Here is a 271,220-nt window from a genome sequence, read left to right as displayed (position 1 = left end):
TTTTTCCCCAACCATTTAAAAAGAAAAAAACACATTCTTAGCCTATGGGCCATACAAAAACAAGTGGTAGGCCTGATTTGGGGTAAACCATAGAGTTTGAAGGATTGACCATAGAGTTTTACATAGGGAAGATAAAGAAGCCATCCCCTTCTTTGGCCTGGGAAATTATGGGGGGAAAGGGGGAGAAGAAGAGGAGAGTGAAGCTATCAGATGCGTGTTTCTCAATTTTTCTCTGTTCAAACTCTGGTTCAGTGAATGAAGAGGTATTGTTATGTAAATGAACTCCGCAGGGGGCTATTGCCTCCTATCTCCAATTGAGACTCCATAAAGCAATCCTTCAAAGCCTCCCCACACCAATAGGTCCCACCTGAATCTGCCTGGTAGTACACAGTGGTCACAAAGAGGTCACAAAGAGGAAAAATCAGGACTCCTAGGCCAGCCTCATTTCTCATCCGGAGTAATTAGATAAGTATCATGCAGAACAATAAAGCAGAGATGGTGGATAAGATGTGTTAAGAGGACTGTCATTTGAAATAGGATGTCAGGGAATTTTTCACTTGGAAAATTTTGAGTAAAGCTAAAAATAGGTGTCCAACCTTCCAGGAAAGAAACAAGTGCTTCAGCTCTGAGGTGCCTGGTTCAAGGTACAGCAGGATGGCTACTGTATAAGGTCAGAGGGATCAAGTAGGAAAGTAGAATGAGATTAGCTGAAGGAGATAATGGGGGCTTCGATTGTTGTAAGGGGCCTTAGCTTAAAGGAAGGACTTTGAATTTATTCTCTAAGAGATGGTAAGCCATTGAAAGTTTTATGCAGAGAAGTAATGCAATCTAACTTTTGTTTTTACCAGATCACTGCAGCTGCTATATTGAGAATAGACTTTAAGTGTCAAGGACAAATTCCAGAAGACCATATAGCAGTTTGTTTCAACAATCCAAGAGAGAGATGATGGTGACGTGGATTGGGGCAGTAGTGGCAGTGGTAAGTAGTTGAGTTCTAGATATATGTTGAAAGCAGGAGCAATGGGAGGATTTGTTGACAGAATACATAGATGGTATGGGAGAAAGACACAAGTCAAAGATGCATACAAAGTTTCAACCAAACGGCAGCTGAGATTTGGAACTATTATTGTAAGCATCCACTCTTGTGTGCCTTCCTTTAGTGATCGCTGAGACAAGTAGGATGTTTTCTTCTTGCTGACCTAACTGAATACCTCTTTTTTCGTGAAGCCCCTACTTCTGCTGCCTGCTTTCTCTGCACAGGCAACCTTCTTCAGGTCACCATCTTTCTTCTTAACTTCTTCTAATCTGGTTCATTGTCAACATGCAAAAGGCTGCTGTTTCACAGAGGACACTAAGTAGCCTAGTTTGTGAAATTTTACAAATGGGATTTTACAGTTCTAAAAAGGCAGGCTCTCTTTCAAGGGTGGCTCCAGACCCTTATTCGAAATAAAGTTATCTGGGCTCACTTTGGTCAGCCTTGCTACCAATTAGGGAAACTCTGGTTTGTTGCTGTTGTCAGGTTTCTAATTTATTTCTGAATTTGAAGCTGGGTTCCAGATTGCGAAGGGTGTGACAAAATGAACATGAGAAATCTGGGGTGCTTCTGTATGCATTTATGTACATTTAATATGTAATGTATCTCCACCCCCTCATCCTCTTATCCCCATTCCTAGCTCTTATTCCTCAAATATTGTACAAGTTAGGTGTGGCAAAATTTAACATCTACCTGAAGATTCACAGTAGTTAGTGTGCATAAGAATCATTTGGAATGACTCAATGAGATGCAGATGCTCAGATCTCTCTCCTAGAGATTAAAATTCAGTAGATTTGTGGTAGACTCCAAACTGTCCAGACGAATCTGCTGCAAGTGGAAAATAGCACACAATCTGGGAAACATAGATGTAGGCCAGGCAGTTGAAGGTGGTGAGGACCCATACTGGCCTAGGGTGACAGAACTAGAAGGAAACACTAAAGAAGTCCAGAGAAGGCTCAGACAAAAATGAGCCTAAAGTATCACCTTTGCATCCAACAGTTCTACCTAATATTGAATATATCTATACTTGATAGTTGGACTGTGTTATATGAGGAATTTGGAGTCTGCTTGACCTCTGTCTGAAGGTCTAAGGAGCCTACCAATTAATTATCATCTACTATCTAATCTTGGCCAAATTATCTCGTCCTTGTGAACCTCAGTTTCCTCATCTCTAAATTGAGAAAAAAATGCCCAACTTTTGTGTTGTATGAATTAAATGAGATAATATAAATAAAGCATTTAGAATTCTACCCAACACATAATGAACACCCAATTAAGGCTGATTATTATTATTGGAGGGTATAAGTAATACCTGAACAAGGTATTTAAGTATAAGTAAATACCTTGGTACACACACATCCACATATTCATACAATATTATGTAATTCTATTCTTAGCATCAAACAAAGCCCTGAAATCTCAGTGTCTTTTTGACAGATTAAAGAACTTTTTTTTCAAAGCCCATATTCTCTAGTTTGTATTAATTTATAAAAATTGAAAATTTCTTACAGGTCCATCTGTGATTACAACCTCCTAAAATAAGGAACAAGGTCTACATGGATCTTTATACAGTACATTATATATATATATATATATATATATATATATATATATATTACATATAGCACATTAGTATGTGCCATTTACAAAAGGGAATCTCTTGAATGTCTTTGATAATCTTCATCTTCTTAAATATTTACAAAATCTGCTTAGTTTGAGTTATTTTAATAGGCTAACAAGTTACTTGAGCAACTGACAGCAAATAAGGTCTGACTCCAAATTTCTAATTCATATCCTAGTGGGGACAATAAAAAGGTGAATAAAGCCAAACAAAAAACATAATTAACAGTTTGGTCATAGCCTTTGTGTTGACACTAACTGCAGCCTTGAAGACTGAGAAATTTTTGACTGGTGATAAAATGAAAAGGAGTAATGGCCCACTTGAGAGTATTCTTGGTTTTATACTGAAAAGTCCAAGAGTCACAACCCAGTTGATGTTATTTCCAGTGTCTAGAGCCCCTCACAGAATTGGAGGAATAATGGTGTTGAAAGGTTGTAGAGAGTGGGATTTAGAAAGTTGAGGAGTGCAGGGTGCAGAACCCTGAAAAGGCTCCAATTAGTGCCTGTGATGGATGAGTCTGGATGTAAGTATCCTGCAATGGGCTGCTGCCAGTATCATCCCCGCATAGATCGAAGGAAGCCACCAAAAATACAAATCCCTAAGACCATGAGAAGTAACCCACCTACCACCATACACTTGAAGGTAAGTGGTAGTTACTTTATAGAGTAACATTTGATGTATGTGAGCCTGATCTTCCCATTTCCCTTCCTCCCAAACTAAAGTGACTGGTATGCTTCCCTCCTTCAGCACATACAATTTCAGTTCCCAAAATAAGCAAAGCCTGTTTATCAGGCCCTTTCCCCATCATTTTCATTCTCATCCCTTAACACCACAAAGCTGGCTCCTGAACCCTCACCTAGGGTCTCCAAGGAAGCTGCTCTTTGCTATTTAATCAATAGCCACGTCTGTGATGCCATGTTTACGACTGAAGTTTTTTGTTTGTTTGATTTTTTTATTCAAGTATAATTAACATACAATGTTACATTAGTTCAGGTGTACAATGTGATTCAACAACTCTATACATTACTCGGTGCACATTACAAGAAGTGTATTCTTAATCCTCTTTATCTACTTCATCCATCCCACCACCCACCTCCCCTCTGGCAACCATCAGTTTGTTGTCTATATTTAAGTATTTGGGTTTTTGTTCATCTCTTTTTTTCTTTGTTCAGTTGTTTTGTTTCTTAAATTCCGCATATGAGTGAAATCATATAATATTGTCTTTCTCCGATTTATTTCATTAGCATTATATAGTCCAGATCCATCCATGTTGTTGCAAATGGCACTATCTCATCCTTTTTTATGGCAGAGTAATATTCCATTATATGTAATTTCATATATGTGTGTATATGTACATATGCACATATCTTTTTGAATTTGTGTTTTTTTTTTCCTTTGGGTAAATACCCAGTAGTAGAATTTACTGGATCATATGGTAATTTTATTTTTAATTTTTTGAGGAACCCTCATGCTGCTTTCCACAGTGGCTGCACCAATCTGAATTCCCACCAACAGTGCATAAGACTTCCTTCTTCTCCACATCCTCACCAACACTTGTTGTTCCTTGTGTTTTTTATTTTAGCCATCTGACAGGTGTGAGGCAATATCTTATTGTGGTTTCTATTTCCATTGCCCTGGTGATTAGTGATGTTGAGCATCTTTTCATTTGTCTGTTAGCCATCTGTATGTCTTCTCCGGAAAAAAAATCTATTCATATTCTCTGTCCATTTTTAATTGAATTATTTGTAAGGTTTTTTGGTGTTGAGTTGTTTAAGTTCTTTATCTATTTTGGATACTAACCTCTTATCAAATACATCATTTGCAAATATGTCCTCCCATTCAGTAGGTTGTCTTCTGTTTTGTTGATGGTTTCCTTCACTATGCAAAAGCTGTTTATGTTGGTGTATTCCCAATGGTTTATTTTTGCTTTTGTTTCCCTTGCCAAAGGAGACATAGCTAGAAAAGAGTTTTTACAGCTGATGTCAAAGACATTACTGCCTATGTTTTCTTGTAGGAATTTTATGGTTTCAGGTCTCACATTTAAGTCTTCAATCCATTTTTGAGTTAATTTTTGTGTATGGTATAAGAAAGTGGTCCAGGGGTGCTTGTGTGGCTCAGTCAGTTAAGCATCTGACTCGGAATTTCAGTTCAGGTCATGATCTTGTGGTTTGCGGGATCAAGCCCCGCAGCGGGCTCTGCACTAACAGCGTGAAGCCTTTTTGAGATTCTCTCTTTCTCTTGCTCTCTGCCTCTCTCCTGCTCACACACACACACACACACACACACACACACACACTCTCTCTCTCTCTCTCAAAATAAATAAATAAACCTTTTTTTAAAAAGTGGTCCAGTTTCATTCTTCTGCATGTAGCTGCCCAATTTTCCCAACACCATTTGTGGCAGAAACTGTCTTCTCCCTTGAATATTCTTGCCTCTTTTGTCATAGATTATTTAACCATAAAATTGTGGGTTTATTTCTGGACTGTTCTGTTCTATTGATCTGTGTCTATTTTTGTGCCACTACCATACTGGCCTTGTTTGTTTGTTTGTTTGATGCTTGTTTTTATGTACATATGTATGTATGTATGTATATATTTATTTTCTTTCCAAGTTTTTATTTAAATTCCAGTTAGTTAACACAGTGTAATATTAGTTTCAGGGGTAGAATTTAGTGATTCAACACTTACGTACATCTGGTGTTCATCATGACAAAGGTACTCCTTAATCCCATCACCTATTTAACCAGTCCCTCCCCCCCCCCTACACACACACACACATCCCCTCTGGTATCCATCAGTTTTGTTCTCTATAGTTAAGAGTAGTACCATACTGTTTTGATTACTACAGCTTTGCAGTATATTTTGAAATCTGGGACTGTGACACTACCAGTTTCGTTCTTCTTTTTCAAGATTACTTTAGCTATTTGGGGTCTTTGTGGTTCCACACAAATTTTAGGATTGTTTGTTCTAGTTCTGTGAAAAATCATATGGTATTTCTATTTTCATTTTTTTTTTTGAGGAACCTCCAAGCTGTTTTCCTCAGTGGTTGCACCAATTCATATTCCCACCAACAGAGTCCCAACCTCCTTAGCCTGTATCCAGGCACTATAATAATTCTTCTTTTATTTAAGAATAAAATAAAATTGCAAATTTTGAATTTTATCCATTTATTTCATTGGTGCTTATCCTTCTGGGGTCTCTCCTTTTTCATACCAAACTTACTATGTTAGTTAGCTTGAGGGACACACACGCACACACACACACATTTTCTTGGGCTATCTAAAAGAGCTATTAACTTTCAGCAGACTTATTCTCTGTGCACCTGCAAAGCTCCATTTTCAGGGAGGCATCTTTTCAAAACCAGAGAAGAGTTCCCTGCTCACACATCATACCATTGCTTTTATTCTGTAACCAGAAATAGTACCAGCTACTTGTGGATTCCCAAAACTGAGGAACCCCCACATACCTCAGTTAAAGATTTAATACCTGCTCTCTTCCCCATCCCAACTTCCTATTGAGTCTAGAAAAGAGTTCTTGCATTTCCATCTTGCACACTCACACTTAGAGAGTGTACCTTTGGCTGAGCACCTGGTGTAAGATGCCAAATGAAGAGATGTCAACAATCAAATTCTCTTATTCTTGCCATTTGCACTCTTTTTTTTTAATGTTTATTTACTTTTGACAGAGAAAGAGACAGAGCATGAGCAGGGGAGGGGCAGAGAGAGAGGAGACACAGAATCCGAAGCAGGCTCCAGGCTCTGAGCTGTCAGTACAGAGCCCAACATGGGGCTCGAACTCACAAACCTCGAGATCATGACCTGAGCCGAAGTCGGATGCTTAACCAACTGGGAGCCACCCAGGCACCCCTGCCATTTGTACTCTTTTCAAGGGAAATTTCAAAAGGATCATACTTGCTTTAATAATGAATACAAATGATGTCTTGATCTACTTTACCTTGTTCCCAATAGTTTTCGTGGGAAGACGTGTCCCCCTGATTTTACTATTAGCACCTGCTGATATACTTTCTCATGCACACCAATGTCTGGAGGGCAATATACACAAGTCTCCTTACTTCACCACATGGAAATCTTGTTTGGAAGTCTGGACAAGTTAGTTGAGCTTTCATCCTACATCTACAAAATGGAAACAGTGATTCTTCCCTCCCAGGGTATTGTGGAGATTACCAAGTGGATATAAAATCACTTTGTAAAGTAACCACATTATAATACAAAAATTCAGGTAATAAAATTTTAATTGGGTTGGCAGCCCAAAGTCTCCTAGTTGGATATCCTTTTTTCCTTAGTTAGGTCTCATTGATTACAAGCAGCACAAATCATATAAAACTAGCTTAAGAAAAATGGGGAAATGTTTTATAAGAATGCCATAGTGTAAAAACAAACAAACAAAAATGAGCACAGAAAAATAACAGCCTTGGAAGAGACTAAAACCAAGAACTGAAGATGCCTGGTATTCATTCTCTCTTGTCTCTTGTTTAATTTACCTTATTCTTCTTCAATACTGTCCTTAGACCCGAGCAAGAGGGACATCTTCCCTAGACTCAGAACATTATTTTTTTTAATTTTTTAAAATTTATTAATTTATTTGAGAGAGAGAGAGAGACGAGGAGAGGGGCAGAGAGAGGGAGAAAGAGAATCCCAAGCAGGCTTCATGCTGCCAGCACAGAGCCTGATGTGGGACTTGAACCCATGAAGCCACGAGATCGTGACCAAGAGTCAGATGCTTAACCATCTGAGCCACCCAGGTGCTCCTAGACTCAGAACTTTAGAAGGCCCCACTCCTGTCCTTCCCCGACTGCAATCTTCCCCATGAGAGAAGGAGTCTGAGGTTAAAAAGAAATGCTCCCACACATGCATTGCCTCCACTATGTATATGTGAGGGCAGGAAGTATATAGGGACTCACTGTACCTTCTGCTCAGCAATGCTATGGACTTAACACTGCTCCAAAAAATAAAGTTTATTTTCAGTGATAGTGACAACGACAACAACAACAGAAGCTGTGCCTTTCCAGAGCCCACATAGACCTTTCTAGAACATGGTTGGGGCACTTAAGGCCCCAGAATTCCCTACCCCCACCCTCAGTGGGCCTGAGTTTATTTCCAGGCCCTGCAGCAGCCTCATTCCTGCGTCTGTCTTCCGAGGGACAAACTGTTCTGCAAATATGCCCCCTCTAATCCCAAACATGCTCAAGGCAGATGGTGAGAAAACGAGTTCCTGGAGTGTCCATGTACATGCAATATACAGCTCTTTGTGGTACTTGATGGAAAAGGGACAGGATACAGACCATCTCTCCCCACAAAGTCAGTTTTCATTATGGAATTCTGAGGAGTTCTAGTATTTTAAAACTTCAAATCTTATCCCCTAGATTGTTGTAAATTATACTTGTCAAGATAGGAAGATAGAAAATATTTTATTTAATAGTTTGTTTTCTTATTTTGTGCTTTTCCAATATTTAAACACACAAGATGAGGGCCACCGTTGCACTTTTGCTCCTGGTCCCCATTAATGTTAGGGAAAAGCCAGTTCCTTCCTAAAGCCCTGCTTGGGATTCTCTCTCCCTCGCTCTCTGCCTCTCTGCCACTTGTGAACATGCTCTCTCTCTAAATATAAATAAATAAACATTTTTTAAGTGAACCTTTCTATAGAAATAAGACCATGAGGGGATGTCTACCCCTAGATCTCCTAGGGGTAGAACAAGCAATTCCAAGAGAAATTTAGCTAGGTGGATTCCTCACTGAGAATCCAACTTCACAGGTAAAATAAATGCAAGTTTTAATCCTTCTATTTCAATAGAACAAATTGGCAGAATATGTGGAAAATCAATATATTCCAGTCAGAAGACAAATTATACCATGCCTTGATAGTCTTTGTCTCAGCTATTAATAGGAATAATTAATATGAACTAATGGTGGAGAGGAAATTTCCGTTAAAGAGAAATTAAAGTTTTATTCAAATGATATTCAGTCCCTATCCTCTTATATTTTAAAAAGAAAATCAGTGTGCTAGTACAAGTCTAATACTTTTTGCCTTGTTAGACTATCAAGCTAAGGGTTTTTAAAAGCATTCCATTGATTTATTCTTCCCAATCTCCTTTGTTAAAAAAAAAAAAAAGTAACAAACCTAATAAGGTATACAATGTTTCATTAGAAAACACTTGCCAAGCCTTCTAGCTATAGCAGAATGAATACAGTTCATATTTGGGAACTCCAACAGTCTTATTTGAAAAAATACAAAGGAGTGGAAACTAGTATTTGCTTTGGATACATGAAAAGCATCTGGAATAACAATTTTTAACCAAGATTATCTCCATGTGACAGTATCAAATATGGAAAGAATAAGAAAATATACTCTCAACCTTTTCTGAAAGAAAAGGAAAGCCTCATCAAAAGAAGAAAAAAGACAAGCATATATTGTTAGTTTCTATGTATATTTCTTCACCTTAAATAATCTAATGTTACTGTTTGCACCTAAACTAAAAGGCCTATAGTTTTACCCAAGTCTGAAACTTAATTTTCTCAACATTTCATGCAGACAAAACTTCTGCTGATTTCATTTGGCTCCCATAGACAATATGCAACCATCCAGAAATCATCAGCAATTCCAAACAAAGGCATTATTTGCTCAGGAGCAACAGAGGGTCCATAAGCTATATAGGAAGAGCTTATGGGCAATAATCCAACTACAATGGGGAATAGAAGTGGGGTCTTCAAACATTTTTGCTTGAGTATACAATTCAAGAACATTTACATACTGTGAAGCCCCTCCAACATTGTTAAATCTAAATATAAAAATTATCTCCATCATAAAATCTAAGTAGCAAAAGATGCAATTCTAACCTATTGTATATTTTGACATTTTAAAAATAAAATGGGTATAATGCTCTTTTAAATATCTCAAAAAGAGTATAAATGATTTGAGGCCACCATCACTCATTCAAAAATAAACGTGAACAAGGTCTTTAGCAGTTCCTTTTTCTCTTTAAGTTCTTATTTTTTGTCACTTCCCTCGTGGAATTGTATAATGTAATATATTTCGTGTTTTCCATCTCATATCAATCACCTCTATAATATTTCTTTGTAATAAGACTATATACGTTGACATTAAATGTTTCTTTCCCCTATAATCACCATGGTCTAACTATTTCATTACAAGTTTTCTGATTACCATTAGTGCTAGTCAACAGTTATTGTAAGCATCATAAAGTATTGTACATTTGCAGTATGCTAGAGTTGTAGGTAAAGGGGGTAGTGAAAAGAAAAGTAGCAAAGGAGAAGTACAATGACTCCATGGAGATGAGTTTTCAGAAAGAATAAACATGAAAGTTTAAGATCTATACACTGACCCTCTTAAAGTTATAAAAATCCAGGTACCCACAGGGACATCTTCCTGTATGCTAGGGATTGCACCCTTGGGTTTAAAGATCTTTGAACCAGGAGAATTGACCTGAGGCTATGTTTACACAGTAAGCACATTCTTTTTACATAGACTGTGTGTGCCAATTAAAAAACTGTTAAAGTTTTGTAATAATGCTTTTATTGAATGTTGAAAAAATTCAGCCATGAGGTACCTAGGTGGCTCAGTCGGTTAAGCATCTGACTCCAGCTCAGGTCATGATCTCACAGTCTGTGAGTTCAGGCCCCACATCGGGCTCCGTGCTGACAGCTCAGAGCCTGGAGCCTGCTTTGGATTCTGTGTCTCCTTCTCTCTCTGCCCCTCCCCCCGCCTTCTCTCTCTCTCTCAAAAATAAATAAACATTAAAAAACAATTTTTAAATAAAAAAAAATCAACCTGAAAATGCATTATTATTTTTCTTTGGACTTGCTTAAGAGGCATGGTAGAGACTAATAAGGAACTAAAACCAACTTTTTGCCACTCCTGCTGATGATAGCCACCTTTTATCACTATTACAGTTTGGCCTGCAGAAGCAATTGGTTCCTTCAACCTTTTCTTCAGTGTCATGCTTAGTCATGCTTAGTCAACCTACATTTGCTGGTCCAGGTGGACAGATCTCTTAGGAAAGTTGTATTCCACTTCTGCAGGTCATTGACTCAATCCAGTCTGAATCTATATCTGTCTTGCAAATTTTGCTGGTGGATGTAAAGAAGTAGTTAATACATTCCAACATCCTGATTTCTTTTTTTACCTTTTCTTGTAGAGCTATGGTCTCCATTAGCATTTAGTCCACTTTTCAAATTATTGTGGATGACAGCTTTCCAAATATTCTTCCACAGCATAGTATGGTAGTCAGCTTTCCAGCATGTCTTTGTAACACTTAGCCAATGCCCACTTTGAGGTAACAAATTTTGCATTATTAGTTCTTTATTTCTTTATTTTTATTTTTATTTTATTTTAATGTTTTTATTTTTTTGAGAGAGCGGAGACAGACAGATGGACTGTGAGTAGGGTAGGGGCAGAGGGAGGCGCAGAATCCTAAGCAGGCTCCAGGCTCTGAGCTGTCAGCACAGAGCCCTATGTGAGGCTAGAACTCACGAACCATGAAATCATGACCTGAGCCGAAGTCAGATGCTTAACCAACTGAGCCACCCAGGCACCCCAAAATTTTTCATTTTTTAGGATGCAGGTTCAAGGGCTATAATGAAACCCAGAATAGTAGTGGTTTAAACAAAATAACTTACAGTCATGTAGCAATCCAAGTTTTAGCCAAATTGGGCTGATGTGGCAACTCCATAGTATTAGGAACCCAGGGCTCAAGTTCTCCTGGTGTTCTGTCCTCTCATTGCTCTCATCAAAGAGGTCTCCACATCATTTCCACATCTCAGATAGCAGGAGGAGAAAGGAGATGCATGGGAAGGTATGTATACGACCCAGAAGTTGCACATGTTACTTACGCTCACATTCATTGGTTTGATCCTATGGCCACACCCAGTGGCAGGAGAGGCTGAGAAATGCAATCATTGGTCATGTGCTCCAGCTAAATACTCAACCACATGGAAAAGGAGAGGGGATTGGATATGGAGGGCCACTAGCAGAATCTGCTACAATGTCTACTGGAAAAGCTGAGCACACTAAGTACACAACGACATAGGGGTCATTTGGGCCACTCCTCTGAGTTAACTGCCATAGCAGTAGCTGCCACCTGACATGGTCACATGAGATTATCTAATCAATGGTTATTTTCTGGCTTGACTGGCTGAGAATTATTCTCAAATAATAGTGCAAACTGTGTGGGATTTATATCAGATCAAAAGAACTGCTGAGAGCTAATGGATCAATATTTTCTCGGAACCATGACTCGCTTAAAAGGACACTGAAGAAAATTTTTCCCCACATAAGGCCTTTTTTTTTCCATCTGAATGTTATATCCAGAAAAAATTTTTTTCTTTCCCTTCTTCCTTCCTTTTCTCTGTCCCTCCACCTTGTCCTTCTTGGGTTCATATTTAATAAGTAGATATAAACTACCTTATTTATGCCAGGAGCTTCACATATATACTATATAAGCCATGTAACATTTGTATGAGGTAGATATTATCCTTAATTTATAAATGAGGGAATTGCGACTTGGGGAAGTTTACTCACTGGCTCAAGATCACGTCACTAAGTTATACAACCACACTATGAGAGTGGTTTGATAGAAATTTCCAGGAAGCCATATATCTCTGTCCCAGTCTAGAAGAGGTGATATGCATATGTAACTTTATGTAACAATAGCAAACATTGCAGTCCAATAGAGAAAGAAACTAATAAGTGTAACTAATTTGCAGAGCAATTTTAGACCAGATGGCAGATACTGCTTACTGTCACTCAATACAGTTTTATTCCTTCTTCTTTAATAACAGACCCTCCAATTTAGCTGTACACAAAGCTGGCCAACCTCCACTGAACCTGAATACAACCAGTGTAAGCAAAATATTTCTGTATACCATATAGAAAGTACCCTTCAAGGAAAGAGGCATAGTTTCCATCTTCCTTTACTACTTCTGTAGGATGGAATGTAAATATGATGTTGGAGCCTGTTATGAGTTAAATTGTACCTCCCTGCAAAAATAAGATATACTGATAGCCAAATTATGGAAAGAGCCCGAATGTCCAACAACTGATTAATGGATAAAGAAGATGTGGTATGTATGTATGTATGTATGTATGTATATATATAATATAATATATGTATGTGTGTATATATATATATATATACACACACATGTGATGTATGCATGTGACATATATATATATACATGATGAATGGATAAAGAAGACGTGGTATGTATGTATGTGTGTGTGTATATATCTGTGTGTGTGCATACACACACACACACACACACACACACACACACACACACACACACATATAATCGAATACTACTCGGCAATGAGAAAGAATGAAATCTTGCCATGTGCAACAACATGGATAGACTGGAGGGTATTACGTTAAGTGAAATAAGTCATTCAGAGAAAGACAGTTTTCCAATGTTTTCATTTACATGTGGAATTTGAGAAACTTAACAGAAGACCATGGGGGAAGGGGAGGAGAAAAAAATAATTTCAAACAGAGAGGGAGGCAAACCATAAGAGACTCCTAAGTACAGAGAATTGAGGGTTGATGGGGAGTGGGGGGAGGGAAAAATGGGTGATGGGCATTGAAGAGGGCACTTGTTGGGATGAGCACTGGGTGCTGTATGTAAGTGATGAATCATGGGAATCTACTCCAAAAACCGAGATCACACTGTATACACTATATATTAGCTAAGATGACAATAAATTATCTTTTAAAAAATAATAATTAGATATGTTGAAGTTCTAACCTCAAGTACCTGTGAATGAAACCTTGTTTGGAAATAGACTTTTTGCATTTTTAATCAAGTGAAGATAAGGTCATGAAGTTAGGCCTTAATCCAGTGTGACTGCTGTCCTCATAGGAAGAGTAAAGTTTGAACATAGACATACAGGGAGAAGCCATGTGAAGATACATCAACAGGCACAGAAAGAAGACTATGTAGAGCCATGCAGGGGGAAGACACCCATGTGATGACAGGGGCAGAGACCAGAGTGATGCATCTACAAGCCAAGGAACACCAGAGAATGCCAGCAAATGGTAGAAGCTAGAAGCAGCAAAGGAGGATTCTCTCCCCTATGTCTTTTAGAGATAATATGACCATACTTGTTAATTTCAGACTTTTAGCTTCCAGAACTGTGGAACAATAACTTTCCACTGTTGTAAGCCACCCAGTTTGTTATACTTTGTTACAGCAGCCCTAGGAAGCTAATATAGAGCCTAGGCAGTCATCTTGGATCATGAGATGGCTTGCTATGAATGTCAGAACAGCAAGAGAGAAGGAGCCTGAGGCCTTGATGACTTCATGGAAGAGAGTTCTGGATTACCTGTCTGTGGAGTTTACAAGATAAAGAAACAAATTTTAATCTTGAAGAAACAGCTGTTTTGAGGTTTTTTATTACTTACAGATGAACCTAATTGTGATACAAGCCATATACCTCTCCTTCTAAGAGGTACTACAAATGGCTATGGTGTCTATTACTAGCCTTCATTGAATGTTCTGGTTCTGTATCCATTTTCTCAGTAGAAATGTTTGGGAGTGTGACAAAGCTGAGTATAGGTTCTGGCTTTACCAAGGAAGACGGTGAAATTAAGGTGGCTCTTGAGGATTGCTAAGAAGCAAATGTCTACAGGGTTGAAAAATGCACTATTTGGATTAAATATGATAGTAGCATAGCACAGTGGGTAAAATAAAGATGGTGGCCTCAAGTACTCTTGGAATCCAAGTCCAACTCTATGCCTTACTAGCTAGCAATGTGTTTTGAGTAAGTCATTTCACATTTCTACTCCTCAGGTTCCTCATCTGTAATACAGATAAAGGAGACATGTTAAGAGAGAGAACATGAGTGGGAAGATAAGAATGACCTTATAGGACTGTTGAGATTAAATGAGAAAACACACAAAGTGCTTAACACAATTCCAGACGCATAGTCAGCTCCTCCTCACCACAAGGTTTTTGCACATGTAGTTCTATTTCCGTGAATGGTTTCCTCCTCTCATTAGACTCTAGTCAAAATATACTTTTTCATGATTAATTCACATTCATGCATTACACTCAGCTTAGAGTTCATTTCTTCAGAAATGCCATCTTGGTCTCCTTTGCAAGGATTTTATGGTTTTTAATCAAAACTCTTAGTAAAATTTGATCTAGGGTCATTATTTGTGTTCTTAGTTGATTGATTTCTGTCTTCCCTTCTAGACTGATACTACTCAAAATATGGTCTACTGGCCAGTGCTGGTTTGCAAACTATTTACGACTCATCCTCTAAGAGATAAATACAGAAACTAAGATTAAGTGTTTAAAAACTTTTATACTAATTTGATATAGCAATTAGGGCTTATATTTTTCATGTTTGGTTTTTTTCTCATTTCCCTAGTAATTCATTTTTATTAAACTCACAAAAGTGTCTGCACCATTGATTTTGTAACTGTTTAACTTATCTTAAAAGAAAATAACTAACAAAATGGTAGTTATAAAGCCTTCCCTCTCAATGATTACTTTAAATGAAACAGACTATGCCTACAATCAAAAGATATAAAGGGGCTAAGTGGATTAAAAATAAAGCCCAACTATATGCTGTCTACAAGAAAGTCATTTTAGATTTAAGGACACATAGAAGCCAAAAGTGAAAGGATAGGAAGTTGGTACAAACAATAACTAAAAGGGAATATGAGTGGCAATATTACATCAGAGCAAGTAGACTTTAAGTGAAAAATAGTCACAAGAGACAAAGAAGGACATTATATAATCATAAAAGGAAGATACAAGAATTAGAAATATATATGTGCCCAATGTCAGAGCACCTAAGTATATATACTAAACATTGACAAAGCTGAAGGGAGAAATAAGCAGAAATACAACAATAGTAGGAGACTTCAATTCCCCATTTTCAATAATGAACAAGAACATCTTTACATAAGATAAAGAAAGAAATAGAAGGCTTGAATAACACTACAGAGCAAGTGGGCCTAACACATGTACACAACATTGCATCCAATAACAATAGATACACATTCCTCTCAAGAACACACAAATCTTTTTCCAGGTTAGATCACATGTGAGGTCAAAAAACAAGTCTTAACAAATTTAAGAAGATTGAAATCATACCATATATCTTTCCTGACAGCAATGAAATGAAACTAGAAATCAAAAGAAAAAGGAAAATTGGAAAATTCACAAATGTGAAAATTAAACAACATACCCTTGAACAACCACTGGTTCAAAGAAGAAATCAAAAAGGAAATTAGAAAAATACTTGAGACAAACAAAAACAAAAACACAACACACCAAATTTATGGGATACCACAAAAGCATTACTAAAACACAAGTTCATAGTGATACATGCCTACATTAAAAAAGAAGAAAGATCTCAAATAAACAATGTCCTTTATACCTCAAGGAGCTAAAAAAGAAGAAGAAGCTAAATCCAAAGGTGGCAGAAGGAAGGAAACAACAAAGAGCAGAAATAAACAAAATAGAAAATAGAAAAACAATAAGAAAAAAAATCAACAAAACTAAGTGTTGTTTTTTGAAAAGATAAACAAAACTGATAAACATTTGGCTAGAGTAAAAAAAAAAGAGAGAAGCTTGAATAAGTAAAATCAGAAATGATAGAAGAGACATTACAACTGATACCACAGAAATGACAAGAATTATAAGACACTGCTATGAACAATTATATGCCAACAAATTGGATCAGCTAGAAGAATGGATAAAGTCATAGAAACATACAACCTACTATGACTAAATCATAAAGAAATAGAAAGTATGAACAGACCTATAACCAGTGAAGAGATTGAATCAGTAATCAAAAACCTCCCAACAAAGAAAGCCCAGAACCAGATAGCTTCACTGATTAATTCTACCAAACATTTAAGAAATTAATGCCAATCCCTTTCCAAAAAAAATTGAGGGAACCCTTCTAAACTCATTTCAAGAGGCTATCAATCAATACCTTTATACCAAAGCCAGACAAAACACCACAAGAAAATTACGTGCCAAAATTCTTGGTGAATACAGATGCAAAAACCCTCGATAAAATACTAGTAAATCTAATCCAGCAGCAAATTAAAATGATTATACAGCATGACCAAGTGGGATTTATCCCTGCAAAACAAGCATGTTCAATATACAAAAGTCAACTAATGAATTAATTAATGAATTAAAAAGTCATTAATTGAATAAAGAATAAAAAAGCATATGATCATCTCAAAAAATGCAGAAAAAGCATTTGAAAAAATCCAACAATGCTTTATAATGAAAACTCCCAACAAAGTAGGTGTAGAAGGAATGTACCTCAACATAATAAAGGCCGAATATGACAAGCTCACAGCTAACATCATACTCAGTAGTGAAAAACTGAAAGCTTTTCCCTTAAGATCATGAACAAGGCAAGGAACGCCCCCAGTCTCACCACTTCTACTTAACATCGAACTGAAAATCCTAGCCAGGGAAGTTAAGCAAGAACTAGAAATCAAAGGCACCCAATTTGGAAAGGAAGAAGTAAAATGGTTCCTGTCTGCAGGCAACATGATGTTATAAATAGAAAACCCTGAAGACCCTATTAAAAAGAGAAAAAAAAAAACCTGTTAGAACTAATAAATAAATTTGGTAAAGTTGCAGGATACAAAATCAACATACAAAAATCCTGTGTTTCTATACACGGCCAGTGAACTATCTGAAAAGGAAATTAGGAAAATAGTTCCATTTATAACAGAACCAAAAAGAATGAAATACTTAGGAGTAAATTAACTAAAGTGGTGAAAGATTTTTATACTGAAAACTACAAAACATTGTTGAAAGGAATTAAACAAGACACAACACATAGGAAGACATCCTGTATTCATTGACTGCAGGGATTAATATTGTTAAATGTCAGTACTACCCAAAGCGGTCTACAGATTCAAATGCAATCTCTGACGTGGAATCTAAAAGGGGGCATGTGATGAATGATTTAGCTAAGGTTGAAGAGCGTGAATGAGAGGTGGCAATGACCCAGAGGGCAACAGTTTCCTCTAACAAGACCCAGGGCTGAGTGTCCCAGGTAGATTAGCCTGGAAGGAAGATTGTTGGAAGAATCCAAGCCACTTTCCTCTAAAAAACTCTGATGTTGCTGCAGGCGTGTGAAGGAGACCATGATTTCCATTTCAAGGCTGCTCTAGGCCCACTAAACAGACACCATGAGCAAAACCCACCCTTCTGAGTTGAAAAAATTTAAGAACAAGAAGTTATCGTTGAAATTGAACAGTAGCAGACATATCCAAGGAATACCGAGGGGATTTGATTTCTTTATGGGTCTTGTGATAGATGAATGTGTAGTGATCACAACTTGAAGCAACAGAACAGCACTGGAAAGGTGGTAATACAAGGAAGCAGTATTATCACATGAGAAACATTGGAACGAGTAGAAATAACGGCTGTGTTCAGCAGAGAAATCAATCATTTCCACATGTCTACCTTACAAAGGGCCTGTTTCACAGGGACATAAAAATTCAGGTTGTGAACATTTGTCATATTAATTTTTTTTTTGAAATTGAAACACTTAAAACTCTGCTAAGATCAGGTCCAAAATCCTCTGCCTGACCTATAAAGTTCTCCCATCACTTCGTCCCAACTTAGGTTTCTCGTCACTTCACCCCAGCACCCCTTTCTCAATATGTGTTGTTCTGGAGCCACAGTAGGCCATTCGCTAATTCCTTCAGCATGCCTGGCACTTTCACAACTTTGTGCCTTTGCTCAAGCTATTCTCTGCCTGCAATGCCTCTCTTTTCCTCTCCATCCAGTGAATTCTTATCCCCATTTGTGAAGCCTTCATGGCTCACTTACTCAGTTTGTCTCTCATTCCACTTCTCCACCATTACATTATATTCCAATTATTTGTTTGCATGCCTGCCTTTGTGCTGAGACAGGGAGCTCCTTGAAAGCTAGCTTTAATATTCTGGTGCTTAAGCAGAATTGGCAAAAATGCAAATAGCCCATGATGCTGCATTTAAAGCAATTACAGCAGTATTTTTTCCTGCATTCTCTCTTGCTACATAATTTTATTACTTCATAATAAATCTTGAAGAAGTAGACTCATTCTTCCCAAGTTTTTCCCACATAGAAGTTTCCAAGGTACACATTTTCCTTTTGTGAGTCTGACTCCCTAAACAAAATGACAACTGTGATAAGTGATACTAATTTTCAAATGCACATGCTTATTCAACAATTTCCTGAACAAGATACTATGTTGGACATGGGGAAAGATAACAAAAAGTTAGTTTCATCTATCTTGAGAATTCACCAGATATGGTTAAGAGCAAGGAAAAAAAAAGAGGGTCTCAGCTCTGATAACAGACTCATCCATGGGAGTGGGGCAGACATTTGGAACAGATTCTGAGAGCCCAGTGAGAAGACAATGCTGGGTATCTGAAACATTGCAACAAACAGTAGGTGGTAGCCCGGGAAAGTAGTCCATCAGGTGGCCTTTTCAAGGAAATAGGAACACTCCTAACCAAGAAATGCCTAATGGGTCCAGACCAGTCCTCCAGGAGCTTAAAGAAAAGCTAAGAGAGGCCGTTAAGTCAAGTCAGCAGTAGACAGACAAGTGATGCAGTCACAAGCTAAGTCTCCAGGACCAAACAAGAAGGTAATGCGTCAGATATTCAGGGACAAATTACATGCAGTGACTCAGGGCCCAGGTTTTAAGGTGGGTGGCCCATTATTAGAACAGAGGTGGTGTGCCTGAGTGGCTCAGTCAGTTAAGCATCTGACTGCCGCTCAGGTCATGATCTCACAGTTCATGAGTTTGAGCCCTGTATCGGGCTCTGTGCTGCCAGCTCAAAGCCTGGAGCCTGCTTCGGATTCTGTGTCTCATTCTCTTGTGACTCTGTCTCTCAAAAATAAATAATAATGTAAAAAAAAAAAAATTTTTTTTTTAAAGAAGAGAGGCACAATGTCAGAAACCAATTTGGAGAAAAATCATGATGTTACCTTGTAGAATTCTTTAGATTACTGTTACCTCTCCTGAGTATTGGTCCTGAAGGTTAGCGTGAGGTTGCATATGTTTTGGGGTTCAATTGCAACCAGCAGTAGGGAGGAAAGTATAGCAAAATCCAGCAAACAGGGCTGGGAATTGGTCCCCGATTTCATGACTCACACTGCAAGAACAGAGGGGACAGGAAAGATGGTACCCAAGAGGAAACATGAGTTACTATATTACCAGAGGAAGATTTCATAGATACTGAGTTGGCAAAAACAAGAGCTGTTCCCTACTGTGAATTTCAACATAGTGATGCTGTCTAATGAATAAATAGTAGGAAAACTATGGTATGTATTCTGAAAGATTTTAAGCTATAGTTCCATCTAAAACCATTAACTTCTGCAGGATTCCTGTGACTTTAATGTAGTGGAAGGATTAAGGCCTTTACAGTTTGTTGAAATCTCTAAGAGAACTTTGGACTGATGATTGAACCTCACAGGTGAATGAAGTATGGGACTTTGCTCTCTCTTAATTTCCCTCTCTCTGGCTATTGAAACCTAGAGTCATATAGCTATAAGCATATACTTACAGCTTATACTATACAGTGAGTGCTTCAAGAACTTGTGACTATTTTTTCTGGTACTATCAGTTTAATCCAGCCAATTAGTGACACAAAGAATGAAGAGATAAGGAGATAACAAATGCTATTTGAGATCAAACCCAGAGTCATTGCCTATCTAGCTGAGGAGTAGAGAATGGGTTGAATCTATGACAGTAACCACCAAAGTGCCTGGAGCAATTATAGGTTTTCCTCATTAGCCAATGATATATTTTTTTCCCCAAAATCATGCCTTCTTTTCTAATTATGAGTTGAGACCCATAAGTGGGTTGTAAAATTATTTCAGTGGTTAGGACTAGGGTCTTAAATTATATAGAAAAAAATAAAATAGAACTGAAGAGTAGAGAAGATAAGCAAAGAGAAGAAAAAGCTTTTAGTTGTATGTGCACGTGTGTGTATGTGTGTGTGCTGAGTTCCAATATAAAATACATTTCTTTCTGTGGCTTCCAGCTTAAAAAGTAGATACAGACTTACACATAGATATAGCTATAAACATGGATAAAGAAACATATAAAACAAATAGCTGGCAAAATCTCTCCAAAATACTATCACCAACCGCATGGGAGGCACTCTCCACCATAATATTCATAGGCATCTACAAAAATACAATCATAACAAAATGACTATCTTTGGCAAAACCAAGCATAACTAAAAGTTAAAACAGAGGGAACAGGTTATTTAAAGTTTGGAAGACAACTTAAAACTTGAGCTTAACTTCTCCAAACTTAATTTTCTCATGTTAAAAAAAACAACCAGGAGTGATTTAAAGAACTTCTAGGCCCTCAGAATACTTTTCTATTGTATTCCATTCTATTCCATTCTTGTGTTCTGCCAACCCCCAATCTGAGTATTGTCATTCAACTTTACCCAATTCTAGTACTAAATGTTTTTCACACAGAGAATTTACGATGTCTTCTTTATTTAACAAAGTTTCTTTTTTCTACTACAGAATGAATTCCCATTTAACAAAGAAAATGTAGAAGAAGGAAAATCACTCTTAGGCCTAACATTTAAAGCAAACAGTGAAGATTTTTCTAAGCACTGTAAATTATCCAATACTTTCAGAGAGATGTACATTAAACTGCAAGAACAAGTTAGAGATCACATTATATAGGGACTTGGTTTATATATTTGAGTTATAGAGACTTATACAAAGGTACTTCCTGATAAAATGAAGAGCAAGCCGGTATAAAATTGCAGTGTCAGCCTTTGTGCTGGCAGAAATACCCACTGATATTTTGAAGTGGGGGTGACCACTGGAATTCCTTTTAAACAGAGTATCAGCTGCATAATTCTCTGATCTCACACCCACTCATGCTGATCTTCCTTTTTCTCTGCCCAGGCAGAGAGTGGAAAGAGATCAGAACAGAATTCTTACAGGGAGGCAGTCTGACCCTCCACTCCCGCCCTGCTCTGACTCCAGTTCAAAGATAGAAATGAAATCCAAGCAGGGTGTGGTTACACTGTGGGATGTGAGTTTGGCCAAAGCCCGAGCATTGTTATCTCATCTGTTTTACCCAATCCCTGAGCTCTCAAAGTCCTATCACTGATTCACTCTTTCTCAACCCTCTGAACCTTGAACAGAAAAAGCTGGTGTTTTAGAAGTGGATCAGAGTGACAGGTATCATCTAAATCCAGAGTCCTTACTGTGGTCCATAAGATGCTTCATCAGGAGGCTTCTGTCTGCCTGTGACCGCCTTTTCGGCAACCCTGCCCCTGCTTGCACTGCCCTACTTTCTGGTCTCAAACACATCCAGTATGTTCCTGCTGCACACGCGGTTCCTTCTGCCTGCAAAAGTTGTCCTTTGGTTTCTGCATGGCGTAATTCAGATCACTGCTGTACCTCTGGAACTCAAACTTTCTCAGTCCCATCACTCTGTATTCCATATACCTTGCTCAATTTTTCCTCATAGCACTTGTGTTTAGCTTGATTTCTTCTGCTACAGACATGCTTAGAATCTTGCCTCTGCCCTTGCTCTGATCCTTAACAAACTACATACTCATACTCCTTATACTCCATTTCCATTATTCATAAAAATGAATTATTGCAAAGTTCAAATGGAATTACATGTAAAAGCTCTGAATTCAATGCTTATTACATTAAAATGCAAAGTTTCATAATGACAAGGATTTGTAGGTTTAGAGCTATACTTCAGCATCCACAACAGTACCAAGAATTGGTTTAATAAATACATTTAGAAGGAAGGAAAGGAGAAAGGGAGGGAAGGAGAGGAGAGATGAAGAGGGAAGGAAGCAGAGAGGACAATTATGGATCAATGTTAATTTCTGATCGTTGTTATTTACTTTTTTCCACTAATGTGCCTCTGAAATACTTCTATGAAAGAATTTGTGTATGATAAATGAATACGCACCTACCTTTTCCTAATTCATAAGAGGTCCCCACCTCCCTTCTTACCTTCTGACTCCTTAACGTTGTTCAATCCTTATTTTTTAAGATCCCTAAAAACCAGCAAAAAAAGTAAAACATGAGAAGTAACATACTGAAGCTAGGATAGCAGTGGTATATGTGACCGGTAATAGCTGAGACCCAGAGTCTAGCAAGACCTACCAGAGTAAGATGGCCCATATAACTAACGGCTTATAACTATGAAGTGCTCCAGAGAAGAAATTGAATTCTTTGCATGTCCACTGCTAGACACTCTGGGAGACCTAACAAACAAAGCCCAGGCTCAAAGGTATCTGCCAGCAGAAATCCTGGAAGAAGTCCTGACAAGCATAAAGTCAATGTCAGGGAAATCTGACAGTGGTCTTCTGGTCAACTGTGAGCTTCATGAAACTCTCAGTGAGTCAGGGAACTGTCTCTGATTATTCTCTTCCATATCCACAATGCCTAGCTAACTCCTGACTTGTGCATGATCCATGATTATGCGATGAGTGAGTAAATTATCAATAAATTAAGGTCTTTTTTTTAGTTAAAGCAAAAAGCCTCAACACAAATTCTCTTAAACAAACAAACGAGCAAAATAACAAACCTGAAGAGTGCTGGTTTAGACTTGACTGCAGGAGCAGCTGAATGCAGGACACAAATACTATCATCAGCACATGTGGTCTGTCTTTCCACTTTCAGACCACCAGCACTGCCCAAGGCTAATGCTTTCTTAGTCTCATCCAGGAGGAGAAAGAAGTCTTTCACACACGTGAATTAAGGAGGTGGAGAGCATAAAGCATTGCCTCTGCTTAGAACACACACCATTTTTGAGCCAATCACTGGAGTTAAGGAAATGCAAAGTGCTGGTTTTCTGAAGCCTCTTTAAGAATAGCACAGGGTCAGCTTAACAATGACCACCTGTGCTGACAGAGACAGAGGGGGATTCACCAAAGGGAAATCTGGTTAAGGTTATTTCTTAGAAGGAGTGTGAGTAAGTGTTGGGATCCATAAACAACAAATGTCCACACTGAGGCAGCAGGCCCAGGCAAGGGAGTCTTGCAGCAGGGATCCAAACATGAGGTCTAGACAAGGTTCCAGTCCCTGGGAGCACTGATGGGAGTAAAGCAATGTGGGAGGACTTCAAGTATACATTGGGGTAACAACAGAAGTGGGACTCAGTCGTGAGCCAGCCCAATTAGGAACTGCTACTACAACTAAGGGGAAGAGCGAGACTGTGAGGGAAATTAAAATGAGACCAGTCTCAGCTGCTTTAATATTAAGCTCTCAAAAGCTTCCTTTGAATGAGAACATGGCTGGCTTTAGTGAAGCCAAGGAGATGATAGCATTCACATGGGGGCCTATTTATTATCCTCTTACTCTACCAGGGCTTAAATATTCCTCTAGTACTGACACTTTACCTTTAGGCATGTTTCAGACTCCTATTAAACTACATGTTGGACATTATCTACAAAGATGTGCCACACGTACCCCAACTTCAACTTCCTACTTTATCTCCCACCTCTCCTTGTCCCAATCAATACAATATTTTCCTCCAAATCTGGCTCTTTGCCTATATTGCCAGTCTCAATGAATACCACCCTCATCTAAACCAGAAATCCATCCACGATCTTTCTCTTTTCCTACCTGTCTTCTTAGCTATCTATTATCTATCTATCCATCTTTCTCTACATCTCTATTTCTCCTCCTACCTAATCAATCATTAAATCCTATCTCTTATATTTCCTACTTATTGCTTGACTCTGTCCCCTTTCTCCTAGCCCAAAAACTGTTGCCCTGATTCAGGCCCATCTTTTGCAGAAAGTATTTCAATTGCTCCCTAGCTGGATTGCTTACCCTGAGATACACATTTCTGAAAACCATAACCCACATAGTTCCTCTGTGTTCCCATAGCATTTTGTGCCTGCTTCCTTCTTAATATTTACAATACCGTATTTTGATTATGGGTTTATGTGTCTGTCACTCTGACTAGATGCTGAATTTCTCAAGCATGAGAGTTCATCTTTGAATCCTCAGTACCTAACATAGGATCTATAGAAGTAGACCAAATCACTGAGTACTTACATACTTGAAGAGAAGACTGAATCAATAGATATTTCTAACTCTCTACTAATCACATGACTACCATAAAAGATCGACAGTGCCTTGTCTTGGGGCCACTGTGTAAGATAATTTTCTTTGGCACGTACAGTGCAGTAGACAAAATTCTATTTTATTGGAATCTTTTGCTTTGATGACATGATTTACTTTCACCAGCAATTTACAGATGCAATGGCCTATGCTTCTGTAATATGCATATTATATCTTTGAATATGAAAGAAAACATTCCAACCTTGGGCTGTCTCCCTCAATTATAATTATAGATAGCCTACTTTGCACCTACTTTTGGATAAGATACAAAATATCTTTGGGCATCAGTTTGAAAACTCCACTATAATAGTGTAACATCAGATAAATAATCAATCAAAAACTCCAAGTAGACATAGAGACATAAAAAATCTTACTATGAGCAGACAGTAAGTTTTCTTCCGAATTTTTTGACTAATAGATTGAATTATATGTAATCATTTTGGCTCACCTACTTAAATGATGCTTTGATTATGTAAGATAATGAAATTTGTAAGTATGTTTCTAGGTTACCACGTGTGTTTATCTTTGTTTTGATTACGATATGTGACCTGCTTTATTCAGACAAGAGACATTACATAATATGTTTACAGGTATTTATTTTATAGGTATTTGCTTTATATAAAATTGCTTAGATGAATCTATGATACGCTCTGAGTCTAACAAGACTTTTTTTAAGTGCCTTCTTACTCTTCTCTGCAAGAAAGTTCAACAGAAATTTTAAAAATTTTATCATTTAAAAAAAATTTAACGTTTATTTATTTGTGAGAAAGAGAGACAGAGCGCGAGCGGGGGCAGGACACAGAGAGAGGGAGACACCGAATCCAGAGCAGGCTCCAGGCTCCAAGCTGTCAGCACAGAGCCCAACGCAGGGCTCGAACTCGCGAGCCATGAGATCATGACCTGAGCCGAAGTCAGACACTTAGGTAGCTGAGCCAACCAGGTGCCCCAAAACTTTTATCATTTTGAAAAAGTAGAAGTACTTACTGATATTTATACATTCTTAGATACCATAACTAAGTTCCCTTCTTTAAAAAAAAAGTAAGTGTCGTGTCATATTGGAGAATGTTTATCTTGTAAATCCAATGAATAACTTAGAAGTAATATTAATGAATTTGCTCCAGACACAGCTTCCATGCTATGTGATGAAAAGGCTATAGGTGTTAATGCTTACAGAAACAACTGATCTAAAGTCTAAACCGAAGAGTCAAAGGCAAAAAAACAAAACGAAACAAATAACACAAGCTAGAGATAATGTTATTTTCAGAGGTAACTAAATATGCAAAATGCATTGTCAAGTCATTCCAAAAGATTTAAAGCCTGGGTCTTTGAAAATAAAAAACAACCTTGTGTTTGCTTTATAAATACCCAGTAACTTATTTAATGATTTATGATTTAAAGTAAGTAAAAAGCTTACTTTAAAAATGCACAACCTCTAACATACTTAATAAGCACCTGAGATGATAATTCTAAGCTATCAGTACATATTCAATAGTGAGAAAACTTGCTATTCTTCATCCTTTCCTCAACATGCGTCTTTTTTTTTTTAATTTTTTTTTTAACGTTTATTTATTTTTGGGACAGAGAGAGACAGAGCATGAACGGGGGAGGGGCAGAGAGAGGGGGAGACACAGAATCGGAAACAGGCTCCGAGCCATCAGCCCAGAGCCTGACGCGGGGCTCGAACTCACGGACCGCAAGATCGTGACCTGGCTGAAGTCGGACGCTTAACCGACTGAGCCACCCAGGCACCCCAACATGTGTCTTTTTAATTTGTAAAACAAGCTCATTCATCCATGCCAAGGACTGCCTGTTTCTATTAATGATCTATATTGTGCTACTATGTGTTAGGAAGTTAAATGAACACAAGAATTGTTGAGACAAGATCACTTTCAAATGGCCTGCTGTAATAAGTTCTGGAAACACCAGTCATTTAATATTTACACATGAGTTATTAGATACCTAGCACTAGGCTGAAGATATATTAGAGTTTTATCAGTAGAGATAGAAACACTGGCCTGTTAGATTTGTAATTGTACAGGGACTTCTACCAATGCATATTCTGTTACTCAGTGCTTCTGTGAGTATGTGTGCCTGTGTGTGTGTGTGTGTGTGTGTGTGTGTGTGTGTGTGTGTGTAATGAGAGAGAGAGAGAGAGAGAGAGAGAGAGAGAGAGAGAGAGAGACCAGCTTTCTTTTCCTCTTGTGAGTCAGTGGTATTGGGTCAGTAAAATTAACATTCCTATCTCCTATTCCTATGTGGAAATAAGTTCCCATGCTAGTAGGTGTGTGTGTTGATAATGGTGAAGCCTTTGCCCAAAATATACAAATTGTATTCGTTTTCCTAATAAATATTCAAAAAATATTAACTAATTGTGAGTCTTTTCCTTATTTTTTACAATAATGTGTTTTTATGTGCATCTGACCTTCAATGTTTTATGTGGCAGAGAAAGATGGATGAAAATACCACAATTTGAGTTTAAAATGAAGGGTCCTAAACTAGTAGATCACAAGACGAATCGACCCAGCTGGTGTATGTTATTCGACAAACATAACATTTCTAAAAATTATTTAACTTCCAGCGTTCAGTGATTGGGAGATTTTGTAAAAATTCTACATCGCAGTTTCTCTTGACAATCAAAAGATCTGGAAATATTGGATTCTCATTTCTATGAGGGCTGAGAAGTACCATTACTTCCTTTAGACTGGATACGAATCTTCAGTTTAAGAATTTTCTCCATGCACGTCTGCTTCATCATCCACATTACCTGCCTGGCTCCTGCAAACATGTAAGGTTGCAATTCCTGATTTTCATAGAGAGCATAATCTAATTATCTGGTAAATGGGTTAATTAAACATTTATTTTCTCTGTTTCCTTCCCACCCGATAGTAACGAATACTGACCCTTTATCTAAAGTATTCTGGTTATTAGCTTCAAAATGATCCTTTGTAAGCACCTTATGATCCTTTAATCAAAACTAAACAAAGCTGGGGCGCCTGGGTGGCGCAGTCGGTTAAGCGTCCGACTTCAGCCAGGTCACGATCTCGCGGTCCGTGAGTTCGAGCCCCGCGTCGGGCTCTGTGCTGATGGCTCGGAGCCTGGAGCCTGTTTCCGATTCTGTGTCTCCCTCTCTCTGACCCTCCCCCGTTCATGCTCTGTCTCTCTCTCTGTCCCAAAAATAAATAAAAAACGTTGAAAAAAAATTAAAAAAAAAAAAAACTAAACAAAGCAAAATCATTTTCATTGGTTATTCTAAAACAAGAAAGTCAAGTCTTTCTATTCAATGAATTGTCAGTTTTTGAAACAATATGTTTTTGGAAGTTCATATTTCTATGTAATTATTTACCTCTTTACTAGAAAATCAGTCTCAATGGTAGTTGACAAGTAGCATTATCTTCATACACAAAGCATGGCGTATGTCCATGGAGGTGGCCCAAGATCAAGGCACCCACCCATCAGCTTGTGGGAGTATCTATGTATATGTGGATACACTGACTCTTATTTTTTTTTAATTTTTTTTCAACGTTTATTTATTTTTGGGGGGGGACAGAGAGAGACAGAGCATGAACGGGGGAGGGGCAGAGAGAGAGGGAGACACAGAATCGGAAACAGGCTCCAGGCTCTGAGCCATCAGCCCAGAGCCTGAGCGGGGCTCGAACTCACGGACCGCGAGATCGTGACCTGGCTGAAGTCAGACGCTTAACCGACTGCGCCACCCAGGCGCCCCTCTTATTTTTTTTTTTAAGTGATATTTTTTGAAACAGATTTTTCCTTAAAACATGTAGGAGAGGTTCTTGGGATTAAATGATGATGGGAAATTATTTTTAAAAATTATTTTTTCCCACTGACATTCAGAACTGTTATGATGATGTCCACTACAAACTTTTTCTACTTGTTCAAACATTAGACACAGGGAAAAACCAAGCGTATGAATATTCCAACACACTGTCCACATTTCTAGTAATTTTAAACTCAGAAACTTCATGAAACGTGTGCTGAAAGACAAATACATTATTCAAGTTTTACCTTGAGGCATTTTTCCGAAGGGGCTGAGTTAGGAACAAAGTTTTACATGCAAACATTGAAGCATCTTAGCTGATGTTGGTGGATGGAGCTTTCTATATTTAAAAGTGAGGCATTTATTTTTTGTCTCCTTAAATGGATGCAAGAGATTAACCTCTAGTTTTTTTTTAATATCTTCAAGATCTATTTAATGAGCACAGAAAGAGAGCTACATGTTTATGTGCTGATATAAATATTTAAATGAACTAATTTTACCAAATGAAACATTTTAGAAGTTATATAACATAAAAATTACAACAGCATTAAGTTAAACGTTACTAACTTTCTTTGAGAAATTATTATTTTTTTCTTCATAGAGGTAAATTTGCCTGGGAAAAAAACCACAAAAACAACAGCTCTCTGTACCAATTAAGGCTTTGGGAAAGAATTTGAGAAATTTAGCATTTATGTCTACTACCTCCTCCAAAAATGGTACTGTTACCCATTCTCAGTAGCCTTCAGTTATTGACCTAGGACTAGAGGTGAATGTGTAATGATCCACCATCTTTCCCTAATGCCCCATTCTACCTGTACTTGATGCCCTGGATTGTGAGTGGGATGTAGAGTGTGGCCAAGAACAAGAAGAATTTATCCAGTCTCAGTAGGGAACTGAATCTGTGACAGAACTCCAACCAGCTGAATCAAGAGGACAAGGACAGATAACGCTGTTTATGCAGACGGTGCCTTATTTCAATTTTCTCCTCAAACTGGATCATCTCAGTTCTCCTACCATCTCTCCCACCATTTCTCAATGCTCTTTAATAGTTTTTTTTTCCTCCTGATAAAATAGAATGAGATCTTCTTTTAATTCTTGAGTCTTTAATACTTTATTTTAATGCTTCTTTTAATAGTCTTTTTTTCTACACGTTATTTACTTTTAAGTTTAAGTTTTTATTTTAATTCCAGTTAGTTAACATACAGTGTTTGACTAGTTTTGGGAGTACAATATAGTGATTCAATTATTCCATACATCACCACAAGTGCTAATCCCCATCACCTATTTGACCCATCCCCCCACCCACCTTCCTCTGGGTAACCATCACTTTTTTCTCTATAGTTAGGAGTCTGTTCCTTGATTAGTCTCTCTCTTCCCCCCACCCTTAACCATTTGTTTTGTTTCTTAAATTCCACATATGAATGACATTATATGGTATTTCTTTCTCTGACTTATTTTTCTTGGCATTATTCTCTCTAAGTCTATCAATGTCATTGCAAATGGCAAGATTTTATTCTTTTTATGGCTGAGTAATATTCCAGTGTGTGTGTGTGTGTGTGTGTGTGTGTGTATACTATTTACTTACTATTTACTTATATACTTACTATATACTTATATACTATTTATTTACTCATTCTTCAATCAGTGGACACTTGGGCTGCTTCCCTAATTTGACTATTATAAATAATGCTGCTATAAACACAGGAGTACATGCATCCCTTTGAATTAGTGTTTTTGTATTCTTTGAGAAATACCCAGTAGTGTGATTGCTGGATCCTAAAGTTGTTCTATTTTTAACTTTTTGAGGAAACTCCCTACTGTTTTCCACAGTGCCTATACCAGTTTGCATCTTCCCCCACCCACAGCACATAAGTATTCCTTTTTCTCCATATCCTCACCAACACCCTATTGTTTCTTGTGCTCTTTTTTAAAAAATGTTTATTTATCTATTTTGAGTGAGGGAGAGAGAGAGAGAGCACATGAGTGGAGAAGGGGCAGAGAGAGATGGAGAGAGAGAATCCCAAACAGGTTCCAAGCTGTGAGCACAGAGACCAACGCAGGGCTCGATCCCACAGAGCATGAGATTACGACCTGAACTGAAATCAAGAGTCAGACTCATAACCGACTGAGCCACCCAGGTGCCCTTTTTATGTTGTTGATTTTAGGTATTCTGACAGGTGTGATGTGGTACCTTATTGTAGTTTTGATTTTCATTTTCCTGATGATGAGTGATGTTGAACATCTTTTCATGTGTCTGTTGATCATCTATATGCCTTCTTTGGAGAAATGTCTGTTCATACCTTCTGCCCATTTTTTACTGTATTATTTGTCTTTCAGTATTTTTGGATACTAATCCTTTATCAGATATGTCATTTGCAGATATCTTCTCCCATTCTGTAGGCTGCCTTTTAGTTTTATTGATTGTTTCCTTCACTGTACAGAAACTTTTTATTTTGCTCCAGTCCCAATAGTTTCTTTTTGCTTTTGTTTCCCTTGCTTCAAGAGACATATCTAGAAAGAAGTTGCTATGCCAGATGTCAAAGAAGTTACTGATTGTGTTCTCTTCCAGGATTTTTATGGCTTCAGGCCTCACATTTAGGTCTTTAACCCATTTTATATTTATTTGTGTGTATGGTGCAAGAAAGTGGTCCAGTTTCATTCTATTCTTTTAAGTAGGCTCGATGCTTAATATGGATCTCATGAGCCTGAGATCAAGAGTAAGATGCTCTACCAACTGAGCCACCCAGCCTCCCCCAATTTCATTCTTTTGCATGTAGTTGTCCAGTTTTCCCAGCACCATTTGTTGAGGAGACTCTCTTTTTTCCATTGGATATTCGATATTCTTTCCTGCTTTTCAAAGATTAACCATTTAATTGTGGGTTTATTTCTGGGTTTCCTATTCTATTCCAGTGATCTATGTGCCTATTCTTGTACCTGTACCATACTGCTTTGATTACTACAGCTTTGTAATATAACTTGAAGTTCTGAATTTGTGATGCCTTCAGCTTTCCTTTTCTTTTTCAAAATTGCCATGGCTATTCAGGGCCTTTTATGGCCCTACTCAAATTTTACAATTGCTTGTTCTAGTTCTGTGAAAAATGCTGTTGGTATTTTGATAAGGATTGCATTAAGTGTGTAGATTGCTTAGTGTAGTATAGACATTTTAACAGTATTTGTTCTTCCAACCCATGAGCTGGTCTTTCCATTTCTTTGTGTTGTATTCAATTTCTTTCATTAGTGTTTTACAGTTTTGGGGGTTTCTAAATTTTTTTAAATATTTATTTATTTTTGAAGGAGGTGGGCAGAGAGAGAGAGGGAGACACAGAGTCCAAATAGGCTCCAGGCTCTGAGCTGTCAGCACAGAGCCCAGAGCGGGGCTCAAACTCACAAAGCATGAGATCATGACCTCAGCCAAAGTTGGATGCTTAACCAACTAAGCCACCCAGGTGCCCCAATGTTTTACAGAGTTAAGAGCACAGGTCTTACATACCTTTGGTTAGGTTTAGTCCTAGGTTATCTTATTATTTTTGGTGTAACTGTAAATGGGATAGTTTTCTTAACTTCTCTTTCTGCTGCTTCATTATTGGTGTGTAGAAATACAACAGATTTTGCATCCTGGGACTTTCCTGAATTTGTTTATCAGTTCTAGCAGGTTTTTGGGTGGAGTCTTTTGGGTTTTCTCTATATAGTATCATGTCATCTTCAAGTAGCGAAAGTTTTACTTCTTCCTTGCCAATTTGGATTCCTTTTATTTCTTTTTGTTGTCTGATTGCTGTGGTCTAGGACCTTCAATACCATGTTGAATTCTCACTAAGTGGTGAGAATCTTGTTCCAGACCTTAGAGGAAAAGCTCTCAGTTTTTCACAATTAAGGATAATGTTAGCTGTGGGTTTTTCTTATATGACCTTTATTATGTTGAAGTACATTCCCTCTAAACCCACTTTGGTGAGGGTTTTTTTTTTTTATCATGAATGGATGTTGTGCTTCATCAAATGCTTTTTCTGCATCTATTAAAATGATCATATCTTTTCTCTCGTTGATGTGATGTATCATGTTGATTGATTTACAAATCTTGAAACATTTTTGCAACCCAGCAACAAATGCCACTTGATCATGGTGTATGATTTTTTAATGTATTGTTGAATTTATTTTGTTGAAAATTTTTGCATCTATGTTCATCAGGAATATTGGTCTATAATTTTCCTTTTTAGCATTATCTTTCTCTGGTTTTGGTGTCAGGGTGATACGGGCCTCATAGAATGAATTTGGAAGTTTTCCTTTCTTTTCTATATTCTTGGAATAGTTTGAGAAGAATGAATGTTAATTTTTCTTTAAATATTTGTTAGAAGTAACCTGTAAAGCCATCTGGTCCTGTACTTTTGTTTATTGGAAGGTTTTTTTGTTTGTTTGTTTGTTTGTTTGTTGTTAACATTCCATTTTTTGTGCTGGTCATCAGTCTGTTTAAATTTTTTTTAGGGGCGCCTGGGTGGCGCAGTCGGTTAAGCGTCCGACTTCAGCCAGGTCACGATCTCGCGGTCCGTGAGTTCGAGCCCCGCATCAGGCTCTGGGCTGGTGGCTCAGAGCCTGGAGCCTGTTTCCGATTCTGTGTCTCCCTCTCTCTCTGCCCCTCCCCCGTTCATGCTCTGTCTCTTTCTGTCCCCCAAAAAATAAATAAACGTTGAAAAAAAAATAAAAAAAAATTTTTTTTAATGTGTATTATTTTTGAGAGAGCGTGAGTGGGGAGGGGCAGAGAGAGAGGGAGACACAGAATCTGAAGCAGCCTCTAGGCTCCAAGCTGTTAGCACAGAGCCTGATGCAAGGCTCAAAGCCATGAACTACAAGATCATGACCTGAGCAGAAGTTGGATGCTTAATCAGCTGAGCCACCCAGATGCCTCTGGTCATCAGTCTGTTTAAATTTTTTGTTTCTTCCTGTTTCAGTTTTGGAGTTTGTATGCTCCTAGGAATTTATCCATTTCTTCTAGGTTGCCCAATTTGTTAATATAGTTTTTCATAGTATTCTCTTATAATTGTTTGTATCTCTGTGGTGTTGGTTGTTATTTCTCCTCTCTCATTTTTTATTTTATTTATTTGATCCGTTCTCTTTTTTTCTTCATTAGTTTTGTTAGAGGTTTATCAATTTTATTGATTTTTTTCAAAAAACCAGTTCCTGGTTTCATTGATCTGTTTTATCTGTTCTAATGGTTTTTTTTAGTTTCTATATCATTTATTTATTTCTGTTCTAATCTTTATTATTTCTTTCCTTCTGCTGATTTTAGTTTTGTTTCTTGTTCTTTCTGTAGCTCCTTTAGGTGTAAGTTAGGGTTTTTTCTGAGATTTTTTTTTTTTTTTAGGTAGACCTGTATGGCTATAAACTTCCTTCTGGAAACTACTTTTGCTATATCCCAAAGGTTTGGGACCATTATGTTTTCATTTTCATTTGTTTTCATGTACTTTTTTTTATCTCTTCTTTTATTTCCTGTTTGACCCAACATTGTTTAGTAACATGTTATTTAACTTTCATGTATTTGTGGTCTTTCCAGATTTTTTACTGTGGTTGACTTCTAGTTTCATAGCTTTGTGTCAGAAAAGGTACATGGCATGACTTCAATCCTCTTGAATTTGTTGAGGCTTCCTTGTGGGCTAATATGTGATCTATTCTAGAGAATGTTCCATGTGCACTTGAAAAGAATGTGCATTCTGCTATTTTAGGAAGGAATGTTCTGAATATATCTGTTAAATCCATATGTTCCATTGTGTCATTCAAAGCCACTGTCTCCTTGTTTATTTTCTGTTTAGATTATCAGTCCATTGGTGTAAGTGGGGTAAGATCCCCTGCTATTATTGTATTATTATTGATTAGTTCCTTTATGTTTGTGATTAACTGTTTTATGTATTTGGGTGCAATTATGTTCAGTGATAAATATTTACAAATGTTGTATCTTCTTGTTAGGTTGTCCCCTTTATGATTATATAGTATCTTTCTTTGTCTCTTGTTACAGTCTACTTTTTCTGCTATAAGTGTTGTACTTTCTTTTGATATCCATTTGCATGATAGATGTTTCTCCATCTCTTCGCTTTTAATCTGTAGGTCTAAAATGAGTCTCTTTTAGGCAGCATTTAGATGGGTCATGGTTTTTTTTTTTTTAATTTAGTCCATTTACATTCAAAGTAATCATTGATTGGGGCACCTGGGTCGCTCCTCAGTCTGTTAAACATCCGACTTCAGCTCAGGTCATGATCTCATGGCTCATGAGTTCAAACCCCGCATCAGGTTCTGTGCTGACAGGTCAGAGCTTGGAGCCTATTTCAGATTCTATGTGTCCCTCTCTCTCTGCACCTCCCCCACTCGCACTCTGTCTCTCTCTCTCTCTCAAAATAAATAAACATTTAAAAAACAGAGTAATCATTGATATACATATATTTACTGTCATTTTATTATTACTTTTTGGGTTATTTCTGAAGGTTTTCTCTAATCCTGTCTTGTCTTTCTCTTTTTCATGGTTTGCTGATTTTCTTTAATGATATATCTGGATTTCTTTCTTTTGATTCTTTGCATATTTATTAATAGTTTTTGATATATGGTTACCATTATGTTTGTACATAATTGTCTTCTGCATATAGTGGTCTATATTAAGTTGAACCCATTCTTTATTCCTCTCCTCTCCACATTTTAGGTGTATGTTATATTTTACATCCTTTCATTTTGTGAGTTTCTTGACTGATTTTTTTTTATAGAAATATTCATTTTTACTACTTTTGTATTCCCTACCTTTATACTGTGACTTTTGATCTCTCCACTCAGAGTCCCCTGTGACTCCTTTAGTTCTTGTTTGTCTGGGAAACTTTTTATCTCCTATTTTAAATGATAGTCTTGCTGGATAGAGTATTCTTGGCTGCAGATTTTTCCCATTCAGCATGTTGAACATATTATGTCCCTCCATTCTGGCTTAGAAAGTTTCTGCTGAGAAATCCCCTGATAGCCTTATGGGCTTCCCTTGTAAGTTACTGTCTTCTTTTCTCTTACTGATTTAAAAATATTTTCTTTATCACTGTATTTGGCCAATTTGATTATAATATGTCTTGGTATGAATCTACTTTTGTTGATTTTGATGGCCATTCTCTGTGCTTCCCGGATCCAGATTTCTGTTTTCTTCCTCGGGTTAGGGAAATTTTCAGCTATTATCTCTTCAAATAAACTTTCTGCCCCATTTTCATTCTCTTATTCCAGGACCCCTATAATACTAATATTATTATATTTGATTGGGTCACTGAATTCCCTAAGTCCATTCTCGTTTTGCACAATTCTTTTTTCTCTCTTTTGTTCAGTTTTATTACTTTCCACTGCAGTTCATTCCATCAAGCTTGTTTCTCATTTTGTTTACTATTAAGCCCTTTATCTCTCTTGTTATTCCTTACCTCTGTGTTAAGGGTCCCACTCATGTCTTCCCCTCTTTTCTCAAGTCTGGTGAGTATTCTTATGATCATTGCTTTAAATTCTCTGTCAGGTGTGTTACTTATATCTATCTTGCTTAGCTCTCTAGCTGTGGCCTTATCCTGTTCTTTCATTTGGGATAAATTTCTCTGTCTTCTCATTTTCTCTGACTCTGTGCCTATTTCTGTGTGTTAGGAAAGTCAGCTGCATCTCCTATGCTTGAGAGTAATGACCTTATAAAGAAGAGGTGTTCTAGTGCCTTGCCACGTACTGTCCCCTGTACTCCAGGCCCTGGAACTTCTGGGAATAGCTCCAATGTGTGCCGTGTGGGCTTTGCTGTTTTTGCCCTGGCTGCTGTATCCTTCGGGCCAGTCATCTGTAGAGGCTCTTTGCCGATTGTGGGCAGTGTTTTTTCCCTGGCCTGAATGTGGTGCCTTTAACTAGGTGTGCTCTGGTCTGTTTGTGAAATAAGACCTGTTGCCACCACTGCCAGGACTGAGGCTCCACAAAACTCCAGCATTAGGAGACATAGTGTGAGCAAGGGTTTGGCCTGATCTTCTGGGGAGAGATTCACCACTCTGGGACTGGGTATAACTGGGAGGGGTGGTTCTGGAACCCAGGGGGTGGGGCTTGGTGTAAGCAAATTAGGTAGTGACTGTCACTACTGTGCCGGTTCCCACCGGTGGCTCTGTGCTTATGCTGAGGGACAGGAGAGAGAAATGGCACCTTCCAATTCCTTTGTTCCTGGAAGGGTTTCTCCGTGAATACTGTCACTCTGGGACACACTCCAAGGTGAGTGAATAACCTCCCCGCTGTGTGCCCCAGGTGCTCTTTGGATCGCTGTTTCCATGCAGCATGTCTGCAGGTTGTTTGCCCTTCTTCTCTCCAAGAGCAGTGCAATGCTCTCAGGGCTCTATCCCAGCCAAACCTAATGACATTTAACACTCCAGGCTTTAAGCCCCACTGGTTGCAAGAACTCACACAATTTGTCCCTCTCCAAGCCAATTGCTATGGGATTTGTTTTCCCAGGGCACTCCCCTATGTGCTAATCTGTCTCCTGCCCTTCTCTGGGACCTTGGCTCCCTTCCCACTACAGCAGCCATGACCTGTTCTCTCCCAAGCCATGTTTCTGCACTTCTTCCTTCTTTAATGTGGCCTCTTCTCTACCTTTAGTTGTGGAGTTCTGTCAGTCTTCAAGTGAATTTCTGGGATATTTAGGATGATTTGGTAGTTACTAGTTGTATTCCTGATACTAGGCAAACCTAGGATCCCCCTAGTCTGCCACCATCTTCCAACCTCTCTACTTTCAGAGTCATAAGACTTACTCTTGGTTTTCAATCACATCAGGAGCTATTCTTTTCTACAAATACATATGTCAATGTAGCCTCTTTGCCATTGGTTAACATGGCTCACCCACTCCCACTCTAACCTAGGGACACCTACAATTTAGAAAGACAGATTATAATAGTGCCTGTTCTAGGCTCTTTATATGTAAATTTTGTTCTCCCTACGTACCATATTACCACTCTCAGGACAGATTGTTACATTACCCTTTCATGGATCACAGTACACAAAAGATGCTTAAACATGTTTGCTGACTTAATAAAGGAACATAGGGAATATCATGGCTTAGACTGGTTCCCAAATTTTAGTATGTGTAAGAAATCACCTGGATGGTTTGCTAAAACACAGATTACTGTACTTTGTCCTCAGAGTTTCTGATTCAGTAAGTCTGGGTTTGGGCCCGGATTTCTGCAATTTTAACAAGTTTCCAGATGCTGCTGCTGATGCACGTCTAGAGGTTACACATTGTCTGTAGCTATTGTAAGACTTTAAACTGCTCTATCCATGTATGCAGTAAAGTAACCATTTTCCTACCACTAACCTAGCTTAGGCACTCACATATACAAGATAGAAAAACTGCCTAAAGTTTAACATTAAGGGAGCAAAACTACAAAATAGGTTAATTTCTCTCAACTATACAAAAAAACATGTCTTTGATTGTTATTTAATAGTAATGATGAGTGCTAACCAGTAGGGGAAGAAAATAGCAGAGTTCAAAGAGGAGAAACTGGAGGGTGTTTCTGGGAGCAGCAAGGGTGGAGTTGCCAGTAGCAAAAAATAGGGCAGTTCTGCTCAGAAGCTATGCTGTCCTGCAGCCTGAAAGGGTGAGCCTGAGTTTTCTCCTCTCTCAAAAACAGGACGTAATGCTCTGCCATCTCCCAATCCTCTCCTCCGAATCAAGAAGAGCCCATAGTCTAACCTTTTTGCATTCTACAGGGAAGGAATATATCATGTTCTGCTATATCACCTAAGCTTAAATATAACTTAAATATGGAGATTTTCAATGTCATGCACTAAGTCCAAAATGTCATGGCAGGGTAACAGCATCAACAAGAAATGGTCCAGTTAAAAGTCTAAAGCACATTTTAAAAATCAATGTTAGAGATTAATTTGCTTTCATTGCAAAGAAGGCAAGTGCACATTGAACGAGAACTTAATGTAGCAAGCAGCAAAAAGGGATCAGTGGAACCGAGCAATCAAAATGCCCGTATTTAGACAAGAACAGTTTCTTCTTTTATTTAGAAAAAGGTCTCTGATTCTCAGTAAAGCTCAGTGTTTCTTAAATTTGCATTGCTTCCTCACGTTGAAGTTGGAGTTGTTCTTCTATATAACACAAAATTATTCCTTTACATTTGGATAAAACACTTGGGCCAACAGCATCAATATGTTATCCTTATGAACAAATAGGGCTTTAAAAAAAGCTGAGGGAAGAAGCCTCTGCTTATCTACCTTCAAAACTAGGGTTTTTCAGGCTTCTCTGATCAAATCACATTCAAAAACACTGCCTTTTAGCAACTTGACCTGCCTTCTGGTGTCACTAAACTTGTTATTTTTTTTTTTTTTCTCTCTCCATTTCCTATAACCTGGGAATTGGGTGTAAAACCTTGATTAGATTTAAACATTTTTGTCATGCTGACACTATAATCCTGTGACCACATCCAGAACCACATACCTCAGCTTGTCTGTTGTGACACTAGGTTTCATAGCTCTGTTAAGTGATCAGGTGCTTCCACTGTAAAAGTAAGGGTTTTGGGGTTTTTTCCACCCTTTGCAATTAACAAGTAATTTGTGGTGTGATACCTGGACACATTACACAAATATATTCTTCCTTTTCAGCTTCTCATCTACTGATTTTGGCTGTGTTGATTATCTTTGCCTGAATCAGTTTTCCATTTAGGGTTCCAAACAGTGATTTTTCTTTTCTTTTTTCTTTTTTAATCTTTTTTTAAACGTTTATTTTTATTTTTGAGAGACAGAGAGAGATAGAGCATGAGTGGGGGAGGGTCAGAGAGAGAGGGAGACACAGACTCTGAAGCAGGCTCCAGGCTCTGAACTGTCAGCACAGAGCCTGACATGGGGCTTGAACTCACAGACCGCAAGATCATGACCTGAGCCGAAGTTGGGCACCCAGTCAACTGAGCCACCCAGGCAGTGATTTTTCTAATTCTACCATTTCTTCAATAGTAATGAGCTGGCATTCTGTTGTTTAAAAAGTGGGGGGAGTTACCAAAAAATTGCAAGAACTAATACATGAGTTCAGCAAAATCATAGGATATAAAATCAATGTACACACATTTGTTGTATTTCTATACACCAATGACGAAGAAGCAGAAAAAGAAATTGAGGAATCGATCCCATCTGCAACTGCACCAAAAGCAATTAGATACCTAGGAATAAACCTAACCAAAGAAGTAAAAGATTTGTACACTGAAAATTATAGAACACTTATGAAAGAATTTGAAGAGAACACAAAGAAATGTAAAGACATTCCATGATCACAGATTGGAAGAACAAACATTATTAAAATGTCTATACTACCAAAAGCAATCTACACATTTAATGCAATCCCATTCAAAACACTACAAGCATTTTTCACAGAACTAGAACAAATAATTCTAAAATTTGTATAGAGCCACAAAAGACCCCAAATAGCCAAAGAAACTCTGAAAAAAGAAAAACAAAACTGGAGTCACCACAATCGCAGATTTCAAGCTATAGTATAAAGCTGTAGTCATCAAGACAGTATGGTACTGGCACAAAAACAGACACATAGATCAATGGAACACAATAGAAAACTCAGAAATGGACCCACAATAATAGTCAACTAATCTTCGACAAAGCGGGAAAGAATACACAATGGAAAAAAAGACAGTCTCTTCAGCAAATTGTGTTGGGGAAACTGGACAGCAACATGCAGAGGAATAAAACTAAACCAGTTTCTTACACCATACACAAAAATAAACTCAAAATGGATGAAAGACCTAAATGTGTGACAGGAAACCATCTCCCTAGAGGAGAACACAGGTAGCAACCGCTTTGACCTCAGCCATAGCAACTTCTTACTAGACATGTTGCCTGAGGGAAACAAAAGCAAAAATGAACTATTGGGACCTCATCAAGATAAAAATATTCTGCACAGTGAAGGAAACAATCAACAAAATTAAAAGGCAGCCTATGGAATGGGAGAAGATATTTTAAAATGACATATCTGATAAAGGGTTGTTATCCAAATTCTATAAAGTACTTAGAAAACTCAACACCTGAAAACCAGGTAATCTAGTTAAGAAATGGGCAGAAGACATGAATAGACACTTTTCCAAAATTGAGATGGCCCACAGACACATGAAAAGATGCTCAACATCACTCATCATCAGGAAATACAAATCAAAAACACAATGAGATACCACCTCATACATATCAGAATGGCTAAAATTAGCAACACAGGAAACAACAGATGTTGGAAAGGATATGGAGAAAGGGGAACCCTCGTACACTGTTGGTGGGAATGCAAACTGGTGCAGCCACCCTGGAAAACAGTATGGAGTTTCCTCAAAAAGTCAAAGATAGAGCTACGCTATGACCCAGCAATTGCACTTTTAAGTATTTACCCAAAGGATATAAAAATACTTTTATTTGGTTTGAAGAGGCACATAAACCTCACTGCTTATGGCAGCATTATCTACAATAGCCAAATTAGGGGAAGTTCCCAAATGTCTATCAACTAATGAATTGATAAAGAAGATGTGAGATAGATAGATATAGATATAGATATAGATATAATGGAATATTACTCAGCCATAAAAAATGAAATGCTGCCATTTGCAGCAATGTGGATGGAGCTGGAATATACTATGCTAACTGAAATAAGTCGATCAGAGAAAGAGAAATACCATATGATTTCACTCATATGTGGAATTTAATAAACAAAGAAACAAAACCTACGGGAAGGGAGAAAAAGAGAAAGGGGAACAACTGATAAGACTCTTAAAGATAGAGAATAAACTGAAGGTTGATGGAGGAAGGTGAGTGGGGGGATGGGCTAAATGGGTGATGGGCATTAAGGAGGGCACTTGTGATGAGCACTGGGTGTTGTATCTAAGTGATGAATCACTAAATTCTACTCCTGAAACAAATACTGAACTTTATGTTAACTACCTAGAATTTAAATAAAAATTTGAACTGAAAAAAAAAGTGAGGGGAGTTTTTACACATTAACTGGTTTCAACACTGCTTTCAAAAATGACATGATAAATAATTTCTTAACCTATTTCCAGAGTAAATTTTTGATATAATGTCATAACCACTAGTGACACATGAGCCTCTCTCTCTCTCTCTTTCTCTCTCTCATAGCACATTATTAATATCTGCTGCTATATAGTCTTAAAGTGATATTTCTACTTGCTCATCATCTGTTACATTATTTTTTCCACCCAACTGTTTCCTCACAGTCACATTTGCTCAAATATCCATTTGCTCAGTGTCATAGTCCTGCTTTCTACCTTTCACACACTATTTCTGGACCACCTGTCTCAGAGACCTGAAACTATCTTCAATAGTGATCTGAGACTCTTGAGAAAATAATTTATTCATCTCTACATAGCCAGAACTTAGAACTCTATCAGGGGGGTGGGAGATACTCTACAAATGTTGCTTAAATTGAGTTGAATTCAGTTCATGGAAATGAGGCCTGACCAATTGAAAATGTGGTAGCAAATTCCTCCAGCCTCAACTTCCACAAACAGAGAATTTGTGATAACCTTTGTGTCCCTATATGAAATTAAGTCATTATGCTATGATAGCTGAGTTTCCAGACTTAGCAAGTGAAAATATAGGATGCCCTGTTAAAGTAGAATTTCAGAAAAATAAAATTTTTTGCTATAAGTATTTCCTGTGAAATACTAAAAGATTATTTGTTTTTATCTGAAATTCAAATGTAATGGGGTGTCCTGTGTTTTACTGGCAACCCTACAGAATAGGCACTTTATCTTTGCTTACACTTAATGTCTACTAATTTATGTCATTTATTTATGTTCACTATTTCTTCAAGTATCTATCATAGGCAGTTTCAGTGAGTACTTTTTTATAGTGATAATCACCAGGCTTTCCTCTTTGACTTAGGTACCATCTAAGCAAAGTTAAATGTGTCTATAAAATAGAGATAATAAATTTGGATGTCTTTTTTTGTATTTATGAGTATCTGTATGTAAATTTAGTAATTCTTTTTATCTCAGCATGTCTAGTAAAGATTGTTGGCTGTGAAGTGTATTGTTCTCAAAACATGCCTTGTACTTAAAATGATTTTTCATTTCCTAATGCAAGAAAGTGGTGATTCTGCCCTAAGATACACTGGAGGATGCAATCAGGTATAGGACTTCAAAATTTCAGTGGTACCAAGGCTTTGCTAGAACAAGGGAACAAAGTCCTATTACTTGTACACAAACAATTTAGCCACTGGCTACTCCATTAAACTAGCTTATATACATGAGATTTGATTTTCAGGCTTTGGTGAAAGAGATATATTTATCATTGCACCTGCAGAATCCATTTAATTAGACTTTTTCACATGTTCTCTAAAGAATAAATGAAAGTTAATATGCTTTCTATAATATACTGCTTCACTCTGTCATGACGTACATACTTGAAATGATGAAATACTGAATGCCATTCAGACCATTTCGACCACAGCAAACTCAGTCATTCAAAACTCAGTACCTTAAGGGGCTCCTGGGTGGCTCAGTCCATTAAGCATCTCACTCTTGATTTTTGCTCAAGTCATTTCTCATTGTTCATGGGATCGAGTCCCACATTGGTCTCTGTGCTGATAACACGGAGCCTGCCTGGGATTCTCTCTCTCTCTCTCTGCCCCTCCCCCACTTGTGCTCTCTCTCTCAAAATAAACAAACTTAGAAAAAAAACTCAATATCTTGATTACAAGCTGGACTTTCCACATACACAAAGATTTTGTTTTTAGTATATAGTGGACATCTTAAGTTTTGTCTGCCAAATCTTTCACATTTCTTTGAGTAACAGCACCCTGACTCTCATTGGGAATCCATCCTCCCTGCATTGTCAGTCCTGTACCCACCCCCACTCCTATTCTAGGAGAGGACAAATGTCCTAGAATTGAACGATCAGTGCACAGCATGGGAGTAAGGGGATACGGTATCGGACATTTTACATTTGAGGTTCATGGAAGACAAATAGATGGGAATACTAAGAAAAGAGATGACTACATAGGTCTGGAACTCAGGACTAAAGAATAATTGGAGTAACAGATGTGACTCCATGACACTGTGAATGGCTTGAGGACAGAGAGAAACCCATCTTACTGGCATGTGTATCCCCAGCACCTAAGTACAAATGGTGACTGACATATTCATTCATGCATGCATTCACTCAAAAAAAAAAAAAAAAGTACCATCTGAAACACTAGGAGTGGGGGAAATGGAGAAGAGCAAAGCTGAGGGAACTCATGTAAAAGAAACTATTTGCTCTCTGAACAAGGAAGACTGGTGGTTTGCCAGAAGGAAGAGGGCAAGAAGCAAAGGAAGATGAAATACAAGAAAAGGGTTGAGTTACATAAAGAGTTGTGAATGTTGGAATAGTTAGAAAAGAGAATGGAGGAAGCAGCTGGATCACAGTATACAGGCAGAAGGTCAAGGAGCACTGTAGGGGAAGCTGAAACTGGATGCCATGTTGTGGTGGCAACGATCCCAGTCATTGCTTCTGTCCAGCACTGATCTTCCTTTCACCCAAGAATTAGGCCTCCATGTTCTGCCTTCTTTTAGCAGTGCTCCTACTGTTCCTATAGCATTTGTCAATATTTGATCATAGCTGTCTAGTCCATCTATCCTTACACACTGTGAATTCCCCATCTTTGTATTTCTAGCCCCTTATGTAAGACCCGCCACATAGAAGTCATGCAATCAGTGTGTGTTCAATTGAACTGAATACTTAAATCGAATGATTAATTCTCTTACAGATTGTAATCTGAAAAACAAGCTAATTAAATCATTGTTTTAATGGTAGTATAAAAATGTGTTTTGGGGGCAAACATTGAGGTTCGACATGAAAAGTTTATGCAACCAATGTCACTCAAAAGTGATAAACATGAGGGGCGCCTGGGTGGCTCAGTCGGTTGAGCGTCCAACTTCGCTCAGGTCATGATCTCACAGTCCGTGAGTTCGAGCCCCGCATCAGGCTCTGTGCTGACAGCTTAGAGCCTGGAGCCTGCTTCAGATTCTGTGTCTCCCTCTCTCTCTGGCCCTCCCCCCATTCATGCTCTGTCTCTCTCTGTCTCAAAAATAAATAAATGTTAAAAAAAAATTTTTTTTTAAATGATAAACATGAAAGACCAAGCACCTAGCATGAATTGCTTAGATCGTGTTTATGAAAATATAAAATTAAAGGCAAAGCTTTTTGGACCAAAGTTGCCATGTTGTCGCTTTTTGTTGTCCATAGCTGCACTTCCTGATGAGATAATCATCAGATTCTGTCAGAGTGTCTGTTTCTTGTGTAATGCCAAGGTTAACTTGGCAAATGAGTTTCAAAAATAAAAATGGGCTCACTGTAGAATTGTAGAGCTGTAATCATTCAAAATGTTTATCACTTCTCAACACCTAGCTAAAAATATTTAAAGCTGTATATGGTTTGCCAGCTCCTCTGTTGAAATTCTCAACTCTTCTGTTGACTCAGGAGAGAGCAAACTAAGACTAAACAATCTTAGGTGTCTATATGTTCATAAATATAATAGGTGATATGGTGCAATGGAAAGGATTGACCCAATACACTAACATTTAAAAAGAAGGTTTTAGGGGCGCCTGGGTGGCTCAGTCAGTTAAGCGTCCGACTTTGGCTCAGGTCATGATCTCGCGGTCTGTGAGTTCGAGCCCTGCGTCGGGCTCTGTGCTGACAGCTCAGAGCCTGGAGCCTGTTTCGGATTCTGTGTCTCCCTCTCTCTGACCCTCCCCTGTTCATGCTCTGTCTCTCTCTGTCTCAAAAATAAAATAAAACGTTAAAAATTTTTTTTGAAAAAAAAAGGTTTTATTTCTTAAAAATGTTATTTATTTATTTTAATGGGGGGTGGGGGGTGAGGGAAGGGCCAGGAGGGGGGAGGGAGAGAGAATCCCAAGCAGGTTCCCTGCTGTCAGCACAGAGCCTGAGGTGGAGTTCAATACCAGGAACCATGAGATCATGAGCTGAGTGGAAATCAAGAGTCAGACACTTAGCCAACGGAGCCACCTAAATGCTCCATAAAAAAGATTTTATAAGTGGAGTATTTAAGGAGGTTATTTGGCAGAATAAAAGGAAAAGAATATTCTAGGGAGGAAATAATGCCTTATGAAGGGCACCAAACTACCCCAAGTAGAGAGAAAGGGTTCACCAGATTTAAAGTCATCGATTAGGCCATATTTGACAGTGGGTGGGATTCCAAGTGTGAAATATCAGAGGTAGGGACTCTGTCTGATTTGCTTTCTTCCAGGCTATCAGAATAGTAAGACTGGGGCTGGTCCAGAATGTCAGAAGCCTAATTAGCTAGCTTACCTTCAATCTCACATTTATTTTTGTTCCATGTGACCAGAATTAGATCTAAAATGTGAGTTTGGGGGCGCCTGGGTGGCGCAGTCGGTTAAGCGTCCGACTTCAGCCAGGTCACAATCTCGCGGTCCGCGAGTTCGAGCCCCGCGTCGGGCTCTGGGCTGATGGCTCAGAGCCTGGAGCCTGTTTCCGATTCTGTGTCTCCCTCTCTCTCTGCCCCTCCCCTGTTCATGCTCTGTCTCTCTCTGTCCGAAAAATAAATAAACGTTGAAAAAAAAATTTTTTTAAAAAAATAAAATAAAATAAAATGTGAGTTTGAATGTTAAAGGTACTTTGGCCTAAGCTAATTTAAATCCAGTTAGATTAGAAAAATCGTTGTTCCCCTAATGCAGTTCGGTATAACATATTCCTCTGCATTGAGGTTAGTAGCCAAGGTGCTAACTTTGCTTTACTTTGTCATTGTTTCATTTATATATTCCTGCCACAGGAACTTCTTAGAGGGGTATTGAAGTAGGATTTGGGCATTTGTGCCTGGCCAAAACACCCTAAAAATATAACAAAATCTCAACAAATAATGATTTTTAAAAATTGAAATGCATTTTCCTAGGCTTTGGTTTAGGCTGTGTAATGTTACTGAAAGTAATCTCCCCATAGGTTTGTTTCCTTCATTATATTATTAGTTTCTTATGGACAAAAACTGTTTGAGTCTACTTTATATTCCTAGAGCATAACACAGAGCCAGGCACATGGTTAAGCATTTAAATGCTTGTTGAGAGGGACTGGTTGTCCAGTGCCAGTTGTATAATTAGAATTTCTTTTTTTCTTACGGAGTTAGGAACAAAACTGCAGTGACCTGCTGCTATTTTGAGATGCTGACTATCATGGAAATTTTCCCAACCTGCTTTGTGGGGATAGCCCAGCCACAAGAGCTCTACTCAATGTAAAAACTGTACCAAGTATGCTTTGTAAAACCTTGGGGCAGTTAGCGTGAGGCTATGCAAGGAATACCAAATTGGTAGTGTGCTAATCTGGGCTCTATTACTTAATCTACTAACTATGAGAAAGCCACTTCATCTCTCAGGGGCCTTAATTTCCTCTTCTGTTCATTAAGGGGATTGTATTAAATTATCTCTAAATTCTCTACCAGCATTAACGTCCACCTAAAATTCAGCTTTGTGTTCCTAACACAATGCTGGACTTATATTATGAGTTTAATATTTATTAGTTGAATTAAGTTGAAGTCTTAGGGTCTCTAACACTTCACAATGTTTTAGTGTAAACCCCACATTGCTTTCAATGTTAACTTTAAAATTAAAATCAAAATTGTTTCTCGAAAAGGTTATTTTCCTCTCATTTTTCCTTTATCCAGCTTATATATGAACACTCACACCATGAGAAAATCACAGTAAGTCAACTTGTACTTTTTTAAATCTAAGTTGACAAATTTTGCCTTTATGAGCACAACATTCTCTAAGAGAATGAGATTTCAAGGGGGAAATATTTTAAATTACTTGTGCAGTCAGTGCAGTTACTCAAGAAGTTCTGAGGACACACAGTAACATACTAACAATCTGTAAGTGAAAAAGCGGTAGTTTTATTTCTGTAACAAAATGTATTCCTTCAAAGAACTTATTGAAAACCTCTAGCTTACTTATAGTTACCAAATGACTTTCAAACTAATATAAATATCTTTACTTTTTAAAAAATTTGTTTGTGGGGCGCCTAGGTGGCTCAGTCGGTTGGGCGTCTGACTTTGGCTCAGGTCATGATCTCAGGGTTTGTGAGTTCAAGCCCTGCGTCAGGCTCTGTGCTGTTAGTTCAGAGCCTGGAGCCTGCTTCTGATTCTGTGTCTCCTTCTCTCTCTGCCCCTCCCCCACTCACAGTCTGTCTCTATCAAAAAATGAATAAATATTAAAAAAAATTAGAAGAAAAATTTGTTTGCAATTTCTTTTAAATGTTTATTTATTTTTGAGGGGGTGGGCAGAAAGAGAGGGAGACCAGAGAATCCAAAACACCTGGGGCTCGAACTCGTGAACCGCAAGATCACGACCTGAGCTGAACTGACTTAACTGACTGAGCCACCCAGGTGCCTCCACAAATTTGTAATTCACACTTTTAACTAATTCAAGGTTTTTTTTTTCATAACAATCAATAAAATTAGTGTGGTTATACATATTTATATGATTACCCTCCAAATTATACACAACTCTATACTAACATGGAATTACTTTTAATGGTCATTGTTAACATATCGGGGTTGAACACTGATCTCTCAACAGTAGTAATGGTACCTGCTGGAAGTAGAGTATCATTACAAGGAAGAAGGATTGATATTTAATATATTTTTTGACTGCTTACCATATGACAGGCACTTTGCATCATTTCATTTGACCTTGTCAGTTATTTTAAGATTATTATTATTTCCATTTTTAAAATGAGAAAACTAATGTTTAAAGAAGTTGTTACTTGCTCCAGAGAAAACAACTGGATTCCATCCCAAGTTGTCAAATGTCAAAGCCAATGCATGTACCTAAATGCTATGTTTACTTTGTTATAGTAACTGCCTTACATAATTCTTTCAAGAATTCATGAATTTGTCTAACTAGAATTTCATCAAAAATTTTTCTCTGGGGGCACTTAGGTGGCTCAGTCAATTAAGCATCCAACTTCAGCTCAAGCCATGATCTCATGGTTTGTGAGTTCAAGCCCTGGGTTGAGTTCTGTGCTGACAGCTCAGAGCCTGGAGCCTGCTTCAGATTCTGTGTCTTCCTCTATCTCTGCCCCTCTCCCTCTATCTCTCTCTGTCTCTTTCAAAAGTAAACAAACATTAAAATATTTAAAAAATAAAAACAAAAATCTTTCTCTGAAACTCAACTAACTAGATAGTCACATAAAGGTCAATATCTGCCCAAGATCCTTGAGTTAACAAAAAAGTTTTAATTTCTTGTATGAATTTACCACTTCCTCTGATATGTGATAATCAAACTACAGTTATAAAGAGTCACCCTATCATTGGCAGGGGACATTATTAATGCTTAACATCACTGAGAATATCAACCACGAAAACAACTGTGGTTTAGTATCTCCCCATGGGAGATATTGATATCAAGACTTCAACAGTTAAGTGTGTATTAAGTTTGTCCAAAACTTTAGACCAAAAAAATTCTCAGAAGTTTCCTTACTAAATAATCATTTCAAAATACTTGTCAGTGGAGCTATCTAGAAATACCTCAAAAATATACATTTATAATATACCTTTATATGCCTAAAAGATTAACCATTCCAAATTAGCTAAACAATACTTGTGCCCCTATAATCAGTCATATAGTTTGATGGTCAATCAATATTTACTGATCTCATGCTTGGAGCTCAAACTTCTGTTTTGTAATTACATTTCAAGGAATTTTTCCTTAATAAGGATTAGTCAAAGATGTTTAGCTGTGCATTTTTTAGTAGGAAATTGTAAATGCCTGAAAAGTCATCAAAAGAAGATTGATTAAATAAAATAAAGTACATTTGTATACAGTAGACCTATATTCATTGATATGGGAAGATGTCCATGATGTATAGCTAAATGAAAAAGATGATTATTAAATTCTATGTAAAGTGATCTTGCTTTTGTTTATTTGTTTTGTTTTTTTTTTAAATAAACCTGTTCCATGGGTTCAAGCCCCGCATTGGGCTCTGTGGTGACAGCTGGGAGCCTGGAGCCTGCTTCGGATTCTGTGTCTCCTTCTCTCTTTGCCCCTCCCCCACTTGTGCTCTGTCTCTCTCTATCAAAAATAAGTAAATGTAAAAAAAAAAAAAATTTTTAAAAAAAATGTGGCACCTGGGTGGCTCAGTTGGTTAGGTGTCTGACTTTGGCTCAGGTCATGATCTCACAGTTCGTGGGTTCCAGCCCCGAGTCAGGCTCTGTGCTGACAGCTGGGAGCCTGGAGCCTGGAGCCTGCTTCGAATTCTGTTTCTCCTTCTCTCTCTGCCCCTCCCCCACTTGTGCTCTGTCTCTCTGTGTCTATCAAAAATAAATGTAAAAAAAAATAAAAATAAATTAAAAATAAACCTGTTCAAGGGTGCCTCGGTGGCTCAGTTGGTTAAGCGTTGGACTCTTGGTTTCAGCTCAGGTCATGATCTCACAGTTTGTGAGTTCGAGACCCATATCAGGCTCTGCACTGATAGTGCAGAGCCTGCCCGGGATTCTCTCTCTCTCTCTCTCCCTCTCTCTCTGTCCTTCCTTTGCTCTCTCTGTCTCTCAAAATAAGTAAACGTTCTAAAAAAACAAAACAAAACAAATAAACCTGTTCAAAACCAGAATGAGACACCACCTCACACCTATTAGAATGGCTATATCAGAAAATCAAGTAATAACACGTGTTAGTGACGATGTGGAGAAAAGGGAACACTTGTGCACTGTCGGTGGGACTATAAATTGGTGCAGCCCCTATGGAAAATAGTGTGGAAGTTCCTCACAAATCTAAAAATAGATTTTAGTGGAAGCAATTCCACTTCCAAGTATATATCCAAAGAAAATAAAAACAGTAACTCAGAAAGACATATGCACCACCATATTTGCTATAGAATTATTCACAATAATGAAGATATGGAAATAACCTAAGTATCCATCGATGGAAGAATGGATAAAGAAGATATATGCATACCATAATATTATATATATAATAGAATATTTTATATAAATATACCAGAATCTTATTCAGCCACAATAAAGAAGAAAATCTTTTTTTTTAATGTTTTATTTATTTTTGAGACAGAGAGAGACAGAGCATGAGCAGGGGAGGGGCAGAGGGAGAGGGAGACACAGAGTCTGAAGCAGGCTCCAGGCTCTGAGCTGTCAGCACAGAGCCCGACACGGGGCTCAAACTCACAAACTGCGAGATCATGACCTGAGCTGAAGTCGGACCCTCAACCGACTGAGCCACCCAGGTGCCCCAAGTAGAAAATCTTGACATTTGTAATAACATGGATGGATCCTGAGGGCTTTATGCTAGTGAAATAAGTCAGAAAGGAAAAGACAAATACCATATAATTTTGCTTATATGTAGAATCAGAAAAAAAAAAAAAAACCCAGCTCACAGATATAGAGAGCAGTTGGTGGTTGCCAGACAGAGGCAGGGGGTTGAGGCTGGGAAATATGCATGAAAGGTATCAAAAGGTACAAATTTCCAGTTATAAAATAAATAAGTTATAGAGTTATAATGTGAAACATGGTGACTTTAGTTAATAGTACCATATTGCATATTTAAATGTTGCTGAGGGTAAATTTAAAAGTTCTCATCATTAATAAGTATATATTTTGTAAGTATATATGGTGATGGATGTTAACTAGACTTATTGTGGTGATGATTTCATAACATACATAAATATCAAATCGTTATGTTGTATACTTAAAACTAACATAACGTTATATGTCAACTATACCTCAGTTAAAAATTTTTAAATAAATAAATAAACATGTGTATGTATTCATGAATGTATTTAAAAGAAAAAAATCTGGAAGATATTCTATGCACCAAAATGTTAGCAGATCTCTGAGTAATGGAATTACAGGTGGCATTATTTTCTTCTTTATATATTTTATTGTTTCCTGATAATTTTGCAATGAGAATAAATTACTTTTATAATCAGACAACAAAAGCTATTTAAAACATCTCTGATAAGCATTAGGAGGAAGTTAAATCTATGGTCCCTGAGAAATGTTTACAGTGTCCATGTATGAAGCACACTTAAAAAGAGTCTATTATATTTGTCACAGCCCCTGTTGGAAACTCCAGGATTACTCAGTTAATCAATCATAAGCATTTGTCAAAAACACACAATGTTCGGGACTTGATGCTTCATAGAGTAAGAGAAAAAAGAAATTCAATGTACCTTAAAGGATCTTAGACTAGCTGGAGGATGAAAACATATCTACAGGATCCATTTTTACTAATAACTAGTAAAGAGTGTAAAAACTCGCTAACTTATGTTCACGGGCAGAAGAAAGTTTATCTCTTAGCCACCTATTGAACCTGGTTCATGCTTGTGCTTAAGATGAGGTTGAGGCAGACCTCTATTATTTTTTGTATTATTTTAAATTTCTAATTTCAAAGCCATTAGTGTATTAGGATCTGTTGTACTCTATTGTACCAAAAGCTAAATTTATGAATTTATGAATTTTTTTCCTACAACAATGAAAAAAAACTAACAGTTGGGTGTTATTTAATATCGTTAACTTTGTATTATCTGATATCATCTGAAAATGTGATATTCCTCATACCTAATTTTCTTAATGTCTAGAGCTTACACATTAAGGGTCACACTTTTTAATATTTTACCCAAATATTCACAACGTATGTTCTTGCCTTCTTAAGTCGCTAAATAAAATGTGATACTTTCTCCAGAATTTATTAGAATGAATACTCACTATTATATACAAATTTGTCCCAAACTACTGAAAAGTATGACTTTTTGCCCATTTGTTGACTGGGTCTAAGCTGTTGTGGTTTCTCAGGTCTCGTGTCTGCTTTTTGCTGCTATAGTTTTTAAACTATATAGTCTTTGTTCTTCAGGTGTCACCTGTCACTTGCTGCTAAGAATCTGACGTTAGCAATGTTCCTCTCTTCCTCTTTCTTCTTTTCTCTCTAATTTACTGCAGGCTAAGAATAAGACCACTCCTCCAAATGAATGGAGAAGGTAGGAGCTCTCATATGTAAAGTATATGGGCTCATAGACTTTGAGAAATTTACATTGGCTATTCTGAGGCCTTTCTTGTCTTCCTGATTCTCAATACTGCCATTGATTGCTGAGGTTTTCATAACCTCTAGGTTTCTGAGATGTTTTGTATTTCAAAAAAACTTTGATGGGACCTTTTAAATTGACTTTAATCATTAAATTGATCTTAGAATCTTAGAATTGAAGGCAGACCTCCTTCAGAAAAGAAGGGTAAAAAAGATATATAGAATAAGTATTGAGAAATGATGCAAAAACAAAAAAAAAAGAGAAAGATACAAAAGGAAAAGAGAGGAAAGTTGGGACAAAAAGAAGGGAAGGAAGACAGAAAGGCAAGGAGAGATGAGGGTATGATAGACAAAAAGAGACAGAAGGACAGGGCACATAGGTGGCTCAATCAGTTAAGCATCCATCAGACTCTTGATTTTGGCTCAGGTCATGATCTCATTGTCCATGAGCTAGAGCCCCATGTTGAGCTCTGCACTGACCACATGGAGCCTGCTTAGGATTCTCTCTTTCCCTCTCCCTCTCTCTCTCACCCTCCCCCACTTGCTCTCTCTCTGTCTCAAAATAAATAAACATTAAATTAAAAAAAATAGAAGGAGAGATGAAAAGATTTGGGGGGGGAAGAAATGATGCAGAGAGAGGGACTAGAGGAGGAAAGAAAATTAAAGTAGCAGTGGGAAGAGGAGAAACAGATGTGGAGAGAGACAGAAAGAGAAAAACAGATATAGGAAGAATGAGGTAGAAAAAAAGAGGCATAGAGACAGAGTGATAGAGAGATAAAAAGAGAGAAAAGGAGGGAGGGAGAGATATACCACTGGGACTCACTGGGGGCCATCTTAGAGGCTGGCTCCCCCACCACTTAGGTAACCAGTTTGATATTAACTGAAGTTCAAATTTAAACTTCTGAAAAACAAATGACAAGAGTGTAAGATGGCTTTTGAGAACTTAACTCTTTTCTTCTGAAGTTTTAAAAAGGAGAGTAACTAACTGAAAGAAGTCAGAGAAAGAGATCATATGATTTCACACATGTGGAATATGAGAAATTCATATTTCTCATCCCACATAGGGGAAGGGAAGGAAAAGTCAGATAAAAACAGAGAGGGAGGCAAACCATAAGAGACTCTTAAATACAGAGAACAAACTGAGGGTTGCTTGAGGGGAGGTGGGTGTGGGGATGGGCAAAATGGGTGATGGGCAGTAAGGAGGGCACTTGTTGGGATGAGCCCTGGGTGTCGTATGTAAGAGATGAATCACTGGGTTCCTTCCTGAAGCCAAGTCTACACTGTATATTAACTAATTTGAATTTAAATTTTAAAAAATTAAATTAAATTTTAAAAAATTAAAAGGAGAGCAACTAAGCAATATTGAAGATTGTTAGTAATATTTACTATCTTAACAGGAAAATTGTCATGGGAATATAAATGTGACTTTATGAACATGGCATAATTTTCTCTGGCTGCAATATTGGCAGGTAGAACTTAGGTTCTAAGGTTCTCTCTCTCTCTCTCAATGAGGTATAATTTACCTACAGTAAACTTCACTCATTTTCATGTATAGCTCTATCATTTTTGACAAAGGTACTATTATGTAACGATAACCATAATCAAAATAGAGAACAGTTCCATCACTTCAAAATATTAGTACTCCTTTTCCATTTTCTTCCTTTTCTTCCCTTACTCAGGCAAGAATTTGTCTCCAGAATTAAGTCAATAATGTACCAGAAATCTTATAATAAAGAAAATTACACTATGTCAGAGTTCATCTCTAGAAATGAGGTATGTAGGGTTGAAGTATGATAGAAGTGATGGAGATAAAGGAAGCCCAAGTCACAGTAAGCACACAAGAATGGCTGTAAAAGTACAAGACCAGGACTATAGGGACAGACTCTCAAGCCTTCATTTCATGTCAACTAATCTGATGCTACACCAATATTTCCTGTACCTGAAGAAGCAGAACATTAACAACAGTTTTTATGGATACGTGCAGAGGAATGGACTTACCTACTCAAAGGTTTGTTTTTAACCTGTACTAAAAGAAGAGTGAAAATTAGTTACCTTCCCAGGTAGAAATATCTTAGCTGATTGCCTACTTGGGTGTAAATTAATTAAGAATAGAGACATTCTTGTGACGAGCACTGGGTGATATGGAATTCTTGAATCTCTATATTGTATATCTGAAGCTAATATAACACTGTGCTGACTAACTGGAATTAAAATAAAAACTTAAAAAATAACAATAAGAGTAAAGACTTTTTTTCATATTTCAATGCGTTTGTGTCTTGCATATCTATATATATCTGGCTGATATAACTTTTATCCCTCTCGGCATATCTTTCACATCCTCTTTCAATCATAAGTGTGAATGGAGCATATATTCTGTATTCTTAGCTACTCAGATAACTATGTAATAGGTACTAAAAAGGCATAAAAAGAATGATAGACTTTTATCTACAAAAATAAGATATAAAAAAGATAGAACCCACAAGGATGAATCTGAAATAGGATTAAAGGGAAATAAATTAAGATAATTTGAGAAATAGGGGCACCTGGGTGGCTCAGTTGGTTAAGCGTCTGACTTTGGCTTGGGTCATGATCTCATGGTTTGCGAGTTCTAGTCCCACGCTGGGCTCTGTGCTGACAGCTCAGAGTCTGGAGCCTGCTTCAGATTCTGTGTCTCCCTCTCTCTCTGCTCTTGATCTGCTTATGCTCACTCTCTCTCTCTCTGTCTCAAACATAAACATTAATTTTTTTTTAAAAAAAGGTAATTTGAGAAATAAATATCAAAGGAGTTACATATAATTTACATATAATATGTGAATTGGTGTGTGTGTGTATCAACGGTGAGAAGGATTATGAATCAGAGGTAAAGATAGGTACAATAGGTGTAATAATATTGGAGATTTAAATAAAATTCATATAGTTTGGGAAAACTAGAAGTATCTAAAGCCCAACAGATACAAGAAAAAAACACTATTGGTGACTGAAAGGAAAATGGAGGGGTTAAAAAGTGGGAAAAAGTTTAGGATAATGTGGAGAGTACATGGAAAAATAGAAAGATGATCGAGTCGGAGAAATTGTTCAGACTAAGAAATCCAATGTTTATCACGTAGCTGTCAAGTCAAACACAGCTTACAGAAACTTTACAAATTGTAGTCACTCTCTTGGACTCTCTACATTATCCTGACTTAGCTTCGTTCGCATTCTTAACAAAACAAACAAACAAGCGGGGAAACAATACACCAGTGACCTTACTGTCCTATGGCTCATTTTTCAAGAACCTTTAGTTGTGCCTAGTGATCATCAAACTCTTCTCAAAGCTTCTGCTCATTTTAAGCTTTTTAAAATTGAGGTATAATTGATGTATAACATGATATTAGATACAGGTGTGCAACATAATAATGATTTCATATTTGTATATACTGTGAAATAATCACATTAAGTCAGGTTGCCGTCTGTCACCCTATAAGGTTACAAATTCTTTTCTTGTGATGAGAACTTCGTAACCAATTTTATTTTATTTTATTTTATAACTTTTACTTATTTTTGAGAGACAGAGCACGAGCGAGGGAGGGCAGAGAGAGAGGGAGACACAGAATCCGAAGCAGGCTCCAGGCTCTGAGCTGTCAGCACAGAGCCCGATGCGGGGCTTGAACTCACGGACCAGACCGCGAGATCGTGACCTGAGCCGAAGTCGGACGCTTAACTGACTGAGCCACCCAGGCACCCCAGTCTTTCCTAAAGTTTTACTCAGAAACAATGTATAACTTATTGATGTATAGTTATTTAGGGAAATGTGAAAATACATTTAGTGAACTGATCACCAGGAAAAGCCAATCTATTCAATTAATGCAAGAAAACTTATCTATTTGTTGGCAGTGTGATAAATGAGGATTTTTAGCAAAATTAGACCCTGTCATTCATCATCCTTTCAGAAACTAGCCTACATTCTTTCCGTTTTTGACACCCACATGCAATCAATCATTAAGCTTGATTGATTTCTGGCCCTTCCTCTCCATCTGTACTATCACCGCCCTGCTGAGGCTGTCTCCATCTGTCACTCTGGTACTGTTAGGGTCTTGCCTCCTCTGATCTAACCAGCAGTTTGGGGTGGTAAATGGTGTTGGGGTCAATGTGATGAGTGTCCTCTCCCTCCTTACCCACGTCCCACTGTTGCTCTAGAATTTACAGATTCATTTCTTCACGGCACCCTTTTCTATTCCCCAGAATCTAACTTCTCTTTTTTTCCAGACTGATCTTTCTGACCCAAATATCTGATGATACTACTCCCCTGTTAATAGTTCTTCAATGGCTCTCATCATCTGAAGCAAAAGTAGCAATTGCCAATGCCCTCAGGGGCCATGCAGGTGGCATAAGTGACATTTGAATAAAGTGGATTAGTTGGGTACTATTGCAGAGTGGTGACAGCAGAGTCTGTCAAATTTGGGAAAATGTTACCAGAATTCCCAGTTTTCAGGAGAGGCTAGAAGACCAGATTTACATGTGAAATTTCTCAATTTGTAAATGTAACAACTAGTTCAATACTTTCTAAACATATCATGAGCCAAACAAACCACTTCTGTAGCCTGTGGATAATCAGTTTGCCAACTCTAATCTGATAGGATAAAATCCAAACTCCTTAGTGTGGCGTAAAGGGCTCTTCATGTTCTATTTCCTGCCTACCTTTTCAACCCTATCTCTTGACCATTCTAGCCAAAAAAGCATGTAGCTTCAGTAATTGCAAGTTACCTTCACTTCCAGGAGAAATGCAGTTTTACTTGCCTTTATGTTTCCTCCTCTCTTCCTCTGATGGAGTGTCTTAATTCACACTGCATCACTCCCAAATGCTTCATCCAATCCCTCTTTGATTAATCATCTTGCTTAAGTATCATCTCCTCCTAGAAGCTATCGTGTCTTTACCCCTCCCCTCCCTGGCCATCTAGGATAGATGTCTTTACAATGGGGTCACAAAGCACTGAGTAAATCCCAGTCATTACTTAAAATAAAGACTCTAAGATAAGAAACAAGCATATGTGGGGAGCTAAGTTCCATTTCATGTTTGTAAGGATTGGATATATTTCATGTCAGTAGGCAAGTGTATCAACAGGTATGGAACTTAGATGCAATATCTGGCCTTGAGGTGGGGATCTGAGAAAAACCTTGTGAAATCCTGTGAAATAGGTATAAGCAGAGAAAAAGGACTATGTGAGAGGAGTCTTAAAAGTAATAGTTTGAGGGGCGCCTAGCTGACTCAGTAGTGCATGCAACTTTTGATCTCAGAGTTGTTAAGTTCATGTTTTGCATTGGTGTAGAGATTATTTAACAATAAAAATCTTGAAAAAAAAAGAAAAGTAGTAGTTTGAGAATTAGGAGGAAAACCAGAAGCAAGTGATGTCATGGAAGATGAAGGGAAATTTTCAAGGAGGAGGAATCATATTCATCATGGGCAAATACTGCACAATGTCCAGTGGATTTAGCAATAACATCAGTAGACATTTTGATAAGACCAGGTTTTTTTTTTAATGTTTATTTATTTTTAAGAGAGAGAGAGAGACAGAGTGCTACCAGGGGAGGGGCAGAGAGAGAAGGAGACACAGAATCTGAAGCAGGCTCCAGGCTCTGAGCTACCAGCACAGAGCCCTATGTGGGGCTTGAACCAATGAAGCATGAGATCACGACCTGAGCCAAAGTCAGAGCTCAACTGACTGAGCTACCCAAGCACCCCAACAAGACCAGTTTTTAAGAACTGGTGGGTGTGAAGCCAAACTAGAGTGAATTAAGGAATGAATAAAAACAAGGAAGTAGAAACCATGAATAAAGATTATCTGTCAGGATTATTTTTTGTGGATTGAAGAAGAGACACAAATTGTATGTGGGGTAAGGAGGAATTTTTTTTGGAAGAGTTATTTATTGGTTATTTTTAGTATTTATCAATAGGGGACTAATTTGCATTTTGAGAAGGGTAATTCAATATTATATGAGTTCCTTCATACTGCAAGTTATTTAGCATTTCTGCCACCTCTCTCCCCACTAAATCACAGTAGTGCTCACCAGTTATTTTGATAAACAAAAATATCCCCATCCCCATCCATATTTCCAAATGCCTTTGAGACAATGGTATCGGTCCTATTAGAGAAGCACAGCATGGCCTTCCACCAATAGGTTTTTTTACTCTCTCAACATTTTATTATGAAAAATTTCAAACAGAAAACCTGAAAGAATAGTTATTATAAACACTTGAATACCCACTAGCTAGATTTAGATATTATTGACATCTTGCCATATTTGCTTTATTGATTTATATGTGTGTGTTTATATTTATTTTTTATTTTGCTGAACCATTTGAAAGGATGCTGTCAACATCATGACACTTTATACATGCATCTCTTTAAGGACTGGTTCTATAATCACAACATTATGACCACATCTTAGAACATGAATAACAAAAAATTCCTTGACATCAATCTAAAACCCAATCTACATTCAAATTTTTTCAATAATCAGTTATGAAAAATGTTTTCCAAACCAGAACCTAATGAAAATTTACATGTTTAATTTGGCTGTTAGGTTTTTCAGTTTCTTTCATTCCAAAATATCCTCAGTTTTATATTTTTTCAATATTAATTTTTTAAGAGATCAGGCCAATTGTCCAGTAGACTATCCTACATTTGAGTTTTTATCATTAAATGCTTATAATATTATCTAATATGTCATTTTAACCCCCTTATTTGTTATAGAATGACATTTGATCTAAAATACCTAGCTTGACTTATGCTATTCATTTTTGGCAAAAATATACCACAGATAATGCAAGGGAACATAATGTAAGCTCTTCTACTATTCATGGTATTATGTTTGATCATGGAATCGAATTATTGCCCACTATAAGTTGTTGATTGTAGGTAATATATGTTTACATTGTTATAATGTTTGCACTATATGGGACTTGGTACATGGCAGGTGCTCATAAATATTTGCTGAATGAACAACTGAATAAATGAATGATATAAACTGAGTTTGAGGGATAGCTAGCAAAATGGAAGGAGTAGGGTTCTGACACACAAATTCTAGAATAAATGGTTACAGATATAACTGAATAAAGAAATTATTGGGGCGCCTGGGTGGCTCAGTCGGTTGGGCGTCCGACTTCAGCCAGGTCACGATCTCGCGGTCCGTGAGTTCGAGCCCCGCATCGGGCTCTGGGCTGATGGCTCAGAGCCTGGAGCCTGCTTCCGATTCTGTGTCTCCCTCTCTCTCTGCCCCTCCCCTGTTCATGCTCTGTCTCTCTCTGTCCCAAAAATAAATAAACGTTAAAAAAAATTTTTAAAAGAAATTATTGAGCATTTACTCTTTATTGTTTTAAATCTTATGTTTTATAATGAGCATATAATTTTTTGCTCATTCTTATTTCTACGCTCATGTTCAGAAATGTACCCTGATGTCATTTGCTATGAAAAGTGAAGTAATTATGAGATAGTTCCTATGGGGAAATGTTTTCACTTGGTGTAACAAAATATCTTGAATAAAATGTTATTAACAAGTTTGACATTCTATCTGATGATCTTTGTCACTGAATAACAATAATATTGTTATCAGGTAGGGTTCTTTGTTGCTAGCACAGAAATTGACTCTAGCTTTAAGCATAATTAACTAACTAATTAATTAATTAATTGGAAGGATATGAGAAGTTCCCAAAATTGGAAAAAGAAAAAAAAAAAGGCCGAAAAGCCAAGAGTACAGAAAATGAGGTAGGTGATGACAAGAATACTAGATAGTCTCTTTAGGGTTCCAACATCTGGACAAATTAATTTTGTCTGCTAAATGAAAAGGAGAGCTAATCTGATTGGTTTAAGTGGAACTATGTCATTTTTCTGTTTGTTATTTGTTATCTGGCATCTGAACACATTTTATTTTATTTTATTTTATTTTATTTTATTTTATTTTATTTTATTTTATTTTATTATGATTTTTAAGTAATTTCCACACCCAATGTGGGGCTTGAACTCACAACCCTGAGATCAAGAGTCACACACCCTACTGACTGAGCCAGCTAGCTACTCCTGAACACTTTTTAATTGAGGACAATTCCCATTCTGTGAGTCTTATTGGGAGAAAAGACCATGCCACCCATTACAGAAGCTACATGATGCTAGACATTCTCTTTTCCTATTCTTCAGCAGTTGAATCTTGGCCGCCAGAGCTAGGCTTGACCAATTTGGCATTCAAGCCAAGGGCTTTGAATATGGAGAAAATTTTGTAAAGCTGAAAGAAAAGTTCATGATGTTTCTCGGCAGTGGTGTAGAAGGGTCAGCAAACTTTATCTGTAAAAGACTAGATGGTAAATAGTTTAGATATCACATGTACATATAATATCTTTCCCATATTCATCTTCATTTGCTTAAAACTCTCTAAAGATGTAAAAGTCATTCTTAGCTTGCTGGTGAGAAAGCTACAATTATTTATCTGAAGGCTTGATTGGGGCTGGAAGATCTGCTTCCAAGAAGGCTCATTCACTGAGCTGGTGGCCTCAGTTCCTCACCATGTGCACCTCTTCATAATGTTGCGTAAGTGTCTTCACACATGGCAACTTGAGTCCCACAGGGTGAGTGATTCTGAAGAGTAAGAAAGCAACCAAGACTGAAGGCACAGTGTCTTCTATCACCTAATCTTGGAAGTGACAGATCATCACTTCTGCTGTATGTTATTGGTCACACAAAACAACACAGGGACAATGTGTAAGCAGTACACAGACTGTGAACACATGAGGTGAAGATCATAGGGGGCCCTCTTGGAGACTAGTGACCACAATTACTGTGCTACATATTACTATGTTACAATAATTACTATCTGGTGGTGGTGGCACCAATAATATTATTCTATTAGAGTTTTCACATAGTATGATCTTAAGCTCTATTTGTTATTGCCTGCCTTACATTTGTTAGTGTCTGTTATTGCCTGCTTGTTTTGGGAGTTCATTCTCCAGTCTTCCCACTAATTCTGGAACCACTCAACATCCCTTCCATAAATATCTTTTCTGCCTATGGAAGTATGGTGGGCAGAATTCTAAGATGGCACCCAGGATTCTAGTCTCTAGTATACACACCACATGTAATCCATTCATCTTGAATGTCAGGAGACACTGAATATAATGGATTTCACTCTTGTGATTAGGTTTTATTACATTTAAAAAGCGAAGGATGTAAATAATATCCCAAACAGTTGATTTTTGGTTAATCAAAAGCAGATTATCTTGCTGGTGGAAATATAAAATGGTGCAGATGCTATGGAGAACAGTATGATTGTTCCTCAAAAAATTAAAAATAGAATTACCATAAGATCCAGTAATTCCTCTTCCTAATATAAACTTAAAGAATTCAAAGCAAGGGCATGAAAAGATATTTGTATACTCATATTTATAGTAGTATTATTCACTGCAGTAAAAAGGTGGAAACATCCCACATATCCAATGACAGATGAATAAACAAAATGTAATGTATGGATATATACACACACCCATCCACACACACACACATAGGAATATTATTCAACCTTAAAAAGGAAAAAAAATCAGACACATGTTACAATATGAATAAACCTTCAGGGTATTATGCTAAGCGACATAAGGCAGTCACAAAAGGACAAACTGTATGGTTCCTTTCATATAAGGTACTTAAAGTAGTCAAACTCATAGAGAGATTGAGTATAATGATGGTTTTCAAGGACTGAGGGGTGGAAAGATGGAATTATTCTTTAATGGGTACAGAGTTTCAGTTTTTCAAGATGAAAAAAATTTCTGTGGATGGATGGTTGTGATGGTTGCACAGCAATGTGAATGTACTTAATGCCACTTTACACTTAAAATAATGAAATCTAGGTTATATATATTTTAACACAATTTAATTTTTTAATTTAAAATTTTTAAATGTAAAAAAAACCTTTAAGATTATTCTGAGTGAGCTGGAATTAATAAAGCTCTTTATTTTATTTTATTTTATTTTAATTTAATTTTTAGAGGAGCAGGGAGAGGGGTGGAGAAAGAGAGAGCGAGAGAGAGCGAGAGAGAGAGAGAGAGAGAGAGACTCTTAAGCAGGCTCCACACTCAGCATGAATGGAGCCCTACATGGGGCTCGATCCCATGACCCTGGGATAATGACCTGAGCTGAAATCAAGAGTTGGAAGCTCAACCAGCTGAGCCACGCAGACACCCCAATAGGAAAAGCTCTTAAAAGAGGGACTGAGACTGTCCTGGAGAGAGATTCACCTACTGGTCTGACATCATGCTGTGAGCTGCCTATGGAGAAGGCCATATGGCAAGGACCTGAGAGCAGCTTCTAGGAGCTGACAGCCAGTCTCCGGCTGATTGCCAGAAAGAAAATGGGTACCTCAGACCTACAACCACAAGGAATTGAATGCTGTCAACAACCAGAGACCTTGGAAGAGGAACCTAAGCCTTAGTGAAGATGCAGCCAGCCACATCTTGATTTCAGCCTTGCAAAACCCTGAGCAGAAGACCCAGCCAAAATGTGTCAGACTCCTAAGCAACAGAAATTATGATTTAAAAATTTGTGTTGTTTTAAGCCATTAAATTTTTTGTAATGTCATGCATAGCAATAGAAAACTAATGCAAATAGGCAGTGTCAGTCTGTTTTTTGTAGTCAGGAATCCTGACTGGTTCATGTGTTCACTCTTGGCCAGGGGACCATGATGGATAATTCCAAGACTCTGTGCCATGAAATAAATAATACTCCTTTCCTTCCAAAAAGCTATGCATTACTATTAACAGAAGAAGGAAGGCGGGCCAGACAGGTGAAGCTGAAAAAATAAAAAGGAAAGATGTTCACCACACACTATATATATTTCATTTAGAATTTTTTAGTGTTAATTTTTAACCACAAGTTTCCACTGTCTTAATAGTGGTGTTCCAAGTCTTCATTGATTTGTTACCTTTAAGTTATGATGGTGGGGTAGAAATAGACTTTCTCTGTAAGTTCTAAGGAACTGTGAGGTCATTTAGACTAGTCAGACTACTGGACAGATGTGTAATTGGGGACAACTCAGTAAGACATGCCTAATGCTCAAAGACACAATCCAAATGGACAAATGAGTAGAGGAAGAAAGTATCAGGACACACAGTTCTCACCATTCCATTATTTTCCCTCTACAACTCCAGCTGCCATTCAAACTAGCCTTCCAAATAGAAAGAAAAGGCAGTGGCCATTCCAGTCTAAATATATGAGGGTTTGGGTGGCTTGTCTTTGCACTAATGACTTTTCAGTCTTTTGAGAGTTTTCTCTTAAAATGAGACCGGCCATATTTTAAGCCTTAAATAGCCAAGATCTTAATTCTCAGTTTATACCAAGGGTTGGTTAAATCTGCTAATAGCAAGAATGAGTCACAGGATAAATGCTTGAGGAGGAGAGAAATGTTTCACAGATAAATTAAGCCTTCTTCACATTTTATGTAGGGCTATCTGAGCTACTTTGAATAATTCTGTGTGATTCTTTTTCAAATCCTTCAATCATCCCTATCGATTTTTAAAAAATTTTTTACGTTTATTGATTTTTGAGAGAGAAATAGAGAAAGAGACAAAGCACGAGCAGAGGAGGGCAGAGAGAGAGGGAGACACAGAATCTGAAGCAGGCTCCAGGCTCTGAGCTGTCACCACACAGCCCAATGTGGGCTCGACCCCCTGAACCGTGAGATCATGACCTGAGCAGAAGTGGGAGGCTTAACCCACTAAGCCACTTAGGCACCCCTCGTCCCCATTGTTTATATGGTAAGTATGTCTCCTTGTTTATATAGAAGGCCTTTTGTGATAAGGTTACACTCTCCTTCTCTAGCCTTGCATGTTATGATTTTCTTTATGTTTTGTGTTCTGATACTATTAACCTGTCCCTCTTTCTGCCTTATGCATATAAAATTCCCAGTCCCTACACCACTCTGCACAGCCCCACCTCCTTCTCACACACACACGTCATGTTTGTGCCTAGCCAATTTCTATCCTTCTTGAGGATGAATTACCTTCTCAAAGATTTCCCTGATAGACCATGGCTATCTGTCCCTCCCCTCAGTCCCCACTAAAGTACACTCCTCTACGCTTCTCCAGTATTGCTGCTTTATCTGTATCCCCTCCCTTACCCCATAGAGTAATATATACACACAGTGCTTATAACAGGAATAGGCACTTAGTAAATTCTGTAAAAGTGTTAGCTTTTATCATCATATTGAAATTACCTGTTTCAATACCAGTTTCCTCCACTAATGTGTAAACTCCTTAACCTAACAGATAATATCTTATTCATTTCCTTTAAATTAGCTCTTAAATTATAGTAAGGGATCAAGGAATGTTCCTTAAAATGTAATATGGTAAGGAACTATTATTTATTGAGCCCTGTGTCAAGCAGGATTTCTTTTTTTAATTTTTAAAGTTTATTTATTTATTTTGAGAGAGAGGGAGAGAGAGAGAATCCCAAGCAGGCTCTGCACTGTCAGCACAGAGCCCAACATGGGGCTCAAACCCATGAACCATGAGATCATCACTCTGAGCCACCCAGACAGGGTTCCCTTGGAACCTGTAAATATGATGGGATATTGCTTCTGTGATTAGGCTTTGTTACATGGTCAGTCGACCTTAAAATAAGATTATCCTGTCTCAGCAATTAAAACGAATTTTTTGTAATGTTTATTTATTTTTGAGAGAGAGAGAGAGAGAGAGAGAGAGAGAGAGAGAGAGAGAGAGAGACGGAGCATGAGCAGGGGAGGGGCACAGAGAGAGGGAGATACAGAATCCAAAGCAAGCTCCAGGCTCTGAACTATCAGCAAGAGCCTGACACAGGGCTTGAACCCATGAACCAAAAGATCATGACCTGAGCAGAAGTCAGATGCTTAGCCAACTGAGCCGCCCAGGAGCCCATCATCTCAGCAACTTTTAAAAGCAGGCACCTCTCTCAGGTTGGTGGCAGAAGGGGAAGCCAGAGAGAGAGGAAGCAAAGCATGAGAAGGGGTTGACACACTGTGGCTGACTTTGAAGATGGAGAGGACCATGCCCAGTCTGCTGCCAGCAAAGAAATGGGACCTTAGTCCTATAACTGCAATTTGTAAGAGCTCACAGGAGCCACCAGATAAGTGCCCAGCTCAGTAGACACCTTTCTTTTGGCCTTGTGATACCCTGAGCATAGAACTCAGCTGAGCCCACCTGGACTTTCGATCTACAGAACTGTGAGATAATAAATGGGTATTGTTATAGGGTGTTACATTTGTCATAATTTCTTATGGCACCAATAGAAAACAAAGTACATGTGAACTATACGCAGGACTCTTTACACAAGTATCAGGAGTGAATCTCACTTAAAGATTTTTCATCTTTTCTTAGACCTGGGTGGCAGAGTCAGTTGAGCATCTGACTTTGGCTCAAGTCATGATCTCATGGTTTGTGAGTTTGAACCCCACTTCGGGCTCTGTGCTGACAGCTCAGAGCCTGAAGCCTGCTTTGGATTCTGTCTCCCTGTCTCTCTGCCCCTCCCCTGCTCATGCTCTGTCTCTCAAAAATAAATAAACATTAAAAAAAATTCCTCATCTTTTCTAATTTTCTATAAAGAAGTTAATTTCAACCTTAACAGCTGGAAACTCTATATTGGTCATTCTTGGTGGTCTTTCCCCTCCACCAGGGTTGTGTGTCAAGTTTGTGAGATGAGACTACACAGGTCATCAGTCCTGTTTGCACACCAGTTAATACTGGAACATCTGTCCTAACCTGCATGATTATGATCTCTTCAGGTGTCTTCCTGACATTCATGTCCCAGCTTGGGGTAGATTTCCTGTGATACTTGAGGACCTCTCTCTTGAATGGGTCCCTCCCAAGGCCCTATACTTAATTGAGTATTTGAGTATTTGAATATTTGAAATTTTATATCTTTTTCTTTTCTTTTTAAATTTTATTTATTTATTTTGAGAGAGACAGAGAGAGACAGAGAGAGACAGAGAGAGACAGAGAGAGACAGAGAGAAAGGGGGCAGGGGCAGAGAGAGAGAGAGAGAGAGAGAGAGAGAGAGAGAGAGAATCCCAAGCAGACTCCACACCATCAGCGCAGAGCCCGATATGGACTTGAACTCATGAACTGTGAGATCATGACCTGAGCTGAATCAAGAGTCAGATCCTTAACCGACTGAGCTACCCAGGTGCCCCTTACAGCTTTTTTCTTAAAAAGGAATAAGCAGAATGCATAAATGTGAAGCACCACAAAACCTGGAAACCCCTACAGCTCAAAACTTTCTGACTAATTAACGTAATCCCTTCTTCCCCACCCCACATTCCCCTGCCAGTAACTTCAGACATTGTCTTTTAGTTTCTCCTTCATCTTCATTTTTTTCTTCACTACACTTAACAATATGTGAATCTATTTATTCATTTAAAATGTGTTCATTTTCTGTCCTTATCCACTAGAATGATAAACTTATAGGAGGCAGGCACTTGATTTGTTTTATTTATTCCTGTGTCCCCAGAACTTCAAATAATGATTGACTGATCAACTTCAGGTCTACCAAACTGCTCCATTCTGGCTAAGTCTATTTGGGCTGCTATAGCAATACACCATAAACATAAACTGGGAAGTTTAAAAAACAACAAGTATTTGTTTCTCACAGTTCTGGAGGCTGAGAAGTCTTAAGAGTGAGGTACCAGTAGTTTCGGTGTCTGGTGAGAGCTCCCCTCCTGATTCATAGATGGTAATCTTTTCACTGTGCCCTCACATGGTAGAAAGGGACAGGTAGCTCTCTGGGGCCACTTTAATATGAGCACATATGACCTAACCACCTCCTAAAGGCCCTACCTTCTAATACCATCACTTGGGGGTTAGGATTTCAACATATGAATTTTTTTTTTAATTTTTTTTTTCAACGTTTATTTATTTTTGGGACAGAGAGAGACAGAGCATGAACGGGGGAGGGGCAGAGAGAGAGGGAGACACAGAATCGGAAACAGGCTCCAGGCTCTGAGCCATCAGCCCAGAGCCTGACGCGGGGCTCGAACTCACGGACTGCGAGATCGTGACCTGGCTGAAGTCTGACGCTTAACCGACTGCGCCACCCAGGCGCCCAGCAACATATGAATTTTGAGGGCACACAAATATTCAGACCATAGCGCCTGCCAAGTCTGAGGCACAGCTATGTTTGGCTAGTGAGAGTCCCAGGCACAGGTTCCAGCCTCTCAAGTGCAGCATTCAGCCGTTCACTCTCAGATCCTGTCACAACTCAGGGACACTTCCAGGGATCAGGTAGTAAATGCCCACTGCTCTAGAGACCCACCAACTTCTTTCTCATCCTTTTAGCCTAGGCACCACTTTTTATTCTCAGTGAGGTCCTTCTTTTCCATGGCAGTACCCAGGGATAGATGGGGAAGACCCATCTGCCTGGTTTCCTCTTCTCCACTCCAAATAAAAATAATAATTCATGATACTATGAATTAACATTGTTATCCTCACTTAGAGGATAAAATTTAGAAAAATGTTTATATTGATCTATGACACCATGTAAATGTAGCTTTAGTAAATTTCATAGCCACCTGGTACACTAATTCCAACCAGATTACTAGCCTCAAACTCTTATTAAATAGTAATTTGGGGGTGGCCGTTTCAAGCTAGGAAGGAAAGTGTTTCGAAAGCAACTTCTGTTTTCTTCCCTGTCACAAACATCCCCTGAGACAAGGAAGCAGAGTGCTATCAGCTTAAGTGAGGGAAGGAAAAGAGGCAAATACAAGAAAAGAAACAAATCTCAATTTTTTCTTTCTTACATATATTATTCACTTAATCTGAAAACAACCACATGAAGCTGATATATTATTCCCACCTGCCACAAATGAGCATAGTCATTACCAGTGATGCTGTATCTGTTATCGCTGTGCGTGTTCATTCTCACTAGTATTTCACTCTGCACATTTTTGCATTCTGGTCTCTGAAGGAATTTAGAAACTTTCCCTGGATTTGAATTGAAGGACATTTGCATAGATCCCTCAACTAAATGCTAGTGTTCCAAGATAGAGCTTGTGCACCTAAACTCTCCTTCTAGATGTTGGAGCATTAGCCTTTAGTTGCTCTTGTAATTTCATTGTTACAGAGGATGACCTTTAGTTGTGCATTTCCTGTCATGTTTTCTCCCGGAGCTCATAGATGCTTTCATATAAATTGGCCTTCCAACAGCCTGTCTTGACACCCTGAGGTGAGTGTGTCACCAAGGCACTTCCTGTAATCCTTACTAAATTAATTATAATTATTATTATACATGGTAATTAAAGTCAGCCAGTGTTCCCCAAAGTGTGAGACATGTAGACTGGTAGTATTTGATGTAATTTAAATGGATGGAAATTAAAATACCAGTGAAGTGCACAGCAAAGAAGCCATTCTCTTTTCAATATACTTTAATCTTTATGATTATATTAAGTAGAAAAATAACAAGCTGATGCTAATATGTCCAACCCTTGCCAATCTTCCCTTTTTAACAAATTGAGAGGAGGTGGCCTTGGGCTCAGATCTCTGATAGGTAACCTAACTAGAATAACATGTTGTTTTCATTGCATTTGCTTTTAAGAACTTCTTTTATTTATGTCCATTAGAAATGTTTTCCACTTCAAAAACGACGTTTCCTTTTAAAATAAATCTATTTTTAAAAATAAATAAATCTATTTAAGTTTTTTTAAAAGGTTAAAAGAAGCATTTTAATAGGTGCCCGGATCAGGCAAAAATCATGACAAATTGGGGAATACGAAATTAAGCAATTCATATGAATGGCCATGTGACGTGACACTGAACATGATACAGGTTTCAAGTCACGTACATTCGAGGCAAGTCACCATCTCTTTAGCACTATTTCTGTACCTTGAATTGTTGCCAGGCACTCATCTGATTCCCCACAAACAGGGACAAGAGGAGTTTTATGGGAATATCAGCCACAAGTAACTGTGTAAGTGTTAGTTTCTTGGGATGAAGCCAGATGTGACAGAACATTTACCCTGAAGAGTTAAAAGCAAGATGACTTTCAGAGCAGTGGAAGGAACCATTGGGCTGGGGAGTGAGGCTGACTTTGTAACCCAGACTCAAGGGAAGGGGTTAGATGCTATGGTCTAGAAATCAGGTTTGGCCTACAAGTAGAGTCTGAAGCAACTTAGGGTGATTTAGTGTTGGTCCCAGTCAGTAATCCAGGTGGGTCTGAATATCTTATGATGCTGGCAGATTGTAAACTTTTCTTCAAGTTCCTAAAAACAACATTTGAAACAAATTATTATACACTGGAAGAGAGGCTAGGCCAGGTATAGAGTATAGGAGATAAGACCAAACTGCCTTGTCGACCATTCTATTCTCAACTGTATAAACGTAAATTAGAATTTTAGGTTTGAATTACGGATGAGAATTTAAATGTATGACTAAAAGTACTTATCAATATCTTATGTACACTTTGTACCAAAGTACATTTCCAATTGTATAATAAAGGTTAACAGGGAAAAAGATTCACTGAACAGAAAGTTGGTTTATGGAATATTTTAGTATGCTACATAGTATTAGAGATATATACCTTCACTATTACAAAGATTGTAAAGGCTGGCAAAACAGTGAGCTATCAATTAAGCAAAGAAACAACCTACATCCCAAGAGTTCTTAATTATTTTCTTTAATAGTTACAGACTAACTTCCTTTTACACATAAACGAGCTTTTTACCATCTGGAAATTAACCAATCTTTTACTGAACAAAGGGCTAATTCTGAAATTTGTATTTTTGGCTTGGATTGACTTTAAAATTTTCCTTTTCTTGTTCTGTGTTCACATATTACAAATAATCAAATATATTTTCAAATTTAGATTCATTCATCAGTAAATAAACAAATCTCCACATCATAGAGGTTGGTACTAAGCTAAGGCCATACAGACACAAGCGTTGGTGCCTATGTTATTACATTCTCTAGTTGTTTTTCTAATAAACTTGACTGTAACTGTAGTATCATATTATTACCAGACTCTTTAGGTGATAGTACATCAGGGAGAGCACAGAGAAATATCTAGCTTCATGCGTGTATTTAAAGTAAATTAGTGATTTAATTAAAAATTCTTCAAATCAATCAATCATAAATAAATGGTTAGTAGGGGATATCTGCGGTGTAATTAAGCTTTTAAAAAGATACATATTCTTGGGGGCACCTGGCTGGCTCAGTCAGTAGGACATGTGACTGTTGGTTTGGGGATTGTGAGTTTGAGCTGGGGTTGGGTGTAGAGATTACTTAAAACTAAAATCTTAAAAAAAGGTACATATTCTCTTTTGACAGCCTCCTGCATGTAATAAGGACCCCAAACATGATTAATGATTTGCTGAGCAAAGAAAACCAGTTAGCAAATTAATATAGTTCAATTTTTATTTTTACATTTCTGCTGCTTAAAGTTTGAAGTTAATTCAGCTACTAAGGTATTATGAAGTGATTGCTTTGTGTTGTTTTTTAAGCAAGAAGTTTTGTCTGTTCTGGAATTAGCCATAGGTCTTCAGTATTATTAATTCAATAATAGCATCAAAAAAAAAATCCTCCCTACAAATGCAAAGCAGGTAGCAGTTTAAAAGTACTTCCAATGAGATTAACATGGAACTTGCTGACTGAAAGCTAAACTCAATGAAATTTGCATACATTAATAGACCAAGTAAGTTTTTGTTGTTTTGTTTTTGACAGGTAGCCTTTGGTAACTGATACTTAGTTATTTATGTTTTATTAATAAACTACTGTCTTATTTTACATTTTTAAGTGCTTGAATCAGAAATAGCACACTTCCCACCAAACTCTTGTCCAAATGAAAACTTGAGATACCAATCTGTATTCCAGGACACTTTTAAGTGCTACCAAATAAGACGATAACATTCTTGGGAAACAGTAAGGATAAGCTGCCAGTTTGTCTAGGTAGACAGGGAAGCTGACAAAGCAATCCTCAGATTCCTTTCTTTTATTATAAGAGCCGTATTCTAGAGTTCTTAAAGTGAATACAAATTTTGTATTTTAGCGCTACAGTTCTTCAGCACCTGAAGCCATCATTATTCAAAGATCCGCTAATAGCAATGGTGTGTTTTTTGCATGTTACACTCACTTTCTATTTCTACAATATTTTCAGAGGAACTATTTTGCCCTAATTTGAGTTTTTATTACTGTCCTAGTAATTGCAGTTCAGAAAATTCAGTCTTACCGGGCAGGTGGCTTCCTAATTGCATTTTACTCAAGTATTTTATTTCTCAACATGAAAAGCTGCAATGTAGTCTACTAGAGGATAAGCAAAGCTTAATTGCTCACTGCTGTACCCCCAGTATCTAGAAAATGCCTGACCCCAGTACAGGTGCATATTTGCTGAAGGAATCCTAATCCTGCTGCTGAGTAAAATTAATTAGTTCTTTGGGGACTCAGTCTAGATGTTCCTTAAAGTTCCATTCAATGGTAAAGAGTTAAGACTTTTGTTGCTTTGGTTCTAAATGTTCTAAAAATCTTTAATGAATGAAAACAATGGTGTTTAGAAAAATATCAGTTGGTGGAGATTGCAAATGGATGGCTTCAAAGACTTTAGCTATTGTTACAAATCGTATGTTCGGTGTCAGACAAGACAACGATAAAAGTCCCTTTTTTATGATTATAATGAATTATAAAATCTTTTTTTTTTTTTAATACGTGACCTCAAACAGTGGTTTAAATACGTCCTTATGGTCAATGTATTGCCAGTGCCTAGAACAATGACTGGCTCATAGTAAATATTCAATAAATACCAACTGAATTAATTGCGTAATATTAACATTCCTTTGAACTCTAAAAGCAGCTGGGTCTTTACCCATCCTTAGAAAGCAATGGAGCAGGAACCAGAAATCCCTTAAAAGGTCAGGGCCAGTAACCAGGCTGATCTAAGCTCCCGTTGGTAGTACAAGGGAGGCTTAAAGCACTGAAGGAAGGGTAAGAGGACCCGAAATACGCGTGAGAGAAAAAACAAAACAAAACAAAACAACAAAAGAGAAGCATAAGGGAAAAGAAGTTTCACAGTGGAGGTTGGCAGGAAGCCACCGCAATTACCACAGGTCAACCCTTGTTACCCGGCGGTCACCAAGGGCTGAGATCTGGGGTAACTACCACCAAAGCCCTCGGCTACACAGACCCCGCTTTTAAGAGCTTCTTATCAAAACTGACATGACCAAGTTCATCCGAGTTCCTCAAAAAGAGAAATTACAAGCGCCTAATTCACGTCCTATCCTCCATTCCATTCAAATAACGCAGCCAATAGGAAAATCCTCCGCCCAGAGCTAACGACTCCGAGGAGCTCAGACAGCCCTGGAGGCAGGTCGGCCGTAAAGACCGACTGTTGGCCTCCGGAACCCAGGAGCCCTCAGCCAGGCGGGACAACCTTCCTTCCCTGTCTCCGCCCTTCCAGGTTGGTCCCAGCCCCCGCCGCCCAGGCGGGCTGGACCACACCCGCTTCCCTCCGGTGGCCTGGCCGCCCCCGCCGCAGTTCGCGCGAGCGCTCTTCCTGGGGCGGGCACAGGCCTAGGGCGCATGCGCGCTGGTCGAAGGGCACCTCCCTGTCCGGATCTCGCGAAGTTACGTTAGATTGGCCGCCGGTGACGGGTGGCCGGGCTGGGGGCGGGAGGGCTTCTGAGGTAGGAAGGGAGGTCCGCTCGGCCGGGCGCGCCGCCCCAGTGCTCTGTGGGATACTGGAAGTCTCGAGCGTCTCCTCCCGGTTCCCAGCCCTCCTCTGGCCCGCACTCATAGAAACAGTCACACACCCCCTGCCTTCCCTCTCTTCCCTCTCCGCCTCCCCCTTCCCTCCCCCTCGCGATAAGAAGACCCGGCGGCAGGAGAGGGGATGAAGATGGCGGACGCGAAGCAGAAGCGGAACGAGCAGCTGAAGCGCTGGATCGGCTCCGAGACGGACCTCGAGCCTCCCGTGGTGAAGCGCCAGAAGACCAAGGTGAAGTTCGACGATGGCGCCGTCTTCCTGGCTGCTTGCTCCAGCGGCGACACGGACGAGGTCCTCAAGCTGCTGCACCGCGGCGCCGACATCAATTACGCCAATGTGGACGGACTCACTGCCCTGCACCAGGTCTGTGCACCCCGCCGCTGGCTGTCCTGACCCTGCGGGCTCTCGTCGGCCTCCCGCCGGGGCCTTCTCTCCGCTCTCGGCCTCCGGAGGCTGGGGGCGGCGGGAGACTCCCTGCTGCGGGGTGAGGGGGCGGCTTCCCGCGAGGGAGGGAGGGTGGGAGGGATAGAACTAGTGGAGGGAGGGCTTCTGGCGTGAGGCCCCCTTCAGTCTAGTTGATGTTGGAGTTGGAAATTGGGTGATTTCCGGGGCAGAGGAAAAAGGGACTGTGGTCGGCTTGGGGCCCCAGGTCCATTTGTGGACGTGTGTCTGGGAGTTGGGGTCGAGACGGGGAGGGGTGTGCTGGGCTTGTACCTGGGCCCGATGTCAATGATATACTTGCACGACGGGGGATGCTAAAGAAAACAACCGACGAGGGCATTAGGGACACTTGAGCAGATGGACGTCTTTGGCTTGTAGGTGGGCATTGGATTTGCTGTAGTTTTTAGGGCTTGATTACAAATGATGATGATAATAATAGTAATCAAGAGCCCTAAGCGGAGTGCCTGAGCGGACGATTTCCTGTTTTCTCCTTTATTATTGTTGGTCATTGGGGAGGGGGGAGACGGGGTGTAATTAGCTGATCTGCACCGGGTGAAAGGGAGGGGAGGGAGGTGCGTACGGTAAGGAAGGGTTCAAAAGGGCTTGCCCACTGCCGGACCCGAACGTACTAAATAAAGTGTATTCTCCGAGAAGAGTTTGCCGCAGTGTCAGAGATCCTTGAGCCCCACGTCTTGGGGTGTGCACTGGGGTTTAGAAAGAGAGAAATAAACACGGGGCACTCTTTTCAGAGCCGACTACCAAGCTCTGATTTTCCTTTTGGGGGTGGAAAAATAAAAGAAAGCTGGTCAGAAACTTGTCTCAAAATGGATGCTTTGTGCATGTTAAAGTTTTATAGTAGTCTGATTGGGATCTCTCAATGTTAGCCAAATAAGGAGAAACTATTGGCAATCCAGAGATAATGTTGCTTTGCCTTTAACAGGCCAAAAGCAACACAACCACGTAGAGTTCTGCATAAAAAAAAAACAGTTTTTAAGTGATGGTAATAGGTGACAGGACACAGACTCTTTCCATTTTCTTATTGGGCAATTGGAATTAACCTAGAAAACGACTTTACAGCAATAACTTCCCTTACGGTGAAAAGATTTGTAGACTATCTCAAAGTTGCCTTGGTTATGTATGGAAGATCATTGCTGTGTTTTATTTAATACTGTAACAAAAACTTGTTTGGGAGGTTGAAACTTAAGGCTTTGTATTTTATGCATATTGCCCCACTGCCTTTTTAAAAGAGGTGTGTGATGGCATTTTTCCTTTTGCTGCTTCCTGTTTGGTGAATGATGACCGTTTTAAGTTTTATTTAATTGAATTCTCATATCAAACTTGGCTTATAGCCTTTGTTTACAAAGTTGACTGGATGAATTGAAATGACTGACAAGTTGCAGGACAAATCTGGAATTCAGAGTGTGGAACTCAGTAAAAATACAGTGTGGTCTTGAGTTCTTTTTCTGTGTCATTAGAATCTCTAATGTATAGCATGGTTTTTTATTTGGCTGAGGTTTATTTTAAAGCATAGCAAATTCTAGATTCTAAAAACATGGTGTTGGGAATGAAAGAAACTTTTGCCATTAAAAATGATAAAAATGTAGTTATGTAAGATGAAGAATCTTTAAGTATCTTTCAAGTGTAATTTGCATGTGTTAGTACGGAATTGATTCTGAAAGACATTTATTGTATGCTTGAGGTCAGGGTACAATTGGATAATGGTTTACATCAATATGTTTTATTAAAATTGTCAAATAGAAATTTAAAGTTATTATATTTGTGGAGGAACCCAATTGTATTTGCTTGGAGGAAGAGGAAATTTTCTAATAAGTTAATGTAATATTAATATTGGCTTAGGTAAGAAGAGAAAATACCCATTACAGACTTCTTAAGGGTTTTTTTTTCCCCTCTCAATTTGGACATGTTGCAAGAATTATCAGACTTATCAATGTTTTCCTGATTAACTGAATTCGGTTGTTTGGCAACATGTAGGTGTAGTCTTTATTGGGTATTTTGTTTTAGCTGAGAAGCTTGTTAAGCAGAAATTTCGAAGTTTATGCATAATCATTTGCATAGTATCTTTTTGTAATTTTATCTGCACATTGCTTATGTCAGTGAAGCCAAAGTCTTTAAAATATCAAGCATTACAATTTTTATCGTGTTTTCTCTACTCTCATTTCTCTTTTATCAACTCTTGTACTTTTTTCCCATTGTGACTGTGAGAACAAGGAGTTCGCTTTGGGCAAATTCAGAACAACAGTGCAAAGGTGATAAATACAACTTTTAAAAAAAAAAGAATCACAAGGAAATTTTAAGCTTTTAAGAAATACCTTGAATGGTGCTTTTTTTAAATACTTAAATTAAAAAACCTAAAATTGACCCATTGATATAATAGCCCTACAATAGTATTTTTTTTAATTTAACCTCTCAAAAGATGATATAATACCTAAAATGTTTTTGCTAGATTATCTATCGGTTAGTCTTTTGGAATATTTATGTTTTTGGTTTTAGTCAAGTGTCTTAAATTTCACTGTCAGGATAGTTTTAGAAACTTCGCAATCCTTAAATATACTTAATCTAATATTTAGCATCTTACATTTAAAAATTTGTTGGTTGAATGTCCTTTCTCATTGAAAGTTACAAAAGATACTGAATTTTCAGTTATTCTTTTTGTACAGAAGTATGTCATCCATATTGGAAAAAAGTAGTGTTTCGTGTCAAATTTCCTGTCTTGGTCTCTGGAATAGCCTCCCTCCCCCTGACTCCCAGAGCTAGAAAACAATACTAAATAGTACTGAAGTTAAAATAAACTTCTGATTTTCTAGAACTGAAGTCTAGAGTAGATTTTTATTTTTATTGGCGGGCATTAATCAGCTCTGATTTTATAGGTACCTAGTACAGTTTTCTACCTGTATATTTCAGTATACATTATAGATTTTAGGAGAGTAAAGAGTTTTCTATAAAATGCCTTATTGCTGAGTCCCTCTGATACTTGCATAAAATGCAGGACTGAGATTTCTTCCAACAGTTTTGAGTTTAACCTTTGATTTTTACCTTAAAATTATATCTACTTCCTCTGTGCCAGTAACTTCCAAGTCAGTTTCCAGTTTTCACGTTTCTGCAGAGCTCCAGTCCCTCATTTCCATTTTTCTAGTAATGAAGTATTGACTTAAAATGAAATATTACTCAATATATTGTGATTCTCTGCTTAAAAATATATATTTAAGTAGTAATGTAGTAAATAGAGTTTCACCCCCTTTGTCATGGGATAGCAACTACTGTATTTGCGTTTACCCTTGTGATTTCTTCAAAGAATTCTTATTCACACATGGATTTTCATAGCTGAAATACAGTTTTATAATCTACTTTTATCACTTAACATTAGTTTATATATATATATATGTGTATATATACATATATATTTTTATATATATATGTATTTTTTTTCCGTATCTTAAGACATTACCTGTATCCAGGTACCTGTTGTTAGACAGTTTTACATCAATGTCAGGAATTTCTTTGAATTCAGCCTGAAATAAAAGTTAAATCTTTCTTTACCAAGCCTACTCTTCTTATTAATGCCTCTGATTCTTTCAGTGATATCATTAATCTCTGGATCAGGCTTAAAATTCAGTTATTGTTTACTTATCTCTTTGTCTACATATATCCAATCAGTTCTTTTCCTTGCTACTCTACTCTCATTAACAACCTAGTTCATACCTTTATTTTATCCCTAGAGTATAATAATAGGTTAATTGCTTTATCTGCCTTCCCTGGCTCTCTCGTCCAATCCAGCATATTCATATTCATCAGGATAATTTTTTAACAGTATCATTTTGATTGTGTCATTTCTCTCCTTAAGCTCAAAGTGTTTCATCATTTAGCTTATAATTGATATATCGCTATTGTGTTCTACTTTCTTTTAATGCCTACTTATTTATTTTGGGGGGGGGGGGGGTTGGGGAGAGAGAGAGGGAAACACAGAATCCAAAGCAGGCTCCAGGCTCTGAGCTGTCAGTACAGAGCCGGACACGGGGCTCGAACCTATGAACTGTGAGATGATGACTTGAGCTGAAGTCAGACAGACACTTAACCAACTGAGCCACCCAGACGTCCCATTTTTTTTTACTCTTTACCTTTTTATTTCCATGCTAATGGAAATACTTTTTCTGCCACTAGAATATGTTCCCTTCCTTCTTTGCCATTCACAATCCTAGTTATTCTTCCGGGTTCAATGGAGTTGCCAGCCAGTAGGGATCTTTCTGTCCTTTGAATTTGTATAATACTATGGCACTCTTTTCTCTGGGGTGCTCATTATTCCTTATATTTTGCCTTTCTGCTGCTATTGAAACGCTTCTTTCTGAATAGTGTTTGTTTTTAAATTTGTCTTTCCTGATAGACTATAACGCCCCAGTTTCCCATATTTTTGTATTTCCAGAGCCTGGCACATTGTAGATACTCACTAAAGATTTTTTTCATTTGTATCTTATACAAGATACAAAACTTGTATTATAAGTAGGAAGTTTTGTACTTATCCGTATATTGTAAGATAAATTTTTAAAACACTTCACATCCACTACTTACTGTTCTTACGCATAGTAGAACTTACATGTTTATAAGACAAATGAAAATCTTTGTTGTGGATATTCTGTGCAGATTTTTTTAGTATCTTGAGCTTTAAAGAATTTCTTAATATTAACCTCCTTCCTAATAAAAAATCTTAAATCAGTTTAAATCTTGGTTAAGTGATAGAAAAATATTGAGTTGAGTCATTAATTGATTTGTCACCTTCTTTATAGGAGTCTGAACTAGGTCCTCCAGAAGAATACAGACTAGAATTAGATCCATATTCTGTACTATTATAATTTTAAAATGAAGTTCTCCTTTTACTTTTCAAAAGACAGACTTGCAGATAAGTTTAGTATTCAATCCTTTTGCTCTTAAAATACAAATTTTATCAACTTCTAAGGAAGTCATTTGAAGCTTCTTTGTAAAAATATGTGGTTCCCCTCTTGACAGTAAAAGGAGTACTTTTGTGCAGTCTTTTCTTAAGTGCTCAATCTTCTCAGCCAAGGCATTTTCACTGAATCGTAATCTGAAATGTAACTCTCTTTAAAAGTATTCTAATAGGGCTACTTAAAGTGTTTTCCAACCAAAAGGAAGAGAGATTGGAAGCAGCTGATACTGAGTCTCTTGTTAGAGAATAGTGTAATGGCTATATATGAGAAATCTGTTTAAAACTGCAGATAGAGTTTATTGTTTGTTTTTTGAGGTAGGGATGTTAAGATCTTAGAAGAATCTATTGAATCACTTATAAATATCTATTTTAAGGAATGTGTAGTATAAATTACTCTCTCTACATAATTTTCTTATTAGAAAGACTGTAACACTTTATGCTGATGGCTCTTAAAAGTTTTTATTGAAACCATCCTAAATCCATTAAAAGAAAAAAAAAAAACCCACCTAAATAAACAAAACGTCTAACCCCAAACTGGCCCCTCATTTCCTGCAAATAAATGGACAACCCTAGCCATATATGGAGTGTGCGGGTAGGACACCAGTGCCCACATTGCTACTGTTACAATGTCTTCTCTGCCGTTGCTGCCTTTGTGCTTCCTGGCAACAGTTTTGTGGTCTGACTTTGAAGTGTCATAACCAAGACCCATCTTTCATGTGCTTCAGCTAGTGTGATTGCAAGCTGTGACTGAGCATTTTCTAGTACAGCCAGGTAGAAGCACGAGATGCAATAGAAGAAATTTGTTACCACATTTTACAAATGCTGTTTACATAGTAAAAGTACTTGCACTTAAAATTTTAAGTCTAAGGGCACCCGGCTGGCTCAGTCAGTGGACCATGCAACTCTTGATCTTAGAGTTGTAGGTTCAAGCCCCGTGCTGGGTATAGAGATTATTTAAAAATAAAATCTCTTAAAAAAAAAAAAAGTCTAGTTAGATGATTTTTTTAGAGATGAGTAGAAAGATAACTTTTTTTTTTTTTAATGTTTATTCATTTTTGAGAGACCGAGACAGAGCATGAATGGGGGAGGGGCAGAGAGAGAGGGAGACACAGAATCTGAAGCAGGCTGTCGGCTCTGAGCTGTCAGCACAGAGCCTGATGGTGGGGCTGGAACTCATGAACCTCGAGATCATGGCCTGAGCTGAAGTCAGACGCTTAACCTACTGAGCCACCCAGGTGTCCCGAAAGATGACTTTTATGGGAGATAGTGGATATAGAAAAATATGTTACTGCTATAGCATTACTATATTACTTCTTGAGAGTTCCCGAAGTTGGTAGTTTCATTCCTTTCTGCCTGAAAAATACTGTTTTCACCCCTACTTTTTCTTTCAGTTTATGGGGTTCCACAATCATTTTGAAAAGATGGAGTATTGGCATTTTGGTAGACCTCTTTGAAAGGTTGAAGACCTCCAACAGTCTTTTGAGTTTATTCTGTGTTGGAATTGGATATACATTAGCCATGGCTTATCACAGTGTTTTATTAAGAAGTAGATTTGGCTGGTGAACATTTGGTGAGGACTTGTTATATGTGGAACCCTGTGGTACATGCTTTTACAACCAATATTTTATTTAATTCTCACAGCATCCCTTTTCACTTGCTCAAGATTACCAAGATAATAAACGACAGAGCTTGGTTCTAACACACAGGTCTATCTGATTCCAAAGCTCAAACTTACAACTATGCTAGGTATCTTATTTTTGTGTGTTTTTAATTTTCTTGATTTTTATTTATTTATTTTGTGAGAGAGAAATTCAGGGAGAGAACATGTGCATGCATCCGTGCACATGAGCAAGGGAGGGGCAGGGAGAGCGAGCGCGAAAGAGAATCCCAAGCAGACCCTGCACTATCGACACAGAGCCCAACATGGGGCTCAGTCTCACCAACTGTAAGATCATGACCTGAGCTGAAATCCAGAGTCTGACGCTTGACCAACTGAGCCACCCAGGTGCCTCATGTTTTAAATCTGAAGAAGAAAGTATTCTTAAATCTAGTCATTATGTTTGATGATTAGTAGTTACAGCTTTCTCTGTTAATCAGCAGAGAATTAAACACACACACACATATATATAATGTGTTTATATAATATATAAAATATAAAAACAACACAACACATATATATAATTTTTTCTTCATGTACGTTTGCTGTAGCTGGGCAACACTTTTATGAGCTTTCTGTGGTAACTGAAATAGTAGTACTATATCTAAATTAATCTCAGGAGCAAGGGTTCCTGAGTGGCACAGTCAGTTAAGCGTTGGACTCTTGATTTCTGCTCAGGTTATGATCTCGAGGTTCATGAAATTGAACCCCATGTGGGGCTCTGTGTTGACAGCACAGAGCCTGCTTGGGATTCTCTCTCTGCCTCTCTCTCTCTCTCTCTCTCTCTCTCTCTGTCTCTCTCTCTGTCTCACACACACACACGTGTGCGCTCTCTCTCTCTCTCTCTCTCTCTCAAAATAACTATTTTTTAAAAGACCTCAGAATCTGTCCTAAATTTTAGGAACTTCAAAGATTGTTTTTGACTGGCCTTTATGTACAGAATATTTTTTTTAATTAAAAAAATTTTTTTAATTTATTTTTGAGAGAGACAGAGACAGAATCTGAAGCAGGCTGTAAGCTCTGAACTGTCAGAACAGAGCCTGATGTGGGGTTCAAACCCACAAGCTGTGAGATCATGAAGTCAGATGCCTAACTGACTGACACACCCAGGTGCCCCATATGTACAGAATATTTGATCAAGTGCTTTGGGAGGTTGCAAAGGAACTTGCAACAAAAACTCCTTTTTTTGTTTTGGACATAGAGTTTAGTCTTTAAATATCTTCATTTTCCTTTATCCTAATAATAATTTATATTAATGCTTTAGGTATTTTTATGTATGCATTTACAGTATACACTTTATATATACACACACATATTTAACTTCTAATGAAAAGAGATAAATTATAGGTAAACTCATATCCATATTAATTTAAAAAAAAAAGAAAGAAAACAACCTTGAGCTTGTCACTACCATTTAATCTGTACTTTACTGCCTGATACAGTGATTATTGGTATTCATAATTAGGGCTTGAGATATTACATGAAATGCTAATGAAATTACCTGAATTAACTTATGAATTAGTAAAACAAACGTTTTAATGTTAATCATGTTTGATTAAAAAAATTTTTTTTAACGTTTATTCATTTTTGAGAGACAGAGAGAGAGAGACACAGCATGAGCCAGGGAGGGGTAGAGAGAGAGGGAGCCACAGAATCCAAAGCAGGCTCCAGGCTCTGAGCTGTCAGCACAGAGCCTGATGCAGGGCTTGAACTTACGAACCGTGAGATCATGACCTGAGCCTAAGTCGGGTGCTCAACCGACTGAGCCACCCAGGTGCCCCCCCCTTTTTTTTTTAATTTTTTAAATGTTTATTTATTTTGACAGAGACAGAGCAGGAGTGGGGGAGGGGCAGAGAGAGAGGGAGACCCACAGTTCCAAGCAGGCTCCAGGCTGTCAGCACAGAGCCCGATGTGGGGCTCAAACCCGCGGGCTGTGAGATCATGACCTGAGCCAAAGTCGGACACTCAACCGACTGAGCCACCCAGGTACCCCAATCATGTTTGATTTTAATTGGAAGTCTTTTGTTAGTAAGAATATCCAAGTTATAAAAGTACTCAATTTTTAAATTCATTTTGCAAAACTTAGACAAATTATATATCAGGTCTTAACTTAGAAATGGCAATAGAATTTTTTTTCCTTGTTAATAAGTGAGAGCACCATTTGACATGTGATTTACTTGTCCATCCAATCACTGATTCCCAGAATTTTACATTTTATAGACTAATAAAATGTTTTCTTAAATTTTAGTGACTAAAAGAGGATAGCCTGATTTTTTTGTTAGGACGTTAAAAACAACTTGATCATCTTATACTATCATCATTTTCATAAAGAAAAAGCATATTTTAACAACAAAAAAGTACATAGTATTCAAATAAAAGACACTGGGGACTCATGTCAGTCCATAAAATTATTGCTGTGCTGACCACAGATGTTCTTGATAGTCTTTCATGCAAGTAGAGAGGGTAATTCAGATTTCATGACTCTATTCCGTATGTCCTCCTTCTGGCAGGATATGATATGATAGCATGCAGATGATGGCAGGCCACATCATCAGGGTATAAGTGCCTGGCCCCTGATTACCCAACGTGGAACAGAAAAGAATTTACCTAAAGAGATTCAGGAGATCAGTGAAAGTGATCCACCAATTCATATTTTAGGAACTACCAGCTTCATGTTTATATTTCCATAAGCTGTTGCACACGTAATCTTCCTCTGGAATATATTTTCCAGTTTTTTTATGTTAAAGCACAGCTCAAAGCACAGTGTGGATTTGCTTGACCACTGGGCTACACAGTGAGTCTCTACTGTTTAAACTCTAAGTTTGGCACCTCTACACTATCATCTTTTAGTATCTCTCTCCAGACAAAATAGGTGGATTCTTTCAAATAGAGACTTTGATTCATTTTTCTTTAAATCCCCTTTGGTATCTGAGTTTTCTTTTAGCAGGTGCATAGTGTTTATTGGTTAAAAAAAAAATTGAACACACTCTAGACCAATTTTGTGAAGAGTAGAGTTCATAGAAACAGAACGATGATAGTTTGGATAAATACAACAGAGCTAACAAACATTAAAAATGTTGTCATAAAGGTGCTTATGCCAATAACTTACTTTTATAATGTTTCACATGCAAAGGGACAAAATTTAACAGGATCTTACACTTATTTTTGAAATGGAATGTATTCCTGATTACCAACACAAGGAGAATTTTGCTCAGTTTATGCAACATACTTTAAAAATGAATTCCTTCAAACAAGTTGTAGGTTGTTGGTTTAGAAAAGGAATCGCTAGCATACTGGCATTAGAAGCTAATTTATATTTTCAGATGATTTTTAATCGCAGCTTTTGTTTTCTGAATAACACTTTCACTGTGAATCTCCCCGTATGCCAGTATTTTCTGACCTTATTAGTATTTTGGTTGTTTATCTTTTCATTGTTAAGCTAACCATAAAAAGACAAACTTGAGCTCTGTGTTACTGCCCTAAGTGTGCTTGCTCCCAACTCAAATGCTCTTTCATGGGTGGAGACATTCCACATTGTCATGTGTTGTATAGGCATTTCTGAAATGACATTCAGTAGAAACCATGGAAAGAAATGAAGGCATTCCTCAGCTGTCACCTTTTTAGTAATCTGTTTAAATGCCTTATGTGCATTAAGTGTGAGGTATTCTGCAGGGAGAGCTTCACTTAAAAAGCATTACTTTAGCTTATTAAGTCATATTTGAGCTGAAATTACATTTTTTTCTTTAACATGTTCGCTAACAAAAAAACAAGGTTGTAGAAAGTTTGTGTCATTTTCTTGAATATTTGCATAGTGCAAAGGAGAAATTTTGTGAGAATGTGAATTGACACCTTCTTAGAAGTTAACCATGTGGAAAAGTGTATTTTCCTGGATTAACTGTCAAAACACATACATGCACATACACGCATACCAATTACCTTTATGGGAAACATACTAAAGTACGTACATTTCATTCAGTCTTATTTTAGATGGTCATAAATGTATTCAAATATTTATATTTTGCTTGGAACATTTCTGGAACTCTTCCTCAGCTCCAGAATGTTCTTTTTTTTTTTTTTTTTAATGTTTATTTATATTTTGGGGGGTGGGGGCAGAGAGATGGAGACAGACTCCCAAGCAGACTCGAGGCTCCGAGCTGTGAGCTGTCAGCGCAGAGCCCAAGGTGACCTGAGCTGAAGTTGGACTGAACTGCCCAGGCACCCCGAGAATGTTCTTTTGAATATCTTTAGTATTGAGGATTTTTTTTTTTCTTTCAGGAGAGTTTTTAAATTTTGAAACTGATAGTCATTTGGAGATCTGTCTGGTGAACATGGGTAATCGTAGTTGATAAGTACTATTAGTGATTAGATGATATGTCCTAAAATGCTTATTTTTAATTGGAATATATTTTTATTGGATTTTATTTAACTCTTATTATATGGGACTTGGGTATGTTTCAGAGTTTCTTTCTGATTAGCCTAGCGTACTCTTTGTGTTCTAGATTTTGCAAGAAATAAGTGAGTATTTTAGCTTGTGATTTGAACATAGTCTTTTTTGTTTGTATTTCCGCAAAAGATTTTGATGCTGCTACTGCCAGATTACAACACTGTATTTCATTAAGAGCTATTGTTTTTCTCAAAGGTATGTTAATTTGTACAGCTTTCCTTAAAAGATTAGGACAGATGACATGTTCAGTAATTTCCGTATTTTTTCCGAGTACATGGAACAATCTGCATAAAAACTTTGTCTCATATTCAAGTTTTTTTCATTACAAAATGTCTGTTGCTATTTAACTCTTTCAGCCATCATAAAATGCCTCTGTTTCTGAGTATCTCAGCATTTTTACTTATCCTGTGATATATATGAAAAGCCTTAAGTAATTATTAAGCCCTCAGTGTCTTCTATCTACTCGTGCTTTTTATTTTCCCCATCTCCTTTTTACTTTTGAACACAGCTTACTTTCACGTGTGTTTACTGTTCTATATGTATTTTATCCCAAATAAACATTTTAGAATAATTATTTAAGTAATTGAAGCATCATGGAAAAACAAATACTGGGGCACCTGGCTGGCTCAGTTGGTAGAGCATGTCACACTTGATCTTATGGTTGTGAGTTCAAGCCCCATGTTGGATGTGGAGCCTATTTTAAGAAAACAAAAAAACACACAAAGAAATACTATCCAGATTTTCAGGCCTGGAGGTAACCCCATTTAAAACTTTAGTAAACTCTCCTTTATCTGTCTATATCCAATATATAATTTTCTTTTCTTTTCTTTTCTTTGTTTTTTTTAAGGAATTTGTTTAATGTTTTATTATTGAGAGACTGAGACAAAGTAGGCTCCAGGCTCTGAGCTGTCAGCACAGAGCCTGATGCGGGACTTGAACTCACGAACTGTGAGATCCTGAGCTGAGCTGAAGTTGGATGCTCAATGGACGGAGCCACCCAGGCATCCCCCAGTATATAATTTTCTATAAATGGGGTTACATTTAATTTTCTGGTTTACAACTTGCTTTTTAAATTATATGTTTTTAAAAATTTTTCTATGTTAATGAATACTGGTACACATTTTCCTTTTTAATGGCTACATAGTACTCCAGTGTGTGTGTGTGTGTGTGTGTGTGTGTGTGTGTGTGTGTGTATGTGTGTGTGTGTGTGTGTGTACACGTGTGCATGTGTACATCCCCAAATTTATTTTCCCAGTTGTCTAATGATGAATATTTTGTATATTTCCAATTTTTCATGATACGGTGGATATCATACTGTGTACATCTTTGCTCAGGACAGTGTATTGTTAGGATTGTTTTTTAGAAATTTCACCTGAAATTTTATGTTTTGCTCAAAACAACATACTGTTTAATGCTTCATTGTGCAAAGACATTTTCAGTAAAGTTTCTAGTATATCTAGCATAGAAGACTAACCTTGAAAGTGCTCCTGACATACATCTGTTAAACATTCATAATGTGATAATGTCATCTTTCTTTTCTAAGTCACCCATAGGAAAATCTGTTTTATCTGTGTGTTAATAAAATTTGTGTATATGTTATTTAAAATGTTAAACAGTATTTGTATTTTACAAATACATGATGTTGATACTCATTTAAATTAGTGATTAACTCATTCATACAATAAATATATAAAGCATTATTGTCCATATGCCTGGCATTGTACAAATCTCTAAAAACAATGTTCCTTGCCTGAATGTAGTATATAATCTAGTGGGTGGCAGCATGAACAAATGATTACAATTTTAGTAAGTGTTAGAATAGAAATACAGGGTGGGATGAAAGTTTTCATTAGGAGAACTTAACCTAGAATATCGGGAAAGACGTCCCTGAGAAAGTTATGTATAGGTTATAGGTAACATGTCTTGAGCCTTTTATGATTCTACTCCCTTCTTGTTTGTCTTCTGAATATCCCTGTTCAGTGTCCCTTTTTTATCTGTTCCTTTCTTAAAGAAGAATGTTCCAAGGTTCTCATGTTTCTCTCTTTTTTCATTTCCATATCATTCATTCCTATTTCAGTTTTTCTCTTTATATGATCTGTTTTTCCTTTTGAATGTAATCCACATTTTTTGACGATATATCAGTCTTCCATTTACTAAACTGAAATCTGAAGGCCATCTTATCTTTTCTCCTTTACTTTCCACATACAATTAATATCTCCCATTACATGCACACCTGAAAGAAAAATGTTCCCAAATCCATACTAGCTTTTATACATTCACTTAACAGAATCAAAGGCCTGTTCTGTACCATATGCTATTAAATGCTGGGGGCGGGGGGAGGGTTCATTTGTCTTTTTAATTTTTTTTTAATATTTATTCGTTTTTGAGAGAGGAGAGACAGAGCATGAGTGGCAGTGGGGAGGGGGAGAGAGGGCAGGGAGAGAGGGAGACACACAATCTGAAGCAGGCTCGAGGCTCTCACCTGTCAGCACAGAGCCTGACGCAGGGCTTGAACCCATGGACTGTGAGATTGTGACTTGAGTGGAAGTCAGACACCTAACTGACTGAGCCACCCAGGTGCCCTGGGGGGATTTCATTTTTAAGCAAAACAGATATCAGCACTACCCTCATGGAGTTTACAGAAGGGAATTACTTAGCCATCAGGGAAATGCACATCAAAAGGGTATTTCACACCTACTAGAATGGCTAGAATAAAAATACCAGATGATATCAAGTATTGACTAAAGTTTGGAGAAATTAGAACCCTCTATACCTTTGATGGTAATATGAAATGGTGCAGCCAGTGTCAGAACAGTCTGGCAGTTCCTCAAAAGACTAAACATAGAGTTAACCATATAACCCAGGAATTATATTCCTAGGTATATGTCCAAGAGAATTGAAAACAGATGTCCACATAAAAATGTGTATATTAATGCATATAGCAGCGTTATTCATAAAAGCCAAAAGTGGGAACAACACAAATGTCCATCAGTTGAAAGGATAAATAAAATGTCCTATATTATGTTACTGGAATTAGTGGAATATTATGTGGCAATATAAATAGTACTAATACTTGATATAATATAGGTGAATCTCAATGACATTATACTAAGTAAAGGTAGCCAGTCACAAAGGACCACATATTACATGATTCCATTTATATGAAATGTTTAGAGTAGGCAAATATATAGAGACAGAAGATAGATTCATGGTTGCCAAAGGCTAGAGTTGAGGGGAAAAGGGGAGTGACTGCTAAGGTGTATAGCATTTTTTAGGATGATAAAAATGTTCTAAAGTTGATTCTGGTGATGGTTCCACAACTCTGAATATCCTAAAATTCTTTTGATTTTACAGTTGGTTTCTCTTTTGGACAACTAGGTGAGTGAATGTGCTTTGCACAGTATACATTCATTCAGGAAATAACTGTGTGCTTACTGTATAGGTCAGGTGCAGAGTGTATTTGAATGATATTGGGGAAGACTAGCAATGAATAACAAATCATAATGAAGTGTGAAACGTATGTTTAAAGGATATACTAGATCTTGAGCTAACACAGAGGAGGGGTGGTTTAACTATAAATAATAAATCAGAATCTTGTTGGGAGGTTTTCTTTTTTGTTTGTTTGTTTTGGACTTAGCCGTTTTTCTTATATCTCCCTAGTTCTCTGGAAGTGTGAATACCACACAGACAACAATTTATGAGGCTTTAGAAAAACCAGAGGATAAGGATTCATGGTTAGATATTTAGGGTTTTGGTGAACTATCTAAAAATACATGCAAAATTTCGTGTTTATTTTTCTGTGCCTTTCAAGTTCAGAAGAATTTGTTAAGAACTTCTAAGTAAAGCCAAATTTACTTTGATGATATTGTAGGGGAGGGCAGCATATGTGTTTTTAGAGGTCTCAGGGAGGGGTGGAATACAAAACTGTTAGAGAGGAATAAACTAGTAGTAGTAACACAGTTTTTTATTACCTGAGATAACGCATTGTGAAAACAAGGTCGTAGGTTAAAATGAAAGATGAGAGTACTTTTTTTTCAGAGCATATTGGATTTTGCTCAGAGTGGTACAATGAAAGATTCAACAATCTCTAACTTTGCTCAGTTTCTAAATTTACTAAGTGTTTCCAGGGAAAATAAAGATGAAATATGTTATAAAGAAGAAACTTATAACCTGATATATTTATTCTTTTATTTTTCATTCAAGTGTAATTAACATACAGTGCTATACTGGTTTCAGGTGTATAATACAATGATTCAGCAATTCTGTATATCTCTCAGTGCTCATCAAGATTTAATTCCCTTTATCTGTTTCACCCATCTCTCTACCCACCTCCCCTCTGGCAAACACCAATTTATTCTTTGTAAGAGTCTGATTTTTTCCCCCTTTGTTTATTTGTTTCTTAAATTCCACATGTGAGTGAATTCATGTGGTATTTGTCTATTTCTGATTGACTTATTTCACTTAGCAATATACCCTTTAGGTCCATCTATGTTGTTGCAAATGTCAAGGTGTCATTCTTTTTTATGGCTCAGTAATATCCTTCTGTGTGTGTGTGTGTGTGTGTGTGTGTGTGTGTGTGTACACACCACATCTTAATCCATTCATCTATCAGTGGGCACTTGGGTTGCTTCCATATCTTGATTACTGCAAATAATGCTACAGTAGCAATTGCACAAAAAGGTTGTGTGGGTTATTTTGACCTTGAGGAAGCATCTTTAGACTTGTTTCAGCTTACACTAAACAGGAAATGGTTATTATATATTAAACTTTAACATAAAATTAACATGGTATCTTTTTCCCCTTTCAACCCACCCTTGACATTTAAAGCCAATCCGAGATAGGGGGTGGGAGGAGGAGGTACGTGTGTTTGTGTATAAAATGGACTGATGGTAAATAAATTGTTCTCTTTCAAAGAATATTTAAAGTATGAAAAAGTTTCCAGACAGTATATATGGTATGATTCCATTTAGGGGGGAAAGTTTGCATAGAAAAATATCTAAGGTGAGGTGCCTACGTGGCTCAGTCAATTAAACATCCAAGTCTTGATTTCAGCTCAGGCCATGATCTCATGGTGAGTGGGACTGAGCCCCACACCAAGCTCTGCACTGACAGTGTGGAGCCTGCTTGGGATTCTCTCTCCCCCTCTCTCTCTCTGCCCCTCCCCAGCGTGTGTGTGTGTGTGTGTGTGTGCGCGCGCGCGCGTGTGCGTGCATGTGTGCATGCACGTGCCTTCAAAATAAATAAACTTGAAGAAAAGAAAATCTGGGGAGATTATCCCAACTGTTAACAGTTGTTATCTCTGGGAGGGAAATATAATAGATTTCAAATTTTGTCATTTTTTAATCTTTTTTTTAATGTGTATTAATGTTTTTTTTTTTTTTTTTGAGAGAGAGAGACGGAGCAAGAGAAGGGCAGAGAGAGAGGGAGACATAGAATCTGAAGCAGGCTCCAGGCTCTGAGCTGTCAGTCAGCACAGAGCCTGATGCAGGTCTCGAACCCATCAACCGCGAGGTCATGACCTGAGCCAAAGTCGGACACTCCCCTGACTGAGCCACTCAGGTGCCCCATATTTTTGAATCTTTTAAAGCAAGCAGAAAAAATGATGGAGATGTATCTGAATTGGAGAAAAATGTTTAAAAAACTACTTCTAGTTATGTATTAAGGATCAAATATAGAGATATTGACGTAACTTAAGAATTGTAGTTTGCTAGTCTTTGGCCACTAAGGAAGCTGGTGTGGATGGTTAACTGTTTATTTCTGCATTTATGCCTGCCTTTTCTCTTAACCTTTTTATTTATAAAGGAAAGACTCATTGGCAATGTGATGGACACCTTGGGAGAGTTTTTAAAATAAGTAAGAAAATTAATCAGGGGGTTAGTTAAATGTATTTTGAAGCTTTTGGCAAGTGGACTACAGAAAATTCAGAGAAGAGATAAGCATAACTCCCAGAAAGGCAGATAGTTTTTGAGGAATAAAGGGATTTAAAAAAATAAAAATTAGATTTTAGAATTTTAAACAATTCCAGTGAGAGAAATGTAGAGAAAAGATCTAGAAAAGCAATCTATACAGTGAACTGTTTTGCCCTGTTTTATATGAATATTAAGAGCATTTAATGGTAAATATGTTTTAAGAATGAATATTGGCCTCAGATCTCTAAGCATAGAATCAAGAATGTTAAGCCCCAAATTACCTGAGTTTTGTGAAAATATTTTTGAAGACCGTGAAAAGAGGTCTTTAAAAATTGTTTTGTTATTGAAGTATAGTTGACATACAATGTTATATTAATTTCAGATGCACAACATAGTGATTTGACAGTTGTGTGTATTACACAATGCTCACCACATGAGTGCAGTTACCATCTGTCATCATACATTGTTATAATAATACTATTGACTACATTCCCTGCGCTGTACAAAAAGAGGACCATTAAGAGTTGTAACCTGGAGCAAGAATAGGAATAACTAACTGATGGCATGACATTTAAGTCGCATGTCCATTTGTTTAGAATGGTCTTCTTATCTGGCAAAATTCTGATATCCATCATTAAACAGATAGTTTTAGAAGAGATTGTGTTGATCCCTAGATGTCAGATTGAGTTTTCTGAAAACTAAGTTATGTTGATTTTTTATGCTTACTTCCTTTTTTGACAAGGTTGGTAAATTTAAATAAGGGAAATGTTGCAAACCACGTATAGCTTGATTTTTTAGTAAACCACTTGGAGAGGCTCTTGTTAAGTCTTTGTGGTTAATGTGACAAAAAACTGGCATGAATATTAGGATTAGATGGATTAACCGCTAGATGAACCATATATGCAAGTCAGCCTAGTGATTAATCAATGACTCAGTGCCAACCCAGCGGGAAGACTAAAGTAGTGAGTGGTCCTTATATTCTTAACTAATCTTGACCCTAGCGTATTCAACATTTTTAGTAGATAAAACTACAGGAGTTGAGACAGAACTTTCAAAAAAAAAAAAAAACAACCATAAAATAGTTTGTTTTAAACAATAAGATGAGGGGCGCCTGGGTGACTCAGTCACTTGAGCATCCAACTTCGGCTCAGGTCATGATCTCACAGCTCGTGAGTTCGAGCCCTGCATCGGGCTCTGTGCTGACAGCTCGGAGCTTGGAGCCTGCTTTGGCTTCTGTGTCTCCCTCTCTCTCTGCCCCCAATCCACTCGCATTCTGTCTCTGTCTCTCTCAAAAATAAATAAACATTAAAAGAAATTTAAAAAAAATAATACGATGAAAAGATACTGGTTATTGTAAAATATTTGTAATAATATATTGATGAGTATTTGTTGGTAGAGATCATCTTTGACAAACGTGAAAAAGAAGGCTACCGAAGAGTAGCCTAGTGGCTACAGCAACTCTAGCGTCTGACACCAGTGTAATAATTTTAAAACACACTAATTCAGTATGAAGCCAAATTAGTGTTTACCTAGATTAAAAAAAAAATAAATCTGTTCTCTATGCTATGGGATCACATCTACAGAACTGTGTGTAGTTTTGAGATTTGTCGACTGTTTCAGCCGATCTTACCAATTACAGACTTCTTTTGATTACCCACCAGGAGAAAGCTTTGTGTAGCAAAGTTCTACAGAGAAAAACAAACCTATGTTCCAATCCTTTTAATAGAATTGTTAACAAATTTATACATAATTACACATACATACTTGAGGTTCTTCATATGCCATAAGACACTCACCCCTGGAACCATGAACAACGCTATTTTCTTTCGAGCCCGGTGAAAAAAAGGAAGGAGCTAATTTTCAAAGGCATATACCTACTTATGGTATTAGACCAACCACTAGTAGGAAAATGGTAGAAGGACCTCTTGCACATATTAGTTAAGATTCTTTAAGAAAAGCTCATTGGAACTAGTCTAAATGAAGTTTAGTAATTCACTGTGAGATTATGGATACATATCATGGAATCTGGGCTTCTGGAATGAATTACAACGAGCAACTATATGCAACCCAGGAAGTACTCTAAACTTTTCATCATTGTTTCTAACAGACCAGTTTAATCTCTTTTATAGCAAACTAGATTTCTTATTTTCCTGTTTCAAAAGGCAAAATAACAACACCAATGATTTCAGAGTTTATATTCTGGTTTAGACATCTAGAGAGAGATCTTTATCTAGATCTTGATATTTTAATCTCCTTCTGGGTTCTAGTTCCAGATTCCCAGGAAAGGAACCAATTGATCCACCTTAGGTTATTCATATGTCATCTTAGGTCATCAACAGTGGCTGGTGAGGCTAGGCCCCTCTGAACAAATATACCTACCTACTCTTAATTGTGATTCTGATTGCAGTGCATTTTGAGGAGATGAAGACATAAAACAAGAATTAATAAGCAATTTCAGAAAGATGCAAATATTTGTATAAATACACAATCTGTAAAAACCAAAAGGATAAAAAAATGTTAAATCTTAAGTCAGCAGTTCTCAAACTTTTTGGTTTCAGGGCCCCCTTTATACTCTTAAAACTTAAAGGCACACTAAACCAGTGATTATAAGTGAAACTGGGGAAATGTGAATAACATAGATCCATTATATCAATGTCAGTATCCTGGTTTATTATGCTGTAGGTTTGCAGAATTTTCCTATTGAGAGAAACTGGGCACAGGAATATCTCTATTACTTCTTACAACTGCATGTGAATCTATAATCTACAACTGTCTCAAAAAATTATGTTTTAAATTTTTGTCTTATTTTAATGTGAAATAATATTGAGGAACCTAAAGAGTGACTAAACTAACGTCTGCGTAGGAGGAGGATTCATTTAATGGTTATGGAAAATAGGTTAGGATACAGCAGCTGGGAAACCATTTCAGTTGTTGAGTTCAGAGATGAAAATATTCCTTATGGTCACCCTTTGATTTTATTTGATATTGTTAAGTTTCCTGTTTACTGAAAAAGAATTGTTTGGGGAATCAGCATTTTAAATTTTAATCTTTAGAATTCTGTGTTTAAGTTACAGGGTGATTTGTATTAGAAGTTCTAAGAGTTAGGAATTGATTGGTACTTTTTTTCTGCTTCCCCTTTTCAAGTCAGTAATATCAACTTTCTTAGCCACTAGCTACATTCTCTGTTTTTAATAGAGTTCATATACTTAACATTATATTGACAAATATAATTTCAATAATTTGAACTGTTAGTTTTTATCTTTGTACTATGACTATTTTTGATTTGTGTTCTAGTACTGTATTCTAATTTGTTCAGAAGTGAAATTCTTTGTATAATAAACTAGATTGAAAGAATTTAGTTTTTGTGGAGCTCTTAGAAGATCAGAAAAAAAAATTTAAGAACAGACTAATTCATGGAGATTATGTTTTGAAATATACTTTTAAGGTCCATTTTAATTAAATTTCATAGTTATTCTATTCCATTCTGTTCCATTTAGGTCTGTCAGACTAACTCACATAAGCCCTTTTCTTACCCAGAAAACTCTTCTTTACTCCTAACCAATTAATACTTGTCAGTTTATAAAATGATTTTTCCTCTTTTTATTGTGAAAACAATATGACATTAAAGAGAGGCTATAGTTAGGGTATGGAACTTTTAGTTTATAACAGGTTCTTATAAGAAGTGTGGGAATTAATATCTCTGCATCTCCGGAAGACACTATTTCATTGGAATAGTAAATAAACATATAATAGTGTTTAATTATATAACATGTTAAGCAGCTCATTTTCTCATGACAGCCATATGAGGTATTTTCATTCTTACTCTTCCATTTATACCAGCGAAGAAAACAAGGTGTAACAGTTTTAACTGCAAAGTCACAACAATGTTTATAAATTTTAGAGCTGGGATTTGAACCTCGACAGTGTGAGTCGACACGTTATGTTATAGTGCTTCTGTACTACTTGAATCCCTGGATTCCATCCATATGATATCCCCAGGAATCCCTAGGACTAAATATAGGACAATAGTCCAGAACAGATCCAGTAGGTCAGTTATCTCCTGAAGCTGTATCATGGTGTTGTTCCAAGAAACTTTCTAGATACAGCCAGAGAAATCAAGGTTTAGCTTTTTCCAGCTAACATGTTCTGTTGTCCCAGGGCTCACTGTTTATGATGGTACTATTGAACAAGAAATTTAGGATCCCGTTTGGTATGGTTAATTTCTATATTATCAGCCCTTGGGTCTAAATACCTTTACCTGAAAAATATTAACTGAACATATAATGGCTAAAGTACAACACAGAACTAGCAGGTGACGGGTCTTATGTTAGTATCTTAGGTTTCCATTAAGTTCTTTAAAATGCCCTTTTGTTGGGAAATACTAGTAAAAGCTTATAAAATGCTTGTTTCGTTTTCAATTTACATATATGGGATCATATACCTGCTTTTCTGCTAGCTTCTGCTCTTGTATTAAGTCATTTTTTCCATTACTAAAAGCTTGTTTGTTTTTATTGGCTAATCTGATTCCAAGTTTAGAACTTCTGCGTTTTACAGGACTGTGGATGATAGATAAAAAACAAAGACTACAAGAAAAGCACTTCCTAGTTTCAGCAGAAAATTCAAAGGCATCTCTTTTTTTGTTTGTTGTTTTTTCTATTAACTGCTCTCTTCTATTTTGGAATAAAAGTAAAACTAGAGCCTAGTTTAGGTATGGTAGTTATCAGTATGCTCTTTGAAGATCTGAAATAATTAAATACAATGCTTTGGATCATCCCGCTATTTGAAATAGAATTGAATTTTCAGCAGAGAGTCTACTCTTTAATTACAATGTGAGATACTATAAAATGTAACATTGATTAAAGAAAGCTTTATATAGGAGAAATGAATTATGAGTCTGTATCCTAACTAAACCTTTCCAGTCCCAGAGACCCATCTATGTGAAGAACTCTTTCAGAAATTTACTGTGGCAAGCAATCTGATTGCTCCTTAGGCTAATAATGAAGATCACTCCATTTAAAATACTGTGAATCCGTACTGACTTACACACCATAAGTATAGCAGTCGTCACAATTTTTTAAAAAATAGATGTATTTTTAGGTATTTAAGCCCGCCATTAAGTGAAAGTAGACATTAGTAGAATGAACTTTAATCATTAAAAAAAATTTTTTTTTAATGTTTATTTATTTTGAGAAAGAGCAGATGGGCAGGGACAGAGAGAGAGAGAGAGAGAGAGAGAGAGAGAGAGAGAGAGAAACAGAGAATTCAAAGCAGGCTCTGCACTGTCAGCACAGAGCCCACATGGGCTTGAACTCACAAACCATAAAATCATGACCTGAGCCAAAATCAAGAATTAGATGCTTAACTGACTGAGCCACCCAGACATCCCAACTTTCATCTTCTTTTGAAGGTACTTGCTCTGGTTACCAGTTTCTTGTTTTCATCCCCTCTAAAGGAAATTCTCTATACTTTACGTTTTTTTGTTTTCTTTTTCTGTAGCTTTTTTTTTTTTTTTTTTTTTTAACTTGATGATCTTTTTCTTAATATAAGCCAAATTTTCTTTGGGCACTCATTTTTTTTTTCCCCTCAAATTTTTTTTTAATTAAAAAAAATTTTTTTAACATTTATTTATTATTGAAAGAGAGAGAGCGTGAGCAGGGGAGGGGCAAAGGGAGAGGGAAACTCAGAATCTGAGGCAGGCTCCAGGCTCTGAGCTGTCAGCACAGAGCCCGACGCGGGGCTCGAACTCACAAACTGTGAGATCATGACCTGAGCCGAAGTTGGAGGCTTAACCAACTGAGCCACCCAGGCGCGCCTTTCCCCTCAATTTTGAAGGTAATTCTAGAGTTGAGTTTTATGTTCTTAGTTGTCTGTGAAAGCCAGAGTATGTTTATTGTAAATTAAAAATATGGGCAGATGAGTTCTAGTAGAACTAGGGAAAGGATGTGGATTGTCTTAATAATCTAGGGTAATTAGGAAGTTTATCAAAAGACTTTTATTTTTGAGGGAGGGACAGGGAGAGAGAGAGAGAGAGAGAGAGAGAGAGAGAGAGAGAGAGAGAGAGAATCGCAAGCAGCCTCTCCAGCACAAAGCCCGATGGGGGGCTCAGTCCCATAAACTGCAAGTTCACGACCTGAGCTGAAGTAAATGTTGGTGCTTAACTGACTGAGCCACCAGGGACCTCTATCAAAAGACATTTTAGTTTTCTTTTTGATCTTTTTCACAAGGGCTGTCGTCTAGATGTCATCTACATTCCTCTGACCTACCTCTCTTTTATACTAATATACCTAAGGGACCACTGTATGAGAGTAATTAGAGAATTATAGTTTATATTTATATAATAATGAAATATATTTTAGAATTTAATTATGCACAGATGAAAAGAAACAGGTAATTTATTAAGTATAATCAGTTTTATATGAAATTAGTGAAAAAGCAAGCTGATTTTTTTTCTACTGATACTTGCTAAATGTCCAAAGTTTTTAGCTTTTTTTTCCCTTTAGAACGGTTATATATATGCCTCTTTAAAGAAAACTTTAGGAGGCACCTGGGTAGCTCTGTCGGTTGAGTCTCTGACTCTTAATTTTGGCTCAGGTCATGATCCCAGGGTCATGAGATCGAATGCTGCATCCAGCTCCCTGCTGAACATGGAGTCTGCTTAAGATTCTCCCTCTTTGTCTCTCTGTCTCTGTCTCTCTCTCTCCTCCCTCCCTCCCCCCCTCTCTCTCCTTGTCCTACCCCCCTCTCGCCCCCGCCCTTCTCCCTGTTTGTGTGCTCTCAAATTAAAAAAAAAGAAAACTTGGAAAATACTAGAGTGAGAGGAGAGAGGAGAAGGAGAAAGAAGAACTCTACCTTACATAGTTGTGTGTCTGTATCCTATGTGTTTTTTCTATACTTGTGATTGTGCTATAGATATTTTTTTTTAATTTTTTTTTTTCAACGTTTATTTATTTTTGGGACAGAGAGACAGAGCATGAACGGGGGAGGGGCAGACAGAGAGGAAGACACAGAATCGGAAACAGGCTCCAGGCTCTGAGCCATCAGCCCAGAGCCCGACGCGGGGCTCGAACTCACGGACCGCAAGATCGTGACCTGGCTGAAGTCGGACACTTAACCGACTGCGCCACCCAGGCGCCCCGTACTATAGATATTTTTTATCCCACTTACCATGTAGTTAAGTTTTCTTTATTTGTATCACTAAATAATATTTATTTGAATGTTTATAATTTTATTAACCATTCTAGTTCTATTTCCAGGTTTTCATTATTCATAACTCACATTCTTTTGTTTATTCATTCAACCACCAAATATTTATTGTGTGCTTGTTCTGGCATTCATGTTTTGATATGCATTTTATTTTCTTTTTTTGATATGCATTTTAATGTATAAGAATTTTTTTCTGTGTAAGTAGGATGGTGTCTTTTGCATAGTTTCTTAGAACTGAATCTTTTGGATAAAAATGAAGGAATATTTTAAACCACTTAATATAAACATTTCCAGATTGCTCCCAGAGGGTTGCCCCAACCCTGTTGTCCACTTGAAATGGGAGTCTGTTTTACTGGAGCCTCACTTGACCTGTACATATACATATACATATACATATACATATACATATACATATACATATACATATACATATACATATATGTATGTATATATGTATATACGTATATACATATATACATACATATATGTATATACATGTATATACATATATGTATATACGTACATATATACATATATGTATATACGTATATACATATATATACATATGTATATATATGTATATATACGTATATACATATATGTATACATATACATATGTACATACATATATATGTATATGTGTGTATATATATATATAATCAACCCTTTTCAGTTGATTGCAGGTGATACAGATAATTTTTGGCATTTATAGTACAGGTGGAGTATACATTTTTAAAATATGTGTAAATGAAATGTTTCATAATTTATTTTGGTGGTTTCCACATGCACAAGAGTTAAGAATGACGCAAAAACCTACACAAACATACCAGATAACAAATGAGTCAGGTTTAGCACTACAAGAAGAGGGATGGTAACTAGAAAATAACACTGGTTCTTTCTTAGGTTTAAATCTTTCCTGGCCATTTATTAGCTTTCTATTCTTATATAACTCCTCTAAGCTTGTTTCCTCTTTTATAAAATATGAATGATATAAGCCTGGAAAATGATTGCTGGGAAGGTACAGAAGAAGATTTAGAATACACAGGTACTATATGCCTCTCCTTCCGAGGGAAAAAAAAAGAAAAAGAAAAATGATTCTAGAATCAAATATTTGAAAAACTTTATGTAGCTCTGATTCTGTTATTGTTACCATTGTGTTTTATTAAACTTTAGTGGTAGATACTATCTTTAAATTAGTAGGCTTTTCAATTTTATTTTGTTAGAATGTTTACACAGAATTTTGCATAACAGCCTGTAAAAAAATTGTTTGAAGGTTTTTTTAAGTATACTAACTAAGCAGAAAAATAATAGCCATGGTAAATCATGAATAGAATTAGTAAAGAAAGATTATTTTAGGAACATGGCAGCTGGAAGAAAGATTAGTCAAACCATCTGTGAATTGAATTACAGTACTAAGTGTTAAAGGGGATTTTCAAACATGAATTTTGCTGTTTTAGATTTTGGAAAAATGTTTTCGTGTTTGTATTCGAACTTATGTGTGATCTTGGTATTCACTTCAGGCAGAGTGAAGATGTTTCAGTGTGTCTTGGAAGAATTAAATAGTTCTCTCAACCTCGCTTTCTGCTTTACTTCTATACCACATACACTTTTGTTTGGCCCCTCTAAGTATCTGGAGCTGTTGCCTTTTCAAAAAGTTGAATATGGAGCAAGTGAAATCTACAGATGTCTTCAAGTTTATTAAACAGCCAGTTGCTTAATAAAATGTTACACAGTGGTGTAGCTGTTTAAGAGATAGTAAAGTGTAGAGGAAAGAACTTCTGTCACCGGAATGAGCTACTTCATCTGAGTCCTTTCCCCTTCAGAGTCTGTTATGTAAGGGTAATCATATTCTGCAGCGGGGTTCTCACTATGAAGTGTGATGGTATATGTGAAAGTACCTAGCATAGCTTTTCTCACCAAAAGGGAAAGAGAGGTAATTATTTGAGTACTTAGTTTCAGACCTTATCAGGGAACAAATGGGAGGTATCTGCCCTTGAATTTATAATCTGGGGATACAGAATGAATGTATCTGAATGACTTTAGTCACTTAGAACATTTTTTTTCTGTTTAATTACCACACATAAATGGTGTTTTATTCTACTCCAGGAGAATTGAGAAGAAATAGGAAGAGGTTTTACGTTAAATTACTTTCCTGTTTGTAGATGATAAATACAAGCAGATTTTCAGGGGAAAAAAATCTGATGTTGCGCAGGAGAAGCAGAGTTATTGAGCAAGGGGGAAATGAGTTAGCTAGACAGTAGTAGTTTGTAGTATGGTTTTACATTTACTCTTTTGAAGAGCTGTGAATTTTTGATATTTACCTTCATTTTCTCAATTGTAATAAGCAAAATAGATAAAAGATCACAAATATGCATGAAATTTGGACTTAAATTATCAAGATCCAGATTGTGGTATTTAGAATAATACAAAATTTAGGTTCTGTTTGATTGGAGTTTTAGGTAATGTCTGTTTAAAATGACTCATAATTTAAACGGCATGGAAGCAAGACTTTAAAAAAGAGTAAGTTACTTTGAAAATTCTACATCCATTTTTTTGTGTGTTTGCAAACCATCTTTTATCAGGTAAATAAATGCTAGCTGAATTGAATTTTATAATAATAATAATAATACTGTTTTTCAATTTGAGAACCAAAGATTTTAAAAATCTAATCTTTGCTAAAAAACAAAACAAAAAAAAAGAATTGGACCAGTTGATAGTGAGGATTAGAGGAAATACTGAAGGTATAAAAATGATGTATGTGGCTCAGTTGGTTAAGGGTCCAACTCTTGATTTCGGCTCAGGTCATGATTGTAGGATTGTGGGATCAAGCCCTGCAGCAGGCTCAATGTGTGGAACCTGCCTGGGATTCTCTCCCTCTCTCTCTCTACCCCTTACTTGCATGTGCTGTCTGTCTCTCTCAAAATAAATACATTTTTAAAAATGCAATACTAATAAAAAGGCTTAAGAGGAAATGTCAAAAATTCACCTTCAACATTGGTACTGATATTATCAGTAAGTAACATTTGAAGCTCAGAGGAAATGATGTTCCTTGTTAGAGAACACTTAACAGACTTGAAATTGAAATCTGCTTTGAATATCTCTCTTAATTTTCAGGAATTATCAGGTGTAGAAAGTAGTAGATCCAGGTTGAACAAACTTGGTAGGGAATAAGATCTCAAGATCTTTCAGGATCTGCTGACTTCGGTAATCCCTTCTCCTTGTTCATCTGTATTCTAGCTATACTTCCTTCATACCTTAAATAGACGCACTAAGCTCTTTCATGCTTCCAGTCCATTTATGTTTTCCCTTTGCCTGTATGAATCTCTCCACTCCTTGGCTAACTCCTATTCATTAAGGTTTGTGACTTCCTGTTGGAAACCTTCACTGACTTTTGTATTCTCCTCAAGCCTGCCTTTTCCCGTTAGCACCTTATTCTTTCATACTTCTCTTTGGGTATAATTATGAATTTGCCTGCCATTGAAGCCCAAGCATTTATCACATATCAGAGTGCCTTGTTCATAGTGAATTATCAGTAAATAATTGTTGAATGATTGAATTTAAAAATTGAGTAGCTTCTCTTTAGATCTTAATGTAATTTTTATTTTGCTTACTCTTTTTTTTTTTTTTTTTTGGCAGATTCAAGTAGTAAATAACTTATTACTGCCTGGTAATAGTTACCTTTAAGGAAGCTGTGCAGTTGTCCTATACGTTTTTTTTAGTAATGACTCCCAAGAAGTGAGGAGCAAGTTAAAGTAGGCTTACTTTTTTGCCTCTTCAAGAAAAGTGAAAACATATGGTTACAAAAAACCTGTACGCAGATTTTTATAGTAGCTTTATTTGTAATCACCAAGAACTGAAAACAAATGAAATGCCCTTCAGATGTCATATCAAGAACCCAAATGTCCTTCAACTGTCCTTCAATAACTAATAGGAATCCTCCTGAAGAGGACCAGTTGCTCTAGAGAAAACTGGCTCTTGAGCACGATTACTACTGAGTTTTTCTTTCAGGGATGACCCCTCTTTTTCTAGCTCATGTGATTAGGTATCTCAAGTAGTCACTCCTGCCAAGAAGTTTATCCTAACTTCTTCTTGATATAGAACACTCTTGTGTATTGTCCTTGAACTCTTGCACATTTCTGTTGCAGTTCTGTAGTTGTTTATTTACTTCACTGTCTCTTCCACTAAAATAGAAGTCTCTTAATTTTGTCTTTGTAGCCCTACCACTTAGCACAGTACCTGGGATACAGATGGTCAGACATGCAGGAAATGTTTAATGGTCTGAAGAATTATTTGCACAGTGACCCATTTCAAAACTTCATCTTAGGGCTTTGAATAGAAGTGAACATTTGGAAATCTCTCTCCCTAATTTATTTGGTGTATAGATACACAGGTGAATAGTTAAATTAAGAATTTTAATAGGGGCACCTAGGTGGCTCAGTCAGTTAAGTGTCTGACTTTGGCTCAGCTCATGATCTTGCAGTTCATGGGTTCAAGCCCCTCATTGGGCTCAGCGCTGTTAGCATAGAGTCTGATTCAGATTCTGTTTCCCTCTCTCTTTGCCCCTCCACCACTAACGTGCTTTCTCTCTCTCTCTGAAAATAGAAATAAACATTTAAAAAAAATAATTTTAATAGGTGGACAGTTTTTCTATGTACTATGGTACAGGACATCTCATTAATTGCCAACTTGATTTGGTACGTCTCCAGTGACTATTCAGGAGCCTTCTCCTTCCCTTAAAACTCAGTGTGTATGCTTTCTGGAGTCATATACTTAAGTTAAAGAAAATAACCATTTCAGATTGTATGAAAACAAATTTTGGAAAATATTCTAAAATCCCAGATAGAAACCTAAATTTATATCTGGAAGGATATGTTCATGGGTATTACGGTTAAAACTGTTAAAGCTGTAGCTGTAAGAAGCTTTGTTCATTATGTAAGTTCACTGCCATTAATTTAAGAGGTACATTTATGGAAACGTGTATGTTGTGCATATTTGACCTAAACATTTTACTTAAATACTTGTGTTCCTGTTATGTGGTAGGCACTAGGACACATTGGTGAACAAAGCAGACGAAAATCCCTTCACTTGTGGAGTTTACATGAAACTTGCATTCTGTTTCTGTATGTTTCTCTATGTATGTGTCTAGATGTGACACTGTTGTAGGATAAACAGCATAATAAATGGTTTTAAGGTTACTTCATAGTTTAGCAGAGGACTGGGATAAAATTGGAGGAGGGTACCAGCCCTTGAATTTCTGTAGCCTCATTTCACAGATCTGCCTTTCGGATTTTTTTTTTTTCATAGCTTGTCCAGAACAAGAAGGAGAAACTTTATTAAGCCATTCAGTTAAACTGATACTTAGTGTTACAGCATGTGCAAAGCACTCTGCTTTATTAAATACATTTGTATTGGAAAAAAGAGGGCTAAACACAATTTTTATCCCCAGGAAGTATGTATTCTAATAGAGGCAAGACAAGTACACCTGAGATGCCAGTTATGTTCAGTAAGGGGGATGTTACACCAGTCAGTGGCTAAATGAATAAAAACATCATCAAATGTTGATGAGGATGTGGAGCAGTTAGAACTCTCATTGGTGGAGATGTACATTGGTACAATTACTTTTGGAAATCTGTTTATCAGTTTCTGACAATAGTAAACATACAACTACCCAGAAAGTCCATTCGTAATATCTACTCAAGAAGAATAAAAACATGTTTTATTATTTTTTTAACATTTATTTATTTTTTGAGAGAGCGAGTGTGTGCACATGTGTGCACGCTTGCTTGAGTGGGGGAGGGACAGAGAGAGAGGGAGACAAAGAATCTGAAGCAGGCTCCGGGCTCTGAACTGTCAGCGCAGAGCCTGACGTGGGGCTCAAGTTCAACAACTGTGAGATCATGACCTGAGCTGAAGTCAGATGCTCAACAAACTAAGCCACCCAGGCACTCTAAAAACATTTTTTTTAAAAAGACTTGTACAGAGACGCCTCGGTGGCTCAATCAGTTCATCGTCCCACTCTTGATTTTGGCTCAGGTCATGATCTCACATTCGGGGGTTTGAGAAATGCTTCAGGCTCTGTGCTGACAGCGTGGAACCTACTTGGGATTCTCTCTCTGCCCCTCCTGCACATTCTTAGGCGCACTCATGCTCTTTCTCAAATAAATAAACTTTATGTACAAGTCTTTTTCTTTTTTAATATTCATAGCAGCTTTCTTCTTCTTCTTCTTCTTCTTCTTCTTCTTCTTCTTCTTCTTCTTCTTCTTTTTCTTCTTCTTCTTCTTTTTTTTTTGAAAAAGAGAGAGACAGAGAATATAAGTGGGGGAGAGGCAGAGGGAGAGATAGAATTTTAAGCAGGCTTCATGCCCAGTGTGGAGCCCTATATAGGACTCAATCTAACAACAGTGAGATCATGACCTGAGCTGAAATCAAGAGTTGGTCGCTTAACGGACTGAGCCACCCAGGCAACCCAGCAGTTTTATTCTTCCTAATAATTGAAAACTGGAAACAGTCCAGGTAGTCATGAGTAAAGGAATGGGTCAACTATGATATAGCCAAACAAGGAAATACTTACTTGGCAGTAAAAAGGATGAACTACTAATACCCACAGCTACATGAATGAATCTCATAAACATTTTGTTTAAAAAAACCTTTCGCAAAATAAGGATCTACTCTAGGACTCCACTTACATGGAATTTTACAATGACCACATCTTATTTATGGTGAGAGGAGAAAAGCCAGAATAAATGATTGCCTCTGAGGGTTCGGAGAGCAATTTAATTAGAAAGGGACATGAAAGGGGTGCCTGGGTGGTTCAGTTGGTTAAGCGTCTGACTTGACTCAGGTTATTATCTCATGGCGTGAGTTTGAGCCCTGCGACAGGCTCTGTGCTGACAGCCTGGAGCCTGCTTCAGATCTTGTGTTTCCGTCTCTCTCTGCCCCTCCCCTGCTCGTGCTCTGTCTCTGTCTCTCTCTGTCTCAAAAGTAAATAAACATGAAAAAAAAGTGGGGGGGATATGAACAAAGTTTCTATAGTGATATAGATTCTAAATCTTGATAGGGGTTTGGGTTACATAGGTTTATACATTGGTTAAAATACAACAAATGCACAATTTAAGATCCCTGCATTTCATAGCATGTAAATTTTGCATCAGAAGAGAACTAAACAAATATTAAACTCTACTTAATGATAAACATGCTGAACTATTTAAGGAAGTAATTTACCAATTATCTATACTGATTTCTACAGGTTTGCTTTTTTGGTACATTTCAATTTTTTTTTTTTTTTAATGTTTATTCGTTTTTGAGAGAGAGCTTGAGTCGGGGAGGAGCAGAGAGAGAGAGACATAGAATCCAAAGCAGGCTCCAGGCTCCTAGCTGTCAGCACAGAGCCCAACGTGGGGCTCAAACTCACAGACTGAGAGATCATGACCTGAGCCAAAGTCGGATGCTCAACCAACTGAGCTACCCAGACACCCCTTTTGGTACAGTTCAAAGTAACTGGATTAATAGGTGGATAAGGGAATTACTAGGTAGGTAGTTATGTGCCAAAGCAGGTAGTAGCATGTTAATAGTAGACTTTAGATGGTGAGTACATAGGTATTCAGTGTAATATTCTTTCAACTTTGCTGTATGTTTGAACATTTTCATAATAAAAATGTGGAGGAAAAGAGGGAGAATGTTGTATGTGGAAGATAGTTTCAAGATATATTTATATGTTTTATGTAACTTTTAGGAAACAGAAGAATAGAAAGGATGAGGAGTCGTCTAGGCAGAGGTGTAAGGAAAGCATTCTAGGAAGAAGATGCAACATTAGAAGAAATACCAGGATAAGAATTGGACTAGTAAGTAGTTCACTTTGGCTGAAGTGTAGGATAAAATATTGAAAATACATGAACATAGAAAAGTAAGAAGTCATTAGGAATTTCATTCGGGAATGATAGGACAAACCATTCCTTCCCCTAAACCAAAGGAAAGAAAGAAGAAGGATATGAAGATGTAAGAACTTTTAATGTGAAAAAAGTGCTATCCTTAGAAAATTGCCTTTGACCATTTCAGTTTTCTTGATAGCGTTAAGTGGTGTCGGGGAGCAGTAGGATTTAATATCAGTAGGATTTAATAATAGTGGGATCTTAAGGGGACTGGAGGAGATTTAGAGTGGCAAATACAACATGACAGGAATTCAAGGAAAAGACCAGTCTGTTAGTAGAACATTACAGTGAGGTTAGGGTCAAGTTACAGGGACCAAACAACATGGTTTCATGTTTTTCTAGCATTGCTCAACAGTATCTGCACAAGAGCACAGAAAGCAAGTGGATGGTATTGTTCAGCCCTGGAGATTGGCAGGAGTTAAAAGGGATTCTGGGCTGGTGAGTGGATAGTTAAAATAGAAAATAGGCAAGTAAAGCCTGTGAACGGTGGACTGAAAATAATTAAAATGGGTCACGAGGCAGGAATTCACATTGAGGACCCCAAAAAAGAGAATCGGTCAAAAGAGGGAGGAAGATGGTGGGTGGGGTACTGTGCTCTTCTCTGGGAATTCCATTGTTCTGAGATCTTAGAGGTGAGTGACATTTGGAAGTGATGGCATCATCCTCCACCTCATCCTATCAGCCAGAAATTTGAGGCATTCTTAAAACTCTTAATCTCTTTCTCAACAAGAGTATTTTAATTCTTGAGTTTCCATTGTGAAGATAATCTAAAACGTACGAACAGGAGTAGCTGGGTAGATGGGTAGACAGACAGATGAATGACTGTTTTTCAACTGAATACTGCTTCTTAGTTTTAGTTGCATACACTTGCATTTATGTTGCGTTTGGTGCCAAATGCAACCTTTAACAATCATAGACAAGTGAGGAAAGACCTAGATGGATTTAATGAAAATGTCATGTTTGCAGTGGGGGAGGGTCAGTTCCTAACCATCTAACATCACAGCCCTCTTTATAGACTAAAGAAAAAAACAGTGAGGAAATTTATAACTTTGTTTTGATTTATGTATTTACTACAGCATGTATAAAGGCCTAGGTTTGTGCTCGCTTCGGCAGCACATATACTATAAAGGCCTAGGTTTATGTTCACAGCTATTTATAAGTAACATAATAAAAATAATTTCAGTCGATTTTAGGGAAGTTTGTGAGAATTTTTTTTCTTTCCTTTTAGAGGGATCCCCTTATGTTAATCATTTTTGACAAATACTGTTGTACTTAGTAAATGTAGTCTCCTTAGCCTGGTCTATGGGGCCGGTTACAGGCTTCCCCTCTCATTTCTAGTTAATTCTCCCCAATCACCTACCATCCTTTCTTGTACTGTACGATCCTTAACAAATACCAAGTGCTGCTTCCCTTTTTAGGGAAATTGTTTCAGCTTTCGCTATTTCTTAACCTTAAAGACATAGATTAAGTTTCTCCTAGATGCCAACTCCTCCCTACTCTATTCTTGTCTTCTGAGATCCTAGAAACTTCCATCTTAAATAAAGATCATCTTATTTCCTGTTTGGATCCCCAAATAACCATATATTTCATAATCTGTATCCAGTGAACTTCATGTGCCAAGCATATTGTACCTAATGAATGATAGATATTCAGTAGTTTGAGAAAAGATCTGAACAGTGTAGCAGTGCTGGTGAGAGGCATGAAAGTCCCCAAACTGGTTTTGGTCTTCTGAAAGATGTTTTCAGGAAAAGGAAGTTTATTATTATGACCAAATAAGAGTTTTTGGGTTTAACTCCATGCCTTATTTATATAATCTGTTCTCTTATTAACATGAAATAGCTGTATCAGAAAATACTTCCATTTGTATCCGACATTAGCATTCTACTGAGTTTTACATATTGCTAAGCTCTATAAAATGAACTACTTTTCCATTCATTTATTATTTATTTATTTATTTATTTATTTATTTATTTATTTATTTATTTATTTAGAGAGAAAGAGCACAAGTGGGGGAGGGACAGAGAGAAAGGGGGAGAGAGAGAATCCCCAAGCAGGCTCCACATTGTCAGCCCAGAGCCCAGTTGGGTGGGGCTCAATCTCACAAAACTGAGATCATGACTGGAGCCAAAATCTATAGTCTGAGCCATCCAGGCACCCCTCTACTTTTCCTTTTTGTTGTTGTTGTTGGATTCTTGAAAATTAAATCATAAAGTACATCATCAGTACATTTTATTATTTGAAAGACCATGAATGTCCAAGGTTAAATATAAATAACATAAAAGTGAACTGTTATCTCAGGGTCTTTCTCATTTTCTTAGGGTCACCACTATTTTTTCCAGGGGCTCTGAAAGGATCAACACTAGTTGTGTTACCTGGTTATTCTTCTTAATCGCATCCATGCAGAGAAAAGATTGCCAGTAGCATTTATTAGTTTTTTTTTTTTTTTTTCAGTAGTTGTCAGTTTTGATGTCATGTGGTTATAGGTCAGCCTTCTACGTTTTATAGGTTGTCATTTGTAGAATACATTTGTTTTATATTGGAAACTTCATAATGTAAAAAAAAAAAAAAAACCCTGGAAAATAAGCATTACTTCTAGAACTGTAACAGACATTGCAGAATCCACACACTTAAGCCACAGCTATTTTTACTTAGAAGTTCTCACATAGTTTCTATGTGCTCTTATTTTAGGCTTAATTTTTTTTAATGTTTGACAAATTAAGAGCTACAAATTAAAATGAAGATAAGCTATCAGATAGTTTTAAGAGGCAATAGATCAAAGCAAGATAGAAGGTAGAAAATCTCTTAAAAGGAAACATGATTTCCAAAAAGCATTTTGGGTAGCATTATAGCTGCATTAACTATTGGCTATAAGGACATTGTTGTGTAACATCAGATTTTAATAGTTGGTGTCATAGTAGGTTGATGGAGAAAAATAAAATTATAATTTTTGTGCTTGTTAAAGTGATAAAGGAATGTGTAACACTTTAGAGAAAGATTTCCATCAAAAGTATTTTTTAAGGAAATTTCAATAATTCATTATATACTCTTTATTATATATTTTCACTTGAATTTGATCATAGTGTTTTGTAGGAACAGTGTTAGGATTCTCTGTGAGAATATATTTAAGTGAAACTAGAAAACAAAACAAAACTCTCTCATGTTAGCTTAGTACCTAAGTTTCATGTATTTTAGAGTTATTAGATTTGACTGTTGCCTAGGCATTTCCATCCATGGGAATCCCAAAGCCTTATATGGTCAAGACTTAGCTTTTAGACTTTCAGTGAAATGCAAGGCACCACTCCAAAAAAAGAAAAAAAAAAACAACACAACTAGCTTTCACTTTGTCTTTAGTACTGTCTTCTTGGCTGCTTTTATTACCACAGTAGCTAAATTACTAAGAACTTTATGTACATTGGGAGTCTGTCTTACTAGTGGAAGGAATTCCTTTTGTGGCAGTAGTTTTATGCTAGAATGCTAATGTTATTTTAACAAAGTATTACATGCTGTTATATAATTTTCATTTTTTTTTTTTTTAAGGAAACTTAAAAGCAGTTCTAGTTTATTTTATCTCACTACAGGGGAGAGGAGAAGATGTGCATGTAGTGCAGTTGGAAAGTGTAGGTTTGATTACTGGCAGGTATTAGGGAAGTGAAAGTGAAATTATTTGCTTAGAGACTTTTCTTCCTTGGAACTTCTGCTGATTAGGGGACACAGTTGAAAAAGGTGTGAACCTTCAAGAACAGCAGTGTTGGCAAAAAGGATTGTTAAAACAATAACTTATTTCTACACTGGTATGATCTCCTTTAGCTCTAATCCTCATTTTTGCTTTGAAGAATGTGATTTTTCTGAGAGGTCATATCATGAATATCATTCATACATTTAACTCCAAGATAGTTTAATAGTTTATAGATATTAAAATTCTTAGTATCAATAGTTACACATTTTTCATGTACGAAAAGGTATTATTCCCCCTAACATTAGAAATTTCAAAATGTTTTGCAGCCTCTCCATCTTCCCATAGTAAGTCAGATATGACATGGAAAAATTAATTTCTCTGATACATTCAACTATAGGTAACAAAGCATCAGCAACCTATTTCTGAATCCTACCAGTGAAGCTAAATCCTACTTGTAGGTTCCTCCATTTAACATTTGATTACTGATATATTCTAGACACGGTGTTATGAATACCTAATGGGATCCTTGGCTTTGAGAGCTCATAGTGTAGTGGAGGCAGGAGAGAAAAATGAATGTAAAGATAGTATATATGGGAAGATAATTGTAACACAATGTTTTAAGTGTGTTAGGACAGATATGTGTACAGTGTTACAGAAAATGGAAGGAGAGAGTGATTTAACTCTGGTTACATTGAAATAGGCTAGGGAAAGCCTAAAAATAAAAGCTAAAGATGGTTAAAAGAAGACTGAATTGAGGAGCAATCTGTAGGGTCCAGCAATGCCTCAGCTACTACTCAAGGGTACCCTTTATTTTCCAGAGAAGTTAAACATCCCAAACTACCTTAAGTCTTATGATCAGAAAGAAATGAAATTTCATTCTAGGGTTACTTTTTCTTGGCAACTGGACTCAATCCCCTCCTCCCATCAACCAGCTTTTTTGTGATGAGGCCTGAGAATATGCTTCCATAGAATTTTTAACACTGGGTTTTATCTAAAGACCCTTTATTGTCATGTTTACCTCAACAAAATCTTGTAGCCTTTGTCTTTCTGGCAAAATTACCTATGTGTCAAAAAGTCTTTTAGATAACTGGAGAATCATCCCCAAAGATGAAAATCTGATGTGTAATGTATTGAGTCAGCCATGTTAATCATTGAATGTGTAGTATAGATAAATAATAAAAAGATCTTTCAGAAGTTTCTGGTTCCATGTAGTTATTGGTACATAAAATCTGCATATATAGTTTTCCCATAAAAGTGAAAAATAGTATAAAGTTATGAAATATCAATTCATATTGATTGTATCTGAAAGAGATTTGGAAGTTACAGTGCAGTGGTAATGCTCATTTATTATATTACAAAGGGATTGTGTCTGTTTGGGATAGTGGTCCCAGACTGAGTGCCTCAGCTTGGATGTAAAAATAGATTGTGGTGATAAAAATGGAGTTTAGTGGGAAAAGGGACTTTTTGACATGTTCTGCAGTAAAGAAATCTGTTTAATCCAGTATTCTCTGAATTTTTAGAAGTTTTTAAGAACAGTTTGTCAGAAACCATTTATTAACTTTTCAGTTCAGTAGTTTCATGGAAACAGTAAATTTTTGTGATAAGTTGCTTTAAGAAGGGCTCCATAATGACAGTTGTTTCAGGAGGCATATTGAAAATTTAGGTATTCTTATTTCTGCCATATTATTTTCTCTTGACTAGATGGAGATCTACATTTAAAGGAATGTAAAAACTTTATTATATGTAAATGGAAAAGTACTAGCATCTTCTAAAATTTTGGGGATAAATTATTTAAATAGATTATGCAATAGAAAATCATACATACCCCTTTCCCTCAATGTAAAGGAATGTATAAAAGATTTTTTTTCTTTTGTTTATATGCCCTCCTTCAAAAGTAAATATTAAAGGAATAATAGGGTTTTTTAATTTACGATCGCTCTGCTTAGTTAGAAGGTTATTCTTTTATACCTTTTTACTCATCAAACATGTACTCACTGGCACATTACCAGGAGATTGTTATTTACTTATTCTAAAGGTGTAATTTCAGATTGTTCTGACATATTCAAGAAATGAAGGGTGGCCCAGTGTGATTAGAGCTTTGAGTTTGTGGAAATAGATAGGTCTAGATAACTGGATAGGCCTAGGTAATTTATAATTCCTAGCTTAAAGGACCAATGATGGCATTTACAAGGAGTTGAAATATATGAGAAAAGACAAATTAGAGATTAAGTAGAGAAGGGAGCATGATGTTTGGATACACACAAACTGAAGTAATGAAAATTGATATAAATGCCTTCTACTTTGATCCAAAATCTAGTAATGCAGCTGCTGTTCATTGCTATATAACAGATTACATCCAAACTTAAAATAATGGATGTGGCTTATCTAGGTGCCTCAAGATCGCACATGAGATTGCCCTCAGGCAGTTTGGCTGGGACCACAGTCTTACCTGAAGGTTTAACTGAGCTGGGGAGGGGGGAGGGCGGGGGGGGGGGGTAAGTAGTAGGGATCCATTTCAGAACTTACTCATGTTATTGACCAGCTTTGTTTGCTTGCCACATGGGCTTCTCCACAGGACTGCCTCTTGACAAGGCATTTGAGTTCTTCCAGGTTGTGAGTGATCCAAGAGAGGGAAAGAGAGTATATATGACATCCCATCACTTCTGCCCTGTTGTGTTTGTTGGAAACAAGTTCAGCCTACACTCGAGAGGAATTTACACAAGGGTGTGACTGCCATGAGGCAGAGATCATTGCCATCTTAGAGGCAACCTAGAACACTAGCAAGCTAAAATAAAATGTTTATGGCATTTTACATCTCAATTTATATTAGTAAATACTTAACCATTGCTTCCTATTTACTATGCTTACTACTTTGCTTACTAGTAACTGTTTATTTCTCTTACTGTTGAACAAAGTAATTGAAAATTGATTATATCTTTGCTCATTTGCTTTTGTTTTTCACACTCTGCTCTCCATTTGAATGTTTGGTGCCCCTCTTATTTTGTGACTTAGAAATAGTAACTCCTACTTCCTTAACTCCTCCATCAGTGGTCCCAGAAATACAGAATAGCTTGGTAGTCTAAAATGGAAAATAATAGTTCATTAAAATAACCAACTAGGGAGCCCCTAGGTGGTTCAGTCAGTTAAGCGGCTGACTTCAGCTCAGGTCATGATCTTGCAATTCATGGGTTCCAGCCCTGCATTGATTGGGCTCTGTGCTGACAGCTCAGAATCTGGAGCCTGCTTTAGATTCTGTGTGTGTGTGTGTGTGTGTGTGTGTGTGTGTGTGTGTGTGTCTGTCTGTCTGTCTGTCTGTCTCTCTCTCTCTCTCTCTCTGCCCCTCCCCCACTCATTCTGTCTCTCAAAAAATGAATAAACATTAAAACAAATTTTTTAAATAACCAAATAGGATTTTTTTTCTTTCCTTGGACCCAGAATTATATATTCTTAACTCCATCTTTGATACTTTTTGCCAAATCATATCTGAATATAGCAGAACTACTAGGTTCTTAGCCTGTCAGACATGTCTTTGCTTTTTCCTTTTTGAAAAGGATGCAGGGATATGGTTTCAAGCCTTGGTCTGTTTCTTCCCTGCAATTTCTCCCCCATCTGTGTGACACAGGGGCATAACCAAAAAAGTAGTCTTACACAAATCTTCCCAAATCTTTCCTCCTTTCCTCAATTTGAGTTTATAACTGTCTATCTATCTATTATATCTATCTATCGTTTTTAAAATTTAACATTTTTGAGGTTTCATAAAAGGTATACTGCAGTAATCCAAGTATACTAAAATACAGAGAGGTTATGTTGTGTTGTGATTTTATCTATGTATATGTTTATCTTTTTTTTTTTAATGTTAATTTATTTTTGAGAGAGAGAGAGAGAGAGCGTAAGCCGGGGAGGGGCAGAAGAGAGGGAGACACAGAATCCGAAGCAGACTCCAGACTCTGAGCTGTCAGCACCGAGCCCAATGCAGGGCTTGAACTCACAAACCATGAGATCATGACCTGAGCCGAAGTCGGATGCTCAACCAACCAAGCCACCCAGGCACCCCTGTATATGTTTACTTCTAATTAGACTGAGTTGCAGGCAGGATTTGGCTCTTTAATTTTGAACGAGGCACTGTGTTATATGCTAATAATAAGTGCCCGACGGATGTTGATTATCCATAACTAGCCATCATTTAGGGAACATTATTTTAGGACCTCTCCATGCAGACCATTTAACATACTTTTATTAAAAAGAATACATATTACATATACTGTTTTAATTAAAAAGTGTTAAATTTAGTTTTGCTTTAATTTACCAAAGAAAACAACTGAAGACTGAAGTAATGGTTAAATTTTAGGTTAAATTTTCTTTATCAGCCACGTACTTTGCTTGGATACTCAAATTAAATGTTCCTTTAAGACTAAGAAAATAGTCTATGAATACAGTGACATAGGATTTTTTTTTAAAGACCACATCACAATTTTAGAAAGATTGGACTATTCTCTAAGAAAGATTAGGATGTCATTACTAATCCATTTTTGTCTTCTCTCCCCTCATCTTGTTTTGTTAGCTATATTAATACTTCTACTTTGTTGGAATTTATAATATTTAGATTATTTTTTATTGATCCTTTGATCATCTTGTCTTGATTTCTGAATATATTTTGTCTAGTTTCAGTTACCATGGATATCAGAGGTTCTCAATCTAGTCTGTTTTTACAAATTGGATGGGGAATTTCTTTAAAGTGGAAATTCCTGGGCACCACTCTCAGATTCTGATTTCTTCTCTCTTTCTTCCAAATTCAGTTGAAGTACTCAAATTTTATAGCATTTATCATACCTCTTTTTGCTATTTGTTTAGTTACCTGTCTTGCCTGCTGGGCTCTGTCTAAGCTCTGTGGTACAGAAATCTGGTCTGTGTCCTTTACCAGGGCATTTCTAGCATCTAGCATAGTGTCTGGCTGAGGTGGACACTCAATATATTAATACTTTTGAGTTAATGAAGAATCTGCTCTTTATCAGCCACATACTTTGCTTGGATACTCAAGGAATTCGTCAAGAAACAGCTAACAACTGCGTAAAATGTTTTGTTTTGGAAAGCCATACGGATTTTATGTCCTCACTGTAGAGATGTTTTTGGAAAATAACTCAATGACTTTGACTTCTGTTAATTAACATTTTGCCATATATTCTTCCAGACTTTTAATTAGGCATATCAATGGCAAGAATGGTATCCTATTCTACATATTTTTGGAACCTAGTTGTTTTTTTTTAATTTAATAGAAATAGTAAGTAGATGTTATTTCTTCTCATGAAACTAAATTATTTTTTTGTTAATATATACATTGATTAAACCCCTCTGGATCAGTTGTGTGATCACTTCTGATAAAAGAATGTAACAAGGAAAACAGCAACCTGTGGCTACTTTCTATTTCTAGAGCTCAGACAATAATGAAACCTGGCAAAAGATTTATTTTCTCCAAAAAATTTTCTTCAACTCATCTCTACTCCCATTCTGAGTTTTCTTTTTCTTGATTTATGCTATATTTCTTTGAAAATTGCTTGTTATTTTTCTGCCTTATCTGCTTATCTTATTTTCCTAATTAGATTATAAGCATCCTGAGAACAGTACAAGATCATTACGTTGCTCATTAACAAAAATTTATTGAGTAGCCCTGTTAGGTATTGTGAAGTGTATAAGGTATTTTCTATTCTTAAGGGATTGTCATCTAATTCGGAGAAAAGACTTGAACACATGAAACAATAAAAACAGCAAGCCTCACACAGTACTTAGTATAGTTTTATGTACACATACACACCCTACGCCATAAATGTCTACGTGTTAAGAAGTTAGCACTTTGTTTTGATTTCATATTTCCTATATGCCAGGCACTGTGCTTAAAGGAGACAAAGAGAATATACTCTTTAGTGCTGTTCCTTGCATTCACCAGAATAATCAATAAAAATTATTAGTGAGAGAATGATCCTGAAGCTCAATTCTTTTTAGATCCCTAAGGATTCTAAACTTTAGAAGAAATGCTCTTCCCTTACTGAGTCCCCAAATAAAAATGTGAGCCTCTAAAGATCTAGGTTTCACTTACTACTTTATAGATCTTTATCAGTAAAGGAAATATACAGAGCTGTGTAATAAAGTAGATAAAGGATATATATCAGTCTTTGAATATTTATATTTCCCAATTTTTAGTGTTGTCTTTCAAATATGTAGTACTTGTTGAAGTATGAATGTTGAAGCAATACTTAGATTACTTTTCTCCTGAAAACTTTTTTTTTAGTCTCAAAGAAGTTTTTTTCAGATTTTTTGAATAGTCTGTTTGCCATGTCTAATTTATTCAATCCACAAATATATATTGGATCTTCTCTTAGGTATGTGCTTCCTTTATTCTCTCTAGAATACTGTATGTACATAAACCTCAACTTTACTTAATCCAAATGAAGAATTTCCCATGGTCCAGCATTGTGTACAATCTGTGTTTTAAATTTATTATCCCAATCATTTTATCATTTGAGTATATGACATTATGACATAGGATAAGTTTTTATTTTTACATCTAGATTTCCTACCTGCTTGTATGATAAGAGTAGAAAGGGCAAAAATATTTGAAACTTAAATGCAGTGCTAAACTTACTTGTTTTCAAAACTAAATACAATTGACCTCCTAGGATTATACATGCTCGTTTATTTGCCAGTCTTAATGCAAGACCAAGGTATTTATTTTTTTATTATTCAGTAATGGAGTACTGCATAGAGTTCTTCATTGTTTTTTTCTTTTTTTTTTTTTTTTTAATGTTTGTTTATTTTTGAGAGAGAGACCGAGAGCTAGTGGAGGAGGGGCAGAGAGAGGGAGGCACAGAATCTGAAGCTGGCTCCAGGCTCTGAGCTGTTAGCACGAGCCCAACGTGGGTCTTGAATTCATGAACCATGAACCGTGAGATCATGACCTGAGCTGAAGTCAGACGCTTAATTGATTGAGCCACTCAGGCGCCCTCCTTGTTTTTCTTGTTTAAACCACGTCTGTAATTCATCCTTTGATAGTCCAAATTCAGTTTTCTTTTAAAATAAACAAAAACTTGATTGGATTATCTCCAGTTCAGTTCTTAAGCATTCTCACCTGACATCTGTGTCACTGAATGCTTAGGGCATGGACTATTTTCTAGTATATCTACAAATTTCTGTTCCCAGCAGTTGCACAGAATCAAGTCTTCCTTAGTAAGAGTCATAAAGAAATGTGTCAAGGAAATGAAAGTTGATTTAGAGAACTTCCATATTCAAATTCATTTGTTAACTGTATTACTAATGACTAGGCACAAATTGGAAATGTTTCAACTAATTGACTATAATTACATTTTCACTTAAGTTCTCTAATGACATTTATACAACTAAATCTTTTCTCTTTTCTCTGAGTTGTATATAATTTGTATGAATGAACTTATATAAAATTTATAGGGGCGCCTGGGTGGCTCAATTGGTTAAGTGGCCGACTTTGGCTCAGGTCATGATCTCATGGTTTGTGAATTCGAGCCTGCTTCAGATTCTGTGTGTGTCTCATTCTCTCCCCCTCCCCCGCTCATATTCTCCCTCTCCCTCTCCCTCCCTCTCTCTCTCTCTCTCTCTCTCAAAAATAAACATTAGAAGAAATTAATAAAAAAAAAATTCACATATGAAAGTTTGAAAGAAGCCTGAAATCCCAAGATATCCTTTGTATATCTTTTATAATTTAATCGTCATCTTAGAAATAATTGTGGCTGGGACTTTTACCAAACTGGTACTAAAAGGAATATTTGACAAGTCTCCACTATTTAACCTTGTTTTATAATTTACAGAGGGATGAAAAAGTAAATTATAGATAAGAATATAAAAAAAAATTTTAATGGGGGTGATTTAGCATGTGGATTATGTATCTGCAAACATAAAAGCACTACTCTAAGTGCTTTCTATATTAATTCATATACCTATCATAGTAAACTTTTGAGGTGGGTACTATTACTATCCTCGTTTTCCAGAGTAAACTGTGGCACACAGGACGTTAAGTAATTTATCCAGCAACACCTGGCTAATAAGTGGCAGAACTGGGTTAATCCTGCACAACCTGGCTGTAGAGTACATACTTTAAAGAAAACCACTTTCGTGAAAAGGAATATTATAGTATTAGAATTTGTTTCAAATACTTCTAATTTCATAATTGTGATTTTACTCAGTTGAATTACATAGTTGCTAAACATATTTTTTATTTCTCTAGGAATGAAATTTAATGATTTTTCAAGCTATACATGCCCCACCCAAAATCTGTCTTTAAGCTATCGATTTTGTCTACCTTCAGCCAACATTGTGTAGTTCCTTTATTCATCTCTTTGTTGTTAGGCTTTTCAACTTTTTTCTTAAAACGTGGGAAACAAAGGTTGTTCTTGAGCTAACTTGCTGAGATAAAACAGATGTTTTATGTACTTGAACTAGTTTGTTGAATTAGTTTACAGCTCAAGTTGACAAAGCTGCCTGAACCTGGACTAAATGATTAAAGTGTCTTCACACAGCCATTTATTATTGGCAATTACTCTGAATATGTATTCACCAAAAACTTAAGATAAGCTATGTTCGATAATATTTTGGAGGTATATTTGAGTCATTCTGTTTCTTTCCATATATATGGCTTATTAATAAACTGACTACATTTTAGTCAGATATTTAAAGTCAGCAAGTCATGTGTCTTAATGTGCTACATATGTTAGCTTTTGATTCTCTTAGCGACAGTATTTTTATGGGTGTACTTCACCGGTTTCTTGTGTATGCTTTATAAATGTTCAGGAGAACACTTTGAACAACTTGTACCACAAACTTGAGATTCATATGTAATGTATATTTTGTGACAGTGTTTTTAGCATTTAATTAATATTAAAACATTTCAAAAACTTAGTAAATTATAAACAAAGGAAAAAGCAGATTTAACATTAACTGCTTTAGTATGTTTATTGGTGTTTCTTACATTATACTGACTTAAGTATTTTAAATCAGAGTCAGCAACGTTTCATTTTCAGGAATCACCTATACCCATACGTTAATTTTTTCAAAGAGCTGGTGGAGGGGGGTTGCCTTCTTAAAATAGAGAAGCTTTAAAAATTAACCATTTGTCTTGAAAATCTTTTCTCTTCAATATCAAAGGTTTACTCATAAGATGGAAAATAAACTTTATTCTAGATCCTGCATACCTTCATCCTCACGATATGTGATTTGGCATCTTCATACACCACCTGTCACTTGTTCATATGTTAAGCTCTGGGATAGAGCCTCCTCCAGGAGATAATCCCAGACTATCACTATTCCTTCTTAGTTCTCCTTTTCTGAGCTCCCATAATAAGTAGTGCATAGCCCTGTAACTATATCACGTTCCTCTTAATATAATCATTTAGTTGTGTATTCATCTGCTGGTACTAGTGGTAATCTTCTTGAGAACTTTCTCTTTAACTTACTGAATAAAATACTTTTGTGTTCCAAGTAAAATATACGGATAATTTAATATTAACATTTCTCTTACTGTTTTCATAATCACTTCTCTGCATCCTCTCCCTGAGTGATTTCAAGCCCCATTGTATTATTATCTTAATGCAGATAATTCCCAAATTGATGTTTTCATCTCACATTTTATTTTCAAAGCTCTAGGTCTGCATATCCAGTTGACCACTGGCCACTAGATATGCATGGTTAGATAGGTATACAGACACCTATAAATTCAACATATCCAAAGCTATGAAATCATTTTCTTTCCTCAACCTGCTTCTTGAACCTGTAGTATTTATTTTCGTGAATGGCTTCTCCCTGTCCCTCACCCAAAAAAACCTTGCATATTTTCTCTTAAGTTTCTCGTAGATCAGTCTGTATAACTGGTAAGACTCAGTTCAGGCCCTTCTTTTTTCATATTGCTTCCAATAATCTTTTTTTTTTTTTAAATTTTTTTTTTTTAACGTTTTATTTTTTATTTTTGAGACAGAGAGAGACAGAGCATGAACAAGGGAGGGTCAGAGAGAGGGAGACACAGAATCTGAGACAGGCTCCAGGCTCTGAGCTGTCAGCACAGAGCCCGATGCGGGGCTTGAACTCACTGACCGTGAGATCATGACCTGAGCCGAAGTTAGCCACTTAACCTACTGAGCCACCCAGGCGCCCCTCCAATAATCTTTCTAAAATACTGTTCTGATCATGTCACTTCTCTGCTTAAAAACTCTTAATAACTCTTTTCAAACATTATCTACTTAAAATTATAAAATGTTTTCTCCTGCTTTTCTCTGTACTGCTGAATTGAGCCATTATTACTGATGGGATGTGTTGTACTCTTCCCTTTATGTGTGAGAGTAGAAAGTGGAATGAAAACCATCTCTAGCATCAGATCCTGTCACCTCTGCATTATGTTCAGATCTTACCTGGAAAAGACCTTTTAGCACATAGATTTATCCTGTTTTATAACTTAATACTCTGTGTATACCTCTGGATGATTTACTTAGTTTATTCTATGCATTTTGAAAATCACAGTGCATTTGCACAGGGAAGTTTCTTCTAGTTGAGTTGCTAGTTGAACAACTTATATATAATCTTCAAAACGTTGCCCAAACATATACCTTTTTTTTTTTTTTTTTTAAGTAAACTGTATCTACAATGTGGGACTCAAATTCCTGACCCTAGATCTAGAGGCACATGCTGTACCTACTGAGCCAGCTAGGTGCCCCTCAGACATATACTTCTTTTTTTTTTTTTTTCTTTAATTTTTAATTTTTTTTTTGATAGAGAAAGACAGAGCACAAGTGGGGGAGGGGCAGAGAGAGAAGGAGACACAGAATCTGAAGCAGGCTCCAGGCTCCGAGCCATCAGCACAGAGTCCGACACGGGGCTCAAACTCACAAACCGCGAGATCAGGACCTGAGCTGAAGTCGGATGCTCAACCCAACTGAGCCACCCAGGTGCCCCAGACATGTACTTCTTAATGAGACCTATATGGACCATCTTAGTCCTGAGAAGTTATCTTTATGTCCCAATGATATTGTAGTACTTCTCTATCTACTGCTGTTATGCCCTAATATGATCATTGATATTTATGGGCAAGCCTGCTATATTGCAGTGTGATCCTTCCGGCTTCCCTATATTTCTAGGCCTTTGGCATATATGCTTTTTAGTATACATGATAAGAAGAGTAGCTAAAGGAATTGGGGATATTTAGCCCAAAAGAGAGTATGTGAGAATTCTGGGGTGAGGGTGTTCATCATATTTAATGGTTATCAGTTAAAAGAGAGATTCCATTTGATTGTGGAGTTTCAGGGACCAGGGGATAGAAAATAAAGGAAGACCTATTTTAGCATGTACAATTTAGAGAAAGATAAGTAAAGTGTCTTATATTGGAGGTAATACATAGAGTAGGCTTTCAAAAAATAGTAGCCTGTTAATTTTTTTTTAACCTGAGATATAATTTGCAGTAAAATACACAGCTTTTAAGTGTGCAATTCAGTGAAATTTTGCATACGAATATGCCTAAGTAAAAATCAGAAAGATAGGGAACATTTCCAGTCCTCCAGAAAGCACCCCCATGCTCCTCTTATTTCTCCACAAATTTGATCATTATTCTGAACTTCAACACCAGAGATTAGTTTTGCCTAGAAACCTACAGTATGTATCCTTTCTGTCTACCTTTTTTCACTCATCTATGTCTGTGAAGATCATCTGTGTTGTTGAAGGTAGCAGTGGTTCTTTTAGTTTGATGTTCTTTTCTCATTGATGTATAGGATCCTATGAATAGAATCTCCTAACACACATACACTCCACTCCGTTTATTTATTTATCAATTCTTTTGTATTTTTATGCTAGAGTAGATATTGTCAAATGGTTTTTTGAAGTCGTATGAATTTTACACTTTAACCAACGGTTTGGTTGTTTCTCCATATTATAATACAGTAGATTTAGCATTTTTCTCTTAAGAATCAAGTCTTGGGGCACAGGCTGACTGGCTTAGTCAGTGGAGCATGTGACTCCTGATCTCTGGGTCAAGTTGGAGCCCCATGTGGGGTGTAGGGGTTACTTAAAAATAAAATCTTTTAAAAATTTTTTATTTTAGAGAGAGAGAGCATGCACACGAACAGGGGAGAGAGACAGAGGAGGAGAGAAAGAGAGGGAGAATCTTAAGCAGGCTCCCTGCTCAGCGTGGAGCCCAGTGCAGGGCTCAATCCCACAACCCTGGGATCATGACCTGAGCTGAAATCGAGTTAGATGCTCGACCTACTGAGCCACTCAGGCACCCCAAAAATAAAATCTTAAAACAAAAAAAATAAGTCTTAAATTTTCTTATGTAAATACTGCCTATTCAGTGTAAACATTTTGGAAATAAGGAAAAATTTAAAGAAGAAAATAAAAATTGGTCTTAGTCTCACAGCCAGTGATGACTGTTAACCTTCAGTGTATATTCTAGTCTTTTTTGTACATATTTCTTAGTAAAATTGTAATCATATTAGGTAAACTGTTTTTGTGTCCTGTTTTAAAAATTTAACAGATTGTGGGGTGCCTGGGTGGTTCAGTCAGTTAAGCGTCCCACTCTTGGTTTCGGCTCAGGTCATGATCCTACGGCTTCATGGGTTCAAACCTCACATTGGCTCTGTGCCAACAGCAAGGAGACTGCTTGGAATTCTCTCTCTCTCTCTCTCTCTCTCTCTCTCTCTCTCTCTCTCTGCCCCTTCCCAACTCACATGCTTTCACGTTCTCTCTCTGTCTCTCTTTTAAAATAAATAATCAGATTTGTATTAGATGTGTTTATCAAATAAGAGTTTTATATTTTTCAATCGATGATAAAAGAATACTGTTTTGGAGTCTGGAAAAATTAAAGCAGGAGGAATGAAAAGGGTGATAGAATTAAATCAGTATCTTTTCTTGGGGCGCCTAGATGGCTCAGTTGGTTAAACTTCCAACTCTTGATTTTGGCTCAGGTCATGATCTCACTGTTTGTGGGATTAAGACCTGCCTTGGGCTCACACTGATAGTACAAAGCCTGCTTGGGATTCTCTCTCTCCTCTGTCTCTGCTCCTCCCTTCCCACCCTTTCTCTCCCTCAAAACAAGTAAACATTAAAAACAAAAAGGGTCATTAGCTATCTCAAATAATGTTTTATAGACTTTCTAATATAATAAATAGAATATGGATGTTTCTTGTTTTGTTACTAGATAGCTGTGGTTCTCAAATCTCTCCAACCCTTTCTTTAAACCCCTGCTTCTTGAAAAACAGATTTTTCCCCAAGCAGTATATACTTGAAGTCCATATGAATGTTACTTATGTATATTCATTTAATATCTGCTATGTGTAAGGTACTATTCTGGGCACTATGAAATCTTGCCATCAGAATCCTTTTAACTTGTTCCAAGGGGAAGAATCAGATACATATAATCTTGGGTGCCTGGGTGGCTCAGTTGGTTAAGCCTCCAACTCTTGATTTTGGCTCAGGTTATGATCTTCACAGCTCATAGTTCGTGGGATTGAGCCCTGCATTGGGCTTTGTGCTGACAGCATTCTGCCTGTTTGGGATTCTCTCTCTCCGTCCCTCCCCGGCTTGCACACGTTCTCTCTCTCTCAAAATAAGTAAATAAACATTTTTTTTTTTAATTTTTTTTTTCCAACGTTTATTTATTTTTGGGACAGAGAGAGACAGAGTATGAACGGGGGAGGGGCAGAGAGAGAGGGAGACACAGAATCGGAAACAGGCTCCAGGCTCTGAGCCATCAGCCCAGAGCCTGACGCGGGGCTCGAACTCACGGACCGCGAGATCGTGACCTGGCTGAAGTCGGACGCTTAACCGACTGCGCCACCCAGGCGCCCCAGTAAATAAACATTTTTTAAAAAAAATAAACATGTTAGGGAATTTTAGAGATATATAACCTACCAGCTTCTTCTGTCCACTTGATAAATAAAGATACTAGAGCCTGAAAAGATTAAAATACTTGTCTAACACTATAAAATTTGTGGCATTGCCAAAGCTAGAGCCTAGAACCAAAAGCTATGATTCCCTGTCAGTGCTTTTCCTACTTTGTACTTTGTCCATATTGCTTTTCTTGACACCAACTCTGTCATTTTTTCCCCTAAGAAAGTGCTATTTAGGAGTGTTTTTTGGGGGCACGTGGGTGGGTCAGTCAGTTAGGCATCTAACTTTGGCTCAGGTCACAATCTCATGGTTTGTGAGTTTGAGCCCCGCATGGGACTCTGTGCTGTCAGTGCAGAGCCCACTTCATATCCTCTGTCCCCCTCTCTCTGTCCCCTCCCTGCTTGTTCTCTCTCTCTCTCTCTCTCTCTCAAAATAAATAAACTTTAAAAAATAAAAGTGTTTTCTTTCGCTTCTATGGTGGGCAAAGAAAAACTGGTTTCATTCATACAGCACGCTGTGTAAGTGCCTAGAACTTATGATATCCTGTTGCTGAGATTACAGATAGGCAAGAAATATGTTGATAAACTATGAATATCTGTGGAAAGCAGTGTTAAGTGTGGAAAAAGATTATATTTTTTAGAATCTAAACAACTGTTAAGAGTGCCAGCTCTGTCATCTCGCACCTGTCTGGCTTATTCAAGCTACTTAATCTCTGAATCTTAGCTTTCTCATCATTCATCTGTTAAGCCCCTACCGCATGCCAAGAACCATATTAAGGTGCTGCAGATAAAGCAAAATTCTTGTTTCTCACGAGGGTTTTTGTGAGGATAATGTATATACATCAGTAAAATAAAGTACTTGTTGTACTTACTGGCACAAAGTAAACATTGATAAAAGTTCCTTCTTACTGTAAGTTCTCAAACTTTGTCTCAAGACCACTTTATACTCTTAAATTTTTTGGAGGGGTGCCTGGGTGGCTCAGTCGGTTAAGCATCCAACTTCAGCTCAGGTCATGATATCGCGATTCATGAGTCTGAGCCCCGTGTAGGGCTCTGTGCTGACAGCTCAGCGTGTGGAGCCTGCTTCGGATTCTGTGTCTCCCTCTCTCTCTCTGCCCCTCCCCCACTGGTGTCCTGTCTTTCTCTGCCAAAAATAAATAAATGTTTAAAACAAATTTTAGTTATTGAAAGACCCCAAAGAACTTTTGTTTCCGTAGTGTGAATATATTACTATTTGGTGATACTAGAGGTTAACACTGAGGATTTTAAGTATTTTATTAATTCGTTTTAAAATAGCAGTACTGTACCTGTGTTATATAAATAACATTTTAAAGTTAAAATAACTGGTTCATTTGCTCCTAAAGGGTTCAATTTATCATGGACAACAAATACTGTTGTTTTTCTTGACAGATTTTGTTCATTTTTAAGAAAAAGTATGACAGAAATCCAAGTTAGACTAAGTATAGTTTCTCGTTTAAGTAAAAATTGTATTCCATGGAAAAAGTGGCTAGTTCAACTTGCATCTTAGTTGCGCAAGTACTTTTCCTCAGGGCAGTCATTATACTTGAAAGAAGTGTTTTTTGAATGCTTCATATTTTGTTCCAAAGAGTACTAAAAAGATGTGTATTCAGGGGTCAAGATTTAATAAGATTTATATTTTATACTACTTTAAGGACATTCATAAGTAAAAAATAGCTTTTTAAAAGTTTATTCATTTTGGGGGTGGGACAGAAAGAGAGAATCCCAAGAATCTGCGAATTTGCTGTCAGCACAGATCTTGATGTGGGGCTTGATCTCACAGACTATGAGGTCATGACCTGGGCTGAAACCAAGAGTTGGAGACTTAACCGCTGAGCTACTCAAGCTCCCCAAAAAATAGCTTAAAGAAAAAACAATGAGTGCATAGTGGCGAATACAGTGACTTGTTAGTATAGTTTTTTTGGCCACTGTCTTGATTTGTGCTAAAGCACAAGCAAGTTTTGCCACTGTTGCTTTATGCACTGTCAAGTGCACGTGTCAACACAATGAAAAGGCGAAATACCATCTTAGTATTATTTTAAGAGTAGTTTTGGCATTGTCAATCTCCTGAAAGGATCCCTCCTCCCCCTCGACAGATCGCATTTTGAGAGCCAGTGCTATAAAGCCAGTGCTTTATTATTGGTACTTATATAATGTTTTGATTGTTATCATTTTAATATGTACTTATTTTTATCGTGAGATTGGCACTGTCTAGTCACATTAGTACCATTGACCTGTTTGATGGCAATACAATCAAAATAGCAGCAAACTGACAGAGAATATTTATGTTATAAAAGTTGCAAAGTAGGGATTTTGTTCTATGGATGTATTATTAGGAGCATTGCTTCATATTTTTTCTGATTGTGCTTTCTGTTTTGTTTTTAGGCTTGCATTGATGACAATGTTGATATGGTGAAGTTTCTGGTTGAAAATGGAGCAAATATTAATCAACCTGATAATGAAGGCTGGATACCACTACATGCAGCTGCTTCTTGTGGATATCTTGATATTGCAGAGTAAGCCAGTTCTGTGTTTACTTTTATCCAAATATCCAAACACTATTTTAGAGACCTGAGATTTTATAGAAATTGGTGTTACTGATATATGAGTGAGCTCTTATATTACCTTAATTCATGAAAACTATTCTTCCCAGGAAGAAGAATAAGCAGTTCTTGGGAATTCATATATTGAGTCTCTCATTGGGAGTTTATCTTCCTGTCTTCCCACCCTCTTTGGCTTTTGGTACTTTGTATTGATATGAGTAATGGTACACTTCTCCATTCCCATCTCCTTTTATTTTGAGTACATGTAGAGCATTGTCAAATGATTCAAAGTTAAATTTAGCAATCTAGCCTATCCCTGTGTAATCTGAGTTGTTAGGAGAAATTAACAATAATTCTCAGTTAAGTTACTTTGGTATAAGGAGAATATGATACAGAGTTCTCCAATTAGTCAAAACATTTATACTTCATTGCTATTAAGATTGTTTTCTAAAAATACGTTTTTTAGAAAATTCAGTGAGAAATGGTCATCATTCTTACCTACCTTTAATGGGCAGGTACTTTCCAAGAAAATCTGATTCTTCAAACAGTTAACAAGGAAGTATAGTTATCCTGACAAAATAATTTTTTCACTGAACTATTTCATTTTTGTGTTACTGTGTGTCCAATACCATAAACAGGTTTTATTGTCTATCTGCTCACATCAAAACTTATCAACTGATAATATCAAATATGGGAGTTCTATTTTGTGAATCTCTCTTAGTAAGCCTTAAATATTGTTATACCTTTATTTCATTTTTCTCCCCATGTGTATTGGAGATAGGATACATCATTTTAAAGGGGAGGCATTGGTTGGTAAATGAGAAGTACTCTGGCCTAGGAATCAGAAAATCTGTTACTTGAGTTCTATTACTGCGTTACTACACTAATTACACTTTATTTTCACCTTTTCCTTTCTGGGCCTTAATTTCTTTATGTGCGAAATGAGGAAGCCTTTTGTCATTGCAAAAACAGTAATGTTCGTTCATAATTATAATCATGGTTCTCAAGTTCCTTAATTCCTGTCTGTTTTTTTCATGCTCAACAGAGGACTTGGATCTCTTCTTCATAGAAAAAATAGCTAATGTGCATTTATCTTAAGCTGTCTGTAAATATTTGTACTCAAGTTCTGGAGTCAAATGATGTGAATTTTGAATGTTTCCTTAGCCATTCTCGGGGTGTGACCTTGGGCAAGTTGCTTAACTTTTATATGCTTCTGTTTTTTTCCTCTTTCAAAAAGGAATAATATTGCTTAGGATTGTTGTCAGGGTTAACTGAGTAATCCATCAAACAAAGAATTGATACATTGGAAATACTCAATGTGTATTAACTTTTGACCGTTACACTGTCTCTGGGGAAATGAAAACCCAACTTTTTTCTCTTAGGATGTTTAATCTTTGTGTTTCTTTTTTTGTAATTCATGCTTCTGAGTTTGAAAAGACAATAATAATCACCCTGAATAATTTCTTCCACTTGATTGATAAACCATTGTGTTGGTTGGGATGATTTTAGCTGCAATTAAACAGTATCAAATTTAAAATGACCTAAAGAGTAAGAGTCCTTGGGGCGCCTGGATGGCTCAGGTGGTGAAGCATCCACTTCGGCTCAGGTTGTCATGATCTTGCTGTTTGTGGGTTTGAGCCCTGCGTGGGGTTCTGTGCTGACAGCTCAGAGTCTAGAGCCTGCTTCAGATTCTGTGTTTCTCTTTCTCTGCCCCTCCGTTCATGCTCTCCTTTTCACTCAAAAATAAACATTAAAAAAAAAAAAGTAAGCATCCTTGTGCTACAGTATATGATACAGTTTAGAGGAAGAGCATTCAAGTTCATTAAACTGCTTGGTGAGACCTCCAAGGGCATCTCTCAGGTTTTTTTTCTTCTGTCTTCCCCAAATATGAACTTTATTCTTAGCCTTGTCCCCCTCCTGGTGACAGGATGATTGCCGCAACTCCTCAGTTGTATTATTACGTATGCACATCAGAGGGCAAAATAAAAAGTGGGTAGAGTGTGAAAAGTATCTTCTCCATATTTTGTGTATGTCAAAGAGGGGAACTTATCCAAGAGAGTCCTCTGACTGCATCAGATTTCCGCTTTAGGGATTTGTGTTGGTCTGGTCTTGTCACTTGCCCATGTCTACCCTGGGAAAAGCAAGTACTTGGCATATTCAGTGTTTTGCATGTCAGTAAATAAGTATGAGGGGGAGTAAGCAGTCTGCTGCAGGTGTTAATATTTTCAGTAGAAAAACCACAGCTTTTCATTTTTTAGAAGGTAGGCTATGGAACAAGTGCTTCATAGGACTTAATACAAACAGAAATGACCTGGTTTAGCCAAGATTGAGTAGAGTTGTGGTGATCTACCTTTCTTTAGGCAGTTTGAATTTATGGCTGTGGTATAACTAGAGTATCTGAATGCATACTGTCTTTGAACAAAATTAGAAGAATTATGACTTTTTCTTTGTTGCTCTTTCTGCCTTCTTTTATTAAATAATAAGAATGTTTATAAAAGACAATTTAACTCTGATAAATATTGACTGGGTTATTCGTTAAGGTGATGATAGTCCATAGCCCTTCCAAATACATGATTATTTTTATCAGCATTATCTTTTTTACCAGTTAATCTCACTAATATGAGAAGTTAATGAAAACGTATTTTTCTTTGGTCTAGAAAAAAATAGCATGGTGGCTTAAGAGCTAGGGTAAAGATACCCCCAAGTCAGAGTATTTATAGAGTAAAAGAAGGCCCTATTAATAATGATGTAGAGATAACAGTTATAAGCCAGGAAAGACCTAGGAAATTTGGGTCACTCTGCCAAATGAAATATTTGAAGTTAAATTTGTTGTAAATCCTGATTTTGTTTTTTGCAAGCTATGTGCCCTTGGCCAAGCTACTTAGCCTCAACGATTAATACTATTTATAAAATAGGATCTGGCTTCTTCCTACCTCTTATTTCTCATAATGCTTTCGATATTTTTCACTGTCTTAATACTGGACTACTTTTAATTTCCCAACATTCACTGCTGGTTCACGTTAATGAGTCTTTGCTTATAGTGGTTCATTTGCTTTATTTCTTTACTTTACCAGCTCCTGCCAAACTCTCAAGATGCAGTTGTATGTCATTTCTTCCAGAAACTTTTCTGATAATTCCTGGCATCTCTGCAATGTATCAGATGTTTACATGCTTCTTTAGGAACTGCTTTATGCACAGAATAGTTCTAATTCATCCCTATTGAAATGAGAGATGAAACAAACAATGAAGCACACATAGTTTACTCTGATGCCTTAAGTATGATTTGGATACAGTGAGTTCTAAATTTTTGACCCCTGGGGGCTCCTGGCTGGCTCAGTCGGTGGAGCATGCGACTTGATCTCCGAGTTATGAGTTCAAGCCACATGTTGAGTGTGGAGATTACCTTAAAAATAAAGTGTATAGGGGCGCCTGGATGGCGCAGTCGGTTAAGCGTCCGACTTCAGCCAGGTCACGATCTCGCGGTCCGTGAGTTCGAGCCCCGCGTCAGGCTCTGGGCTGATGGCTCAGAGCCTGGAGCCTGTTTCCGATTCTGTGTCTCCCTCTCTCTCTGCCCCTCCCCCGTTCATACTCTGTCTCTCTCTGTCCCAAAAATAAATAAACGTTGAAAAAAAAAATTTTTTAAAAAATAAAGTGTATAAATAAATAAATAGATAATAAATAAATCATTTCGACCTCTGTTGGAATTAGTACACAAAGAATATGAGATTACAGTTTAGTTTCTAGACATTTAACAATTTAACATCTGGTTTGTAGCCTAGCAGGAGCCAAGTGAATAGATGAATGATAGCTCTTTGTATTCTGGCTCAATTGTCTTACCTTTTCACCAAAATAATTATTCTCAACCTCTCCCTGCTTTGAATAAGGTAGAATTCTTAGGGAAAACCAAAAATAGAGATTGTTTAATAATGCCCCTTCTCCAGAGTGGATTAGAGGAACAATAAAGGTGGTGAGTTTCGGGACTTTTATGTTAATGCTCAGCATATGTATTGTTTTACTGAATACTGATGAGTCGGTTTTGAAATGTATGCATTAACATCATTCTTTTCCTTTGGTATGCTGAATTGTATCTGTACCTAATTCAGCTGTTGAAGCCCTACCTAACACCCCCAGAACCTTGGAATGTGACTGTATAGATGCAGCCTTTAAACAGATAATTAAGTTAAAATGAGGCACTTGGGGGGAGGGGGGAGGGGGCAATTCAGTCTTACCAATTTCCTTAAAAGAAGGGGAAATTTGGATGCAAAAAACAGAGACATCTGGTGCATGCACACAGAAAAGACCACATGAGGACACTGAAATATACTTAATGTGGTTAATACATTGATGTTACCATCTTTATTGATTAGTAAATTATGTATCTTTGGTCATCAAGAATATCTTCCTCTTGGCTTCTAAGACCTTGGGATATGACCAAAGAAAATGATCTTTCAACCTTTCTTGCTCTCTAGTGTTACAAGGTGCTCCAGACTCATTTTTTCCCTCTGCCCTGGGTCTGGAATTGCCATTTCCCCAAAGAGCCCTGTTCTTGTAATGGGTGCTAGAAGTACTCATTGCTACTGAGTTGGTCATTGCTTCAGATTCAGATTTGGTACCAAGGTGTTTTCCTTTAACCTCTTCTATCTTGTATCAGTATTTCCTTTCTCCCTATACTTCTGTTGCCAGGAACTGTAAGATTAAAATAACACGCAATTACTAATTTGCTTCATTATGATGTATTACACATACATTAGACTACTTATAACAACAATACCACTAACAACAACAATAGGATTACCAGAAGCAGTTTGAAGTTTTGTGTTTTGTTTGTTTTTTGGCAGAGGTTAGGAGGTCATTTCTTTTTGTACTTAAGGTATCTCGCTTCAAATATACCATCAAATTACTATGCATTGAAGTCACTTGAAATAGTTCTTTTCTTTGTGCTTATGCTACCAAGTAGATATACCTATTAGGTTGATTGTTTAACTTTATTGTTTGGAGTTTGCTTTTTAAACTTCAGTTTGTTTTATAATTTACATAAGATACCATGTTCTAATGGCAGTTCCTGCTCTACCATCCTATTTCCTTCTACACTATTTTTCAAATTTTATATTTTATCCCAGTTTGTTGTTTAATGTAAGCATCATTTAAAATATTCCCTCTTGTAGCTAAATGATAGAATACCATACACATATTTCTTCACTTGCTTTTTTCACTTAATAGTCTGGTCTGGAGATGACTATATAGTGGGGTATAGAGGTATTTCTCATTGTTCTATTTAGGTGTAGTACTCCATTGTGACGTAATCATTGTAGTTTATTCAGCCTGTCCCTGTGATTAACCAATGAATGCTGTTTACTTGAATGACTCTAGTTTTAGCCTTGGAATTGCCCTTTTATTTTTGCAAATCATAGGTATTTGTATATTTATGTGAAAAAAAATTTTAATAATAAAACTTTATTTTTTCTATCCTATAATTTATTTATTTTTTATAATTTACATCCAAGTTTGTTAGCACATGATGCAACAATGATTTCAGCAGTAGATTCCTTAATGCCTCTTACCCATTTAGCCCATCCCCCCCACACACACAACCCCTCCAGCAACCCTGTATTTAAGAGTCTCTTATGTTTTGTCCCCCTCCCTGTTTTTATATTATTTTTGCTTCCCTTATGTTCATGTTTTGTATCTTAAAGTCCTCATATGAGTGAGGTCATATATTTGTTTCCCTCTAATTTTGCTTAGCATAATACCCTCTAGTTCCATCCATGTAGTTGCGGATGGCAAGATTTCATTCTTTTGGATTGCAGAGTTGTACTCCATAAACAATAATATGTTTTATTAATATTTGGTTATTGATGTGATTATTTTTCTGATATCTTTTGGTATTTTAGTTTCATTACCACTTTTCCTTTATTAAGCTCCCACCACAGATGTTTAAGAAGCACTTTTATCTTGGGTGGCTGGGTGTCTCAGTCGGTTAAGCATCTGACTTCGTCTTAGGTCATGATCTCACTGCTTGTGAGTTTGAGCCCCCCCTGCTCGCTGCCAGACACTATGCTGACAGCTCAGACAGAGCCTGAAGCCTGCTTCAGATTCTGTTTCTCCCTCTCTCTCTCTTTGCCCCTCTTCCACTCATGCTCTATCTCTTTCTCTCAAAAATAAATAAACGTTTAAGTAAGTAAATAGAATAAAAAGAAGTGCTTTTATCTGGGGGCTCCTGGGTGGCTCAGTCAGTTGGGTGTCAGACTTCGTTTCAGGTCATTATCTCGCAGTTTGTGAGTTCCAGCCCCGCATCAGGCTCTGTGCTGACCGCTCAGAGCCTAGAGTCTGCTTCAGATTCTCCATCTCTCAGGCTCTGTGCTGACCGCTCAGAGCCTAGAGTCTGCTTCAGATTCTCCATCTCTCTCTCTCTCTCTCTCTCTCTCTCTCTCTCTCTCTCTCTCTCTCTCTGTCTCTCTCTGTCCCTCCCTGCTTGTGCGCTTGCTCTCTCTCTGGCTTGCTCTCTCTCTCAAAAGTAAATAAACATTAAAAAAAAAAAAAAAGGAAGTGCTTTTATCTTGAGTAGCTTTGGTGTTTGCCATAAAATTTTTCAGTAGTAGAGAAAAATTATAGTACATAGTGTTATAGTACATAGAATGAAATGTTGATTAATTAGTATATTTCACATATTTTTCTTTGTGTTTGGAGTCGTTTCACAGCTACCACTATAGAAGATTTTATATCATTATAAAATGCAAGTAGGATTACATTCAGTAACATTCTCATGGTCTTATTTGCAGCATGGAAAAAGTTTCATGAAATTTGTCATTTGATCATTAAAGAATCAGCTATTTAAAGATATGCTAACTTTTAAATATTTGTGGTGGCTTATTTATGGTTTGGCTTTTCTTCTTCATTATAACCTTTATTCCATAAACATCCTCAAGATTTCTCTTGGCTTACTCTTCAAAATATATCCAGTATCTTACTATTTTTGTCACCTCTTTAATTTCTTCATAATCTTGCACACTGTCATTTTTCACTGGACTTAGAGTTCCAGTTATTCTAACCATAACCATCCTCTTCCCACCATCTGTTTTCCACACAGCAGCCAGGATGATCCATTTAAAATATTACAAATGGGGCAGGGGGCGCCTGGCTCAGTCAGTGGAGTGTGTGACTTTTGATCCTCAGGGTCATGAGTTCAAGCCCCGCGTTGGGTATAGGGATTAAAAAATTAAAAGTAAATCTTAAAAATAAAATAAGTAAATAATATTTTATAAGTGGGGTAATACCGCATTTTTATTCATATCCATCCAGTGGGTTCATAATACATTCAGAGTTTAAGCCAGAGTTCTGATAGCCTACAAGGCTATATAGTTTGACCTCATATTACTCCTGTGATTTTATATTCTTCACTCCTCTCAGGCTGTCTCTTTTAGCCACTCTGATCCCCTTGTTGAGCCTTTCAACAAACTAGACATCTTGCTTCACAGTCTGCACCTGTTGAATCCTACGTCTGGAATTCAATAATGTTGCTATCTTGGGTAAAAGAATCAAATTCTTAACCAATTTAAGAAATACATAAACTTCACCACCATGCCCGTGAAAAATGTTATTATATTACTGACCTAACGTTTAGGAATCAAAAACTCCATTATAATCTTAACTCTGCCAATTGATTGCTATTAACTTTAGGCAAATTACCAGCTTCTCTGAACCTCTGTTTCCATATCTATAAAATGAAAGTATTAATGCATATCTCTACTTTATAAGATTATTGAGAAGATTAAATAGCATATATAAGACAGTTGGCACAATATACAGCATATTTAGTATTCAGTAAATGTTAGCTAAGTTAATTGTTACTATTCATAATGCTGTTTTTTATCATTACTTTTTTTATGTTTATTTATTTTTGAGACAGAGAGAACACAAACATGGGAGGGGCGTAAAGAGAGGGAGACAAAGAATATGAAGTAGGCTGCAGGCTCTGGGCTGTCAGCGCAGAGTCCGACACAGGGCTCGAACTCATGAACTGTGAGATCATGACCTGAGTGGAATACGGACACTCAACTAACTGAACCAGCCAGGTACCCCAATCATTCCTTTATTTTTTAAAAGACACTTTGAAGTCTTAGGAAATGCATTATGAGTATGCTTTATGCAAGAAAAGTATCATGGACTTAAGTCATTGGAGACATTCTCCAGTATCTTCTATGTTGAAATAAATGTCTTATTTACATTTATTTTCATATATTCATTTATGTTTTATTTCCAATTAAAAAAATTTTTTTTAACATTTATCCATGGAGGAGATGGAGAGAGATGGAGGCAAAGCATGAGCAGGAGAGGAGTAGAGAGAGAGGAAGACACAGAATCTGAAGCAGGCTCCAGGCTCTGAGCTGTCAGCACAGAGCCCGACGCTGGACTCAAACCCATGAACATGTTCTGAGCCAAAGCTGGCTGCTTAACCAACTGAGCCACTCAGGCACCCCTGTTAATCCTTATTTAGAGCTTATGGTTAACCAAGCAAATACTGGTTCTGATTCCATTGGATAAGAGGATTTTGGAGCCATAGTTTTTCAGGAAGAAGAGCATGAGAGGTATATGGAAGGTAGCAGATTGGATTGGGAAAATGAACTGAATCTGCAGCATAGAGGAATTAGTGTACGTTGCTGAGTTTGACCTTTAGTGGCAATGCATTTTTAGGGACATGATGATCCTCACTCTGTATTTTAGGAAGACTGTTCTTCACAGATTAGTATTGTTGGACAAGAGAGCTAGGTCAATGGCAATGAAATTGGAAGTGGTGCATATTTGAAAGAAATTTGGAAAATAGAATTGATAAGGCTTGGTGTGATTCACTGGATCTAGGTAGTAAGGTAGGAGGAAGAATCAAGGTGGTGATAAGGCTTGATAATAATACCTAATGTTCATTGAGTGCTTAACTTGTACTAGTCATTGCTCTAAGTCCTTTAAGTATATGTCATTTCAATCGTCCTAACAATCACATGAAAATATTAGCACCACCCCACAGGTCTATATGCACAATTCCAAACCCCAAAAACTTGGAAAAATGACAGACTAATTGTAACTTTAGATACAGGCTCATTTGGCAATAAACCATGACCTGAACTGATATGAGGCTATTTATAGTCTGTTTATACAATGTACTGTACATTTCTTTTTTGCAAAAACAGTAATGTGTTTTTTGCAAAAACAGTAATGTGACTCAGTGGGGGTGTTACATAATCTACAACGGTACCTTTTTAAAATATGAAAAGTTTTGAAATTTGGGTTTGGGTGAATGATGATGGCCCTGTATTATGATTCTTATTTTATAGATGAGGAAACTTGAGTCAAAAAGTAATCATAGTAAGTAAGTGGCAGAGCTAGGATTTGAACCTAGTCTAACTTTTCACGTCTGCACTTTAAGCTGTTACACTTTTCTACCTCCCTGTCTAACCTTTGTAACTGGGACAATGATGCCTTTAAACTTATTAAGAGATCTAAAGAGCAAGATTGGGGGAAGCAGAGGAGAGACTGTAGTGGAATGTGGTTTTAAATAGGCCCTATTTGAGATGCTAATGGAAATGATGCAGTAGGAAGCCAGGACTATATTGGGAGTGTTTATAATGCATATACTGGATTTCATGAAGTTTAATTAAGATGCCATTGTTGTAACACAGTGTAATTACTTTATATACCAATTTTAAAAGTTTACAAAAGTGAAATTATGGTACTTTCTGTGTCTGTGTATGTTTAATCACCTGGGTTTTTCACACAGTATCGTTTTTTAAATTTAGCGTTTTATTGATGCAACGTTTTTAAAGAATGTTCTCTTGGGGTGCCTGGGTGGCTCAGTCAGTTGGGTGTCCGACTTTGGCTCGGATCATGATCTCACGGTTCGCAGATTGACCCCAGTGTTGGGCTTTGTGCTGGCAGTTCAGAGCCTGGAGCCTGCTTTGGATTTTGTCTCACTCTCTCTCTGCCCCTCCCTGGCTCGCGCTCTGTCTCACTCTATCAAAAATAAATAAATGTTAAAAAAAAAAAAAAAAAAAAAGAATGTTCTCTTACTGGGATGCCTGGGTGGCTCAGTCGGTTAAGTGTCCAATTTCGGCTCAGGTCATGATCTTGCGGTTCGTGGGTTTCTGCCCCGTGTCAGGCTCTGTGCTGGCAGCTCAGAGCCTGGAACCTGCTTCGGATTCTGTGTCTCCCTCTCTCTCTCTGCCCCTCCCCCACTCTCGCTCACGTTCTCTCTCACATTCTCTCTCACATTCTCTCTCACATTCTCTCTCTCTCTCTCTCTCAAAAATAAATAAACTTTAAAAAAAATTTAAGGAATGTTCTCTTATTGCCTTTGGGATTATATTCTAAATCATTTGTATGCATTCTGCAAGTTTTGATTTTGATGCTTTCTTTATCTTTCCAGAAGATAGATATCAACAAGTTTCAGACAACATCCAGGAAAACATTTTAAGCAATAGTTAAGTTCAATAAATAAGGTAACAAGGATGCACATGAATTGACTGAAGTGAAAACCATATGAATAACTGTGACTGAAGGCACATGAGGACAGATCATCACAATCATGTTGTGTCTGCCACCTAGCCGAAAGCCATTATAAGGCATCATGGATTGTAACATTGATTGATTGTAGATTTCAGTGATATTAAAACGTGAGGGAAATGTGCATGTTAGAATTGTTGCACAATGAGTAGGAATTTTGCCTCTGGGAATGGAAAGTTGCATTAATAAAGTAAGACAGGAGTATATATAATTTTAATAAATATGCCTTTTCAGGACTTAGTGTATTATCAAAGCAGTATAGAGTCATTGCTCTGGGGAGTAATTGAGAGAAATAGGAAATGCTAAAGAGCGAACTTTGAGGACTTCCTGTATTTAAAGGTGGCTTTGCAAAGAGAATAGAGGAATTTAAATACTTTCCCACATTTTGAGGGTTTTTTTTTTTTTTAACTAATGACAATCCAGGTTCCTAGACAACTGGAAGAGAGACCCCACTTTCACAGATTCATTTTTCTCACAAGTATTAGCCTGGTCTTTGCTATTGGCATAAGTAATTGTATCTATAGCAGAATTATGGAACCATGATGTCAGAAGTTAAGCAAAGTATTTGGCAAGGTATCAGAACTAACCAATTGGACTGATAACATAACTTATATACAAAAATAATACTTTCTGCCTTTAGGGTTTTGATAAATTATAAAAAACTAAGGTTAAAATTGGTAATGTTCTAAGCATCGTAATTCAACAATTAAAAATGAGAGAGAATTTCTGCTTCTGAGAAGATAGACTAGACCCAGTTTTCCCTTGTTTTTCCTTCTAAGAACTACTACAACCTGAATATTACATATAAAACATAAGCTCATGAGAGGTCGAGAGAAAGCAGAATGGCTAGGCATCACGGGACCCAAAGAATGACATAGGAGAGAATTTTCTGGCTTTTCATGTTGTGTCATATATCCCACACTTTGAGCTGGAGAAGCTGATAACCCAGAAGCACCAATGGGCATCCCAAAAAAAGAAGTCCCAACAAAAAGCTTAATTTCTTTAGCCAAATACTAGGAGAGGGGCACACTAGCAAAACAGAAACATAATAATAATAATAATAATAATAATAATAATAATAATAATAATAATAGAGGGGCACATTAGCAAGACAGAAAATTTGTAATAACAACAACAACCACCACCACTCTATTTAACCAGACAAAGTCCAAAGGAAAAAAACTGTTCTCTCACACACTCTCACCAGCAAAGGATAGGTAGGGAGTGTAGACCTCCACCCTTACCAGACTATATTGAGGTGCACCAACACCCCTCCTGCAGTAATGTCAGATTAGGCCACATGCATAGCCAGCCAAGACTTTAATCCCCGCCAAATGGTTAACTAGCACCGCCCCCCACCCCTGCAACACACACTGTAGTAGATACCAACCAGTTCCCTCTTGGTGTGTGTCAGAAGAGACCTAGTGGAGAATGAATACTTTCACCATCACCCACCAGTAAAGATGCCTACCTCCTCCCCTTATTTATTGTCACTGGAGGCCACATGGGGAGTAGTAGTGAAGCATTCATACTCTTCTCATCAAGGGAGATGTCAGTGAAGGCTTGATGGTGAACTAGAAGTAAGGCTAGGCTAGAAGCCACCACCTCATCTCTGGTGTCAGTGGAGGCTGAGTGGGGAACCTAGACTTCTGCTCCCACTTTATGGTAATGAGATAGTACCTCCCAGCTTCCTTTGCTACAGCAGAGCCAAACAAAGCCAGATAACATAGAAGATTTAAGCATGATCTAGAGTGTCTCTCTTAACATAATACCCAAAGTGTCCAGATTTTGATTAAAAATCAGTTGTCATACAAAGGAAATTCTCGAATGAAAAAGGACAGCCAGTAGAGACCAACATGGAGATGACAAAGCTACTACTCTTAAAATTATCTGACAAAGGGGTGCCTGGGTGGCTCAGTAGGTGAAGTGTCAACTCTTGATCTCAGCTCAGGCCTTGATCTCAGGGTCATGAATTCAAGCCTTGCATTGGGTGTGGAGCCTACTTAAAAAAAATAAAAAAAGCTATGTGACAAAGATCGTAGAGCAGCTATCATAAAAATACTTCAACAAGCCAATTATGAGCATGCTTGAAACAAAAAAAATTAAGGGTCTCAGCAAAAAGAAAATCTGCAAAAAAAATAAATAAATAAGAATCCAATGGGAATTTTTGAACTGAAAAATCTAACAACCAAAATAAAAACAGATAAGCTCAAGAGTAGAATGGAGGTGATAGAAGAAAGAATTAGTAAACTGAATAATAGATAAGTGGGGATTACCATATCTAAACAACAGAGAGGAAATGGAGTAAAATAAAATGAATAAAGCCTTAGGGACTTGTGGGGCTATAACAAAGAGCTAACATTTGTGCCATTGGAGTCCCAGAAGAGGACTAACAAGGCATGACTGGAAAATTATTGCATGAAACGGTAAGTGATAGCTAAAAACTTAAAGTTGGCAAAATATATAAACCTACAGGTTCAAGAAGCCAGCAAATTCCAGACAAGATAGGGGTGCCTGGGTGGCTCAGTCGGTTAAGCACCCAGCTCTTGATTTTGGCCCGGGTCATGATCTCACAGTTCATGAGTTCAAGCCCCACATCAGGCTCTGTGCTGGTGGTGTGGAGCCTCCTTGGGATTCTCTCTCTTTTTCCCTCTCTGCCCCTCCCCAACTCATGCTGTCTCTGTCTCAAAAATAAAATGCGGTGCCTGTGTGGTGCAGTCGGTGAAGTGTCCAACTTCAGCTCAGGTCATGATCTCATGGCTCGATGGGTTCAAGCCTCACATTGGGCTCTGTGCTGACAGTTCGGAGCCTGGAGCCTGCTTCGGAATCTGTGTCTGTCTCCCTCTTTGCTCCCCCCACCCCCATGCTCACTCTCTCTCAAAAATAAACTTAAAAAACTTTTTAAAATAAAAAGAAAATAAATAAACATTAAAAAAAAATTCCAGGGCTGCCTGGGTGGCTCAGTCAGTTGGGCATCTGACTTCAGCTCAGGTGGTGATTTCGCAGTTCATGAGTTCGAGCCCCGCATCAGGCTCTGTGCTGACAGCTCAGAGCCTGGAGCCTGCTTTGGAATCTTTGTCTCCCTCTCTCTCTGCCCCTCCCCAACTCATGCTCTGTCTCTCCCTCTCTTTCAAAAATAAATAAACATTAAAAACAAAATTACAGACAGGATAAAACAAAGCACTCCACACAAGGACATCTTCTATACAAACCTCTGAAAACTAAAGAAAAAAGTCTTGATAGCATTGAGAAAGAAACGATACTATAAGGAGGGAAACTTGAATGACAACAAATTTCTTATCAGAAACCATGGATGTGGAATAACATTTGTCAAGTCCTGAATGAAGAGCTGCTGTTTTTAAGAAAACCTTTCATACCCAAATATATAAATCAATTAATCGCAAACATACAGAAACTCATTGATAATAATACCATAATAGTAAGGGACTTCAACACCCACTTACTGCAATGGACAGATCATCAAAACAGAAAATCAACAAAGAAACAATGGCTTTGAATGACACACTGGACTGGATGGACTTAACAGATATATTCAGAACATTTCATCCTAAAGCAGAATACACACTCTTCTCAAGTGCACATGGAAATTCCCTGGAATATATCACATACTGGGTCACAAATGAGCCCTCGACAGTTAAAAAAGATCAAGATCATACCATGCATATTTTCAGACCACAATGTTGTGAGACTCAAAATCAATTAGAAAAAATTAGGAAAGACAATGAATACTTGCAGATTAAAGAACATCCTACTGAAAAATGAATGGACTAACAAAGAGGAAATTAAGTACATGGAAGCCAATGAGAATGGTAGCACGACAGCCTAAAAGCTCTGGGATGCAGCAAAGGCAGTCATAAGAGGGAAGTATATAGCAATACAGACCTTCCTTAAGAAGGAAGAAAAGTCTCAGATGCACAACCTAACCTTACACCTTAACAAGCTGGAAAAAGAACAGCAAATAAAACCCCAAACCAGTAGAAGATGGGAAATAATAAAGATTAGAGCAGAAATCATTGCTTGACACCACACACACACACACACACACACACACACACACACCACACACACCACACACACACACACACACACACACACACACACACACTAGAACAGATCAGTGAAACCCGTGGCTGGTTCTTTGAATGAATCAACAAAATTGATAAACCTGTTATATGTAGGGGATGAATCACTGGATTCTACTCCCAAAATCATTATTGCACATCTATGCTAAGTAACTTGGATGTAAATTAAAAAATAAAATAAATGGAAATTGTATTAAATGTGAAATGCTTAGTCTTCCAAGGATTAGTGTAGAGCTATATCTAAACCAAACTCTGTAAATATGATTGACAGTTTAAAATTTAAAATTCTTAATTTTGTAAAATGCTTAGTACTTTCATAGTATATGAATGTGTGATAGATATTTCCATTTTCAGGATGCTGGCAGGAAATTTAATTTTTGAGAAATGATTGTAAAATAAGGAAAAGAAGTATTTAGATAAGGGGATCTGCAGAATCATACATATAGAAGAAATATTAAGTCAAAAATGTGAGCTACTGGTTGATGAAGCTTCTCTTTCACATGGAGTCATGCTGGCCAAATTGTACCAAAAAGGCAAACTCCAGCCAAAGTCCAGCTCTGAATTGGCCTATTTCATGTTTGTATTTTAACATTTGTCTTTTATCCCTTAATGTTGGTTTCCACTTGTGCAATATACACTGAAGTCATCTCTTCAACATCCCACCTCCTGACATTGTGCATCAGTCATGTAGTTTAAGGAATTAACCTGGGCAACTGAGGCAGGACCTGGTAAATCTACTCAGTGAAGAAAATCTGATCCTTCTTGCCTATAATTAGTCTAGGAACCAATGCTTAACTAGTCAGCATATGGCATTCCTTTAGAAATAGGCTGGTTTAGGAATAGGCACATAACTGTGCATCTAGGCCAATGAGACATGCCAATAAGATTCCTTGGAGGCTTCTGGGAAATGTTTTCTCATTCTTAAGTGAGAGTCGTTAGAAAAATAAAAAAGGCATTTTTTATTTTTAGACAAAGAAGCACGTAGCTCTAGTTGTTACTATCATCCTATAACCATGAGGAAATCACCTTGGGATAGAACTAATACTATCCTGGGTACTTGATGACATTGTTGAAATGAGTTTAAACCAAACCCGAAGTTCAGTCTACCTGTGAACTTCCAGTCGTGTGAACCAATAAGGTTCCTAACTATTTAAGCCAAAAAAGAAGAAAAAAAGAAAAAAAAAAAAACTTCTTAGAAGTCCCAAGTCAGAACTGTTCTTTGGATTCTTACCACTATTTTCAACTATTTTTCTTTGTGGTATAGAACTACAAGAATGAAATAGCAGAAGTGCATTCCCACTGAAAACACTTAAGGCTGTTTATACTTATTTTAGGATTTTTGTTGCTCAGAGACTTCCAAAAGAAATAGCATTTATTTCTGAAGTTAATAGTGTGATGTTCTACTTACTAATCTTTGAAAAGTTCAGGTAGTTCATAATTTCTGTGTCATTAGATAGCTTGAGTGACTCCTTTTGAAAAGACTTTTCAGGAAACAACTACTCCAGTGATATCCTTCCAACTTTCTGATTTAAAAAAAAATGTTTTTATTGTGGTAAAAACACATAAATAACGATAAATGGTAGATTTACCATTTTAACCATTTTGAATGGTTACAGTTCAGTAGTGTCAAATATATTCACATTGTTGTGCAACAGCTCTTTAGAATTTTTTTATCTTGTAATACTGAAGTTCTGCACACTAAACACTTATTTCCCCTTGTCTTGACTGCCAGCCCTTGTAACCAACTTTCTATTTTGTTTCTGTGATTTTGACACTTTTAAAAGGACACTATTTGTCCTTTTGTGACTCTCTTATATTGCTTAGCACAGTGATCTTGTGGTTTATCTGTGTGATAGAATTTCCTTCCTTTTTAAGCCTGAACTAACTCTCTCCTTTTTAAAGATTTATGTATTGAATACATGAAAAGTTGATGTATAAGTTATAATGACCTTTTCATACTCGTTTTCCTACAGTGAATAAAGCCAATATACATTAAATTTGGACAGTACATATTCAGCTCTTGCTGATGGAGTTACTTCCTCCTTGTCTCTGACCACTGTGTTCTCATTAGCTTCTAAAATTAAAGACAATTAAAATCTCAAAATTTTCAAATGAACTATTTCCCTTTCTCTCAATCTCTTCTATGGGTGGTTTTTGGCAAAACTCATAAACCAAAACAATTAATAGACACTGTCAACATTTATCTTCCAAATTCAGTTAACATTGAATAATTTTAACCTGAATAGAATCCTGCAAATTTATCTAATGTACCATATTCAAGTTGGAACCAATAACTTGATTAACAACTTTACACCTTTTGTCAGATTTTTAAATTAGGACGTGTATGAATAATTTTGTCAAACTCCATTTGGATCATGTCTTGATTTTGAGGTCTATTAATTTATCTGTCCAAGATTATCTGTTAACTTGGGGTATCAGTTGTGTGTCCAGCTCCTGATTTAGGCTCAGGTCATGATCCCAGGGTGATGGGATTAAACCCCAAATCAAAGCTCTGTGCTAAGTATGGAGCCTGCTTTAGATTCTCTCCCTTTCCCTCCCTCCCTCCCTCTCTCTCTCTTTCTCATTTTGTCTCTCATTTTCTCTCTCCCTACCTTCCCACCCTCCCTCCCTCGCTCCTCCCACCCCCCTCCGTTCCTCCTCTCTTCTCCCCCACTTATATTCTCTCAAAAAAAAAAAAAATTATTGACTCAGTTGCTAGATTATGAATCTCAATAAACCTGGCAGTTTAACATTTTTCACTTCAACCATTTATAAAGAATTTCATCATTTATAGACATCTCCTATGTTGCACTCCTTTGTATTGCTTGAGGAAATCATTAACCATTGTTAAGGCAATAAAACCTTGCTCTTTTTAAAAAAAATTTTTTTTTTCGTTCTAAAGCGTTCAAAAAAACTTAGTTGAGAAACAGCCCAGTTTTCTGATTTTCGGTTTGGGACTTCTGTGTGAAATCTTTGCTCTTTTTTTAGCAAGAAATGTTAAAGTAAATATATATTTTCCTAATTAGCAGTCACATGAACTGCTTATAGTACTCCAGCTTTTTTTTTTTTTTTCTCCTGAAGGAAATATAGCCATCTGTTTTCAGTATCTCCAGGGCCCCTCAAATTCAATTTCTGGTATTCCAGATAGCCTGTACTATTTTCACTTTATCTTAAACATTGCTTTCTAAATGTGATGATTTTTCATGATGGAATAAAAGATAGAGTTTTAATTTTATTTTTAGTAATTCATTTAAACTTCACACAGCCCTGTAGTATGTCTTGTCTTCAAATGTTTTAAGTTAGTGAGTGTCACACTCAGCTGTCAGGAGGCAGAGTTGGGAGCCTATCTGCAAGTCTTCAGAATTTAAATATTTATGTTTGTTTGTTTTTTTCCACATAACCAATCTTTGAATGGCTTTTTGAGATTATTCATGGTAGGTAAGAATTAACGCTATGGGATCTTATTTATTTTTTGTGTATCTTTTTTAAAATTTATATCTGCAAATGACAGTGCTAGAGTACAGGAGATTTTTGTGAATTGTATGAATACATATACATACACCTAATCTTTTGGCTCAGGGATTGCTCCAGGCTCTCAGTTTCCTGCCAGTAGTTATGGAACTTTACTCTTGTTAGTGTCTCTTAACATCCTTCCTGTTTATATAAATTTGGGGTTGTCTGTATTTGGCTTTGACCTGATACTTCCTTGGGACTCTGCTTCCCCTGTAGCTCCCTCTGCTGCAAGCACTGCAGCTACTCTGCGGTGCTCCTTTATTCTCATTCTTTATGTCCTGTGAGTGATTTCTCCAGAACTAAGCAAAACAGAGTGGTTTTATATAAATCTGCCTGATTGTTTGGTTGATATTTTGCCTGGCAGATTAATTACATATTTTCGTGGCGCATATAGCATAGTTTATTACACCACTTATATCTTTTTTTCTCTTTTGCTCCAGATTCATTTACTTTTTTGTAGTATATATTATTTAGTTTTTAGTACATTTTTTTAAAACTCTGAAACGTAAAAAGTTGCTTCAATTCAAGTATGACTTTTTTGTAGAAGTCCCATGAAGATCATAAAAATTGAAACATTACCTTGTAGAGGGAGAAATGTTTACAATGTATTATTAAGTGTAAAATCATCAGGCTACAAAATGGTATGGTAGCTACTTTTGTGCTCTGATACACATATACAAAATAAACTTTCTGCAGAAAACTTGGATAACAAAAAATCCTTACCCCCCCCCCCCAAAAAAACCTGCTAATAAAAATCCCTCCTAATTACCATTTAGAGATAATCATTGTTAATTTTATAGTATATATTATTTCATTTTTCTCTATGTGTGTGTCTGTAAAAATTACATCTCTACATAGATCGATGTAATAAGATGGTAAAAGCCCTCTTAAAGCAAAAGTTTGACAGACCTGACTTTACATAACCTTTAAACTTAGTAAAATACAAAATACTGTAAGAAAAATTTTCTTAAATGCAGGGACAATATGGAAGAAATATTTGTAACATATCTATTAATCGGATGTAGGAAGTAACTTAGTTTTTTGTATATCATTAATTAGCATCACCATCTATCACATCATACTAGTCAAGACCTTCAATTTATCCTAGATACCTTCCTCACACTCCCTTCTCATTTCCAACTGATCTCTCAGTATCTCCTGGGCATCTCTGGATTTACCCATTTCTTCCATTAAATTCAAGCTTCCAACATAATTCTTTTGTACTAACTGTGGTAGCTCCTTAACTGATCTGCCTACTTTGATACTAAATTCTAATTCATTTTTCGTATTGCACAAAGTGATCTTTTTGAAACACATTCCTTATCATAGACCATCTTAGAAAAATAGACACTCGTGTGTGTGTGTGTGTGTGTGTGTGTGTGTGTGTGTGTGTGTTTGAGAAGTACATAGAGATTGATATATTCTTTCAGAAAAATGAACCAGGCCGTTGTAGACCATACATACTTATTGTCACAGGGTTATTTGGTGCCTTTTATTCTCTTAACCTGGAACACACTTTCCTTCCATACACCTACATATTCTTCAGAGAATCCTTTCCTGACCTCACTGAATCAGATTATCCTATTATTTACTCTTAGACACCACAAAATTCTCTGTTACCAGACTTACCAAAATTTTACAGTAATCTAACTCTTTGAATAATCTCTTTTACTGGACTGTAAGCTCTTTGAAGAAAAGGCCTGTTTTTGCTTACGATTGTATTCTTGGCATGTAACATGGTACCAAGCACCTACTAGACACCTGTCTTAGCTTTGGGTGGGATAACAAAATACCGTAGATTAGGTAGCGTAAACAACAGACCTTTGTTTCTCATAGTTCTAGAGACTCCGGGGTTCAAGGGTAAGGTGCTGGCCAATTCTGTGTCTGGTGTGAGAGTCCTTTCCCTGCCTTGCACATGGCTGCCATTTTGCTGTGTTCTTTATGGCAGAGAAACAGTGAGCTGTAGTCCCTTATTCTTCTGTAAGAACTGTAATCCCATCATGGGTGCACCACCCTCATTATTTCATCTAAGCCTAATTATTTACCAAAAGTCCCACCCCGCTAATAGCATCACATTGGAGGTGAGGATTTCAACATGAAATTTGGGGGGATACAAACATTCAGTCTATAAAAACACCCCATAAGTATTTGTTGAATTAATGAACACATTAGAAATACAAGCAAAAGATGTAAATAAATTCACAAAAGGAGAAAATACAAGTGCCAGTAAACATATCCGAATATTTTCAACCTCATGTGTGATTAGGAAATAGTTTGGTCCCCATCATGTTGGGAAAATTTTTAAAGATTGATAGTGTTAAGTGTATATTCAAGAACATGTCCATTAGGAGGACAGTATGAAAGAAAAGTATGATTCAGCCATACTGTGGAATATTTTTCAGCTATTATAATACATTGGGTTCCTGTGCACTGAAAATAATCTCATTAGGGGGTGCCTGGGTGGCGCAGTCGGTTAAGCGTCCGACTTCAGCCAGGTCACGATCTCGCGGTCCGGGAGTTCGAGCCCCGCGTCAGGCTCTGGGCTGATGGCTCAGAGCCTGGAGCCTGTTTCTGATTCTGTGTCTCCCTCTCTCTCTGCCCCTCCCCCGTTCATACTCTGTCTGTCTCTGTCCCAAAAATAAATAAACGTTGAAAAAAAGAAATTTATAAAAAATAAATAAATAATCTCATTAGTTTTTGTCTTACAAAAAGAACCTCAAAAGTGACTCTGTATATATGTTTACATACACACATATAAACTCATAGTAAACTTACTGGAAAAAATATAGATAATGTTTATCTCTGGTGAGGGAACATAATAGTAGAAGGAGAAATATAAAGTTATGAGTTCTTTTTTTCCTTTTTTTAAAACTGGATTTTTTTTTTTTTTACTATTTTTACAATGAGAATATTTTTATAGTCATGAAAATATATATATGAGTAAGAGTTAAGGTGGTTAGGGACATAGAGAAAAAAAGCCCATTCTTTATATACAGAAAAGTAAAATCAGGAATGCCAAAGAAGCATAGTTTAGTCTAGCATTATGAGCAGTTCCATATTGTTGGAACTTAACGTGTGGTACAGTATGGAAGAGAAATGAATCTGAAAAAGAAGACAAAACCAGATCATTGAGGATCATGTATGTTTTCTCTTAGTATGGTACAACTAAGCCATGATCTTTTAAATAGGAAATTGACCCCAGTCATTTTAAATAGGTGACTCTGGGTGATGTATAGATGACACAGTGGAAGAGATTCCTAACCTTTTTATATCTGGATCCCTTTTGTCAGATTTGATGACACCTGTGGTTACTTTTCTCAAGATTGTATTTTGGATGTATAAAGTAAAATACAAAGTACATCGAAAACCACTTATATTGGATTTCATTTATCAAAATATTAGAAAAACACATTTATGGTATAGTTATATATGTGCTTATTTAGTAACACATTAAACAAAGAGACCAATACTTTAATTTCAAAACTGTGTTGAGCATAAACAATATTTTAAGATGTATGCATCAGTTCAGTGGCCTTCTGATGGTCTGTCAACCCCAGGTTAAGAACTGTGGGATATGGCATGAGACTGGGAAAATGGAGACCAGTTAGGAAAGCAGTCGATATGGAGATCATGAAAAATCTTAGTGGAGGTCATCTGAACTGATCTTATGAAAGACTTTCTAATTATCATTAAATGTTAACATTTTTGTATTAGTAAAGCAATGTGTGTACATTATATAAATATTAGGAAATACAAATTTAAAACAGGAAAACATGTTCTATGGTACTTTTTTAAAACTTAGTATATCTACTATCCTTGGTTCTTATTGTTGCTCTTACATAGGAATTTTCCTCATTGGTTATGCATTTGGTCTTAATGATACCATCATTGCTTAACTGTCTTCTCTTTGATTTTACAGATTTTTGATTGGTCAGGGAGCACATGTAGGAGCTGTCAACAGTGAAGGAGATACACCATTAGATATTGCTGAGGAGGAGGCAATGGAAGAGCTACTTCAAAATGAAGTTAATCGGCAAGGTAATATAAAAGCAACCTAAATGGAAGAAATGTTTAAAACTGTTTTAGGAAGAATATGGTACTTGACTTTTTCAATAAAATAATTTTTGATATTGAAGGAGAAATCATAGTTTTAGTAGGAAAAAAATCACCTTCCATAACAATATATGTAGTATGAGTCTATTTGAAAAAATAAATGATTCTCAACTGTACATCTTTTTAATACTGTTAAAATTGAAAAAAATATCATAAGGTGTAGGATCAGACATAAAATTATATGGTAATAAAAACTTGGGAGAGAAAATAGGTAAAGAGGGTAGGGAAATGCACAGGGTGAGGAGATACATTGCAAACTTAAATAGAGCGGTCAAGAAGTCCTCACTGATGAGTGGGTATTTAGGCTAAGATCTGAATAGGTAAGGGAATGAATCATGTGAGTCTGGGAAAGAACATTCCAGATAGGAAGCAGCAAGTGTAAGGAGGGGAGGGTGTATGGTATATTTAGAGAAAGAACAAGTAAGCTAGTATGATTGAAGCAAGCAGCACAAGGAAGAGGCTGGAAGGAGATGATGTCACAGAGGTAACTGTGAACCATATCACATAAAGCTTTGTGGGCCATTGGAAGGACTTTGGCTTTTAGTCTGAGTGAAGTAGGGAGCCTGTGAGGAATTGAGGTAAAGGAGTGACATGATCTGACCTACTTTAGAAAGGATCTCTGTGACTGTTGTGTTGAGAATAGATTATAGGAGAGTAAGGGCAGAAGTAGGTGGTTATGATCAGACTTACTTTAGAAAGGATCTCTGTGGCTTTTGTGTTGAGGATAGATTGTAGGAAAGTAAGGGCTGAAGTAGGTGGTAGTGAACAAAGTGAAGAGAAGAGGTTAGATTTTAGATGTATTTTGAAGGTTTGGCTAAGAGGATTATTGAGTGATTAAGGGGTCTGGTATGCAAGAAAGAAGGGGTAAATGAGATGTGAGTATTGTGGGGGAAGTAGGGTTTGTGGGAAAAGTTTAGGGATTCATTTTCAGGTTTGCCAAGTTTGTTTTGCTGATATTTAAGCAGTTGAATATGTGATCAGGGAGAGATAGGCTAAAAATATAAATTTAGTAGGAGACATCAGTTTATAGATGAAGAATGATTGTTTATGGGTAAAGTTTTGTTTAGGAATAATGAGTGTTTTAAACTGGTGATGGTAATAGTTTTACAACTCTGCAAATATACTAAAAACCACTGAATGGTGTCCTGTAAATGGTGTATGAATTGTATCTTGAGATATAATATATAATATGTATATTTTATATGTATATATAATATCTTTATATATAATCTAGCAAATCCTTTTTTTTTTTTTTTTGAGAGAGAGAGAGAGAGAGAGAGAGAGTGAGAGTTAGCAGGGGTAGGGCAGAGAGAGAGGGAGAGAGAATCCTAAGCAGGCTCCACCTCCAGCAGGGAGCCTGACGTAGGGCTTGATCTCACAACTGTGAGAATCATGACCTGAGCCGAAACCAAGAGTGGGACACTTAAGCAATTGAGTCACCCAAGTGCCCTGTAGCAGTTCTTTTTTTTGGGGGGTGGGGAGTGGGGGGTGGTATATAGCCAAAAAGTTAAAAGGAAGGTTTCAAAAGATATTTGTGCACCCATTTTTATAACAGTCTTATTCAAATAACCAAAAGATGGAGGTAAACCGGGTGTCTTTTGGTGGGTAAGTGAATAAACAAAATGTGGTTATGAACATACAGTGGACTATTATTCACTAAAAAGGAAATTCTGATACATACTGTAGTATGGATGAACCTTGAGGACATTATGATAAGCAGAAAAAAGCCAGTCACAAAAAGACAAATACTGTATGATTTCACTTACGTGAGGTACTTCAAGAGTCAGACTAACAGAAACAGTGAGTGGAATGATGGCTGTTACAAGGTGGGAATGGGGGTGGTTGTTTAATGGGTGTAGCATTTCAGTTTTGCAAGCTGAAAAGAGTTCTAGAGATGGGTTGCACAAAAATGTAAATGTACTTAACACTACTGAACTGCATACTTAAAATTGTTTATTAAGATGGTAAATTTTATGTGTATTTTACCACAATTAAAAATTAATATGTATGGGGCACCTGGGTGGCTCAGTTGGTTAAGCTTCCACCTCTGGAATTTGGCTCAGGTCATGATCTGGTTCATGTGTGGAAGTTTGAAGTGCAGAACCTGTTTGGGATTCCTCCCTCTTCCCCTCTCTCCCTGCCCCTCCTCTGCTTGTACTGCCCCCCTCTCTCTCCAAATAAAATAAATAAATTTTAAAAAATTAGTATGTACTGCTAAATAAAATTAGTGTGATTTCCACCAAAATCCATTGTTTAGGCAGTGGTTAAATGAGTATTATCAAAAAAAGAACTCTTTTTTAACACCTTACTTTAAGGTGTTAAAAGTATGGGATATTGGTTTAGAAGGTTGGCTCATGCTGAAGTGTCGTTCATCATGAAATAGAAGCAAAGGAGTAGAAGCTAAGTTAGTCTCTGATAAAGAGATTTTTATTCCTTGGGATTAGGAAAATTCGTAACTACTAAATGTTTAAAAAAATCTTAAGACACTGAAGCTGAGAGGATATTTAAGTGCCTAAATATACTTGAGGCATTTTAACAAGCAGTTGAAGATCCCCTGGAGCCCAGGAGAAACAGGGCACACATTAGATAAGTAATTATAAACTGGAACTTGGATAAGAACACAGAAGAGCTTTTAACAGGCATGTTCTATTCTAGGCAGTGTTCTGGAATAATGGGATATTCAGGACTTGAGGAAGTTGGACAAATAGAGACAAGCATCACAACCTATAACGAATACTACCTTATCAGCCCACCTGGCTGTGATGAATGCCTAGTTAGATAGCTCACCATTTCCTGTTAAACAGTAGTTAAAATAAATCTTTTTATACTAATATTAGTTAGTAATTATTAAGAACTAGGAAAGGCATGGAGATGTACTGAAAACTTCTTGCCTTTGGTTTCCTTATATATGAAGGAAGCTTCTTGCAAAGACTAATTTTAATTACGGTGATTTCAGTGTTGATTAATGTGCCAGCAAATGTTCTGAGTGCTGGGTATTAAAAAATAACAGGGGCACCTGGGTGGCTCAATTGGTTAAGCGTCCCGACTTCGGGACTTCGGCTCAGGTCATGATCTCATGGTTTGTGAGTTCGAGCCCACTAACAGCTCAGAGCCTGGCATCTGCTTCAGATTCTGTGTCTCTCTATGAACCTGCCCTGCTCCTGCTCTGTCTCAAAAAATAATAAATGTTAAAAAAATAATAATTAAAATAAGAAACAGCAACAAATAAAGAAACAAGACAGTCTTTACTCTTAAGAATTTCACAGGATAGCAGAAGTGTCAGATATATAAACAGCTTCAAAATGTAGTGTGCTGTGTGCTAAAATATAGATAGGGACAAAATGTGGGAGAACAGAAAAGTCTATGAGTAACTACTTGCAGTAGTCAGTAAAGGTTTCAGATTGATGACATTTGAGAATGAGTTTGCTTAGCAGAGAAAGGAGTTGGTGGACAGAAAAGGCATGTCAGGCAGGCGTATCAACATGTGCAAAAGAAAAGGAATTGGAGATATAGCATATGCAGAGAACACATGAGAATTGGAGTGGAGATAGAAAGTCAGAATGGAGTAGATGAGTAGTAGATGAGACCTGAAAAGATTGGGCTGTAGCCAGATGGTGAAGGACATCCATTTTATAGGCATTAGATGCATCCAAGATCTCCAAGAAGGAAATGAGCCTGATTAGATTTGGTTGTTAGTAGTACAGCTGATGGCACTTTGGAGGATGATTTAGAATGGGAAATACATGGTGGCTTATCTTCCTTGAAGAAGGCTCTTAAATTGGTTCTGCTGAAAGATGATAAGGACAAAGCAATTACATTTAAGATAGAAAAGAGCAGGGCTGTCTTGATATTAAGGTAAAATTAAAACAGTTTGATGAAGAATTGAATGTGGAGATAAAGGAAGAATTGAGGCCACTTGTTTACCTCCTGAAGTTTTTAGTTTAAGACTTAACGATAGTTAGGGGCACCTGGGTGGCTCAGTCAGTTAAGCATTTGACTCTTGCTTTCAGCTCAGGTCATGATCTCGCAGTTCGTGAATTCAAGCCCCGCATTGGGCTCTGTGCTGACAGCACAGAGCCTGCTTGTGATTTTCTCTCCCTCCCCTGTTCACCTGCCTTCTCTCTGTCTCTCTCTCAAAATAAATAAACTTTAAAAAGACACCCCCCCCTTAAAAAAAAAAAAGAGTTAATGATGGCTAAACTCATATGGGAAAATGTGGGACAAAGCAGGAACAGATTTAGAGAGTATGTGAGTTTGGGGATATATTGAGTTTGCGGCAGCAAAAGGACATCCAGATTACATTGTTTGGTACGTTTTTGGAACTCAGGAGATACCAGGATGGAAAAATGTAAATCTGGGAGAATAATAGATGAGATGACCCTGGAACTGAACAGTGAAAAGCTAACGCTAATAAGTCTGATTATGTATGCCAGGAATTGAGCAATGGGCTTGATTTCATTTCATCTGCACAATTCTCAGAGATTACTACTACTATTACCCCCATCTTACAGATGACAAATTGAGGCTCAGTGATTTGCCAAAGATCATATGGGTGGGAAGTAAGTACTGTAGTTTAGTCCCAAATAGTGTGACAGGTATCTTGAGCCCACACTCTCCATCACTGGCATACTGCATTTTATTAAGAGTGTCTCCTAGAAGATACTTCATGATGTTCATTTTATTCATGTAATGGGAATACATGAATTTCTGTAGCATAACTTTATTCAGAGAAACAAAATGAAGGGATAGCTCTCATAATAGATTTTAATAATTTTAAAAAGAGCACCTTAAATATACCTCTTGCATTGATAAGATTACTCAAATTGTTTATCCTGCTATGTTTTTATTTCATATTTAAAATTTTCTATTTCTTCCAGCTCTAATTCCTCATATAATATATTTGATCAGTAACTAGTCATCCTTAAGGAAATTGCCTTTGACACTAGAAATGATTTGTGGTGCCCCACTGGCACAGTCAGAGCATGCAATTCCTGATCTCGAAGGTTGAACAATAGTTAAAAGTATTTCTGGTTTATATTTTAATGCAATTGTCTGTATTTAGCTTGGGACACAAGTCACTCTTGTGTCTCTTAGCTGTGACCAAACTCCAGTTTATTCTTATTTTTTCTTACCAAGAGATTTGGCTACGTTTCAGTCTTACATTTACTGGTTTTCAATACTAGTGACAGATGTTAATCTCATCACTTTATTATATCCAATTTAGTTTTGATACATATTGTTTTCATTGTTCAAAAATCTTGTATTTATAGTAGGTGGGCTAAGGACCAGGTAAATGCATTATAGGATTTTCTTTCTGTTAGACCATAAAGCAAGGAAAGAGAGCAGAATCATAGGCATTTAGAGCTGCTAGTGATAGCTGCTAGCGAAGCACCTGGGTGCTTACTTCTGATTTAAGCATTTCACATATATTAATTAAATCCTCACAACAACCTTGTAGGAAAGGTGCTTTCATTACCTCTTTTTTACAATTCAACTGAATATTAGCATAGATTTAAGTGTCTTGCCCCAAATAATAGAGCTAGTAAGTCACAGGTAAGGGATTGAAACCCAGCAGTCTAGGTTCAATATCCGTGTTCTTAACTCATTCTACTAATATTCAAAGAAGTTATGGCTTTCTCAAGGTCACTAGCTACTTAAAACAATAGAACTAGAAAACAAGTAATATGTACTATAATAAGGGCTTCTTTTTTTCCTTCTTTCTAAATTTTAATGAACTAAAGCAGGGTCTATATCAGTAGTATTTAAAAAAAAATTTTAATATGACAGAAGAGTTTTTCTTTCTAACTAGATTTTCTTAAGCATAAGAAATTTCCCTTCACACATACTTTAATTTTAAACTTGAGTTGTTTTGTTTTTACATAATATTCATATAAGAGCATGATTTGGAAGCAGAAAAAAGGTAATTGCTTTGCAAGTAGCTAAGGATAGCATGAAATTAGATAAATTGAGAAAGATATTTTCTAATTTCAAGTTCAGAGGAAATTTAGAATAGTAAAAGATAATATAAATGTTCAAGATGGCAAAGACAAAAATGATAAAGATAATATAAGAGGTTCATGTTTTAAAAGACATAGTAAAAGAATAAAGCATGAGGAAAATCATTTAGTAAAAAGGTTATATTTAGGGGCAGCTGGGTGGCTCAGTTAGTTAAGCAGCTGACTCTTGATTTCAGCTCAGGTCATGATCTCATAGTTCCTGGGTTCAAGCCCCACATCAGGCTCTGTGCTGACAGTGTGGAGCCTGCTTGTGATTCTCTCCCTCTGTCTCTCTCTGTCTCTGTCTCTGTCTCTCTCAAAATAAATAAATAAACTTTTTAAAAAGTTTATATTTAATGTATTACAATTACAACTTTATAATTTCTTTTCTGAATAACAGTAGAAGGCATCTTAAATAAGATGGTTACAGGTCAGTAATAGTAGTAAAGTGTGGGATATAGGACATGAAGTGATGGTGATGAACTAAGATACCATCAAGAAGACAGTCTGAGATGGCAACTCAAAGTCTGAACTAATTGGTAAAGTGGTAAAGTGCTGGGTAAGTAGTGGTACTTGGTATAGTAAATATAAGACAGGGAGCAAGCAGACTGGCTAGGGAAATTGAGTTAAGATTTTAGCATGAAGTTTCAGATACCTATGGCATATAATTTTATTATAGTATTTGCCCATCTTGACTCTTTCTGTTCTCCAAGCACAGATAATCCAACTGACAACTTGATATCTCCAATTAGATGTCTGTTAGGGCATCTTAAACGTCACATTTCTTATATTTAAAATTTAGTTTTTCCAGTTGCTCAGGCGGAAAACCTTTGATTCATACTTGACTTTTGTTTCCTACATCCACACTAACAACAAATTGTGTTGGTGTACCTTGAAGAATCCAGAATCTAACCCCTTTACTAACCTTCACTGCTACCACCCTGGTTTAAACTCTGTCATCTCTTGACAGAATTGTTGTAGTATCCTCCAATTTGGTACCTCAGTTTCTTCTCTTAACTTTTCAGCTTAAGTGATCCTCTAAAATTAAGTCAGATTATATCATTCTGCTCTTTGTTCTCATTACTTTGTAGACATCCTGGCCTTCTAAACAGAAGAATGTTCCAATCAGGCTTCTGTGTCGAGCCTACTAGGACTTCCCTCAGTCTGGAATGTCGCCCAAAATATATAGTGTACCTATCACTCTATTTTTGGTGTAATGTCACCTTATCAAAGAGACTGTTCTTTACCAAACCTTATAAAATAACAGCTTTTTCTCATGACCCTCTGTCCCTTTACTGTGCTTTATTTTTCTTCACATATGTATATCTCCTTCAATATAATGAGTTCACTTCTATCCCCAGTAAATCTTATAAAAGCACCTGACATCTAGTAGGCAATCAGTGCATTTTGAATGGGTGGGTGATTGGATAAATGGATCAATGAAAGAAAAAAGTCCTGACTAGACAGTTGGATACATGGATATGAATTACAGGAGAGTTCTTAGCTAAGGAGGTGTGTGGGTGTGGGGTGTGTGTGAGATTGTTTTTACTCATTTATTCATTATTTAGTTAGTATACATTTACTGACCCCTTTTAATTTGTGTTAGGTCCTCATCTAGACAGTGAGAATACAAAATTTAAAAAAATAGTATTTTTTTTTTTAATTTTTTTTTTTCAACGTTTATTTATTTTTGGGACAGAGAGAGACAGAGCATGAACGGGGGAGGGGCAGAGAGAGAGGGAGACACAGAATCAGAAACAGGCTCCAGGCTCTGAGCCATCAGCCCAGAGCCCGACGCGGGGCTCGAACTCCCGGACCGCGAGATCGTGACCTGGCTGAAGTCGGATGCTTAACCGACTGCGCCACCCAGGCGCCCCTAAAAAAATAGTATTTTACTTTTAATAAGTTCATAGACTTCTGGAGCAAGACATACTATAAACACATTGTGGTATGTGCTGTTTATTAGCCGGCAGTTGAAGCTATGAGACAACATGAGATAATTTAGGAATTTCAGATTATCTTTTCTATTTTTTTTGTCAGGATTTTTTTTAAAGCTAAGAAAGAAGTAGAGTGTCCTATTCCTTTTTGAATTCTTCCCATCTCAACCTAACTTCATGCTTAATAAATGCTTTTAAATGAATGAACATCTATATAACTTAGTAAAATTATAATGCTGATACTAATAGTGAAAATGAACTGTGATGGAAAAGGAAAGAGTTTTATAAAGAAATTGTTTCAAAATTTGGTAAATTTTAGATAAAAACAGGACCACCAAGTTGAAGTGTTCAATCAACATTTGTACCTAGTAGGGTAGAGTTTAGAGAACTGGCCAAAGCAGATAGATCGGAATTTAAGGCTTAATTATATATGGGTTTTTTCTTAATTTCTTAAAACTAAAGGATGAATATACCTAAGGAAATATTCAAATTTTTTTTTAAAAAGGATTTGTTGGTAAAAGGAAAGCCAAAATAATATTTGTGGGGCAAAAAGTAAATAATCAGTAGAGAAGGCTAATAAAATATCTACAGCTTTCCCACATTTCTTTATTTAACTAGCTTGTTAATTAGCAGCCTATTTTTGAAAAAATATACTTTCACTTTTAATTTTTATTTAAAACTTGATATGTTTCGGGTAATTTTATTTCCCACAAAGGAAGAACATTTTCTATAAAGAAAAAAATAAAAGCAATTTTTATTTTATCAGGGGTTGATATAGAAGCAGCACGAAAGGAAGAAGAACGGATAATGCTTAGAGATGCAAGACAATGGCTAAATAGTGGTCAAATAAATGACGTCCGGCATGCAAAATCTGGAGGCACAGCACTTCACGTTGCAGCTGCGAAAGGCTATACAGAAGTTTTAAAGTAAGTATTGTTTTTCACAGTCCTATTTCAACTTTATTTTCCTTATTTCATTGTTCCTTTTCTTAAGATACCTGCAGACATTATTTTGAAAGTTTGTAAAAGTTATTTAATGTCTATTTACATGAAAAAGAGAAAACTACCTTGAACATTATTGCTTTGTTTCTAAAGCCCTTTCTTTTCTCTTGAATTTTGATTATTCTACTGTTTTTTTCTTTGGTTGTAATTTCCCAATAAGCTAAAGCATCAGGCAACCATTATGTGTTAACTTCTGGGCTGATAAATTACTACAGAGTCATTTTGAGGTTCCCAGAGTGGCTAACTCTGGTTACTGAGACTAAGAACAGTGTTATGTTATAAACCTATCAAATTCACAAGGTTTGATTCCTGGTGAGTATTTACATGTAATTTATCTAAAATGCAGTTTTCTTTTTACTGCGTAACACTGGGACTCAGAGTGCTTTTAGCATAATATTAAATATCAAGACCTAAGCAACTGAGATTTTACAGGGCTATATACTGGTCAGCAAATTTCATTGAAACAAAACTCCTTTATGTCACAATAAATTTGTTTGTTTTCCTTTTTTTACTTCTGCAACGCAAAGGTGTTATCAGCTATATGAAAAAAATAATGCTGTGTGTAACTTTTATTAGATGTATGTGAAAGGAAGTAAGACTAGCCCTCGGCAAAATCTTCTACACCCTTTATATTATGTTTGACAAGAGTTTCTAATATCAGTCTGTTCTTATTCCCCCTGCTCAGTAAAAACAATGAAGTGTAAGTGGGTCAGCTATTCCCAAGTTCCTCCTTTTTTCAATCCCTACTTACTTCAATAACTGAAGCCTTCTAGAATAGTGAAGTTAACTTTTAATTACTTTTCTTGTCCCCCTGTGTATTTCTCTCTAATCCAAAATGTAGCAAACTTTCAGACCCCAGTAGCAGGTCATGAATGAACCTTAGTGACTTGACAACAGCATTTTTTAAAGGAAAAATTGAAAACATTAAGAATATTACAAATAGTAAAGGTAATACTTTTTAAGTAGTAGATTGCACCGTAAAATAGTTTTCTAGACAGCTCTAAGGGGTCTTTGTAATTAGGTTATGTAGGCTCTTAAAATTCTTTGTGAAGATTCTCAATGTGGATTGGGATATATTTTAAACTCCTCAAATTAGTACATAAGACCATTAGTCATCCTCTTTTAAGCTAAGCTGCTACCATTGCTCCTCAGGCACGCATTATCCAACTATATATATCTAATTGAAGTTCTGTCATGATGTCTTAATGCCTACTTTGTTTCTGTTTAGATACCTTCATTCACCATCTCTTCAACTTGGAGGCAAATTCCATTCGATCCTTTGACTAAGTTCAAGGCTCTTAAGCCTATGAAAAAAAAAACACTCAACCTTATTCATAATAGGTGCAGTTGAAGCTACAATGAATTACTGCCACTTTTCATCTATCATATTGGCAAAGATTAAAATGTTTGGCACACTGTTGGCAAGATTGGGGAAAAGGCACTCTCACATTACTGGTGAAAGTATGACAGTTGAGCAGATTTTATCAAAGTATCAGTTATTCTTTGGCTTAACAGTTAGCTCTACCTCTAGAATTTTTTTTTTTTTACAGATATTCTCACAGGAAATAAGGTATGTGCTAATAGCATTGTTTATACTAGGAGTAGGAGAATGTTGACTAAATTCTGATACATCCTTTGACTGGAATACTCTTGTACCAATTAAAACACTAATAGGTAGTGTTATTGTTTTAAATTTTAGGGGCAACCGCTGGCTCAGTCAGTGGAGTATGGGAGTATTGGTCTCAGAGTGGAGGGTTTGGGCCCCATGTTGGGTGTAGAGATTACTTAAAGATAAAATCTCTCTTTTTTTAATGTTTATTTTGAGAGAGAGAAAGAGTGCGTGTGTGCATGTGCACACATGAACAGGGGAGGGGCAGAGAAAGAGAGAGAGAATCGCAAGCCGATTCCATGCTGTCAGCACAGAGCCGGGTGTGGGGCTCGATCCCATAAACAGTGAGATCATGACCTGAACTGAAATCAAGAGTCAGATGATTAATTGACTGAGCCACACAGGCACCCCTTAAAGATAAAATCTTTAAGAAAAAATATTTTTTTGTTATTTGCTGGTATATACATAAAATCTCTCTGTAAGGATCCAATCAAAATTAGTAATATGGTTATCTAAGGGGGGAAAACCTGGTGAACTGTTGGGCTAAAGGTCAGCAGTGGGAGTGACTTCCCTATGTAGCCATTTAGTCTTTTTTATTTTTGAACTTTGTAAATATATTACTTAAAAAAATAAGTAAAAATATGTATATGACATGAGAAATAAATAGAAAATACTGGTTTCAAATGTAACCCTACCCATCACCCCCTCCCGCTCCCCCACAAATACATAAACCCTTGCAATTGAGTTTGATACTTTTCAGTTCTGTACTGCCATTACATCTTCATCACAGAACCTGTCTTTGAGGGTTGATTATTGTTTTACTTGACTTTCATCCTCCACTAGAATCTTCTTGAATATAATAAGTACAGTCTTACTTTTTTGAGTTTTATGTGGCCTGGCATATACAGAGAGCCGTATGTTTATGGGGAATAAATTGTAACTACCTTTCTGTCTTTCCTTTCCACATAGACTTCCAAATACTTCTAATTTTTATGTTTCTCAGAATATTTAACATTATTATAGTTTCTGTTTTCTAATGGGAGATTATTTTCATTATATTCCAGTATTCTGTCTCTATTAATAAAGTTTCTAATCATATATATGTTAATGGATTTTTTTAACTTAAATCTCTAGACTTCTGTTAGCTTTGTTCTTTAAAAAAAATTTTTTTTTAACATTTATTTATTTTTGGGAGACAGACAGAATGGGGGAGGGGCAGAGAAAGAGGGAGAAACAGAATCTGAAGCAGCCTCCAGGCTCTGAGCCTGTCAGCACAGAGCCCAATGCGGGGCTCAAACCCACAAAGCACGGGATCATGACCTGGGCCGAAGTCAGATGCTCAACTGACTGAGCCACCCAGGCGCCCCAGTTAGCTCGTTCTTTAGATTGGTGGCTCTTAAATGTTGGTCTGCAGGCAGATGACACAGGACTTACTAAAAATATAGGTTGACAGGGCCCATCTCCCAATATGCTGCTTAATTGCATAGGATTGGGTGGAGCTGGGGAATCTTTTTTTTTTTAACAAGCTCTTCAGATGGTTTTGTTTTAGAATCAGAATTAGAAACAGCTGCATTAAATATTCTGAGGAAATAGGGTATCAATTCTTGAAATATAAATAAATGAAGGGTTATGTATTAGCTATCACTGCCACCTCTCGTAGGTAAAAAGAAGCCCTTCTCAAGCTCAACTTCTTGGAGAGTAAGTGATTTCATGAGTTATAAAGTATTTACTGTTCTTCTTTGTGCGTGTGTGACTGTGCTGTGTGCAATTTATAGACCCAATTTTTGTTCTCTGAGCTTAATTTCTAGATAAAATAAAGGTCGATGTGAATATACAGCTAGGAGGGCATACTAACAATTTATAAAAGTCTTTGCATTGTATTAAAATGTATTCCTCTTTTCTAGCTTTGTTGACAGAATATCTGCTTTTTACTGCTGCAGAAAAGTAGACTCAATCCCTTGGAATATTTGTTTTGCTTTGTTTTTTCCTTTTTCTTTTTAATGTGTATGTATTTAGTTTAAGAGAAAGAGAGCACAAGTGGGGAGAGAGGGGTAGAGAGAGACGGAGAGAGAGGGAGAGGGAGAGGGAGAGAAAGAGAGAGAGAGAGAGAGAGAGAGAGAGAGAGAGAGAGAGAGAGAGAGAGAGAATCCCAAATAGGCTCCATGCTGTCAGCACAGAGCCTGACTTGGGGCTGGATCTCCTGAACCATGAGATCATCACCTGAGCCGAAATTGAGAATTGGACCCTTAACTGACTGAGCCGCCCAGCTGCTCCTGCTTTGTGTTGTTCCTAGCAGACTGTCAGTTTCCTATGAAAATTACCCATGGTAGGTAGGTCATTAAGTTTGTGAAAGCTTTCACAAACTAGTTCCTCAACTGCAAGACCATAGAAAAACTTCAAAAGAAATTTATTTGATCCCAGTATATATTTAGAACACATTTAGCCTGAGGTAATATATTATATGGACACCTGAAGGCATTCACTGCAATAAATCAGTTTAATATACAAATTGATCCAAGGGTTTTTGAGTTTACATTGAAAAATTACTGGCTTTCCTGTGAAAATTTCAATTACAATTCATATTAACAAGAATTAATCAGTGTCCCACCAAACCATTACACTTATTAGAAATTAGTTAAAATGAATGCATTATTATGGCAGTAATTCAAGATTCTCTTTACCAGTGTTTTCTGAGAATTCTTTTCTCCTAGTTAATTCATTGAAGGGAAAAGAGATGGGAACTAGGAAAAGAAATATGTCACAGATTTTTGTTAGCTTGCATGGTATAAAGCTGTTGATTATGTTTGCTCACGTTTAGATTTTTTTAATGATCATCTAATTCACTATAATTTCTTTAGGCTTCTAATACAGGCAGGCTATGATGTTAATATTAAAGATTATGATGGCTGGACACCTCTTCATGCTGCTGCTCACTGGGGTAAAGAAGAAGCATGTCGAATTTTAGTGGACAATCTGTGTGATATGGAGATGGTCAACAAAGTGGTAGGCCTTTTAAATATATTTTAAATATTTAACTTTTGGAAATAAGTGTTTTAGAAGTCTCAAAAATATTGCAATGTAAATTTTATAATTAAGTTTTATGAACCATACAAAACAACATTTTATCAGCCATTTGTTGGTTTTTATTATTAATTAATTATTTCTCAGCTACCTACAAGGTGGTTTTGACCTTGTTCCTCAAAGAAAGAAGTATTACTCTTTGAGTAATCCTATTACCATATGCAATAGAGTAGATTTGGGTACTTCAGAATTCATAAATTAAGAAAATTTTGCTTTTCTCTGTGAATGTTTTCTCCCATCACTATGGGTTAGAACACATACAGAAGTATATTTCTATTTCTTTTTAGCTGGTGGTCTTGACAGCTTGCTTACAGTAGCTTTTTAAATGGCTCGGACAGTGAGGTCTTAAAGCAGGTGAGAATATAGAAAACCCATAAAGTTTTATTCCAGATAAAATTATTGAGATGTAACATGTAGTCTCCTAGTTTTGCAGGTGAGAAAACAGTTTATGAGGTAGAAGATTCACTTAATATCACCCAGTTAGGTAGAGGGAAGGAAGGAGTGAATATCACATAAGTGTTTTTTACAAATCATGAACTGATTCAGGTTGTCAGATTCCTTACTAGATTAGGGTTTTTTTTTTTTTTTCTGTACTCCCTTCCAAGCACTGTCAGTTACCGGTGTCACCAGTATTCCTACTAGTTTTCTTCCTATTCGTATTCATGATTCTTATCATATGCCAACAGTTGCAGAGCTCAAGACACTTCCTCTAGTGAGCTTGATTACCTTTAGCTTCCATAGAATATCCTTTATATATTGCATTTTATAGGATAATGTGGTAGATTACTTAGCAGAGGTTCCTAAAACGATCTCCTCTTTATTCAGATGGTGCCATCTGATCTATTGTGTCCATTAATATAAGTGCTGGTGCTGATTACATTCTGATAACAGCAGTTTCTCCTTGGGAATCTGCAAAGGGAAGAGAGCAAAAATGATAACCATATGCCCAAGATTTCCCCATGGCTAAGTGTTTGGAAGTTGAGGTAGTGGAAATTCATGTTCTAGTTGCTGACATAAAGTGATAAAGAAGCCCTCTGAACTCCTTTCATATATATGTACTTATATATGTATTTTATATATGTATTTAGATATGTGCTTTCCACATATGTATTTATAAATGTATTTTTCATATATGTACTTATATGTACTTATAAATGTATTTTCATATATGTACCTGTAAATGTATTTTAAGTAAGAAATGTACAGGCAAGACAGTCCTAGGAAGTGGTGAAAATCTTCAGGGAGGTCAAGAGAAAAAATGTTTGAGAGCATAAGTATAGGTGTGCTTTTATACATAAGTATAAAAGTCTTCTATCTAAATTTTTAGTCAAAACTTTGATAATTTGCCCTTTTTTATTTATAACAGTTTTCTGTTTTGTTATCAGCATTAGAAGACAAGTAAATGTTGATACTATTTAATTTTAAGTATAAAAGGCCAGCCAATTTTAGTTTGACAATTCATATTTCCTCTCCTTCTATGTAGAAATTCCCCCAGCAGTTGGGATTTTTCTGAAGAAATTAGTAAATATCTCTTATCTTCTAATCTCTTTTCTGCATTCCTGTCTCCCAAACAATGTCTCTTAAAGGCCACTTGTCCACTGACATGGGCAGTGCTGATAATTGGTTCATTCATTGATAGTGGTCTCCAGATAAGGACCAGAAGAGAGAAGCTTATTAATGGAAAGGTTTTCTGAGAACATTGTATCATTTTCTAGTTTAAATACGTTATTTTTTGGTAGTGATACATAGACAATATATATAGTATGTATGAAAAAAGTTATTTTATCTTGCATCTGTTCTATAAGTGTCTAATTCCTGTGCCCTCAGTTTATCATAATTATGCTCTAGGAGAAAGACTGCATATAAGTCATTTTGCTTTATCTCTTTTTGTTTCTATGTTACTGTAGTAACAATTTCTTTTTTTTCTTTAAGTTTTTTTTTTTTTTTTTTTTAATTTATTTATGAGAGAGGAAGAAAGAGCACAGGCCGGGGAGGGTCACAGAGAGGGGTACAGAGGATCCGAAGCAGGCTCCTTGCAGGCAGCAGAGAGCCCGACATGGCGCTTAACTCACAATCCATGAGATCATGACCTGAGCCAAAGGCAGACACTTAACCAACTGAGCAATCCAGGCACCCCAATATGATAGCACTTTCATCCTGGATTTTAATGTATTATCCCCTCATTTCATCTTTTCAGTGTATCTTTATATGATCTTAAAAGAATTAACGCTTCATAATTTCTTAGAGTTTTATAATTTTAAACTTGTTTTCACATATATCATTATCTAATGCTATCCTTTTAAACAACCCTATAAAGTTATCTGAGTTATGCAGATTTGAGAACATGATCAGAGAAGTTGAGTATTTTCCTAAAGCCCTAATAATTAAGTGTAATTAAGAATAATTTACCTGCTGTGTTTCTCTGCAGTTTTTACTTAGTTTTTTTATTTCTCATGCTTTATTTTTCCAGATACTAACTCAAGAGTTGTGAAAACAGGATTTTAAAACTTTTATCAAAATTGGATTTTTCTTTTAAAATATCAAGCTTTTAAAGACTTTTGATAGTGAGGAGCTACCTAATATATACAGCATTTTAAAGACCTTTATGCCATAAGTATACCCAAATGTAAGCTTTTTGTGGGGTGGGAAGGGAGATTATATTCTACAGTAATGGAAGGTATTTTTACAAGACTTATTTTTTTATTTTAATTTTATAATTTTGCCTGTGTGAGTTAGGCTCTCTCTGTTATCACTGGCTACATTTTTTAAAACTATGTCATATTTCATGTTTAATCAAAATTAGTCTTTATTGTATAATCCTGCTTAAATGAATTTATCTTGTCATTTGATACCTTTTTCAGTACTTATAGATTGAAGATTTTTAGTAGATTTCTTAAAATGATATCAGAGAAATGTAAATATATTTTTACAACTAAACTTTAGAGTTTAGATGAATTCTTTACTAATAGAAAATAAAATTTTGGTAAATGTGTAATGTAGAAAATGCAACAAATCAAGGCACCTGGGTGGCTCAATTTGGCTCAGGTCATGATCTCGTGGTTTGAGTCCAGCATCAGGCTCTGTGCTGACAGCTCAGAGCCTGGAGCCCACTCCAGATTCTGTGTCTCCCTCTCTTTCTCTGCTCCTCCCCTATTCACACACGCTTCTCTCTCTCTCTCTCTCTCTCTCTCTCTCTCTCTCTCTCTCTCTCTCTCTCTCTCTCAAAAAAAAGAAACATTAAAAAACTTTAAAAAATGCAACAAACCATATAGAAAATTTGAAAGTCTTTCTACATAGAAGTGGGAGACATGTTCTTAAATAGAGAGTTTGGTCCGGTTTCTTTAACTTATTTGTAAAGACATTTCCTTTCATTTTAATTCATAAATTATGTGACTTTAAAGATTTTAAATATACAGACTTCATAAATATAAAGATTTTTCTTTTGCTTCCTTAACGTTTTAAAATAATTATTTTACTAGAATGTACCCAAATATTGTCCCTTTTGAAATATTAACTAAGATGTTTTTCTAATTGGAATTTTCTCTTTGTGCAATCTTACAATGATTTGTAGACAGGTTTTTTTTGTTTTGTTTTGATAGCTGTCATTATAAAGATTTAAATGAATAACAAAACTGCTTCTGCTGTTAATGGACACAAGGATTTTTTTCCCCTGAGTTTATCTGAGCTTATTCTTATTTTCTGTAAAGACAGTGGAGCAGTAGAGACTGAGATTCTGTTCCCACTTTCCCTTCATTACCTGCATGAGCTTGAGCAAATACCATATACTCACAGTCTAGGTTTCCTCATCTGTACAGTTGGAGCCATGAAGCTCGTCCTGACTACTTCACTGATTGTTGTGAAAATGAAGAGAGATCACACTTGCAGAAGTAATTCAGTTAGAATAAGTGAGGAAAGAATGAAGAGTCCTGAAAATTAGACTTAAACAGTGGCTCTAGTGTGACTCTGGTAATTTACAGATGTAGTACAAACTGATTTATTAAGTAGTAGTTTTTTTTTAAGATTGTTTTCTTGATTGAGTCTTACTTTTTCATACGTCATCATTATGCTGTCTTCAGTTGCTTCTTGGTTACTTTGAGTGATTCTGCTTATGTGTGCTACTGTTAGTTAGCACCCCATTAATGAAGCATAGATCCAGGTCATGTTTATAACTTTACAATTGGATAGCTTCATAACTGTCTTATATATTATTTAATGAGCATGGTTAAGTTGAGGGGTGTGCTTTTCTGAAATTAGAAACTTTTCTCTGTTTATAGCCTGCATTTTACTCCAGTTTTTATTCTCTATCAGCTGCTGTTTGCAAAGTAGACTCATTTATCAAGGGAGAAAGTGAAAAGAAAGGTTAGTAAGGTGATCCAATTTCTTATTCTTATAAAGGAAAATTCCTCAGTTACTAAAATAACCCCATTGCATTTAACTGCTGCTAAAATTTAATTGCAATTCAAAAAAATTTTTAAGGTGCAGTATTTCATTCATGAGAAGGGTTGATAAATACTTAAAACGATACTTAAAAAAGAAGCCACTGTGTTTGTTACTTTCACCCAACATGATCTTGAAAACAATTTGCTTAACAAGCATAGCATGTGTAACATTGTAGAACTATGTAGAACAAAGAAACTGTGATATAGCAAAATGGATTAACGTGTCTGTATTTCATATCTAAAGGGCACCTTCAAAATTTGAGCCACTTTGTTTCAGAGCCATTTATTCTTCAGGACTTTAATTCTTAGCATTTAATACTCAAGGTTGAAAGCGGGGGAGTGGGGGAAGATTTATCAAAGCTAAATCTGTCTCCTGGACTGAGTGGGGAAAGGCTAAATTGCCTCTTAAATTCCTGCTGGGAAGACTTTGCAACAAGAAAGGGCAGATATACAAGTGTTTTTGAACCCTGTAAATTTTAAATACATATATTGCTGTATCTTGATAAAGTAGCATTTCATGTACTTTTTTTTTTTAATTTTTTTTTTTAACGTTTATTTATTTTTGAGACAGAGAGAGACAGAGCATGAATGGGGGAGGGTCAGAGAGAGGGAGACACAGAATCCGAAACAGGCTCCAGGCTCTGAGCTGTCAGCACAGAGCCCGACGCGGGGCTCAAACTCACGGACCGCGAGATCATGACCTGAGCTGAAGTCAGCCGCTTAACCGACTGAGCCACCCAGGCGCCCCCATGTACTTTTATGATATACTTCATAGACCGTATTTTTTATTTTATAAACAGATAATGGAAAACCAGCTCAGATATTGGGTAGCTTAGTACTTCATTTTATAGTGCCAGAAAATGTAATTCCTATCCAAGTAGGTGGCAACATCCTAATGTTGTTACAGAATTGAAGGTTGTACGTTTGTTTTTTAATGGAAGAGCTTATGTAATTTTAGAACTTATTATCTACCAATCTGGTTTTGTTGTAGCTGTGAGACCCCTGATATGAAAGAAATTTCAGTTGCCTTTCAGAATGATATATTTTCTAGTTGAAAAAAAAAGTTGAATTTTCTTCTGAGAAAGGATCATATATTGGCCAACATATAAAGTAGAATGTATTCTAAATAATGAACTTTTTTTGACATTCTAGAAACCTATCCCATTCAGTTATTATTATAAGGACAAATGTAGTCAACTGGAGAAAACCTTACTATGGTCAACAGCTCTTTGAAATTTTCTTTTCCACAGTGAATAAAAATAGATTGACATATGTTCATCTGAACTAATTTTGAAACTAAGTCATACCTGTGGCTGGCTGAACTTTAAGCAGTTTAGAAATATATATACATTTTGTTACTGTAGCAAGACTTTAATTTTTATGGAGATATCTAAAAGAAAAAAAGCCTCGAAGGGTTAAATGTGGAATTACCACATGCCCCAGTAATTTCACTTATAGCTCTATCCCCAAGAAAATGAAAACATATGTTCACTCAAAAATTTGTGCACATATATTCATAGAAGTATTACTTGCTAAACAGCAGAAAGCAAACGCAAATGTCTATCAGCTGATGAATAGATTAGCAAATGTGGTATGCCATGCAGTGGAATATTATTCAGCAATAAAAAGGACTGAAGTAGTAAGTACTACACGCAGCACATGGATGAAACTTGAAAACATACAATGTGAAAGAAGTCAGTCACAAATGATTTTTTGTGTGAGTCCATTAATATGAAATGTTCAGTACAGGCAAATCTGTAGTAACAGAATTAGTGATTGCCGTGGGCTGGAAGGCTGGGAAGAGGGATGAGAAAAGTAAGGAGGTCATTTCAGGATGATGAAAATATTCTAAAATTGATTATGGTGAAGGTTGTAACATTCTGTGAATGCTAAAAACAGTTGAATTTTACACTTTAAATGACTGTATGGTGAATCATATCTCAGTAAAGCTGTTACCAAAAATAAGGGGTGGTGTATCGGCTGCTTTTCTCTCACATGGGTTTCTCATACATCTGTGTTAAGTCATATGCTGTTGTATTACTACATACGTAACAAACTACATATGTAACAAATGTTTTCTAACTTTTCTGTATAATTATACAGAGTCAACCAGAAGTGTTTTATAGTTTGTTGACTTTTTACCATTACCAATCCTCTTTGTTTCCTACCTAGGGCCAGACAGCATTTGATGTAGCAGATGAAGATATTTTAGGATATTTGGAAGAGTTGCAAAAGAAACAAAATCTGGTATGTTTGATGAATATCTAAATATTATCTCTATTAGTGAATTCTTCTAATTAGAATTCTTCCAAAGCCTTAACTTTCAGACAGTTAAAGCATTTTTGTGATGTTTTATGCTTTTGGTTTAAGTTAGTCCTGTCAGTCAAACTAAATGACAGTGAAAAAGAGTAAAGGAATAGTGGTAGTGTTCAGTCTTTTGTATTGCTTATTCCCATTTCTCTTATCTCCCTTTCACAAAATGAATACTTCTGTAATGTGTCTACTCAAGAATAACATGTTTTTGTAATTTCATAACAGTTTGCTTAGAAGAAAATCTCAGATTTGTAAAATAGGCCCTAGATATTGAAGAAGTTATGTAAGTAGGAAACATTTTTAAGTAAAATATCATCAGGCATATTAAGTGGCTCATGGAGCCTGACTTTTTCAGTGATCTAACAGTGGAGAGATCTAAAAAATTCAACTTTGTTCTTCACGTAGCTTTTTAACTATCTAGTCCTTTTTATTCTTTATCCAGGCTGCCTTCCCTCCCCTCCTTTTTTTCCAGTTAAAACTTAAATCTTTTATTTGTTTTGGGTTTGTTTCATGTTTGAAAAACTACTTTATTTTAAATTCTGTATTTTACTCATTAATACTATTTTAATACTATTCTTATTTTCCTTTGCGTAACTTTTATAAAGCTCCATAGTGAAAAACGGGAGAAGAAATCTCCATTAATTGAATCAACAGCCAATATGGACAATAATCAGTCACAGAAGACCTTTAAAAAGTAAGTAAAATATTAAAGTTACTTTTGTTAATGTCATGAATGAATTGGCATCATGGCCATGAACGTGATTATTAGACTTTGTGGATCTGAGAAAAATTAACGTATTTGGCCTTTTGTGTTTATACTCATTTGAAAGCTATTTTCTTTGCACAGCAAAGAGACATTGATTATTGAGCCAGAGAAAAATGCATCCCGTATTGAATCTTTGGAACAAGAAAAAGTTGATGATGAAGAAGAAGGAAAGAAAGATGAGTCTAGCTGCTCTAGTGAAGAAGATGAGGAAGACGACTCAGAATCAGAAGCTGAAACAGGTAAAATTTGAAGCAGAACTTGATTTTCTATGGATTTTGATGCACTGTAAAGTAAGGTAAGATCAGGCTTTAATTTTGTAGCTTTTCTGATTGACTTGCTACTTGTTCAGATACCTGAGAAGCCAGTAAATTACCTTTCAGGGGGTGTTAGAAACTTGAGTGTGGTTGTGAATTTATTGTCTAATGACCTGGAGGCTCTCACTTGCATCTATGTTTTGTTTTGTTTTGTTTTTTTGCTGACCTGTATTTTTAGATTTGAAGAAGGTGAAGATTTCCTTAGGATGGTGCAGGTAGGGTGTAAATGGGTTCCCAACAATTAACTAATGCTCCTGATACTTTTCTGAGGCCCAAAAGTCCAGAAAGCTGGTCCTGATATCTTCCCAAATATTCCCTAAACAAGAGTAAAGTTTTAGAAAGCTGAGACTGAATCAAGATAGTTTCCTATGGGATGTGGGGAAATTTGCTTTGTTTAGAGAAATTTTGAAGATACAGGAAAGTATACCTTCATAGTCCAACTACCAAGAATGAACAGCTATTGACTGTTATATTTGCTTCAAATTTTTCTTTTAATAAAATTTAAAAAGTTACAGTTGTCTTTAACCAGTAGCCCTAATCTACTTCCCTTTCCTTTCTTTCCAAAGTCAGTCACTAGCTTGAGTATTTTCATTTTATCTTCCAGTCTATTTTTACACACTGACACATTCAGAAGTAATTACCAGATGCTTTTATAATAATAAATAATAACTTACTCTGCATCAGCTAATCACTCAAATCTTCTGAGCACCATGAAATTCCAGTATTGCCATATTTGAGTTGTATAACCTGCCATTTTAACCTGTAAATTTATCACACACAAAATATTCCATTTCCATTAAGATGTTTTGATCAAAGAAAAAATTTATCGGGGCGCCTGGGTGGCTTAGTCGGTTAAGCGTCCAACTTCGGCTCAGGTCATGATGTTACGGTTGGTGAGTTCGAGCCCCGCATCAGGCTCTGTGCTTGCAGCTCAGAGCCTGGAACCTGCTTCAGAGTCTGTGTCTCCCCCCTCTCTGCCCCTCCATGCTCATGCTCTGTCTCTCTCTGTCTCTCAATAATAAATAAACGTTTTTTAAAAAAAAAAAAAAACAGGAAGAATTATCATTATCAGGACCTAATGGTCATCATCGGTAAATACAAATTAAAGCCCTAAAATTTCTTGGGTTCCCTATATTTCCTCTAGACAAAATAACAGTTTTAGATCATTTTATTTTTACTCACTGAGCAAAATATTTCCTCTGAGAAAATGTGGGAAGCTAAAGTTTACTAAATAAACACATGTCAAAGAAGATACTGATTACCTTTGTCTCATTAAAAGCAAAATGTTGCAGGGCACCTGGGTGGCTCAGTCGGTTAAGCCTCTGACTTTGGCTCAGGTCATGATCTCCCAGTCTGTGGGTTGGAGCCCTGCATCCAGCTCTGTGCTGACAGCTCAAAGCCTGGAGCCTGCTTCAGATTCTGTGCCTCCCTCTCTCTCTGCACCTCCTCTGCTTGTGCTCTGTCTTTCTGTCTCTCCGTCTCTGTCTCTGTCTCTCTCTCTGAAAAAAATAAACAGTAAAAAAATTAAAAAACAAAAAACCAAAATGTTGCTAAGCAGATAAAGGCCAGCTTTGTTGCCAGGTAGTGTGTGTGTCTTATTTATTTAGTTATTTTTAACGTTTGTTTATTTTTGAGAGAGAGAGAGAGAGAGAGAGACACACACAAAATGCAATCAGGGGAGGAGCAGAGAGAAAGGGAAATAACAGAATCTGAAGCAGGTTCCAAGTTGTCATCACAGGTCCTGACTTGGGGCTCAAACTCACAAACCGAGAAATCATGGCCTGAGCTGAAGTCAGACACTTAACCAACTGAGCCATACAGATGCTCCATTTGTTTGTTTTAAATTCCTTTTTTTTTTTTTTTTTGAAACTTACTAATCCTACAGGAAAATTATTTTTTGGTAATACACAAAGAGTTTTTTATAGTCATATAAATGGCTAGATTCTATTCCCCAGGTATATAATTTTTAAATTTATTGCTGTCATATTGCTGGTCAGGTGAGTCAGCATATCTTTTGCCTTGGTGACAGTCTGGGTAAAATTGGAAACTAAAGCAACAGGTAATCACTGAGTATTATAATTCATTTTTATAACCTGCTAATTAAAATGTTTCTAATTATAAAAGTAAATTATATGAGAATGGGCATGCACAGTGTTTAAGAACACAGGCTGATTCATGAGTGTAATTGTATTTGTGGTTAACTTATTTAATCTTAGATTTCTCCATAAAAATAGGATAATAATACTTTATATGGATACTCTATAAGAGTGCTTCATAATAAATGCTAGCTTTGCATAATAATTTTATAAAATTCAACTCTACTAGTTTAAATATGATCAATATAAATGCTTACTTAATACCATTTCAGTTAAATTTGTTCTGTTTCCCTTATTTTATGAAAACTAGGAAATGAAATGACATCATTGATACTTAAATTCACTCAGATATTTCACAAGTTTTAAAGTTATTTTTATACGGTTAATCTACCCCCTTTGAGATCTGCTTTGGCCCCCAATGTAGTAAAATTCGTCATTACAAAACTAAGTATATGTACATATGCACAAGAAAACTAGAACTAGCACGCAGATCTTTTAAGTAATGTGTGAGGTCTATTACTACTTACATAGTAGAATTCAAGAATCCAAGCATCTCACAGGAATTTCTGCGGGTTTGTTATCTAATACATTCTTAATTGGCCCCTTCTATACAATTTACTGTTCCGTGTTGGACATTAGGGAACTATTTAAAACAAACAAGACTTCAGATTTAGGCCAGTCTTGCCATTAACAAGCAAGTCTGACCTCTTTTGGTTGAAATTTTCTTTCTTGTAAAATAAGAATTAGACCAGATGATCCGGATAGTTCTTTAAACTGTACTATTTTGTAACTATAAATAGAACTAATTGCCATCAAATTGCATTGTATTCTGCGTTTGGAGTTTAAGCATACCAATCACTCTCTGCTCAGTTTCTCACTGAACTAACTTTAAATATCCCTCTGAAGTATTGTACTATCATAATTTTGTTCTTCCTGTTGATAGTGGTTGGTTGTGCCAGGAAAATTTGACTCTATCTCAAGAATTAATCCTTGTAAATGCTGTATGGTTTGCTCTGTCTCACTCTTTTAATATCAACAAGGTTTTATCATACTTTATTTGGCAAGCTTCAGAAAGCAGTCATTTCCCTGTAGAGCTACAGCTTGATTTGACAATTTCTAAACTATTTTTTTCTACTTTTTTGTAAGGTTATTTCCTTGAGAAACTATTTGATGTAAAATAACTATTTTGCTGAATTTTCTTTCATAAATTATTTACTGAGTTTGTTTTTTATGAGTGTTATTTTCCTCATAAATCAGCTGAAATTAGGAACTCAACCAAAAGTTTAATTTCCTTCCAAATGATTTATAAATTTTAGAGGTAGTTGAGGGAATGAGGAGGGAAGCATATTTTTGCTTTCAGGTTGGTTTGTTTGTTTTCCTCTAGAACTTGACACTTTTATTCTTCAATGAAATCAAATTATAGAAGGACTTTAACAATATTAATAATGTTAAGTTGGATGGTGGGCACTTGAGGTTTGTTTCATTATTATTCTTTAAACGAAGGCTAAATGTTTACATACATGTATATACATTTTAGCTTACATGTGTAGATTTAACTAACTGGAAAGCAAATTTTTAAACCGAAAGAAAAAGGAGAAAAAAATCATTGAATTTTTATCTTGTTTATTATTTATTCTTCCTACAAGACTGTAAGCTCTATGTTTATTATTTATTCTTCCTACTAGACTGTAAGATACTTGGTTTTTTCATCAACTGATATATCCCCAGTATGTAGGACAGTAACTTAAGGACCCAGTACCTAGCACTTGAAATATGGAAACATTTGATAAATACTTGTTGAGTTACTCTCCGGTTAGGTGGACTGTTTTCCAGGATGATGGTCTAATAGATTATGCATGATTTGTACTTAACTATGCCAAATAGGCTTGGCTTCTGTTGAATAAAGAGGTATTGTTTAGCATTGAGAATAAAGTTTATGAGACTGAGTTTAGCTCATTTACTTTATTCAAAAAGCTAAGACTTTAGTGATTTTTAAATGTGTCACTTTAGTCTTGTCCTTTGGTATAGTTTGAGATATGATGCTTTTCACCCTATTAACCTCTTGTGGATATTTTCTTAGTCACAAATAGAATTGAATGAATCAGTGCAAATCAGAACTATTTAGTGAAAGTTTATACTTGCCCTAAAGATAAGAATATTTTAATATTGTCTACTTATAAAGTATAACAGCATAAAATAATGATAAGGGAGAAAATCATTTTGGAAAAGTGACCTAAAGGAGGAAGAGAGGTATAATGAAAATGAGTATCTCTTAGGGTTTTAAAGTATGTACTATACTTCTTCCCAAAAGTGTAGAATACCACCTGTCCTCCCCCATTTTGAAACTAAAGAAATACTTTAAAACTAGATAAATGATCTTTGACCATTTGAAAAGTAAACCTTTCTGCCCCATTTATAAATTACTGTTAATTTATAGATTTAAATTTATAGGTAAATTTTTCAAATACAGTCTGAATTTTTTCTAGCATCAGATTGATTTTCATTAAATTTTCAAAAATCTTTTTCTAAGTAATTCATTGTTAATTAGAAATTGTCTCAAGGGGCGCCTGGGTGGCGCAGTTGGTTAAGCGTCCGACTTCAGCCAGGTCACGATCTCGCGGTCCGGGAGTTCGAGCCCCGTGTCAGGCTCTGGGCTGATGGCTCAGAGCCTGGAGCCTGCTTCTGATTCTGTGTCTCCCTCTCTCTCTGCCCCTCCCCCGTTCATGCTCTGTCTCTCTCTGTCCCAAAAATAAATAAAACGTTGAAAAAAAAATTAAAAAAAAAAAAAAGAAATTGTCTCAATACATTATGAAAAGAGATTTAAATCTTAATTCAACTGATATTCTCATTTAAGTGTAGACTTTTTAGTGGTGAGCAGGCATGCTCCTTATGACACTTACGCATACTATTTGACAGGAAAATAAGCTGATTATTAACATAAAGCAGTTTTTAAATTTCTTGGAATAAAGACGAACTGTGAGTTTTAAATAAGCAAGGTAAATTGTAGATGTATTAGAAAAATTGCATAGCTCTTGTAATCTTTTTACTTACACTTAATATTTTATGTACTTAATCTTTATACTTACACTGTATTCATGCATTCAACTTAAATTTTTTTTTTATATTTTTATAGTGTTAAAAGTACAAAAGTCAGATTCCGTTTTTGCTTTTTATTCTTAGAAGCTTTGTTGTTTGTCATCATGTTCTGTTATGTATTTCAGCATACATATTGAGGCATTTCTAGGAACTCCTTGAAAAAAATCACTTGTTAAAAGGGATAAAAATGGTAAAAGACTTGAATTAACAAAACCTTAAGCAAAAATGAATATAAAATACTGTTTATCTGGACATTGAAGTAGTCCATACCAACTCTTGACTCCATGTTTTTTTGTGTTTTTGTGATAGATAAGACAAAACCTATGGCTTCTGTAACTAATGCCAATACATCTAGTACACAAGCAGCTCCTGTAGCTGTTACAACACCTGTGTCATCTGGTCAGGCCACACCTACGTCACCTATTAAAAAGGTAAGCCAAATTTTTGTTTGCTAAAAATACATCTATTCTGTTTAAGTACTAAAGCATTAAGACAATTCTTAAATTTGTATACTTTATTCCAAAAGTAAAGCTTAGAACAAGAATGTATTTTTCCTTTTTAATTTGACTTGAGATTTTCTTTGAACCATATTACATTCTTTTTTTTAATATAATTTTTAAAGTATTAGTTTGCACATAAAAACTAATGGCTTTGTATTTTTTATTTGTACTGAATTTTTGAGAAACATGGGTTTTGTGTCCTTTATCCCTGTTGATAAGTAAAGGTACATTTTGTTAATTTCACATGTGTGTGAGTTAAGCACAAAAAATACTACCACAAGTCAAGGACAGAGCTAGAATCTAGATTTTCCTTTTTGTTTAGTTTTGTTTTTATTTAAATTCAAGTTAGTTAACATTCAGTATAGTATTGGTTTCAGGAATAGAACCCAGTGATTCATCACTTCCGTATAACACCCCGTGTGCATACCAACAAGTGCCCTCCTTAATGCCCATCATCGATTTAGCCCACCTGCCCCCCTCTCCCGCCCCGCACCTACCTTCCCTCCAACAACCCTCAGTTTGTTCTTTGTAGTTAAGAGTTTCTTATGGTTTGCCTCCCTCTGTTTTTATCTTATTTTTCCTTCCCTTCCCCTTGTTCATCTGTTGTGTTTCTTTCTTTTTTTTTTTAATTTTTTTTTTTTTTTTATGTTTATTCCTTTTTGAGAGAGCGCAAGCAGGGGAGGGACAGAGAGAGAGGGAGACACAGAATCTGAAGCAGGCTCCAGGCTCTGAGCTATCAGCACAGAGCCCAATGTGGGGCTCAAACTCTCGAACCTCGAGATCATGCCCTGAGCCAAGTCAAATGCGCAACCAACTGAGCCACCCAGGTGCCCCTCATCTGTTGTGTTTCTTTTTTTTTTTTTTAATTTTTTTTTTTATTATTTTTTTTCAATGTTTATTTATTTTTGGGACAGAGAGAGACAGAGCATGAACGGGGGAGGGGCAGAGAGAGGGAGACACAGAATCGGAAACAGGCTCCAGGCTCTGAGCCATCAGCCCAGAGCCCGACGCGGGGCTCGAACTCACGGACCGCGAGATCGTGACCTGGCTGAAGTCGGACGCTTAACCGACTGCGCCACCGAGGCGCCCCTCATCTGTTGTGCTTCTTACATGGAATCTAGATTTTCTAACTCTACAGAGCACTAGATTTGCAAGTATGGTATGCCATTAAGAGCATGATCTCTGATGTCAGACAAAGCAGAGATCCACACCTGAACCCCTCTCCCCCTTTATTAATTGTAAGGACCTTAAGCAAGTTACTGTCTTCTTATCTGTCAGGGGAAAGAAAGACAAAACAAAAACAAAAGAGTAAGTTAGCATTGTAAGTGTTGGTTGAGAGAGAGCCTGGCTAGTGACAAAGTACTCCCACAATGTTAGTTTCATTTCTTCCTCTTCTTTATTCTGTTCTCCACGTGGGCTCTGTCCTTTTGCTTCCTTTTCTCCACCAAACAGTGCTTTCCAACTAGTTTATTGATATTTTTAAAGATTTTGCTTTTCCCTGCTACTCCAGAACCTGTACTTCATTTGACCCAAATTAAAGATTACAGGTTTTGTTTTATTTTGTGGGGTTTTTTTTTGTTTTTGGTTTTTTTTTTACCACCTCTCTCTCTTTTTAAAGGCTTCTCCCCACCAACCCTTACTTGTCTTTAATGAGCGTATTCATTTCCCTCTCTGTTTACATACACACGCACACACGTATGCACACATATACACACACTTTTTTGTGGAAACATTTAAGAATTGAGTGCAATCAATATAACACTTTACCCCTAAATACTTGAATATGTATCTCCTAAATACAAAAACATTATCCTTCATTCCCATACTAAAATGATCCTATTTAAGATATTTAACTTTGATATAATACTCTGATCTGTGATCATTATATACAAACCATAGTGAAGATTTTTTCAGTTGTCCTCCTACTAATGTTTTTCTGTTTGTTTTTTCTTGAAATCAAGGGTCCACTGAGGGATTGTACATTGTATTTAACTGTCATGTCTGTGCCTTTGGACTTCTTATTTTGTTGCTTATCTGACATTATTTGGTTTGGGTGGGTTTGATTTTAAATTCCCATAGGGTTTCTATTATGTTGTCAGTATTGCTAATTTTGGATTTGGCTTCAAGTGATCAAAATGTGAACCCTTTAGAATAATAAACTAGAGAAAATCCATACCGCTAGTAATGATCCTCTTCTAAAACTCTTCCTAAGGAAATTGGTATTGTGGGTTCATAGTAGTAGAAATGCATGGATTTCACTGGTACAGTTTGAATATCAGGAAACTATATGAATGATTTATCTTACCTTCTGTATTCCAGAGCTGAGGGCTTCTTGAAGTTAGGTAGAACTCATGTTCATAAGATCATAATTATATATGCTTAAAAATGAAATTTTTCAGGGGCAATCTCTCTGCAGAATTTTCAAGATGATTATCATGGTATAACTGGAGTCAACATAGGCTGCTTTAACTAAACTTATTTAATTCTAGAGTTCTTCTCTACTTCTTCAGTGATTACCAAACTTTAGCTTTTTTGATTTATTATCTGTTAAAACTATAGGATTATCAGAAGTTCGCAAGAAGCTCCATCCCTCTGAAATATCTGGCCAAGAAAAACTGGCTCTCATTCTTTTGAGTATTTAGCTAAGCAGTCTCTTTCCTGCTATAGTCAAACAATTACAGTGGACTTCTTTCAATCAACTATATTTTTCTCAAGCATAGCCCCAAATTTAATAACTTAATTGCTCTTAATATCTGTTAGATTAACCTCTTTGCTGTAAAAATCCTTGTTCAGAATTACTTCTGATTCTGTAATTAAATTGATCTAATAACAAGTGTTTTCTATGATTTGCATATTTAGAAACTCCACTTTATTCTCAATTTCAAGCATCATAACTTACTTGGAAGATTATATTGTTTCAGTCTTAAAACCTTAAGGGTTTTGTAGCCAAATTTTATTCAAATCAACAAAGTTGTGGTATACAGAAAATTTGAAGTATTATTTTAATGGATGGAGCAATCTTATTTATTTTGTATGACTTTTTAAAGCCTTTTATTTTGTTCAGTGGTACTTTGTAATGTTAATTTAGCATTTTAATGTTTCTAAGTTAGTTTCAGGAATTTTCTTGTAACTTAGAGACCTAACAGATGAATTGCCTTAGATGAATTGTTAATCTGTAAATGCATCTTAAAAGATTTTGCAGTTAAGAATTCTATTTTTAGATTCTCACTCACTACTCTGCTTTTGATATTTGCACAGAGGTATGCTAAGTTTTGTTTTCTCCACCATTGCATAAACTATATATAAATACACACTCATACACTCATGGTAAGCAATAGATCACAAAACAGAAGCTCTAAAGCAGTATTAAATATCACTTATATTTTCTAACAACTCAGGGTGGCAGCTACAGAGAAACATAGATATATTTGCTTTAAATGATTTTCCCTTAAGTTCTTAACTCTTCAGCTAAAATTAAAGAATATTTCTGTAGCAGTAAGATCAGGCTTATGATTTGTGGAGATGTTTTCTATAATACCATCAGTTTGGTTTTATGATTTAAAATTTTAACAGTAGGGGTGCCTGGCTGGCTCAGTTGGGAGAGCATGTGACTCGATCTTGGGTTCATGAATTCAAACCCCACGATAGGTGTAGAGATTATTTTTAAAAATAAGTAATCTTTAAAAAATTGTTTAGTATTTTTATTTTTGAGAGAGAGTGCGAGTGGGGGAGGGATATAGAGGGAAGGGAATAGGATCCAAAGCAGCTCAGCACTGACAGCAGTGAGCCCAGTGTGGGCCCAAACCTATCAACTGTGAGATCCTGACCTGAGCCAAAGTCAGATGCTCAACCAACTGAGCCACTCAAGCATCTCTAATCTTTAAAATTGTAACAGTAAGTTTATATACCCCTCTTTTGTCAAAATAAATATTTTTGGTTGGGGCTCCTATGTGTGTCTTGGTCAGTTAAGCATCCAACTGTTAATTTCGGCTCAGGTCGTGATCTCATGGTTCATGAGTTTGAGCCCTGTATCGGGCTTCGTGCTGAGTATGGAGCCTGCTTGAGATTTTCTCTCTCTCTGTGTCTCTCCCCCGCCCTCCTCCCTGCTTGCTCTCTCTCTCTCCCCCGCCCTCCTTCTCCCTGCTTTGCTCGCTCGCTCTGTCTCTCTCTCAAAGTAAATAAAATAAAAAACTTAAAAAATAAATATTGTTTGGGATCTCAGAAAAAGATTGCCTACTTTGTTGTATGCACATAAATTCTGATAGGGTAAACTGTATTTACTTTACTAGATGGTAAAAATTCAGAATTTTCTTGGAATTAAAGGCTTTGGTTAATTGAATCCAATTAAGTATAATAATAATTTAATAAAAAACTGTGTACTGTGGTATATTGCAGTATGCCAGTAGAAGTGTACAAATACAGAATGATGGTTTAAAAATGAAAGAGATCATATTTGATTTGAGGTAATAAAATTAGAACATTTGAGATCTTGAATGAGTAAGTAGTATTTCAACTAGCAGGAGAGTTTGTACAGTTTCCTGAAAGGAAAAAAAGAAACAATGTGAACAAAGTAGGGACAATGTAGAATCTTTTGCAGGAAAATAAATTGTTTAGTTTGATATCTAGAGTACATATACAAAGTAAAACAGGAATAGTAAAGCCAAATTGTGGAATGTCTTCATTTCTCTGGTAACATTTTTAGTTTGATGGATAGTAGCGAATCAGAAGATGTTTAAACAAGGCCGTGAAAGAATTATTCTTTATAGAATATAATTTTGGTAGCAACGTACAGGTGTATTTGAAGGTGAGAGACTAATTGAAAGACGATGTATTAGAAAATCATTGAAGTTGCCCAAGATGATAAAAAAATAAACTAGACAAGTGGCAGTTCTTAGCAGGAGAAGAGTTTCTCCTCAGAAGGAGAGGAGTTTCAGAGACTTGGCAGCTAATTTATAAATGAAGGACGATGACAGAGAAGAAGTCTAACATGGCTATGAAGTTTCAAACAGGGAATTGAAGAAATTTATTGGTGCTACTAACAGAATTAGGGAACTGAGGGAGAGCCAGTTTGGAAATAAAGGTGTTTGATTTTAAGTATGTTGAGTTTCAGGTTCCAGTTGTAGTTCTAGATGGTCCATTCTCCAGGTAATTAGAAATTTAGGACTGGGAATTTAGGAATAAGACTCAACTAGAAATAATAAATTTGAAAATAAGCTGAGCACAGTTCATATTGAGCTTGAGGAAGTAGAAAAGACCCTGTTCCCAGCCTTCAGAAGAAAGTAGAAAGAGAAGATGAGAGATCTGAGAACAGGCTCTTGAAATGCTTGTGTTGTAGGACTGTGCTGACAAAAGCAACAAGGCCAAGGAGGGTGGGCAAAAGAGTAAGAAAGTCAAAACAGTGTCCTGTTAACAAAAGCCAAAAGAAGAGTTTCAGGGAATAGGTATAGTTGAATATTTCAGAGATACTCATTTACAGACCAAGTAAAATTGAAAGGTACTTTTAAACACATAAACCAATAAATCCAAATTCACACTAGGCAGAATGGGGGTAGATCAGTCATTACAGTGCAAGAAATGTCCATTTTAAATTGCTAATACTGCTTCATTTTTCTCAACTCTAAAATAGCAGTATTAATAGTATTTCAGTGGGTGGTTGTAAGGATTAAACAAGATAACTCCTGTGAAGCACTTAGTTTAGGGACTGGCAGGAGTAAACATCTGTTAAATGTTAGCTTCTCTTATAACATTCAGTAAATGTTAGGTTATCTATTTTATCATGGAGGCGTAACTTTGTTTCCAGTTTTGGGGAGGTTCCAAGGCAGGGATTAGCAAACCGTAGTCGGGTGAAACTGGCCTATTACTTGTTTTTGTACAAGTTAGAATGGTTTTAATATTTTTTTAATTTATTTTGAGAGACGGAGTGCAAGCAGGGGAGGGGCAGAGGGGGAGGGAGAGAGAGAATCCCAAGCAGGATCTGCGCTGTCAGTGCAGAGTTCGATGCGGGGCTCAAACTCAGGAACTGTGAGATCTTGACCTGAGCCGAAATCAAGAGTCGGCTACTTAACTAACTGAGCCACCCAGGCACCCCTGGTTTTAATATATATTTTAAAATTTTTTCTAAATGTTTTTACTTATTTTTTTTTAATTTTTTTAACGTTTATTTATTTTTGAGACAGAGAGAGACAGAATATGAATGGGGGAGGGACAGAGAGAGAGGGAGACACAGAATGGGAAGCAGGCTCCAGGCTCTGAGCCATCAGCCCAGAGCCCGATGCGGGGCTCGAACTCACAGACTGCGAGATCGTGACTTGAGCTGAAGTCGGACGCTTAACCGACTGAGCCACCCAGGCGCCCCTGTTTTTACTTATTTTTGAGAGAGAGAAACAGAGACAGACAGAGCAAGTGGGGGAGGGGCAGAAAGAGTGAGGGAGACACAGAATCCGAAGCAGGCTCCAGGCTCTAGGCTCTAGGCTCTAGGCTCTAGGCTCTAGGCTCTAGGCTCTAGGCTCTGAGCTGTCAGCACAGAGCCTAACGCGGGGCTTGAACTCACAAGCTGTGAGATCATGACCTGAGCCAAAGTCGGATGCTTAACCGACTGAGCCACCCAGGCACCCCAAGGTTTTAATATTTTTAAATGGTTGGAGGGGAAAAATCAAAAGAATATTTTGTAACCCAAACTTAAATTTCAGTATATCTAAATAAGTTTTATTAGAAACACAGCCACATTTATTCTCATGTATTACCTGTACTTTTGTACAACACTGTGGATGAATAGTTACAACAGTGACTCTGTGGTCTGCAAAGCCTAAAATTCACAGTCTGGTCCTTTACAGAAAAGTTGGCCAATCTCTATTCTTGGATGGTCCCTATGAGTTTAGACGCAGAAATCAAAAACTGGTCATCTCAGTGTCTGTATTGTTGTATAAAATGTTACAGAGATTCAGTGGAATCCTTAATGTTTTGTTAATTTTTTTCACAGTGCCACTTGGCCGAAAGAAGTATTTGTTTCTTTTATTAAATAGTTAAGTGCAAGTAAGTTAACAGTGGCAATTTGTGCTGTGTCCAACAGATGTCACTGTGCTTTCTCTCAAAACTTGAAAGTATACCACAGCGCCCTTGTGATTTTATTCTGGCATCCCTGGAATGCCTCAGTGCACTGTATATCATGAGGCTATTTATGAACTTATTGATAGGAATTACTTACAAGAAGTACCAGAGATATCTTACCATCATAATAGTTTTGTCTATGAAGTAGCCCTCTGACATTCTGGGTGCTTAAACAAGCAGGCACTCTGAAATGCTAATTATATCAAACTTTGGCAATAAATATGGAAGAAAGTGTTTTTTCTTTCTTTTTTTTTATTACCCATATCCTATGCTTATAGCAACTAGTTAGTTGCTATATTCACCCATCTGTTCTTAACTGTGGTTAAATATTTAAACAATGAAGTTCATGAAATGAACTAAAGACAACAAATGTTTCATTTTTAGGGCCCTTGGAAACCTTGAAAATGAAATATTTGTACAAAAGAATAGTTTTTAGTTGAAATGTTAAAATTAATATTTGGTGGTAAAATCAAAAAGTAAGTTTAAGGCTATGATACTAAAAATATACTGAATTAAATATTCTAAGCGGAAGATAACATCACTTATTACTTTTTGTTGATTATGCTGGATTAAAAAAAATTCTTAACCCAAGTATATAAATGAATAAAAATAAAATTCAAATGCAGTAGTCTGTTCATTCAAGTACTATAATATTTGCTCCATATGCCTTTAATTGCTTTAGAAATTTCTTTATTAGATTCTTTCAGATTCTTTCTCTTATGCTAAATTAGATTTGTTCCCAGTTACTTTTAAGATTGGATCATTACCCAGTTATTGGGTTTTGTTACAAAATTCTTTTAAACAGAAAAAAGTATGTTTTGTTTATAACTTCCTTTTTTGTTTTGTGCTTTCAATCTTTATCTCTTTACCTGTCTTATTTTAATTGGCTTTAGTATGATTTCATTGCTCCTATCATGCCTGTGGTGGAATCAGTAGATCCTGCATCATGGAGGCAGGGCTTGCGCAAAACTGGCATTGTTCTTGTGCCCAATAAGGGTGAAAAATCCATGGTGAGGCATTCCTATGTGCAAGGATTTATGAGGTTACAATATAACAAGTTTAATATGAATATTGGTTCCAGAGATGCATGGTTTTAAAGTCCTTATGGTGTGCTCATTTCTGTCCTCTGTATTTGCATTATAATTTTTCTGTGTGCTATAAAGTGTGGAGTGTGTTTTCTTAAATCTAACTTTTGGAAAGATAGTTCTATTTTTTTTCCAGTTTTAGATCTTTACATTTTTTACTAAGACATTAACCTACTTAGTAAAAGTGTTTCTCCTGAAACTATTAACTATAATTTCAGACATATTATCTGTAAATTTGTTATTTCCAGCTTAAGGATTGATCAGTGTTGATAATTACGTTTTCTTTTCCTTAAAAATAAAATAACAGTTTCCAACCTCAGCTACAAAAATTTCTCCCAAAGAAGAAGAGAGAAAAGACGAGTCTCCTGCATCTTGGAGGTTAGGACTTAGAAAGACTGGCAGTTATGGCGCACTTGCAGAAATCACAGCATCTAAAGAGGCTCAGAAAGAAAAAGACACTGCAGGTGTTATACGTTCAGCTTCGAGTCCCAGACTCTCCTCCTCTTTGGATAATAAAGAAAAGGTGACTTATTTCATCATCTGGTTTCTATCAACACTCTAATCATTTGTTTTCCAGGAACATGAAATCTGATAGATTTTCTACTTTGTGTCATTATTAAATTTGTGTATCAACTTAATTCACCTGACTTAATGAATTTTACATGATAATACAAATAGACCTACCTTAAACAAATGTCAGTATGGAATTATAGGCATACCTCAGAGATATTGTGGGTTTGGCTCCAGACCACTGCAATAAAGCAAGTCAAATGAATTTTTTGTTTCCCACTGTATATAAGAAATATATTTATATAAGGCACCTGGGTGGCTCAGTCAGTTAAGCGTCTACCTCTTGATTTTGGCTTAGGTCATGATCTCATGGTTGTGAGATTGATCCCCGCGTCAGGCTCTGTGCTGGGTGTGGAGCCTGCTTCAGATTCTCTCTTTTTAGGCCCTCCCTCTCTCTCCCGTATGTATATGTGTGTGGATACACACACACACACACACACACACACACACACACACATACATATATATATATATATATATACACATATATATATATGTCCACATACACTCTAATTTTATGTATATTTTATACTCATATATATACTCATAAATTTTATATATATTTATGCTGTAGCCTCCTAAGTGTATAATAGCATTGTGTCTAAAGAAAATGTACATACCTTAATTTAAAAATATTTATATGCTGACCATAATTTGAGCTTTCAGCAAGTTATAATCACTGTAACAAATATGATAATAATGAAAAGCCTTGAAATATTGTGGGAATCACCAAAATGTGACATAGAGACACAAAGTGAGCAAATGCTGTTGGAAAGTGGCTTGGATAGACTTGCTTGATGTAGGGTTGCAACAAATTGCAAATTGTAAAAACCACAGTATCTGTTAAGTGCAATAAAACAAAGTATGCTTCTGTAAGTACTGGGAAGATCAGATTTGCTCAAAAAATAAATTATGAAACTATACTTAATTAAACAAATGCTTTATTCCACTAGACAGTTTATAATAAAATATATTGGGGGCATTTATTTTAGAATTTATTCTAGAATGTAATTATACTCGTAAGTTGCATTTATCTAGCATCTGCAGTTTTATGTCTGCTACATCAAAAGCAACCTCCTTTTAATCAGTAGTTTTAATAACTGTATTTGAAGGATAGTATTAAATTATATCAAATAGAATGTATGCAGTTTATTCAGATATATTTTATATTGCTGGATTATTTCTTTTCTATATTTCCAACGCTTGTACTTTTTTTTCATATAGTTTTGTCCCTCTATTTAAAGTGTTTGTTTCTTTGTGTCAGAAATCAGAAATAGAATTTCTCATCAAGTAATTTTAAAGTTTTTTATTTTGTATAAGTTGATTGCCTAATTATTTTCCAAGTACTTGATGCCAGTACAGTGGGAATGTATCATACCATTGCTCCTGCAGTCTCAACTGGATTTGGATAAATATAACTTAAGTATTTTTTGTTCGGAATATTTTAACGTTATATCAAAGTAATGAATAACTTACATAGCATAAATAATTAGGACTTACCAGTTAACTATATTCGAGACCTTATTTCTCTGGAAAAAAATAAGAATATTTTATTGTATTATACTGTATTACCTTACATAATCTGTTAGGGAAATTTAGAAAAAGTCATTAAAATGGGAATTTTTTTCCTTATATTAAAATATTGTCTAATTCTAGATTAAAGGAGAAAGAAAAGAAAATCGGTTTGAACAGGCTGTCCTCTGGCACTTAAAGTATTTAACTATTAATAGACATTAATTTTAAAGAGTATAGGTAGAAGCTGTGGAAATACTATAAAGTAAACTGTTATGGTTGTATAATTGTAATTGTATAATTATACATTGTTGAATACTCTTTCCTTAGTACTTTTAGCAGTTCCTGTAATCACAGATTTATTTTTCACTCATTTTTTTTCCTGTTGTGTAGGAGAAAGATAGTAAAGGAACTAGGCTTGCATATGTTGCACCTACAATACCAAGACGACTAGCCAGTACGTCTGACATTGAAGAGAAAGAAAACAGGTGGATTCATTATGATTTGCTTTATGTTTTTACTATGAAATCTTTATTACCTAGCATGACAATGAAAACATGAGCATTGTTGTAACTCTGTGGGATATATGGATTGTGGGAAGAACACCAAATAGAAGGTCCTGAGGAGATGCAGATTTGTATATTCATGAAATGGCAAAATCAAAACAAAACACATTGTAGTTGGGACAGTGGTGCCAGATGAGGTCACAAACTAATCTAGTACAGACTCTCCAAATAGTTGAAACCCACAGAAAAGGAGAAAGAAAGGAGAAAAAGCTCTTAATCACTGTCAACATTTTAGTTTCTTTCTTCCTATTTTCAGCACATGGGGTATGAGAACTTTAAAATATAGTTGTAGTCATGTTATAACATCCAGTTTTGTGTCTTGACTTTTTTTTTTTTTTTTTTTTTTTTACCTCACATCTCATACGTAGTCTTATGTGTTCATACATATCTTCAGTAAGCGTTGGTTTTCATCAGTGCATTATGTTCCATAGAGTAGGTCTGTTGAGGTTTAAGTAACTATTTCCCCTCTCCAAATATGGACATTTAAATTGGTATTTTATGATCATAAGTAAAACTTCTGTAAATATCTTAATTTTCCCCACTGTAGTTAGGATTATACCTTAGGGATAGAATCTTAGAACTGGAATTACTTTCATTTCTTAATAAATATTCCAAAGTATTTTCTTAAGGGATTTTACTAGTTTCTGCTCCTACTAATGTTTTTTAATAGACAGCTTTCTTAATCCTGTTTTAAAATTATATACCAGAATTTGAAAGATACTCTTTTCACAGAGACTCTTCAAGTTTACGAACGAGTAGCTCCTATACAAGAAGAAAATGGGAAGATGATCTCAAAAAGAATAGCTCAGTTAATGAAGGATCAGCTTACCATAAAAGGTAATATAATTCTTAAGTAACTTTTATGCATTCTTTTATAAGAATATGAGACAGTTTGTTTGGAGCCCTCAATTTAATATCATTAAGAAAATACGTGCTTTCATTGTTTAAATAAAACGTCATTTAAAAGTCCAGAATATATATTTAGAGGTAGATGAAAATTTGTTTTTACTTTTATATGTATTATGTATAATTAGATTTGATATATTAGGAAGCATCTTTTAGATTGTAGCATATTTAGAAGGAACTCCTTATATAAATGACTAGAGAAGTTGAAATAGATCAGTGTCTTAATTGATCTGGGCATTATTTAGTGACCTGGAAGTTTCCACTTTTCTTAGAACTCAGAGAGATGGTAATTTCTTGAATTGAAATGTTGGTAATGTCATATTGGAGAGGAGGGGGGACAAAAACCATAAATATTTTCTCTGTTAAAAACAACCAAAAAGAAGAGTAAAAGAGCAATTATAATATAGGCATGGGTCACTCCTAAGGATGTGACTCATTGCTAAAATACTTTTCTTCAAAAAGGTTGATCTTAACTTTTCCTGAGTAAAACCAGACCTAAGTGTTTTGCTCAGACCCAGCCTGGCATGACCATATGGTCTGTTAATAGTTCCAGAAACGTAAAATATCAGATCAGAACATGTTTGAGTCCTGTCCAGGGAGGTGGGAGGCAGTAAAATGATACACTACCAAATTAGTGAAATCATCTAGACTCTAGCAAGTTGTAGATGCAACTCTTGGTGCTGGAGCCGGTGGTGTATTTAGGAACACAGTTTTTTAGATTTTTTCCTAGCCTTGTGTATCTGTGTAATGTATAGACCTTAACTGTAGACTACACATACAGACACATCCTATATAGATATGACTCTTTCCTTCAGTTGCTCCTTTGGTAGAAGACAAGATGATTTGATTAGTTCTAGTGTTCCAAGCACCACATCAACACCAACAGTTACCTCTGCAGCTGGGCTTCAGAAAAGCCTGCTTTCCAGCACAAGCACTACTACAAAGATTACAACGGGTTCTTCCTCAACAGGCACACAAAGCAGGTGAGTCACAGATAACATTTTGTGTTCAGGCCTACTGTGTGCTTATGTATGTGCATGCATTTTTGTTTAGAAGATTGTGGGGCTCTGGATTTTTTCATTTACCTTTTAAAATTATTTACAAGCAAAAATTGGTTCCAAAAAGAGGCAATTATGCATGTCTGGGGAAAAACGAAGTTCTTGAATTATTAACTTTTCTTGAATCAGGCTGCTTAAAATGTAAATTTCTCCCTTTGACAGCTCTGGGTGAGACTTCTGGTTCATAGTTCAAAGATGTCTTGCCTCATGTTTTAAAAAAATCCATCCCTGTAGTCACATGTTTCAGCTGCTAGAAAGTGCTTTCATTGTTTAGCTGTTTTCCTTTTCTCTTTTTGTGTTGCTGCTTATGATGCGATAGTACCTCAAATCGTTTGTGGGCTGAGGATAGTACTGAAAAAGAAAAGGACAGTGTTCCTACGGCAGTGACCATCCCTGTTGCTCCAACTGTTGTAAATGCTGCAGCCTCAACCACAACCCTGACTACAACTACTGCTGGCACTGTCTCCTCCACATCAGAGGTCAGGGAGAGACGCAGGTGTGTAAAGGTCCTAATAGAACTGCTGATGTATCTTGCCCAGTGCTGAAAGTTGTTTGTTTTGCCTCTTAACCTTGTCAAGTTGGTGACCATCTCTTCAGTAGGTTAATAAGTGAAATAACCTGTATCAGCTCAGAACTACATGAACTGATGTAATTGGCAGTTACTAGCATTTAGGCTTGGTGACTCCCTCTGACAGAATACATGTTTTTGTTTCAAGGAAGTGAGCCAGACACTTGCCTTCTTAGCCATCTTCATTTTTTTTAGTGGTTGTTTTCATTCAAGATGGTTTTGTGATGAAGATCTAAACACACCCAGTCACACTTATGGAAGACTAGATGTAACATGACAGAAACAGATTTTTCATTCTTCTGTTTCCTCCTATTATTAAAAAATTTGATGGATGTTAAACTGTTTTTGTTACTTTCGAGACTTTTCATTTTAAGATTCTCTTGAAGAAAGGCTTCTTGGGCATATGTGTAAACCAAATCATTTTTAAGCACTTTGAATACGTTCTCTTAGTTTTAATTCAGTACATAAAAGGGATTCATTAATTAAATATTTTAAAGGATTTATGAATTTATTTTGTATGCTTAAATGTTAGGAGCGTTGCTCACTTCTTCATGCTGCTGCTAATTGGCTTGGAATTTCAGATGTGGAAAGGAACTTACCTCTTTTGTGATACCCTTGCTTTACATAAGAAACTAAGACCCAGAGATATTAAGTGACTTTTCCACTTTTATTTAATGAGAACTAAGGCGAGGCCCAAGATTACAGGAGAATCAGTCAAGTGTTTTTCCTGCTATAGCATGCATAGTTACTAGCTTTGAATTTTGTTTTTCCTCTTGAGAAAAAAAAAATCTTAAAAAACTAAATGTGACCTTTTTTGTATTTTATTCCTTTGAGATTAAATTAGCTACATAACTGGTGTTTTGATTTTTATTTTGTTTTGTTTGTTTACTAAAATACCAACCAGATTAACTCTGTCATAGTTCTGGCATGTAGTGTTCATATACAGGCTTTGTCTCTGGTGCTTATCAAAGTACATGGCCTGTAGTAAGTTATTAATGTCCTTACAGTAATATTCGTGGTGAATATATGAAAAGTAACAAAACATTAAATTTTTAAATGTTAAACATTTTCTTTCCTATCATTGCATCTTTATTTTTTGTCAGCATGATTATGTTTTATTACTATTTCTATGGTAAGATTTAGTGATAGTTCTATAAAACCATTATAAGCAGTTAGCATTTTGTGATTTGAACACCAGTATAGGTCATACCGTATTTTAATAATTCTTCATTTTTCTATACATTAATGTTAGTTTTAGGCTTTTGAGGTGTTTTCAAGTCAGACCACATAGCCAACAGAAATTAGAAGATCATAGGCAGCCATCATTATTTTTGAGTGAAAATCAACTTGAGGACTTTGCTTTTATGGAGTAGGGGAAGTTAAGGGGAAAAGGTTAGGAATCGTTGGTTTTTTACTCCTTTAATCCTAAGGTTAGAATGCTCTCCAGGTCAGAATTTCTTCTTCTGTAACATAAGTATTTTATTTATATAATTTTTAACTTCTAGACTTGTTGGAGAAAGTTGAGTTTCAGCTTCTTTGAATTAATCCTGGAAGACATTAAATTGAGAATTAAATATTTGGAGATATTAATAGAACAGAACAAATTTTATAGCATAAGAAACAAAATGTATCTGTTGACATTTTCCCTGGTGTATATTACAGAAATTTTGTTTGTCTTACTCATTTTCAGTGATGTTTGCAATAATAATGTTTGTGTTTTGTTTCACGTCAAGTAATTGTTTGCAGTTTTGAATACATTGTTGACCTCTTCTGTTTGTCTTTCAATTAAATTTTGTTAATGGTTTTGAAATGTGTATAGTTGAATATTTATCCTCAAAATGTATATATTATGATTTAAGTATGTATTGTGGCTAAAAAGATAAGTTAATACATCTATGCTATTTTAGGTATCCTCACATATATACTTTCAGATGTTATTTAAAGTTACGAAACTCACTATTAAATTCCACTATTCTATTCTTGAATTTGTTTTTATTGATTAGGATTGGATGAGGATTTTCTGTTTTTGTTAAGATTTCCAATGGATTAATAGTGGTAGCAGAGTGGGAAGTAGAGAAGAAAAGTTAGCTTTAAATAGCATGATAGCAAATTCTTTCATTTTTTAAGTGTTTCTAATTCTCCAGTCTTTTCAAAATACAAAGCAGTATCTTACTAACAAGTTCAAGTTTGTAACATGAATTCATGTGGAACTGTTGCTTTGTATAATTATTCTCCTCCACCTTTTTCCCTTGGCTCAGCCAGCTTGCATTTGCTCATTTATCTTCCCTCTGCAAGGAAAAAAGCTGAATGAAAAAGAAGGGTTGTTTTCAGTTTTTTAAAGATATTATTTGTTGATTACCCAAAATATAAATATTATAAATAAATATATTTCAACCAATAAATCAGTGAAATAATAAATAGAATAATTGGAATTATTAGAAAATCCTTATTTTAAAAATAATAACCTTTCAGTAGCTCAGAAAATTGTAAGCCATCTAAGACTACTAAGGAGTAAAATTATGCACCCTATATAGTTTTAAGAAAGAGATGTAGTATGATATAGTAAGTTAAGGCAGCAGTGGAGTTTGAGGGGCAGCTGGGTAGCTCAGTTTGTGGGATCAAGCCCCACATCGGGCTCTGCTGGCAATGCAGAGCCTGCTTGGTATTCTCTCCCTCTCTCTCTCTCCTCCTCCCCTGCTCTTGCACTTTCTCTCTCTCTTAGAATAAATAAATAAGCTTGCTTTCTTTCTTTCTTTCTTTCTTTCTTTCTTTCTTTCTTTCTTTCTTTCTTTCTTTCTTTTTTTTTAAAGGCAACAATAGAGGAGGGCCTAGATGGCTCAGTCGGTTAAGCGTCCAACTCTTGGTTTTGGCTCAGGTCATGATCTCATAGTTTCATGAGTTCAAGCCCCGCGTCGGGCTACCAGTGCAGAGCTTGCTTGGGATTCTCTCTTCCTCTCCCTCTGCCCCTCCCCTACTCACACTGTCTCTGTTTCCCTCAAAATAAATAAACTGGGGGGGCGGGAGGGGAGAGGCAGCAGTAGAGTTTGATATATTCTGCTATCTTTTTGATCAGCTCTTTTTAATTAAACACAAAATATGTGAATTAACTTTCTTGTCTACGTTTAATTCACAGAGGTCTGCTCTATACAAGAACCCCAAGAGAGGAGAAGGAACTGAATGCCAGATGGGGACTCTTAAAATAATAGGAAACATATTGTATATTACAAATTGATAGGCTAGATTTTTATGCTGATTTGGAGCAAATGTAAGGAAAATTTAAATGAACAGAAACCGATAGTATAAGTCTTTTGACTAGTAATTTTTATCCCCTTAACCTACATATGTTAAACCAGATATGATAGGGAGATTTAACTTTTATGGCAACTTGAAACTGTTGAAAAAGTAGTGAGGCTCATTTGAAGAGAGTGTGCTGGTTGATTAGTTCTGTTTGCAGAACATGGGGATTAAAAGAACAAATGGCAATGCAGATTTCCCTGTCGTAAACTATATGTGAAAATTTTGACCATTACATAGAGGAGTCAGATTCAGTAGTCCATGTTCATGCTTACTTTCAGAGCAGCCCTTGAAATACTGAAGTGATACATGCAGCCATCTGAGCTGTTCTAGTTTTTCTGTTTAACCAGATTTGCTACCACATTAAGGTTTCATCTTCTTTTATTCTTTTCTTCTCCTCGTCTGGGAGAAGTCCAAAAAGCAATACATTGCATAGGGACAGTGGATGCATAAGTAAGTACCAAATGAATTGCTAAAAAAAAATGGCCATTGGGCCATATTTTCCAAATTGATGTTTCACAGAGCACTTTTCCACATGTAACAGGTGTACCATAAAAGTATGTTCTACTTAATAATCTTAGGAAATACATAGTTACGGTTAAACAGGTTTCTTCCTTGGTGGTTCTCGGAGCCTTTAACATGTTGTGATTTTCCTGGAGATGGTTAGAATGTATAACATTTTCCAAATATGTATAACCAACTTCCAGAATAAACAAGCTCCTCACTCTATTCTGGAATTAATTTTCTTAAACTAAACCTGTAATAACAAGTTTATTATTACTCTTTTTCACCTTTAAAATGACTTGTCCCAGAGAAATCACTGGAGTTGTTACAAAAGTAGGGAATAATGGTTGTATCTAAATAAAAAGCTTAAAATTCACAAGAGTTCATATACAGACAAGATGAAAATTAAGAAATAGTAGGAGAAAGAGAAGTATCAAGCTTAGTGTAGCTTGAGCATTCTGGGCCATCAAGAGGACAGGCATCCTAACCAGTTGTATTCATCTCTCTGGATCTGTGCATTGGTACAGATGAAGTCATATGTTGCAGAATCTCTAAAAGAAAGTCAAACTAAAGAAATGCTGGTAACTAAAATGCTTTATGTACCCGGGGCACCCGGGTGGCTCAGTAAGTTAGACATCTGACTCTCGATTTCTGCTCAGGTCATGATCTCATGGTTCGTGGAATCAAACCCTGCATTGAGCTCGGCACTGATATAGCATGGAGCCTACTTGAGATTCTGTTTCCCTTTCTCTCTGCCTCTCCCATGCTTGCTCTCTGTCTCTCTCTGAAAATAAAAATAAACTTAAAAAGAAAGAAAGAAAGTTGTATATAGTGAATTTTTTTCTTGCCCTACACTTTCAGGAGGACAAATTAAAAGCAACAGACCAAATAATTAGAAATGTAATTTTTTAAAACATTAAAATTTTAGGGGCACCTGGCTGGCTCAATGGGTTAAGTGCCTGACTTCGGCTAGGGTCATGATCTCATGGTTTGTGAGTTGAAGCCCTGCATCAGTCTCTGTGCTGATAGTGCAGAGCGTGCTTGGGATTCTGTCCCTCTCTCTACCCTTTCCCACTCATGCTCTCTCTCTCTCTCAAATAATTAAACTTAAAAAAAAGTGAAACTTAAGGTTATAAACTTAAATCTGTACCAGTATTTTCATAGAAACCAAATTTGGTAAAATAGAACTCTTCAATGCTTGAATCATGTGGGGTGTGCCCGATTTATGAGATATATGTAGTGCTAGTATAGTAGCAAAAAGACATAATCTTTCAGGATATTCTAATGTTTATTTTTGAGAGGGAGAAGGAGCAAACGGGGGAGAAGCAGAGAGAGAGGGAAGCACAGAATCTGAAGCAAACTCTGGGCTCCAAACAGTTAGCACAGAGCCCAGTGTGGAGCTCAAACTCATGAACCATGAGATCATGACCTGAGCCTAAGTCAGATGCTTAATCGACTGAGCCACGTAGGCACCCCCAGGATATTCTAGAAACCTAGAGATGAAAACATATGGATAAAGAGAAAAAAAATAAGTTATGTCATTATGAAATAGTGCCCTAGGTTATTCAACCAAATAGAGAAAATAGGTGATATTTTCTCAAACCAGATGAAAAAAACAACTTAAGTCAAAGTAAAGTAGTGAGAGGATTTTCATCTTTCTCTAAGTTTGTTGGATGTCTCAGTCAAGTAAAAATACCCTCCTGAGAAGTTCTTGACTTACCTTGCTTAAAGTTGATCTGTAATTAGAGTAGAAGCAACACAGAGAACCTGTCCTCTAGTACTTTAACCAATAAGTAAGAGTTAGTTGATGGAATTGAGGCAACGAGGATTTTGGTTGACAAGTGACCTTGTCATCTTAGGATTCAAGGAGGTGAATCCTAGGAATAATAAATCATGTATTCTAGTTTCAGACAGATTTCTAAAAACTTAAGAGTGTGAAGCGAAAGACAGAGAAATCAAAAGGAATGGGGCTCTCTAAAAGAATTGTGAAGAAACTGAAATGATTCTAAGGAGTTGGAGGTGTGTTGTGTTCTTTGAACCTAGAGCTTTAAAGGACACATAGAAAGAATAAAAGATAAGGCATAAAACCGAGAATAAATTCTAAAGTTTGTTATGGATATATGAATAGTTTCAGGAAGTTTAAAGAACAGAACGAGTTAAAAATTGGAAAGCATAGTAAATCTAAAAAAAGAACCCTTTTAAAAAGTTGAGCTTTTTAAAGGGGAGGGGCAGGTGATATAAACTAGATAAATTAATTAACAGCATAGACAATAGAAATATTCTATTTCTGAGTATTGTATGAGAAATGTGAATTAGATTGTAATATAACTAAATAAAGTATTAACAGTTGAACTTCCCAAGTAACATTGATCATTGGAGGGAAGTTATTTTCTGTGTCTTGCATGGCTCTGTCTTTTCTTATTCAACCCTTTAATTAGTTATTAATCTCTTGACATGGACATATGCTTTTGAAATTGTGCATATCCTTAGACAGGATGGGGCATAGGCTTAGATCAAATATAGTGAAGTGATTGATAAGATTGATAATTGATAAGATCAGATATAGTGAAGATAAAGGTCAAGTTCTTTTTATATTAGAAAATCAGTAACCAAGAGTAGGATGCTGATTTTAAAGCAGTTTATGAATAAAAATACTTGAATTTTTAGATGACTCAAAGTGTGAACAAGAGTATGATGTCTGCCAAAAGCATCATTAATAAATGCAGTGACAGGAGTGCAGGGAGTGTTGCTTGCTCACTAGTCATCCCATATGTTAAATGTTGCCTTCACTCCTAACCATTCTAACCATGAAAAGACATTGACAGTCTAGAGTTTAGCCCTCACGTATCATCTAGCATGGTATTGCAGGGAACCAGCAAAGGGACTAAGAGGACTCATCACATGGCTTTTCAAAAGAAAAAAAACAAAACTGTGGTTAGGAAGAACTTGAAAAATATAAGTTAATACTGATTATTTTCAATCTAAAACTTTATCAGATTGCATTGTTGAATTTTCGTGATGAATGAAACCATTTTTGGAGACTTTTTCTTAAACTAAAATGCTTACCGTGTATTCATTCATACATTCGTATGTAATTCACAGATACTGTATATCCAACTAACAATTTTTATTTATTACTGTAGATCATACCTCACTCCTGTTAGAGATGAAGAGTCTGAATCCCAAAGAAAAGCAAGATCTAGACAAGCAAGACAGTCTAGAAGATCAACACAGGTATGTTTAATGTGTATAATATATAAAGCTTCAAATTGCCTTTCTCTTTTTCACTTCTCTATGAAAATATTAATGTCATTGGAGCACCTGGCTGGCTCAGTCAGAGGAGCATGTGACTATTGTTCTTGGAGTTGTGAGTACAAGCCCCGTGTTGGGTATAGAAATTATTTAAAGAAATTTTTTAAAAACTTAAAAAAAAAAAAAAAAGAAAAAAGAAAAGACTGATGTTAGTATATAATGTGAGGAAATCTTAAAGATTGCTTTAGTAATTCTTTCCTAGCCTTTTGTATATTACATTTAATCTAATTAATGTTAGTATTATATTTAATCTAATTGGCATACACCTTTGTATCTCTTTGCATATTTACTTTTTGTTTCTTAGATGGTGTCTGGCACAGAGTACTCGATGCGTGTTAATGAATTAATATGATGTCTAATAATTAATAAAGAATTCTGTAAATATTTGGAGTTGTGGGGAATAGGTCTATTGTATTAGGTATTTCAAACAGCTAATGTGCAAGTACCAGGAAAATGTCACTCAGTCTAGTTAGCATCTCCTTAAACTCTTTGCCATTCTAATTATATCTACTATATCATTTTGTGTCTATCCTTTCCCATAGTTGAGGTGCTCCAAAGTCCAGATTCAACTCCTTGATCCTTACTTTTATTAGTATTTCATTTCAAGCTGAACTGTTTGTTAAGGTCTTAACATATTCTTCCTGCCTTTGTACCTTTACTTTTTGAAATCTCACCTGTTCTTTAAGGCTTATCCTTTAAAAATTATTTCTTTACTGAAATTTTTTTCAGTAAATACGTATGTATGTGTTTATACATATGTATTATACATATATATACATATATATGTTATACATGTTGTATGTATATATTTATGTTTTTACATATATATATATAAAACAGAAGTACATATAAATTCAGTGTATAAACAATGTATATATCAGCTTTTCCTTCTTTGTACTTCTTAGGAATATTTATATTCATATTCATGTGATAGTACTGTCATCTCCTCCCCTTTTTTTAATTTCTTAAATATAGACTATTTCTTACATGTATTTTGTCTTTTCCAGTACCTATTACTGTGCTTGCTCATGATGATTCTTCATAGAATGAATGTGACTTGCCCACTAAAAATTTTGTTCGAATTTGGAAACCAATTCCAAACGTGTATTTGACTTCCAATACATTCATATTAAATTTGTCTACTTATAAAATATTTCTTTGAAACAAGCTATACTGCTTCTCATTCTTAAATTTACCTTTTTAATGTACAGGGAGTAACACTGACTGATCTTCAGGAAGCTGAAAAAACAATAGGAAGAAGTCGTTCTACCCGAACCAGAGAACAAGAAAATGAAGAAAAAGAAAAAGAAGAAAAAGAAAAACAGGATAAAGAGAAGCAAGAAGAAAAGAAGGAGTCAGAAACATCTAGAGAAGATGAATATAAACAAAAGTACTCCAGAACATATGATGAGGTAATAGTGTACCACCAACACAGCTAGGTCAAATGGTATGACTAGTTTTGTGACTTTCAGTATACAAGAGATTTATATACCGATGAACTATATACAAAATACTCCAAAGGACCAGAAATCTGAATTATTTTGAGATGATTAGAATGTTATTTTTCTTTCAAAATGAACCTGTGTTTAGATGTTTTTAACTGTTAAATATTTTACGTGGGAATTAATTTTAATATTTCACAGACTTACCAGCGTTACAGACCAGTATCCACTTCAAGTTCTACCACCCCATCCTCTTCACTTTCTACCATGAGCAGTTCACTCTATGCTTCAAGTCAACTAAACAGGCCAAATAGTCTTGTAGGTATAACTTCCGCTTACTCCAGAGGATTAACAAAAGAAAATGAAAGAGGTAAGAAGACCTTTGTTTCCTTCAAATGATCCTTTGAATTTTTTTTTTCTAATTTATAGTTCTACAGAAAAGAAACAACTTTTCTAAACTGGGAGTCATTCCATTTTTTCTTTCAAAAAGAAGATGATGGTCAAAAATAAGAAGAGTAGAAAATAAAAATAGGAAATTATGTAGTCTGGCATTGTTACATATATCTTTATAATTTAAGACTTCACAAAAAGCATTATGTACACCAACATAGAAAAGTCAGCATAGAAGAACTGGTGGGAGACTATTTCTAGGAGCTGTTTATTAGTGCCTGAAGTTACTTCTTGCCTATTGGATCATATCTTTAAATTTTTTATATGTGAATTGTTTTAAACTAAAATCACTTAAAACATGTAGTGTCCTTGCTAAAACAAAATGGTTTTTATGCTTATTTCTTGAGAAATAGATTTCTTTTTCAGTGATATGTTGGCATATTGATAATCACTATTAACATTTCTTATTTTTTCATATAAACTTCCTATTTAAATTTTAATAATTCCTACTTTAATTAAGAGATTGGTACTAAATAAAATTATTTCTAATTGTAGGCGTTTTATATTTTAAAAGAAAATCCCACAGTATTAGTCATGATAATATCAGTAATCATGAAGGATAAACTTCAGAAAAATTAAGTTTTCCCCAATTTTCAGCTGACTTTTCTTTTTTTGGTCATTGAGATATTTCAGTTCTTTAAAATACTAAGCGTGAGGCTCACATAATGGTTTGTAAAAACCTTGAGCCAACTTTGAAAATTAGGGATATTTGCATAAAAGTTTAGATTTTCATCTTCTATTGAAAAGTGGGAAGATTTAGCAACACTGTTTCTAATTCTCACATATCAATGATTGGCTAGAGGCAAGGAGTAAGTTACAGCCCCTCACCCCTTGGAATAGTGCCCTCCTGGCCCATTTTATCCATTTATATTATCTGGATGGCCACTATATGCATTGGAGTTTGAGATCTTTGCTCTAAACCAATTCCAAAAACAATTCTAAAAAAACTTGTTGGCACTATAATTTTGAAATTTCTTTTGCTGTGACTCTTTGCTAATGGCACAGGAAGGAGACTTTTAGAAATAATTTCTAACATTACGTTGTTCCATATAGATGTCTACTTTTTAAAACCTATTTGAAGGCCCCCCCCTTTTTTTTGTTTTCAACGTTTATTTGTGGGACAGAGAGACAGAGCATGAATGGGGGAGGGGCAGAGAGAGAGGGAGACACAGAATCGGAAACAGGCTCCAGGCTCTGAGCCATCAGCCCAGAGCCCGACGCGGGGCTGGAACTCACGGACCGCGAGATCGTGACCTGGCTGAAGTCGGACGCTTAACCGACTGCACCACCCAGGCGCCCCGTGAAGGCCCCTTTATAGAATATAAGTCTAAAGCTATTTTAACTATCGTAAGAAGGAAACAAATTTTGAGACTATTTTTTAAAAAAAATTTTTTTTAGTGTTTGTTTATTTTTGAGAGAGAGAGAGAGAGTGAGACACAGAATCCAAAGTAGGCTTCAGGCTCTCAGCTGTCAGCACAGAGCCTGATGTGGGGCTCAAACCCATGAACCGTAAGATTATGACCTAAGCCAAAGTCAGACCCTTAACCAACTGAGTCACCCGGGCACCCCAAGACTACATTTTATGTTGACATGTTTTAAAAGATAAATATTTTTTCCAGAAAAAAAGAGTTTGTTCTTAGATACTATCTAATAGAAATGAAATGAATACTGTATTTATTCTGCTACCGAATGAGGATTGGTAGAAACAGAAACTGAAAAACTCGTTCTATGTCTGCTAGCTGTTCCATCATTAAGAACTGTTTGTTTTCTTCGAAGTGTTAACTTTGGGTATAGTAACCCCCTATCAAACATTAATAACTCGAGCCCTGTTTTCTTCATAGGATTCAATTATTTTCTGTTCAGCAAATATTATTAAGTATGTCTTTTGGCAGATGTTTTGTTTCAGGCACTAGGAAAATGAAATAATAAAAATTAGTTCTTGTCTTGATCAAGAACCTGTCTAATGGGAGATACAAATACATGTCTAAACCAAGTGTTTTATAGGAATGCTGAGGGGGCAAAAATAATTCTGACTGGAAAATTTTAGAAGCCTTTATAAAGGAGGTTGATTTTGAAATATAATTACTACATTTTTCTTATAAAATACTGTCAAAATACGTTGCTACCATGTGGTTCATTATAATCCTTAACAGAAGGAGAAAAGAGAGAAGAGGAAAAAGAAGGAGAAGATAAATCACAACCGAAATCAATCCGAGAACGACGACGACCAAGAGAGAAAAGGAGATCTACGGGAGTTTCATTTTGGACACAAGATGTGAGAACCTATTAAAATATAGCTACTTGATAGTATACTTAATCTTTCTAGAAGTACATACTAACAATTTCTTACATGCCTCAGATTACGTGTGCTTTTAGCTCATCACTGAATTTTGAGTCCGGTTATTAAATCAGAAAAGTTCTTCTTTATTAGGATAGTTAATGAGTACTTAGATTTTTGGTATTACTAAAAAGCAGTTCTGTCCCAATTTTGGAATAAAAATAATAATGGATGTTATTAAAAATAATATATATATTAGTGTATAGTGGCTGAAGTGCTGCTTTATCTTGGAGATTTTTGAAAGAATGATGTTTTACATATTTTTATTATTATTATATATTACTTTCAAAGTATACAACATAGTGATTCAACAATTATATACAAAATGCCCACCGCAGTAAGTATAGTTACCGTCTCATTATACAAAGTTAGTACAATATTATTGACTATATTCACTCACTATGTGGTACTTTTTATCACCTTGACTTATAACTGGAAGTTTGAACCTCTTAATCCCCTTCACCTATTTCACCTATCTCCCACCCTTACCCCCTTTTGCAACAATCAGTCTGTTCTCTGTATTTATGAGTCTGTTTCTGGTTTTTTGTTTGTTAATTTTGGGGGCTTTTTGATTCTACATGAAAGTAAAACATGTGGTATTTGTTTTTCTCTGTTTGGCTTATTTCTTTTAGTATAATACCCTTTAGGTCTATCCATGTTGTGAATGGAAAGATTTCTTTTTTTCTATTTATAGATGCATAATATTCCATTGTATCTATTTCCGCATCTTTTTTATTTATCTGTAGATGAACAGTTGCTTCCTTCCCTTGGCTATTGTAAATAATGCTACAATGAACATGGGGATGAATAGTCTTTAAGGATTAGTGATTGGGTTTTCTTCAGGTAAATTACCCAGCAGGGGAATTACTGGGTCACATGGTATTTCTATTTTTAATTTTTTGAGGAAGCTCCGTTGTGTTTTCCATAGTGGCTACACCAATCTGCATTCCCACCAGCAGTGCACAAAGGTTCTCTTTTCTCTATGTCCTTGCTAGCACTTGTTATTTCTTTATGATGCTAATCATTCTGACTGGTGCAAGATGTTATCTCATTGTGGTTTTTATTTGCATTTCCTTGATGATTAGTGATATTGAACATCTTTTCATGTGTCTTCTGGCTCTTTTTATGTCTTCTTTGAGCTTATTTATTTTGAGAGAGAGAGAGAGAGCAGGGTAGGGGCAGAGAGAGAGGGAAAGAGAGAATCCCAGGCAGGCTCTGCGCTGTCAGCACAGAGCCTGATGCGGGACTTGCAACTCACAAACCTGAGCCAAAACCAAGAGTCTGACACTTAACTGACTGAGCCACTCAGGTGCCTCTCTATGTGTCTTCTTTAGAAAAATGTTTTTTCAAGTCCTCTGCCCATTTTCTAATTGGACTTTTTTTTTTTTTGGTTGAGTTATACAAGGTTTTTATATTTTTTGAATATTAGCCCCTTACCAGATAATATCGTTTGCAGGTATCTGCTTGCATTCAGTAAATTGCCTTTTCATTTTGCTGATGGTTTCCTTCATTGTACAAAAGCTTTTTAATTTGATAAGCACCAGTTGTTTATTTTTGCTTTTGTTTCCTTTGCCTGAGGGGACAGATCCAAAAAACTATTGCTAAGGCTGATAGCCAAGAGTTTACTGCCTATGTTTTCTTTTAGGAGTTTCATGGTTTCTGGTCTTACATTTAGATCTTTAATCCATTTTGAGTTTATTTTTGTGAATGGTATAAGAAAGTGGTCCGGTTTCATTCTTTTGCATGTAGCTGTCCAGTTTTCCAGCACCATTTATTGACGAGAGTGTCTTTTCCTTATTATATATTCTTTTGCTTTGTTGAAGATTAATTAACTTATATACACGTGGGTTTATTTCTGGCTTCTCTTTTCTGTTCTGTTGATCTGTATGTCTGTATTTGTGACAGCACCATAATATTTTGGATAGGATGGACATTTTGGCAGTATTTTTCTAGTCCATGAGCATGGTATATCTTTTCATCTCTTTGTGTTATCTTTCATCATAGTTTCTTTACTTCTCTTTTGGCTAGTTCATTATTAATGTATAGAAATGCAACATTTTTGCATATTGATTTTGTATCCTGCAATTTACTGAATTCATTTACTCTATTTTTTTGGTGGCATCTTCGGAGTTTTCTATATATGGTATGTCATCTGCAAATGGTGATGGCTTTACTTCTTTCTTGATAATTTAGATGTCTTTCATTTCCTTTTCTTGTCTGATTGCTGTGGGTGGGAATTCCAATAGTACTATATTGAATAAAAGTGGTGAGAGTAGATAGACATCCTTGTCCTGTTTCTGATCGTAGAAGAAAAGCGTTTAGCTTTTCACTGTCAAGTATGATGTTAACTATGGGTTTTTCATCTATGGCCTTCATTATGTTGAGGTATGTTTCCTATAAACCCACTGGGTTGAAAATTTTTATCATGAAAGGATGTTGAATTTTGTCAAATACTTTTTCTGTACCAAGATGATCATGATTTTTATCCTTCATTTTGTTAATATGTTGTATCATATTGACTGATTTTTATATTGCACCTTTGCATCCCTAAGATAAGTCCCATTCAATCATGGTGAATGATCCTTTTGATGTATTTGGTTTGCTAATGTTTTGTTGAGGGATTTTGCATGTATGTTCACCAGTGATATTGTTCTATAATTTTCTTTTTCTGTAGTGTTTTTGTTTGATTTTGGTATCAGGGTAATCCTGGCCTTATAGAATGAATTCTATAAGGACACATTCTTTCCTCTTCTGTTTTTTAGAATAGTTTGGGAAGGATAGGTATCAGCTCTTTATTTTTTTTTTTATATGAAATTTATTGACAAATTGGTTTCCATACAACACCCAGTACTCATCCCAAAAGGTGCCCTCTTCAATACCCATCACCCACCCTCTCCTCCCTCCCACCCCCCATCAACCCTCAGTTTGTTCTCAGTTTTTAACAGTCTCTTATGCTTTGGCTCTCTCCCACTCTAACCTGTTTTTTTTTTTTTTTTCCTTCCCCTCCCCCATGGGTTCCTGTTAAGTTTCTCAGGATCCACAGAAGAGTGAAACCATATGGTATCTGTCTTTCTCTGTATGGCTTATTTCACTTAGCATCACACTCTCCAGTTCCATCCACGTTGCTACAAAAGGCCATATTTCATTTTTTCTCATTGCCACGTAGTATTCCATTGTGTATATAAACCACAATTTCTTTATCCATTCATCAGTTGATGGACATTTAGGCTCTTTCCATAATTTGGCTATTGTTGAGAGTGCTGCTGTGAACATTGGGGTACAAGTGGCCCTATGCATCAGTACTCCTGTATCCCTTGGATAAATTCCTAGCAGTGCTATTGCTGGGTCATAGGGTAGGTCTATTTTTAATTTTCTGAGGAACCTCCACACTGCTTTCCAGAGCGGCTGCACCAATTTGCATTCCCACCAACAGTGCAAGAGGGTTCCCGTTTCTCCACATCCTCTCCAGCATCTAGAGTCTCCTGATTTGTTCATTTTGGCCACTCTGACTGGCGTGAGGTGATACCTGAGTGTGGTTTTGATTTGTATTTCCCTGATAAGGAGCGACGCTGAACATCTTTTCATGTGCCTGTTGGCCATCCGGATGTCTTCTTTAGAGAAGTGTCTATTCATGTTTTCTGCCCATTTCTTCACTGGGTTATTTGTTTTTCGGGTGTGGAGTTTGGTGAGCTCTTTATAGATTTTGGATACTAGCCCTTTGTCCGATATGTCATTTGCGAATATCTTTTCCCATTCCGTTGGTTGCCTTTTAGTTTTGTTGGTTGTTTCCTTTGCTGTGCAGAAGCTTTTTATCTTCATAAGGTCCCAGTAATTCACTTTTGCTTTTAATTCCCTTGCCTTTGGGGATGTGTCGAGTAAGAGATTGCTACGGCTGAGGTCAGAGAGGTCTTTTCCTGCTTTCTCTAAGGTTTTGATGGTTTCCTGTCTCACATTCAGGTCCTTTATCCATTTTGAGTTTATTTTTGTGAATGGTGTGAGAAAGTGGTCTAGTTTCAACCTTCTGCATGTTGCTGTCCAGTTCTCCCAGCACCATTTGTTAAAGAGGCTGTCTTTTTTCCATTGGATGTTCTTTCCTGCTTTGTCAAAGATGAGTTGGCCATACGTTTGTGGGTCTAGTTCCAGGGTTTCTATTCTATTCCATTGGTCTATGTGTCTGTTTTTGTGCCAGGTATCAGCTCTTTAAATCTTTGGTAGAGTTCACCTATAAAGCCATCTGATCCTGGACTTCACTCTTTACCAGGCATTTTTTGATTACGGATTCAATATCATTACTATAATCAGTCTGTTCAGATTTTCTACTTCTCCCTGATTTAGTCTTAGAAGATAATATGTTTCTAGAAATGTCCATTTCTCCTAGAATGTCTAATTTTTTGGCATGTCATTGTTTTTAGTAGTCTCTTATTCTTTGTACTCCTGTGGTGTCCATTGTAACTTCTCTTTCATATTATATTTTATTTCAATTCTCTTTTTTTGATGAGGCTGGACGAGTTTTAAAAAACCAGCTCTTAGTTTCATTGCTCTTTTCTGTTGTTTTTTAGTCTGTATTCATTTATTTCTGCTCAGACCTTTATAATTCCCTTTTTTCTACTAACTTTGGGCTTCATTTGTTCTTTTCTTAATTCCTTTAGGTGTAAAGTTTGATTGAGACTTTTCTTGTTTCTTGAAGTAGGTCTGTATCGCTATAAACTTCCATTTTAGAATTGCTTCTGTATCCCAAAGATTTTGAACCATTATTTCCCTTTTCATTTATCTCTGGGCAATTTTTTATTTCCTCTTTGATTTCTCCATTGACCCCATTGGTTGTTTAGTAGCATACTGTTTACCACGTGTTTGTGGTCATTGATTTTAGTTTCATACTATTTTGGTCAGAAAAGAGCTTGATAAGATTTCAATCTTAAATTTATTGAGACTTGTTTTGTGGCCTAACATGATCTGTCCTTGAGAATGTTCCATGTACATTTGAAAATACTTCCATGAATTTTGTTTTTGGATAGAGTGTTCTGTATACATCTGTTAAGCCCATCTTGTCTAATGTGTCATTCAAAACCACTGACTTTTCTTTCTCGATGCTCTGTCCATTGATATAAGTAGGGTACTAAAAGTTCCCTACTGTTGTATGATTTTCAGTTATGTCCTTTATGTCTGTTAATATTTGCTTTATGTTTCTAGGTGCTTCTATGTGGGTTCATAGATATTTACAATTCTTCTATTCTCCTCTTGAATTGATCTCTATCATTATGTAATGCCCTCTTTGCCTCTTTCTACAGTCTTTGTTTTATTTATTTATTTTTTTATGTTTATTTTGTGAGAGCGAGTGCAAGTTGGGGAGGGGCAGCAAGAGAGGGAGAGAGAATCCCAAGAATCCCAATCCTCACTGATAGCACGGAGCCCCCAGCAGGGCTTGATCTCATGAACCATGTGATCATGACCTGAGCTAAAATCAGGAGTGGGACATTTAACTGACTGAGCTACCCAAGTCCCCCTACAGTCTTCTTCTTCTTCTTTTTTTTTTTTTTTTTTTAACATTTATTTATTTTTGAGATACCAAGAGAGACAGAGCTTGAGCATAGGAGGGGTGGAGGGAGAGGGAGACACAGAATCTGAGGCAGGCTCCAGGCTGTGAGCTGTCAGCACAGAGCCTGAGGCGGGGCTCAAACTCATGAACTGCGAGATCATGACCTGAGCCAAAGTCGGACACCCAACTGACTGAGCCACCCAGGCACCCCTACCAGTCTTTGTTTTAAAGTCTCTTTTGTCTGGGGTGCCTGGGTGGCTCAGTTGGTTAAGCACTGACTTCAGCTCAGGTCATAGTCTCACGGTTCAAGAGTTCGAGCCCTGCATCAGACTGTGCTGACAGCACAGAGCCGCCTGCTTTGGATCCTGTGTCTTCTCTCTCTCTCTCTCTCTCTCTCTCTCTCTCTGCCCCTCCCCTGCTTGCGCTTGCTCTCTCTGTCTCTCTCTGTCTCTCTCTCTCAAAAATGAAAAAAATAAACACAAAAGAAAAAAATTAAGTCTCGTTTGTCTGATCTTTGTATTGCATCTCGGCTCCCCCCGCCCCCCCATTTGCATGGAATATTTTTTTTCTATCCCTTCACTTTTAGTCTGTGTGTGCCTTGAGATCTGAAATCAGTCTTTTGTTGGCAGCACGTAGTTGAGTCTTATTTTTTTAACCATTTAGTCATCCTTTGTCTTTCCATTAGAGCATTTAGTCCATTTATATTTAAAGTAATTATCGATAGGTATGTACTTACTGCAGTTTTGTTCATTGTTTTCTGGTTCTTTTTATAGTTCTCTGTTTCTTCTCTTACTCTCTTCCCTTGGATTTGATGACTTTCTTTCATGGTATGCTTGAATTATTTTCTTTTCAATTTCTGTGTATCTATTTTAGGTTTATAACATTCTATGTATGTAGCAGTTTATCTTGTTAATGGTCATCGCTTAAGCTCAAACACATTTTTTTAATGTTTATTTATTTTTGAGAGAGAGAGAGAGAGCACCAGCAGGGGAGGGGCAAAGAGAAGGAAATAGAGGATCCCAAGTGGACTCCACACTGACAGAAGAGAGCCTGATGTGGGGCTCAAAGTCATGATCTGAACTGAAGCCGGATGCTTAACCAAATGAGCCACTCAGGCACCCCAAGTTCAAACACATTCTAAAAGTTTTTTTACTCCTTCCTCCATATTTATATATATGACATATTATTTCCTCTCTTTTTCTGTGTGTGTCCTTTAACTACTGTGTGTAGATATAATTAATTTTTACTACTTTTGTTTTTTTAATCTTCATATATTAGCCAGTGACATTTTTTCCTTTTATAATTTTCTTATTTCTAGTTATGGCTATCTCTTTTCCAGTTATAGAAGTCTCTTTAACATTTCTTATAAGGCTAGTTTAGTGGTGATAAAGTCCTTTAACTTGTTTGTCTGTGAAACTCTTTATCTCTCCTGCAATTATTAATAACCTTTCTAGGTAAAGTAAGCTTTTGGATGTAGGTTTTTTTCCTTTCTATACTTTGAATATATTATGCCACTCCCTCCTGGCCTGTAAAGTGTCTGCTGAAAAATAATCTGATAACATTACAGGGTTTCCCTTGTACAAAACTAGTTGATTTTAAATTTTTTTTTTTCAACGTTTATTTATTTTTGGGACAGAGAGAGACAGAGCATGAACGGGGGAGGGGCAGAGAGAGAGGGAGACACAGAATCGCAAACAGGCTCCAGGCTCTGAGCCATCAGCCCAGAGCCCGACGCAGGGCTCGAACTCACGGACCTCGAGATTGTGACCTGGCTGAAGTCGGACGCTTAACCAACTGAGCCACCCAGGCGCCCCAAAACTAGTTGATTTTAAAGATTCTCTTTATTGGGGCCCCTGGGTGGCTCAGTCAGTTAAGCGTCTGACTCTTGATTTCTCATGATTGTGAGATCATGGGACCGTGCTTGGGGTTCCACACTGGATGTGGAGCCTGCTTAGGATTCTCTGTCTCCCTCTTCCTCTGCCCCTCCCCACCCTCGTCTGTCTCTCAAAAAAAAAAGAAAGAAAGAAAAGATTCTCTTTACTGTTAATTTTTAATGTTTTATTTATTATATATCTTGGTGTGGACCTCCTTGAATTCCTCTTGTTTGGGGATCTGTGTGCTTCCTGGACCTGGATGTCTGCTCCTTTTCCCAGGTTAGGGAGGTTTTAAGTTATTATTTCTTAAAATAAGTTTTCTGTCTCTTTCTCTCTCTCTTCTCCTTCTGGGACTCCTATAATGTGAATGTTAGTTCACATAATGCTTGATGTTGTCCCAGAGGTCCCTTTAACCTATCCTCATTTTTTCTTTTTGTTTTTGTTAGCTTGGGTGCTTTCTACTACCCTGTCTTCAAGATGGCTGATTAATTATTTTGCATTCTCTAATCTGCTGTTGATGTTAATGTATTTTTCATTTCAGTTACTGTATTCTTCAGCTCTGATTGGTTCTTTTTTATATTTTTCTTTGTTGAAGTTCACACTGAGTTCATCCATTATTCTCAAGCCCAGTGAACACCTTTATGACCATTACTTTGAACTCTGTATCAGGTATATTGTTTATTTCCATTTCATTTAGTTCTTTTTCTGAGGTTTTGTCTTATTCTTTCATTTGAAACATAACTCCTGTTTCCTCATTTTGTCCTACTCTCCGTGTTTGTTTCTCTGTATTAGGTAGGTCAGCCATGCCTTCTGGTCTTAAAGTAGTGGCCTTGGGGTGCCTGGGTGGCGCAGTCGGTTAAGCGTCCGACTTCGGCCAGGTCACGATCTCGCGGTCCGTGAGTTCGAGCCCCGCGTCAGGCTCTGGGCTGATGGCTCAGGCCTGGAGCCTCTTTCCGATTCTGTGTCTCCCTCTCTCTCTGCCCCTCCCCCGTTCATGCTCTGTCTCTCTCTGTCCCAAAATAAATAAACATTGAAAAAAAAAAAAAAAAAAAAAGAAAGTAGTGGCCTTGTGTAGAAAGGGTTTTGTGGTGCCCTGTAACATGACCCTTCTGACCACCCGTCAACAGAACCAGACACTCCAGTGTATCCCCTGTGTGACCTGGGTGCACTCTTCTGTTTTAACTAGGCCATGAGTGCTCCAGGGGTGTTGGTGGGTGGGCTGGCCCTCATCCTAGCTGGCTGAAGCTACAGGGCTGGCTCTCCTCCTTTGAATGTGCTCCAGTCACCACCAGGCTGCCTGCTAGGTGTGATGGGCAGTAATTGTTTTCTGGGGACATCAGTCCTGACCACGACTGTTCACCAGGTATTGCACAGCAGGAGTCACTGTGAAGGGGTACCTGCCAATACGGGTGGAATGAATGGGGACCGTCCACAGGGAAAGCTCGGGTTGGGTGAGCATAAGGTAAGATAGAGGGTGTCAGAACTGGCCCCTTTGGCCAGCTAGGCAGAGGGGGTTGGAAATGGTGCTAGCTAGTACCTTCTTTCCCAGAGAAAGCTCCTATAAATCTCTGCCCCTCAAGCACATGCCCTAAAATTAGTCCCTAAATCTTCATAATCTAGGTGCTTTTCAAACTGCTGCTTCTGTGCCGAGTCTCAGACCAAATGACAGAGTACAGTGTCCCTTTGCAAGTAAAGCATCAGTTTCCATACAGCCCTCTGGCTCTTCTGCAGTTAAGCCCTGATGATTTTCAAAGCTAGAAGTTACGGAGGCTCATCTACCCTGTGCAGATCCCCAGGGTAAGGAGTGCCTAATGTGAGGCTTGGCCCCCTTGTAGGACCTCTGTACCTGTATCATCCCTCTCATTTGTGGGTTGTCCGTCCTACCCTTCTTAATGTGGCTTCTCTATGATTTTAGCTTTGGAAGACCTGTTCTGCTAATTTTCAAGTTGTTCTCAGAGTGAGTTATATGTAGCTGTTGCCTCTGTGTCCATGGAAGGAAGTGAGCTCATGATCCTACTTCACCATCTTCCTAGAACTCCTTAAGATGCTTTACATTTAACCCATTTTCATGAATATGATGCTACAATATATATAACAGATCTCAAGTGATGTTTGATAGAAGTAGTGTTTTGGCTTACAAAATTTTATTTTTTTCCCTTATCCCTGATTGTATATATGTCTGACGTTGCTATTCATATTATACAGGAGAAAGAACTGTGGGGTAGCACAGTTAATGTGAAATTTATGCTGTTTGAATAGAACATATAACTATAGAAGGGCAAACATAATCTGTTTGAGTTGTTTTATTTGGACTCTTGGGGTTTTTTTTCCATTTTTTCTTTTAATTTTTATTTTATTTTTTTAAGTAGGCTCCACCCCCAGCGTGGAGCCCAAAACAGGGCTTGAACTCACCACCCTGAGATTAAGACCTGAGCTAAGATCAAGAATCCGATGCTTAACCAAATGAGCTACCCAGGCACCTCTCTTTTAATTTTTACTACAGAAAAATCAAACCTACAAAAGTAGCAGAGAAGTATAATTATCCCACCCATTGTTTAAGCTAAATCCCTACCACCTCACCAATTCCCATATTATTGAAGAAAATCTGCAGAAGATTATTTCATCTAAAAAACTTTAGTATGTATTTTTAAGAGGAAGTATTCCTTTTTAAAAATTATTAAAATTGTATTTTTTTAAGTAATAAAAATAATCACAATATGTGTTGCCATGCAACAAATGATCACAAAACCATGCCCGCATTTTTTTGTTAAATAAATTAACAATAAGTCCTTAATATTGAATATCCAGTCAGTTTTAATGTCCATTTAACTCGTATACACCATAAATGGTTTGTTGTTGTACTTCTGGTTTGATTGGAATACAATAGGGATTATACATGGTGATTAATTATGTCTTTAAAGCCTCTTTTAATCAGTTTCTCCCTCCCATTTTTTTTCTTAAAATTATTTTTTGTTGTTGTTTATTTATTTATTTTGAAAGAGAGAGAGCAAGCACAAGTGGGATAGGGACAAAGAGAGAGAGAGAGGGAGGGAGGGAGGGAGAGAGAATTCCAAGCAGACTCCAAGCTGTTAGAGCCCGACGTGGGGCTCAAACCCACAAACCACAAGATCATGACCTGACCCAGTATCAAGAGTCGGACACTTAACCAACTAAGCCACTAAGGCACCCCTCCTTAACAGTTATTTTTGAATGAACTGGGTTGTCATATCCCTGAAATGTAGTTTAACACATTAATGTGTTTTTTTATATTTCCTTTAAATTGATAACTACCATTTTACTGTTTGGCAGCTACCAGGTAGAGAACTGATCTGATTGTTTCAGAATTCTTCTGGCAAGGTATCTTTCTTCATCAGAAAGTATCTGATGTCTGGTTGATTTTAATTGATTGCCCATTAACATTTTAGTAGCAGTAAAATAAAACCTCACAGTCTTAGCACCCTAACATACTAGTTCTTATTACTTAAAATTACCTTCTTAATAAGTCATCTGTCTTAGGAGATTCATAGACAAAGCTGTGTTTATTATATAGTATTTCTTTTTCCCCAGTTTTATTCAGATCAGTTCTCCCTTCAGAACTTCACTTTCTGGAATCCTACCCTTAACTACCATTGTAAAAATCCTTCCTGGGATTCATATTGGCAATATTCATCTTTTTAACTTAAGCCTACATTGAATTGTATTCTAATCAGCCATCAAGCACAGGTCTTCTTTCTCCTTTGTAGCCACATTTGAACCTATATCAGATCATATACAAAAAGAACAAAGGGCTTTGTCAAAGAAAGGGTGGTGCATAGTTAGGCAGGTTTTTAATCTCTTTTATTATTAGGCTCCCTCCCCCTTTTTTTATTATCACTTTTTTGGACCTCTGAACCTCCCCACTTTGTAAATTTCTAGTTTCTGTTTTTTGCCATGAAACTGCAGTGCTTAAAAATAATCAGTTCATTATGTGGAATTCATATTTTTATATGAATATGTTTATATTAATAAATAATACTAGCAGCAGCACCATTGATTTTTCCTGGTCACTTAGTAACTTCACACATTATTTTTGCTAGGTGACAGTATGATAGCCTATATACAAAGATTTCCTCTAATCCTTAGAATAATTCCATAAAGTTTTTTTCTTTAATGTGTATTTATTTTTGAGAGAAAGAGAGAGCATGAGCACACGTGCAAGCAGGGGAGGGGCAGACAAAGGGAGACGGGATCCGAAGCAGGCTCTGTGCTGACAGCAAAGAGCCCAGTGCTGGGCTTGAACTCATTAACCATGAGATCATAACCTGAGCTGAAGTTAGACTCTTAACCAGCTGAGCCACCTACGTGCTCCATAATTCTATAAAGTTTTTATCCCCTATGGGTAAGGTAAGTATGGCTCAAAAAATTTTAATAAATTTACCCTCAGTCACGCTGAAAATAGCTATACCAATATGCAACTAGGGTGATCTTGTTTTAAAGCCTATGGCATTTTTTTTTAAGCCTGTGGCATTTTTATAGTGAGCCTGAGCTAGATATCTGTGAATGGAAATTTCCCTTTCCTTTTTTTTCAGCCCTTTAAGGTTTGTTGAGATGTTCAAGGCCTTACACTAGAATATTCCCATAGTCTGGGATTCTAGGCTTTTAGCCATCTGAGACCTTGATTTTCTATTTGGTGTGCTGTAAACTTCCAAGAAATTTCCAGATGGATGAACTACCTACACGTGATAGGATTTCTGCATAAATCTTGCAAGCTTATAGAATCTAACTCTTTTTACTTAATACAATGGACTTCCTATTTTTGCTGCCTCCTTATAATTGAGTGTCTAAATAGTTCATTTAACTATTAAAGCACATGTAGCATCATTACAATATAAAATGGAATACCTTCTTTCTTCTGCTAAGGCTCCAGTTTCTTCATCCCCATTGTGAATGTTTCTTACATTTTGTTTTTAGGTAGATGGTCTTTTTTCACCATGTATGCTAACCTACTTAAATTGTGTCATGCGGACAAAATAGACTTCCTCTAAACAGGGTAGGAAAATTCCCACTTAAAAATCAGTTTTCCTTTTGATCTGTTGCTGGGTAGATTTTTCTCAAGGTCATTTTAAATTAGAAAAGCCCTAAAATATTTAAATATCAACTGTTTGAAATATATTTCTACTTTTCTAAAGTAAAGTGACAATCTATTTTAGAGTGATGAAAATGAACAAGAGCAACAATCAGATACAGAAGAAGGATCCAACAAGAAAGAAACTCAGGTAAGAAAGCATTATTTTTTGTGTTTAGAAGCATTCATATTTTTCAAGGATTACCATTTGCTTGTGTTTGTATTTATTCCTGCAAAACTGTTACTGCATACTGTACCTGCATGCTTGGGGATAGTACTCAGCATTTCTCTGGGATCTGGGGTAGACGGACTGGAAAGGACACAAAGAATATTTTAGAGGCAATAGAAATATTCTGGATCCTGATTGTAGTTGTTTTCTGAATATATACAACTGTCAAAACTTATCAAACCATGTACTCTAAGTGGATAGTTTATTGTATGTAAATTAATATTCAAAGTTGAAAACAAAAAGTATCTAAAAGATACCCAGAAGGTGGGTACCTTACCAGACCCAGATTTTATTTTTGTAAATGTAAGTTATATAGTTATATATAGTTACAAGTTATATTTTAGGGAAGACAGTAGGTCTTTTTAGCTTTCTTTACATTTGTTTAGAAATACACTCTAAAGGATTTTTATATTATCACAACTGATCATCCCAAGAATCTTCTCAAAAAGGCATTTTCTTTTCCTCAGTGATGAAGAAACTAAGGCAAGTTTAAATGACTTATAAGGTTACATAACTAGCAAATATGGAAAGTTTCTTCCCAATAGTTATTTTCCTCCCTCTATTCCCTATTGGTTGGCTGTAGAGAAAGCTGACATGCTTTAAAGAGCTCGATTCACATAGGAGAAGAGCTGTAAAATATGAGTTGATTCTCATCTTCTAAGTTCAACACTATCTAATCTGAAATGGCATTCTGGTCATAGCATCTTTATTTTTGACTTGGAGTTCCTAAATAGAACTATTAAATTCTTTGCAATCAGCAAGAATCTACAATAATATGAAGTGACCAGAAATTGGTTACCTGTGCTACGTGACTGTGGATGTTACTTTCAGGGCCAGGTTTCCTATTTTGTCCTGAAAGGTACTTTTATTTTATAATTAGGTAGCCAGACAGATATTGAGAAATTAATTACTTCCAAGGGTACAATTATTTGCAGGGTAAAACTTTATCCATAACTTTTAAATCTTTTGCCTATCAGTTGTCAGCACTCCCCCAATTCCCCTGTGTCTTGTGTTTATTATATTATGTAAACTTGACCATTGTCTTCCTTTCCCATTGCTACCCTATGAATTCCCATCTTTCAAGAAAAAACAATAGATAAAAAAGAGGGAATGGGTTAGTAAACCATCCTGAGCTGGCACTTCTCACTGCCTTATCACATAGACCTTGCATCCCACCAGGCTGGGCTAGAAGGGAAAAGATTTTCTGACTCACAGAGTTATGACTTTGAAGCATATTCAGATTAGTTGGGTTTTAAGTTTTACTGTTAATCAACATTGAGTAGAAAATTGTTTCTAAGAAGAAACATTTTCTTAGTTCCAAACAATTTAAATAGATTTTTTTTCATTTTATCTATTTCTTTCACAGAAATAAGCAATTTTATTAGGAAATCCCAAAGAGTGGCTTTATTTTTTTCTTAATTTGAACATACACTTAATTTTAAAATAATCATTAGTATTATATCTCAGAGCTGTAAATTCTTAATAAACAGGAGAACTGGGTTGTTTGTTTTAATTTTTAATTTAATTTTATTTTTTTTTAATAATTTACATCCAAATTAGTTAGCATATAGTGCAACAATGATTTCAGGAATAGATTCCTTAGTGCCCCTTACCCATTTAGCCCACACCCCCTCCAGTAACCCTCTGTTTGTTCTCCATATTTATGAGTCTCTTATCTTTTGTCCCCCTCCCTGTTTTTATATTATTTTTGTTTCCCTTCCCTTATGTTCATCTGTTTTGTCTCTTAAAGTCCTCATATGAGTGAAGTCATATGATATGTGTCTTTCTCTGACTAATTTCGCTTAGCATAATACCCTCTAGTTCCACCCATGTAGTTGCAAATGGAAAGATTTCATTCTTTTTGATTGCCAAGTAATACTCCATTGTACATATTTACCACACTCTTCTTTATCCATTCATCCATCGATGGACATTTGGGCTCTTTCCATACTTTGACTATTGTTGATAGTGCTGCTATAAACATTGGGGTGCATGTGTCCCTTCAAAACAGCACACCTGTATCCCGTGGATAAATGCCTAGTAGTGTAATTGCTGGGTCGTAGGGTAGTTCTATTTTTAGTTTTTTGAGGAATCTCCATACTGTTTTCCAGAGTGGCTGCACCAGCTCTCATTCCCATTTTTCATTTTAAATAAAGGATTATTTAGCTCTTGTTTTTGTGCTAACATTCAGTTACAAGTAACAGAAAACCCAACTCAAACTAAAGAGAATTTATTGTGCTCCAGTTATATTACACAACCCTGTGTCAGCTTCAGCCTCAAGCTAGTTTACCTCACACTGCTGGGATTACAATAATTGGCTTAAGCCAGACAAGGCCCACCACTAAGATAGTGCAGGCATTTTGCTACTAATGTGGGCCATATACCATCTCACCTAAACCAAATGACTGGTACACCATGAGGAAAAGGAAGAATGGAGGTTAACATACTAACAGTGTCTTCTACAGTAGACTAGAAAAGTGCTTCCACCAGTATGGTACTCTCTTTTTAAAACTTGTAGCATCGGGGCGCCTGGGTGGCTCTGTCAGTTGAGCAACCGACTTTGGCTCAGTTCATGCCTTCACGGTTTGTGAGTTCGAGCCCCGCGTCCAACTCTGTACTGACAACTCGGAGCCTGTAGCCTGCTTCTGCTTCTGTGTCTCCCTCTCTCTGACCCTCCCCCACTCGTTCTCTGTCTCTCTCTGTCTCAGATATAAACATTAAAAAAAAATTTTTTTTTAAAAAAGTAGCATCAGCCCTTACTTTTCTGTGTAAAAGTATTAGCAGCAAAATTCTTCTGTACATTTTCTGAAATAAATAGTGTCATCAACACCTCAATAGTGTGTTTGATGACAGAACTTCCATTAGGGTTCTGGAATCCAAGTTAACTACATTACAAAATGGTGTGTGCCCTGTACATTTTTGCTTCAAAGATAAGTAAATTGGATAAGGCCAAAAAGTTCTTAAAAATTCTCAATTGCATATGAAGCTCAAGCTGTCTACCTTCAGGATATAAATTAAAAGAAATTAAGATTAAATGTTATCATAGAAAGCTGCATTACTTTATCATAACATCCGTTACATAGAATTATGTATGATAATTATTATAACGTTCATTATTTCTAAAAATGGGACTTATGTTGCTTTGGTTATTGTGATTTGCTATCACTAAATTGTTAGATAATAAAACTTTTCCTCGCAAAGGACATTAGTAATAAATCAGGAATTTTAAGTATAGGAGTGCCTAGGTGGTTCAGTCTGTTAAGCCTTCGACTTTGGCTCAGGTCCCGATCTTGCAGTTCACGCATTCGAGCCCCGTGTTGGGCTCTCTGCTGAAGGATCAGAGCCTGGCGTCTGTTTCAGATTCTGTGTCTCCCTCCCTCTCTGCTCCTCCCCTGTTCATGCGCACGCGTGCGCTCTTTCTTTCTCTCTCTCTCTCTCTCTCTCTCTCAAATAACCATAAAAAAAATTTTTTTAAGAATAAATAAAAAAGAATTTATAACACTAAGGCAAGAAAAAGAAAAGATTAACAGATTTGATTATTTAAACATGTAAAACTAGAATATGATAGAAAAGATACCCTTATTAAAGTTGAGCACATTTACTCTGTTTATAAAGTGAATAATCTTAATCCTCTTTTCAACATTTAAAAGATTAGTATTTGTACTATTAAAAGACTCACTAAAAGGAAAGTAGAGACAGGATATATGAAATTAGTAAGTTTTATAAAAGAAGAAATATAAATGGCCAGTAAATTTTAAAATGCATTCAATCTTAACAACCAAAGACATGACAGGTAAAATAAAAAGTGAAATTAGCAGAAGTTAATAATGCTCAGATTTGGTATGTTTACTATTAAAATAGGCATTTTTATATAAGATTTTGGAACTGTAATAAATTCATTCTTTACTGAGATTAGTATAACAGTACAAATCAGAAGCTCACTTACATGTGTATCCAAAAAAGGTTAACAGTAGTTATCTAAGAGGGTTGGAGGCACAGGGAGTTACAGTGAAACTTTTTTACGCTGTGATACTTTTATATGACCTTCTGGCACTGCAATAAGGTTATTTTTACTTTGAAAAAATAATTTTATAACACAGGGAGCAAGGATGTTACTCTATGAAATAAGGACATCTACCATTTGAAATAAGCTAGTCATAAAATAGACATGCTATGATTCCATTTACATGGGGTATCTAAACTATTCAAACTCTGACAAAGTAGAGTTCTGGTTTCCAGGAGTTGGGGGTAGAAGAATATGGGGAGTTGTTCAATGGGTGTAAAGTTTGTTTTGCAAGATAAAAAAGTTCTAGAGATGTGTTGCACAGCAATGCGAATATAGTTAACACTATTAAGCTATACTCCTAAAAGTAGTTTAGATGGTGAATTTTGTGTTACGGGGTTTTTATCCCAATTTTAAGAATGTAAATAATGACCAGTGATCACACGATTTTTAAAGACAAAGAAATGAAATTTGAGTGATTTCTGTGACTGCTTGGAGTTTTTGTTTTTTCTTAAATTTAAATCAGTGAACCAGAGTGCAAATTGGTGAGGTGAGAGGTGATGTTTTCATTTGATATGTACACATGGATATTTTTTTGAATTTTAATAGGATCTCTTGGGTTTTTTTTTGTTCTGTTCTTTTTTTTTTTTTTTTTTGAGATATAATTGACATATAATTCTGTATTTGTTTCAGGTGTTCAACATAGTGATTCATTATTTGTATATATTACAAAATGATCACAATAAGTCTAGTTAACATCCATTCCTACACATAGTTATACATTCTTTTTCTTGTGATGAGAACTTACAAAGTCTATTCTCTTAGCAATGTATGAATTTGAATCTCTCAAAAATTGTAATTTCGCTTCAGAATTGTTAATTGTTATAAAACTAATGAATAAATCAATGAGGTAAAGCATTGTGTGAAAAAAATAGGAAGCAAGTGCAAAATTAAAATTGGGTGGGTTCTTTTTTTAATTTTTTTAAAATGCTGGTTTATTTTTGAGAGAGAGAGAGAAAGAGAGACAGAGCATGAGCAAGGGAGGAACAGAGAGAGAGGGAGACACAGAATCCAAAGCAGGCTCCAGGCTCTGAGCTGTCAGCACAGAGCCCGACATGGGCCTCAAACTCACGGACCATGAGATCATGACCTGAGCTGAAGTCGGGCGTTTAACCGACTGAGCCACCCAGGCGCCCCCTACAATTGGTTTTCAATTTCAATAGACTAGTAAGGCATTTTTAGTCAAAGTTAGACTTTAAATAATCCCAAAAGAACTCAATAATTTTACAGTGCATTCAGAGATAAATATAATGGAAAAATACAATTATCTAAATTTTGAAATTTTACAAACCATTCTTTTTTTTTCTTTCTTTTAGCAAACCATTTCTTAATAGTTACCTTACAGAAAATTATAGATTCAGCTAGTGCTTCAGTAGAAAGGGAAAAAGCTAAGGATGACCACCAAAAAAGTTTTGTCCCCTACTAAGACCCTATTAATCATTTCACTATTTAGATAAGAAAAGTTATGAAACATTGACATAGCATACCACTTACTTGAGAAAATTAAATCCTAATTTCCTATCCCCTAATTGCTAAACTTGGAGGAATTTATAGCTAGATTTCTAGAAAGTAAGTTTTAAACAAAATATGTGTATACTATTATACATAAAATACTTCAAGTATTCATTTGTTTGCTTCAAAAACAGAAAAATGAGAAAAATAGTTGCTTTGGGATATCATGTAGTAAACTTGATGTTTCTTAATATAAACATACTACTTTCTCCTGCAGGGTAGGTATAAGTAATAAATATGTGTCTTAGTCTCTCTCTTTTTTTTCTTCTAATTAAAAATATTGTATGATGGTATTTTCAGAAATTCATAAAAGATGACCATAAATTGCCAAGTGTAATTAGTTGCATGGCTATTATGCATGAAAAATATAGTGATTCTGTTCTAGAACTTCTAAGAATAATCACATTACAGTTAAAACATATAGATAGTAAATAGAGAAGTTTAGTAGTGTGACAATAGCATAAATGTTATGTTAAATTTACTTGATCTATCAAGTTGCTTTAATAAAAGTATAGAAATTTAGTATGCCTGTGTTTTTCTCTTTTTTCTAGACGGATTCCATTTCTAGGTATGTTTTATATTTTTACTGACTTTTTTCTTATTTTTATTTTTAGATTTTCATTCCATGTTGCTTTTAGATACTTATGGATTTTGTGAGTTGTTAGGATTATCTGAATAATAAAAATCTGTGGATGTTTAGACGACCTAATAACTGTTACCAGCTTTCTTTGTCAAAGCCTTTACTTCTAGTTAAATAGTCCCAGTAACTCACTAAGAAAGAAAATTTTTTCTTAAACCCTTACAACAGTGATAACTTTGTTATCAGCAGGGACTGATGAAACCCACCATAAATTTATTTGATGAGGTATTCTGAATCTTCTCTCCAATCCCTGCTTTAAACAAAAGAAAAACTGTGAAGACACTAAAAACTGTCATCTAGCTCAAAATTATTTACCTTTTAGAGAACTTCCACAGTGTCCTTGAGTCTAACCTCCATTCCATTTCTCTTGCCCATAATTGTTAACCAAAGCCTTGTAAAACCAAGAACAAATTTTTGTATACTACACATTTCCATTGAAATATGGAGGCAATAGCTTTTATCAAGAAAAGGTAACCTGAATTCAGAACGAGATAATAAGAGAATTCTCATGTACAAATGAGATATGTTCTTTCTGTTTAGGGCAGACCTATTATCTGTTTGGATAGACTAGTTTATCAAATCTAAAATTTTTAGACAACTGTAGGCCACTTAAAGGAAAAGTGCTACCAAAAAGTATAATACACCATCAATTATAAGCCATGTTCTATGTTCTGATTTCAGAGATTTTAAAATGTAAAAAAAATGTACCATTTAAAATTGTTGAAATAATTTATCGTGATGTGAAACCAGTTCTGACTTTTGGATATAGATATATTGAATCTCTTCCTCAAATAATGGAAATGAATAATATTATAAATAACTTTCCACTTATTAAATGTATCATAAAAGTTGATTGATAATAGATGAGGGAGAATGTTATCTGCTGTTTTGGAATATCAAGTTCAAATGTAGTAGGATGCATGTTACTGTGAGCTGTAAAAGCCTTTAATAAAGATTTTGACTTTAATTCATCTTTTAAAGATATGAAACCAGTTCCACATCAGCTAGTGATCGGTATGATTCCTTATTGGGTCGCTCTGGATCATACAGTTACTTAGAAGAAAGAAAACCTTATAGTAGCAGGCTAGAAAAGGACGACTCAACTGACTTTAAAAAGGTACTTGGGTTATTCAACTATATTTAATCAAAAAATAATTGTTGGTTGATCTATTGATATATTTGATATATTTGTGTTTGGATATTATTCCTGGAACTCATCATGAAATCAATATCTTGAAATAACTTAATTTTCAGTTTGGGGCGCTAAATGGTAGATAGCCTATAAATAAATAGCTGTTTTGTTGTTGTTGTTGTTTTTAAAGGAAAGAGACTTTATTTCACACTTAAGTGTCTCAGGCTAGTATGGTGATACTGTGATTGAGTTGAAAAGAGGCATGGGTATTGGGGATGTTTGTGTGTGCATGCGCACACATTTTTCTTTACCTATTTGTTAATAAGAGGTGGCCAAAAAAAGGGAATAGAGCTTTCCTAGGAGAATAGAGTTTTTCCTAAGTAACTAAAAAACTTGTGGTAGCTTAAGTGCTATTACAGATTAAGGATGGAAGTATTTAGGAAGTAAGTCTTGGAAACTCAACAGTCTAGGATTCTATCATAGTTCTTACATTTTTTGAGCTTAGAATAAACCTGATGAAATTTGTTGGGGGAAAAAGAAGCCTTGTGATACTTGTATGTGTTCCCCAGCTATCTGGCAGCTATTTGTATCACTTTCTTACAAACTAAGTCAGCAAGAGAAGGAAGGTGGGAGGTCGATTTACATTATGAATAAGATTGTCATTCATTCGGTAAAGAATTGAACCCTGAACTGTGCTAAGTGGTGAGTTTCTACTTATCAGCAGTAGATTGATGATGCTGTCATTACACTTATGGATATCTTCCATGTAGTAGAAGAGAGAGAAGTTATCATACAGTCATACTAGTAAATGTATAATTTGAAAATAGAAACAATTATCCTGAAGTAAAGGATCTGTGTTCTAAAAGTGTATAACAAAGGAAAGTTACAGGGCCTAGAAACAGATGTTCTGAAGAAGTGAAACTTCAGAAGTGAATCCCAGAAGGGTGATTAGTTAAACTGGCAGAATGGGACAAAAAAGTTTTCTACGTGGAGTGAACTGCAAAGACATTGACCTGATGGTAGAACAGCACAGGATGCATTGAAGTAATTAAATTTTCAGTATGGCTAGTAGAGCAGAAAGGATGGAGGTGTGACATTGCAGTTAGGTGTGCACGTCAGGACCAGACCATACCTGTTTCACAGGGTGTTTTAAGGATATCTTCATACTGAGGACCCTGAGAAGCTAGTCAAGGGTTTCTAATGTCTGAGGGTTAATGGAATGGTTGGCATATGAAATTGAGATTGTAATTTGGAAAAGTTAATTCTTGCTGCTAATAGAACAAATTAGAAAGAGGTCAGGAAAACAGTTTTAATATTAAAATAGTCTAATAAGAGATGATTTTAGCCATCTATAGTGGTAGTAGTAGAGATGAAGGGGAAAGAAATAGTAGATTCAAGTGTTACAAAAGTATTCAAGAAATATTTCACTTTCCTTTAAATTTCATTAAAGGAAAAATACATTCATTAAATGATAAATACAACTGATGCTCCATCTCAGTGTCAGGAATTCAAGAGAGAATGGTAGGCAGAGAAGTTCACAGACCCCAAATGAAGATCACTTGGAAGCTATTCAACCCTTAGCTGTAACTATCATTGGTCTGTAGATATGTAGTCCCTCTTTATCATATAAATGAATTTTTTTTAATGGAAATAGAAAAGTTAGATTTTTTAGTGATGTCTTAAATTTGTAACATGATCTAATTTGTTAAAGAGTTTATATGGACAAACACCTGCATAGCATAACCAAAAATTTCTGCCTTGCAACCACAAAGCATTAAAATACTTTTTTAATGTCTCCTTTAATGGCTTCTGTCTCTTATTAATCTGTTTCAATATTGCAAATAATCAATGTGAAATCTTAAAATATTAGGAGAGCAGAAAAGTAATTTGTTCTACCCTACTTTTTACAGCTTTATGAACAAATTCTAGCTGAAAATGAAAAGCTGAAAGCACAGCTACATGATACAAATATGGAACTGACAGATCTTAAATTACAATTGGAAAAGGCCACCCAGGTTTGTACCTTTTTCTGTTCGTTACCCTGAAGGTAATAGTTGTGATTTATTCTGTCTAAAAAACTGGACTGAAATATTCTCAGATGTTTCTTTGAAAGATAAGTTTGGTTACTGATAATAGCTTATCAGTAAGAAGGAATCAAGATCATACAGTTTAATGATGACTTCATTTTACTTCTTTCTAGAATGAATTAACAATACAAAAGTATAGGGGTACCTGGGTGGCTCAGTTGGTTAAACATCTGACACTTAGTCTCTGGTCATGATCTCAGTCATGAGATAGAGCCCCGTGTCGGACGCTGTCAATGCAGAGCCCACTTGGGATTGTCTCTTTCCGTCTCTGTCTCTGCCCCTACACCATGCGTGCACAGCGTGTACTCTCTCTTTCTCAAAATAAATAAACTTAAACACACACACACACAGATGTATAGCCTTGTAGTGGAAAGTTGAGGTGTTTTTAAGCCTTTTAATGCTTATGTTGTGATGCATACAGGGCTTAAATGCTTATTTCCAGAATACAAATGTAGCAAGGTTTTAAAAGCATCTATACAGAATCTTCTTAAGGCCGTAAAATAATTTTGTAATCACTGTTTTTTAATTTAATGTTTTATTTTTGAAAGAAACAGAGTGAGAGTGGGGGAGGGGCTGAGAGAGAGGGAGACACAGAATATGAAACAGGCTCCAGGCTCTGAGCTGTCCACACAGAGCCCAGGGTGTGGGGCTCGAGCTCACGAACTGTGAGATCACAACCTGAGCCGAAGTCTGGCGCTTAACCAACTGAGCCACCCAGGCACCGCTATAATCACTTTTATTCATTATAAATATTTTCTGTTTGTTCCTTAAAAAGTAATTTGATATAATAATGCTGGAATAAGATAGTTTGTCGTTAACGCTTTTTACCTACTATGCAGCAGCCTACACGAGACCATTTTAGACAAGAAAATTGGAATAGCTGAACAAAATTCACAGCTGTATATATGATGTAGGATACATTTGATCTAGGAATTGTTTCCTAAGCTTTTTTCATGGAATACTATAATTGTGGGAGATAGTGATAGACACATTCCTTCCTCATTCTCTACCTGTCCTCATTCAAAGAGAAGAGTTTTGTAACCCAAGAATCTTCGGAGATACTATACTACATCTTGGAAGTTTTATAGGATACTGTTCATGTGTTAAAAGCCTCTAAGGGGTCCCATAATTTTTAAGAAAACAAACTTGTTTAATTTTAACATGAGACCTTCTAGTATAAACAAATTTCTGCAGTACAACTTTTGGAATCCAGTTTGAAGTCACTGACCTAAAAATGGCATCTCCAGTTGTATAAATGAGACTGTATACTTTCATTGGTCATTCTTTTATACTTACCTTTTTTATAATTTTTTAAGTTCTCTATGTGAACTTCTACTTGTTACTAGGTACCTTCTTGTTGTTGTTAACCACTATTACATTGTGAAGCAATTGGCAATGCACAGTGGAGGCTTTGCTAAAATTCCAGGAGTTAAGATAACCTTATGAGGTTATTCAGCTCTGCAGATTCCATCAGCTGCTGAGGGTTTACTATAAGGATATACAGAGAAGTAAGTCAGAACAAGAACACATTTCACAGTGAGGTGTCATAAAAACTTAGAATGTCATACAAGTTACAACTTGCTGGTTTATGCTTAGGCTTTATGGTAAACTGGAAAGTCATCTTTCTTTGGGTTGCATTAGTAGCTTTGTAAACCTCCTCATATAAAAATATCATAACTAGTTTTCTGAAAATAGCTTTAGCTCTAGAGATTTGATCATAATGTTTTCTAAATAAAAATGTTCACTGCTTTAAAAAGAAAAAAAGTTCACTGCTTTCTACAGCAGTGTCCTGTAACTGGTGAGTCAACTAATCTGTGTTTTTACTGCTTACTACCTTCTCTGTTTTTCTGCTCTCTGCGTACCCTGTTGTCATTTCATTCTTCCTATATGTCTCTCATTTGAGACAATTCTACAAGAGAGGAGAACTGATAGAATTAGCCAGTTATTATCAGCATGGAGCAGTCCTGTTACAGCTCACGGTCTTGTTAGTGAAAAGTCCAATTTCATAGGACACTGGACAACCAATAGCAAGTTGCCTTTGGGTCCTGTACCAGTTTCTGATCCTGTGGACTGTGGCCAGAAAAGTCACTGGATTAAAAAGTATGACAGCTTCTGCCTTAGCAGACATTCTGAGTACCATGCCCAGTATACTGAATGAATAATGGGAAGGGTAATTCAGAGTTTAAGACATCGGTAAGTATTCAGAGTTACTAACTTAGTTGGAAAACCTATGTAAATGTTATTTGTAAAATTTAAGGATATATGTAAAAGCAGATCTGATAAACATTAAGCTTTTTGTTCAACTCTAGAGTATTTATCCTGAGTATTTAAGTCTACTATGAATCATTCCACCTGATTTTTTAATTTTCTTTTTTGAGCATTACTTCCATAACATAGTGGTGGCAGTTTGATAGTTGCATGGAGTTTTTTCCAAGGGATATCATCCTATTAATCATATGTTTGATAATAGTTGGCCAAGGGACTCTAGAATCTTTAAGTCCTGTCTTAGTCCAGCCACCCTCCTCCATGTAGTCTCCAACAGAGGGAAATAGGCTGATTTACCAAAAGCTGGTTTGATGAATATTTTGTCAAATGTCATTTCACTAGATTTAGTAATTATGATTTTAACAGCTTATTAACTACAAGATTTACCAGAAATATTAACTAATTGATAAAATTGATTTTTAACATAAGAAATTAGCACATAAATCATAAAGTTGCTAAAATGTCCCTATATGAAGAAAACTCCTCAATAAAATGCCAATTTTCCATCTAAACTTTCATTAACTTACATATAATGGCATTGTTTCAGCTATTTCTGATTTCTTTTGGGTGCTTTTGAATGTCATTTTAAAATTTTTCAGTCTTTTTCTTTTTCTTTTTCTTTTTTTTTTTTAAGTAATTGCTACCGAACTCAAACCCACGACCCTGACACCAAGAGTCACATGCTCTCCTGAATGAGCCAGCCAGATGCGCCTGCATCTTTCAGTCATTTAAACATTTTTAGGATTCATTTGCAGATCTTCAAGGGGCACATTATATTAGCCTTTGTTTTGTATTTCTAGCAATTAAAATATAAATTTAAATTTAAAAACAAAAAGAAATCAGAATTAGTTGAAAAGTTTTTATATTTGATACATATATATTTTATATTTGATTTCTAACAATAAGTAATTAAAATGTCGACTTTTCTTTTTCCAGAAAGAGTAAGCACAAAAGCATAAAACCATTTAAAACAACAGAGAAAGGGAAGGATACCCGGCTATGATTAGATCTTTAACTTTTATATACCATAACCACAAAAAAGAAATTGTGATAAAAGGATCAAAAAGTAACGGTTGCAAGTCTGAATAATACTAAAGCATGAATACTGAAAGGGCTGACAGAACAGAAAATTGTATAAAGAAACATTTAGGGGTGCCTGACTGGCTCAATTAGTAGAGCTTGCAACTCTTGATTTTGGAGTTGTAAATTCAATCCCTGTTTTGAGTGTAGAGATTACTTAAAATCTTTAAAAAGGAAAAAAAACATTTAATGATGAAATATATTTTTAAGTAAATTTTGTAGTTAATAGTCATAAAAGAGCATTCTTGTTAATAAAGTTGCCAAAAAACAGGGCACCTGGGTGGCGCAGTGCATTGAGCATCTGACTTCAGCTCAGGTCATGATCTCTCAGTTTGTGGGTTTGAGCCCCATGTCAGTCTCTGTGCTGACAGCTCAGAGCCTGGAGCCTGCTTCAGATTCTGTGTCTCCCTCTCTCCACCCCTCCCCCACTCTCTCTCAAAAATAAACTTTAAAAAAATGTTACTTATCATTCTTTTAAAAAAGGTGTCAAAGGGGCACCTTGGTGGCTCATTTGGTTAGATATCCAACTTCGGCCCAGGTCATGATCTCACTATGTGTGGGTTTGAGCCCCACATCAGGCTCTCTGCCATTAGCGAAGAGCCTACTTAGATCCTCTGTCTCACTTTCTCTCAGCCCCTCCCCAACTTGCTCTCTTTCTCTCTCTCAAAAATAAACATTTAAAAAAAGTTGTCAAAAACTATTTTGGGGGGCACCTGGTTGGCTCAGTCGATTAAGCGGCCGACTTTGGCTCAGGTCTCTCATGGTTCATGGGTTTGAACCCAACATCAGGCTCTGCACTGACAGTTCAGAACCTGGAGCCTGCTTCAGATTTTGTGTCTCCCTCTCTCTTTCTGCTCCTCTCCTGCTTGTATCTCTTTCTCAAAAATAAATGAATAAACATTAAAAAAAAAAAAAAAAACACTTCTAGTAAATTGGTAAGATTGATTATTCAGCAAATTCGCTTTTGGGAAGTGAGCCATTTGATGAGTTTTTGGTTGTTTTTTTTTCCAGCAAAGTGACCAGGAATCCCAAGGGAGATAAATGTACAGAAGTCAGTGTAAGTCAGAAAGAACTAGGATAGAACTTGTTTTTTAACTGGGTCTTTTACTCAGTATTCATATGCAGAGCTTTGTGGTGTTACATGCACCATATGACTTAAAATCCCAAGGGTCCTTTCCATCCCCCAAATCTCAGGGGACTTTGTCAACTTTGAGTTGATCACATTGTACAGGAAGCAGGAAAATGAGTCCTAAGTTCACCAGGAGAAGAAAAGCTATGTAGCTAGGATCTCTTCTAAGTGACCAGGAGTATGAACCTTACTTACCAGTTTTGGAATATGGGTGATTGTTAACAAAAACTCTAGAGAGAGAGAGTGGGCAAGACTAAGCTGGGAGAGAAAACAAAATTTAGGCCAGTTCACTGGTTTGTCTGCATGGATATTTCACTCAATCTAGTCCGAACTACATTTCAGTCAAGGTCTTAGAATTTGACCATTCGGATTAGCCACTCCTCCTGGTGGTGTAGGAAAGGAGAGAGTTTGAGCATTGGAGGAGAAACTGTAGGATCTTTTTGGTGTTGTTCCACAGTTCTCCTCCTTCCTTACCCCGTACTGTACTATGTAAAGACCTGAGGAAAGTGGAATGTAGTCCATGAGAGCTGTGGACACCATTCTGTTTCTAAGCATTCCTTTAACTTTTTATTGTTTCAATACAAAACTGATTTTTATTTATACCTGTGTATTCCTCTACCTGACTAGTATGACTTATTTGAATACCACTAGAGGAGAGCTACTGTGGTCCTCCTCCACTACCACCCCCCACATTTACTGTACTTAGATCCCTTTTATATTTCTTACTTTGTTACAGAGGCAAGAAAGGTTTGCTGATCGGTCACTATTGGAAATGGAAAAAAGGGTAAGTGTCCGTTTTATTGAGTAAGTAATCTTTTTCCCCTTTTATTGTTTTATATAAGCAGTAGTGGAGGATTTTTTTCTTTCAGTTTTGGCTTTATGGTTGATAGTTTTAATTAGTGTAGATTAATGTTAATTTAATTAGGAATGTTTTCTGGCTTAGCTTCTTTATACAGTTCTATGGGATCTCTGTAGGTGTGAAATAACCCTGCCTCTGTAGGTGTTAAGAGTTAATTTACCATGTTATTCCTTTTATGGATTAAAAAAATCTTTGCCTTCATTCTGAAATATACACATTGTGGTAATGAATCTGATGTTTTTGATATGCCATTTATCTCCTTTGGTTTTCTGTGGTGATATACTTAAAACATTTTGGTCATGTATACATTTAGTTTAATTGTTTGCAAAATTTAAAGTTTATATAAGATTCTAAGAACATCAAATTTTAAAATTCTTTTTAAATTAATGATGCTTTACTTAATTTTGAATTTAAATATTTAACTTAAATAGGATATTTTAAACAAAAAATGATTATTAGAAAAGCTTTTTGCTCTTTTTTGTCTTTCTGTAATTTTTTAGCTGGCTGTGATATAGTCACGTGTATTTCTTCATTTATTATTGCTATTGCTCAGGGGTCTTACAGTGGCCATAGGAATAACTCCACAAGTTTAGTTTGAGCAGTTCAGAATGTATAAATGATCAAAAGTTAAAGGAAAATGCCCAAAAAGTATCTGTTAGTTCACGTGAGCTGTGGTTAGAGAAGTTATATCCTGGGTAGCTGTGATCTCTAAGTCAAAGAATAAATAATCAGGAGCAGTTGATAAAACATTTTCTTCCATTCCATTATAAAAATAGCCAATTTACCTTTTTGACCAAAAACAAAAAAGAGAGAGAGAGAGAGAGAAATGATGTCTGTCCTTTTTTATTCTTGGCTTGCGCATACATGATACATATATTCATACTCTGACATTCTCATCTGACTCCTTTGCCTGCCTGTCGAATGCAGATAAATTACTGAGTAGCTTATCTACTTCCATTTTAACAGACATTAGTAATCATAGTATTAATAATAACTGCTAGCATTTATTCAGTGTACCAGGCAGGCACTGGGCTAAGCACTTTACATACATTTTCTCGTAACCATATTTTTTAATGTTAATAAGTTTGCCAAACAGAAGAAATTGCCTGCATCTTTATAATTGCTATTTTGGTGATAAGACAGTTAGATATAGACAAGTGTTCTTGTCTTTTTTTACCAGAAAATAGTTAAAATCTTGAAGGTACCTAATAAAATTAAGGATGTTGGGGCAGAAGGAAATAGGCTATTTATGACATTTCACCAAGTTACGAGGATCAAATATGACACTATATATCCTAGTGTTTTGGGAAATGCAGTGGTTTTTATGAATTAGTCATGGCTGTATTACTAACTAGCAGAAAGTCCTATTCATAGGAAATAACATTTTTGTCTATGTAATAGTGTTTAAACAAGTTAAACATAGAATAACATGGTACTTAAAAGACTATGAGTAGGATCCTATTTTTTTTTTTTACATCATATAACCTAAAACATTAACATTTACAGTAAATGTACTGCTTTACTAAATATCAACATTAATTATTAATCTGGGAAAGAATGTCTTGGGAATTCATAGTGATTAAACTAAATTTAAATGGTTTGTATCTGAAAGGTGACCGGCAAGAGTCAGTATCTTCTGGGCGGTATGACCTAACCAAAGTTTTACAGCACATTAATTACTGCTGCTTGCTTTTTGCATAACACCCTAGAATGCTTATTATTTAAGGCAGAATAAAACAGTACACTGCAGTAACGTATTGTATGTTGCCTTTGCCTGTCACTCTTTGAAAGGAGGAACATGAAAATATATGCTGCAGCTGCTGCTTCATTAGAGTCACGGCATCAGTGCTGCACACAGTATCAAGCTCAGTACAAAACTGTAAAGCCAACTGGATAAATAATGGCTAGTAGACCTTGCAGGTGGAGGAGATGAACTTCTCTTAGATCCTTTTGAAAGTTGACACATATTTTAGGCATGTTTGCTTCTTGCGTTTCTGCTTCTGTCACTGTAGAATAATTGCATCTATGTGTGGGGTTTTTTTTCCTCTCTACATAATCCTCAGTCTTGAGTATTGGTTTATTCTATGCCTAAGTTTAAATGAACTGAAAAAACAGTTTGAACATGTTATGTAGCATCTTACCTTAAAGTCAAAGCTTTAAAGAAAGAGCTTATAGAAATTAATAAAAATAATAATCTTCATATTTATTTCTTGAAAGAAATTTGGAAAGCTCTCTGCACATCACTGGCATCACATCTTTTTCCACACTGCTCCTGATTTGATTTTTGACTCTAAAGTGTCACTATTTCACAACTTAGAGAATTAAGAATATAATAATTATGTGATAAATATTGGTACCTTAAATTGATCTAGGAACGAAGAGCTCTAGAAAGAAGAATATCTGAAATGGAAGAAGAGCTCAAAGTAAGTAAACCATGCTACTACTTATGAGAGACAGTGCTGTTTACGAACTTAAATTTTACAGAACTAATAACATACTGTGTTCATGTTAATTGTTCTCAACACTGATTGTGTAATTTGTGAATTATCCATATGCCGTGCTTCTCTTTATTCCTAAATCCAGGTTTTAGGTGAGCCAGGAGAACATTTATAATTCAAATCTTTTTGTTAATCAATTTTTATGGCTGTTTTGATAGTCAGGTGTAGAAGAAATTAGACAATAATGACTGTAAGATTTGGGATTTAGTATTTATTCTTCACATTTCACATACTCTGTTTCTTTTTTTTTTTTTTTATGAAATTTATTGACAAATTGGTTTCCATACAACACCCAGTGCTCATCCCAAAAGGTGCCCTCCTCAATACCCATCACCCACCCTCTCCTCCCTCCCACCCCCCATCAACCCTCAGTTTGTTCTCAGTTTTTAACAGTCTCTTATGCTTTGGCTCTCTCCCACTCTAATCTCTCTTTTTTTTTTTTTCCTTCCCCTCCCCCATGGGTTCCTGTTAAGTTTCTCAGGATCCACATAAGAGTGAAACCATATGGTATCTGTCTTTCTCTGTATGGCTTATTTCACTTAGCATCACACTCTCCAGTTCCATCCACGTTGCTACAAAAGGCCATATTTCATTTTTTCTCATTGCCACGTAGTATTCCATTGTGTATATAAACCACAATTTCTTTATCCATTCATCAGTTGATGGACATTTAGGCTCTTTCCATAATTTGGCTATTGTTGAGAGTGCTGCTTCACATACTCTGTTTCTTGGAGAGTAAATGGTGGAGTGGGGATCGATACAAAAGTGTTTTCCTTTGAAAATAAAGGACTTTACGGTAGTGGGCCAGCAGAGCTATATTTTATGGAACTCTGAATTACCTGTAGAAGTAACAATTTGTTTTGAATGTTGGAAGGAACACTTCTTGCAGGGGGAACAAAAATAGCACAGTTAATTGATTACCTTTTATCATATTGTCTTGCATAAAATATCTTTATCACATTATGAATTAATGAACTGATACTTAGGAAAATGTGCCTATAGAATTAGACTGTCAAGATTTAATTATTGTATTGCTGAATTTGGTTCTTTGTTAGAATATTATTACTGAATGACTTTGGAGACAAATTTTTTGGATTTTGTTTGTTTATGTATTTTGTTTGATATGGAATTTTAGGACTACACTATTTACCTTTGTGAATCTCATGGAATATCCTTTTAAGACTCTTAATTTTTTTCCTCTTATATTCATTTATCAGTGATTCTTTGTATTTTTATTGTCCTCTTTTCCATTTTCTTATTTTTTTATTTTCTATTTCTTTATGTTCTAATTCCTGCAGAACCTGCACCAAATAAAGCAAATTCAGACTCTGAGAGAGTTAAATGAACGACTGCTGACTGAGAATAGGGCCTTGACAAGAGTGGTAGCCAAGCGCTCAGGGTTCTGTAGGCAACTGCAGTCTGTGAACCTATAACTTATAGTTTCATCATTTCTTCTTGGTAGAGCCAGGCAGGTGTTTTTGTATTAGTAAGCGTGTCTTGAGCTCACTTTTACAAATTAATGCCATTGTGTCTGTAGCTTATCATATAACTGTTAATTATGCATGGCTTCTCAGAATGTTAGAAAGTGTCACTAATTGTATATTCTGACTGATAAACTACAGTGAATTTAGAGAACAGTTTAGGGATTTAAAGACTTGTCTGCACTTTTGCAAAAGCTTGTGCACATTTTTGGCTCTACAGATAATTTATGGATTAAAACTATGACCATTTAAAATTCTTGACTAGAAAGAAAAAGGAACGTAAACAATGTAACATGTATTTTACATATAATTAATATGTTGAAGGTGACTATTAAACACGTTTTATCTGTTTTTCAAAATAATGTCATTTTCACTCAGAACCACTTCAGGTAATATTCACTTAGTCCTTTACAGTGGTATCCTGATACATAAACTTCACATTACTGTATTGTATAACCATATATTCTGAAAACAAGAATTGATTCATTCCATATAAATTTAAACTCTTCATAAAGATTTTGCTTAAGGTAATTTTGCCAAGTAGAAGTTTTACTTTTGTCTACTTTTACAATCTAGTACATCTTGAAAGCTGAGGAAAGGTAGTAGAAAACTATTTCCAGTATCTTGCAAAGTATGTTAGTGTCCAAAGTATAAACTGTTCTACTTCCTAGCAAATCTGGCAGAGCACATGGAATTTAAGTCATTCTTAGTAGAAAATCCAGTTTACTGCTAACATTTCCACCCCCTCCTTCAGTTTGTCTATAGAACAGAAGATAGATTTCCTTTGAGGACCTGAGCATGTGTTTTTCTCTTTGTTCCAAATACTGGTTGTTTTTTCAGTGCTTAGATATTTTCATAAATATATTTTGGCTTATAAGTTATTTTATACTATTCCAATAATAGGAATAATTGTTATCGTTTAATGAGCACCTATCTTGGATCAGACACTGTAGTACATGCTTAAGCTTAGTACTACAGTTGAATCCTTTAAGGAATTCTAATAATTTAGAACAAGTCTAACTCCCTCAAAACTTCCCTAAATAGGCTGGTTTTCTTGTGGAATAATATTTAAGGTCCGATGTAAATAAAGTAAAAGGGTTTGGTTTAGGTGCTGATAGAAGTCTTAGAGGAACTCCCTTTGAGAGCCTATCCTAACAAAAACAGGCTTCATTTTCTTGGCTGCTCTAATACAGTGTGCTTGTGAGTCATAATATCAAGTGATTTAGTACATTCCAGATGATAACTTTGGGAAAATAAACTTCTCATTCCATCATTTATTAAACTAATTAGCGTCACAAATCAAGTTTTTTCTTTCTTATACGTTTTAGCCACTAGAAATTTATATAACTGACAAAGCTTGTTCATGTGTCTTGTGGTGAAAATATAAAAACACTAAGGGTAACATTTTTGTCTTCCTATTGAAGTAAAACCGTTTCTTTTATTTTTACCCTCATAGATGTTACCAGACCTAAAAGCAGACAACCAGAGGCTAAAGGATGAAAATGGGGCCTTGATCAGAGTTATAAGCAAACTTTCCAAATAAAAAAAAGGAAAAAAAAGCAGCAAGTAATGGAATTGCACATATGAGCAACCCAGTGGACCATAATTGACAGTCACTGGAAGCCTGGGAAGAATCCAGGGAGACTGTCATTTTCGGATATCCTGCCAAATGCCCTCTTATCTAGGAATTTTGTTTTGTTTAATTTTCTGGGTTTTTTTTTTTTTTTCTTGTATCAAGACCATTGTTTCATGTTAATGCAGCTGCTGAGAAGATTTTTTTTTTTAATGACTGAGAAAACTTGTTTACAGCTCCAGCATTTAAGGAAAGTGTTCAAGGCCAGATATGCCTCAGAGATATTTAACCAGTAAGCCTTAGTTGTACATAAATACTTTTGTGTCAACAAAAACTTTCAGCTCTCACAGAAGACAGTTATTCAACATTTTTTGATGTGCCACAGTTTCCAGTTTTTCGATATTTTTTTGCTTTACATCTAAGTTTGGGTTTGTATTTTTTCCTTCTAACTCTTCATGTGGCAGACTCATCTATGTTTTCACAGCTTTCTCATTTACAGAAAAGAACACCTGTTCTCCTGATATCATTGTCATGTATTAGGCTAATGCTCTGTTGTCTTCCGCCTGGAACTGAATTGCTTGGTGGAACATTTGCTTTCACTGTTTGTGCAATATGCATTTATTTCTTATATGAATGCTTTAAAGTCAATTGAGATTAGATTCTTTTAAGTCCTATTTTCTGCCTTTGTTGGTCACTTTTTTGTTTTTGTTTGTTTTTTATTATTGTAGTATATAATCTTCACATTCATTTTAGCAGGTACTGAGTGATGCTGTATATATAAATAAGTGTATTGTTTTGATTTTTAGACCACCACATGGCATGCTTGACTATTTTCTTAATTCAAATGTCTGTTAATGCAAAGTAGGCTACTCCATAATAGTGTTAAAAACAAAATTTGCTAACAATGTGATATAAAGACTTAAAAAGTAACACATTATGTGGGGCCCTATCTTTACAAAAGTTTTCTACTGTAAAGTGCTTTTACTTTTATTTTCAGTTTTCATTTGATAGTATTCAACCACAACTAAAGTTGCATAAGATAATTGCTTCACATTTCACATACCTATATTTATCTGAGTGCTGTCTAAAACTGTTGTGCTAGCCAAAGTAATGCTATGAAATCATTTGCAGACTTAACCGTGAGTTAATGTTAAATGCACTGTTATTGCCATGTGAAGAGGCATTGACTTTGATACCACCATCATGTTCAGACCATTTTATACATTTCAGTGGCCTTTTAAAAAAAAAAAAAAAAAAGCAAAACCAAGTACATAGTGAAGATGGCTTTTATTTGGACAAATAGCTTTTATATTTTCATCAAACCATGCAAAAAAATACCACATCTTTCTGGCACATAACTGTCTCCTTAACCACTGAACAGTTCAGCCATTTGAATAAATTGTACATTGTAAAGCTTATAGTAGCTAATTGTATTATTGATTGTATTGTATACTATATTAAATGTGAATTTGTACCCCTTCATTTTAAAAGGTCATTGTGTTCTACTGCCTATTTTAGATTACTTTGGGGCTGGGAAAGGGTGTTTTGGTAAGCAGGATTTTAAGTCCTCTCTCTCTTGATTGGTTTTATGAAGATATAAGGTTATGCTCTTACTACCAAGCTCAGGATTCTTGATTTTTAAAGGTACAAGGATAGTTATGGGAATTTTATTTTTGGTTATATTTGAACTGTATGAATGGTGGGTCTGAATATAGAGAATTTCCATGGTCTTATGTGGACGTAAAATATACAGATAATTGATCAGTTTGAGTGACTGCAACATGTTCTGGTTGCACAACAGTTAGGCATGCTAAGGATTATATTTGTGAAGTTTGGATGCCTGTGAAGAATGATTAAATACATGTTTCTAATATTTTAGTGTTTTGTATTTAGGTTATTTATTCTTTGTATCTAAAACTGAACAGCTACTGTGCTATATTGATTTTATTGGTAGTATTGAGCAGACCTTGTTTCTGCATGAAACTAGTTGCAAAACCCACTATTTTGGAAATAAAAATGTATTTTGACATATACAAATAAAATGAATAAAACTATTTTAAATGTGTGACCTTTTACTGAAGACACTTAAATTTTGTTCTGAGATATTTAAATTCTGCATGGGTATTTTTTCACTAATTGCTTTACTTGGATTCCAATTTGAATAATTTTCGAAATTGTAATATTGTGATAATTTGCACAACATTGTACATGCACATCTGTAAATGCAATCTTAATTGCCATATTTATGCAATCTGTGTACCAATTTCGACAAATGTTTATATATTTTACATAAAGCTGTCTGTATGCAGAATCTGAGAACTAGTTTTTTTATGATAATAACTGGGTAAAAAATAATAGCAAGTGTCAAGATAGTAGCTTTGTAGCATGAGATTTCATTCACATAGACATTTTGTGGTTTCTAAATTAAACCTGTGCTTTTTCTTAGCTGCAGACATAGGCTTGGGAATACATATAAAGATAATACTCCATTGAAATGTAAAATAACACATCATTCCTCAACCTGGGTTTGTCCCAAGTTCAGCCCCTCATCTACTTACACATCTATAACTACATAAAAGAGGCACTTTTAATTTGGGGAACTTGGGTAAAGGACTTGTGGCAAGCCTTTGTTTACATTAATATAAGAATTCAATTCTATTTTTTCTATTTTCAGTACTTGTTTTCCCTAAGCATGCTCACAGAACTAAGAACATTACTGTTGTTTGTCCTGCATAAAAGAATTTCACGTGCACATACTTCAAAGCCAAATGACAAGCAGCTATAGAACTGTGTCAGAGAGGTCTCATACAAAAAGTAGGTATTTACCAATCCACTCGACTGCTTTACTCTTTTGCTTAGAAGTTTGTTATCACTTAGTCTTTCCTGGCCAATCTGAACAGTCATGATTCTCCATGTCATAAGTTGTCATAAGAAGAAAACCATCCAGAGCCCAGTTCTCTTTAGACCAGGACCATGTGTTTCCCTTAGGACACAATAGTCTTGTAGTTTGCCCTCCACTTCATCATTAGAAGCAGAATACAGCAGACTCCACTAACAACTATGAACTACCCATTGGTGAAAATCTTTGGCCACAAACATGAAGTCTGAGTGATGAACAGTCTTTTCTGTGATGTCCACGTGTTATACTGTATACATGTAATCTCTGTGCGTGACTGCGTGTACACAAGCTGCTGTCCAAAAAGGATTGAGTATAGAATAAAATTGTTTTTCCTGTTGTATATAGCTCTAGATACCTAAATGCATTGCTTGACTCATTTTGGAAAGGTTCTCTGGGGTTAAATGCTTTGGAAATGACAGATTGCTCTTTCTCTGAGGTAAGTGACGGAGAGTGTCTTATTTCTGTTCTTTGCCTACAAAATGACTAGATTACAAAGCAATAAATTTAGGGCTCCTGGGTGGCTCAGTTAAGCATCTGACTTCGGCTCAGGTCATGATCTCACAGTTGGTGAGTTCGAGCCCCGCTTATCTCTCTCTTGTTCCTTGTTCACTTGCACCCTCTCTCTCTCTCTCTCTCTCTCTCAAAAAAATAAAAAATGAAAATAAATAAAAACAGAAGCATCGAGGAGTCAGGAGTTTAAGATTTTATAATAAGGTCACATAATTTGCTTATTACCATAACTTGAAATTTTATTACAAGATGTTTTTGTTTATTTTTGGTTTTGTTTTTTAAGAGACTGAGGAGGAACAGAGAGAGGGAGAGAGAATCCCAAACAGGCTCCGCATTTATCAGCACTGAGCCCAACACAGGACTTGAACTCATGGACTTTGGGATGATCGAAGCCAAGACCAAGAGACAGACACTTACCCAACTGAGCCACCCAGGTGCCCTTATTACAAGTTGTTTAAAGTTTATTATAAGTGAGCTTTTCTGAGCAGGTCTGTCACAACTTGCCACTGCTTGAATTCCAATAAATATGTAGGTCACAAAAATTAACTAGGTTTTCATTTTAAAAGGTAAATGAAAGGGATGCCTGAGTGGCTCAGTCAGTCAAGCATCCAACTCTTGGTTTCGGCTCAGGTCCTGATCTCGCAGTTCATGAGTTCTAGCCCCAAGTCATGGGGCTCTGTGCTGACAACACAGACCTTGCCTGGGATTCTGTCTGTCCCTCCTCTGCTTGCGTTTCTTTCTCTCTCTCTCAATAAGTAAATAAACTTAAAAAAATAATAAAAGGCTAATGAAAAGGAGGGAGTGTTTAAGAAATTATCACTATTAGTAGATTTTGTTTTAAATAATATACAGCTAATAGGGCCTGTCCTTTGTGCTTCTATTTCTGGGAGACTGAAAGTAGAAAAGAAATTTATCTCCTTTCCCTTTCTCACACAGTATTTCTCACAGGTCTGATTCAATACAAATCTATTTCAATAGGATACCTACAACAGGCTGGGTAAATAAAGTCCATCTCCATCTTCTCAGTGAGAAACCAGAGATAACTGATCTAGCATTCCAAGCTAATACAAAGCAGAGCTCTTACCCAACCTTTGTTGTGGTTGTCCTTGTTCTTCCCAACTCTCAATGCAGGACTTTATCTGCTATATCAGTTAGTCGGTTGGATGGTTTATTTGCATTAAATTGCATAAGTTACCTGTGGGTCTATTTTATATGTCTAGGCTTAAAATACTTCAGGGGTAGTGTTTCTTGATTTTTTTTTTTCACATTCTTATTCTAATTCCACATCCTTACCCCGCATTCACTAAATTTCTCCGTCTTTCCTTAGAACTTGTTATTACTAAACCATTTTGTCCTATAGTGGAATTTTTTTAGACTTTTAGGCTTTCATGCTCAAGCAGCTGGTTGATTTCCTGACATGAATTCTGTGTCCAATAGACCATCATAGTTTTAAAAATATTTTCACACACCCACATGCAAAAGAACTTCTGCATTCTTAAAAAATAGACATTTTTAGACGCACCTGGGTGGTCTAGTCAGTTAAACGTCTGATTTCAGCTCAGGTCAAGATCTTGCAGTTTGTGGGTTCAAACCCCACGTTGAGCTCTGTGCTGACAGCTCAGAGCCTGGAGCCTGCTTCGGATTTTGTGACTCCAGTGTCTCTCCCTCTCTGCTCATACTCTGTCTTTCAAAAATAAACGTTAAAAAAAAATTTTTTTTAACGTTTATTTTTGACAGAGCATGAGTGGGGGAGGGGCAGAGAGAGAAGAAGACACACAATCCGAAACAAGCTCCGGGCTCAGAGCTGTCAGCACGGAGCCCGATGCGGGGCTCAAACTCACAGACCGCAAGATCATGACCTGAGCCAAAGTTGGACGCTCAACTGACTGAGCCACCCAGGCGCCCCTCCCCCCCAAAATTTTTTTTAATACACATTTTTAACTTATGATTAGAGCTTAATTTCCAAGAACCTTTTTATTTCCAAATAAGATAGGTGATATTGATAGTGCTATGGTTTTAGCAGCAAATTTTTCTCTCCCAATGAAAATGTGGACTGTCGATATATAACAGGTAAAAATTGTGTTTATGTTAACTCAATAGATATGACCTCACCCCAAAAGAAGTTATTCAAGACTTAATAATAAGCCTAAGAGTAGCAGCATGATTTTCTCACTTGCTGCTTATTCTATATTTTTAAACATGATGAGGAAAGAGCTTTGGATTCAGTCAGATCTAGATGTAAATCTCAGCTTTGTGTGTGCCATTAGTCCAACTACTTAACCATTTGGGCTCAATGTTTTCAGGTAAACGACATATTTGTATAAAATGCCTTGAATGCTTAGAGTTCAGTGGATGCTCAAAATTGCAATTACATTATTGCTTTGAAGAAGTTACATTAATTTGTGATTTTTTTAAGTACTAATTTACTTAGGAATAGAATTTATTTTTGTCAATATAATTTCCAAAGAAGCTTGTAGTGTTTATTTAAAAAGTTTGTTTCTTTTTAAAATACATTAAAACAAAATTTTGGAATAATTTACCCAGTTCCCATGAACACCTCATTTTTTACTCTAGGATCAGGAAGGGAGAAAGAGAAATAGGTGGATTTCAGAGGACTTGGCTTCCACCATTGCAAAGAAGGAAAAGGTACACCTGTGTAACCATGCCACATCTGTGCCAACAGATTCCAGGGACACTGACTCTGGCGGTGTGACTAATCCACTTATGGACCCCAGTTGCTGTTACCAGAGGAAAGATGGGGAAAGTGGCAGAGAATTTATATATGTGACATAGAATTTATTTGCCATACAGAAGAGGCAAGTGGTAAGTATGGGCTAGTAAATGTTTTCACACTTATAGGTGGTAATTATTACTCAGTATTTCTTGTTTTCATTAAAATTTATGCCTGTTGGAATGTCAGGATTATCACTAGCTTTGGATGCTTTTAAAGGTTACATGATGCTTCTCATAAAATATCCTCAGGTCATCTGGGTTATTTACCAGCCTTCAGTTCGGACTAACCTTGTGACTAATGGTTTTCTGCAGAAGAGCTTTATTATCTTCCCTGTTCTTTTGTCTGAAATTTACAGTCCTGCCTCTCACTCTTGCTCCCTGTCTAGACTGCACCTCTTGTGTCAAGTACCTGCTTTACTGCAATCAGCAGTTAGAAAAACCAGACAGAAGGCAGCTAAATTTCACTATTTCCTGTGTACCACATCCTATACATATCTTGGTTTTCTGGTTTAAAAAAAATTTTTTTTAAGCTGTTTGTTTTACTGAGCTCCTTGAAAGAACAGGGTCTTTGTCATTTTTGTTCTCAGCACTTAGCACAGTGCCTTGCACATAGATGTTTGCTGAATATTTTAAAAAGGAAAGAATAAACCCAAATAATTAAATTGTGATATATTCATTTTGTGGAAGAAGAAATCTCAGCTGGCTTCTAGATTTTTTTTAAGTCTGTTAAGCTATTGAACATAAACATTATGATTCCTGCAGACTTGGTCACTCAACAAGTTCCTGTTAGCCCTTACAAGCCAGACACTGCCCTGCCTGGTAGGTATACACTGAGAAGCAAAGCAGGCAGCAATAAAACCCCTGTCTTGGGGCGCCTGGGTGGCTCAGTCGGGCCAACTTGTCTCAGGTCATGATCTCACGGTTCATGGGTTCAAGCCTCACATCGGGCTCTGTGCTGACAGCTCAGAGCCTGGAGCCTGCTTCCGATTCTGTGTCTCCCTCTCTCTGCTCCCCCCCCACCCACCCACTTGCACTCTGTCTCTCTCAAAAATAAACATGAAAACAGAATTTAAAAATAAAAACTGTATATTAAAAAAAAAGCCTGCCTTGTGGAGGTTACATTCAAATAGTGAAAAGATTGAAAGTAGGCAAATACACTATTGTAGAAGATAAAGTTCTCTGGAAAAAAAAGTAGAGTATGACAAGAGATTTCAGGGATGAGGGCGAGTTAGAGAAGGCCTCACTGAGAAGGTAACATTTGAGGAGTGTCTAGCTGACTCAGAATGTGTGACTTTTGATCTCTGCATTGTAAGTTCGAGCCCCATATTGGGTGTAGAGACTACTTAAAGAATAAAATCTTTAAAAAATAACATTTGAGCCAAAACTGGAAGAAGGAGAAGGGAAAAATACTGCAGGTATCTGGAGAAGAGCTTTTTCAGAGGGAGCTAGGAAAGCAAAGGACTTGAGATGCAGGTATTCTCGAGTGTCTGACAAACCAGAAGGTTAATGTTACAGCCATGTGAACAAGAAGATTAGGAGAGATCAGAGAAGCAACAGAGAGCTAAATTAGGGACTTCGTTTAGACATGTATTGACCACATACCATGCACTAGCCTTGCTCCTGAGTGGTAGACTTGCTTCTTCAACAACCTTACTGTTTTTTTAAGTATGTATGTACGTATGTATTTTGAGAGAGAGAGAGAGAAAGTGCAAGCAGGGAAGGGGCAGAGAGAGGGAGAGAGAGAATCCCAAGCAGGCTGCACACTGTCAGTGAGGAGCCCGATGTGGGGCTCGATCTCACAAACGGTGAGATCATGACCTGAGCCGAAATCAAGAGTCAGATGCTTAACCGACTAAGCCACCCAGGTGCCCCAGCAACCTTACTATTTTTATCTATGCCCTTTCCCAATAATAATTTGTAGCTCTTTATAATGAAAACTACAAATACTATTTATTTAAAAATAAGAATTAGATTGTAAATTTTGAATTGAGAAGAATAGGAAACAAGTCTCCTCAGGGGAAAATTAATTAAATGCAAAACATTTGCTAAGACTCCTGACAGCCAAGTTAGAAATGGAAAAATGGGTTATAATACACATCAATACTACCTAAAAGAAGCACACTGGTTCTTTGGGCAAAATTGATATTTTAGATCAGTTCTCAAAAGAATTTTCCCATTGGTTTTACAATTGGTCTGTACACCTAATGCATTGCCTTCATTTATGTCTCTTTTTTGTAGCATTTGTTCAGATGGTCATTTTTTATTTCTGCTTTCAAAAGTAAAATCGAGAATGTAAAATGTGCTTCTGTAGTTGCTAAGATGTAGTTCCGAGAAGGATCAGATTACTTTAATCCCGCTGACTAGTAGTATCCACCATCTTTCTTGTCCTGGGAATGTCCCAGGAATAGTTAACTTAATCATTCCTCTAAAACAGTGGTTCTCAGATATGAGTCACCTGGAGATCTTGGGCTTCACTCCTATTTCTAATTCAGTATTTAGGGTCTGGAGTGGGACAGTGAATTTGCATTCCTATCAGGTTAACAGGTGATGCTGATACTGCTGGTTGAGGGATGTATGTATTTTGAGACGTAGCATTATAATATCAGTTGTCCATCTCCTGACTGGAAATAGAGAATTTGAAAATGAAATCTCTTCTGAGAACCCCGAATGTAGGTATCCTGTATTAACAGTTAAAAGAGATAGGGGTGCCTGGGTGGCTCAATCAGTTGGGTGTCTGCTCTTGATTTCAGCTCAGGGGGCTAATTGGGGTCTTTTGTGGTTCCATTAGCCAAAGCAAAATTAAGAAAGGAAAACAAAGCTGGAGGCCTCACACTCTCTGATTTCAAACTATATTACAAAGTTATAGTAATCAAAACAGTATGGTACTGACATAAAACCAGACACATAGATCAATAGAACAGAACAGAAATCCCAGAAATAGGGGCACCTGAGTGGCTCAGTCAGTTAAGTGTTTGACTCTTGGTTTCAGCTCAGGTCATGAGATCTGACCCTGTGGTGGGCTTTATGCTGGCAACACAGAGCCTGCTTGGGATTCTCTCTCTCTCTTTTTCTGCCCCTCCCCCATTCACGCTGTCTCTGTCTCTCTCAAATAAATAAACTTAAAAAAAAAAAGAAAAGAAAAAAGAAAAGGAATCTCAGAAATAAGCCCACATACATATGGTCAATCAATTTATGAAAAAAAATTATGAAAAAATTTATGAAAAATACAGAAAGAACAGTTTCTTCAATAATGTGGGAACACTGAACAGCCACACGCAAAAGAATGAAATTAGAACACTCTACCACACCAACTGCAAATAATAACTCAAAATGTATTAAAGAGTTAAGAAAAAAAATATGTTAAAGAGTTGAATGCAAGACCTGAAACTGTAAAACTCCCAGAACATAGGCGGGTGCCCGGGTGGCTGAGTAGGTTAGGTGGCAAGTGGCAGCTCCTTGTTTTGGCACAGGTCATGATATCACAGTTTGTGATTCAAGCCCCTCATCGGGGATTCTCTATGCCCATTCCCCTGCCCCCCCCCCAAAATAAATAAGCCTTTTAAAAAAATTTTTTAAAAGAAGAAAAAAAACGTAGGCAATAAACTCCTTCACACCAGTCTCAGCAATGATTTTTGTTTTGCATCTGACCTCCAAAAGCAAAGGCAACAAAAGCCAAAATAAAATAAGTGGATTATATCAAGCTAAAAAGCTTCTGCACAGCAAAGGAAACCAACAAAATTAAAAGGCAATGTACTGAATGGGAGAAAATATTTGTAAACCACTTATCCAAAATGTATAACACATATATAACTCAGCACCAAAAAAGTCACCAAACTCCAGTTAAAAAATTAGCAGAGAATCTGAATAGACAGTTTCTTTCTTTCCTTTTTTTAAGCAAGCTCTACACCCAATGTGGGGCTTGGACTCACAACCCTGAGACGAAGAGCCTCATGCTCTACTGACTGAGTCAGCCTGGCACTCCAAATAGACATTTTTCTACCGAAAACTTACAGATGGCCATCAGATGCATGAGAAGATGCTCCACATCACTAATCATCAAGGAAATACAAATCAAAATCACAATGAGATACCACCTCACACCTAACTGTAGAATGGCTAGTGTAAAAAAAAAAGGAAGAAGTATTAGCAAGGATGTGGAGAAGAGGAGGCCTTCGTGCACTGTTGGTGAGAATGGAAAACAGTATGAAGTTTTCTCAAAAACTTAAGTATAACTGCCATATGATCCAGCAATTCCACTACCAGGTATTTATCCAAAGAAAACAAAAACACTAATTCAAAAAAATACATGCAACCCTATGTTTATTTTAGCATGATGACAACCAAGCTATGAAAACAACCTAAGTCTCCACCGATGAATAACTGGCTAAAGAACATGTGGTGTGTGTATGTGTGTGTGTCTATACATACACACACATATATGCAATGGAATATACATAAATGTATATACACATGTGGTGTGTGTATATATATATGCACAATATATATTCAATGGAATCCTGCTCAGCCATGAAAAAGAGCAAAATCTTGCCATTTGCAACAACACTGATGGACCTTGAGGGAATTTTGCTTGGTGAAATAAGTCAGACAGAAAAATACAAATACCACTTACATGTGGAATCTAAAGAACAAAATAAAACTCAAAGATACAGAGAATAGAACTGTGTTTGCTAGAGGAGAGTTTGGTTTGGAGGTGTGCAAAATGGGTGAAGAGAGTACAAACTTCCAATTATAAAATAAGTCAGGAGAGTGTAATGCACAGCATGGTGACTATAGTCAAAAATATCGTAGTGCATACTTGAAAGTTGCCAGGAGAATAAATCCTAAGAGTTCTCATCATATGAAAAAAATTATGACTCTGTATCATGATGAATGGTAAGTAAAATTACTGTGGTGATCATTTCAACAGAGTATACAAATGTTGAATCATTATGCTGTATGCTTGGAAATATTATAATGTTATATGTCAACTATACTTCAATAAAAAAAATAAAAATGAACACTGGAGGGGCACCTGGGTGGCTCAGTTGGTTAAGCATCCAACTACAGCTCAGGTCATGATCTCATGGTTTGTGAGTTTGAGCCCTGCGTCAGGCTCTGTGCTGACAGCTCAGAGCCTGGAGCCTGCTTCGGATTCTGTGACTCCCTCTCTCTGCCCCTCCCTCACTTGTGCTCTGTCTCTATCAAAAATAAATAAATGTATAAAAATTAAAAAAAATGAAAAATAAAAAAATAAAAAAAATAAAAATGAATACTGGGGCACCTGGCTGGCTCAGTCAGCAGAACACGCAACTCCCAATCTTGGCGTCATGAGTTCAAGCCTCATGTTGGGCATAGAGCTTATTTAAAACACAAATAAATGTAGAGCACCTGGTGGCTCAGCCAGTTAAGCATCCAACGCTTGATTTCAGCTCAGGTCATGATCCCGTGGTTTGTGAGTTTGAGCCCTGAATGGGGCTCCAAGCTGACAGTGCAGAGCTTGCTTGGGATTCTCTCTCCCTCTGCCCCTCCCCTGCTCACTCTCTCTGTCTCTCTCTCAAAATAAAAAAAAACTTTAAAAAAACAAACTTTAACCTGAAAAAATAAAAGTTTAAATGGAAATAATAATGGACAATTATGGTAATGGATAGGAAGAATGCCTTCTAAAGTCATATCAGTAGATTTGACATGGTCAAAGAAAGAAAGAGTGAATTGAAGACAGGTCAATAGTTACCCACAGTGAAGCTCAAAAAAAAAAAAAAAAAGAGAGAAAGAAAAGAAAGAAAAAGAAAACAGCACAACACACAAGAGCTATGGAACAATATCATATAGTCTCCTATCTGTGTAATTTTAATCCCAGGAGGAAAAGAGAGATAAATGGGACAGAAGAGATAATGGTCAAGAATTTTTCAAAATTAATGAACCACATCAAACCACAGTTGCAAAATGGCAAGGTTTTGTTTGTTTGTTTTTGTTTTTGTTTTTTTTAACCTAGATACACAATCTTTCCAAATTTCAACTCTAGGAGTTTTTGACACAAGAGTCTCTCTGTAAAGAAAACAGATGCTGTGTCATTAACACCTGGATCTTTTTTTCTTAACAGGAGGCTGCAGCCAGCTGTTGATAGGGCATCATCAGTTCAGATGCCAACACAAGTTCCTGTAAGGTAGACCTTTTGTTGGGGCGCCTGGGTGGCTCAGTTGAGTGTCCAACTTCGGCTCAGGTCATGATCTCACCATCCATGAGTTAGAGCCCCGCATCAGGCTCTATGCTGACAGCTCAGAGCCTGGAGACTGCTTCAGATTCTGTATCTCCCTCTCTCTCTGCCCCTTCCCCCTCATGCTCTGTCTCTCTCTGTCAAAAATAAATAAACATTAAAAAAATTTTTTTTAAAGACAGACCTTTTGTTTCCAGATGTGAAGACAAACGTTTAACACATCTTGGCCTTTGCTTGTTTCAGGCAGTTCATCAAACCATGATCTCCAACAAAACTCTGAGCCACATCTTGTAGAAACCTGGGCTCCATGGAGCCGCAGTGAAGAAACTCTAGGAATTGCAATACGCATCTTTAATTTGTCATAGTCCACTACAAGTTAGTATTATAACACTTTATGTAAAACGGCAGAAACTTGCAACAGTTTATGTCATTTACCACCCTCTATTCCTTGTGCTATTGCTATCATACATTTTATATCTACTTATGTATAAATACCACAGGACTATGTGATAATTTTTACAATAATAATCAGTTGTCCTTTAAATAAGGGGAAAGAGTTGATGTGGTCAGCAGAATGACGGTCTCCAAAATATGTCCATGTCCTAATCCCCAGAATTTGTGAATATGTTAGGTTACATGTCAAAGGGGAATTATGGTAGTAGATGGAATTAATGATGCTAATCAATTGACTTTAAGAAAGGGATATTATCTTAGATTACCCAATTAGGCTCAGAGTAATTACAAGGATCCCTAAAATGGGGAAAGAGAGGCAGAAAAAAAAAAAAACAACAATAGAAATGGCAGCAGGAGAAGGACTCAGCTTGACATTGATGACTTTGAAAATGGTGAAGTGGGTCACAAGCCAAGGAATGCAGGTGGCCTCTAGAAGGTAGAAAAGCAAGGAAATGGATTCTACTCTAAAGCCTCCTTAGGAGAACCGTTAACCCCTTAATTTTAGCTTGGTGAAGCCCATTTCAGACCTCTGACCTCCCGGTTTAAGACAATCCATTTATCTTATTCAACCCACTCTGTGGTAATTTGTTATAGCAGCAGTAGGAAACCAATATAGATAGTATTTTGTATTTACTTTTTCAGGTGCTCTTTATGTCTTCCTGTAGATTGAAATTGTCATATCATGTCATTTACTTTTAAAGAACATCTTTTTGCATTCTTTGCAGTGGAGGCTGGCTAGTGATGAATTCTCTCAGTTTTTCTTTTATCTTTATTTCTGTATTTACCTTTCATTTATGGAGATTATTTTCATTAGATATAGAATTCTTGTTCAACTTATATTTCCTTCTCTTCAGCTCTTTAAGGTTGTCATACAATTGTCTTCTGGTCCTCATTGTTTCTCATGAGAGAAATATTCGTTTCATTTTCCCCCTACATAATTTTTTCCCTTTGGTTGTTTTAAGATTTTCTCTCTTTTTTTTGTTTTTCAGCAGTTTGGTGGTACATGGGTGTGATTTTCTTTGTGCTTTTGCTACAAGGAGTTCACTGAAAGTTTTGGAACTGTAAATTGATGTTTTCACCAAATTTGGGAAATTTTCAGCTATTATTTCTTCTTCCCCATTACATATTTTCCCTCTTTTTCTTTTGGTTTACAATTGCATGCATGTTAGGCTGCTTGATATTGTCTAATAACTTACTAAGGCTTTGTTTTATTCATCTTTTTTCTCTTTTTCTTCAGATTGGACACTTTTGTTGATCTTTCTTCAAATTCACTGATACTTTTGCTATCTCCAATCTGATGTTAGACACATCCAAAGAATTCTTCATTTCAAATGTTATACTTTTCAGTGCTAGAATTTCATTTTTTTGGTAGTTTTCATTTTTTTCCTGAAATTCCTCTATCTGCTCACTCACTATGGTTATATTTTCTATAAGTCTTTGAAAATATTTATAACAGTTTTAAAGTCCTTTAAAGTCATATGGATCATATCAGGGTCTGTTTCTTTTTTTTTTTTTTTTTAATTTTTTTTTCAACGTTTATTTATTTTTAGGACAGAGAGAGACAGAGCATGAACGGGGGAGGGGCAGAGAGAGAGAGGGGGACACAGAATCAGAAACAGGCTCCAGTCTCCGAGCCATCAGCCCAGAGCCTGACGCGGGGCTCGAACTCAGGGACCGCGAGATCGTGACCTGGCTGAAGTCGGACGCTTAACCAACTGCGCCACCCAGGCGCCCCTCAGGGTCTGTTTCTATTGACAACTTTTTCTTTAATCTTAGTCATGTTTTCCTAAGTCTTTACAGGTCTAACTTAAAAAAAAAATTTTTTTTAATGTTTATTTTTGAGACAGAGAATGTGAGTGGGGAAAGGGAAGAGAAAGAAGGAGACACAGAATCCAAAGCAGGTTCCAGGCTCTGAGCTGTCAGCATAGAGCCCAACACAGGGCTTAAACCCATGGTCTGTGAGATCATGACCTGAGTCAAAGTTGGACATTAACTGGTTAAGCCACCCAGGCACCCCTAATTTTTAAATTTTTTTTAATTTTTAATTTTTTTAGTAAGCTCCACACCCAAAATGGGGCTTGAATTCATGACCCTGAGATCAAGAGTCACATGCTGTACTGACTGAGCCAGCCAGGTGCCCCACATGTTTAATTCTTTTTTTTCTCTTAAAAATTTTATTTTTTAATTTTTTTTATTTTTTGAGAGATGGCATATGCACGCACAAGTTGGGAAGGGAAAGAGATAGAATCCCAAGCAGGGCTCAATCTCACGAACCCGTGAGATCATGACCTGAGCCGAAATCAAGAGTCAGACACTTAACCAACTGAGCCACCAGGCACCCCTAATTATTTTTTTAAGATTTTATTTTTAAGTAATCTCTACACCCAACATGGGGCTCGAACTCACAACCCTGAGATCCAGAATCACATGCTCCACAAACTGAGCCAGCCAGGCACTCTACATGTTTAATATTTTTTATCCTAGACATTGTGGATAACACATGAATTTATCTTCCTCTGAAGGGTTCTAATTTCTGTTCTAGCAAGGAGCTAAGTTATTGATGACTTTAGTGGCTTATGACTTTGAACTTGTGTAAACTTACTCTTTATAGTTTTAGAATGGCTCTATTTCAATTTTACTCTTAGTCTTAGAGCAAATCTTTAGTCCCAGGAAATACTTCAAAAAGGTGTAGCCCCTTTTGAGTTTTGATTAAAAGCTTGAAATGTTTACCAAGCCCCACTGACTTGGTAGGTCTATTGTCTGAATGTCTGTTTCCCCTACATTCACATGTTGTAATCCTAACACCAAACGTAATGGTGTTAGGAGGTGAGGCCTTTCGGAGATGGTGATTAGGTCATGAGGATAGGACACTTATGAATGGATTAGTGCTTTTATAAAAGAGACCCCACAGAGCTCCTTAGCCCTTTCCATCAGATGTGGATACAAGAAGCCTGGAAGAGGGCCCTCACCCACCATGCTGGCCCTTCAATCTTGGACTTCTAACTTCAGAACTGTGAGAAATAGGGGCACCTGGGTGGCTCCGTCGGTTAAGCATCTGACTGTTGATTTCGGCTCAGGTCATGATCTCAAGGTTCATGAAATTGAGCCTGGCGTCAGACTCCCTACAGACAGCCCGCTTGGGATTCTGTGTCTCCCCCTCTCTCTGGCCCTACCCCCCCAACCTCAAAATAAATAACTAAACATTAAAAAAGAAAGAAAGAAAGAAAAAGAACTGTGAGAACTGTGATATTTTTGTTACAGTAGGCCAAATTGGAATAACACAGTAGGATTCAATATCCAAACTCTGCCTCTTTTATGTTGACAACAATTGAAATCTCTGCTCCATTTTTTCTAACTGTTCCTTCCTTGGTGTTTTTTTTTTTTGTTTTGTTTTTTTTGTTTTTTTGTTTTTTTTAGACCAGGTGTATGCAATTCATCCAAATATTTGAAGGAAATTCGTTCATAGATTTTGGGACTCCCATCTCTATGACTCTCATTTCCAGAATTTCCCCCCTTTAATTTCAGATCTTCTGGTAGCCCGAAACTCTGTTCTCTGTTGCCTTAATCCAGTAAGATTAATTCAGTTTAAGTTCTTAATTCAGTTTAAGTTCTAGCTACCCTCTATTGCACTCACTGGGCAATGCCCTCAGAGGGGTGAAACTGTTTAAACATGGCTCTCACCAAGTGTGGTTTCCTTTTTCCAGGGTTGAGTCCTCTGTAGTTTAGGCCTGCTTTTGGTTGCTCTCCAGCTATTTTTTACATTTTGTCCAGAGCCCAGAAATGTTATCTGCGGGAGGCTTAGTCCAATATAAACTACTCTGCCTTTATTGGAAGCAAAACCTCCATATAACTTTTATAATTTAAAAAGTAACTTTTAAAAAGGCTGGAACCAGGGCACCTGGCTGGCTCAGTCAGTAGAGCATTTGACTCTTGATCTTAGGATTGTGAGTCTGAGCCCCATGGTGGGTGTAGAGATTACTAAAAAATAAAGAAATAGACTTTAAAAATACATAAAAATAATAAAATCTTAAGAAAAATAGATTTTGCCTCATTCTCTCTGAACCAAACACGTGCACCCATTGGCCCCTGGTGGGTGCACGTTCTCGTACCATACACACGTGGGAGCACACTCACCAGTAGTCCCACACCGAGGGCAGTGGTGGGGGCAGCAGGTACCTGCTCGGATGCCAGTGCAACCCTCCAACCTTGCAATTCATTTGCAGTCCAACCCCCAAACCTACTCCTCCCAGACACCCCCCTCAGAAAACAGTGCCTCCCCCCAAAGCACATCCACAGTGTAAAAGTTAATTAATTAATGGGTAGTATGGAAAAAAAATAAAAAGATGACGCTGATATTATTCTAAATAAATAGTACATTAGTTTTAGGCTCAAAGATAATAAGACCTGATCTGGATTACGTAACATTTGTGTTTGCCTTGTCAGTCAGACCTTGTTGATAACTTCGGAACAGTTGTTGGCTCTTCTGTATACCTATTAACTTGGAAATCAAGTCAGACAGTAACATATGGGTAATATCTCTGATATTAAATACAATTTTCCCAATTAGAAGTCAGAAATACATGTTATAGTGTCAAGTGTTAGAGTGTCTGTAATATTGCTCTGTATGTAGAAAGTCATAGGAAGAGAATGCAGAAATGTCATCAATCACTATTGAATTTGGCCAATTGACTTGTATTCACAGCAGGACCTGTGAAGGTGTGGGACCCAAGACACAAAGATGATCCTGTTGCTAATATGGAACCTGTACAAGGTGAAAATAAGAGTGGACTGTGGAATTTGGTAAATTATTGAAGAACACTTGCATTTGATGTATCAGATGGTGAAAAGCACAGTCAGACTGTGCTTCAAGACGTCCCTAATAGTCTCATTAATAATCTGTGGATTATTCTAATAGATTATTGAGCCAAATAGAGATGGTGGTTAATGTCAGCCTCTGGCTCCTAGGTTTGAATCCTCACTTTGTTATTTCTTGGCTGAGTGAGGTGGGCAATTTACTAAGCTTCTCTGTTTCTTAGTTTCTTCGTTTATAAAATGCAACTGATAATAAAATTTACCTAATAGTATTATGAGGATTCGATGAATTAGTACATGTAAAGTATTAAATTATTAAGTGATCAAAAATATTATATACTACTATTATATACTTGGGTTTAATGAGATAATGTGGACCTAGTTAGAGTCAAGTGCCATTAATGGAGCTAAGCAGGGTCTCAAACCTAACAAATCTTACATTACGCTCTACACAGAGGATGTTTATTTTCTACAACATCGTTATGCCATTGCAGAATTATTTGTTGTAATTTGACAACTGTATTCCTCTGTTACTATACTTAAAATGAATATTGATTTTGTAGGACTAATTAATGTGTGCCCTAGTATCTCTTACTGAGAGCCAAAATTGAAGTAATTTTTGCTACTACAAAAATTACTTAAAAAATAAAAAGACTAGAGCCAGTGGACCAAACTATAGCATTTTGTACTAGAGATTAGTTTTATAGATAATATTTATCTTCTATTTTCTAAATTTTCTGTAATGTGATTTTTTTTAATTAATTTTTTTTTTAATGGATACAACTTGCATGGAGAAGGAGAGGTAGTCCAAATAGTAGAAAGTACATAGAGTTAAAGGTGTGTTTATGTGAAGAACATGAGTCATCTTTGGGTCAGCTGTTGAGTGGGAGCAGGATGGTTTTGCAAGGGCGGAGAAGTGTAAAGAAACAAAACTCTGCCATATCAAAGGCAATTCTCTCAACTCCTTGCCAAAGAGCTTGAGTTGTAAACCTGCTGGATTACCTTATGTAGTAGAAGAATAACTGAATCTGCCATAGAGAGCCTTAAACATTTTATTGAAAATTTCCAGAGGGGCCTGAGTGGCTCAGTTCATTAAGCATCCAACTCTTGATTTCGGCTCAGGCCAGAATCTCATGGTCATGAGACTGAGCCCTGAGATTCTCTCTCTCCTTCTCCCTCTGCCCCTCCCCTGCTCCCACTCGCACCCTCTCTCTCTCTTTCAAAAATTAAATTAAATTAAAATTAAAAAATAAAATTCCCAACTTAATATTACATAAAATAATTAACAGACATATACAACTAATTTGTATGCATCTTCATGCAAATCATAAAGGGTTATTGAAAAAGGAAAACAACTAACTTGTAGAGTAATGAAATTTGGAGGTGATTTTTTAATGCGGCAGATCTCAATTTTTTCCCCGCAGGACACACAAAATGGGTGACTTTCACATTCCCATGGAATTCCTAGATAGTGGCCTCTGGCACAAGTAAGAACACACTAGAGATTATGGGAAACTCTTTTTTGGCCTGCAGTAAGACATTCCCCTCCGCCACTTTTCCTCTTCCACTCAGGAATGCACACACATTAGAATTCAAGTAAGTGAGAATGTTATTATCCAGAAAACCTTGATTCTGTTCTAACTTAAATAATTAGAAAATATTCAGTCATTTAACCGGTATTTACTAAACACCTACCACGTACAATGTACTGGTTCTATTTCAACTCTTAATTACTACAACTTACTGATCACACAGTTCATGACTGGTTTAGGTAAGACACCCATGTAAGGCAACAGAGAGATTTCTTGTTTTAAATCACTTAAATTGTCATAAAGTTGTTTGTAAAATAAATTAAGATTTTTTTTAACTTTTTTTTTTTTTTTTTTTTTTTTTTTGAGAGACAGAGAAAGAGCATGAGCAGGGGAGGCGCAGAGTGAGAGAGGGAGTCAAAGAATCCGAAGCAGGCTCCAGGCTCTGAGCTGTAAGCACACAGCCTGACACGGGGCTCAAACTCACAAGCCATGAGATCATGACCTGAGCCAAAGTCAGATGCTTAACAACTGAGCCACCCAGGCACCCCAATAAATTGAGATTTTTTAATAACCTGAAACCTATCAGGCTCACTCAATACTCAATTTCTTAAGTTTTTTTTAAGTTTTTTTTTTTTTCGACGTTTATTTATTTTTGGGACAGAGAGAGACAGAGCATGAACGGGGGAGAGGCAGAGAGAGAGGGAGACACAGAACCAGAAACAGGCTCCAGGCTCTGAGCCATCAGCCCAGAGCCTGACGCGGGGCTCGAACTCCGAGACCGCGAGATCAGTGACCTGGCTGAAGTCGGACGCTTAACCGACTGCGCCACCCAGGCGCCCCAATTTCTTAAAAGTCATAACTTCAGACCAACTTCTCAGTAGTGGGATAAGCAGACTGGAAGGTAGGAAAATAAAAGCGAAGATCCAAAACTCTTGTCTTGCCTTGTTCACCATATTTAATCACCACTCAAGGTTTTTTTTCTTTTTTTCTTTCCCCACTTTGAAATAGTATTTCATGTGTATCCCTTTCTCTCGGCTCGAAGTACTAACCTTTCTACCCAGTTTATCCTGCATACTTTTATCACCTCATATTTGTTTCCTATAATGTGACCTCCAGTCACATCCCAACCACCTCTCCATGTTCTGCTCAGATGCCTCTGCTCCCTGAAGACGGCAGTTACGTTCAGCCCCCGTTCTGCCCTCATTTCTCTCCTCTTCCATTGCACTGAAGATCCACTTCACTCGGTACTATAACCACTGGCCCTATTCCTATAGGTTCATGAATTCTTTACAACTGTCTCAAATGTCCATTGTCTGTCCATTTGGCACATGAGTACTGGAAAACTGAGAGCTCAAGGCCTCAGGCATCAACTTCTTTGATTTCTTCACACCTCCTTTTGCACATTCTGAGATAGTCTTCATCCTTTTCCTTTTCCTCAGCTAACTCACCTGTCAGGTCTCATCTTGAACATTCATTTTATTTTTAATTAATTTTTAATTTTTTTAATGTTTATTTTTGAGAGAGAGCGCGCGCAAGAGCAGGGGAGGGGCAGAGACAGAGGAAGACACAGAATCTGAAACAGGCTCCAGGCTCTGAGCTGTCAGCACAGAGCCTGACGCAAAGCTCGAACTCACAGACCATGAGATAGATAATGAGCTAAGCTGAAGTTGGATGCTTAACCAACTGAGCTACCCAGGCGCCCCTCAACTTGAACATTATAAGTTTTCATTCACTAGACAAGAATACCTATGCTTTTCCCTTTTATAAAACACGTAACACACTTCACTGTATCTCTCCCTACTTGCCTCTAAGATCAATGAGAATACACCTGCTTATTCATTGCTCTCTTCCCGCCACGTAGCCCAGCACCTGGCAATAAAAAGTGTCCAACAAATATTTGTTGACTTAAATATTTGTTGTCCGTTGATTTCTTTCTTTCTCATGCATCATAATATATTAAGTACATTCTCAGTTTTTAAAATATACTCGTATTTAATGAAGAAAAGGACAAGGAGAACGTATTCATCAGAGATAAATAAGTACGGCCTCTGAGAGTGTGCCTGCAGAATAATTAGAAATGCTATTCAAAGCCTTTCACCGATTGGCCCCTTGTTCTCTCCTTTCCTTCCTCAAATAATATTGAGACCTACTATGTAGAGACACTGGAGATATGGTGGTCAACAAAATGAAGTCCCGGTCCTCAGTGACTAAGTTTATAACCTAGTAGGGAAGAAAGAATATTAACAAGTAAGCAAAGGAAGCACTCCCAGGCAGTAGTGTGCACCACATGGAGAAACCAAAATAGAGTAAGTAGATAGTAACTGAGCATGGGACTATTCCAGGTAAGGTGGCCGAGGAAGGCATCTCTGAGGAAGGACCTGAGGAAAGTGACCGATGAGCCGTGTGCCTATGTGGAAGGAGAGTGGTATTTGCAGAGGGAACTGCAGATGTCAATCCTGAGCCAGAAACAGATCTAGCATGCTTGAGGAAGGGAAAAAAGTAAGAGTAGAAGGACGCAGGGTAGGTAACAAATAGGGTGGGGGAGTTAAGGAGGCAGGAAACGTAGGGCTTCGTGAACCACAGTAAGGTCCCAGGGTTGTATTACAAGTAAGACGGGAAGATTTGGAGCATGAGACTGGCATAATCCATCTTCGTTCCTTCCATCGTTGACTGACCGCCTGCTGTATGCCACGCGCGGTGCCAGGCCCGCTTCTCTGACCGCACGCTGACTTGCCCCTCGCCATGCTCCACCCGCACTAGGCATATTTGCCCTCTTGGAACAGGCCTCAGACTTTCCACGCCTTCGCCCACGACCTATACTGTTTGCTACGCAGCTGTCAAGACTCAGCTAACACAGCCACCCTCTGGTGAAGCCCCATTTTCTTGGGCTCCCACGGCGCTCCTTTCTGCCTCTGCCACAGTAGTTATAATTGGCTGTGAGTCCATCAATTCCTCCCACCAGACCAGAAGTCAGCAGCACATCTTATTTTTGTCTAAGGCCCTGATATGAGTCATTTCTTCCCCTTACACTTGTATAAATTGAATCCATTTTCGAGGCTATTTTAAGCATAAAAGAACAATATGTATGCTATGCTAGGAGATAAAACTAGCTCCGTGACGCGGAAAAAAAAAAAAAAAAAAAAAAAAAAGATGCTCCTTGAGTCTAATGAAAAAATAGCCCAGCAATATGTAAGTTTAATGAAGCATTGCATCATTCATCAAACTGAATACAAAGATTTCGTGAACATCACAGAATGGCAGACTTAGGATTGATCTTGTAGCCTTGCAGTGGGCTTCTCCTTGTCAGGCCAGAGAATCCTCGGGCGAGTGGGCTAGGGCGCCTCAGAGCAGAAGGAAGGACGAGCAAGAGCGGAGGGGCGTGAGCGAGCTAGGCTCACAGGCGTAGCGAGGCCTCTCCATCCGCGCCCCACAGGAGCCTCCTTGCGTACGCTCGTGGCCGTACGTGGGGAGCTCACACGTACACGTCCCCTATACGTGCGCTCCTTCTTTTACGTCTGGATCGCGGGCGTTGGAACGTTTGGAAACTCCTGTCCCCAGTGCCGTACTTCTTCGCCTGAGACAGGAAGAGAGAAGTACAAGACTACGCTAAAGGCAAGTTCCGGTGACTGCTGACAGTACACTTGAAAAATGCACTTCTGTGGCGCCTGGGTGGCTCAGTCGGTTAAGTGTCCGACTCTTAGTTTGGGCTCAGGTTATGACCTCGCGGTCGGTGAGTTCGAGCCTGTGCTGATGCTGTGGGGCCTGCTTGGGATTCTCTCTCCCCCCTCTCTCTGCCCCTCCCCCACTTGCGCTTTCTCCCTCTCTCTCTCTCAAAATAAATAAACTTAAGAAAGAAAGAAAGGAAAAGGAAAGAACGAAATGCACTTCTAAGTGCTTCTCCTGCTCCCTTGGCTAGAATATATGCATTAGGAGCACAGGCAAAGCCAGACACACCCGGAATTGAGTAAACGAATGAATGATCAAAGATCATGTAGAATAATAGTAGAGGTAACTGAAGAGACAACAGTATAAATTTGAAAAAGCAAAGAAAAATATTGAGGTGCTTTAAGATTTTAAATTATCTACTTGGAAAAAAATGAGACAAAATACGTTGAGTGGCTAAGTAAGGGAAATGTTAAGGAATGTTTCAAATGGCAAATGTCTATACCTAGGTGTACTTAAGGATTATTTCTTACATATAACTAATTGTCAAAGTTTTGAAAGTTTATTTTAAATTTTCATTATAATTTCACTTCAAGTATTGCCAGGTTTTCTTAAAAGGGTTGAATTTGCCCTTTACCAATATGCCAACCTTTGCTTTTGCTAAGTTCATCCATAAACCTCTGAGTTAAAAATGTACTTATCTATAAGGACAAGTGATTAATGTGAGAGCGTGTTAATATTAAACAGTTGTTAAGGGTCCCTGCATCTCAATCGTGACATTTTATCAATTATAGCATGTTTATGTTCTGGGTATTGGATAGTAATAATATTGGAAGGGGTAGTGAATCTTGAATAACATCCTTAAAATTACAATCTGTTCATTTACACATCTTTGCAAATGTTAATAGAAACAAGAGTATTTTCGCAAACCTTGGTGCAAAAATCTCTTTTGACACCAGCACCATTTCACATTTGGTTGATCCTGATCCTAAATATAGAAGTGCTCTTATTGTAGTCTACATACTTAGTATTCCCTTATTCTTTAAAAAGCTACATGTTGGCTCTTAACTAAGAAATTTGTAATCTCAAGTTAAAATGGAACAAGTGAGTTTCACTATCTTGTAATTATTAGAAGATTTAAAAATATGTATCCCCAGGCACAGAATCTATTTGTTATAATCGTGTGTATTAATAGATTCTTAGGGTATTAAGAATTTTATGTGAAACCTATTAAAAACAGCTCATGACTTCTTTGCCAGTGCAAGTCTGTGCGGCCAGTGAAACCAAAGACCGTGGGAAAAAACTTTGAATTCTTTGCTGATTGCCTTACTAAATATTGTCTAGTTTATTTAGTCTCAAAGAAAAAAGAAATTAACATTTCTTGATCACCTACTGCGTGCCAAGTGTTCATAAGTACCATATGCACAATATATCTATGATTACGGCAGTATGATTCCCAGTTTACAAGAAACCGGCCATGAACTCCGGGCATCAACGATGAAGCCAGGATCTGAACAGTATTCCACTTCATGTACCTTTAAGAAGTCAATGTAAAAGGCCCTGGGGGGCACCTGGCTGGCCCAGTCAGAAGAGTGTATGAATCTTGATCTCAGGATTGTGAGTTTGAGCCCCACATTGGGTGCACAGATTACTTTAAAATCTTTTAAAAAATTTAAAAAAAACCTTAAAGGCCTCCCGGACTTTTCTTCAAAACCTCTTTTGTTCCATCAGTCTGAACTGTTTTAACTGCAAAGATCTGAAGGTATCCCAAAAGTGTTCAGATTTTTGGTTTTTTTAAGGAGGAAATAGCTTCAGGATGCCTGAGTGGCTCAGTTGGTTAAACTTTCGACTTTTGATTTTGGCTCAGGTCACGATCTCATGGTTGGTGGATTTGAGCTCTGCATCAGGCTCTGCACTTGGCATAGAGCCTGCTTGGGATTCTCTCTCTTCCTGTGTTTCTGCCCCTCCGTCTGCTCTCTCTCTCTCTCAAAAATAAATAAATTAATTTAAAAAAAAAGGAAATAGCTTCAATTTGTCAGTGGGTGACTTACATGAAAAACTTAATATTGCCTGACATAACTAATGAGAGCTACCCATAAAGTTCATCTGTGATCCTAGCCCTTGGGAATGGGCTACATTAACACCATGTTTTCTTAATCTTTTTTGTATTGGCATATGAAAATATACCTCTACTCAGTGGTTAAAAATATTCAGTTATTAAAATAAATCTGGAGGGGCTCCTGGGTGGCTCAGTCTATTAAGTGTCTGACTTCAGCTCAGGTTATGATCTCACAGTTCATGGGTTTAAGCGGGCGTCGGGCTCTGTGCTGACAGCCTGGGGCCTGGAACCTGCTTTGGATTCTGTGTTTCCATCTCTCTCTGCCTCTCCCCCACTTGTGCTCTCTCTCGCTCTCTCTCTCTCTCTCTCTCTCTCTCTCTCAAAAATAAATAAAACATGTTTTTAAAAGTTAAAAAAAATTGGGGCTCCTGGGTGGCTCAAGTCAGTTAAGCGTCCGACTTTGGCTCAGGTCATGATCTCACGGTTCATGAGTTCGAGCCCCTCATCGGGCTCTGTGCTGACAGCTCAGAGCCTGGAGCCTGCTTTGGATTCTGTGTCTCCCGCTGTCTCTGCTCCTGCCCTGCTCACACTCTGTCTCTGTCTCTCAAAAAGTGAATAAATGTTAAAAAAAAATTTTTTTTAAGTTAAAAAAATTAAAATAAAATAAATCTGGAACAATGGAAAGCATAATTTGCGCAGGTTGAAACTTTTAAACTTAAATTTGTTTTTCAAACTTATCCTGTTAGTTAACTTTTCAGTCCCTTCAAGCATTATTGGAGACCTTCTTTGCTTTTGCCGTGGTGGAACCTCACCTCTGTTCCTAACACTTTCTTCTCTGTCACTGACCCCATTCCTCCCAATGGCTGCTTTGTGTCCTGCTAGTCTTTATTTATTTAGGTTCCCTCCCTCCAAAGACTTGTTAACAACTTCCCTTATCCTGTCTACCAAATATCTTTCGTGTACTTGAGTTTAGTCATTATTGTCATTGTTGTTCTAAAAACAACTTTGTTAAGTGGGCCAACCCAGAAGACCAGCAATTTCTAAAGTTAGTAACACCTTGAGCAAACAAATTATTTTATGATTCATTCCTTTCATGACCCCTTATATATATAAAGGAAGAGAATTGTTTTATGGTGATACTAGAAACAAGTAAGTGTTTTAAACATCCAGTAGTTGTTGATATTGGTTTGGTCTGCTCAAATTATTACTTTGGTGTCAGGACAAGGGTCGTATCTAAGTTTTCACTGAAAGAAATGTATGTTCGTTAGAAAACTTCAGAGAGTTAAATCCCTTCTAATGTTTAAATTGTGCACTTAATTCTAACTGTAGCCCTTATGATATTAATCTTTAACATGGTCACAGATTTTTTTTTTACACAGAATAATACTTGATTTCATAAAAAGCCTGAATTGTAGATTTTTTAAAAAGAAGATGTTAGTACTTTTTCAGCCCCTACTATAACCTGACTATTGACTTTGCAAGAATACTAAGATATGTGCTAAGAATTCACTGTTCTGATTTGAAAATTAGTTGCAGTTAACAAGTAATGTGGGCTTGAAAATAATTCATCTTGGAGCACCTGGCTGGCTGTGTTGGTGGAGCATCTGACTCTTGATCTTGGGGTCATGAGTTCAAGCCGCACACTGAGTGTAGAGATTACATAAGAATAAAACCTTTAAAGAGAAAGAGAGAGAGAGAGAAAAGTTCATCTAAGTAATTTTCTCTATGAAGAGGAAAGGTTTTAATTGGCAGAGATAAACTGGATAACTAAACCAAAAACGAGCCTCTTCCTTTGCATTCTGAAAAGCATTTTCACCTAAAACATCAAAGAAATAAAGTGGCTGAGGAAGTTGGCAGTGAGTACCAGTATATTCATTGAAATAGCATTAACAAAACGGGGGATCTAAAATGTCTTCTCAATCACTACCACAGTATAATATCTATCCCTCAAGCCACCAGGTGGCACCAACAAGCTTTTTCCAAATATGTACAGTAATGGATGTGCGCTGAAGATACTTGAATTCCATCCACCCGTGAACAATATCTGTTACGATCACTACCAACACGTCTACAAACTCAACCCATCTGTTTAAGGAAGACTGTATAAAGTTATAGCTCTAGACGACCTTAAATGTTATTACTTTAGCAAATTACTAGCTGCTTAAGAGACTGCTCTTTTGACAAAAATATTGAGCAATCAATCAAAATACCATGCTTTAGTAACACAATGGTGGACTGAGGGTCAGTAGCCCTGGTTCCTGTCTCATCTCCACCACCAAGTAACTTAACGTCTTCTGTAAGTCACTAAACCTCTCTGGTTACCAGCTTCCAGTTAGTAAAATGAAAGATTAGGACCAGAGAGTTGATATCAAAATGGCTTAAGTAAAAAATACTTCTGCAGAATCTCTCAGAATTGTTTGGAAACAAATGAAAACAAGGCTGGGGCGGGGGAATGGGTGGAGTGTGAGAAGGAGAAGGATGTTTGGGAAGCACATCCTGCTCTGCTTCTCATCGCTCTGCAGTGTCCAACTCATGGATGCTATGTCCAGAAAAAAATTACTTGGAAACCAATGAAGCAGGAAATTTACTAAGGTTCCCTCTGTTCCAGAAGTCTGATTCAAGTATATAGCTAGGTGCAATTTCTTAAATATTTATTTTTTAATTATATTTGCTCAATTTCAGGATATAGTGGAGATATTATTAACTCCATTTTACAAATGAATAAACTGAGACTGAGCAATTAATGTGTTTCCAAAATCACCTGGACAACATAGAGTCAGCATCCAGGACTTCTGTTTTTTGGGGTTTTTTAAAGTGTGTGTGTGTGTGTGTGTGTGTGTGTGTGTGTGTGTGTGTGTGTTTTATTTAAGTACTCTCTGTACCCCATGTGGGACTCGAACTCATGACCCTGAGATCAAGAGCCACATGATCCTCTGACTGAACCAGCCAGCGCCCCTGTTTCTTTTTTTAATTAAACTTTTTTGTTTTGATAAAAGTAAGGATTCACATGCAGTTATAAAAAATACACAGAGAAGTCCCATGTACTGTTTACCCAGTTTTTCCTAATGGTAACATTTTACAAAATTAAAGTACCATATCACAACCAGGATATTGACACTAACACAGTCAAGAAACAGAACAATTACACCACCACAGAAATTCCTGTGCGTGCGTTTATAGCTACACACACTTCCCTCTGTAGTCCCCTGGGAACCACTAATTTGTTGTCCATTTCTTTAATTCTGTCATTTCAAGAATGTTATAGGGGTGCCTGGATGGCTCAGTTGGTTAAGCGTCTGACTCTTGACTTCAGCTCAGGTCATGATCTCACAGTCGTGAGATAGATCCCTGTGTTGGGCTCCATGCTGAACATGGAGCCTGCTTGGGATTCTCTCTCTCCCTCTTCCTCTGCCCCTCCCCCACCTCAAAATACATACATAAACATTAAAAAGAATGATTTATAAATGAAATCGTACCGTATATAATCTCTTAGGATTTAGTTTTTCACTCATACTAATTCTCTGTAGATTTATCCGTACTGTTGCATGTATCAAGTGTTCATTCGTTTGTATTGCTGAAGAATATTCCATGTTATGGATGTACCACAGATTTTTAACCATTCACTCATTGAAGAATATCTGGGTTGTTTCAGTTTTTGGCTCTTAGGAGGAAAGCTGCTATAAGCATTTATGTACAGATTTTATATGAACATAAGTTTTTGTTTCTATGGGATAAATGCCCAGGAGTGCAATTGTTGAGTCACTGTGTATGTAGTTGCATGTTTAGTTTTTTTAAGAATCTGCTAAACTGTTTCCCAGAACAGGTATACCATTGTCCATTCCCAACAGCAATGTATGAGGGATCCAGTTTGTCCCCATCCTCACCAGAATTTAGTGTTTTCATTACTTTTTAAAAAAATTTAGCCATTCTGGTAGTATGTAGTGATATGTCATTGTGGTTTTAATTTGCATTTTCCTAATGGCTAATAATGTTAAACATCTTCCTATGTGCTTATTTGCCATCTGTGTATTCTTTCTGGTGAAATGTCTCTTCATGCCTTTTGTTCATTTTCCAATAGAATTGTTTTTTAAGTGTTGAGTTTTAGGACATCTTTATATATTCCAAAAATTAGTCTTTGTCTTTTCATCCTCTTAACAGAATCATTCACAGAGCAAAAGTTTTAATTTTAATGAAATCCAGTTTATCCATTTTTGCTTTTATGGATCATGTCTTTGGTGTAAGGTCTAAGAACTCTTATCTCTAGATTTCAAAGATTTTTCACGTATTTTCTTCTAAAAGTTTTATAATTTTTTATTTTACATATATGTCCATGATCCATTTTGAGTTAACTTTTGGGTAAGGTCTGAGGGTTAGGTCACTTCAGCACTGTTTTTTTATTTATTTTTTATTTTTTTTAATGTTTATTATTTTTGGGGAACAGAGGAGAGGGTGTGAGCAAGGGAGAGGCAGAGAGAGAGACGGAGACAGAGGATCTGAAGCGGGCTCTGTGCTGATAGCAGGGAGCCTGATATGGGTGTAGAATGCACGAACCATGAGATCATGACCTGAGCCAAAGTCGGACACTCAACCCATTGAGCTACCCAAGTGCCCCAGCACTGGTTTTTGTTTTTGTTTTTGTTTAAAAAAAAAAAAAACATCTTTCTTCCACTGAATTGCATTGGTAGCTTTGTCAAAAATTAGTTAGGCATATTTATGTGGGTCTATTTCTGGCTCTCTATTCTATTCCATTGATTTGTGTGTCTGTCTCTTCACCCATACCACACTGTCTTGATTAGTAAAGTATACAAAAAAAAAAATATTGAAATGGAAAAGACTGATTCCTCCTACTTAATTCTTTATCAAGAATTTTTTTAAATTATTCTTTTTTTTTTCCTTTCCATATACAGTTTAGAATGGTCTTGTTTATATCTACAGAAATCTTGCTTGGATTTTGATAGAAATTGCATTAAACTTTCATATAAGATCAGGGGAAATTGCTGTCTTTACTATGTTGAGTCTTCTAATCCATGAACACAGTTTGTCTCTCCATTTATTTAGATCTTATATTTCTTTCACCGGTGTTTTGTAGTTTTTAGCATTTAAGTCCTGTACCTGTTTTTGTGATGTTTACACCTAAATATTTCAATTTTTTGAGTGATTATAAATGGTAGCTTTTAAAATTTATTTTGAGAGAGAGAGAGCATGTGAATGAGCAGAGAGAGAGGGGAGAGAGAATCCCAATCAGGCTTTCCCAACAAGGGGCTCCGCCTCATGACTGTGAGATCATGACCTGAGCTGAAGTCAAGAGTAGACACTTAACCCAGGCATCCCAATGGTATTGTATTTTATTTTACTATTATTATTTTTAAATTTTATTTATTTTTAAGAGAGAGAAGGAACACAAGCAAGGGCAGGGCAGAGAGAGAGGAAGACGGAGGATACAAAGCAGGCTGTGTGCTGACAGCAGACAGACCATTGTGGGGCTTGAACTCAAAAACCTCAAGATCATGACCTGAGCCAAAGTCAGATGCTTAAATGACTGAGCCACCCAGGTGCCCCATGTTGGAATCCACATGCTAATTGATAGTAGATAGAAACAGTTGACTTTAATATGCTGATTTTGTATCCTATGACCTAAAGGAACCCACTTATTAGTTGTAGGAGGTTTTTTGTACATTCCTTAGGATTTTCTATGTAGACAATTATGTCATCTGCAGATAGGGACAGTTTTATTTATTCATTTTTTTTCTTGATCTGTATGCTTTTTGCTTTTCTTTTCTTGCTTTATTGCTCTGGCTAGAAACTCTAGCACTGTGTTGCATGAGAATGGTGAGAATGGATGTTTTTACCTTGTTCCTGATCTTAGGTGAAAAGCATTATCATTCACCATTAAGTTTAATTTTATCTAGGGGCAGCTGGGTGGCTCAGTCAAGTAAGCATCTGACTCTTGATTTCACATCAGGTCATGATCTCACAGTTTGTGAGATCGAGGCCTGCATCAGGCTCTGTACTAACAGAGCTTGGGATTCTCTCTCCCTCTCTCTCTGCCAGTCCCTGCTCACGAGCACACATGCATATACTCTCTCTCTGTCTCAGAATAAATAAACATAAAAAAAAAAGTATAATGTTATCTGTAGGTTTTTTGTAGAGGCTCTTGATCAAATGAAGGAAGTTCCATTCTAGTCATGTTTTTCTGAGCATTTTTATCATAAATGTGTACTAAATTTTGTCAAATGATTTTTCTGCATCAATTGATATTGTCATGCATTTTTCCTCATTTTTACCCTGTTAATATGGCAAATTACATTGATTTTCAAATATTAAACCAATCATGCATCCTCCCAGGAATAAACCCCACCAGTATGGTCTGTAATTCTCTATGTATGTCTATATGTATGTATGCATATATGTGTGCAGATGTATGTTTACATGTGTGTATATGTGGATGTCTGAATTTTGTCAATATTTTGTTCAGGATCTTTATATCTGCATTCATGAAGTATATTGTTCTGTAGTTACCTTTTTATGTAATGTCTTTGGTCTGGTGTCAGGGTAATAGCTTCATAAAATGACTTAGAAAGCATTCCTTCTTCTATTTTCTGGAAGAAACAAGAATTTATGTCTAATTGGCATTAGTTCTTCTGGTAGTTGGCACCTGTTTTTTAGTTCAGTTTGAGATCTTCCTGGTTCTTGGTATGTTGACTGAATTTCAGTCGAAATGGAGACATTTGAAGTATTATGAGACTGTGAGGGGCACCTGGGTGGCTCAGTCAGTTGGGTGTCCAATTCTTGGTTTCAGCCCAGGTCCCGATCTTCTGGTTCGTGAATTTGAGCCCTGTGTCAGGTTCCAAGCTGACAGTGCGGAGCCTGCTTGGGATTCTCTCTCTCACTCTTTCTCTGCCCCTCCCCTGCTCACTTTCTCTGTCTATCTAAATAAGTAAATAAACTTTAAAAAGAAAAAGACTCTAAATCTTATTTAAACCTTCTGATTTAGCTGGCTTCTTCTGATAGCACTCCAGCAAGGAAGAGGTGCAGTTGGGAATGCTACCTCATTATTCTCAGGTGGGGGTAGGAGTTCTCTATTTACAGCTCTGTGGCTCTCCTTGTTATTGCTAGGCAGGGGTATGTGTTCTGGCTTCCTGCTAGACCTCCACTGAAATCTCCATGGCTGGGGTGAGGAGCAGTGCCCTATTACTGCTCTCCATGTGACTTCTGTTGACACCAAGGTGGGGTGGAGAAAGTGACCTTGTAGCCATTGTCCCTGTGCAATGGTGAAGTTCTTGTATTTCCACTAGGTCTCCCATGACACCACCGTAACGGAAATGGGAAAAACATCACATTACTGCGGGATGGAAGTCCAGGCTCCCCACATGATTCATACGGTCATTGTGGAGCACGTCATTTCCTAATGTGGGTAAAGTTCCAGCTCCCTCCTTCACTTTCTTTTTTATCACACTGTTGGAGCGGTTGGGGTGTTTTATTTCAGCCTGAGGAGGATGGAAATCTAGACTCCCCATTTTGCTTTTCCTGGTGTAGGTAGGGGTGGAGAGAGATTTTTCTCTGGTGTTTGGCTAGGATAGAGTGGTTTTCTCAAAGTTTTCTTTTTTTTAATATTTTTTTATTTCTTGAGAGGTGGGGTAGGGGCAGGGGAAGACAGAGAGGGAGAGAGAGAGAGACTGAGAGAGAGAGAGAGAGAGAGAGAGAGAGAGAGAATCCCAAGCAGGCTCCACCCTCAGCACAGAGCCTGACATGGGGCTTGATCTCACGACCTGACCTAAGCTGAAATCAAGAGTTGAATGCTCAAGTGACTGAGCCACCCAGGCGCCCCCTCAAAGTTTTCTATCTTACTGTGTTCCTATTTTCTTGGTTCTTTGGTTAGAGAGAGCAGGTGTTTTTGTTTTCGGTCTGTGCTTATTGATGTGTCTAGTTTTGTGGGCTTCTCTAGCACCCAGTCCAGGATAAACGAGACAAAAAGGAAACCCAGGGGATTCACCACCAGGTCATTCCTTGGGCTCCGGGTTCCTAGCTTGTCTGTCTTCTCTCCACCCTTCAGAGTCATTTATATTTGTGCAGTCATAAGTTGTATTTAATGGCAGAAGTAGGGAAAAGTATATTTACTCCCTCTCTCCAGCAGTAGAAGTCTTATTTCTAGTCTTTTTATTTCATAAATATTTCTACCTTACTATAGAAAATAATAATAAAGGTATCTCAAAATGTGCAATTAGTGTCAAACACAGAAGAGATTGTTACAGCTTAAGGACACTTCGTGAAGCAAAAACGACTTGAATTCCCATCCTAATAAGTAAATGCCATCGCTTAAGTCCTATAATTCTCCAAACATTCTCTAATAAAGAGCTCAAAAATAATTATCATGCCTTTAGCTTTTACCATGCGCCAGGCACTATGTTGGTTGTCTTATATGCAATTAATGCTCTCAACAACCAAATGCTGTAAGCATTATTACAGCCATAAGTTTTACCATTGAGGAAAAGTGAGGTTTAGAGACTTGACTAAGCCACATCTTGCATCCGAGCTGAGTCCAACCAAAATCAAATACTGTTATTTAACCGCTCTGCCATACAGAAGACTCATTACTCAGAATCAAAATAAATGCATGCAGAAGGGACCTCTGGACACCATCTGCCTAGTTGAAACCAAAATGAAACTATTGTAGACTACTGAAATATTGAAAAAATAAGGGAGCAAACAATGATTGGAATCAGACACTCCAAAGTGAGGTGTGGAGACACCAAACCAGAAATGAATAAAAATATTTAATCTAAAGGTGAACATTGTATGCCTGGCAATTTCACTTGCCTTAGTGATCCTCAGTTTCTCTATGGGAAGATGATGTGGGGAAGGACACACTGTTCTTTAATTTAATGTGATGTAATATGTGCCAGCATTATGAATCACAGGAAAAATGAAATATTTTATGTGGCTTTAAAGCTCTTGAGCCTCGGGGAAATACATTTCTGGTCAATGAAGTTGTGTATCAGTTCTACCTTTTCAAGTTTTACAAAAGTACTTTTCCTTTAACGATTGATGTCATCGTTTTCGTTAATCAATTGCATTGCAATGATACCATCTTTGAATTCATTTTTTCTCTTTGAACATATGGATCCCTAGGAGTGTCTTTCTAAACAAACGCCTCTTGTAATTTTTTGAGTTGATCTTTTCTTGTTCATATTCTGTCTGCTTATCTCCTAAATTGTCTGAGTCCACTTCAGCAAATGATCTTGGTCTTTCTTCCTGGCCTTTTAAATGGTATCACTTCTAAGAGCATCTGGTTGGAAGAATATCTCCATAGAGTTGAAGTCTATGACAACACCACGATGTCAGAGCTGTATAGGGATTTGATAAAGGAAGATAGAACCTGAGCTATCTCTTAAGATATAGGCGCCCCTCTACTAGTCTGTCAGCACTTTCCTTGCCTTCCATTCATTACAGTGATCAATGAAATAGGCCTTTGTTTACCAAAACCCAAACAGCATCTTTCTTTCATTCTATTTCTTTTTTTTGTTTTTGTCACATAGAAGTTTACAGCTATGATTTTATGCTACATTGAGTAATATTTTTGATGTTATTATGTGGTACTCATTTTGAAATTACAACATTCTACTCCAAAACCCAGTGAAGTGTTACTACTTTTTCCTTTTACAGGTGAAGAAACTGAGGCGGAAGTAATTAAGTGACTTGACCAAGTTCACACAGTAAGTGGTATAAGCAGGATTAAATGAAAGGAAGTCTAACTTTGAAATGCATATCTTGGAGGTACCTGGGTGGCTGAGTCAGTTGAGCCTTCAACTTTGGCTCAGGTCATGATCTCTCACAGTACGTGAGTTTGAGCCCCACATCCGGCTCACCGCTGTCAGCGCAGAGCCTGCTTTGGATCCTCTGTCTCTCTGTCTCTGTCCCTCCCCCCCTCATACTCTCTCTCTCAAAAATAAATAAACATAAAAAAAAAAGAAATTCAGATCTTAACCAATATGCTACACAGCTCCTGGCTGATTCTGATACTGAAAAGCCATCTTCATTTTTGTTGAGTTCTTCAAAACATTAACATGGAATCAGCATATCTTTTACTTTAAAAAAAAACAAAAAACTTTCCCTCCATTTTCCCTTCCTTTTTGCTATTACGTAGAACCATATGATATCGATGATATTCAACCATTCACAAAAATGGCAATGTCATATGTACATAATATAATATATTTTTTTAATATACTTGTCTTTCTCAATATAGCTCTTTTGTTTCATGTTCCTTGACTTTTTAAATATCCATGTACTCCCTCTTAATGTTCAATCCTTTTACAAGTCTGTAGACCATACAACCAGAATGATACTATATAAGAATAAGAAATTTGGGCCACACCTTCCTTGCAATACAGGCCTATTGCCTTCTGACTTGCTACTTTTGGACATTATTTTGTATATTTACTGTAACGTTTATGTTGAGTAACATAGGACAATAGGGATACTGGTCATGATTTTAGTGGTTTACACTAGTGAGTATGTTTTCTCTGTTATTTATCTGGGTTTGAAAAAACAAGAGAAGTCAAAATAAAGTTGCAAAAATTTTCAAAGTCAGTTTCTCTTTTAAACATTTTTCAATCAACATGTATTAAATCCACACAAGGTACTGCCACTCTATATGACATTAAGGTATAGAAAGATATAAAATTAAAATATATATATATATCATATTGGTCCTTCAAGAATTTATTTTATTATTATTATTTTTTTAATGTTTATTTTATTTTTGAGAGAGAGACAGAGACAGAGCATGAGCAGGGGAGGGGTACACAGATAGGGAGACACAAAATCTGAAGCAAGCTCCAGGCTCTGAGCTGTCAGCACAGAGCCCAACGTGGGGCTCAAACTCATGAACCATGAGATCATGATCTGAGCTGAAGTCAGACACTTACCCAGACTGAGCCCCCCAGATGCCCCTGGTCCTGCATGAATTTAAAGGAGAGCCTATATACTTAAACATTAAGGTTTTCTTAGACTTTTCTGGTTTCTGACCATATGTCCTTGAGGGAGAGTTCTAGAGAAAAATCTGCCAGGGGCTTTTGCTTTCTCACCTTATTGTTGACTAACTTTGCAAATTACCAATTATGATTTTTTTTGAAATGGTGGTTGATAGTTCTGCAAAATGTTTTTTTTGCAAAGTAATTTCTGATGATAAGCCATATAGATAAACAGACCATCAATCTAGCTTCCTTTTTCTTAAATATGGAGATGGCTAACAAAAAGACATTCCACGTTCTTTGGTCATCTGGGTTGCTAGGCCTCACAAACATGGGTTCAAGGAACACTGTAGACACAAGGGGTCCCAAGATCAGGGTTCCATCATGCTCCTGGGACTCCATGCAACACCAGTGGACTTTATATTGGGGGCTGAGGAAGGCAAGAGAGCGAAGCCTTTTCTTTGGCCCCCTTTTTCAAAGCTGGAGTGATGGATATTTCATACCTCTGAGATCTCATATTATTTAGTAAGGGTGGTTCTTTTTCAGGTTCACATTTGCTTATTCATTTGGAAAACATTTGCTAAGGGCCTGCTTGTATGGCAGGATTAATGCTAAAGGATATGAAAATGGATAAAATATGGTGGCTGACCTTGAGGGGCTCATAATGCAGAAGTACAAACAATTACAAAATATGATGATAGCTAAAGTAGGAGCCTGTGAGTCATCTATTACAGAGGAATAAGCACTTTAGCTTCCTCAAGAATGGACACAGAGGAAATCCAAGGGAGTTTACTGAGGAGGTGACATTTCAGCTGATTCATGAAGAATAAGCAGGTGTTTCAAGGCAGAAAGGGAGCAAAGGAAGCCACTACAGAAGGAGAGAATAAACTTTGTTTATGCTAGTTTGTTTGTATGTACCTGAACTTACTTGAAAAGGAGTCAGAGACAAGATTCCAAAGTATGTTTAGGCTATGCTAAGATTAGACTTTACCTTGAAGCACAGTAGAGACAAACAAAGGATTTTAATCTAACAGTGTAATCATCAGATTTATGTTTTAAAATGTTATTCTTGGGGGCTCCAGGATGACTTAGTCAGTTGGGTGTCTGACTCTTGATTTTTGCTCAGGTCCTGATCCTAGGGTCTTGGGATCAAGCCCTCCACCCCCCTACACTGGGTGTGAGACCTGCTTAAGCTTCTCTCTCTCTCCCTCTGCCCTCCCTCTGGCTTGCCCCCCTCCTGCCTGCACAGGCTCATGCTTGCTCTCTCTCTCTCTCAAAAAAAAAAAAAAAAAAAAAAAAAAAAGAATAAAATGTCATTCTGCTTTTATTGTGGAGAATGACTTAGTAGTTAAATAAGTCATCCAGTTTAAAATAGGTAAGAGTTTCCAAAATGGGAGCCAGGGTAGGAATTTAAGAGATTTGGGAGGTAGAATCCAGGGAGTGGTTACTGATAGAATGTGGACGTTGAGAGAGGTGAGCACAATTACCTCCAGGTAACTGACTGGATGGATGATGGTAATAACAACATGTATTTCATTAATTGTAAAAAGCACAATTTTTTTTTCACATATAAACATCACTGAAATTCAGACCCATCTTGTATTCGATTATATGTCTACTTAATGTTTTTAGTATTTTTGTTCTTACTCCATGATACAATAAATAATGGTGCATTGGCCACATGATGACATCTTCCGCCTGGTATAATATGGGAGATAAGGTCAGGAATACAGCAGAAAGGTCAAATTTGGGCAGGAGGGCTAAGAGGGAAAAGGTCATCACCTATGAGAGATGAGGGAGATGGTACTTTTAACCATTATACATTTACCTCATTATTTACAACAAAAGCCACATTCCGGTTCTGCACCTGGGATGCTTGGTTAGTCTAGGCAGGTGAATTGTTCTGGTAGCTGGACATGGAGGGGTTCAGGTGATGGTGTGCAGGGCGGAGCTCACCTGGAAAGCTGGGTTTATGGAAGGACGGAGCAAAAAAGATTGTAATTTTTCACTGACTTATCTTTCGTTGAATTTAGTATCTTGCATTATTAGGTATCACATATCAACCAAAGCTCATAATATAAATGCACATCTCTGTATTTTCAGTTGTGTATCACTTCAGCAAACTGCCTGAATCTGTCTCCTGTTCTAAAAAAATAAATGGG

At 36.6% G+C, this 271,220-nt stretch overlaps 1 protein-coding gene, 2 long non-coding RNA genes and 1 pseudogene across 11 annotated transcripts in view; all 4 read left to right on the top strand.

Annotated features, from left to right (window-relative positions):
- The first annotated feature begins 17,861 nt into the window (after positions 1–17,861).
- On the top strand, positions 17,862–18,169 carry LOC109501921 (annotated as a pseudogene).
- Positions 18,170–73,222: 55,053 nt separating this feature from the next.
- PPP1R12A (protein phosphatase 1 regulatory subunit 12A) lies at positions 73,223–235,264 on the top strand. 9 transcript variants are annotated; one of them, XM_019835266.3, is made up of 26 exons: positions 73,224–73,709; positions 125,851–125,981; positions 148,095–148,213; positions 156,988–157,147; positions 161,690–161,834; positions 168,524–168,598; positions 169,270–169,358; positions 169,512–169,669; positions 175,246–175,367; positions 183,936–184,151; positions 186,104–186,198; positions 187,009–187,113; positions 187,998–188,165; positions 188,560–188,736; positions 195,750–195,840; positions 197,130–197,330; positions 197,562–197,730; positions 199,964–200,085; positions 212,748–212,813; positions 219,018–219,034; positions 220,088–220,223; positions 222,149–222,253; positions 227,536–227,583; positions 230,031–230,081; positions 231,455–231,624; positions 233,094–235,264. In XM_019835266.3, exons 1-25 carry the CDS (start codon positions 73,473–73,475, stop codon positions 231,587–231,589), a joined length of 3,138 nt encoding a protein of 1,045 aa, XP_019690825.1. In that variant the 5' UTR covers positions 73,224–73,472; the 3' UTR covers positions 231,590–231,624; positions 233,094–235,264. The 9 variants fall into 9 exon arrangements, 8 of the variants coding, with proteins under 8 accessions (XP_019690829.1, XP_019690830.1, XP_044918040.1 ...); XM_019835268.3 differs by lacking the exon at positions 231,455–231,624 and adding an exon at positions 229,271–229,301; XM_019835269.3 differs by lacking the exon at positions 233,094–235,264 and adding an exon at positions 229,271–229,301 and having other exon boundaries at positions 231,455–231,553.
- A 3,178-nt stretch (positions 235,265–238,442) lies between these two features.
- On the top strand, positions 238,443–251,997 carry LOC123386656. Its single transcript, XR_006600892.1, has 4 exons — positions 238,443–239,442; positions 245,453–245,515; positions 245,810–245,941; positions 250,722–251,997. It is a non-coding gene; the product is annotated as an uncharacterized LOC123386656 (long non-coding RNA).
- A 13,009-nt stretch (positions 251,998–265,006) lies between these two features.
- The window catches only part of LOC111561395, an 18,843-nt gene continuing 12,629 nt past the window's right edge, over positions 265,007–271,220 (top strand). The window contains exons 1-2 of the long non-coding RNA XR_002743950.2: positions 265,007–265,495; positions 267,749–267,798. This is a non-coding gene — a long non-coding RNA (uncharacterized LOC111561395). The remainder of the gene's footprint in view (positions 265,496–267,748; positions 267,799–271,220) is intronic.

The sequence above is a fragment of the Felis catus genome, chromosome B4 (assembly GCF_018350175.1).
Source record: "Felis catus isolate Fca126 chromosome B4, F.catus_Fca126_mat1.0, whole genome shotgun sequence".
In the NCBI taxonomy this organism is placed as follows: Eukaryota; Metazoa; Chordata; class Mammalia; order Carnivora; family Felidae; genus Felis; species Felis catus.
The sequence above is the reverse complement of the archived record's forward strand: the minus strand, read 5'-3'. Positions and strand labels throughout refer to the sequence as shown.

Coding starts and splice junctions, on each gene's coding strand:
- PPP1R12A (XM_019835266.3), top strand. CDS start 73,473: ATGAAGATGGCGGACGCGAAGCAGAAGCGGAACGAGCAGCTGAAGCGC. Junction 186,199..187,008: donor ATTGAAGAGAAAGAAAACAG/GTGGATTCATTA, acceptor CTCTTTTCACAG/AGACTCTTCAAGTTTACGAA. Junction 220,224..222,148: donor ACTCAACTGACTTTAAAAAG/GTACTTGGGTTA, acceptor TACTTTTTACAG/CTTTATGAACAAATTCTAGC.